The following is a 288358-nucleotide window of genomic DNA, read 5'->3' as shown; positions in this document are numbered from 1 at the left end:
CTTTGATCAGGCTCTTCTGATGGGGTATGGATCCATCATTCAGTTTCAGAAGCCAAGACCTTTGCCCCTTTCGCCAAAAAGAATTTGGCTCCCATTTGTCTATGACCCCAGAAAATCCTTAAACTTTTCCTTACAGACTCCCCTTATCTCCCTTTGAAAGCCCTAGCCCCACCTTTTGATCTTCCGCTGATGCCTTTCAAACTTCTTCCTTCCAGTTCCCTTCATTATCTATTCCCATTGACCTCCTATGGTCACTTAGTATATATAAAATCCACTCTGGCCCCCATTCAAAAGCTGAGACTCTCTCATGCCCAAAAGACTGAGCTTTTCTCATGCTTGCTCATCCTTATGGGTGTCACCTGGCCTGTATGATTTATCTCCAATAAACCTTTCCTCTGGCTGAAAGAAGATTTGGGTTGAATTCATTCAGGCAGGGCCTGCATTGTGATCTCGGGGTCCCCAGCACCCCAAACCTCTAGGCCTTATCACTTCCATATACCTGGACTATCCTTTCTCCATCTCTGTGCCTGTTGAATTCCTAATTTGCCTCCTCCAATGAAGTTTCTCTGATTTCTTCCAGCTGGTATTAATCTTCCTCCTCAGACCTCACACAGTATTGTTGCTTTGTAACTCTTTGATATGCTTATTGTGTAACATTGTGTGGGATGGCATCTCATTCCTCCAATAAATTGAAAGTCCCTCAGGAGCAGGACTAATTTTTTGTATAAACTTTGTAGCATAATGATCTATATCCAAGTAGGTACTTTTAAAATGGTCATTGTATTTATATTTATGTTCTTCCAAAAGACCAGTCTAGATGACCTTTTGGCCATGAGTAGAAGCAACAGTGGGAGGCAGCTAGGTGTCACAGTGGATAGAGTACCAGGCCTGGAGTCAGGAAGACTCATCTTCCTGAGTTCAAATCTGGCCTCAGACTCTTACTAGCTGTGTGACCTTAGGCAAGTCGCTTAACCCTGTTTGCCTCAGTGTCCTCATCTGCACAATGAGCTGGAGAAGGAAATGGCAAACCACTCCAGTATCTTTGCCAAGAAAACCCCAAATGGGGTCATTAAGAGTCAGACATGACTGAAATGACTGAGCAACAAATATACTACAGTCATCATAAGAAAGAACCTTCCAACAACCAGAATTGTCTGACGATGGAAAACACTGCCTTCTGAGGTTAATCGACCCCCTCTCCAACTCCCTCTCCAATCACTAAAAGTGATTAAAGAGATGAGATGATGAACATCAGATATCTGTCAGGGATGTTATAAGATAAATTCCTACATTGAGTAGAAAGTTGAACTCTAAAGATTATCTTAACCCTATCCCTGAAATAGGGAGTCTTTGGTCCATGAAGCAAAATAGAATCATTGATTTCTGAAACAGAGTACCAGGTTATTTAATATGTCATTTAAAATTAAGCAGAAATTTAAATGCCAGCTTGGGGGTGAGACCAGGGGAAAGAGGTCATGTCTTCCTTTGCCTGACAATCTGGAACCATGTGTTTTGAATTTTTCTGCATAAAATTTCAGGCTGTGATTCTTATAATGCAACTATATTTCCTGCCTTTCTTCTAGTCCCTAATTCCTATTTGACACCACCTCCCACTCCCAGCCCCAACTTATGTTCATTGGCCTTTTAAGTAGCAATTAAAACAGTAGGCTAGAGGAAGAAAACGAATGTAAATGTATTTAATATGTGCTTGTTGTGACCCAAACTGCTAAGCATTGGGGATACAAATGCAAAATGAAGATTATCCCCAGCATCAGGAGCTTATATTCTAGTGGAAGTAACAATACATATAATGGGGTTATGGGAAAGGAGGGATATTATGGGCTCAAAAGTTGTAGGACACATAGTGTAGATTGAGACACTATTTCCGATAGAAATGATCACATTGATTTGATTATGGCTCCAGAAGTAGAAAGTGGCACAAAGTGGAGAGTGTAGAAGGGTCCATACAGAGGCAACACAGCTGGTGAAAAAACAGTTGCGGGGGGGGGGGTTGTCTGGGGCTAAGTAAGATGAAGCATTGTTAAAACCTTGCTAGATATCGTGATACACATAAGGAACTCACCAACAGGGTAACTGAGGGAAGAGGGAGAAGGGGAGAGAAGCACTCACTGTAGATTATTTAGAGTTAGAAGGGATCTTGGAGGTCATCTTGTTAACCTTTTACAAATGAAGAAACTGAGGTCCTGAGAGTTTAAATGATTAAGGACAGACAGGAATAAGTAGCCATATCAGAATTTGAACTCAGTTCCTGTGGCACCAAATCCTTCCAAGCTTGTTATCTAGAGCCTGGAGCTGTTGAAATTAAGATTCAAGAGGACTCAGTTGCCATTCTACCCAGCTTTCTGCCTGTCCCTATTTTGCAGAGTATTTTTTAAATCTGAATGGGTTGGTACATAATGCATAAAATGAAGAAAGAGTCAAATAACTATGTCCCTGAGATGAACTTGAAGAGGTCTAGGACTTTTGGGGTGCTGCAACCCCAAGACTGCGGTACTGGGCCCTGCCTGAAAGAATTCAACTCAAATCTTCTTCCAGCCAGAGGAAAAGTTTATTAGTGATAAAACACTTAGGCCAGGTGACTCCCATGAAGACGAGTGGGCATGAGAGGTTCTCAGGCTTTTGGGCTTGAGATTCTCAGTGTCTGAATAGGGGCCAGGGTGGAATTTTTATACACTGAAGTAACTTTGGGTGGCCAGAGAAGGGGGCTGGGGAAAGGGTCTAGGTGAGAATTCCGATTGGAAGGTCTGAGAGATTGAATAGACAATGGGAATAGCTCATGGAGGGAACAGGAAGGCAGAAGTTTGAAAGACATCTGCACAAGATCAAAGGGTGGGGCTAGAACTTTCAAAGGTAGATAAGGGGAGTTGATAAGGAACCATTTGAGACCAGAGTAAGGCCTTTCTGGGGCCCGTAGACAAAAGGGAGCCATATTCTTTTAGGGCTAGGGACAAAGGCACATCTGAATGAGATTAAAAAGTAAGGCTAAGGCTTTCAAAGGGAGATGAGGGGCTGGGGTCTGTAGACAAATGGGAGTCAGATTCTCTTTGGGTCAAAGAGCTAAGATCTCAGTTTGGGCTACACCCTATCATTCTCATGGGTGGAAAGTCTAGTCTCTGCCAGAGGCTGTAGGATGAAAGCAGTTGGTGGTGCATTAGGTTTAAAACCTTTAGACTCTCTTCATAAAAGGCTAGATCCTGGAAATAGAAACGAATTGGAACAAAGCTGATGATGGTTTGTTCTCTCTCTGTGGCTTTGGGAATTGAATCACAAACCACTTCTTCAAAGGTAAATGTCTTTCCTTCTATCTAACACTTTCAGAAGGAGGCCAGTTACTCAGAGGGCCTCTTAAAAACTTAAAATAAATAAATACTCTTCTGGACAGATGAAATAAATAAGCTTGTACAACAAGTATGAGAAAACAAGCATAGAGAATATCACAGACTAGCAGGATTTGAGGGCTTGGTAGGGGCTTCAGAGATTGTCTAGTCTAACTCCTACTGCCACGCCACCCATTTTACTGATATGGAAATTAAGGCCCTGAGAGGTCACATGACTTACCCAAGGTCACATATTGAAGTAGTGGCAAAACCAAGATTAGAACCTAGATCTCTTGATTTTGTGTCCATTGCTTCTCACTCCACCATGACCCTTACAGAATTTTTGATTTGCAAAGGTCCTACAGGAAGGCATAGCTTTCCTGGGTGAGAGACTTTAGTGATGAGGGGCCCTCAGTTACACGTTGCCATTAAGAGTCTGGCTAGAATGTTGTTGTTAGAGGAGGGTTATTTATATAGGATTCACTTGAGGGAACTCACAGGATCCCTTAAATATTAAGAGTCTGGAATCTTTGTGTTTCAGGGGTGGGTTTCTCAGTCTTAGAAGAACTCAAGATTAATACACCTCAACCATTAAAACCAAACCTATGGATATTCATGAGGCGGGGTCAGACTGAGACAAATGTGGAATGGCCCATGGGTCTAGAGAAGAGATCTGCCCCTGTTTTCAGGGGTGAGAGGATGGACCATATGGGTTAAGGTTAAGATAACATACATTTATATGACACTTGACAGTTTACAAAGTATCCTTTCAGGGTAGGTTGTGCAAAATATTAGTCATTTTACCACTGAAGAAACTGAGGCTACAAGAAGTCAGAGCTGGAACTCAAACCCAGGTCTTCTGACTTGAAATTCAATGTTTTTCCTACTCTAATGCATCACAGAACATAAGAGCCAGAAGTGACCTTAGAAGAGAATAAGCATTTATATGGCAGCTAGATGGTGCCATAGTGCACACAGCGCCAGGCCTGGAGTCAGGAAGAGTCATCTTCCTGAGTTCAAATCTGACCTCAGACACTTCCTAGCTGTGTGACCCTGGGCAAGTCACTTCACCCTGTTTGCCTCGGTTTCCTCATCTGTACAATGAGCTGGAGAAGGAAATGACAAACCAGTCCAGTATCTTTGCCAAGAAAACCCCAAATGGGGTCATGGAGAGTCAGATATAACTGAAAATGACTGAACAACAATAATACATTTATATAGTGCCTACTATGTGCCAGGCACTGTGCTAAGCCCTTTACAATTACTATCTCATCTGATCCTCACAACAACCTGGGAGGGAGGGGCTGTTATTATTCCCATTTTACAGTTGAGGAAACTAAGGCAAACAAAAGTTAAGTGACTTGCCCAGGGTTACACAGCTAGTAAATTTCTGAGGACAGATTTTTAACTCAGATCTTCCCAGCTCCAGGCCAAGAGCTCTATCAAGTGTGCCATGTAGTTGCCTGAATAAATCTCAGAGTTTTATTCAGTCTAACTCCTTCCCCCTCCTTTTTTTTTTTTAACAAATAGGGAAACTGAGGTGAAGAGAGACTAAGGGGACTTATGGTCACAGTGCTAGTTAGTGGCAGAGCTAACCATCTCAGAAGTTGGATGCAAATTAAAATCTGGTAAGAAGTAAATTATTTTTCCAAGATATAAAACTTTTTTAGAAAAAAACATAATACTCCAGAACCATTTTTCCCCTCTGCACCAGACCCAGTTGGGTAAAAAATGAACCCACTGAAAAGGAGACAGTCCTTCGGACAGAGAAGAGTTTAGGATGTGTTAGTTATATGTGGTATATCAGGCTTATTTCTGCAGCCTCAGAAGCTCTCCAGTAGCCTTCAGAAGTTGGAAGTGCTCATTTTGTTTTCCTTTGTGTTGGAGGCTTGAAGCTCAGTGTTGAGAGGCACCATGTGCTTTCAGGTGATAAGAGAAGAAGGTTAAGCTGGACAGCCCTGAAATACCAATGCAGAAGAGTGACAGACTGCCATTTCTTTCCAGAGCCACAAGAGTCATCAAGCGTGAAGAGGTTCTTTCCGGGCCAATGAGGGGCAGAGGCAAGGCAGCCAGAGGGAAAATGATGGGAAATTATCTCCAGTCCCAGTCACCAATACAAATGGGACCTCTGGAACATGAATAAAAACATAGTAAAACTTAACAAATTCAGGAAAACAAGGTGGGGCAATGTCTAGACTTGATAAAAGTTAGAACATTTTAAAATTTAATGTTAGTACTTTTAAATGCACACTTACATAGGGCTTTAAGGAAGCATTTTATGATCATTATCTTATTTGGTCCTCACAATACCCCTATTAAGTACCAAGTAGTTTGAATGTTATATAATTCCATTATACAGAGGAAGAAACTGAGGTGTAAAATCTTGCCATGGTCAAATAGTTATTAAGTATCAAGTTTAAGATTCCAGTCTTTTGATTCTAATAGAATTCTTCCCAGTATGCTACATGGCTTCTGATAATTATAAACTAAGATATAAATGGGTTAATGGGGTGGGGATGAGGGACTGGTCTCAGAAAGACTTGAGTTTAGGTCCTGCCTCTTACACATAACAAGCTGTGTGACCATGGGCAAATCATAATTTCTTAGTGAACCAAGAAATTTTCTAAGAGTACTTACAGGTCTGCATCAGTGGAAAGACTTCCCATTCTGGGAATTCCCAGTACTGATGAAATCACAAACTAAGACCAAAGATAAGGCAAGGGGTGAGAGGATGAGGGTAAGGGGTTGGGCAGCAATGAACATAAGCAAAAGTGACTAAAGCGGCAGTATTTCAGACTAGCAAATGTAAAAGAATGCAGGTGAGTCTTTAGGGGGACATCTGGGTCTCCTCCATCAGCTATTTCCTCAACTCCCAAATGCTGCATGTCCTAAGATTTACCCATCAAACTCTTTCTCACCTTATACTCAAATCAAGTAGCTGCCTGACCCTCAACCCTGCTCTGCCACCCAGAGTCCCATCCGCATCATTGGTATTCTGACAGTGGACCTGCAATTTAGAGTAAGCTAAGACAAGGCAATCCACTCTTCTCAGGCATATCCATTTGACTTCCCGGCCCTGATACCTTCCAGAGGCCTGCCCTGACCCAAGTGTCAGTCCTATATCTGAATTCTCTGGCTCACCAAAGCATGCCACTTCCAATAGTGGCATGGCAGTTATCACTGGTCAGCCTCCCACATCCTAAACCAAGCCTCTTCAAGCTCTGCTTTCCAGAATTTATTGCCAACTGGGAGTGGCTTCTTGCTCAGCCTTAAATTATTTTTTAATCATTAAAAGATCTTAGATCTCAATTTAAAAAAAAAAATTAGGAATCTATTACTTAACTAATATATATTCAGTTGTTTTTCAGTTGTGCCTGACTTTTAGTGTTTTGGGGTTTGGGATGTTTCTTGGCAAAGATACTGGAGTGGTTTGCCATTTCCTTCTCCATTTTATAGATGAGGAAAATGAGGCAAACAAAATTAAGTGACTTACCCAGGGTCACACAGTTAGGAAGCGTTTGAGACCACATTTGAATTCAGGACGATGAGTCTTCCTGGCTTCAGGCCTAGCGCTCTATCTACTGCACTACCTACCTACCCTATTTAAATCATAGATTGTGTGGATATTTGTATTTGGATCCAAATTGGATTGTAAATTGGATATTGGATCCTATTGGATTTATTCATAACTTTTAAAGAACACACAGACTGATGTCGGGAAAAGGAAAAGGGGATGGTAGAGGAGGAGATGGACAAGTAGTGTCATGGAAACAACAAATATGAACTTAGATAATGGAGGACAGAAGGGCCTGACATGCCATGTCATGACATGACATGTCCATGAGGTCATGAAGAGTTGGACATGAGTGAACACCACCACAATAGATTTACATTACATAACATACCAAAGATAAGCCTCGAGTTAGTTCTACTTCAAACTTTTACTCAAAAAGAATTCTGTATGCCATGTCTAAATTTTTACAAGTCTTGAATTAGTTGGGGAAGAATGAAACTCTGACAAGTCCTGAACAATCTCTCATGACATATTCATAGACAGGATAGAGAGAAGCAGGCTGGATAAATGGTTCATTACTAGTCAAACAACCAGACTCAAAGTGTTGATTAATGGAATGATGAAAACCTGCAAGGGAGTCTCTAGTAATGCACCAAAGAATTCTCTGTTCCTTAGCCCTGTTGTAGAGCTTTTTATTAATGCCCTGGATGAATACATAGACAGCACACTCATAAAATTTTCTTGTAAACAGGTAAAATATATACACAATAATTTGAAAATGGAAAGAGGAAAACAGCTAAGGAGAACAGGAAAGGATTTCTGTCAATGGGTACCAGTTAAGCCTTAAAGAAAGCTAGGGATTCCAAGAGGTGCAAGTGAGGACAAAGTGCATTTGAGGTATAGTGGATGGTCTGTACTAATGTGTATGGGTAGGAGATGAAGCATCAAGTTCAGAGAATGTTAAGTGACATATAGCTTTTCTGGCTACAGTGGCAAGCTAGAGCTCCATTTTGAACATGTTGATTTTGAAATACATACTGGACACTGTCAATCCCCTGCTCAGCAAACCTTAGTGGCTCCCTCTTACCTTTAGAATACATTCAAATGCCTTGTTTGACATGTAAAGCCCCTCACCATTTGGTTCCCACCTATCTTTCCAGGCTTATTACACATTACTTTTCTTCCTACCCCTTTTAGTCCATCCAACTTGATTCATTATTCCTCCCACGACATTCCACCTCCTGTCTTTGTGGCTTTGCAAAAGCCATCCTCCATGTTTGCAAGACATTCCCTCCTCACTTTTGTGTCCTCAGTTTCCTTCAACGCTCAATGCAGGGGCAGCTAGGTGGCACAGTGGATGGAGCACTGGCCCTGAAGTCAGGAGGACCTGAGTTCAAATCTGGCCTCAGACCAAACACTTGACACTTACTTGCTGTGTGACCCTGGGCAAGCCACTTAACCCCAATTGCCCAAAAACAAACAAAAAAAGCTCAACGCAAATATCACACTTCTTTATGAAGCCTTTCCTGATGCCCTCAGGGCATTGGCTTCTCCACCTCACGTTGATTATGCACATACATGCTGTTTTCTGGTAAAGTGCCCAGTACATAACAGGTACTTAATAAATGCTTGTGGATTAAGACAGGACTTGTTCAGGAGTATTTGAGGCCAGATTTGAATTCAGAAAGATGAGTCTTCCTGGCTTCAGGTCTGGTGCTCTATCTACTGTGCCACCTAGATGCCTATTTAAATAAGAAGTTGTGTGGATATTTGCCTTTGGATTCAAATTGGATAGTGCAAAACAAAACAAACAAACAAACAAAAAAGGGGGCAGCTAGATGGTGCAATGGATAGAGCACCAGCCCTGGATTCGGGAGGACCTGAGCTCAAATCTGGTCTCAGACACATAACACTTACTAGCTGTGTGACCCTGGGCAAGTCACTTAATACCATTGCCTAACCAAAAGCAAAAACAAAACTAAACAAAACCAAACAAATTGGATTGTAAATTGGATACTGGATCCTATTGTTCAGGAGATAGGTTGGATATATTAATCTTGGAGTCAATTAGCAATGATGTTTCTTGAATTCATAGGAGCTGATGAGATCATTGGGTAAGAGGATACAGAGAAAAGAGGGCCCAAGAAAGGGGCTTGACGGACATCCACATCCAGTGGGCAGGACACGGATAACGACCCAACAAAGAAGGTGCAGTCATACAGGTGCAAGAACCAGGAGAAAGTAATGGCATGAAAATCCAGACAGGAGAAGGTGTGGAGGGGTAGGGGACAGTCAACAGTATCAAACATAGCATTCAAGAAGGATGACTAGGAAAAGGTTAACAAATGTACCAGTGAAGGGATCGTTGCTAATCTTGGTTGGCTGTTTGTTTTCTACCTTTTTTTTTTGTGAGGCCATTGGGGTTAAGTGACTTGCCCAGTCACAGCTAGTAAGGATTATGTGTCTGATGCTGGATTTGAACTCAGGTCCTCCTGACTCCAGAGCCAGTATTCTATCCACTGTGCCACCTAGCTGCCCAGTTGGCTGTTTCTTGAGAGGTGTCGGGGGTAAGGCCTAAGACATGAGTGGTACGAGAGGAAATGAATGTAGACAGTTTTTCCTGTCTGGCTATGAAAGGAAAGGAAGATACAGGATGATAGCTGAAATGGATAGCAGGTTAAAGTGAAAGCTTTATGAGTATGGATAGATTTGAGTGTTTGTAGACAGCAAGAACATGCAGTAGCTAGGGAGTGAATGAAGATTTATGAAAGACAGAAAGTCAAGCTCTCAAAGGAGACCAGAGAGGACACAAGTAAAGGAGTCACCTGCTTCCTAATCAGAATGCAATAACAGGTCAAATTTAATAAAAACAGTGGACAAAGTCACAAACAAGAATTAAGAATTTGACAAAATGGAAGGCAGAAGAAACCATGATGGGAACTTAAAACCATATTGAGTTCACTTGAAGGAACTGAGGATGTTTAAGCTAATGAAGGGAAACCTGGTGAGCTGGGGAAGATATAACAACCCTATAAATATTTGAATAATCACTATACAAAGATTAGATTTGTTCTGTCCAATTCCAGAGAGCAAAACTAGAACTAATGAATGGAAGTTACAGACATGCTGCTTTTAGCTCAATGTAAGGGAGAACTCACTACCTGAAAATGGAACAGTCCCACCAGGTACTGAGCTCCCTGTCCCTGGGAATATTCTTCTTGACTGCGATGTGGTAAAAAGGGACTATTAATACATTAGGTCATGACAGTGGCCAGGATGACTGCCTCAACTGCTTCCAACCTTGTCATCTGATGTTCCTACTATAGGTAGTTATTTCTGTCCATAGCTTTCTCTCAAGTAAAAAATTATCTGAACTATACTTAGCAAGGAGCCATCATTCTCCTGGGAAGGGTAATTAACATAATGGAAGCAATCCTGCTCCTCCCTCTGGCAGCCTACACTTATCAGCCTAGAGGAACTAAGGGGGAAAAAAAAGGTGTATGTGGGGGGGTGGGCCTCGCAGGGTGAAAGGCAAGCTTCCATCAAAACTCTTATATCATTTGAAATATTCCCAAAGTCTTCATTCCTAGCATGCTATTGATACCCTCTTTCCCAGCTGCCAAGGCAGCAGAATTGTTACTCATTTAAGCCTTATCATCTTTATTAGTAATTAAGAATTTGACAGGAGGTCAAGATTTTTTTCAAACGGACTCTTTTAACTGGCAGTCATGTTAGATAAGGCAGACAAGGTACCATAGCAAAAGGATTAATCTGGGGGAGTCAGCAACAAGACCATGCAATATAACTTTGGGAAGTTTCCTGAGGTGTGTTGGAACACCCTAAAATTGAAGAGTTATAGAACAGACAGAAGTAAGCCTTCAGCCTTTGCTTTTTATATGACTTTAATACAAAAATCACATAAAACAGGAATACTACCTGCACTACTTCCCTCACAGTATTATTAGGAAAAACAAATGAGAAAGTATAAGAGAAAGCCCTGAAGAAAAATAGAAGGCACTGTTAAGAAAAACAGATTGCTTAATAAGTATCATAAAATTTATTTAAGCAAGAACCCATCTTTTGACAAGATGTGCAATACAGTGATTTAAATACATAGCAATCTTATGTTCTTCACATTTCCACAGACTTAATAAATGATGTTCAGTGGTCTTTCCAATTTTCCTTCTTGAATATGTTTTTCTTTCCTCTCCTATAAAGACAGAAAAGAAATACACATTAAATATATAAATATACCCTAATACAAATAAAAACCTAATTCTAGGAAAAGAGTCAAAGAAAAACATATTTTTATCCACAAACTAAGGTTTGAATATTTACAACCTTAGTCCCAGACACCCTGAGGAGGCTCTGGAATAGAAGGGCAAGTACAGAGTCAGCAAGGAAGAATGAGAAACCTCCCCCACTCCTCAGACTTCTCACACCTCTAATTGTACCAACCAGTTTGATTTAACAAACCATATCACCCACACTAGATCTGCAAAAATAGATGCTAAATAATTATTACTGATAAGTCTACATAACTTCCTTTAGACCTATACGTCATTAACACTTTAATATAACAGATAATTAGACGATCAGATTTAATGAAACCTAACAGCTTTCCTTAGGAATGAAAATTATGCTCTCCCAACCCTTACCCCTCACTGAAAGTAAAGAAAAAGAGAAGTAATTCAGAGCATGCTGCACTTAGGCAGAGGGAAGATTTTGGTAGGATGTCACACAGGGTACTTGGGAGACCTAGAGTGCAGAATGATACTCTGAATTACTAAATACAACAAAGCTTCTATCTGTTAGAATATTGAGAGAATGTGGTACCCTGATTAAAGTGATGTTTCTATTTATATGGAAAATTAGGTAGAGAAGCAGTAACTTTGTCAAAACTGTTTCTATACCTAGACCTAGACCTAGACCTATTACAGAGGTGTTTTGCATGCTGAATTGCTTGCCTTCTCAATGAGGAAGGGTGGGGAGGGAGGAAGGGAGAGAATTTGGAACTCAAAGTTTTAAAAATGAATATTAAAAATTGTTTTTATATGCAACTAGGAAATAAGACATATAGGCAAAGAGGTATAGAAATCTATCCTGCCCTAGAGGAAAATAAAAGTGGAAGGTGATAAGAAAGGGGGGGGGGGTTATGATAGAAGTGAATGTTGAAAACTAAAAATTAATTAATTAAAAAAAAACATTATGATTGGCATTCTGATTACTGAACCACCATTCTGAACATAAATTCAAATCTACAGTATAAGAAATCCTCGAAATATAAACCTTCCATAAATTATTCTCAATCTACCTACCTAAAGCAATTAATTACAAAAAACATGGGAAGTATATCTGAATTCAGTGAAAGGCTTACCCATCATGTCAGGACCAGGGAAGGATGCATTTTATCCCATCCCCACCCATCTCCCACCACAGTTAGAAGCAGCCATTATCTTGGATTTGTATTGGCAGCCAGGGGTTCTTATTAGTACACCAGACTCTCTCTGTCAGCCATCTGGCTTTGCCCTCCCTGCCTCCTCCTTTTCCCATTAACTGATTTTTTCAAATGACTGACATAGTTTTATATTAAATAAATCAGGAATTAGAATCATCTTAAAGAAATAAAGCAATCACGTAGAAATATCTTGTAACTGCAGGCAAATGCTCCCTATTTAGGGGCCTTACTTTCCTGAGGCCTTTCTCAACATCTACCAAGAAAAAAACTAATCCTCTTGTCAACTTGTCTCTTCCAGGAGCAGCTAACCGTGCCAACAGCTAAGTGAAGCCAAGTGTCTATGGCAGGCTTCCTTCTCTTATCAATCAATCAACCAACCAACCAACCAAGGAAAGGCTTCCTGATCTTAAAGTGGAGAGGGAAGGGACTTTCACAGCTGGAGAAACCAGAAAAGTCCTCCTGGAAGAGGCAGCATGTGAACCGAGCTCTGTAAGAAGCTATGGTTTGGGAGTGTAGCACAGGGACAGAGGCCTTCCTGACTCCTTCCTACTCCAGTTCTGGGATGAGAAGGGCTAACCGGGAAAGAATTAAGTGCAATAGTTTGCTCTAATGGGCTTCATATTTAACTTCTTTCTTCAAGAGTCAGGAGGAAAAACTGAGGAATAGTTAAGAACTGGAGTAGAATATAATGGAAACCCTAAACTAGTCTAGAATCAGGGCTTAGGACTGCAGACTGCCTTAATCTGACCAGAAAAGAAGGAAGCCTCAGAAAAGGAGAGTATCCACATATCCTCATAAACTGGCACTCTAGAAAACCATTACTTTCAATTCTGTTTAATTATTCATATTGTAAAATTACTGTTTTCTATTCGTAAATGTACAGTATTTCAGGTATGCAGTGGGTTAGATAATCCTAGCATTCTTATTTCCACAGGAGAATGATTTCTCAATTCTAAACAACAGATCTGCAAAGAAATAAACCTGGGGGCTTCATGGCCTGTAAATATAAAAGATAACAGACATTCAGCTAAGTGTATACTCATCCCAACATATATCTAGCTTGCTGATTAAAAAAAAAAATCCCAGCTAATCTGTATAGTCTCATAAAAGTAGAATTCAAAGGGGAAAAAAAGGCTGGTTAGTCAAATTTTTTACTATGCTTGTAATCTGGATGCTTGTAATCTGGATGCCAAGTTATGGAATGAGTGAGCCATAGCTGACCTATGGACTGTGCAGCTACCAAGACACTTATGCAGTCTTCAAGGAAAAAGGCCACAGCTGAGGTCAGAGGTTAAAAACATACTATATTCAACAATTCAACATTTATTAAACTAAACATTATACTCTATAACTTACCCTATCAGTTTTAAAAACATAATACCAGAAGACAAGGGGGCCAATTCCAAGAACAGTGCCTAAGAATGAGGTCTTGGGACTGGGTCTGAAATTGGGGTAGACATTTGCTGTTCTTGCATAGGTCCAACGAAGCAAAGCAGGATCTTCCTAAAATAAAGAACATAAAAACTGCCAAATTGGATCAGAACAATTTCCATCTAGCCTGGTACTCTGTCTCTAATGATAGCACAAGAGATGTTTTATGAGGAAACATGACAGCTGCTCCTAAAATGTCAGCCAAATAGATTAGGAACTTACCCTGAATATTTCTAAAGTCTTTTTGAAAAGCATGTGCATCTCATTCATTAGTTTATAAAGCTATTTAGCACTCACTTGTACTTCCATCCTATCTGAACTTCTCAGGATGAGTTCCACATACTTGACATTCACAATGCAGCATTTCCTTTCAGTTTTCTTAAAATTACATTTGGTTCAAGTATTGTCTCCTAGTTTTGGTGACTAAGAAAACATTCACCCAATTCGTACCTCTTATGACTGTCTTACACCTTTACACATTCCCTTCCTCTTTCTAAGTTTAAGTCTCAATTTTTTAGTCTATCCTTTTAGAGAAGTCACTCCACTCCCTAGCACATTTTATCTTCCTCTTCCTTAGACATTTCCTAAGTTTCCTCATACATTTCTTGGGATGTGACAACTGTAACTGCACACAGTACTCAAGATGCAGGCAAACCATGGTTTTGTACTAGGGTAAGATTACAATTTTGTTTCTAATACTCTTCTTGATGACGGCCAGAATTAATTGCTTTTTCTAGCATAGAATAACTAACATTTATATAGCCCTTACTGTATGTCAGGCATAGAATAAAGGTCTTTACAATTATTATCTCATTTGATCCTCTCAGCAACCCTGTGATATAGATACTATTATCTCCATGTTTCAGATGAGGAAACTGAGGCAAACAGAGGTTAAGTGACTTACTCAGGGTCACACAGCTAATGTATCTGAGCCGGATTTGAATGAAGGTCTTCCTGACTCCAGGCCTTGTGCTCTATCCACTGGGCCACTTCGCTGCCCTTGGGCAGCACATAATCAGGATAGTAAAAACTGAACCTACCAAATAACTTATAATTTTAGTTTCTTATGGTGGCCTGGCTGACATTTAATGGGGTTCCCCCCCAAAAAAATTACTTATAATTATAAAGTTAAAAAATTTAAAATACAGGTTTGCTTTTTAAGTTATTATATCTGCTTGTTGAAGAAAAGTATCCATAGCCCATAAAACTGTTGTTAATAAAACAAACTTAATGTCTGTTGTTTTGATTGGTGAACACTACCCTAACAAAGTGCAGTAACAATTACATATAATTACAAGTACTGAAATGTAAACAGTTCAGTCCCACATGCCTTCACAAACAATTGTTTCAATTGACTGACAGATAAAATAACCAAATCACCAGTTTCCAGAAGTAGAACATTTGCAAATTAGATGAATGTGAAAATATGTTGTTGTAAAATTTAATCTGTATCTCTAATTTGTGCACATAATGAAATATTATGGTTTTAACACAATGCAGATTTGTAGAACAAAAATCATTAAACCAACCAATCGACAAGCATTTATTAAATGCTTATCATTCCCACCCACTGGAAAAAAAAGAAAAACAAAAAACAAAACTCTTGGAACAAATATATAATCACAGAATATCAAAACAAATTCCCTAAAACATAAGTATCTCAATCTGCATCCTAAGTCCATCTCTGATAGAAGGTGGACAGCATGTTTCACCATGTGACTTCTGGAACTATGGCTAGCTGTTGTACTGATCTAGTTCTCAAGTCTTTCAAAGCTGCTTATATTTATCATGTTGTTATTATACAAATTGTCCTCTCACTTCTCTTTGCATCAATACTTACAAGTCTTCCTAGCTTTCTCTGAAACAATAACTTTTTTTTTATCATTTTTTATAGCATAATATTACTCCCATTACATTTACACACTCTAATTTGTTCATCTAGTCTCCAATATTTTTTGTACACATAAATCATTTTCCTCTCTCTTTGATCTAAGATATCAGTATATAGCAACATCGCTTGGTCAGAAGATATGTACAGTTTAGTAACTTTTGGGGCACGGTTACAAATTGAGAAGCCAGAGATTCTAAGAGACAAAGACAAAGACAGCATTCTTAGGAGTGAGAAAAGAAACTCAATGTAGAAAGGCCAATTAGAAGGCTATTGCAATAGTCCAGGCAAGTGGTAATAATAGCCTAAACTAGGGTGATAGTTGTGTGAGTAAAGAAGGGGACTTACACAGGAGAAGTTGTGAGGATGGTAATGACAAGAGTTGTCAACAAACTGGATATGTGAGGTGAGAGCAAGGTGCTGAGGCAACACAAAAGTTGAAACCTGGGTGACTGGGAAGATGGTGGTATTTTCACCAGTAATAGGGAAGTGTGGAAGAACAAAAGGTTGGGGGAAGAAGGAAGAAAGAGTTCTGTTTTGGACATGTGATTGAGATACCCATAGACTATCTAGTCTGAAATATTTAAATAGGTAGTCAGTAATGTGAGATGGGGAGACCAGGAGTAGGGACAGATTCACATATCCGGGAGGCATCCTCACAGAGATTATGAGATCAACTCAAGGGAGCTGATGAGAAAATCAAATGGGACAGTACAGGGAGAAAAAGATAAGAGGGCAAGACATTGATGAAGATCCAGCAGAGGAAACTAAGAGGTAACACAGGCAGGAAACCAAGAAAGCGGTGTTATGAAAACCGGAGAGAAGGCAGTACACAGGAAGAGAAGGTAAGCAACAGAGTCCAATGCTGCCCAGAGGTCAAGAGGACTGAGAAAATACCAAAAGATCTGGGAGCAGATTTGAGATCCTGGGCAACTCTGGAAAGAGGTCTGCAACAAACTACAGAAGGTCAGATTAGGTCTGTCTAGGAATTTAAATTTAATCTAAATAAAAATTTTCCTTTTGGAGAATAACAACTAGAGCATTGATATAAAAGGAACACTTACAATGGAATATTCCACATTCCCATGGAAAAATTCACTTGTGTATACCTTGTTTCCTTACAGTCCAGGCAGCATGGCAAAGAGGATGCTGCTCTTGTAGCTAGGAAGATCTGGGTTCAAATCTTGCCTCAGATACTATCTGTGTGACCTCAAGCAAGTCACTTAAAATCTCTGTCTCAGTTTCTCCATCCACAAAAGGGAGAGAGTTAGACTTGATGCCCCCTGAGGCCCCTTCCATCTCTAAAACTAGCTCTAATATGACTTTATTATGAAATTCCCATGTCACCTCCAGAACTGGGTCAAATCAATAACTTCAGGACAGCATCCTAAAAGACTGGAGTAGTCAGTACAGACCAGGGGTGGTGCCACATGTGGCCTTCTAGGTCCTTGGGTGTGGTCTTTTGACTGAATCCAAGATTTACAGAACAAATCCTTTTATTAAGAGGATTTGTTCAGCAAAGTTTGGATTCAGTGAAAGGGCTGCACCTGAGGACCTAGAGGGCCACATGTGGCCTTGAGGCTGTAGGTTAGACTTTATAATAAGAAAATGTCAAAAATGTCCTCTGCAATACTATAAATATAAGTATGAATAGGTAGATTCCTGCTTTCATAATCTTGATAGGGCATGAAATTGCTATGCAGGAGCTTTCTTTTTTTTTGGCTAGGCAATGGGGTTAAGTGACTTGCCCAGGGTCACACAGCTAGTAAGTGTTATGTGTCTGAGGCCGCATTTGAACTCAGGTCCTCCTGAATTCAGGGCTCTATCCACTGTGCCACCTAGCTGCCCCCAGGAGCTTTCTCAAAATGAAGCCTGAATGCTATGGTACACATGAAGTAAATACACTATACACATGTGTTTTTTTTTAATTTGCATACATAAAGCAAATATTCTCAAAACACCTTACTAGTAATGAAGAGGAGGAAAGTAAATGTATTCATGAGAATCTTTGATTCCAAAGTCATGATGCCTGGGAAAATAAGTATTGCTATGCTTATGTTGAGCTCTTTTACTATAACTACAATAAGATGTAACATAAACTAATCAATTTGAGAGTTTTATAACTGATTTTCCCAAACATCCCCTTTCTTCTTCCTGCAATTAAGAAGCTGGTAACACAGCTGTCACAGGAATTCAAATACCCTAGTTCTCTCCCAGTTCAATCTTCAATATGCCTGGGTGGTTCATTCCAGGTAGAGGAAGCAGTGCAGTATAATGGAAAAAATACTGGCCTAGGGAACCCAAAGGCCAAGATCCTAGCACTGGTTCTATAGGGCTAGGGTTCCTAGCCCTATTTCTTGTTCGGTTACGTCCAACTCTTCATGACTCCATGGATGCATGCCAATGCTGTCCATGGGGTTTTCCCAGCAGGATTAGTGATCTGCCATTTCCTTCTCCAGTGGATTAAGATAAACTGAGGTTGGGTGACTTACTTGCCCAGGTTCACACAGCTAGTAAGTATCTTTGGCTAGATTTGAACTCAGCTCTTCCTGACCCCAGGCCCAACACTCTATTCACTGAGCCATCTAGCTCCCTCCTACTAGTCCTATAATGTTGAACAAATCACTCTTCTTTAAGCCTCGGTGGTTTTTTTTATCAATAAAACAGGAATAATATTTACACTATCACACTTAGTTGCTGATAAGACAGCATTTCATAAACTCTGACAAGTTAGAAAATGTGTTACTGTCATTACTACCACCTTGACAATCCAAGTCAGGTTCTCTCCCTCAATAAATGGGAAGGTATGCTACCTTCCTGACTTTGAAGGTATCTCAGAAAAGTCCAGAGGATGAAACAAGAACTTTGGAGGGAGCAGAGAACATAGTATAGAGGGGAAAGCACTGGACTTGAAGGCAGAAGACCTACTGTGGTTAAAGTCTTGGCTCTGCCACTTTATTTATATGACCATTACCAAGTTACTTCATCCCTCCAGCCCAGTTTTCTGGGGGAAAGATTAGACAACCTAAGGTCTTTCGCAACTCTAACATTCTATGATTCTGTAACATCTCTAGGACGGCGAAAGCTGCATCTTGTTTTATTTTTGCAACCACAAAAAGGTAATCATAGCTATTTTTATAATCAGTTTAAAGTTTGTAAAACATTTCCCCACCAGCACTCCAACAGTGTCAGCACTATCATCTCCACTTTACAGATGAGGAACCTGAGGCTCCAGGGGTTGTAAACATTTGCTTAAAATCAACCTGGTTTAGTGGAGAGGTGGAATTTTGAAGTCAGGTAACCTGGGTTCGAATCTCAGTTCTGATACCTGTATATGTGTAAAATACTTTGCAAACTTTAAAGTATCACATCAACATCAGTTATTATTGCAGTGATAAGTTAATTTCCAACTGAAGCCTCAGTTTCCTCATTTGCAAAATGGGTTGAACCTATGGCTCCCAGGTCTGTTTTAGGGATAAAATGAGATCACAGAATGTCCCAAAAGCCTTACTGCAAGTGGAGTTTTAAGCTCTTAGCTTAAAACTCGGTTAAGATTTTTGGGATACCCTCTGTATGCAAAGTGTTTCTGTATACAGCACCAGCTGTTAGCATATAGGAGCTAGAGGCCAAGGGTTCCAAGGCTGCCTCAGGCATTCACTATCTCTAAAACTGAGCAAATCATTTAACCTTTCAGCTTCAGCTTCTTCATCAGCAAAATGGAGATAATAACCATGACAGCACTGACCTAAAAGCGTTGTCCTGGGGTTTAAATGAGATGGTGGATGTAAATCGCTCTAGAAGTCAACAAACATTTTATTTGGCACTTATGTCATTGCTACATCACTGTCACTATGCTAATCTCCAAATCGCTTTAGGAATGATCAAATTGGATAAAACTGATAGAGTGACTCAAATTCTTTTGGGGCAGGCCCTTTGCCCTTGCATTTCGGGGTTCTAGACCCCTAGACTCCAACTTAGGGAAGTCAGGAGGGAGAACCAGTGGAGGAGGAGGACATGTGTTCTGTTCAGTGTGGGGCACTCACTCAAGTGTGAGAGGGGCATACTGCTGGAAATAGTAAGGCGGCTAACAGAATGCTTAGGGCTCTGTCAATAAGCATTTATTAAGGTTCTACTATGCACCTGGCACTGTACTAATTTAACTCAATGCAATAAACATTTATCAAGGGCACACTGTGTACCAGGCACTGTGCTTATTCAATTCAATAAACATTAAGCACCTACTATGTGCTAGGCATTGTGCTAAGGCAGCAGGGACGCAAAGAAAGGCAAAAAAACGGTCCCTGCCCTCAAGGAGCTCTCATGCTAATGAAGGGGTCAACAAATGTAAAACAAGACAGAAGGTGTCCCAGAAATGTTAGGGCACTCAAGCTCCTAACGCTTAAAAGTGCACTAAGACTTCTGGGACACGCTATATAAACAAGGCAACATGGAGTCACTATTATTACTCCTCCTCCTTGGAGCGCAGACGCAAACGCGGCGGCCGGCTCTTTTTCGGCCCCCTGGGTGGAGCAGTTTCGGCCTTCAAGGCCCAACAGGTAAAATGCCCAAGGTCAGGCCAGGCCGCCCTCCGTGACCCCGGCACAGCCCCCGCTACTCACGACGATCCCCCGGCGGTGAGGGTTGTCGTACTGCAGAAAGTACTCGCGCTTGAGGCGGGCGCGGATGGCCAGCCGCTCGTTGTGCGCCCGCCGGGCCTCAGACGACGAGTCGTACTCGGCGAGATCGAGGGTCGGGGGCAGGGTGGCCAAAGGAGACGAGACGTACTTGGACATCTTGGAAGCCCGGCTAAGCAGAAGCGCCTGCGCAAACCGTAAAGGCCCGCCTTCTGCCGGAAGTTCCTCGTCGAATGGCGCATGCGCTCCAGCCTTCTCTTGCTTTGACCTCAGATTCCGTGTTTTGGAGTCTCGCAAGGGGGCGGGGCTGAGCCAATGAGCTCTCTGAATTCTTTCCACCTTGTTTCCCCTTTACGCCCCTCCTCCCCTCGGTGACCGGGTTGCGCATGCGTAGGCCCAGGGCGTTTCTTTCTAGGTTCTCCTTAACCCCTCTTTTGTCAGAGGACCAGAGTTGGAATCCCACCTTTAACAGTTTGATGCCTCGGGCAGAAATCCAGTTCTGATAGAAGTGTATTGGAAGTCGTCCCGTGAGAGCCGGTTGTTAAATTTGCAGTGTGGTCATTTACACCTCGGAAAATCGCAAATGCTACGAATCAGGGCTTGATTGATGTGATTGTTTATTCAAGAAAATGATGAAGAAGATGTTTTAATGTAGATCAAACTTAAAAGTGTGTCCTGCATACATTTTTTGGGAACTGGTTGTTAAAAGCATTTTGGCAGCACACCCCTATCTGGCTGTGACACTTGCCAGCCCTGTGATTTAAACTGAAAAAGAAAAATTGCACTTCGGGCAAATCAGTTCCCCACTTTATACCTCAGTTTCCTCACCTGTAAAATAGGTTTGGACTAGATGACTTCTGAGGGCCCTTCTAAATCAATGAGCTCATGATTCTAGGGTGTTCCTCTGCCTCTCATGTTGTAAGAATTGCAGCAACAGTAGCACCTTGCCTCCTATAGGGTTTTATGCTCTACTTTGCAATCATCAATAAACAGACAAACATTTATTAAGCACCTATACTTACTAGGAAAAAATAAAGTAATCCTTGCCCACAGGAAACATATTTTAAATGCAAAGTTTTTGTTTTGTTTTGTTTTCTGAGAGAGAAATTTTGGAGAAGTTTCTCTGAACCAAATCTTCTTCACAAAGACCTGAAAAGTCTGCTCTCCAATATACTGCTGGAGGTCTCCACCAGAATTCTCCTTAGGCATCTCAAATGCAAAATGTCCAAAACACAATTCTTCTCCCCCTGAACTTACCCTCCTCCTAATGCTTCTGTTTCTGTAGAGGATAGCCCAGTCTTCCAGTCATCCAGGTTCCCAACCTCAGCTCATCTGTGACTCCTCCATCTCACTCCACACACCCCTCTCCCACACCAAGTCAGTTACCAAATCTTTTGATTCCATTCACCTAGTCTCTCCCCCTCTCTAATTCATCATCCACAGAGCTGTCAATCTGATAGTCCTTAAGCACAGATCTGACCAGATAGCTCTCCTGTTTAAGAAGCTTTGAAGGTTCCCCATTGCCTCTAGGAAAGGAATCAAGCTTTTTTGTTTGGCATTCAAAGTCCTGATGATCTGACTCCAACCTAGCTTTTCAAGTTGATTCAAGTACATATTCTATTTCATATGCTCCAACCAAACTTTCCTGTCTTCATATGTGATATTTCATTCCCTCCCTTCATACCTCAACTGGGAATTCTGGATGAGCAGGGAGTTCTTTTGCCTTTCTTTGTGCCCCACATGCTTAACACAGTGCCTAGCACAGAGTAGGTGCTTAATTAATGCTTATTGACCTACTGACTTATTGACTGACTCTATATCCTATGTCTGGTATGCACTCCTTCCTTACCTTTGGAAGGTACATTTTGATGGCTGAAAGCTGCCTAGTTAACTTGGGGTTTACTGGCTAGATTTCTTTCTCAAAGACCAAGCCTTAAATCCAATTCACTTTGGATCTCATGGATTGGACAACAATAGGTCCCTGCCCAAGCACCACTTGATAGTTATTTTTTGGGACCTCTTTGCTAGGAGTGAATGTAAATATAACTGTTTCTCTTTCCACCAGCAGCCCTGAGGGTTTTCCCTTCCCTGCCTGATTTTTTTTAAATTATTATTAAGGGGGCCAAGCCTTAACTCACTTCTTAAAGAGGCATATTCAGTGAATGGGCCTTTGACTCACTCAAAGTGAGAACCTGAAAAGACCTTAGCTTAAAAGGTCCAGAGTCTCCCACTACATCCTGGGCCATCTCCAGTGGTCCTAATCCACATCTGTCTACTGGAATCAGATGGTTCTGGAGGAGAAAGTGAGACTGGTGACTTTGCACAGCCCTCCCTCACTCAAATCAAAGTCAATTGTAAGTCATGTCATCATCTCCCTGATGTCATGGTCCTCTTTAAGAACAAAGGACAAGCCACACAATCCTCCTTATCTCTACCTCTTAGAACCCCTGTTGCTGTTTAGTTGTTTCCGTCCTGACTCTTTGTGACCTTATTTAGGCTTTTCTTGGCAAGGATACTGAAATGGTTTGCTATTTTCTTCTCCAACTCATTTTGCCAGTGAGGACCTGAGGCAAACAGGGCTTGCCCAAGTTCCCACAGCTGGTGAGTGTCTGAGGCCAGATATGAAGTTAGGAAGATGAGATCTTGATTCCAAGCCTTGTGTTCTATCTGCTTCCCCACCTAACTGCTTTCAAGCCCTATGTCAAAGGGCTACCTCCCAATCCTGGAGGCAGAGGTAGAGTGGTTAGAGTGTTAGGCCTGGCATCAGGAAGGCCTAAGTTCAAATGCAGCCAAAGACTCCTACTAGCTTCAAGATCTTGAGCAAGTGACTTAATCGCTGTCTGCCTCGGTTTCCCCAGATGTAAAATGGGGATAAAAACAACACCTTCCTCCCAGGCTTGTTGTGAGACTCAAATGAGGTGATATTTGTAAAAACTCTTAGCACAATGCCTGGCACATAGTAGGCATTTAGTAAATGCTTATTCTCTTTCTCTGATAACCCTTAATCATTTTCTATTATTTTTGTGTATACACCCACACATAAAATAAATGTGCAGAAGCAGCATGAGAGAATGGGAAGAGTCAGAGAACCCAGGTTTGAATCCCAGTTCTACGTCTTGTGACCTTAGAGACAGATATGTACTATTCCCCAATTGATGGGCATTCCCTCCCTCAATTTCTAATTCTTTGGTACCATAGAAAGAGCCACTATCAATATTTTTGCCCCTATGGCTCATTTTCCTCTTTCTTTGGTTTCTTTGGGGTGTAGACCTCATAGCTGCTTGGGCATAGTTCCAAATTGGCAGCACTTATTTTTAACCTGAAATGATGGTTAGTTTGGACTTTAGCAGACCAGGAAGGGGTGTGAGCACTTTCTAGTGACAGGAAATAGACTGGACGGAGGCATGGAGTTGTAAAAACACAGAAACATTGGGCGTGTTCATAGACACAGAGTCGTCCAGTTTGGCTGGAGCTTAGCCTTCGATGGAGGGAACAACATGAGGTTAATCAGGAAAGCACGCTAGTACCAAATTCCAGAAAATCTTGAATGCCAGTCAGGAACGTTTGAACTTTACTTTGCTGTTGTGGTTGAGTCATTTTTCAGCTTTGTCCAGCCCTTCATGACCCCATTCGGGGTTTTCTTGGCAAAGATTCTGGCGTGGTTTGCCATTTCCTTCTCCAATTCATTTTACAGATGAGGAAACTGAGGCAAGACAGGTTAAGTGACTTGCCCTATGTAACACAGCTAGTGTCTGAGGCCAGATTTGAACTCGGGAAGATGAGTGTTCCTGACTCCAGGCCTGGCACTCTATCCACTGCACCACCTAGGATGAGTTTCTGATTCCAGGCCCCGCACTCTATGTACTGTGTCACATAGCTGCCCTTTACAAACTGAGCTTTACTAGGAAAGCAATTATTTCTTTTTTTAAACAAGTATTTAGCATTTTATTTTTCCCAGTTATATGTAAAAATAATTTTTAACATTGGTTTTTAAAACTTTGAGTTCCAAATTCTCTCCCTTCCTCCCTCCCTACCTCTCTCATTGAGAAGGCAAGCAATTTGATATAGGTTATACATGTGTAGTCATTCAAAACATATCCGTAATAGTCATGTTGTGAAAGGAAACATAGGTCAAGAAAAAAAAAGCAAGTAGAAAAAAGTATTCTTCAATCTGTATTTTTCATCATTAAGTCCTTCAGAGTTGTCTTGATCATTGTATTGCTGAGAATAGCTGTTATTCACAGCTGATCATCCCACAATATTGCTGTTACTTTGTACACAGTACATTTCACTTTGCATCAGCTCACATAAGCCTTTCTAGGTTTTTCTGAGAGCATCCTGCTTGTCATTTCTTATAGTACAGCAGTATTCCATCACAATCACATAGCACAATTTGTTCAGCCATTCACCAATTGATGGGCATCCTCACAATTTCCAATTCTTTGCCACTAGAAAAGAGCTGCTATAAATATTTCTGTATGTATAGGTCCTTTTTCTTTTTGTTTTTTATCTCTTTTTGGATATAGATCTAGTATTGGCACTGTATGCATGGTTTTATATCCCTTTGGGCATAGTCCCAAATTGCTCTAAAGAAGAGTTAAATCAGTTCACAACTCCACCAACAATGCATTAACGTCTCATTTTTCCCACATCCCTTCCAACATTTGTCACTCTCCTTTTCTGTCCTATTAGCCAACATAATAGGTATAAGGTAATATCTCAGAATTGTTTCAATTTGCATTCCTACAATCAATAGCAGTTTAGGGCTCCTTCCCATATAGCTGTAGGTAGTTTTGATTATTTCATCTGAAAACTGTTCATATCTCTTGATCATTTATCAATTGGGGAATGACTTCTATTTTTATAAATTTGACTCAGTTCTCCATATATTTGAGAAATGAGGCCTTTATCGGAGAAACTTGCTTCAAATTTTTTTTTCACAATTATGATTGCTGAATACATTTCCCTCCATCCTATTCCCCACATTTATTCTATTCTCTCTCTCCTTTCACCCTATCCCTCCTTAAAAGTGTTAGCAATTATTTTTTTAAGTTTGCAGCAGCAAAAAACAAGTTGAGAGAAAAGGGAATTGAGTAACAAAACAGAAAGATTCATCTTCATTAGCCTAAAATTTAAGGTTCAACCCCTCTCCCCATCCCATGACAAATCCACAGTATCATCTCATTTTTACTATGGAGACTGATCTCAGCTCATGGAGCTCATCAGCTGTCCCATAACCCAATCTCCCTGGGGTTCTTCTAATCCTCTGCAGCACCAGAGAGAGCCAAGATAAAATTATTTTCCAAGCAATGAGTAATGAGAAATTCTAAGTCCTGGAGTTACAAGCTCAAGTCTTGCCACCAGCCAAGAGCCATGGATGAGAGCCCCTGGAGTTGGGCCAGAAGTTTGAGCCCCAACCAGGCAGCAAGTCTTTGAAAAAAAAAATCTGTGTCCAGGAAAAAGGAGAAGGAACAAAACCAGCACAGCTAACTCCAGTCTCCTTCTCCCCCTCTGGGTTTAACCTAAGCCTTATTCAGCTTAGCCACAGGGACCAGAAGTAGGACCAGTGGGTGGAAGTTACAGGAAGACAAATTTCAACTCTCTCAAAGGATGTTCCGGCAATTCAGGCTGTTCAAAAATGGAACAGGTTGTCTTTTGATGTAGTGAGCCTCCCATCAGTGACAGTATTTAAATGGAGGCTGAATAACTATCTGTCAAGGATGCTATAGCAAACGTGCTTGCTCTGGGTGGGAGCCTGGATTTAGGATCTATAAATAAGGTACCTTCTAACTCTAGGTTTTTCTTTCAGAATTAGGGCCTTCAGTAGTGGCAGGCAACAGACTGACACCTGGGCCAATAAGGCCCTTCCTTATGAAATGAGAGCGTTTGGGCTGTTTCAGAGTACTGCAGCCAAGGAAACATTAGACAGTGTGTGAGTGTTTGTATGTAAGTTAAGAAAGGGCTGCTGTGTAGAGAAGGATGGCAGAAACTGCAGGTGCTTGCATTGATGAGGGCCCATCAGCATCAAATATTTAATATTTTTATACCATATTTAAATATTTTAAAGAATTCATGGTTTGCAAAGCACTACGCTATTCAATCAGTAAACATTTATTCTTAGGTAGGTCTACAAAAGAAATGTAAGACAGATTTTTCACCTTCATTCAAGAATACAATTTAGTAGGAAATGCAGAATTTGAACACATTATCAGCCAATGACTTTAAAAATATAAGGGAATAATAATAGTGTGCACTTACATGCTTTTTTTTTTGTTAAACAGTTTTCCAAGGACTTTCCTCACAGCTATCCCATGAGGTAGGTAGTGCAAGTATCATTGTCCTCATTTTACAGATTAGAAAATTGAGCATGCAAATAGTAAAATGTCTTACCAAGGATCACAAAGATCGTGTTAGATGCAAGACTTAAAACTAGGTGATTTATGACGTCAGGTCCAGTTTCCTCTGGTGCACCATATTGCCTCTTTTTAAGTTAATCGGGTTGCATTGGAACATTTCTGGTGAAGGTAGGCATGCACAGTTGGGCTACTCACAAAGGGACACTTGTGTCCCTGTCTGTTGCTAAAGGGAATGCTCAACCAGAGGCTCCCATTGGTCCTTTTGTCCCTGCAACGGATAGGGGGGCTTTGCCAAAGGAAATTGGCGACTAAGCCAGGAAAAGCCACTCACTCTGGAATTCAATAGGAGTGAGGAAAAATAGTTCATCAGTAATTTATTAAGCACTATTATTTATTTAAGCATTATTTGTTAAGCACTATTATGTTCCAGGTACTGCACCTGGGGTACCGATAGGTACATAAAGGTATACTGTACCAAAGGTTGGAGATATGAAGAAATGCAAAAGACCTGCCTTCAAGGAGCTCCCAATCTTATAAGGGAGAACACATGCAAACAACTATGTATAAATAAGCAATAGACTGGATAAATAGGAAATAATCAACAGATGGCTTCCACTATCTTTAGAAGTAGCCTCTTTGGGGGCAGCTAGGTGGCACGATAGATAGAGCTCTAGCCTTGGAGTCAGGAGGACCTGAATTCAAATCTGGCCTCAGACACTTGACACTTACTAGCTGTGTGACCCTGGGCTAGTCACTTAATCCCAGTTGCCTCACAGAAAGAAAGAAAGAAAGAAAGAAAGAAAGAAAGAAAGAAAGAAAGAAAGAAAGAAAGAAAGAAAGAAAGAAAGAAAGAAAGAAAGAAAGAAAGAAAGAAAGAAAGAAAGAAAGAAAGAAAGAAAGAAAGAAAGAAAGAAAGAAAGAAAGAAAGAAAGAAAGAAGTAGCCTCTTTGTTAGGACATAGCCAATGATAGCTCCAAGGGGAGGGAAGTAGTTTCTCACCCCTCCCCAGCAATAGTTATGGAAGCTACATCCATTGGGCATTGAGCATATGTATTTTTTTAATAGACCTTAGATTGGCTTTTACATCTCTAGCTGCCTATTTTGCCTTGTGTTTCTTTCCTTGATCATAAATGACCAAAAAGTGATCCTGAGAGGTGGATATTTCTAGACTTGGTGATGACTTCAAAAATTCTGAGAGCTCAGGAGATCCAGGGTGATGATTGGTGGTGAGAGGTACTTCCTGCAACTGTGCCCTTTCTTTGATGAGGGAATGACCATCAGTGGTCATCCTGGAACTTGGAAGCCCAAGCTATTGACCTAACTGACCAATATATCTAGACCTCGAGTTATTACTTAAACAGTGCAGACAGAACAGAAGTGAAATATGTTCAACAGTCTCATAAGTTTCCTGAGAGTTTTTCTTATTTCCCAGCAGAGACCATAATAGAGGTGATGGATTATAATTTTAAGTATATGCTAATGCACACTTAAGAGGTTTTTGTGTTTTAAGTATTTCTTTTGTGGGGTGATAATAAATAGCTCTCCAGATATCTAGTATGTATACTGAGTAATTTTTCTAGAAGGGACTCTGGCAATCTGTCTTAGGGGAGGCCCTACACATGAACTGACCAAAGCTATATTTAAGAGATTTTCCTTGTTTTTCTACACTGGATGGGGACATATTGAGGCTGAAAGAGTGAGGATACCTTCTCTTTGGGTTCCACCAAGATTGAACATGGTAGAGTAAATCCAGTGCAGTAGCCTTTTTGTGGGAGGGGGACACCCTGTGGGGTGTCAAGTAATAAAAGAAATTGTAAAAGCCCACTGCCCAATTATATATATAGTGTAAACTGAATTTATAAGTGTTGAGAAAACATAGAGCATGTGACTGTGAGAAAATCAGCACATAGGCTTGTTTAAAAATTATACCACCATTTTGTTTTGTTCCAAAGGGTTATAATATTTATAGCAAAACAAAAACCCTTAAAAATAACACCTCTAGGGCAGCTAAGTGGCTCAGTGGATAGAGCACTGGCCCTAGAGTCAGGAGGACCTGAGTTCAAATCCAACCTCAGACATATAACACACTAGCTGTGTGACTCTAGGCAAATCACTTAATCCCAATTGCCTCACTAATAATAATAATAATAATAATAATAATAATAATAATAATAATAATAATAATAATACCTCTCTGGCATATAGGGTTTTGTAGTTTATAAAGTGCCTGAGAGACATTGTTAGGGAACTCCCTTGAGAGTCAGGAAAACTTGGGTTCAAGTCCTGCTTGTGACACATTTTGCGGGTCTGACTCTGCACAAATCTCTTAAACTCTCAACTCTTCAAGATTATGAGTTCCAGGGAATTTGCTTTGATAGAGGGCTCTTCTTTGCCCAGGAAAATTCCCTAGAAAAATGAAATCACAGGTGTGCTTTTTTTTTTTAAAGCAGCCTTATATATATAAAATTTCATTGCATTCTTACTATATTCCTATGAGATTTAGTTATGAATTATTCAACAAACACTTTCATGTGACTATTGTGTGCAGAAAATAGTGGTGTCTATATTACTTAGTATAGACAAGACAGAGCTTATATTCTAATAGGGGGACGTGACACATATATATGATGTCTTTCCAGTAGGTCTCTTAGATCTGTCTGTTCTCGACACTCAGATCAAAATTCAGGCTTATGGAACTTCTCTCTGATAACATCGGTATGGTTTATGTTTGTCCCCACATCTGCATTTGGCTCATTTCCAGCTCAGATCTAGGTTTCTTCAGTTCCCTTGCAAATACCCAGGCTAAGAAGGCATGGTATGAGAAACAAACTCTTACAGAGAAAAAAAAAAGTAGGGGCAGCAAGGTGGTGCAGTAGATAGAACTCCAGCCTTAGAGTCAGGAGGACCTGAGTTCAAATACAGCCTTAGACACTTGAAATTTACTAGCTGTGTGACCCTGGGCAAGTCACTTAACGCCATTGCCTCACTGGAAAAAAAAAGCGATACAGAAAGGACTCATATCTAGGCCCACATACAATCAGGAAAATTTTACTTCCTTCTTTTGTGCTCTCTCCACCCACAAATTCTATCCCAGACTTAACTGGCCATCTAGGCTTATAGTAGTGCCCTGAGTGTGGCTTTGCTGCAAGGGCAAAGATCTCAGGGCTGCTAGGGAGTCAAGCAATCTAAAGCAAGATGCATGTTCCCAACATGGTGCAATGGGAAGAATATTGGATTTGGAGCAGGAGGACCTAGGTTTGAATCCCAGCTCTTTTAATTAATTTGTGTGTTATGTTGGACATGTTATATAACCTCTTGGGCCTCAGTTTCTTTATCTGTAAAGTAATAGGATTGGACTTGATGAATTTTAAGGTCCCTTTCAATTGTGATCCCAGGAACCTATACAGTTGATCCAGACTTGTAGCACCAGCCAGGATCTGAAAGCCAACCAAAGAGGGAAAGAATTCAGAATCATCAGAGTCAGCCCCCACCTACCCTCTTTCCCAGTGCATATAGATGTTATGGCTCAGAGTGAGCGTAAATAGAAATTGTTTCTGTTTTTGGCCAAAAGTCTTGAGGGTCTTCCCCTCCCAGATTAATTTTTTTTTTTTGGCTAGGTAAAAGAGGCCATTTTTTGCCTCATTTCTTACCTGCCTAAATCACTGAATGGGTGTTGCCTCACGCAGACTGAGACCTGGGGAAGACCTTAGCTTAAAAAAACCAAGATCTCATCTAGGGCCATCTCCAGTCGTCCTGATCTGTATCTTGCCACTTGACCCAGATGTCTCAGGAGGAGGGAGTGAGGCTGGTAACTTTGCACAGCCCTCACTTAAATCCAATTCACTTGCCTGTCATGGCATTTACCTTCATGATGTCATGGTCGTCTTGGAGAAAGAAGAACAAACAACAACAATATATTACAGTCTATTAAGAGTGCAATAGTGTTATGTCTAAAAAAAAGTATACACCTTAATTTAAAAAATACATTATTGCTAAAAAAAAATGCCAACTATCATCTGAATATTCATGGAGTCGTAATCTTTTCGTTAGTAGAGGGTCTTGCCTCGATATTGATGGCCCCTACTGATCATCGTGGTGATTGCTGAAGGTTGGGGTGGCTGTAGCAATTTCTTAAAATAAGACAACAATGAAGTTTGCTACATCTATTGACTCTTCTTTTCACTTGAACATTTGGAGGCCATTATAGGGTTATTAATTGGCCTATTTCAATATTGTTGTGTCTCATGGAATAAGGCCCAAGGAGAGGGAGAGGAAGAGAGATAGGGAAGTGCTAGTCAGTGGAGCAGTCAGAACACATACAGCATTTATCAATTAGGCTTATATAGGTGCTGTTTGTGATGCCTCAAAACAATTACAGTAGTAACATAAAAGATCACCGATTATGGATCACCGTAACAAATATAATAATAATGAAAAAGTTTGAACAAGAATTACCAAAATGTGACACAGACAAGCACACACTTTTGGAAAAATGACACCAATATTCTTGCTCAATGCAGGATTGTCACAAACTTCAATCTTTAAAAAAAAAAGATATTTTCAAAGCTCAATAAAGTGAAGTGCAATGAAATGAGGTATGCCTGTACTAGGAAACCAATCTTAGTCAGGCACAGCCCACTATATTAGAGTCAGGAGAAATTTCAGCCAACCAATCAATCAATAAGACAAGATTGATTAAGCACGTGCTCTGTGCTAGGTACTATGCACAGTACCTAGGGACAGAGAAAGGTAAAAGACAGTCTCTGCTCTCAAAGAGCTCACAATCTAACAGGAGAGACGATGTAGAAATTAAGTATAAACAAACAAGCTATATACAGGAAAAAATGGAGATAATTAACAGAGAGAAAACACTAGAATCAAGGGAGATTGGGAAAAGCTTCCTGAAGAAGCTAGATTTGAAGGAAGCCAGGGAAGCCAAGAGGTGGAGATAAGGAGGGAAAGAGTTTCATGTATTTCATGTATATTTCATATATGCATATCTCATGTGCAGCCAATAAAACTGTTCAGAGTTGTGTTGCAAGACACAATCTGACCAGGATTTCAAAGACAGTGATGGGCATGTATCATTTAAAAGCAAGAGATAGTGTTTATTAGATGGTGGATTTCCATGACCTAGACGGAAAGGGCCAAAGAGGGCATCTGTTTCAACCCTTTCATTTTACAGATAATGAAACAGGCTAACAGAGGCTAAGTGACTTGTCTAATATCACACAGATAATAAAGGATAGAGGCAGAATTTGAACCAGATTCTTTGACTGCAGAGTCAGTACTTCCACTGTACCTGTGTGGATATGAAAACCTCATATCAGGGTCATAGAATCTTAACAGTGAAAATACTTTAGAGATGATCTCGTCCAGTTCCCTCACTTTGCAGATGAGGAAGCTGGAGTCCAGAGAACACAGCCCAAGTAGCAGCCAGAACTAGAACTTGGGGCTCTAGGCTCCCAGCCCAATGTTAAAGACAGCTAGATGGCACAGTGCATAGAACACTGGGCTTGGAATCATGGAGATCTGAGTTCAAATCCAGCCTCAGCCATTTACTAACTGTATAACCCTGGACAAGTCACTTAAGCACTGTCTGCCTCAGTTTTCTCAACTATAAAATAGGGCTGATAACAGCACCTACCTTTGCAGGGTTGTTGTGAGGACCAAACAAGATAGTAGCTGTAAAGTACTTAGCACAGTGCCTGGCACAAAGTAGGCTCTTAATAAATGCTTGTTCCATGCCTCTAGTCCTTGTTTCCATCACATAATGCTGCATCTATAGCAAGCGAGTTTCACGTTAAGGGCTGCAATCAGTGGAGACAGGGCTATGGACTCCAAAGTAAGATGCATCCCAGGATCTAGGTCAAGAAATGTCAGAAGCAAAGGTCTGGAGGCAGACAGTATATCCTGGAGAGCAAAAGGAAATATTCCTTGAATCCAGCAAACTTAGCCAGCTACAGTGTAAGGATAATCCATTAAAAATCCAACCCCAAGACTTTAAGGGATGTTGCTGGGGAGATTAAAGTACTTCCTTTCATGTTTTCGACCTAAAATATAATCAGTGTAAAATTAGTTTGAAAAAGAGAGCCAACAGGTTCCAATGGATAGAGAGGTAGCCTTAGAGTCAGAAATACCTGGGTTCAACTCCCACCCCTCATGCCTACCATCTAAGTGACCCGAGATAAGTGGCTTAGCCTCTCAGTTCCCCAGGCAGTTCTTATAGCCTTATAGGCTATGAATTATAAAATAACTGCCAACCTGAATTAGGAGGGGAAGCTAGGTGGAGTGGTAGTTAGAGTGTCAAACCTGGAGTCTTCCTTATCTTTCTGACTTCAAATCTAGTCTCACACACCTATCAGCTGTGTGATCCTGGGCAAGTCACTTAACCCTGTTTGCCTCAGTTTCCTCATCTGTAAAATGAGCTGGAGAAGGAAATGGCAAACCACTCCAGTATCTCTGCCAAGAAAACCCCAAATGGGGTCACTATGAGTCAAACATGACTAAAAATTTACTGAACAACAACAAATCTGAAGTGGTAGAGATAAATTCTTCACATCGACAAATAACAGGTTCAGACCAAAAAAAAAAAAACAAACCAGCCTAGAAAACTGAAGATAGTTTATGAAAAGATGTGAACTAAATTGATTTCAATAAGTGCTTAGTAGGCACCCACTATATACCCAGCATTGTAGGTTATAGAAGAACTTTATTAGGTAGAAAAGACATACAAACAATCAATAAACATTTATTAAGTACCTTCTATGTGTCAGGCATTGTACTAAGCTGGGGATATAAACATTACAGATATAACCAGATCAGATAATATAAGAGTAAGAGCAGAATAAATGATTCCAATGACAAATGCTTTCAGAGTTCAAAAATGGGAGAAATAAGGAAATTAGAGAATTTTAAAATTTTAATTCAATAAACACCTATTAAGGGCCTATTGTATGTTAAGCACTGGTCTGGGACAGAGGTTATAGTCTGGGAGGGTAAAACACAGACAATTATAACATTATGTAATAAGTACATGTTCAGTTATTTCCAACTCTTTGTGACCCTATTTGACGTTTTCTGGGCAGGGATACTAGAATGGTTTATCATTTCCTTCTCCAGCTCATTTTACAGATGAAGAAATTAAGGCAAACAGGGTTAAGTGACTTGCCCAGGACCACACAGCTGGTAAGTATCTGAGGCTGAATTTGAACTCAGGAAGATAAGTCTTCCTGACTCCAGGCCCAGCACTCTATCCATTGTACCACTAGTTGACCCTACATAGAGAGGTAAGAAAAAAATGCTATGAGGACCAAAAGGGGAAGGTTGTCACCCATAGGAAAAGCTTCCCAAGAGAGGTAGGAATTGAACTGAGTGTAAAAGCTATGGAGGGATGGAGAGGAGAGAAAAGAGAATATTTGGTAGAAAAAAAGAATAACATGAGCAAAGTTTGGAATAAGATGATGTATGCTGGGTAAATGAGGAGCTGGCTTCAGTAAGGCAAATGGATTGTACAAGAAGCTAGTAAGAAACAAAGTTAGACAGGTAAGACATAGCCCCGTTGAATTCCAGAAACATGAATTTGCATATATTTTGTAAGCAATAGCGGACTATTGAAAAATTTTGAGAAGGGGAGGGACCTGATGGAAATAGATCAAAAGAAAGATGCAGGTTAAATCAAAGGAGAAGTAGACTTTTGGAACATCCTGAATAATATTGCTCATTCTTTCCATTTTGCGTGTTCTATATAGAACCATACAAAAAACAATTCCTTACCAAAAAGATTCTGCCTAAAATATCCACAGTACATTTCGAAACACATCTGTTATGTAGACAATATCCAAAACCTGATGAATATTGCATTCTGTATTCCACTGTGAAGGAAATAGTACTGCAGTTGTAGTGTCAGTGTATATCTGTTCTCATGACTAAAGCAATTTCTACAAAGCACAGATTGATACATGAAGGGAACAATAAATAGCCAAGTGCAAGATGACATTTTCTTGAGGCTTATTGGACTAACATAAAAGAGGGTTAAGACTGTGGCAGCTGTGACTATATCACAGCTTCCTTCTTTGGGTATAACACTGACATTTAAGAGTATAATTGAAATAATTGACTTTTCTTTACCAAATTTCCATAGTTTAAAAAAGTTTGGAACAAAATCCACTTACTCTTGGCTTAAAGAAATTATAATTTTTTTTACATCTTATTCTATGGAGAAATGTCTTGAAAAAGGTCACTAAGTTCCATATTTCTAAACTCCAGGCCCAAAATACCCATTTCAAAGATGATTTCTAGTAACCCTAAAGCACTCAGTCTTTATGTTTTCTATAGATTGACAGATTTGATGGGTACAAATTTAGCATTCTTTGGTACTTCAATGAACTTGGGATCTCATCCATGAGAGTCCACTTCCTATGGTGGCTATAATATAGTCACATTTTCTCATCCTGCTCAATTGCTATCCATCCTCTCTTCCTAAGTCTTCAACAAACTGTCCACCCAACATTCTGGGGGCCTAACTCTAGAATTCTTGACATGTTATGGATACCAACATTGCATATGGAGTATGAGTCATTTCTTACTCTTGCAACATGAACAGCTCACCTCTTTTTTCTAGCTTGTATCTCACTATCTCCTACATGTCACTTTGATGTAATTCTTCCTTGGCAGTACATTACAGTCTCTTCACATCTACCAAGGGCATCTCTGTTGCCCTTTGGGTGACACAAAACCTTAATTTTTCAGAGACTGCTGTATTCCATGACTTGTAGCCATTTAGCATCACTGGAAGAATATTGATGTAAGAAAGATGAGTTTGTTTTGAGGAGAAGCTTGGGGCCATTTAAAGCATACTGGGGAATTTCCTAAAAGCAATCCAGTTTGTTTTCCTCCTCCCAATTCTGGGCCCAGTTCATTGTCCATGTGAAGTATCTGCCCAAGATACATGTATTGATGGACCAGCTCTGTTCATTGTTTAGCCAACTAAATATCTATTTTGAACAATACACATTCTTTAGCCATTTTGTTTTTGCTATGTAGATAGTTTAACAATTTCTTAAGTTTTTGTGGATCTCACTTAGGGCTCTCTACAACGTTCTGGCTTTATAGCTTGGCTTTAGAGAGAGAGAGAGAGATATATATATATACACACACACACACGCAATGTTATATATATATACAATGTTAGTCACAAAAAGGAACATCTAGAGGATCTCACCATGTATAGGGAAACCTTTTTTCCAATTGGATTCAAACTTGATAGTGGAATTTAGACAGCCACCATGACATGGACAAACATTTTCAATGAACATGCATTTCCCTGTTTTTATTTCCTGCTCTATTAATAATCCAAGAGCTAATGAACAAAAGTATGTTGTTGATATATTTTTCAAGGATATTTTGTGATTCTGACACGCACAGTAGACACCTTACTGAGGAGAAGTCAAGGTTGCATTTTGCTCTTCCAAAGCAAGTGCTTTTTAATTGTCAAACAAAAAGTCCAGTGGGCAGCTAGGTGACACAGAGGATAAAGCACTGGACTTGGAATCAGGAAGACTCATCTTCCTGAGTTCAAATCCAGCTTCTGACACTTACTAGCTGTGTGACCCTGGGCAAGTCACTTACCCCTGTTTGTCTCAGTTTCCTCATCTGTAAAATGAGCTGGAGATGAAATGGCAAACCATTCCAGTATCTTTGCCAAGAAAACCCCAAATGAGGTCATGAACAGTTGGACACGATTGAAACAACAAAAGCCCAGTAAGTCTTTATAGTCTCTGTATCTTTCTCTCAATTACATGACTGTCATGTTGTGGTCTACTATAAAATATAACTTGTGAAGACCTGCCTATTTATTTGCTCTCTTTAAACAAAGATGACCTTAATTGAAACATATATAGATCCTCATAATTTTTGTGTAGATGGATAAAAAAAGCAGAGATATATACATTGATATTCATTTCTATTTTCTCAGGAACTTTTACTCAGTAAAAAAAAAAGTCTGTAATTTTCCCCAAGTATTTGCTATCCTCCCATCTTTCATTTTTTTAGCGTAAATATTTTGCTAAATAAGGTAGGGCTGGAATTGCCTGAGTTGCATGTGACATCTGTTGTTCATTTCTATTTTTTCTTCCAATTGGATATTGATTTTGATCTTTGTTCTAACAAGTCACTCCATACACAGAGAGATGATTCAGAAATGACTTTATATCAGATTGCTGACTCTCTCGGGGAGGGTGGAGAGGAGAGAGGAAGGAATAGAATTTGGAACACAAAACTTAAAAAAAAAAACAACAAATGTTAATAAGTATTTTACATGTAATTGGGAGGAAAATAAAATATTATTTTTTAAAAGAAATGACTCCATGTCAGTAGTCACTTCCTGTTCAAATAAAATCAGTTTTATTTTTTGTGATATTGTTCAGTTATTATTATGTACATTACTTCCTGCCTCTTTTGAAGAAAGCATCTGTGATTTGTAGATGTGAGACCTTCATATATGAAATCCTCCATTTATCCAGCAATAATAAGGCATTGCTAAATGAGACTTTCACTTTTTGAAGTGTATCTCCAGTCCCACGGAGTGATGCTTTTTGTTGCCTTTAGGGGTACAATGAAACCAACTCCTTTAATTCTTAGGAGAAGAAATCCAAGCTACCAATGGCCACATGAAAAAAAATGTTCCATATCACTGATAATTAGAGTAATTCAAAGCAAAGCAACTCTGAGTTTCTATCTCACAGCCATCATTTTGGCAAAGTTGACCCAAAAAAAGGATAATGACAAATGTTGGAGGAGCTGTGGGAAAATAGGTGCATTAATACACTGGTGGTGGTGGTGGTGGTGGTGTGAATTGAAAGAGCCATTGTGTAAAGCAATTTGGAACTACAACCAAAAGGTTACTAAGCTATATATACCCTTTAACCCATCAATAATATCATTGGGTCCATATCCTAAAGAGGTCAAAAAAAGAGGAGAAGGACCTACATGCTAAAAACAAATGTATAGCAAGTCATTCTATGATGCCCAAGAACTGCAAACTAAGGAGGTGCCCATCAACCGTGGAATGGCTAAGCAAATTATGGTACATGAATGTTATGAAATACATTTGTGTTGTGAGAAATGATGAAGGGAGTGTTTCAGAGAAACCTGGGAACACTTGTCTAAACTAATGCAGAGTAAAATGAGCACAAGCAGGAGAACTTTATACTATAGCAACATTGAAGACATGAGCAACCTTACAAGACAACTCTACAGTGCTCTGATTCCAGAGGATGTATGGTGAAGAATGTTACCTGCCTCCTGACAGAGAGAAGCTAGACTCTGCATGCAAAATGAAACACAGGCTTTTGAACAAGGCCAATGTAAGAATTTTCTTTCTTTTTTTTTTTGTTCCTCAAAATGTTTATGTATTACAAGGGTTTTGTTTTTCTTTTTTTAAAATTAATTTATTTTGATTTATCAACAATCAGTTCCATATGCTTTTGAGTTTAAAATTTATCTCCCCTTACCTCCTTATCTCCCTCTCTCAAGATGGTGTGCAATCTGATATAGGTTATACATATACATTCCTAGTAAACATATTTTCACATTAGTGATGTAGTAAGTATGAATTAGAACCAATAGGAGGAACCACCAGAAAGTGGAAACAAAACACAACAGAAGGAAAAAAAAAAGCAAATGGTATGTTTCGATCTGCATTCAAACTCCATAGTTCTTTCTTCTTTGTAGATAGCATTTTCCATCACGAGGCCTCTGGAGATGTCTTAGATCCTTGTATTGCTGAGAAGGGTTAAGTTTGTCAATATTAGTCATCGCACAATGTGGCTGTTATTGTGTACAACATTCTCCTGGTTCTTCTCACTTCACTTAGCATCAGACCATACAAGTCTTTCCAGGTTTTTCTGAAGTCAGCCTGTTCATCATTTCTTATAGCACAATAATATTCCATTATATCTATATACCACAACTTGTTCAGTCATTCTCCATTTGATGGGCATCCTCTCAATTTCTAATTCTTTGCCACCACAAAAAGAGCTGCTATAAATATTTTTGTACATGTGAGTCCTTTTCCCATTTGTATGATCTGTCTGGGATATAGTCTTGGAAGTGTTATTGCTGGATCAAAGGGTATGCACATTTTTACAGCCTTTTGGGCATAGTTCCAAATTGCTCTTCAAAATGGTTGGATCATTTCACAACTCCACCAACAATGTATTAGTGTTCCAATTTTCCCACATCTTCTCCAACACTTATCATTTTCCTGTTTTGTCACGTTGGCCAAGCTGATAGGTGTGATGTGGTACCTCAGCGGTGTTTGGATTTGCATTTCTCTAATTAATAGTGATTTACAGCATTTTTTATATGACTATATATGGCTTTAATTTCTTCATCTGAGAACTGTCTGTTCATATCCTTTGACCATTTATCAGTTGAGGAATGACTGTATTCTTATAAATTTGACTTAATTATATATTTTAGAAATGAAGCCTTTATCAGAGAGACTGATTGTAAAAATTCTTTCCCAATTTTCTACTTTCCTTCTAATCTTGGTTGCATTGGCTTTGTTTGTGCACAAACTTTTCAATTTAATGTAATCAAAGTTATCCATTTTGCTTTTCATAATGTTCTCTATCTCCTGTTTGGTCATGAATTCTTCTGTTCTCCGTAAATAGGTAGGTAAACTATTCCTTGCTCTCCCAGTTTGCTTACAGTATCAGCCTTTATATCTAAATCATGAACCCATTTTGACTTTATTTTGGTATATGGTGTGAGATTTTGACCTATGCCTAGTTTTTGCCATACTCTTTTCCAGTTTTATTTTTCTTTTTGATGGGGGGATGAGGGTGGGAGGGAGAGAAAATAAAGCCTGCTAATTGAAAAGAAATTAATTGCAAAACAGCATGCATTTTATTATGTGCCTTTAGCCCACAAAATTTTTAAAAATTGACCTATCATAAACCCATGTGTACTCTCTTTCCCTCCACTCCCCACCCTGAAACTGAGGGTCAGAAGTAAAGGAGAGTAGCAAAAACTTAGTTATGACTGCTCTAAGTAAATATTAGAAATGATCACAAGCATTTAAAAATAACATTTTTTGTGTTTTTATTGTTTATTAAGGGAGGGTGTGTTAGTTTTTCTTATACTGGCTTTCTTTTGTTCTATTTATGGAAGTTAAAACAAAGTTTATCATATAAGCTAATATTGGGGGGGGTAACTAGTTGATTCTTAGAATCCTCTGCCTCTTTTCCCACTATAACAAACCAGTGCAGAGTGAAATGAGCAGGAGAACATTATATTATATTATATGATATTATATGATATTACATTATATTACATTACATTATATATTATATTATATTATATTATATTATATTATATTATATTATATTATATTATATTATATTATATCATATTATATCATATTATATCATATTATATCATATTATATCATATTATATTATATATATCATATTATTCATATATATATCATATTATTATATTCATATCATATCATATCATATCATAATTATCATATCATATATAATATCATATATTATATATATATCATATCATATATATCATATCATATCATATCATATCATATCATATTATATTATATCATGTTATATCATGTTATATCATGTTATATCATATTATATCATATTATATCATATCATATCATATCATATCATATCATATCATATCATATCATATCATATCATATCATATCATATCATATCATATCATATTATATTATATTATATTATATTATATTATATTATATTATATTATATTATATTATATTATATTATATTATATTATATTATATTATATTATATTATATTTTAACAACATTGAAAACATGAGCAACTTAAGAAGACAACCATGATTCCAGAGCAAAAGAAAGCTCTTAGGGAAAAAACTGAAGTGGGTCCCCAAAGGACTGAGCCCCATTTAGATTATTTTTGTTTCATGGATCATCGTGGCCAAAGAATTGATCCTTTAATTATCCAGCTTCTGGTGACGCTCCTCTCTGCATCTGGCTAGGCTGATTCTTAGACAGCAGACACAGTCTGCTGCTAGGACTGTACCTGAAGCTTTGCCCACTTGGTAGAATCTGCCAAAACTTGTGTTCTGCTGGCATAATCTTAGAGAACCCAGAATCATCATAGTATGAGGCATTAGAGTGGGGGTGTTATAGAAGTCAAACTATCAGATGAGAAGAAAGAATGGCAATGACATGAAACTATACAATTACAGCAGTTCTGAATCAATCTAGTATTAAAAAGTTGTTGGCTCTAAAATGTAGGGAATGGTTAAAAATAAAGTCATTGATTCTGCTGGTTGCCATTTCTTAGAAAAGTTTAATTGATTTTTTTTAAAAAGCCCTATAAAGAGGAGGGCAAAAGCACCTAGGAGCCATTTCAGCCAGTAAACATTTGTTCTCCTCGTATAACCCATGACCCCAAACCAAGCTCTGGATATTCATGAACTGAATTCTCATATAAACCACTCTCTTTGGCTCATACTTCCAGAGTTTCCTTAGGGAACATGTGAATTTAACTTGTGTCACTTTCCCTCCCAAAAGGGAAACAAACCTCAACTCCCATGCAAGTACTCATGTTAACAGCACATTGTTTATAGGATAGGTTTTATTTAACCCAACAACAACAAAATGCTAAGTACTTACACCAGAGCTTGTAAACAGTCAAAACAACTCTTTCCCTCTCGTGAGCCCCATCTCCCCATGGACCTAGAGAATCTTCCCAATTTATAATACTATCCTAGTACTGAAGAAGCCCTTCAAACCCCAACAGGAGGAAAGGACCCAGGATTGCTAGAACATTCAGTGGCTATCTTTTACGTTTATGCTTCTGTTCTGCTACCTGCCTTCAGTTCCCAATTGATTAGCAGAGCAAAGATGACTGAAATACCTTGAGCCCAATAGATGATTGTATCTTTCCAAGCCCTGCTCTGCTGGTTCTCTGATGATTCGTCACTTAGATAACCTCCCAGAGTAATAAGTTTTCCAAATCTTAGGAGTGTTGTTTTTTTTTTTTGACTGGGTCTCCTTATCTTGTTCTGACTAGAAATACAATAGAAATATAATAATCACTACTAATTATCACAGGAGTTTTAACCTGCTCCATTTTCCCAATATAAGCTAGTTCTTCCCTTCTTAGGCATCCCTCCAAACCACTTCCTCTCCTACCCCTTCTTAGGGGTTCATCATATTGGTGCCAGACTTAGTGTGGACACTGGATTGTCTTCACCAGTAGCAGATGAGAACTACAGAGCTCCAATGATCCATCAGCCTCCACATCCTTGGTAGCCTGAATTCCAGGTGTGTGCCACATTTATATCTTATAATATGAAAAAAAATTAGTCTATGGTAATAAGTAACAGGCAAGAAAAATGGCTTTTCTGTCACAGAGACCACATTTTTTTTAATAGAAACTAAACCTGAATTTTTTTGCACGTGAACTGAAATAAGTCATCCCAGATGGCCACTGGATCCAGCCTCCTTAATAGAAACTCCCACTCCCCCTAGCCACAGAGACCACATCTTAAAACATCTTAGTAGTTAGGTTTCCACAGTGGCTTGCAACCTAAAATATAATCAATGTGAAATGAGTTTGGAAAAGAGAGCCAGCATGTTACAGTGGTTAGAGAGTCAGGAATATCTGGGTCATATCTGACATATACTGTCTGTGTGACCCTGGACAAGTGACTTAACCCCTTAGTTGCCCAGGTAACTCTTGGAAGTGTTATGAATTAGATAACATTTATTTATAAAAATATGCATTGGTAAGGGCAATTTCCTCACTAGAAAGATCCTTATACCAACAAATGACAGGTCCAGACCGAAAAAGAAAACTGCCTAGAAAACTGAAAAAGATGTGCTCTGTGATTTTTGTTTGTTGTTTATGATGAGGAGAAAGGAAGGAAACATCTAGAATTATAGTGGCCAAAAAGAAGGAAGTGATAATTTCATCATACCTGAACTGCTCAGAAAATCCAAACACCTCATGTAAGTAGTTTTAGATCCTGTCCTAAAGCTCTTTGTGCTAATGTTTCATCCTTCTCCATGCCCAATTATTTTATCTGAGAATGTTTTTAAATGTTTCCAAACCTTACATAACCCTCAAAAACAGCTCAGCACATTTATCATGATTTTTATAAATCTAGCAGGGTGAGGTGGGGCAAATTCCTGAACCCTAGCAACCTGTAATCAGCTGGGTGTCGAAAGTCCAGATGTTTCCTCATCTACTTTAATCACTAGACCATGGCTGCCTCTCAATTTGTTATGGGAGAATTTAAAATAAGATTCCAGTTCAGTTCTCCATGCAGACTTCTATTTCTTCTTCTGAGAAAAACAATAATATAACACATAATGAAATCAGCAAAAAAAGGGAAAAAATCGTCGATGTACTAAGTCAGGTTGAGGTTGGCTAGTTGGTGATGCCTTCGATATTTCAGTAAAAGGATCGGATCACTGATTCACAAAGGAGGCTTTGGGAACCTGCTGTGAGACAGACTACCAGAATAAATAAAATGTGCTAGGAAGGAGACACCGAATCCAATATGAATAGTTAGCTGGCAACCATAGTGAGAGAGCCGTTTGAAATGGCAAGGCAGGATACATTCTGTTAGGCTGGAAGTCAGCATACAAATGAGGAGAGGACTGAGGGGATCCAGGCGATGAGGAAGATTCTGGAACTATTTCTCCAAAGTGATTTCGACAAGTTACTTAAGTCAGATAATCTGAGCCTGTTGCCAGCAAAAAAGGCAATTGTAGGAGTGATGTTTTCACCAAAATCACAGTACATTAGGGCAGGAATTTACCAGTCATCATCATTTTGATGCTCTAAGAGAGAGGGCAGCCTGCTTGGGTTACAAGGATAATACTTGTAATTCAGTAGTCATCTGTACATATATCTGCAGCTGCATGCAAAATAGCTGATGAAATGAGGAATCTATAGCCTTTCTTTGGTCTTAAATACTCTGGAACTGTGATCACTGAAAGGTATTTTAGGAATCATCTGATCTAGGGGCTGTTGTGAAATCAGGAGAGGGAGACATCCACAGGATCAAAACTCTAAGGCTATTCAATGTTTGGGCTGGAGAGAATATTAGAGATCATTAGCCTGACCCCTTGGTTTTAAAGATGAGGAAATTGAGACTCAGAAGTGACTTGCCCAGCATCACAGAGTCAGTGAGTGGCAGGGCCAGGTCTAGAAACCAGGTTCCCTGACCATGTGTCCAATGATTTTTTTTTTTCATTCTACCACCACCCTATTTCTTCAGAATCATAGACTTAGAGTGGAAGGAACCTGAAGGAGTTGTCTAGTTCAACCCCTTCCTTTTAAGGTGAGGAAATTAAAGCCCAATTTAAGTTTAAGGAGTATGTGTCACACAGAGAGTAAGTGGAGAACTGGGATTTGAACCCATGTCATGTTATCTTAGATTTAGAACTGGAACGAAACTTTGGAGTCATCTAATCTAGTCCTGTAATTTTACAGTTCAGGAAACTGGTCAAGAGAGGTTATAGTTTACCCCAAAGCCCAGATAGCACATGGCAGTTCTGGGATTTGAACCATTATCCTCTGATTCCAACTTCATCACCTAATCATTCTAACCATCAAAGATCTTCTCCTACCCTGTCACCAAGATACACATTCATTCCATTATATTACCATGTTGTGTCCCATCAGAAACTTTTTCTTTAAAAAATGACAATAATAATGATTATTATTATTATGTCATGAAATGACCTTGTCAAGCAAATGAAAATGCTGAGGTCATTGGAGTTAAAAATTGGCTTTGGAATGGGTACAGTTCTGGCTGCTTTTCTGAAAGACCAGTGTGCAATTCCTGATTGCATTAATTTTCTGGGCTTTTAGCAGAACAAGCTGAATCTTAGGCAGATCTTCCAAATTAATGGCCTCTCAAGACAGGCCAGCCACAACGTCTCACAGGATATCCCATTTGGTACTTACAAAAAATACTCAGTTCGCTATTCTTTAAAATGATGGGCACATTGAAAAAAGGGGACTCAGAACTAGACAGATATAAAGTGTCCAAATTGAATCTCCTTTAATAGTCGTTACATTGCCAACAAAATTCAGACACTCAGCTCCTCAGATAGCTTTATCTATGTGATGGTAAACCAACCTCAAGCGTTATGGGGAGAGGTCTCTACTCTAAAAGGGAGGACTCTCAGGTCCTTCCAGCTCTGACATTCTATGAGTCTATCATTTGGCTCCTATTGATTCCTGCCTTTCTTTATATCACATCAACTCCTAAAACAAGAAGGCAACCAAGCTCTTCCCACAGGCTTGGACTGCACCTTTCAGCAGAGCCAGCTGGGGCTCCTAGCACTACTCCTGGTCAGCCTCTTTCTTCTTCTTCCCTTTCCTACCCACCCCTACCTCCAGCCTTTCAGGTCCACAGGGAAGATGGAACTGCTGCATATACTCTTAGGCCCATCTGGATTTCTCTGTCCCCTGCTACTTAGGTGAGCACAGATTTGGAGGAAATGTTGTCACTTCAACTCCTAGGTGCTTTCTATCACACCCTTATCTTGTTGGTTTTTTTTAAAGGCCTATGTGTATAGTCACTCACTTTTCATAGTGAAAAGCTTCCTGGCCTTTGAGTCCGAGGATCTGCATTCAAATTCTAGATCTCTCATTCACCGTTTATATGACCTTGGGGCAAGGAAATTCTCTAGGGCTCAGTTTCCACCTGTATAAAAGAAGGGCCAGGACTAGATAACATAGGTCCCTTTTAGCTCTAAATTGATGATCTCTAAGAGGTTTTCTTTCAGTTTTTAGGGGTTTTGGTACACGGTCTTCTAAATGTTTCATCTTTATCTGTTTGCAAATCAGAGGTGTGGGGAGTAGACTTTGAACAGCTAGAAACAAAAGGAAAAGAAGGATAAGAGCAAACAACTGCCCAGCCATTTCTGCGAGGCTCAGAGCCTTGCCCCTTACATTCTCTCTCTCTCTGTCTCTGTCTCTGTCTCTCCCCCTTTTCCTACTTCTCCTCCTCCCCTCTCTCTCTTTTCCTTCCTCCTGTTCTAATCAGTCTTTTCCTCACCACTCGTTACTTCTCTCCATCTCCTTCCATCTTCTCTCTGTCTCTATCTCCTTCCTTCCTTCCTTCCTTCTTCTCTCTTACTCTCTTGCCCTCCACATTCTCTCCCCTTCTCACCCTTTCCCTCTGTCATTTTCTCTTTGTCTCTCCTTGTGTCTCTGCCTCTCCCTGTCTGTTTCTCTCTCCTTATCCCTCCTTCCTTCCTTCCTATAAGGGACCCCATGCCCCAAGGGTGCAGCTAACTTGGTGAAGCTGGTGTGCAAGGGGAGAAGACAAAAACAACAGGAATCAATTGGACCTTCAACCAAAAAAATGCACCCCCCCACCCTAGTTCTAGAAAGTCCCTGTGAAAGCTAGCTTGTCCAAACAACAGAATAGTCATTAGCTACTGACTGCAGTACATCTATTCTATATGCAAACTGAGGACTGCAGTCTCCAGAGCTGTCAATCCAACACCTTTTATCAGCAGTCAATTTATTTGGGAGAGAAGGAGGGAGAGGAGAGAAGAAAGAGGGGAAAGGAAAGGAGAAATAAGACAGAGACAGATAGACAGACAGACAGACAGACAGAGACACAGAGAGAGAGAGAGAAGAGAGAGAGGCAGAGACACAGAAGGAAGGGGAGAGGATGTGAGAAAAAGACTGATTGGAATAGGAGGGAGAGAGAGACAGAAAGAGAAATGAGAGCTATAGAATGAGGAGAGGGAGAAGACAGGGAGAGAGAGACAAAGGGGGAGAAGGCAGAATGAGAAAAAGTCAGAGACTTCATCAGTACTTCAGAGAGCTCCATTTAAAGTAACATCCATCCCTTGCTAATTCCTTGCTGTGAGTTGCTCGTGGGGAAGTTTCACATGGGAGGTACCCCTAAAACGGCAAACTTAGGCATCCAAATTATAAGTGAGAGCTGCCTTTCAAATATTTGCAGGGCTGCATGTACAAAAGGAATTCATTTTTTTTCCTACTTAGCTCCAAAGGGCAGAATTAGGACCAACTGGCATTAGTCAATAAACATGTATTATGCCCCTACTATATTTGTGCCAGGAGCTGTGCTAAATCTGGGGATACAAAGAAAGGTAAAAGTTCCCATTCTCAAGGAACACACAGTCTAATGGGGGAGACAGCAGGAAAATAACTATGTACAAACAAGCTAAGTTCAGAATAAGTTAGAAATAATGAAGAATATCAGGAAAGTCTTCATGTAGAAGGCTGGATTTTAGATATGACTTAAAGGAAACAAGCATTAATTAGACTCCTACTGAAGAGGTCTAGGGGTTTTGGGGTGCTGGGACCCCAAGATCGCAGTGCCAGGCCCTGGCTGAAAGAATTCAACTCAAATCTTCTTCAGCCGGAGGAAAAGTTTATTAGTGGTAAAACATATAGGCCGGGTGACACCCGTAAGGACAAGCGGGCATGAGAGGGCTCAACCTTGTGGACCTGAGATTCTTAGCCCCGAATGAGGGCCAGGGTAGATCTTATATACTTTGGGTGACCAGGGAAGGGTCAAGAAAAGGGTCTGGGAAAAGGGTCTGGGTGAGAATTCCCAGAGACTGGAATGTCTAAGAGATTGAATAGACAATGGGAAATAGATAATGGAGGGAACAGGAAGGCAGAAGTTTGAAAGGCATCTGCACAAAATCAAGGTGGGGATAGGTCTTTCAAAAGGAGATAAAGGAAGGCCTTTCTGGGGCCTATAGACAAAAGGGAGCCAGGTTCTTTTAGGGCGCATCTGAATAAGATTAAAAGGTAAAGCTAAGGCTTTCAAAGGGAGATGAGGGTCTGGGGCCTGTGAGTCAGATTCCCTTTGGGGCAAAGGGCAAAGATCTTGGCTTGGGCCCCTCCCTCATCACTACTATGTGCCAGAGGGTAGGTAGGTGGCACAGTGGATAGAGTGCCTGGCCTGGGGTCAGGAAGACTCATCTTCCTGGGTTCAAATCTGGCCTCAGACACTTCCGAGCTGTGTGACCCTGGGCAAGTCACTTAATCCAGTGTGCTTCAGTTTCCTCATCTGTCAAATGAGCTGGAGAAGGAAATGGCCAACCACTCCAGTATCTTTGCCAAGAAAACCCCAAATGGGGTCACGGAGAGTCAGACTCCTGAAAAACGACTGAACAACAACAAAATGTGCCAGGCACTGTGCTAAGCACTTTACAAATATTACCTCTTTCGATCCTCGCAAAAATCCTGGGAGGTAGGAAACTGAGGCCAATAAGAGGTAAAATGGTGGATAAAGCGCCGGCCCTGAAGTCAGGAGGACCTGAGTTCAAATCCAGCCTCAGACCAAATACTTGACACTTACTAGCTGTGTGACCCTGGGCAAGTCACTTAACTCCAATTGCCAAAAAAAAAAGAACAGGTGAAATGACTTGCCCAGGGTCACACAGCTAGGAAGTGTCTGAGGCTGGATTTTAATTCAGGCTTCTCTATTTTGAGGTCCAGTGCTCCATTCATTGTGCCGTAGAGAAAATGCAGCTAGAGAAGCCAAGAGGCAGTGAGGAGGAAGGAGAACATTCCAGGCATGGAATGAAAATGCCCAGGCTCTCTGAGATGGACTGTCTTCTTCAAAGAAGAGCAAAAGGCTGGTGTCATGGGATCCAAGAGTATACCCTGGGGGGCAGGGCGGGGAGATAGTGTAAGGCACAAGAAAACTGGAAAGGGCCAGGAGGCAGGTTATAAAGGGTTTCAAAGAGCAAACTGGCGATTTCATATTTAAACCTGGAGGTGACAGGGATTCAACGGAGTTAATTGGGGGTGGGGGTGGACTTGTCAGACCTGTGCTCTATTTTGTAGCTGAGCGGAGGATAGACTGGAGTGGGGAGAGAGCCGAGGCAGGGAGACTCACCAGGCCACGGCAACGGACATGTGTGAGGTAGGAAGCCTGTGCCAGGGTGGTGTCAGTGTCAAAGCAGAGAAGGGGACGTCTCAAATTGTCCTGTATTTACTCAGCTGTGTATAGGCCATATGCAAGAGATGCTAGGTGGCAAAATTCACAAAGCTTGGTAACAGATTGAATGTGGGGAGGGGGGAGGGGGAAGAGAGTGAGGAGTGGAAGATTGACACCTAGGCTGTGAGTCTGGGTGACCGGGAGGATGGTGGCCCCCAACAGTAGTAGGGAAATTAGAAAAAGGGGAATTGGAAAGTTAGAAAGATGGGACAGGGTTAATTCCAAAGGGGCTGACAGAGTAACCTTTCTAAGGCAAAGGTCTGAAGGTGCCTTTCTCCTTTCAGAAATTTCTAGCAGCCCCCTATTGTCTTTAGGATCAAAATGCAAACTTCTCTGCTTTGCATTTAAAACAGTCTCCAATCTGGCTCCTGACTGCCTTTTCCAATCTTAATTCACATTGCTCCCCTTCCCATACTTGAGATCCCAATCAAATTGTCTTTCTGGCTTTCCATTCTGTCACCCATCTCCGTGCTTTTACACAAATCCTTCATGATTCAGATCAGGTCCAATCTCATCTGGAAAACTTTCACTTATTCCCATTGTCAATGCTCCCTCCCTACTCAGATATACTTAACTGTATATTCTGTATTCTTCACCCTCCTCGCAGGAGAATGTAAGTTCCTTAAGGGCAGGGATAATTGCATTTTTTTGTCTTTATGTAGCACCAGAGAAAATCCCTGTCCCACCAAGGTAGGTATCCCAGGGATGGCTACTTCAGGTTTAAGGAACCTGGGTCCAAATCCACTAACATACCATGGTTCTTAAACCCTGACCAATGTATTTACCTTTAACAGTCAGTCTGAGAAAATGATTAGCTTATAGCAAAGGAATTTAATGAAATGGCATAGAAAAAAAAAGTAACAATAAAAAATATTTCGCTCACAAACCTAGTATACACTCTCCTACAATACACACACCACCAAAGCAAGAGTGAACATACATAATGTGTAAAGAGACGTGCCCTAGGACAGATATCCTTAGGACAGGCACGTGGAGGGGGCAACTCATGCCATTGAGTTCTTCTAGTGATGTCATTGCACTGCCCCCTGCTGGTCTCTGCCAACACTGACCCACTGAACGCTGCTTTGATGAAAGCATAGTCTTCACCAGATGTTGCCACATACAGCTCCATTGAATGCATGGTTGTGGAGCCTTTTTTCTGCTTCTAGCTTCTGGCTTCAGCTGCATTCCTTGAGTATCTCTTCCTCATGAGAAAAGTGGTCTCTGCTGTGGTCTTTTAATTCAAAGCTAGAGTAGCCTTTTAAAAATAATTTTAAAAATAGGTGAGTGTCCAGCTATGGACAATCAAAAACCTGAAGGGGGGAAGGAGGGAGGTGAGGATGGAAAACCTTTTCAACTCTTTTCCTTTATGGAACAACCTGTCTTATTCCCTTCAGAATTTTGGCAGAAGGAGAGTCTTAGCCCCAAGCTTTAAGGTCTCTAGGACAAAGCAGAGATCCTCTTAATCTAGTAGCTTGTGTCCTCTGTCTTGTAGAGACTACCCCTGCATTGTGTGGTAATGCAGTCATAGACTCTGTGACTACTCAGAAAATTAGAGCTCAGTCTGTGCTTCTGTGGTTTGTATGGGGAGATGTTAGGCATTTCATCCACTGGGGCTGACACATATTGACCAATTTTTTTTTTTAACTCCTCATTTACAGCATAGTTGGAGCTGTTACAGGTTCTTGCAGCAACACTTCCATATAGACTTTTAAAGCTCTAGCTACATAATTAGTTACTTAGTTTGCTTCTCTCTGCTGAATCTATAATTAAGCAGTTTTTGTAATACATAATTAGACAAATTCCCCGGCTCCCTAAGATGCCTAATGTTCACCCAGGAGATCAGTCTAGAAGAAAAACACAGCATTGGAAATTTTTTTAAATGTTTATTCAGTATGATTGCTGTCCTCAACCTACCTGTATGCAGCTATAGAACTGAAAAAAAAATGTATTTTTGTCAGTTAAAAATAAATTTCTCAGTGTTCCAAGGGATTTTTTTTCTGCTTAGTCAAAAAATGAAAACAAAAGCAATTTGATTCTACATTCACTTAATAAAGGCTGACTATACGCAAGGCATTGTGTTCTAGGGGCTAAGGTGGTACAAAATAAAGCAAAACAGCCCTGTCCTCAAGAAGCTTAACATCTAATGATGGAAAAGAGAAGAAGAGACGTGAAAAGAGACATTTATACCAGGTAGACTATAATAAAGAGAAAAAGGAAAGATCCAGACAAAGTGCTATAAGAAAATATAAACAGGTAACTCAGAGTTGGTGGAATACTAATATACTGACACATAACTTTTTCTCACCAGGGACTTGCTAGGATGAAAAACCAATTTTATGCCAAGCTATGGTAGAAAGACGGTATGTCCAGTTGGATCTTTGGGCGGATGACCTTTCTTTTGCTTCCTCTCCCCTCCCCTTCCCTCCCCTTCCTTTCCCCCAAAGAGAATGAACATACACTCCTTGAAGGCAGGGACATGTTTTTTTCATATTTTTTTCCTCTCTGTGAAGCTTTTCCTGATCCCCACTAGCTGCTAGTGCCTTCCTCCCAAAGTATACTGCATCTATTTTGAATTTACATGTATATGCACACATCTCTCCCTCAGGTAGATTGTAAGATGTCTGAGGGGAGGAATCGTTATGTTTTTCCTTTGTACCCCAGCATCTAGTACAGGGCCTAGTATCTAGGAGGTATTTAATATACATTTGTTGAATATTTGATTGATTTTGTATCTCTAGCACCTGCCTAGCAGAGTGGCGGGGACATTGAGTTAGGTTAGGGGTAGGGAGCCTGCAGCCTTAAGGCCATATGTGGGCTTCTAAATACTTAAGTACGGCCTTTTGACTGAACAGTAAAATCCAGATTTAGTCAAAACGCCAAACTTAAGGAAAAATTTGGATTCGGTCAAAAGGCTGAACTTAAGGATTTAGAAGGTCACATGTGGCCTTAAGGCTGCAGGTTCCCCACCCCTGGAGTAGGCCCTTAGTAGAAAGGTTTTAGAATTGAATTGAGGCCAGCTCTGCAATTTTCTATCTGTGTGGCCTCAGGTAAGTAACAATTTCTCTGGGCCTAAATTTTCTCCTCTGTAAAATAAGGGAGTTAGATTGTACAGCAAGGTCCCTTATAGCCCTAGACTTTATCTTGTTACGATTAATGATTTCTTGTTGTCTCTTTAACCTACAAGAAAGACTCCATGATGTATACATAGGAAATAAAACTAGTTTCCAATCAGATGAGTAAAGAAAGGCAATTGGAACAATTTCCTGGATTGCATGCTATCTGTTTGCCTTAGAGATTATTTCTTTCTGGTCTGTTGGCCAAGGAGGGTGGCTGACTTTATGCTAGAAATGGGTATTATAGCAGGTTTTGCTTCTTTTCTGATTACATGGGTCCCAGGATTGGTATATCACTTCATCTCCTATTTATTCATTTGTTCAAAAATATTTGCTGAATATTTTCTCTGAAATTCATACTCCATAACATAGGTAAATATAAACACACGTTGTCATGCTATTACCACTTACAGGCTTGAAAAACTTCTTGTGGATGGCTAGCTGCTAGCAGGCAGCTGAAGTCATGAGGACCTGAGTTTACATATGACCTCAGACCCTTACTAGCTGTATGACCCTGGGCAAGTCATTTAACCTAAGCCTTGATTTCTTTATATATAAAGTGAGTGTAATAAAGGCACCTACCTCTCAGTGTTGTTATGAGGATCAGACGATATCATGTTTGTAAAATACTTTGTAAACTTTAAATAACCATATTAGTGCAAAGCTATTGTTATTGTGCTTATGGTATAAAAAATGGCGCTTTGTCTCCTACTCCCCCACCTTATGCTCTATGCTACCTCCTCCTTTCCCTCCTCCCCTCTCTAAATCACTGATATCCTTCCACATAATAAGTTATAACTATAACGCAGTCTAGTTTTCTTGAGGAAAGAACTTAATTCTAAGTCTTGCAAGAGCCCTGGAACTAGTTTCATGATACATGAATTCAAGTCCTGACTCTGACTTGCTGTGTGAATTCATTTCCCTCTTCTAGGTCTCGGTTTCCTCAAATGTAAAATGAGAGATTACATTGAAGATCTTTTCTAGACCCAACTTCCCAGCCCAAGTTTGGTGTGATCTACGTACAAGCTGGACAATCTTTGATAGGCTAGATGTAGTTGCAGAGCCTGGCTGCTGAGTCTAGCCCCAGAGGCATTTCTAACTGATTACTTTACCTGGTTTGGATACATTTGTCCATCAGATTTCAGTCTAATATTATGGACAATCTTTTTGCCTGGCTCCTCAGGAAGTTTTTTGTTGTCTCTCAATATGTTGGTCTAAACTTACTACCATCTTTACAATCTATACTTCCCTAGTCGAAGTCTTCTTTGCTAAACTTAAAGACGTAACATTTTTTTTCACGCCTGGGGAAAGCTTCTCTGAAGGTCAAAGAACATGAAATGTGCCCTGAAATTATCTTTTAAAGAAAAATTCTAGGGGAGAAAGGGAGAAGCAGAAATCCTAAAACATCCTCATTCCCCCCCACCATTTTCCACAATGGATGGGCATCCTGAGACACATCAAAGCTGCTCAGTGGTAAGAGCAGGGAGAGGAGACAGAAAAGTGAGTTTATCTGAGTAGCTTCCTATCTTGATCAATTATTCTTGCCAACTACTTGCTGAATTCAGTTGTTTCTATGCTTTGGGCAGAGTCTAAAGGTTGTCAGGGCTCCTTAAATTTTGATGCTCTGGGAGAAAGCTCCAATTATCCTACCCTCGGCAAACCTGGGGCTACACTACTTTTTAGTTCTCTTGCTTTTTGACTTCCTCCTTGTGCTCAGTGTGTTTTTTTGACCTTTGTTCTTTAAACCAAAGCATCCATGGGCATTAAATGCTCTCTTCCAGCAAAGAGATAGCTCCTGATTTTCCAGTTCTCATTCAGACATGGCACATTCTATACCGTCTGGCTGGGTCAGATACAAGTCAAAAACATAACTGTACAGCAGAGACCACACTCACAAGCAACAAATGATTGGTGAGAGAGGCCAATTCATCACAGTGATGAAAAATAAGAAATGTCAAGGAGCACATATTTTAAAATCTCATCAAAGGGCATTCAGAGGACAGTGGACCAGAGCCAGCTGGCTCAGCCAGTGTTTTGATATATCATTTGTAACTTCATTACGCTCAAATTTAGCATCTCGACACAGAGGCAAGTGGGAATGGGTTATTTAATTTTTTGTCTTTGTATCCTGAGCACCTAGCATAGTACCTGGGACATAGTAGGTGCTTAGTAAATGCTTGTTGGGTGATTTTTAAAAAATTCTAGACTATCATCTCTTGTGGTAGGCAAGCATAGGCTTTAAGTGAATGCTTGCAACAGAGGTTTTCAATAGAAACCCTAGACAAAATCCCTCATAGCCCCGTCGCATAGCTAGTAGAGGCTTTCATTTATAACCTAAGTCTGCCCTCTGCTGCTGTAAAGGAGCTGCAGTTTAGCATCACAGGCCCACAGGCAAATCTTGTCTAGTCATAGTCATCTAGAACCTTAGAATGAAAGTGATGGAGAGTCATCCAGTCCAACCCTCTCACTCTACAGATGAGGAAACTGAGTGCAGGTGTCTTTAAGAATAATTTAGCCTCCAAGAATACTTTGGAAATCTCTCTCCATGGTTAGATATGGTAATAGAGTGTGTCAAAGTGGATAGAGAACTGGTCTCAGAGTCAGGATAACCTGGGTTCTAGCTCCACTTGTGATACCCTGATTGTGTGATCTTAGGAAAATCACCTAAACTCTCCTGCCCCAGGACTGTAAATTGTGAAGCAAATGCTGACCTGCTCTGGTAGAGAAGTCTCATTGGAGTTCTCTGTACCAATGAGATCGAAGGTCAAGTCCAAAGACAAACCAAACAAACCCAAAAATCTTGGGAAAAGTAGATTCTGCAAACAGAAGAGTAGGGAATGTCTATTTACTTATTTATTTGCATGGAACAGAAATAGACCTAGGTATATTTCTGTTTCTGTTAAGCATTTTCATTCATAACAAATAATCATTATTTCTATTTATGAAGTTCCTCTAGAAAAAAAAATCATTTGACTAATCTTTAATCAATCAATAAGTATTTATTATGCATCTACTGTATGCAAGGCACTGGGATATAAAAACAGATACCTACTTGAAATAAGCTTACATTCTGATGGGGGGGGTTGGTCCATATAAAATATATACAGCATAAAGTTAATAAATGCAAATATATGCAAAGTAGTTAAATACAAATTAATTTGGGAGGGAAGGCACTAGCACTTGAGAATAACTTGAATTCATTATGCTCTAACACAAGGTTGAGATAGAAAGAGAAGGCTTAATAGGCTTTAGACTTCATAATTATTGGGCTTCTGGTAATATTTCCCAGCTGATTTACAAACTAGGTCTTGAATAAAGATACTAAGCCTTATTGTCATTGACCTCTACAATAGAACTGATTATCCTATTGGAAAGTTACTGGAAACCAGCAATTTTGAGCCTCCAGGCAAACATTTCTGAACCTATATGTGTGTGTGTATACATATACACACATATAAACATACATATATACATATATATATGCACATGTGTGTATACACACATTCACACACATATGTACACATACACATACACATATACATATACATATACATATATATTCGTGTGTGTGTGTGTGTGTGTGTGTGTGTGTGTGTGTGTGTGTGTGTGTCTCTTCTCTCTCCTCCCTTCCCCTCCCATCTCCTTTCAAAATTTTTTGGCCAAGGCACCTCTTTGATGATTTTTTTACAGTACTTTCCAGATACAAGTCACTGTCGGTACTTTATGCTGCAGCCTACCCACTATCTTCCTATTCTTTCAGGCTCCGAACCTAGGAGTCGTCCTGGACTCCTCACTCTCTCACCTCCCCTCACCCCCATCTCCATTCAAGCTGTTGCCAAGGCCTGCCAATTTTGCTTTTGCAATGTCTCTCCTATAGGGTCCCTTCCCTCCTCTGACAGGGCCACCACTCTGGTACAAATGCTAATCACCTCACACCTGCTGGTGGGCCTGCCTGCCTCAAGTCTCTCCCCACTCCAATCCAGTCTCCATTCAGCCGCCAAAGTGATTTTCCTACAGTGTAAGTCTGAACACTCAACAGCTCCGTTGGCTTCCTGTTTCCTCCAGGAACAAATACAAAATGCTCTATTTGGCATCCAAAGCCCTTCATAACCTTGTCCCCTCCTACCTTTCCAGTCTTCTTTCACCTTATTCCCTTACAAGTATTCTTTGACCCAGTAACACTGGACTCCTGGCTATTCCACAAACAAGACCCTCCATCTTTCCTCTCTGGCTATTCTCTCTGGTTGACTCCCACACACTCTCCCTCCTTGGCTCTGACTACTGACCCCTCTGGCTTCCTTTAAGGCCCAATTAAAATTCCACCTTCTACAGGAAGTCTTCTGCAACCGCTCTTAATTCTAGTGCCTTCCCTTTGTTAATTATTTCCTATGTATCCTTTATATAGCTTGCTTTGAATATAGTTTGAATATGTTTGCATGTTGTCTCCTCCATTAGACTATAAACTCCTTGAGGGCAGGGATTGTCTTTTGCCTCTTTTTGCATGCTCAGTACTTTTTTTTTTAGACAATTGGGGTTAAGTGACTTGCCCAGGGTCACACAGCTAGTAAGGATCAAGTGTTTGGTCTGAGGCCGGATTTGGACTCAGGTCCTCCTGACTTCAGGAAAGGTGCTCTATCTACTGCGCTACCTAACTGCCCCCAACCTCAGTACTTATCACAGTGTCTGGCACATGGCAAGAGGTTAGTAAGTATTTATTGATTGATTGGCCCATCATTCAATTCTTCTTTGGATTGTTTAGAAATTGTGGTCTTCTATGATTCATATCCATATATACCATCAGCGGAAGAATGTTGGTATTGAAAAAGATCAATTTTTGTGTCAGAAATCAACTTAGGATCATTAAAAGCAGTGCACAATTTCCCAAATGTAATCCATCTCTTCCTCCTATTTAATCAGGGGCCAAGCCCATTGACCCAGTACAAAATACATGTGCTGAAGGACCATCTCAATTCAACCAAGTGTGTCCATTCTGGACACTTAAGAGCTGTGTGATCCTGGGCAAGTCACTTAACCCTGTTTGCCTCAGTTTCCTCAGATATAAAATGAGCTGGAGAAGGAAATGGCAAACCACTCCAGTATCTTTGCCAAGTAAAACCAAAGAAGGTCACAGAGAGTCAGACTGAACAACAGCATTACTATGGGAAGGACGTCAGGGAATGGTTATATACTTCTTCCTTGTTAATAGCTAACTGTTCAATGGGAGCTGTGTTTCAGGGGGACATTAATAGAAAAATTCATAGACTGCCAAAGCTAGGAAACAAATTCATGAACCACAATTTAAAAACCCTTTACTAGGGAATTACTCTCCCATTTGGATTCTTCATTGACGATCTTCCCTGATAGAAGCCAAAACTTAAGAAAACCTACAAGGATGCAAAGAAAAGTTGGATAGCTTTGAAAACAATATGTAGTATTTATTGTATAGGTTTTCTTGAAATGGAAATTTATTGTTTTATATTTAATCTCTTATATTCTGCTGCGTACATGAAAATGTTCTCTTTTTTTTTCTTTTGTTGTTTTGTATTTAAGTTTAAAACGAATAAAAATTTACAAAAAAAAATTAACAAAAGGAAGCAAACATTTTTGGCTGGCACATGTCTCCCTGTGTCATATGGCTCTTGATACTAGTAATCAGAAGTTAATGGTACTAAGTTATCTCTGTTGTTGTATCTAAAATGTTTATTATAGCAGCCAATGCACAATCTATTGTGCCACCTAGCTGCCATGAGAATGAGACTTAGATTTTTTTTTGTATACAACAAATAGGGAAATTTATTTTGCTTGCCTATGCATACTTGTTATGATAATTTCTTTTCTTTTTTAATAAGGTGGAGGTGGGAGAGAGGAAATAAATAGATTTCTGTTCATTTGAAAAAATAGAAAGGTGGGGAGGAGTTATGATATGATATGAAATGTTGCATGTACTTTCAGATGAGGTCACTGTATTATTTATTTTACTTAACTGTTTTATTTTGCTACAAGAGACCTCCTCACCAAGTGGGAATAATCTATAAATAAATAAATCTATAAAAACACATCAGTAAAACTAGAAAAAAAGTAAAGAGATAGTCTGGCACTGAGAGGGTACTACACCTGTCAGTCTGCGCTAGCCCTAAGCCCACATCCAATTACCCAGAAGCCAATGATAAAGCCAACAAGAGCTGTTTCTTACATCCTTCCCTCTCTCTTTTCCTGCAGCCTTGCCCCCTTCTCTCCCTCTTTATCCCTCCCCTTTCTTGCTCTTGCCCTGCCACGTCTTCCCCATTGAACCCTGATGGTTCACATTCGGAAAGAAAGCCAAAGATTTTGTTAGGCAATATTTAGGAATCCCAAACTGAGACCAAGCAGCCTTTGAGCTTTCTGCTGATCGGGATTCACCTTTCTGGGCTTCAGTTTCCTTATCTGGAAAAGGAGGGAGTTCAACTAGACCTATGCATCCCACCCTATGTGGCCAAGGAGCTGTGAGGGGCTTGGCATTTACTGAAAAAGAGCTGAGGATCTAAACGCACCAAACATTGTCCATTTGATCTATATTTAGCTACAGTAAATACGCAGTGTGACTCAGTAAAATAAATAAACATACCTCCTGGAGACCAAATAAATGCTATGTCTCACAAGTATATGTATTAGCATTTTTTTTTTCAAATGCATATAGATGTTACTGGAATTACTAAGTGATGAATTCATTTCAGAGCTTTACTAAATTCAGAGTAGTTTCTTGTCATTATGTATTCTTTCAATCAAAGGATTACTAATCATGCAAGTCCTATAGTGCAGGGGAACAAACGGAAACATTTTTTGTTCAAAAAGCAGTCTTCATATTAAAAAAAGGTTGGAAACCACTGGGTTAAATTAACTCGAAGGTATTTCCTAGCTCTGGCAGTCTATGAATTTTTCTATTAATGTCCCCCTGAAACACAGCTCCCATTGAACAGTTAGCTATTAACAAGGAAGAAGTATATAACCATTCCCTGACGTCCTTCCCATAGTAATACTGTTGTTCAGTCTGACTCTCTGTGACCTTCTTTGGTTTTACTTGGCAAAGATACTGGAGTGGTTTGCCATTTCCTTCTCCAGCTCATTTTATATCTGAGGAAACTGAGGCAAACAGGGTTAAGTGACTTGCCCAGGATCACACAGCTCTTAAGTGTCCGAGGTCTGATTTGAACCCAGGAAGATGAGTCTTCATGACGCCAGGCCTGGCACTCTGTGCATTATGGCGCCACCTAGTTGCCCTATAGTTAACTGGGCACTTTTGGAAGCTCTCTCAGGACACTGAGGAATCATTGTGGCCATTAGGGACTTTACTTTCCTAAGCACTTACCTTGCTTTCAAAAGTGACTCGGGAAAAGTTATACAAAGGGAGTAGGGTGAGGGGAAGAGTAAGAAATAATGGAAAGAAAACAGGATTAAAAGTCAAGAGATAGTGAGGGGGAAGGGGTGGCCCAGAAGGCAATTTGTGAAGGGCAAGAATACAGTGGAACAGTAAAAAGTCCAACATTAAGAGAAGAGGACAGTTTGCCCCCTAGAAAGTCCTGATGACAGGACTCTGGGAGTGGCAGTCTTGGGTCAGGGGAGAAAGCAGGATTATACTGTGCAGCAAGGTCATCAAAAGATTGCAAGCCATGCCAGCCCTAATTTATTGTCCTGGGACAAAGCTTCAATCACCTCACCCTAGTTACAACTCTGATCTCAATCAAGTAATTTTACCTTTCTCAACTTCATTTCACACACACACACACACACACACACACACACACACACACACACACACAAATGCTATATATATATTCATATATATATATACATATGTATGTATGTATGTATCACAACCTTTCCATCTCCTAATATGGAAGTTAATGTGCTCCTAAATTATACTTTAAGAATGCTAGGTCATCATTATAACCATGGGGGATACAGAGAGCTTGAATAATTTAGATTCATGAATACTCACCCCACCAAAAAATACACTAATTTTAAGCAGTAGTTTAAATCTCTTCCCCTGACAAACATTTAACCAAGTTGCAAACATGACTCCAAATAAGCAATTTTGTTTACAAGATCATAGGAAATGAGTTCTTCCTCACTGGAGGTTTTCAAGAAAAGACCTTGTTTACTTGTCCAATATCTTGTGAGGGTCCTTGTTCAGGTGTGGATTGAATTAGACGGCATCTTCTATCTGTTCCAGTTCTGACGCTCTGTGATAGATTTTTGAGCTGAAGGGAACTTAAGAAAACACTTGGTCTAATGTCCTCAGTTTACCAATAAGGAAAATGAGGAACAGAATGGTTTAGTGATTTGTCCAAGGTCATACCTTTAGTAAGTAGCAGAGTCAGGATTCACACCCATGCACGGTAACTACAAATTCAGTAATTTTCCTAAAGCACCATGGTGCTCAACCTTTCTAGCTCTAAATCTGTGATTAGCAATGATGAACGTTTCCATAGATTAATCAGTTCCCAATTCCCTTTCTATGATCAGCCTTTGGTGCTTATGTTTAGAAAAATTCTCCAAAAACAGATTAGCCCAGAAAGGACAAGTCAGTCAGTCATTGGGCATTTATTAAGCATTTTCCATGTGCCAAATGCTGTATTAAGTGCTGGGGGTGCACAGAAAAGTAAAAATAGTCATGCCTTCAAGGAGCTCACATTCTAATGGAGCTGACAATATGCCAAGACCTGTGTGCATACAAGATCTAAACAGAAAAAAAGCTACATGATAAGTTTATTATATACTGAAAAGGAATAGCAAGTTGTACATAATAGATTTGCAGCTTCAAGTACAACCATTTTTAAAAAAAATTCTACTGCTATAGAAATGCTTGCTTTATTTCTTAAGTTCAGAATAAAATAAATAAAATTTTAAAAAAGAATAAATGGAAGGCTATTTTATGACAGAGGAAGACTCTAACCTCTGAGGCACCAGCAAAGGCCTCCTCCAGAAGTCGAGATTTGAGCAAAATCTTGTGGGAAGCTAAGGAAGCTGGGAGGTAGAGGTAAGGAGCATTCCATGTATTACTTATGGGGACAGTCAGTGCAAAGTCCCAGTCAGAAAACTAAGGGTTGTTTACAAGGAAAAGCAAGCAGACCAGTGTGGCTGGATCTTAGAGTTCTTAGAGGAGAGTGAAGGACAAGAAAACTGGAAATTTAGGAAGGAACCAAATTATGAAAGGTTTTAGATGCCAAATAAGTTACTTTATTTTTGTAATGGGGGCCACTGGAGTTTACAGAGTGGGGGGGGGCAGAGTGATAACATGGTCAGACCTATATTTTAGAAAAAAAACCATTTTGGCAGCTAAGTGGAGGGTGGATTGGAATTGGAAAAAAAATAAACCCATTGCTCTCACCCCCTAACCCACAGAGGGTAGAACTCTCAAGTCTGAGCTGAGTCTGCAGGAATTCTAAGGTTTCAGATCTGAATTGAAGAAAGCTCAGGGGTTCTAGATAGGTCCTGGGTCACTCCCAAGCTGAACATTTCAGATCTCCAGACTCCAGAAGTTCTAGGATCATGTTGGGGTAAGAAATATTAGGGAGGACACAGGGTCAAGGTCAGGTCCAACCAATCAGTCCTCTCTGCATAGGGGAAACATTCTATCACTCCCACAACTGGGATGAGAATTAGAGAAGAGAAAAAAGGGCAACATTTTAAAAGGAATTCTTTTTATGGTATTAGACACAATTGGAGACCAGAATAACATGGCTTTTGGGTAATCCATAAATGAGACAGTATGATGGAAAGAACATTAAATTTGAGGTTGGAAGTTATGGGTTCAGATTCTAGCTGTGTACTCCTGGTGTGTCCTTGGACAAGTGACTTGACCTGTCTTTGCCATATATAAAATGGGAACATCAGATCTGAAAATCTCTGAGATCCCTTCCAACTATGATCCTATTATCTCTGTAGACTATTCTTTGATTATAATCCATGTAGGGCATGGGTAGTGGAATACTAGAAATTCACCAGCAGGGGGAGCTCAGGCAGTATGTCATGGCCAGTGACTAAATTTCAGATAAGCCAAAGAAAGACTATCAGAACAAACAAAAAAGCCTTTGTTGCTTTCATTCCAGTTTACTCCAGCCCAGGGGTGGGAAGCCTGAGGCCTCCAGGCCATGTGTGGTCCTCTAGATCCTCAAGTGCAGGCCTTTGGCCAAATCCAAACTTCATTCAAAGGGCCACACTTGAGGACCTAGAGGGCCACATGTGGTCTGGTGGCCTCATGGTTCCCCACCCCTGCTCTAGCCTGTTCACTTCTGGATAAGCAGGGGTGTTGAACTCAGCTTGCCAATGGACTGTATTTCTCCATGACAAAATATCAAGGGGTGGAGGTAGAGTGGTTCCCCAAAGTGCCTCAATCTCTGGGATGCCCTAATTTCATTTCATTTTTTCCAGTCTCTGAGTTTCTCCATGTTTCACACTCTGTCTCTTTTTTGGTTTGTCTTGATGTGTGTGCATGTCTCTGTCTCAATGTGTTATTTTTGTGTTTCTGTGTCTCGATAGGTTTCTCAGGGTCTGTTTGGAGTTGCAAACATGGAACAAAGATCTTTTCCAATTCTAAGAGTCTATGACTCTAGGTTATTTCTCTCACTGTCTTTTCTTGTCTCTTTGTGCCTTTCTAGGGAGAGCCCTGTCCATGTTCTGGAATCTGCCATGAACCAGCTGTGGCACTTGCCCTCTTTAATGAAGAACAAAGAAATATGCACATATATGTTCCTATCAGAGCCCCATTAATTGATTCACAGAATCATAGTCAGAAAAGACCACAGAGATCCTCTACTCCAATGCTTATCTTAACATCCCTGACAAACAGCTATTTGGTTTCCATTTGAAGATCTCCAGTTGTTGGGAACTCCTTATGCCCCCACATAACCCATTCCATTTTGTTCTGGAAGTTATGCAAAGTCTTATTGAAGGGGTAATAACATTGAAAGCAGGTGATTAGTTATAGCCACTTTACAGTGGAATAAGGTTATAATGTTTTAACTATATATTTTGAAATAATATAACAGGGTATGGCTGTATTTCAGTATCCTCATCTATGAAATGGAAAGGGGGAAGGTTGAACTATCAAAGGTTCTTAACTTGGAGTCTATGAACTTTTAAAAAAAATTATTTGAGAACTATTTCAGTGGTTTCCTCTGTAATGGTATGTATTTTACTTTATACATTTAAAAACATTCTGAGAAGTAGTGCATAGGTGGGGAGGTAGAGAGGGAAGGAAAAAAAGAAATTTATATAACTTTATTATGTGTTTAAAAGGAATAGCAAGTTGTACATAATAGATTGCAGTTTCATGTGCAATCATCTTTTTTATTATGCTATGTTATGGAAATGCTTTTTTATTTAATAAATTAAAAATAAAATAAATTTTTAAAAAAGAAAAAAGTAAAGAACCTCTAGACTAAATGATATCTAAAATTTCCTTTAACTCTAACATTGTAGCAGAGGCTGAGGGTAGCATTGACTTTGAAGTCCAGAAGACCTGGGTCTTGTGACGTATAAAAAGTTTGAGAGACAGTTTCTGGGTAATGAAGCATTTTATTAACCATACTAGCAATAATTAATAAAAAGAGTCAGTGGCATTCTAAATGCCAGCAACCTTCATGGAACCCACTCCATGTTTATATGCCCTTGGAAGAATGAGTGTACCCGAGGGTGGGAATCAACTCTGATTGGTTAATAAGTAACGAGAGGTGGGCTCATTCTAATGAGAGTCTGGGGGACTTGACTCTGATCAATCACTCAGTCCAGGTCAAAGAGACATATCTATACCCATATCACCCTGCCTAGGGTAGTCTAGACAAAAAGAAGAACGCACTTTTTCCCAGATCTGTCTGAGTAAAACACAATAGGCCAGAATCCATCAATTCACCTAAACTAAAATTTCTTTACCTTTTGAGGAGATGTGAGTTTTCCCTCTCATTATCAGCCCTGCACTTCAAAGCCTTCCTGAATAATCTACAGGGGCTGATTTCTGAATGAGAAAGTAAGAAAAGGGAGAAAACCTTGGTCCCAATTCAATAAGTGGTTTTTAATATGAGAGAAATAATAATTTCTCTCAGCCTGAATCGCACTTCTTCTAATTACTACCTTTCTGACCCTGAAGAAATCACTTCAACACACTAAGCCTCAGTTCCCTCATCTGCAAAATTAGAGCCTAAGTCTAAGTACCTTGAAATTCTTCTTGAGCTCTGTAGAGCTCAAGTTAGTCATCACACAACGTGGCTGTTACTGTGTACAACATTCTCCTGGTTCTGCTCACTTCACTCAGCATCAGTCCATACAAGTCTTTCCCAGTTTTTCTGAAGTCTGCCTGCTCATCATTTTTTTTTTTTTTGCTTTTAGGCAATTGGAGTTAAGTGACTTGCCCAGGATCACACAGCTAGTAAGTGTCAAGTGTTTGGTCTGAGGCTGGATTTGAACTCAGGTCCTCCTGACTTCAGGGCCGGTGCTCTATTCACTGTGCCACGTAGCTGCCCCCTGCTCATCATTTCTTATAGCACAGTAGTATTCCACTACATTCATATACCACAGCTTGTTCAACCATTCCTTAATTAATGGGCATTTCCTCAATTTCCAATTCTTTGCCACCACAAAAAGAGCTGCTTATAAATATTTTTGTACATGTGGATCCTTTCCCCCATTTTTATGATCTCTTTGGGGTACAGACCTAGAAGTGGCATTGCTAGGTCAAAGGATATGCACATTTTTATAGCCCTTTGGGCATAGTTCCAAATTGTTCTTCAAAATGGTTGGATCAGTTCACAACTCCACCAACAACGCATTATTAGTGTACCAATTTTCCCATGTCTTCTCTAACATTTATCATTTTCCTGTTTTGCCATGTTAGCCAGTCTGATAGGTGTGATGTGGTACCTCAGAGTTGTTTTGATTTGTATTTCTCTAATCAATAGTGACTTAGAGCATTTTTCATATGACTATAGATAGCTTTGATTTCTTCATCTGAAAACTGCCTATCATATCCTTTGATCATTTATCAGTTGGGGAATGACTTGTATCCTTATAAATTTGACTCAGTTCTCTATGTATTTTAGAAATGAGGCCTTTATCAGAGACATTGGCTGTAAAAATCATTTCCCAGCTTTCTGCTTCCCTTCTAATCTTGGTTACCCTGGCTTTGTTTGTTCAAAAACCTTTCAATTTAATGTAATCAAAATCATCCATTTTGCATTTCCTAATTTTCTCTATCTCTTGTTTGATCATAAATTTTTCCCTTCTCCATAGATCTGATAGGTAAACTATTCCTTGCTCTCCTAGTTTGCTTTTAGTATCAGTCTTTATATCTAAATCATGTACCCATTTCAACTTTATCTTGGTTTGGGTGTAAGATATTGGTCTATGCCTAGTTTCTGCCATACTATTTTCCAGTTTTCCCAGCAATTTTTAAAATTGTTTTATTATTTCTTGATGTATATGGAGTCATTAGCTTCCATTTGGCCAGTTCTAATTATTAAGAAATAGTTTTATTTGTTAATATTTTGTACCTCTTTTTTTAAAAGCTGTTAATTCTCTTTTCATAACTTTCTCGTATAGCTCTCATTTCTTTCCCCATTTTTTCCTCTATCACTCTTATTTGGTTTTTAAAATAACTTTTTTACTAGTTTTAAAAATCTTTCTTTGACTCTTCAAGGAATTCTTATTTATTCCAGTCTGCCTTTTTCTTTGAAGCTTAACTTGTAGAAGTTTTCAAGTAATTGTCTTCCTTATGATTTCTTGCCTCCTTACATTTTTTTTTTAGGAGGAAACGACTTGTACACAGAAAAGTAAATGCAAAATAGATACAAACTAGCACTTAATAGACTTATTCCAAGCCACACTTACTCTGTTGAGTCAGGTCCCCAGGCTATAAATACTATATCCATTTAGGGCTCTGGAAGTATCCCTGAAGGATTGGGGAGGTATCTTTCTAGCTCTATTTCTCCACCAGCATTCTTCTTTCCATGATTATTACTTGATAGCTATTAGTTATCCAGATATAAGTAGCTTTTATAAAAGTTTCTTTACTAAGTGAGAACAGTTTGTGCAGAATAATCCCCTCCCCACCAAATATCTATGACATAGTCTCCTACCAGTACATACGGCATGCAGAAGAAGTGGATTCAAACCTAGACAGCACATAGTTCTCTTGTTGGGTCCTCAAGATGTTTCCCTTAGGTATGGTTTAACTTTTCTGTTGGATTCTTTGTCAAGTCTTAAATCTGTGTCCATCCTGTCTTTGGCTCTCCAGGGAGTGCACCCTACCAACTAGGGCATCAGAATAGGCTTTCTTTATGAAGTTGCACTTGACTTGAGCTTTCAAGGAACCTAGAGATTCTATGAAACAGAGGTAAGGACAGAAGTAAACATTTCAGACATGGGGGACATACAGAGTTAAAGACACAGAGGTGGGAGGTATAATTTTGTGTAAGAGGAATGGCTAGCATACCAAATTGGCTAGAATATAGAATCCATGAAGGAGAATCATATGCCTGGAAATAGGGCAGCTAGGTGGCACAGTGGATAGCCTGGAGTCAGGAAGACTAGTCTTCTTGAGTTCAAATATGACCTCAGACACTTCCTAGCTGTGTGACTCTGGGCAAGTCACTTAACCCTGTTTACCTCAGTTTCCTCATCCATAAATGAGATGGAGAAGGAAATGACAAACCACTCCAGTATCTTTGCCAAGAAAAACCCAAATGGGGTCATGAAGAATAGGACACGACAGAATGACAACTTGCCTGGAAATAATAAGCCTAGAAAGGCAGCTGGGAGCCAGATTGAGAAGCATTTTAAAAGGCAAAGGGTTAAACTTTATCATAAAGGCAAAAGGGAGCCAGTAAAGCTTCTGGAGCAGGAGAGTGACATAGTCAGATAAGTGTCTTGGGAATGTCAGTTAGGCAGATATGTGGAGAACAGATTAGAAAGGGAAGAGACACAACCAGGAGCTACTGCAGTAATACAAGTGAGAGATAATGTTGTGGATATGGTGGAGGCAGAGTTGGCAAGAATGATTGCATATGGAGCTGATGGTAGTGCAGTGAGTAAGAACTGAGAAGAGGATGACTCCAACTTTGAGAATCAGAGTAAAGGGTAGGATGGTGGTGTCCTTTGCAGAAATAGAAAAGCTAGGAGGAGAGTTGGGTTGGCAGAGCCAGGGTGTGGGGGCGGGGAGGCAGGAAATGAGTTCTGAGTTGAGCTTGTTGCATTATTCATATTTTAGAATCTAGCTCTCATGTATATATCGCTATACATACACATACATACGTACATATGTATGTGTGTGTGTGTGTATATGAAAATGTGTTCTCAACTCCAAATTGGGACACTAAAAGTTTATTTCCTTCAAAGTAATTACTGGCTGTAAGAGCTGGGGGCTAGATGGGTGGGGGGTGTTACTATTTACCAGATAACAGGAGCAGAGACTCTCACAGTTCTAAGCCATTAGTGGTGACTCCAGTCTACTGGGTAGGGGGTTAATGAGGGAAAGGGCTGGGGATCAGGTGGAGGACAAGAAGAGAGGGTCCAGGAAGGTCGGATGTGAGCCTTTGGAAGCTCTGATATGAAAAACTGGATAAAGGCTGGAGAGCTGAGGAAAGCAATAGAGGAGAGGATGAAGTGAAGAATGATACAGGGGTGCTATTTTAACCCTGAGCTCCCTCCTCTGTTATCCTTACCTCTCTCAGCTGCTGCTAAGAAGTCAAAGATAAGGTGACATTTCCTTTTTATTTCTCCTTCTTTCTTGAATAATTGGTGTATTAACTAGTGTGTGGGGCATGATGAAGAACAGAAAGTGAGCTAGCTACAAATGTGAGGAAGGAGGCTTTTCCTCCTTTCCCCATCCATTCCCTCTCTCTACTTTTCATCTTTTTCCTCCACCTAGGTAGTTTAGGTTTCTGCAGCAATCGTAGCAATGAGAAAGAAGGGGAGAGAAAGAAGTATTCCTGCTGTTGATAATTTGAGGCAGCCTTTCAAATGCAAAAGAGATTAATTTGGAGCAAAATTGGAATATTGTTTGTGTATTGTTTCCTAGGAGGCATACAGAATACAAACCCTTGCTTACCACAACGTGGTACAGTGGAAAAGTGCTGGCCCTGGGCATGGGAATCATTCTTCTGCTATTGACTACTAATATGACCTTGGGCAAATCACTTAGGTTTGGTAGGTTTCTGTTTCCTCATTTATAAAATGAAAGTGTTGGAATCTCAGTCCTACAGAAGAAATGATGAAACACATTTTCCACCTCTAGGTAAAGAGGTGGGAATCTACAGGAGCAGAATGTTGACCACACCATCAGACAAACATTTTGTCAGTGAATTTTATTTAACTGTTTTAGTTACAAGGGGTAGTTCAATTGTAATGAATGGGATGTGATAGGCTATGGTATGAAAAACAAAAGCCATTGAAAATATTTTTTAATGAGGAGAATGATTAAAAATGGACAAGTAGATCAACTGATCATATTAGATAAGGAAGAATGAGGAAGAATAAAACTTGATAACCCAGTGTTCCATAAATCCAAAATCATAAATTACTCAAGGACAGCTAGGTGGTGCAGTGGATAGAGCACCAGCCTTGGAGTCAAGAGGACCCGAGTTCAAATCTGGCTTCAGACACTTAGAAGCTGTGTGATGCTGAGCAAGTCATTTAACTTGAATGCCTCTAAAAATAAACAAATTACTAGAAAAGAACTCCCTATTTTACAAGAACTTCTAGGAAAGCTAGAAATCAATTTGAAAGAAATTAAGAGGTGAGATTCACATCTTGCATCGTATACCACAATGAGCACAAAATGGATACATGACCTGAATAAACATTCTACTAATAAAATAAAATAAAATAAAAGTGAACTAGATCAGACACATTTCATTGTTATAGCTACGAGAAGAGTCCTTAACTAATCAAGAGAGACAGGCAGTAATAGACGTCATCAGAATAGATGCTTCTGATTGTACTAAAATGAAAAGCTTTTGCAACAAAATCAATTCAACTAGTGTAAGAAGGAAAGTCATTGAGAGAAATATTTGTATCAAATATCTCTAATAAGTATCTGGTAGCCAAGACATGTAGTGAACTACTACAAATATGCAAGGCCAGGAACCATTCCTCAATTGATAAGTGGCATATTCAAATTCATAAGAATATGAGCAAATAGTTTTCAAAATAAGAATGGCAAATAACAATTACATGAGAGATTACTCCTAATCACTAATCATAGAGAAATACAAATCAAAATAACTCTGAGGTTTCACCTCATACCCAGAAAATTGGTGACGACATATAGAAATAGTCCATTTTTGAGAGACTACAGAAAGGCCAACTAATAAATTGTTGGTGGAATTGTGAATTGGTTTGACTATTCTGGAAAGGAATTTTCCTAAGAAAGTGATTAAAATCCCAAGGTTCCCACAGCTTAAAATATACTTTGAGGAGGTCAAAGACAGAAAAGGCCCATATATACTAAAATAGATATAATGGTACTTTTTGTAGAAGGAAAGACCCAGAAATAAAGTTGTTGCCAATTAAGTGAGAAATGGCTAACCAAATTATATTACATGAATGAAATGAAATATTACTGTGCTATAAAAACAATGAATATTAATAATTCAAAGAAGCATTGGAAAGCTTATTTGAACTGATACAGAATGAAGTAAGCAGAACCAGAAGAGCTATATCTATATCTATCAATCAGTCTATCCATCTATTTCTATCTATATCTATTTATCTAACTCTATATCTTTCTATCATTCTCTATCTTTCCATCTATCTTTCTGTGTCTATCTACACACACAATGACTACAACAATGGAAATGGAAAGAACAAAAAAAATGAAAATGAGTATAATAGAATGATAATGATTAAATGCCCCACCCCCCCCAATAGATGAGAAAATGTGCCACTCCCCTTTCCTTGAAGAGATAGGAGACTATGCTGAGGAACACTGAACGTACTGTCAGACCCAAGTGTGATGGTTAAATTAGCTGAAGTGCTTTATCTTTCTTTCTAATTCTTTGTTACAAGGGATGGCTCACTAGGTTGGCCATAGTGAGGGATATATTCAAGTCATGTCAATTAGTATTTATTAAGCAGTATGTGTCAGGCATTGTGCCAAGTGTGGGAGATACAAACAAAAGCAAAAGACTACCTGTTCTCAAGGAGTTCACAGTCTGATGGGGCAGATAAAATGCAACTAGACATGTACAAATAAAATACATACAGGATAAATTGAGAGTAATCTCAGAGTGAAGGTGGTAGGATTAAGGAGTACTAGGAAAGGTTTTGTGTGGAAGGTGGGACTTTGCTGGGAACTAAAGGAATACAGAAATGAAGATGATAAAAAAAAACTTTCTAAAAAATGAGAGTATTAAAGCAGGTGGCCTCTTCTAGCTGGAAAAGAAACTTGAACATGGCACCTCACCATGCCATGCCACCCTACCATACACCTGCCTTTTGGCTTCTCTGTCCTAGCCATAATGGGTCTGATTGAATAGTATCAAACAGCTACTCAAGAGAAAAGGTCTTAGCCTGCTCTCTTAGTGTTCTCTGTGCTAAATCAAGCTCTGTAGAAACTTCCCCTGCCTGCCAACTTGCTAATGTTAATCTCTAAACTGGAGCCGCGCCCATCTCTTCTGGAAATCAGATGGGACCTACCTATTATGTGCTAAGTGCTCACTGATTTGACGCTATCTTGTGCCTACCTCTACCTAGTTACTGCAATCTGGCTCTACTTCTGTAGAGTGAAGGCTTATACCCAGGACAGGGCTCCTTATCAGTGCCACCTCTTTATTCATTCCCCTGATGTCTCATGCTATTTATTGGACTACCACCTGCTCTCTTGGCCCAGGTTGAGAAAAGAATTGTACATACAGCTGATCATCTCTAGACATGGAAAGATAATAAAGACTTCCTCTCTTCTTGTCCCATTAGTCTACTCCCAACTTGAGATGGACCTTGAAGAATGGGTAGGATTTAGATAGGAAGGGAGAGTTCATTCCAGGAAAGGAAAAGAATGTAAGCAGAGACATAAAAACAAGAACCACAAGATCTTGAGGGTAGTGAATGGATCAATCTGACTACAGCTAAATTCATGTAGTGTTGAGAAATAGACAATAAGGTAGCAAGGTATATTGGGGTCAGACTGTGGAGGGTCTTCAATGTCAGGCCAAGGAGTTTGGAATTTGTCCTATGAACAATGGGAAGCCATTGGTAGTTTTGAAGAAAGTGGTGACAATTTTAGGGAATATAACCTGGCAGCTGTGGTGGCAAGTAGGCAAAGGAGAGGAAGGGTGATGTAGAAGAAAAGGCACTGGAGTTGGAGAAAGAGAGGAAGAACAAAGATCTTTGGGGCCACTCAGGGTTTTCCAAACTACCCTCCCCACACCCCGGGGAAGATAAACACAAGAAGACTACAGGATTGTAGAACCAACAAAGACCAGGTCAAGATAACCAGAGGATCAACTGAGGCACTGATATGCTATAGTACAACTGTAACCAGGTGGGGTAGGAGTAATGTCTCTCAAAGTTCCCATCACACAGGCTAGGATAAATTTTTTTTTCCCTCCTAAAAGGCAAGGAAGGGCAGCTAGGTGGTGCAGTGAAAAAGAGGACTAGACTGGTAATCAGTAAGACTCATCTTCCTGAGTTCAAATTTGGCTTCAGACACCTACTAGTTGTGTGACCCTGGGCAAGTCACTGAACCATTTGCCTCAGTTCTTCATCTGCAAAATGTGCTAGAGAAGGAAATGGAAAACCACTCCAGTATCTCTGCCAAGAAAACCCCAAATGGGGTCATGAAGAGTCAAAGAGTAGGACATGATTAAAAAAACAACTGAACAAAAGGCAACGGTCCCCCAACCCCAAAACTAGATTAGTCCAGAAACATTAGGCTCAAACCATTGGTTCCCTGATTGCCTCAGGGCATAAAAGAGGCCAGCCTATGAAGTCATTGCCCTTCAGACTTGGCAGATATTCCACAGTTATGTAAGTAACCACATCCTGCCCTGCTGAGAAGATGCATTTCTATATGGAAAAGAGAGGTGCCTTGTCTGTAACCTTGTTGAATGTCCTTTCCATGGTATAGATAAGTATGCCTCTTAAATGTTTCAAAAGTATCTAATTTTGTTCCGTCTTGAACCTGAACTACCAGATCAACCTGAATCAGGAGTGTACTACAATATCAGGGCAATGTGAGACTGCCATCGTCCCCCAAACTGGACCTTGTACTGAGTATTTGTAGGGCTATGCCAATTTGTGCCAATAATATTATGAGCATAAACAACAAGACAAGCTGGACATCTAACATGCATGTGTAACAGGAATGTCTGATTGAGAAGGTTCTACATATCCCATGATGCCTGGATCCAGGGCACAAGTACTCCCTGGAGAAGCTTTCAAGGGCTTCCAATTTTCTGTGAGGACTTGTGTATGTCAAAGCTAATGAATGGAGAAAGACCGAGACTTATGAAAAGGAGGAGAGCCAGAAGGCACAAAAAGAGAAAAGCAACCAGGAAGCCTTTTCTTATCAAAGTTATGAATTTTGAAGGAGCACTGCCCTGGAGAAATAGAGAATGAGACTATACTCAATGAGAATGTGGTTAGGATTGCTTTACTATGAGTTTGTATAATAAATATTTTATTGTTTCAATACTGTTCCTAGCCTCACTCTTCTTGTGGGATGAGCCAAAAATACCAGAGCCTGAGTTAAATTAAAAAATTCTAAGAGTGATCTGTTGGGGGAAAGGGTTGGAAAATGTGCTGGAGGGATGATTTATTGATGAGAAATGTAAGATATTAATCTAGGTCCATGTGAATCCAAAACCATCATGGACATGGACTTAAAATGTTTGGAGAGGGGTGAGAGAGGAGTTAAAATGCCTGTGAACATTATGCAGATGTCTTTCTGAAAATGAAGGAATATATTTCTGGAAACAGGGAAATTCAAGCTATGTTCATTTCACTGCTAGTCAGAGTGATATGTGTGTAATCAAATACTAAGCTATATCCAAATTTCCTCTGTATTATTCACAGAAGAGGGCAGGTTGGGATATAACTGCTATGACGTAGTTTTCACAAAATTTTAATGGCATTGGGGGTATTTATTGAATAGTGTTATATTCATTGTTCTTAGCTTCAAAACATCTGATTTGAAATTTTCTAATTTTTTTTTGCTAAAAATGTAATTAAAAGAAAACACTTATGGGTACCTTTTGGGGGCTTTTTCCTTTATAGAAAAATTGTTTTCCACTTTGGTCCTAAACCAAATGACATCACTAGCTATGAGAATATCAGATACCTCATGTTCTATTTATTCTACTTTTGGGAAGAAAATTTGCATACATTATTTATCTCTGCCTTTTAAGAACATATTGTGATACTCCTATCCAGCACAACTTTTTTGTTGAATGAACACTGATGTAAATGTTCCACAAGATAAATGCAAGCAATATACAGATAGTAAAGGTCAGTTCTGCCATTTTTAGAAATGAAGATGAGCTATTTGTCCCATACAATTTGTTTCAACTCTTGAGTGGATTCTAAATAGATAGCCCCAGGCTTCTGTCTCTATTGGCTGCTTTCAAATCAAGATACAAGAGGAAGAGATTTGTAAATATCACAAAATCACCTTTTTGTGTGCCATGGATCCCATGGTAACCTAGCCCAGAATAATGTTTTTAATTTAATAAAATTAAATACAAAGGGTTACAAAGGAAACCTAAGGTTAGTGGAAACAAAGACCTAATTTTTTTCCCATCCAAGTTCATGGACCTTCTGAAACCTATCCACAGAACCCTTGGGTTTAAGAACTCCTGATCTTGTAAAGTAAAGTGATTTGCCCAAGGCCACATAACTAGTCAATGGCAGAATCAGAATTCAAATTCAGATCTCCTAACTCTAAAGCCAATGCTCTCTCCATTAGATCACTACCCTAAAAGGCAGGCACAGAAATCACACAGATAAAGCTTTTTGCAAACCTTTACATTATCTGTACTTCATCTTAGTTATTATTATCATATATAGACATATGTGTATACATGTATTTGCATATATGTGTAGATATTTATATACACACATCCAAATATACATGCACATCCCCATATAAATATTCTCACAGATACAGTGGTTTACTATTATTAGGTCTTTAGGTTTTATTGGGTCATGTTAGATTTTATTATTCTTAGGTCATTTCCTAAAAAGGTATATAGCTTTTCCCTATATTGCAACAGCTCGTCCAGAGCTGATATTGGAGCATTTCAATCTTTAGCCACCTGGTGCCCAGTTTCTAAGCTATTAGAGTCCTCAGGGGATTGCTAATTGATGAATGGCTCATAGTCAAAACTCTAAATCCAAAGATGAGTTCATTCATTCATTCATTCATTCATTCATTCATTCATTCATCATTTATCAAGGACCCTCTATGGTAGAAAGCACTATGCTAGGTATTGAGGGGATACAAAAATAATTAATACACAGTTCCTGACTTCATGTAGCCTACAATCTGATGGAGGAGATGATATATATGCATATTTATAATATAATCATATGATAGAATTATCCATATTAAAAACTGTAGATCAGAATATAATAGTAGCTTCTATTTGCATGCTTTTTTCCCCCCAAGAGCATGAGAATAGAATTCAAGATTAAAGAAAAGGAAGGTTATTTTGGTGGATAGGGTAAAGAAAGTTTGAACAGAGACCAGCAACAGATGGAAATTTGTTATATTGTTATTCAGTCATTATAGTAATGTCTGACTTTTCATGACCCCATTTTGGGGCTTTCTTGGCAAAGATATTGAGTGTTTTGCCATTTCCTTCTCCAGCTCATTTTACAGATGAGGAAACTGAGGCAAACAGAGGTTAAGTGATTTGCCCAGGGCCATACCTAAGTGTCTAAGGCTGGATTTGAACTCAGGTCTTCCTAAATCCAGAACAGGAGCTCTACCCACTGCACCACCTGGTTAGCCTATATGGAAGTTACAGAGAGGCAAATTTTGGGTTGAAAATAAGCATAAGGATGGGATTGAAACCACCTGACTGAATTTTAGCTTTGATACCTTAAGTAGGTGAGAACATCTCTCAGGTCAATTAATCAATTAGTCAGTCAATAACTCATAGGTCTTAGACTCAGTTGGAATGATATTGCATAAAAATCATGTTTCGATAAGCAAAAGAAACTTGGCCATTAGATTGTAGGTTCATTGATCTCAGAAACTGTCTTTTTTTCATATTTGTATCTCTAGCATTTAGCACAGTGCCTGGCACTGAATAAATGTGTATTGACTATGACTTGGCCTTGTCCCAAGAACAGTCTATACGTAATCAAACAAATTAAAAAGGGATTGATTTCAGAAATTGGAACAAATGTGGCTTTCCAGTACACTCCTTGGGAAAAACTACCTTGGAGGGAAGGAGAGGTCTCACCTTCAGCCGTAGGTCTCCACAACTGTTAAAATGTAAAATGTAAATTTTCCATCTTCCTATGGATGTCTTGGTGGTATCCCTGGATCAGCTAAGCGCAGTATCTGCATTGTGGGAGCCAGGGACAGATTGATACAGATTCCCCGTGCCTAAAGTGAACCTTTTAAGCACCCCACAACTGGGAGAAAAGGATGTTTAGCAACAAGGAGTTGAGTTGCCCCCTTCTAAGTTTGAGACTACTTTCCCCTGGACTCTAGGTAGTTATGGGAAAATGTGTCACAGATATTTGAAGGGGAATGTTTTGCATAGCTGCTATTACTGTAGCACTTTAATAAATAACCCTTTCTAAAAGTTACTGAACTGTATGACTAATGTGATCGTCAACCGGTAATCTTGGCAGGGGAGTGGGGAGAGGAGAGGAGAGGAAGGGGAAGCATACTAAGGGGGTCAAGCCAATGGCATCAGAGAAAGTCAGCACTGACTCCTAAGGGGTAGTTCTAGATCCCAAGGAGTACACACAGCTAGCCATGCTCTAGTGACCTGGCTCGTGCACTGGAATGGGACTTGAGGAAGGGATTCTTAGAGCTTATATAGGCTACAGAAGCAAAACTTCCCATTAGGGCTTTCATAAAATTAACTAGGCTACCCTGGGGCATAGTGGGTAGTGTCACACTGAAGCTATTTAAAGGGAAGATAGACAACTACCTGTTAGGAATATTATAGAGGAATGCTATGGTCAGGTTCATGTTGAAATGGGTGGCCTCAATATTTATAGCAGCTTTTTTTTGGTGGCTAAGAATTGGAAATCGAGAGGATGCCCATCCATTGGGGAATGGCTAAACAAGCTGTGGTATAGAATTGTGATGGGAAATTATTGTGCTATAAGAAAGGACAAGCAGGATGATTTCAGAAAAACCTGGGAAGACTTACATGAACTGATACAAAGTGAAGAGAGCAGAACCGGGAGAACATTGTACACAGTAACAGCAATATTGTATGATGATCAACTGTGAATGACTTAGCTTTTGTCAGCAATACAATGATCCAAGAAAATACCAAAAGACTCATGATGAAGCATATTATCTGCCTCCAGAGAAAAAACTGGTATTGTCTGAAGCATGCTATTTTTCACTTTCTTTTTTTCTTTCTTTCTTTTTTTTTCAATTCAAGTCTTCTCTTACAGAATGACTAATATGGAAATGTTTTACACGATTGCACATGTATAAACTATATTTGCTTACCATCTCAGGGACGGGTGAGGGGAGGGAGAGAGGGATAGAATTTGGAACCAAACCTTTTTTTTAATGTTTAAAAATTATTTTAACACGTAATTGGAGAAAAAATAAAATATTATATTAAATGAAGTAGGTAGCTTCTGGGGTCCCTTCCTACCCTGACTCTGTGATTATGTGATACTCTAAGAAATAGCACAGGAGAAATAAGGGCTGAATGAGAAAAACGAGTATTATCAGAAGATGAGTATTTGCTTAGGTCTTGAGTCCAACCACCCTCCACACAAAGATGAGGAAATTGAGGCGTGACAAGGTTAAGTGACTTGCCCAGAGTCACACAACTAAAGAGTTGTGAAGGTGAGATTTGAACCTGTATCCTCCTAATTTCAAATGCAGTGCCCTATGACAAGTAGGTAGGATATAAAATAATTGTTTTATGTCTATCTGCAGGACAGAAGTCAGCTTGTTTACAAAACAGTATTTTACAAGGCTGACTCAAATATTCTGGAATATAGCTGGTGGTCTCCTTAATTTTATTTTATTTGAGGGAGATTTTAATAATTTAATTCTTACAGATTTTTTTTCGTTTTTACATCTACTTTATCTTCAAATATATTCTACCTCCACTTTCCAGGAAACCAGCTCTTGTGACTAAGAATAAACATGAAAGAGGAAGGAAAAAACAGTTCAGGTAAACTAAACAACCCATGGACTGAATCTCAGAGGATGTGCAAAGTTCTATACTCATTGTCTCAGCAGAGAAAGGAAGGAAAATACATTTTTTCATCTCTTCTCTGGGGTCAAACTTGGTAAAACAGGAAAAGAATTGATTGTGAAATTGATCCTTGCCTAGACCCCCCACAAGATCATGTACTTGTGCTTCTACGTTGGCATAATTAGTGAGTCATGAGAATTGATTCCATTTTTGGTCATTGTTCTGGACATGATAAGAATGCCGGCAGATGAACTCTTAGTTTGGCTTCCACAGAATTGTCCACATATACAAGGATTCAAGGGTAGCTATAGGCAGTGTAAAGAACAGCAGGGATCAGAAAGCCTGGCTTTGAAATCTGGTTCTATCATACATCACTTTTGTGACCGTAGGCAAGATACTAGACCTCTCTAAGTCTCAGTTTCCTCCTCTGTATGACGGGGATGATACTTGTATCACTCATATCTCAAAATTTTTTTTTGAAGAGAGAGGAGTTAAGGTATAGAGGAGTAAAGATAAAAATAGATGCAAGTTTAAGAAATGCATTGTTCTTACCCTCATGAAGCCTGTAGTCTAGCAGGGTATAGGGGAAAATACATACAAAAATAACATTTTCTAGGATTGTTGCCAGTAAAGTGAGAGCTGTGGGACAGCGTGCCACAGACTTTTGAGGGAATGTTCCGTACCAACTATTATTGCTGTTTATGTTGTTGTTCAGTAGTTTTCAGTGGCATCTATCTTTGTGACCCCATTTTCAGTTTTCTTGGAAAAGATACTGCAGTGATTTGCCTCTCCAGCTCATTTTACATGAGGAAACTGAGGCAAACAGGGTTAAGTGACTTGCCCAGGGTCATACTGCTAGTAAGTGTCTGAGGCCAGATTTGGACTCAGGAAGAGGAATCTTTCTGACTCCAGGTCCAGCACTTTATCCACTGTGCCACCTAGCTGCGCTATTATTACTGTGCTGCCATAGTAAATAACCCTTTTAAAAATGACTTAATTAAAGCTGGCTGGCATCTAAAGACCTACCTTCTTCTTGGGAGGGGATCTACTCCTATAAATTTAACAGTTAGTGGAGAATTCTTTGTGTGGAAACTTATTCCACCAATGCAGGTCCACAAGTCATCTGGGATATGTAGTCTTAGAGAGCTGCTTGGGGGTACTGAGGATAATTCATCTGTCAGAGTTAGTGTATGGGGGGAGGGGGCAGAATTTTAATCGAGGGCTATGTGACACCAAGGCCTAGTATCTGTGCACTATGTGATGTTCCCTGTAGCTATTGGGGAGGTGGGGGAAGAGCAGTGAGAGAAGATTTTTTTGTGTCAGACCTGTGATTCATTTCATTGGCGTAAGGAGCTCTCAGTGAGAAAACTCTTATCCCATGCACATCAGCACCTGCTTTGCAACTTTTAGTCTTAGGAAGATTTTTGGGCATTAAGAGGTTGAGTTATTGACTCAGAATCATTTAATCAGATAACTGTAAATATATGATAAATGTTTTGAGAAATACAGAACAACATGCTGTGTGACCTACAAAGGGGAAAGTAGTTTCTGACAGTAGCAAATAAATGAAAACTTCATGGAGGGGCTGATATTTCAGTTAAAAATTAAAGGATAAGTAGGAATTCCATGGGTGGGTGCCACAGTGGGTCAAGTGACGGATCTGGAGTTAGGAAGACCTGAGTTCAAATCTAGATTCAGACACTTATTAGCTATATGCCCCTGGGCTGAAGAAGAAATTGACTAACCATTCCAGTATCTTTTCCATGAAAACCCCAAATGGGGTCACACAAATAAAAAATGACTGAACAACAACAAGGAATTCCCATAGGTGAGGAGAGAAGTGAAGGGCATTTCAGGCATAGGGGAAAATGTGAAAAAAGATAGGAAAGTTCATGGTGTGTTTATGGGACAGAGAATAGGTTTAAAAGTATACGGAGAAGACTAATATGAGATAGTGGCAGCTAGGTAGTGCAGTGGATAGAGTGTAGGGCCTAGAGACAGGAAGACTTATCTTCCTAAGTTCAAATCTGGCCTCAGACACTTATTACCTGTGTGACCCTGGGCAAGTCACTTAACCCTATTTGCCTCAGTTTCCTCATCTGGAGAAGGAAATGGCAAACCACTCTAGTATCTTTGACAAAAAAAAAAAAACCAAACCAAATAGGGTCATGAAGAATCAGATATGACTGAACAATTACAAAGTGAGATAAATTTGGAAAGGCAGGGTGGCACCAGATTATGGGTGGCCCTGAAACAAATCAAAGGAGTTTAAACTTCATTTGGAAGTCAATAGAGTGTCACTAAAGATTTTCTTTTTGCTTAAATAAATTTTATTTGCGTATTTTGTTTTTGTATCTCCTACATCAGGAGAGTCAAACTCAAATAGAAACACATCAATTGACATAATCTATGCTTTATTGTATTTTTATTTATTTGGGTATTTCTCAATTATGTCTTAATCTGGTTCTACCTCAGTTTGGAGTATTGCTGTGGCATGAGGCCTGAGGGCCACATGTTTGACACCTCTGGCTTACATTTCCTAATCAATCCCCATCCTTTATATTGGGCAATTAAAGAAATAAAATAAGAAGCAAATAAAGAAAGCCACCCTTTATAATAACCAATTAAAAGGGAGTTGGTAGGAGAAGCCAGTTCAACAAAACTAACCAACCAATTGAAAAAGCCTGACATTGTATACAGTATTACACAGCTATAACCTCCTACCCCTGTAAAGAAGAGAGATACATGCATTTTCTCATCTCTTCTTTGGGATTGAGCCTGGTAACTGTAATCATATCTCCTCAATTTTAATTTAATAACAGATAACTACATCATGCGTCCTTCTTAAAAAATATGCTCAATATCACTAACACATACCATAGAGCTTCTGATGTGGAACTTTTAACCTTAGGAATATCCCATCATAATGAAGATGGGATGAATGAAACAGTGGAACTTCTAAAATGGTGGCAAATGAAATAATAAGATCTTTTTTCCCCCTAGGAGCAGCACACAAAGGAAACTACTGAAAACAAAGAGATGAAAGCATGTAATCTGAATCCAAGGCAGACAGTATACTTATAGGAGGGGTGACATTTTCAGTCTTTAAAAGCATCGTCTCTGGGAAGAAGCCATCACTCTATTCATATCATCTATGGGGAGTATCCATTGGAATGACTCACACAAAATTGATAGTGCAGTTGATCTCCATCTGGGTCACAGCAGAGATATTGCATAGGGCATTGTTAGTGGACCATGGAAATTATCTCACGTCCTTCACGATAAGAATATGGGTAAGTGAATTCTTAGTTTGTAACCCACAGAACTATTCATCTCCATCTCTGGGGATGAAAAGGTAGGTTGAGAATAATGAAAAAAAAAGTACTGGACTGTGGGAAAGGGGTCAGAAAACTTATCCTCGAGGCCTGGCTTTATCATATATTATCGTAATTAGATGGCTACAAGGTATAGTGGAAAAATCACTGGCTTTGAAGTCAGAGGATGTGGGTTCAAATTAAACCTCTAATGACCTGTGAGTGACCTTGGACAGGTCACATAACATCCTGGGGCCTCAGTTTCTTCATCTGTAAAATGAGGGGGTTGGATTAGATGACCTCAAATGTCTCATCCAGCTCTAGATCTAAAATCCTATCACATTATGCCTTGAGCCTCAGTTTCCTCTTCTATAAAATGGAAATGATACAATTTACACCATAGAAGTCACAAGGTTGTTGTAAAGAGATAGGGTATAGATTAAAGGAACTAGATTTATGATTCCAGTGTTAAGGGGAACTTCCAGATAGGAAAACTCCCTCCACCAAAATAGGTTGATTCCTTGTCTGAAACTTATAATCTTAGAGAGTTGTTAGAGCATTGAGAGGTTTAGTTACTTGCCCAAGATCATATAGACAGTATGTATCAGAAGTGAGACTGGAACTCAGGTCTTCCTAGATCCCAAGCCAGCCTTCTAACCATTCTATCACACTGCCCTTCCAAAGAGTGAGACAAATGCTCTATAAACCTCAAAGCATTATAGAAGTGTAAGGTGCTGCTCCTTCTGTATGTGAGCAGTATAGTTGCTGAAAAAGAAAAGAATGAAATTTTGTAAAAAGGAAAAGGATAAAATCAATTTGGGAAGGATGTAAGGTACTGCCCCTTTTCATATGTGAACAGTTTAGTTATTAAAATGGGCAGTAAAAGAACTTTTGTGTATGAAAAATTTATAGAATTTACATGTGAAGAAAGATGCTTTTCCATTAAATAAAAATCAGAAAAGACACCAATTATTTGGAGAACCAATAGGAAACTCTCCTTCACATGAATAGACTGAGCGGATCTATTTGAAGGTAAAGAAGTAACAGATTGTGAGACATTGTGGTCCCTCAGCTCATTTGCGTGTGACTAAGTTGGTTTTCTTTCTTTCTTTTTTTAGTTTGAGAGGTTAAAACTCACTAAGTGCTAAATCAAATAACTATTTGGAGACTAGGGGAAGATTAAATGATCTTGGTTTCATAACTGACAGGAAGGTGGATTTTATGAATTTTATTTCATAAGGGAAAGATGAATCACTGACCACTTCTGACTTGAGGCACTGAGAGTGGTAGAAAGGCAGCTGTGACAGAGATGAATTAGGAAGCCAGCAGGAGTAGGGTAAAGAACTCATCTGGGGAGTCAACTGATGGGAAGGCTTCAGCATATGTGCTTAGAAACTGTTGATTGGAAGAGAGCTGGATTACCCTCCTATCTGAACTATTGCTCTCTTCTGTCCCCTCTAGTTTGAGAGGTGCATCTATGTAAAGCACTTTGTAAACTGGAAGGACTATATAAATGCTAGCTATTATTGGGCAGGTGGTATGGATTTGCTCAAGATTTTACTGTTTTAGGGAATTTCCAGCGAGGAAACTCCCTTGGTCAGTGTAGCTTGGCATCAGCTTGGTTAATTATACTCTTAGAGAGATGCCTTGGACCCTGAGAGGTTGGGTGATTGGCTCAGAGTTATCCAACCAGATAGTCATAAGATATAATAAATGTTTTGAGAAGTACATAACAAAATGGAGAAGGTTGTTTCTGATAGCAATGAACCAGGGAACACTTCACAGAGGAGGTGACATTTCAGTTAGGAATTAAAGGATGGGTAGGCATTCAGTAGGTAAAGAGAGAGATGAAGGACATTTCAGGCACAGAGGAAAGTGTGAACAAAGATAGATAGCCAGGTGAATGTGCAATGTATTTAGGGGACAGAGAGTAGAGTGTAGAATGTATGGAAGAGAGAAATTTGGAAAGGTAGAGTGATACCAAACTATGGAGGGCCTTGAATGCTAATTAAAGGAATTTAAACTTCACTTGGAAGGTGATAGGGAACCTTGAAAGATTGTCCAGCAGAGATTTTCCAGATGCAGCAAAAGGAAGATTAATTTGGCAATTGTGTGAAGGATGAATTGGGTGGAGGAGGTGGGGAACTGGGAAATATACTAGAAGGTTGATATAATGAGATATGATTAATATTTAAACAATATTGAATGTATTTTCATCTTTCTTTAATGATGAATGATTTAGAAAGCAGCGAGTACTTCATGGTAATACATACAACATGTCTGCCTAGCTGCAAATATAATTATTTAATGAAAGACTGAAGTAGCTTTTCCCCCAATTATTTTGTCTTCATCACTAAAATGTTCTTCTTCACTATCAGCAGGATTCTTTTTGTAAGGGTTTTGGGGAGTTATGGATAATGTCTGCTATCCGGGCCCAAGTTTCCATATTTCCAAGCCTGGGTCTCCCACCTTGGGGAATGACTTTTTAAGTGTGTGGTGTTGAGCAGGATGGGGCTGAAGTAGCACAGGACAGCAGGATTTCTTATTCCAAGGAGATTTGTGAGGAGACGTACAGATAAAGAAGCAAGGACATGCCCCTATTTAAAACAATGCCCATTTCTATACTGGTATGACTACCATATAGTGTGCACGGTGGTAGTGTGCCACAGTGGAATGAACAATAGATTCAGAGTCAAAAGACATGGGTTAACATTCCAGCTCTGTTACTATCTTGCTGTGTGACCTTGACCCCTCTGGGTCTTAATTTTTCATCTGTGAAATGGAGGAGTTAGTCTATTTGACTTCTAATGTTGCTTTTAACTTTCTAGGGCCTATGAGATCTCACAAATCTCTTTCTCAGTTTCCATTGACTTTACTATAATATTGTCAAGTTTGTTAATTGAGTGTGAGGAAACATTCTCCACCATTTAAAAGTTTGTATTTACATATTTTTGTTTTTATTTTAAAAAACTTTTATTGATACTTTTGCTTTTTGTTGTTGTTGTTTTGGTTGGGCAATGGGGGTTAAGTGACTTGCTTAGGGTCACACAGCTAGTAAGTGTTATGTATCTGAGGCTGCATTTGAACTCGGGTCCTAATCCAGGGCCAGTACTCTATCCATTGTATCACCTAGCCGCCTAAATATTTTTCATTTCTCAATAATTCCCTTTCCTCTCCTCTCCTCTCCTCTCCTCTCCTTATAACAAAGAACAAAACAGAAAAGGAAAGAAAAAACTAGTTTAGCAAAACCAAGTAACACATCAACCAATTCAACATCATTTGCAGTGTTCCACACACACAGTCCCACACCTCTGCAAAGAGGCAAGCAAAGCATCTTCTCAGATGACTTCTTTGAGACAAAGCCTGGTCATGATTCAGTTCCAATTTGTTGTTGTTGTTGCCATTCTTTCCAATTATATTTTTGTGATCATCATGTGTGTTGTCTTCTTGGTTCTGCCTACTTTATTTTGCATCAGTTCATATAAGTCTTCCCATACATCTCTGTGGTTTTCATATTCACTTGTTATAGCACAGCAACCTTCCATTACAACCACATAGCACAGCTTCCTTAGCCATTTCCTGACCTGAGTCAATTCCCACTTCATACATTAATTAGATGAGTAACCTTGGGTCAAGCTGCTTCACTTCTGTTTGCCTCAGTTTCCACATCTGTAAAATGGGATAATAGTAACACTTACCTTCCAAGATTGTTGTGAGGATAAAACTAATATTTGTAAAGAAGTTTTAGTCATGTCTGACTCTTCATGACCCCATTTGGGGTTTTCTTGGCAGATACTGGCATAGTTTGTCATTTCCTTCTGCAGCTCATTTTACAGATGAGGAGATTGAGGTAAAAAGCATTAAGTTACTTGCCCAGGGTCACACAGGTAGTAAGTGTCTGAGGCCAGATTGGAATTCAGGAAGACTCACACTATCCACTAAGCCACCTTGCTGCCTCATAAACAGCTTTGGAAACCTTAAAGCACTATATAAATGCTAGCTATTACTACTAGCTATTAATAGTGTAATACTTTATCAGGGCCTCACTAAGGATGATGGTTAGTAAAAAGAGTTTGTCAGTGATTCATGAGGTCAAGAGTAGAAAAGGTGTAGATGTGCTCAGTGGGAGAACAGTGAAGGAGCAGAAGGGGAGCAGCTAACAGCAAAGCAGTTTTGTGTAATGCAGATGTTACCAAAGAGTCCAAGGATTTCAAGGCCTACAATTCAGAGTTGCAAGTTGCCCCAAGCACATTGATTTCTTCCCTCATGAGTATCTCAGCTAAATTTCTGTAAGTATAGGCCCATTCTTCCACACTGTGTATATTGGTGGCAGAGTGTGATTCAGATTTATGTATGGACTGTAATGTTTTGATAATTATTGCATTTGACTCATATTGGGTCCCTGTGCTGTTATAATTATATCTATTCTCTCTATATAGAGATATACATTCTATATCTACATATAGAATGTATATATGTGTGTGTGTATATAAGTTCTTGTTTATGTCTTAATGTTAAATAAATGTTTTGTACTTAAGAGCCAATGGTTTAGCGGTGGTTTGTTTTTGTTCAAATAGGAAGCACGCACACAGGTGCGGGCTCAAGACCTAAGTGGCAATAAAAGGACTGCATTCCCGCCACAAGAGGCTGAGTCACAGGTACATGGTGGTGGCCTTTCTCTAGCAGCCCCAGATCTGCCAGTGTGAGGGCAAGTTGGGATGAGCAAATCAGCCCAGAAAGCAAGAACAGCCAACATGCTCTATGTAGGGGGCTATACACTTATAAATGTAACTTTTTAGTCACTTTCTAGTTCCACCATTCAAAGCAAAACCTCCACTTTCAGGTTTATTTTTGATGCTTAACTATCTCAGACTAGGAAAGTATCTTATCATAACCTCCTGTGGGAGCAGAACACCAGCAGTTTCACTTGCCACAGGTTGTCACTAAGGGTGTGGGGAATTTGAATGGCCATCTTTCTGAGGTCTTGATTAGCAAATGATACATCTATATAAGTCAACAATCTGCTTTTCTAGCTATCTTAGTCTGGTCATTTTAAACCATGAAGAGATATATCCAAGTGTTAGCCTCATTCCCTAATGCTTTGCTCTTTTTGGAATCCATATGTCAGTTTGGTTCTGCTACGGTTCACAGGATAGTGTATCTCTCTTTTCAGTTTGTTTGCTTGTTTTTTGTTCAGTCATTTTTCAATGGGGTCTGACTCTGTGTGACCCCATTTGGGGTTTTCTTTGTAAAGATACTGGAGTGATTTGCCATTTCCTCCTCCAGTTCATTTGACAGATGAGGAAACAGAGGAAAATAGGGTTGTGTGACTTGCCCTGGGTCATATAGCATCTGAGGCCAGATTTGCACTCAGGAATATGAGTCTTCCTGACTCCAGTCCCAACACTCTATTCGTCACACCCCCTAGATGCCCTTCTCTCTTTGGTAGTATTCATATTACTATAGCCTCCACTTCTCCCCACTGAGTTTCTGTTATCTGCCTCTCCCTCCCTCTCAGTCCTTTCCCTCTGTCCTATTCCACTGCCTACCACTGCTCCACTATCATTTCCCCTGTCTTCTAAGTTATCATTTTCCTTTCTTCCTTCAAAGCTTTCCTTCATTCATTCTTCCAATGAGCATGCTTTTTAAACACTTTTTTTTATTTTGTCCTAAACAAATGCCAAATAAAAGTAAGCATTTTCCTACACAGAGTAGAGCAAATAATTAGGATTGTACAGGAAATTATAAATCTCTATATCATATGCTTTTCTTTTTAGGTATATAATAAATTCAGTATGTTACTTGCAAAGCTATCCTACTTTCTTTTAGCTTCTTTCTTTCAGCTTCTGTGCATTTTGTTAATGCCTCGTGACCCTCTTTCTTTGCTTCCTTCCTGTAATACTGTTGATAGCACTCTTCTCCCCCCAATTCCCCTCCCAATTTGAAAAAAAAAAGGAGGGGGAGAGACTTGTAACAAAAAGTGATTAGTCAAGCAAAACAAATCTACATATTGGTCATATCAAAAATATATGTCCAATTAATATTTGATAAGTCTCTACTATGTGTGAAGTACTATGCTCGGACCTATGGGAGAATACAAAAATAAAAAAGATGCCATTTCTGTCCTCAAGGACCCTTCACTCTAGTAAGGGAGACATAAAATATAAATACATATAAATGTAAAACAAGTCCCATCTCTCTGGTTCACTTCCATTTCTCTGTCTTCTTCCCTCAGGTCTTTGTAGCCTCTAGGTATGTGAGCTGCAGTCAAAATGTTCATTTAAACTACTTAAACTTCAGATTTTCTTGGGTCTTCTTAGCAGCTAATGCTCTCCCAGACTTCTTTTCCATTCCCTGTTTTCCAAGATGGCAGCTCTTTAATATGGCAACCAAATTTGGGCCAATGTTTTAAGAAGTGCTGATTTGTCAGCAGTTGAAAGTTAATTCTTTTTCTTTCAGAAAACATGTAATTTTTAGCAGAGGCCTTTTTAAAAGGGAAGATTCATATAAAGTGATCCAGAATGAAGAAACCAAACCAAAAGAACGTTTATATAGCACTAGCTAGGTGGCAGAGTGGGTAGAGCACCAGGCTTGAAGTCAGGAAGATAGGTTTTCTGAGTTCAAATCTGGCCTCAGACACTTATTAGCTATATGACTGTGAACAAGACACTTAACTCTGTTTGCCTCAGTTTCCTCATCTATAAATGAAGGGGAGAAGGACATAGCAAACCACTCTAGTATCTTTGCCAAGAAAACTCCAAATGGGGTCATGAAGAGACGGACACTACTGAAACAACTGAACAACAAATATGTGTGTATGTATACACACACACACACACACATATGTGTATGCAGGTATGTATAGATTCTCATTTAATCTTCACAACCCTGGAATATAGGTGCTATCATAATTCCCATTTTACTGATAAAAGAACTGAGGCCCAGAGAAGTTAAATGACTTGCCCAGAGGCACACAAGCTGGTGAGCATCTGAGGCAGGATTTGAATTCGGGTCTTCCTGACTCTAGCACCCTATCCACCAGGCCACGTAACTGCCCCTATCTAACACAATGACAGCAATAACATAAATGAGAACAATTGTTTTTAAAAGTCAAATTTTGATGAATTAGAATGAATCTTCTTGGCTCACAAGAACTCATTACAAAAAATGCTTTCTTCCTCTCACTAGAGAGGTAGGGACCACCGATAGAATGCAGTATATATTCATCACTGTGGTGGTTGGCTTTGTTTAAATGTTTGTTGCAGAGAGAGGGAGCAATCCTTTTTCTCCTATTATATTATTTATGTGTTTAAATGGTTTATTTAAATTATGTATTTACATGTTGCTGTTACAAGGAAAGGTTTAATGGGGGAGAAGCAGTGAAATGTTTTGTAGAAATGATTGTGGTGTAAAAACAAAAGGCAATAATAAAACTTAAAAAAAAATAGTCCTGAGAGGATGGAGCAGAGAGAAATTTCCTAAGGACAGCTCCCTATTCCCTATTGGTAAATATTGGTAAAATGTCACCAAATTCAGAAAACTCTCCAATGACAGAAAGAGAAATGAAAGAACCTGCTACAAGTTTAGTTTTACTGAATAAAAGAACTGAAGGCCCACTTACCAGATCAATGTTCTTGGAAATCCCATTAGTACTAGCCATTCCTTCCTTCTCCCACAAACGTAGCCATGGCCTATGATGTTGTCAGCTCCTCCAACTTTGGGCTCTTAGCTTTTAGAATTAAACGTTATACAGTTTCCAGAGGGAAGTGAAACCATGCTTCTAGGATGGATGGAGATCCTATCACTCCAGAGGGTTCCTCCCACTTCTAGACTCTCTTTCCCCACATCCCATAGTCTGCATACTGACCTAGGGTGATTTGTGTGGCTGCTACAATGTTAATTCAAAGAAAGGATGTATCCCAGTAGACAAGTCCTTTACAACAAAGAAAACTGAAAATCTTGTGGGGAAGGGGATGATAGTACATCAAATTCTATAAGGTCTCTTGAAATGATAATGGAGTGACTACAAAACCTCCAGAAGGGTTCAGAAGAGCAATCAAAGAATCAATCAAATAAAGAGCAGTCAAAGAGAGAAAATTGAGTTCTTAAGGAACAAACTGACAAGTCTAACCAAGGACTAGAGAAGATGGAACAAAAGATATTCTCCATATCAGAGATATGAAACAGAATCATAACATGAAAGTACAGAAACAGAAGAAAAAATAACAAACCATTCTTTAAACTGGAAGAACATATAAGAGTTCTACAAAACAGGAGTTACTTAACTGGAAGATACAATATGAGGAAATAATCTAAGGATAATAGGTATTCCTGAAAAAAAACATGAAAAAAGAAAAGTAGACTACTATACTCCAATGAATCATGTAGAAAAATAACCAAAATATATTGAGAAGCTGACCGAAATTTAAATCAAGAGATTCCATAGAACACCAATAGAACAAAATCCCAGGTTTAAATCACCAAGAAATACAGTAATCAATTTTTAGAACAACAATATGAAAGAACAAATCTTGAAGGCATTAAGAGGGAAAAAACCCACTCCTTTCTATTCTCCTTCCAAAAAAAATCAGAGTAACACATGATTAATTTGTGATTACAAGAAATCAAAGCAAAAATTTCAATATAGCATTCTGAAAAGCAAAGGGCATTAGCTAACACCCAAAAATAATATATCATTGAAAGCTGAGCCTAGACATCAAAGAAAATAATTGTTAGTAACAGGGGAGAATTTGAATTATTCCCTCAAACAAACTTAGAGGCTAGCAAAATTGAAACTTATCAAACAATAAAAAGTTTTAAATACTTTTTGATAGTAATGAAAGACTAAGAAATGAAATGTTTAATTTCCTGTGGCTTCGGCTAGACAAAAACCATGAATATGTGTAGGGAGTCTTTCTATTTTTTGCCTTATTTTCTTAAAATAAATTACATTGCCTGAGTGATCAAGAGAAGATAACGATAGATAAATGGCAGGAGGGAGAGAGGAGAGAAGAGGAGGGGGAAGGGAGGGAAGGGAAGGAGAGGGGAGGGGAGGGGAGAAGAGGAGAAGAGGAGAGTGGAGAGAGGGAAGGGGAGGACGTGCGCCAGGCAGTATGTTGCTTGCTGGGGAAACAAAACACAAGCAAGCAAGTCCACAAACATCAATGAGGTAAAGAATCCAATGAGTAAAAGGCATAATAAGGAAAATAGAATAGGAGGAAGAAGTGAACAAATTATTTCAAGGGGAAAATCTAATCCTGTCATTAATGAACCAATATTATAAGTGGGATAATATCAAGGTCAGTCTCTGGGATGGGATGAAGAGGGTCAAACAAACACCCCTGGAGCAGTAGGGGAACAGGTACTTCAGGAGATCATCATAAGAGAGGGTCATGGGCCCTAGTACTAATTCTCACAGAGGGGTTGGGGTGGGGGAAGCGGTTGGATATTAAAAAAGGCAAGGCTCAGAGAGGGTAGACTATGGATTCCCAAGTTCAAAGGGAGAATTGAATGACATCCAAAGGAATGCTGAGGGAAAAGACAGTCTCAGACCGCTAGACAAGGATTACAAAACACAGCTCATTGCACCCTCCTTCCTCCATCAAGACTTAGCATTCCTGGTAACAGATTCTAAAGTCATGTCAACAAGTATTTTTTTTGTTTGTTTGTTTTGTTTTTTGTGTTTTCATGAGGCAATTGGGGTTAAGCGACTTGCCCAGAATCACACAGCTAGTGAGTATTATGTGTCTGACGTCACATTTGAACTCAGGTCCTCCTGACTCCAGGGCCAGTGCTCTATCCACTGTGCCACCTAACTGCCCCTCAACAAGTATTTATTAAGCATTTCCTACATGCCAGGCACTGTGCTAAGTGCTAGGGATACAAGCACAAATTGAAAGAAAGACAGTCCCTGTCCTGAAAGAGCTTACATACTGATGAGGGAGGATAATACATAAAAAAAAAGCTGCAAAGTTAGCGTGGACATAGAAGATACCCACCTCGGTTATTGTCCTTCATTCTCAAAGAGGACCAAAATGGCATCACTAGGCTAGGGTCAAGTCGCTGTGCATATCTGACTGTGGCTGATCAGATCAGTATGAGCTCGGAATGCTCTGCCATAGACGGGCACAAATAGTCCATATGAACATTTGGGGTCCATTCTCTAAATTTGGATATCTCAAGTTTCTTTTGAGGTACTTCAATTCTGCTTTGTTCATAGAGCACCGAGTCTTCTCTGATGAGGGCACACTGTGCTGAATGGTCCTGTGCCAGTGTCTCCCATGTCACACAATCACTTCCAAAGTTCTTAAGTGAGACCTTGAGAGTGTTTTGTATTGCTTCTTCTGACCACTAGGTGAGCACTTGCCCAGTTCTCCATAAAATAGTCCTTTAGGCAAGTGTATGTTTAGCATTAGAACAATATGACCAGCCTTTTGGAGTTGCATTCTCTGCAGAAGAGTTTGAATGCTTGGCAGTTTAGTTGGAGAAAGAACCTCAATGTCTAGCATCTTGTCCTGCTGGGTGATCTTCAGAATCTTCCTAAGACAATTCAAAAGGAAGTGATTTAGCTTTGATGGAGAAAGAAGTTTGGAGAGTCAGGAAAGAAGGCCAGAAAGGACTAAAGGAGTGAACAAGGCTAGCCTGGGAGTTCCTAGAATGGAAAGGGCGGAAGAGCTAAGGGATCCTCCAGGGTGAGAAGGCAAATATTAATATCTTTGCTACAAAAAATTATTCTCAAAAATAGAGAGGAAATACTCTCCCAAATTTCCTTTAAGAGACAATTATGGTCCCGATACCCAAATCAGGAAGAAACAACACAGAAAATGAGAATTCTAGACCAATCTCACTAATGACTATTGATACAATTATTTTAAATAAAATTCTTGCAGGCACACCACAGAAATAAACCCAGAAAACAATTCACTATCACCAACTTGTATTCATACCATAGATTCAAAAATGGTTTGACATTAGGGAAACAATTAGCAAAATTAATCACATGTAACAACAAAGATTTTTAATTGGTTATTTCAATTGATGCAAAAAAGATTTTTGAGAAACTATAATACTTATTTACATTGAAAAGCCTCTACAATTATTATTATAAGCAATGGAAATTCACTAGAAGCTTTCCAAATGCAAACAAGGAAAAAGAAAAGGTAAACTTTCTCCCCATTATCATTTGACATAGTTCTAGAAATGCAAGCCACAGCAATAATGGAAGAGAACAACATCTAAGCTATAAACTCGGCAGCAAAAGAACAAAATATCCCCTTTTGGATATAACATGATATGTCCTTGGAAAACTCCTAAGAAACAGTGAGAAAGCTAATTAAGATGATTAATCCTACAGAAAGCTTGTAGGGTATAAAATAAATCCACTAAAATCACCAGCATTTCTATAACATACTAACAAAAACTAGGAAGAAAAAAAATAAGAAAATTTCCATTCAAAATAACTACAATATACACAACACACATATAAGCATTTAAATAAAACTATAAAATGCTCTTTACAGAACTAAGGGATGATTAAAATAATTGGAGAGATTCATGGCTCATGTTTAGAGCATACCAAAATAACAAAAATACCAATACTTCCTCTTGAATTACAGCTTTAGTGTTATACCAATCAAATTACTGAAGTGATTTTGTCTAGTTTTCATAATGAAACAAAATAACAAAATTAATTTGGAAATACAAATGTTCCTGGATCCTAATGTAAATGAGAAAAAATTATGGATAAAGATGCATAGCCTTACCAGACCTCAAGCTATATTATAAAGCAGTAGATATCAACTATTAAATATCTGTTAAAAACAGATAGAAATGCAGATTAGTGGAACAGATGAGATACACAAGAAAGAGAAGTCAGTGAAGACAGTAGTCCAATGTGTGATAAAACAAACAAACAAAAAAATACCATAAATTAATGGGGAAAGGACTGTCTTTTTAATAAAAACTACTGGGAACATTAGAAAATAGTTGGGCAGAAATTAAGTTTAGATAGACTAACATCTTACATCACATACCAAATTCAGTTCAAAATGGATCATGCAACCTGAATATAAAAGATCATACCATTTAAAAATACCCAGAAATGAATGAAATCACACACTTTTCATAACTATGGCTAGGGGGATAATTCTTAACCAAACAAGGAATAGAAGAAATCATAAAAGAAAAAATATACAATTTTAACTGGATAAAAATTTAAAACCTTTTCATGAATAAAATAAATGACAGAATTAGAAGAAAAACAATAGAATGGGAAAATATTTGCCTCAAATTTCATCAAGAAAGTGTGATATTCAAAGTATTCAGGTAATTGACATAAATATAGAATGCCAAAAGCCATTCTTCCAATAATTAAGTAATCTAAGAATATAAATAGTTTTCAAAAGGGCTGTCAAGTATAAATAAACACACGGAAATATGCTCCAAATCAATAGTAGAGAAAGAAGTGTAAATTAAAAGAACCTTGAGATTTTGCCTTAACTCTAAAGAAATAGGCAAAGATTAAAAAAAGATGAACTCCATGTTGGAATAGTTGTGGGAAGACAAACACACTGATGCACCATTTGAAGCATTGTGAAGTGGTTGGACCATTCAGGATTTCAATTTGAAATTATGCAAGAAAAATGATTAAAAACTTTCTACGCCCTTTGACCTACGAATTCCAATGAGTATATACCCCCAAAGATGTCAAAGACAGAAACAAAGGCCCAATCTATACCAAAATATTCATTTGTTATTCATTCATGTATGATCCTTTGTAACCCCATTTGGGGTTTTCTTGGCAAAGGCACAGAAGTGGTTTGCCATTTCTTTCTCCAGCTCATTTTACAGATGAGGAAACTGAGGCAAACAGAGTTAAGTGACTTTCCCACAGTCACACAGCCTAGTAAGTGTCTGAGGCCAGATTTTAACTCAGAAAGAGGAGTCTTCCTGACTCTAGAACTGGCACTCTATCCATTGGGTGTAGCTGCTATATTCATAGCAACAATTTTTGTGGTAGCAAAGAACTAGAAACAAAATGAGTGCTCATTGATTGGGGAATGGCTGGGGGAAAAAACAGACTATGAGATATGAATGGAATGAAATATTTATTTAATAAGAAATGAGGAATTCAAGGAAACGTAGGAAGATTTGCATGAGTTAATGCAGAACAAAACAAATAGAACCAAAGGAATGATATACAATACAGTATGAGTACAATAAGGTAAATGAAGAGATCACTAAAAGGAAATTGAACTTGGAATAATAGGGGGAAAATTAATTAAGGTTGTGGAGGAGAGATAATTCCTTTACAGCTGGGGGTGGGGTGGGGTGGGGTGGGGTCGCTATTCATACAGAAAAGTGAATAATACATTTTCAGACATGGTCCCTCTAATAGATGTTTTTGCTTAATTGTTTTTCTTTGTCATAAAGTATAGCTCAAACTGGAGGGGGGTAAAGTGGGACATCATTGTGAAATAAAGACAAAAGACATCAATAAAATGTACTTTTAAAAGTACCTAATATGGCAAAGAATTAGAAATTGAGGGAATGCCCATCAATTGGGGAATGGCTAAACAGGTTGTGATGTGTGATGGAATATTATTATACTGTAAGAAATGACAAGCAGGATGATTTCAGAAAAACATGGGAAGACTTACATGAACTGATGCATAGTGAAGTGAACAGAACCCGGAGAATGTTAAGTACAATAGTAGCAATATTGTACGATGATCAACCGTGAATGACTTAGCTATTCTCAGCAATACAATGATCCAAGACAATCCTAAAGGACTAATGATGAAGCATGCTATCTGCCTCCAAAGAAAGAACTGATATTGTTTGAATATAGACTGAAGCACACTATTTTCACTTTCTATCATTCTTTTTCTTTTATTGGAGTTTTCTTGTACAAAATGATTAATATGGAAATGTTTTGCATAATTGCGTTTTTATAACCTATATCTGATTGCTTACTGTCTGAGGGGGAGTCTAGAATTTGGAACTCAAAACTTTAAAAAATGTGAAAATATCATTTTAACATGTAATTGGGGGAAAATATATATTGACAAAAGAAGTACCTTATAAAATATTCTCAATACTGAAACAAATAGAGGTCTTCTAGAAATATTTAAATAAAGATGTTATTCTCAGTGTAGGAACTGTGTGCTAGTTGGGACTGGTGGGGTTGATGTTTCTCATCAAGTCAAACTGTGTGTCCTTTCTCAAATCACTTCTTAAAAGTAAGGGACTATATACTACAACTAACATATGGTGAGAAAGAGAGAAGGAGGGAAGGAGAAAGGGAGAGAAAGAAAGAATGAGAGAGAGGCAGAAATAGAGACAGAGATGATAGTGATATATACTTAATTGTACTGACCTCATAGGGATCAGCTAGCTCTCTAGGCTAAAGGTGGTGCCAGCTAGCACTAAAAAGAGCCAGTATGGAGAGTTCTTATTGGCTGTCTCTGTGACACTGGTCCTTCCCCTAGCACTCACTATCATGTTCAGTGCACCTGAACTTGATCATTGGGTTGCCTTGGGTGGAGTGGATTGTATATAGTATGTAAGGGTTCTCTTCCTTGCCTCTGTCTTGTATTCTGCCTTGAATCATCTTTTTTTTTTCTTTTTCTTTTCTTTTTCTTTTTTGAGACAATCAGGGTTAAGCATCTTGCCCAGGGTCACACAGCTAGTAAGTGAATGAGACCAGATTTGAACTCAGTTCCTCCCGACTCCAAGGCTGGTGCTCTATCTACTGTGCCATCTAGCTGTCCTTTTGCATCTTCTTAGTGTGTGAGTTTGTGTACCCTGTCTGAGCCACTGGTTAGAGCTGTTTAGCTGCAATTAATTTCAGAGACATTAGAAGGCAAAGCTGCCTTCATTCAGCCAGGCATAAACATACCCACATATACTCATAAGAAACTGAGTGCAGCAAACTGTATGAATTCCATGTGGAATTCAAATCCTCTTTTTTTCATGCCAGTGTTGAACCCTGCTGCCTGAACCCTGAACCCCATCTCTTGACTCATTGCCCATTATTTTGAGCCCCAACTATGGTTTAGACACCATTATGATCAGGACCTTATCTCCGATCTTCAGTGCCCAATGCTTCCTTTGGAGTTATATGAGGTCTCATTTCTGGCCCTTTTCTGAGATGAAATCTTCTAACCTCATTCTGATCTCAGTTATTGACTCTATATTTAAGATGTGCCATTGAAGACTTGGGACCATTGAGGAAAGAGCACTTGACCCGTATCAGGAAGACCCAGGTATGAATCTTGCTTCAGATAGCTCATTAGCTACTTCTTGTTGGTGGTAGTGGTCCTTCATTCTTGGAGATGACCAATGACATCCCAAAGGGGATGTCTTGCCTTGCACATGAATTAGATTTCAGTGAGACAGAGCTATACAAAGTTGGCTACTAGGTCAAAAGCTATGTCTAGGCAAATCACCTAACCTTTTTTGAGTCTCAGTTTCCTATCAACAAAATGAGGAGAGTTGGAATTGATGGCCTCTTGGATCCCTGTCAGTTCTTTGATCCACATAGTCCTAAGACCTTCCAGACCCAGTCTATGACAGGTACTCTCTCCAATCCTCCCAAATAGAAAGACTGGGAGGCAGAATAGCAACTATTATCTCAATAACAGAATGGAACCCTTGTGTGCAAAAACAGTTATAGCAGCTCTTTTGTGGATTGGCAAATAACTGAAAACTGAGGTGAGGGCTAGTGATTAGGGAATAGTTGAATAAGTTATAATATATAAGTGATATTTATATATGGTATATAAATACATATATATACATTGTATAGATGTATATGTGTATATGTAGCATATAAATGTATATAAATATAGTATATAAATAGAAAACTATTGTGCTGTCAGAAATAATGGGGACGATTTCAGAGAAACTTGAGAAGATTTGTATGAACTGATACAGCATGAAGTATGAACCAAGAGAACAATTCATACAATAATATTATTATAAAGATAATAAACTTTGAAAGTCTTAGGAACTCTGATCAATATAATAGCCAACCACAAACCTGAGAACATATAATGAAACAGACTACCCACCTTCTGATAGTGAAGTAATATATTCAGAGTACAGACTAACACACACACACACACACACGAATTCCTGAATTGGCCTTGTCCAAATACACACAATGTTACATACATATAAATATACACATATATGTATGTACACACAGAAAATTTTTGAATCGTCACCCCCATATATTCTCATATATATGTATATATATATATATGTATGTACATATATGTATGTAGATATAATTGGCCAATTCAGGAATTCATTTTACTTGACTATACATTCTTGTAACATGGGATTTTTTTTTCTTGCTTTTTCAATGTGGGGCATGAAAGTGGAAGAGAGACAAGGCAGATCTTTGTTTGAAAAAAAATTTAATTTAAGAAAAAAATTAAATAACAGAGGGAAACCAACTATTGCAGGTAGGTTGACAGAAGGGAGGCTTGGCTCATGGCTGGTGTTTGAGACACAGCTATTCCGTAAGCTTAGGGAACAATTGAAGATTACCTGGCACCCTGACAAGAACAAAGCCATTTCTTGGCCTAAAGGATGGCTCCTTGCAACTGTTTTGTTTATTTGGTTACAGCTAATTGACTATGAAGAATTGTCCTTTGAAAGAAATGTTTCCTTTGGTCCCTGTCCTTGTAATTGTCCCTCTCTCTATGGTGTAATGAATGTGATTGTGTGCCTGAGAAGGGGAAAGTGAAATCTTTTGGAGTTACATTCTGCCATCACACAGCTCTGAAGAAGCTGAGTCCTGAGTCCTAGGGAAGTTTCCTAAAGGGGTATTCAAGGTGAACTGCTGCCCCAAATGAGCCCACAGATTGTCTCCCCTTTGGAGGAAACTTCTTGTATCAGTGAAATTACTTGTCACTAATATAAACACTACTGTGTCAGGCTAGGAACATCTGTAGTTGTTTGTGCCCATCTCCCCAAAAATTTACCTTGTGATCATTTTATTTGGGAAAGGTAGTTTTCTAATCTAATGCTATCATCTCAAGCCCCACAAAGGTGTCTCCCATGTCTAGAATGCTCTCCCTCCTCCATCTCTGCCTCCTGGCTTCGTTCAAGTCCCACCTAAATTTCTATCTTCTACCAGAAGTCTTTCCTGATATTTCTTAGTGGCACTGCCTTACCTCTGTTGATCACCTCCAATTTATTGTGTGTATATGCATGTCTTATATGTGTTACACACACGTACACATATATGTATGTGTATATACATATATACACTTATACACACACATACATACACACTTACATATATATCCCCGGTGAAAGTTGAAGATCGACTGGACGTGTGTGTGTGTGTGTGTGTGTGTGTGTGTGCGCGCGTGTGTGTGTGTATAGCCAGTCTTCAACTTTTACTGGAGTAATGGTCCTAGAAAACAGCTCGAAAGTCAACATAAATGTTGTTACTTTGAAATAGGGAAATAGGGAGTTAGGTTTTTGCAACCACAAAAAACTATAGTCTTTCATTAAAGATTGCTGAAAATATACTTTTCTGCATACATTTCTTTATAACAAAACATTAATTCTGCTAACATGCACTTTTCCTAACAGTAGCCATAAAATAACTCATAAAATGCAGCACACAAAATAAAACTTGCTTACATGCAAAATATTTTTTTCATTAGTAATTCCCTAGAATTCTATGGCCTCTTGTGCTAACATCTCAGTAAAACAAAAACACCGATTTCAAAAAATATTCACTTTTCATAACATGAAAGCTACAGTACCACAAATACTATACAGCAAATAAAATTCTTAAAACTAAACCCAAATCTTACCTTTCACTGTGTCAGATAGCAGTAGGAGGGTGTTGTATTGTATATTAAACTGCTGTAAGCCTCTCTACCTTGGCTGCCCTCTTAAAACTAAGGGAGAGGTTGTTGGGACTTCGGTCATGAAACCAGAAACATCACCTCCAACACTCTGTCCTTCACAGCTAGTGAATGGCATTGAAGATTGTGAAAGAAAGCATCATCTCATTTATCCATAAACTTAGCTGTTTTTTCATTTTTTTCAATTCCCTCATTGTGCACTTGAGAGGTTACCTTAGCACTTTCTGGAGAGGATTCACAAATACTTTTACAAATACTTTCCTCCTTTTCACGGATATAACCAGTCATCAATTTGTTGACACCAAACAAAGCCTACAGTAGCTCCAGACATTCGGACACAAAGTTTATCTAACACCTTTATTTTCTCACTATGCTGCATCATTGACTTTGCATGCTCAAGTTTAGAGCCCAAAGGATTTGCATCACACTTTGAGAGCATAATTGTAACACAAAACTTGAGTTTTAAAGTCAAACTATGAAAACATACAACAAATACACAGAGAGCTCTTTACAATGGTAGGGCAAGCAAGACCAGTGAAGAACCTAGTAGGATACCAGCCACTCTATCACATATGGCATCTCTAATTTTTTTTTTCTATACGTGGCTTAGCTAGGGATATTCATGGTCGGCAACAAGTGAAAATGAAGTTACTAATGAAGTCACAAGAATGCTTGAAGTCAGGAAAGTTAAAAACATGAATGCTGAGGATTAACTCTGTGTGTGTGTATACATATATGTTTATAAGCATTTTGCCCCATTAGAATGTAAGCTTCTTGAGGGGAAAAAACAGGTTCTTCTTTTTGTTTTTGTATCCTCAAGGCCTAGTATAGTGCCTGGCACGTGGTAGGCATTTAATAAATGCTGGTTGACTGACTGATTGGTAAAAGGAGGAAAGGCTTGGCCTCTGCCTACTCAGGGCATCCCTTTGTAGTGCTCCTAACCCAGGCAATAGTTCAACTTATCTTTTATTTTGTCTTATAATTATTCTTTCAATTTAACAAAAAAAAATCCTTAAAATATTAGACCATTGAACCATATTGTAAAAACAAACAAAAACCAACACATCCCCAATCCATCTTAAAACAAAAATCCCTGAACCAAATACCTGGCACCTGTATGACCTTAGATGAAAATTTCATCACTTAAAGGGTAGGAGAAAACTCTTCAGTTCTTAAGAGGTAACAAAAGCTATTCTCATGACTTGAACGATGGCACACTATAACCACCAATGATTATTGGTGTTCTTCCTACTTCTTAACTCATCCTGCAATTAACACATCCTGAAGAGCTGTCACCTGGTGGGAATGAAATGTCATGATTGGCACCACCTGAGAGGGCCCAGACAGGTTTGACAGTAGTAAGAGGTTAGCACAAATCCCCAAGCCACGGTCTTATATAAAAATAGAATCTATTACTTAAAACAATGGGAACTTCTCAGCTTGCTAATATGACACAAATTCAGGAAAGAAAATCTTTGCAGCAAACTCAAAATAAAAAGAAATATTTTCCACTTCTCTAGCATCTTAACTATTTATAACATACCTTTTCTTCAACATAATCTTATCCCCAGGCCCATAGAAAAGCTTTCTTTTTAGTTCCCACATGACTTCTCTTTATCTCAGTCTCAGCCCTCTGGCTGCATCTCTTTCCAAGAGGAACAAATTATCTGCTTCTTGAATTGGTGAAAAGAGTAAGGCATTTTCTCTGCCCAAGGGCACAAACTGTCTGGAAAAACTCTAGAGTGTGGAGTGAACCAGATTGAAATGCTATTGGTAAATGTTTAGCAAAATAAATAAAAATACAATTCAAAATAGATAATGTTAATTTGTGGTTTTCTAAGTCAATATGAATCTGGCCGGGATTCATATCGATTTGATACCATTCTTCTATACCTAGTTAAAGTTAGGCAACCAGGCTTGAAGAGGAGATAGTTCTCCCATAACAGAACCAAAAATCACTTTTATAACAAGATGAGCCATCAGAGCAGGTTTTTAATGAATTTTTACCTTTATTATTGTTAGAAGTTTGAACCAATTACAATAATTTTCACCTTATTATTCCCCTCCAATTTTTGAAGTGACTTACCCCAGACCACATAGCTAATAATTACTTGTTTCTTGTCTGTACTAACCTTAGATTGTTCTAGCCCATCACCTTAGTCAGGCACATCAGCTGACTAATCCTGTTGAAAAACAAGGTAACTTGCTGGAGATAATATACAAGGTATTATTAGTTTATGGAAAAGATCCCTGAAACCAGGTCTTGGGGGAACCTGAGTTTTAGTGCCACCTCTAGATAACTGAGTGATAATGAGCAAGTCATTTCCCCTCTATGAAAGGCGAATCTGTAAAATGAGGGCTAAATCTGTAGAATGTTAGGCTAAGTGACTTTCTAGCTTTTTATCCAGAGGTGTCAAACTCTGCTGGTTTAAGAAGCCAGCAAAACTCTGGGAGTAAGACCAGAACCAGATTAAATGTAATTGGGAAATGTTTAACACAATAAATAAAGATGCAATACAACATAGATAACAATAATTTGTGGTTTTCTAAGTCAGTATGCACCTGCAGGGATCTGTGTCTATTTGAGTTTGCTAGCACTGAGAAAGCCTACTTAAAAGTTAGCAAACCTAGTGTGAAATCCACTTGTTACTTTCTAGCTATGTAGGAAATGGCAAACCACACCAGTACCTTTGCCAAGAAAACCACAAATGGGGTCATAAAGAGCCAGATGGACTGAAACAAGGGAACAACAAAAAACCTTGGGCAAATCACTTAACATATCTGAGCCTGTTTCCTTATCTGTAAAATGGGGGAAATTACATTTCTATTACTTCTTTCATAGTATATTGTTGAAGAACTGTATTTTGTATATTTTAAAGTATAAATATAATATACATGACACAGGGGATTGAATTAGAAGACCTCTGTGATAAAGCCTAGACCAATGGTATCGAACTCAAATAGAAACAGATCCCTGAAGGCTTCATGGTGACTTAGAAAACTACAAATTAACATTATCTATTTTGCATTGTCTTTTTAGGGTATCTAGGTAGAATGGAGCACAGGGCCTAGAGTCTGGAGGACCTGAGTTCAAATCAGCCTCAGAAACTTACTAGTTGTGTGACTGTGTGACTTAACCTCCTTGCCTCAATTTCCTCATCTGTTAAATGAGCTAGAGAAGGAAATGGCAAACCACTCCAGTATCTTTGCTAAGAAAACTCCAAATGGGATCACATAGAATCAGATACAACCAAAACGACTAGACAACAACATTGTATTTTTATTTATTTTGTTAAATATTTCCCAATTACATTTTAATCTGGTTAAGCAGCACTGGGAAGTGCTGGCTACTGACCCTAAGTTTGACACCTCTGGCTAAATCAGGGGTGGAGAACCTGCAGCCTCGAGGCTATATGTGGCCCTCTAGGTCCTCAGGTGTGGCCCTTTGACTGAACCCAAACTTCACAGAACAAATCCCCTTAATAAAAGGATTTGTTCTGTTACTTGGACTCAGTCAAAAGGAAGCACCCAAGGACCTGGAAGGTTGCATGTGGCCTCAAGGCCACAGATTTCCTACCTCTGGGCTAGACTATTCAGAGATTTGAATTCAGTGTTAAAAGGAAGGAGAATGAAAAGAACAGAGCATGGGTGAAGGAATTTTTCTTATGTACTACCCACTTGGGGATGGGTGATGGTGGACAGGTGGGGGAGTAGCTTTACTCCCCTCCAAAAAAATTGGCCTCCCCCCACCGCCACACTGTGCCCTCTTAAGCAAGTCTTTCTAGGATAAGGCATTGCTTCCTGTTTATGTATTCTCTCTTTTGGTATGGGGCCTTGAAAGATCATGAAAGGTAGTTGGTGTCTTCTTTCCTGGACACTAGAGCAGCTACAGCACTTTTGGCAGAAACAGCAGCAGAGGCAAACCTGGGAAAGGGAGGAAGGGAGGGAGAGGGAGAGGGAGAGAGAGGGAGGGAGGGAGAGGGAGAGGGAGAGGGAAAGGAGAGAGAGAGAGAGAGAGAGAGAGAGAGAGAGAGAGAGAGAGAGAGAGAGAGAGAGAGAGAGAGAGAGAGAGAGACAGAGACAGAGACAGAGAGAGACAGAGAGAGAGACAGAGAGAGAGACAGAGAGAGAGAGAGAGAGACAGAGAGACAGAGACAGAGAGAGAGAGAAAACACTGAAAGAAACAGGCCACTTGGTGATGATCAGGCTGAATTCAGTGGAGATAAAATATAAAACAGCTAATGAGAAGCCCTGTTGCAAAAGTACCAATGAGGCTTAAACATCAGTTGAATATAAGCTAAGTAAATATTCATTTTTAATAGAATCATTGACTTTTAGAGTAGAAATAGGAAATTAGAGACCATCTGGGATTCTTAACCTGAGGTCTATTAATTTGGTTTTTAAAAAATCATTTTGATAAGTATTTCAATACAATTGTTTCCTTTGTAATTCTGTATATTTTATTTTATTCATTTAAAACCATGATTTTGCAATGGGTGCCTAGCCTTCACCAGACTGCTAAAAGGGACCATGACACAGAAAAAGGTTAAGAAGCCCTATTCTAGTCTAACCTCTTCATTTTCCTCAGAGAAAACTGAAGTTCAAAAAGGGGAGAGTCTTGCCCAAAGTTATACAGCTAATTCATGACAGGGCCAAATTTAAAGCCCAGATCCTCTTACTCTGATCTCAGGGCTCTTTTGTGAAATGGCACAAAAATTTATGATTTATTTTCTAAATTCTGACAGAGCATTTGTAGTACATTTCTTTAATTTATTAACATGCCTGAGACCTACAGGATTTCTATTAGTCCAGTAACATATGCTGACATTTTGTTATTTTAGTCATTGTTTCTGATTCAGTGATTGCTGGGATGTTGTTAAAAGCACAGGAGACAAGAGAAGAATAAAAAGGAGTCTGGACCACTCCCAAGTTATATCTATTCCATAGCATGTTAGTTGTGAAGCATTCCTCTGACCATAGTGGGAGGCAGGGCACTGGTGGTGGTGGTGAGGGTCCTCCAAGAAACATATGTGAAAATGTAAAGATGAGAATATATTAAGACGACATCCTAATGATAGCAACTGATTACTGTATTGGATGGCAATTGTTGGTTCCTGATTCTAGTAACTTCAGCTGTTTCTAATCTCAACTAAATTGTGTGCTGTCCCATCATACTGCTGCCAGGTCTCTGCTTATAGTCATTTCAGCTGGTGTTTGTTTTCCTTCCTCAAAGGATTTCAAAGAAAACCTTGTTTATATGCCTATCAGAGGACAAAAAATAAAAAGCAAACAAAACCCTCAAATCAATCCAATAACATGGCAACTTATCAGAAGATTCAGAGATGAAGGGAACCTTAAACATGTCTAGTCCAGGAGTTCTTAACCTGTGGACTTCTTTTTCAAATATTCTGCTAACCATATTTCAATATAATTGGTTTCCTTTGTAAAAACTATTATTTTATTTTAAGCATTTAAAAACATTATTCTGAGAAGGGAAGCTCATATGCTTCACCAGGCTGCAAAAAAAAGATTAAGAACTCCTACTCTTTTGTCCAATCCCCTTGTTTGCTAGATAAAGAAAACCATTCCAGATACTTTGTCTATTTGTAGGTACATGTTTCTGAATAATCAGGGCATTCCAACTAATGCAGCATGGTTCACGGTCTCCATGGTTCATGGAGACAGGAATGGACTCTGTCTCCAACATTCCCCCTGCTAGGAGCACGTGGGGCCCAGAGCCCAGGCTACCTTTACGCCAGCAGAGTCAGCAGCTCCAACCCAGCTTATGTAGGCTCCTTAAATTTGTAAGCAGTAGCAAGACAATCACAGCAACGGTTCTCCCCTATCCTCCCAAGCCCTTTTTCATTTCTACAGACGACAACACAGCCTCAGCCCAAGGTAATATCACAGGCGGTAGCACCAGCAAGATGGGTGAGACAGGTTGCTTGAGCCTTTGAAACAGAAGCAACTATTGTTGCTGTTATTGATCCTTCATTTTTAAAGAGGACCAATGACATCACAGGGTGATGTCTTGACTTGCTTGGAAACTGGATTTAAGTGAGGCAGAGTTACACAAAGTGATCAGCCTCACTCTCTCTTCCTGAGTCATTGAAGTCCAGTGGCAAGACAAAAGTCAAGACAACCAAAGATGGCCCAGGATTCAGTGGACGACCTTGGTGTCTTTGATGTCTGATCAAGCTCTAAGCGCTCCACAGGCACTGCTTCAGCCACTTTCATGGCTATTGGAACAAAGGGCTCTCATCTGCCCATACTACGGGAAGAAGTCTTCACATACTTGGGATAGACATCCCCTTAACTCACCAGCGGGTTTTCCTGCAATCTGGTTTGACCTTTCTATTATGATGGTTTTTACCAGGATGTGGCCACTGTGCATATTATAGCTTCTTGAGGGCACGAGTGACAGGTGGCTCACAGGTGAATACCAAAGGTAGGTGGATGAGCAGCCCTGAAAAGGGCTCAGAAGGCCCTCACACCACCTCCCTAAACACCCCATACACCCTTTAGAAGCAACTAAAGGCAAAGGAAAGTGTGTCTCAGTGTCACCAACTTCCAGCTTCAGAGCATTCCTCAAGGCTACCCTGCTTAATCAAAGGTCCCCTCCTCCCTTCCTCCTCCATCCTTTACTATCAAGGCACAGTTTGGGCTCTCTCCCTTCAAGGTTCCCCTCATCCTCAAAGTGTCTGTCATTATCCTCTCTCTTTCCATATCTGTGGTCTTGTGACTCATCTACAAGAATATCTGGAGTTAGGCACACATCTGGAAGTGAATTTCAGAAACCCCTCAAGTGACTAGAGAGATGGGATGGGGGTAAACACAGGGAGTTTGGATGGCTAAGGGAGTCTCTTTCAACCACCTCTTTGTGATATCTGTTGTTTAAACTTATCCTGGGATCACTGATTTAGAGCTGAAAGCAACCTTAGAAAACATCTGGTTCAACATGCTCATTTCACAGATGAGAAAACTGAGATCCTGAAAAATAAAGTGACTTGCCCAAGGTCATGCAGGTAGTAAGTAGCAGAGATTCAAGCCTAGGTTCTCTGACTCTAAACCCAGTGCTCTTTCCATTGTACCACACTGCCTCTCCAAGGAAATGTTGACAGAGTCTGTTTCTTTGCTTTTTCTCCATTTTCCTTTTTTAACTTGAGTCAACAACTTGTTTAAACAGGACTGGTTGAAGCTTCTGCACCTGCTGCGCTCCTACTTGCCCTTTAAAGCCTAATTCAAGCGTTACCTCTTCCAGGAAATTTTCCCTGACATTTTTCTCAGAACTCAAATAACATTTTGTTTCGAAACTGTAAGAGACTTTGTATAGCATTGTGTATAAATAATTACAACACTTTTGTTGTTGTTACTCAGTTGTGTCTGACTCTTCATGACCCCATTTGGGGTTTTCTTGGCAGAGATACTGGAGTGGTTTGCCATTTCCTTCTCCAGCTCATTTTACAGATGAGGAAATTGAGGCAAACAGGGTTGAGTGACTTGCCCAGGGTCATATAGCTAGTAAGTGTCTGAGGCTGCATTTGAATTTATGAAGATGAGTCTTCCTGACTCCAAGCCTAGTGTTCTATCCATTGTGCCACCTAGCTGCCCTGTATAAGTGTTAGGTATTATTAATAAGGCCCAGGGTGAGGAACAATGTTTGCCGTAGAGCTCAACTCGTCCAACCCCCTTATTGTGCAATTAAGGAAACCGAGGCCCAGAGAGGTAAAGCAACTTGCCCAAAATCACACAGCAAATGAGCCATAAAGCTAGATGTTCAGACTTCAGATCCTCGAATCACATCTGACATTGTTAGCCTTAATTGCTGTGAGCTATTAATTATTGTTAGATATTAATTGTTCACATTCATAAAGTGCTTTAAGGCTTGCAAGTTACTTTAGATGCTTTAACTCATTTGATCCCCCTGATGAGCCTGTGAGATAGTAGCTTTATAGATTTATCCTCATTTTACAAATGAGGAAACTGAGGCTCAGAAAAGTAAAATTACTTGCCCAAGGTCACACAGCTATCAAATGTCAAACTCCAACTTGTTGCCCAAGTTATTTTATTTTGGTGCCCACTGCTATACTACTTGTCATCTATGTATCATAAAAGGCATACGGGCACCCCCACTTTTCTCCACCAGGCTCATTCTTTGCATGGATCCCATCTCCTATGGTATAATTGAAGCAGCAATAAACCTGGACTAGGAGAACTTGGGTTTAAATCCCAGCATTCCCACGGTGTGACCGTGGGCAAGTCACAGCTCTTTCACCTGTCAAATGAAGGGCTTGGGCCAGCTCTCTCCTAAGGTCTATAATCCCAAACACACAAATGCCGTGCTTTGGCCTGAGGACATACTCACAGGATATTTTGCCTTGCAAGGCCCCTGTCACGCTGGGTGAATTCTCCGTGGCAGATTTAGGAGAGGTCATGGACCATTGTTACATAGATCGGGCAGCCATGGATGGAGGGCAATCAGCACATCCATGACAGCACAGTAAGCCCTTAAGGTCTGTACAAACCACTTCACATACCCTCTTCTCACTTCCTCCTCACTGCTACCCTGTGATTCTGCTACCTCAGGCTTCATTAGCCAAAGCATGACTCAAAACCAGCCCTCTCTCAACTCCAAATCAAACACTCTCCATGCACCAGTCTTTCAAAGTGACTTCAAAACTGTTTTGTTGCTGTTGCTGTTTGATTTTGGTCTAAAGGGTTTAGACCAGCAGCTTTGGAGTGTCTGTCAGCTTCCTCTTTGGGGTGGGCTCCCTGAAACACTTGAGCTTTGTGGTTTCATATTGTGAGTTGCTTGAAACTATGATGGTAACTCTATTTGAAAAGTGCTGAGGTGGCAAAGTCATTCCTGGAATGGATATCCATTTGAGGAAAAGGCTAATTTAAAAATAGATACGGGGTATCCCAAAAGTCTTAGGGCAGTTTTAAGCTTTAATAGCTTAATGAACTCTATTAAAGCTTTATAGTCCTAAGCTACTAAAACTTTAAAAAGCCCTAAGACTTTTGGGACATGCTGCACACAAGCCGCAAACTATATCTCTCTTAATTTACTATTTTAAACTTTAGAAAATTATTTTTCTTTTAGTGACTATATCACTTGAGCCAGTGGTGGGTAGAGAGGAGAGGAGTCGAAGGCATGATTTTCATTTCAACCTTTAGAAGCAGTGGAATTTCACTTCCCAGCATTTCATGTGAGATTGAGAACTGTTCTCTAAAATCTCCTATTTTTAGGGTTTTTTTGATCCATGGCTCCTGCAGCTTCCAAAAAATCATTTTAAATTTTTTCAGATCCATAATGCACATTTTAATTAACTCACTGGTTGTGCCAGAGAGAATTATGCAACATTTAATTGAAAATTGGGAGAAAACTTGATGGCTGCTGCTTCCCATGATTCATCCCTACTTAGCATGAGTCAGGAAAAAGACATTTTTGGCTAACAAACTGCTGCCCTTACGTTAACAGTGTCTCTTAAATCCCTGCAGGCAGAAGATGAAGTCACTTTGGCCTGATGCCTAAGAACACACTGACTTCTTTTTCTGTAGTTAAGGAGGGGTTCATAATAGTCACCCTGAGTGAAATTTAACAGGGACTGAGATTGAAATTCCCCTGACAGTTGAAACTATTTATGCTTAGATTTTTTTTTTAAGGGCAGCTTTCTTCTTTGCATCTGTTCAATTTACTTGGTTTTCCTCTATCAGTGTGGTTTGGTGAAGAGAAATATCTAAATACACAATTGGGAGGTAGAATATTATGTTATAATTTTCCTTCCACTAAGAACAGTGAAATTAGATCCCTGGTGGTCTAATTACTGTTCAACTAAATCTGATTGATTAAAAGAAAATGTTCTTTTTCTGAACGTTAGGGTGTGTAGGCTCCCATGACATGGCAGATGGAAACACGTTGACCTAGAACAAAAGAAACAAAGTCCTTCTCAAGACAAGTCAGACACTCAGGCTGTAAAGCAACTGGAGAGGGGGGAAGAATTAGAGTGATGAAAACATTGATTTCCAAAATAATATTGTTAGTATTCCTGATTCCTGTTTTCGGAGTTTTTCATAGTTTTCAGAGAACATCTTCAAAATCAGCTCCCAAGTTTTGGGTTTGTAGGGCATCCTTTGGAAAATATGGTTTATGTCCCCTACCCAGACCTCTGCCATTCCCCTCTTAAGATGCTGAGAAGGCAGCCAGACTCAGCAAATGCTTTCTGGGATTTCTAGGAAGGTGCTCTGGAGGAGAGAAGAAGGGAGAGAAATGGAGAGAAACCAGGGCTATACCATTGGTTTTGGGTGCCATCGCAAAGGGATAGATGCAACTGTTTCTCAGGTCTCCTACCTACACAAGGCCCAGAGCAACTAAGATCATGTAGTAAGGGAAGGGAGGAAGGTTTTGGTGAACAGGTAAGGCCACTTGGTCTGAGGGCCTCTGAACCACCTCTGGTGGGCCAGAAATGTTAAAGGACCAGATGCTTTAGGATGACAAAGCAGTTCCTTTATAGGCCACTAAACCAAAAACAGCTGCCCACAACCTGGGCTCTTGCCATCTTTCCTTGCTCTGCCTAGAAGACGCAGTGCAGCTCTCTCTCTAGACTTCCTGTGAGTTGGGAAGAAGAGGTCCTGTCTCCCTTGACAACCATGGCAGATACACACGGTAGTGCTCACAGATGTTGCCTAGGTGAGTCTCAGCCTAGGCGTTGGGCTTCTGCTTTGTGTTTCTTTCCTTGAGGACATGTGACTAAACAGTGAACAGAGAGGGACATTTTCAGCCTTGAAGGCAACCTCATGTGTGTGAAAGAATGAGAGCTCCTGGGTCTCTCAGTCAGAGCTGGCTACACTACTGGTGGTATGCCCTGTGTCTATGACAATGACTACCAAGTGGGTCAGCCCAAGGCCTGGCCTGGCCTGCCAAAAGACATGGGCCTTAATACTGTTATTTGGACACTGTAGTGCCCATATTTTCAGTATTAACCTTCTGGAAGAGAACAATAGGAGTAGTAGGGTACTGCCTTATGTTTAAATGTTTGTCAATATTCTATTGTGAGTCCTATGTGTTTTAAGGCATTTCTTTTGAATGGATGAAATAAATAGCTGTCCTATATTTGATTTGCATTGTACACTGAGTACCTTTCTACCTTTTTGAAGGGATATCATGGATTTAAGCCAAACCTAATTTTTCTTTAGAAAATTTTCCCTAAAGAGTGTCCCTCCCCACCCCTGCCCTGGACTGAAGCTGGTCTGTATGTGAGTGCAGAACTATAAGCCTATTAGTGGGAGAGGATGAATGACCCAGTCCCCTAGGACTGAGGGCTCATCTGTTGTTGCCCCAGGACCGCAGAATCTTAGAACTAGAAGGGACTTCAGAGATCATTTAGTGCAGACTCCACTGTTTTAAAGTGGAAGAAATTAGAATGACAGAATGTTATCACTGCAAAAGGCTTTGAGTGAAATCTAATCCAAGCCATCTCAGACCCAAACAGGGGATGAGGGCTTTACCCATTAGATAGCAAGCCAGGAACAAGAGCCAGCACTTTCTAGAACCAGGGTTTCATGATTGCTGGACCAGGACTCCTTCCACTCTACAAAAGCCTGCCTCATTAACTTTCCCCTTAGTGCAGCAATCACTAGAACAAAGAGCTCTTTTTTTCTATATATGAGAACTACGAAACTATAACATATTCTGGACCATTAAACACTTGTAACCCAGAGCTAATGTTAAAATTACTTTGTGCATTTACCTTGTGAAGTGATGGGAAACCCAGGGCCCAATTCGCATATATGCTCCAATACCAACATACCAAGATGAATTGGAGATCTTTGTCCCAATCCCCTGGATTCCTACGTTTAGAAAGTCACTGCCTAGACTTCAGAGAATGAAGCACAGTGAATTCACTGTGGGAAGAAACCCCTGAAGGGTATGAGAACTCAACTCAACTCTGGAAATCGCAGATTTGTGACCTGCCTCATTTTGGAACCGAAGGAAAGTTGAGTCATCATTATCATTTATATAACACTTTAAGGTTTTCAAGGCACTTGATAAACATCATCTCATTTTATCCTCACAACATCCTGGGTGCTATTTTTCAGAAGAGGAAAGACACTAAAGCAGGTAGCGATTAAGTGACTTGCCTAGGGTCACACAGCTAGTGTCCAAGGCCAGATTTGAACTTAGACCTTCATGAGTCTAGGTCTAGCATTATAACCACTGCTCCATCTAGCTATCTTCCAGGACTTGAAGCCAGAAAAACTGGACCCAGAAACAGGCAACAAGGATGGTTGAGTACAAGAACTGATGTTTAGAAGGAACAGAGATGACTTGGAATGGGGGAGAACATAAAATCTGTCTTTAGTTTTCATGTCTCCCCAATCAACTCTCTCTTCCATAGTCAATGAAGTCCAGTGGCAAGACAAAAGTCAGGATGACTGGTAATGGCTTGGGATGCAATGGATAACCTTGGCATCTTCAATGTCTGACCAAGCTCTAAGTGTTCCACGTTGCCTGCTTAAGCCGCCTTCATGGCTATTGGAACAAATTGTTCTCATCCTCCCATTCTGCTGGGGCAAATCTTCACATGGTTGAGGCAGACATCCCCTTAACTCATCAACAGGTCTGAGGCCTGTCAGCTACCCTCAACCTGGTTTAGCCCATTTGCGAGAGGATAGATATTCATACATGGTAGCACTCACAGGTGCCACCAAGATAAGTCTCAACTTGAAAGACTCACATGTCATACAGACTAATCTTATTCTCTTTTGACCCAGAGGGAAGAGCAAGAGAGATGAATGGAAGTTACAAAGAGGAATATCTAAGCTTTCTATTAGGGGGAAAAAATTCCTAATTGTTAGAACTGTTCACAAATAGAATTAGAGTTTGGGGAGTGGCTAAGCAGTGAGTACCTCCTCAATGGAGTTCTTGAAGGAAAGAATGGATGAGCATTATTTATTGGATGTGCTGTAGGGATTTACTAGTTGAACTAGATTGCCCCTGAATTCCCTTCTAACAGTGAAATCCTAATACCTACTGAGTGATCTTAGACAAGTCACTTCTAGTCCCTAGACCAGGTGATGAAGACAGGTCAGACTAGATCCCAGGATTTAGATCTGGAAGGGACCTTAGAGATAATCTAGCCAAATCCCTCGTTTTACAAAAGAGGAGACAGAGACCTGGACAGATGATGATTAAAGTTCTTTCTAGCTCTAATATTCCATAATTTGGGAGAATATAATTTTTATATTTCATAGTATCTCAGGGTCTTAGTTCTCTGGAAGATTCTAGAGGACTAAGTTTCAAAGACAAATGGTCCTTGAGTCAACTGTGCAATCCTCTAATTTCTAGTAGGGTGGTTTAGAAGAGGGTTCCAAGTAAATTCTGGAGGCAGCAGCTTTCTGGAAAAAGAGGGGTGCAGCAAGTCATTGCTACTGTAGAGCTCAGGCAAAGTACTGGTACTGGCTGCCCTCTAGAGGCGTTAGGAGAGAACGATGCCAAGCAGCTTCCCTGATCCTCGGGATGTCAGGAGGATCATGAAGGATCACCACATGGGCTGAGGAAGCCCTTAGAAGTCAGTGTGGGTGCAGTGGAAAGATAATCAGCTCTAGAGGCACAGGATCCGAGTTGAAATCCTTTCTCTGGTGCTAATTATTTGTTTGTCTTTGGATAAGTTACTTGACTTTAGATTTCTTGCCTGTAACATGAGGAGAACAGAGGGAGGGCTCTGGAGATTCTAGCTCTCTGCCAATGATCCCATGGCTTTTATACTTGGCAGCTTTCACCCCCCTCACCACCAATGCCAGAAGGAATCCTGAGGTAGCAAAAAGAGTATTGAGGTGACCTTGGGCAAGTATCTTCATATTTCAGGACCTCAATTTTCCCAATTGTATATATAAAAAAAAGGAAATTGGACCACATATTCCCTTTCATCTCTAAATATGACTATTTACAGAAAATACAGCCAGGTGGCAGCAAGATGGCACAGTGGATGGGCCTGGAGTCAGGGAGACTTGTGTTCAAATCAAACCTCATAGACTTACTAGTTGTGTGACCCTGGGCAAGTCACTTAACCCTGTCTGCCTCAGTTTCCTCATCTGTAAAATGAGCTAGAGAACAAAATGGCAAACCACTCAAGGATCTTTGCCAAGAAAACCTCAGATAGGGTCATGAAGTGTCAGACATGACTGAAATGACTGAACAACAACAATTTCTAGAAAAAGATGGTTGTTTTCTGCTTTCAAAAATCTGCCCAGATTGGTGTGGGGTGGAAAGAAGAATAATTATTGAACTGGTGACCTAGTAGGATTAGAGTTCTGATTATGGGGGGCGGCTCATCCAGCAGTAATAATAATAATAATAGATTATATTTACAAACACTTTCCATCCTTTGATCCTCACATCAGCCCTGGACTTCAGGTTTTTCATTTGGAAGGTAAGAAGGTTGAACTACATGACCTCTGAAGCCCCTTCCAGCTCTAAATCTGTGATCCCATGAGAATAAATATTTCACTAACCTTAGGGTCATAGATTTGGAGGTGGAAGAGGCTTCCACTTTACAAATGAGAAAACTGAAGGTAATTTGGGCAATTCTTCTAGTATCAGCTGTTTTCTGTAGGAGGACATCCACTTATAAAGGTTAAGTGATTGTTCCAAGGAACATATTCCAGCTGGAATATGAGCCTAGTTCTTCTAACTGCAAGTTCAAGGCTTTTCCCACAATACCCTTTGTTGTTGTTGTTGTTCAGTCATTTTTCAGCCATGTCTGACTCTTCATGACCCCATTTGGGGTTTTCTTGGCAGAGATGCTGGAGTGGTTTTTGCCATTTCCTTCTCCAGCTCATTTTACTGATCAGGAAACTGAGGCAAACAGGGTTAAGTGACTTGCCCAGGGTAACACAGCTAGTAAGTGTCTGAGGCCAGATTTGAACACAGGGAGATGAAAATCTTCCTTTTTCCAGGCCTGGTGATCTATCCACTGTGCCACCTACCTGCCCTTCATTTGGATACACTCAACTTTATCTGTGCCTTTGCTGTTTTTTTGTCATTTCAGCCATGTCCGACTCTTCATGACCCCATTTTAAGTTTTCTTGGGAAAGATACTGAAGTGGTTTGTCATTTCCTTCTCCAGTTTGCCATTTTCTCCGTCTGGCCTCCTAGAGATTCTGTAATTAGGCAGCTAGGTGGTGTAGGTGATGGAGCACTAGACTTGGAATCAGGAAGATCTGAACTCTAATCTTTCTTCAGTCATTTACTATTTCCCTGGGTAAATCATTTAACCCCTCTCAGTCTCAGTTTCTTCATCTATAAAAAGGATAATAATAGCAACTGCCTCATAGAGTTTTGAGGTTCAAATGAGGGAACATATGTAAAACACTTTGCAAACTTTTAAAAACATTGTATAAATGCTAGCTATTAAAATTGTAACTGGGCCCTTACATTCCATGTGGTAGCCCAGAAATATTTACCCATTATACCTATACACTGTATCACTCTCAGCAATGCTTAATGCAAGCTCAACCCCAACATCTAGTCATATATATGCTACATATGGCATCTAAAGTCACATATTTAGGGGAAATCTGGGGGTCACAGTGCTGGCCTTGGAGTCATGAAGACCTGAGTTCAAAGCATGTTTTATATGCTTTCTTTTTTTCTCCATTAAGTGTATACAAAAAATTTTAACTTTTTTTAAAATTTTGAGTTTCAAATTCTCTCCTTCCCTCCCTCACCTTCCCCCTCCTTGAGCAGGGAAGCAATTTCATTTAGATTATACATGTGCAGTCATATAAAATATTTCCATATTAGCCATATTACAAAAAAAAATACAGACAAAACAACTTCAAGAAAAATAAAGAAAGTAAAAAAAGTATGCCTCAATCTACATTCAGATGCCATCAGTTCTTTCTCTGGAAGTGAATAGCATTTTTCATCATAAGTGCTTTGGAATTGTCTTGGATCGTTGTATTGATGAGCTAAGTTACTCAGCTGATCATCATACAATATTGCTATTTCTGTGTCCAATATTCTTCTGGTTTTGCTCACTGCACTTTGCATCAGTTCATATCAGTCTTCTCAGGTTTTTCTGAAAGTATCCTGCTCCTCCTTTCTTATAGCACAATAGTTTTCCATCACAATCATATGCCATAACTCGTTCAGCCATTCCCCAATTGATGGACATGCCCTCAATTTCCAATTCTTTACCACCACAAAAAGAGCTGCTATAAATATTTTTCTATGTATAGATTCTTTTTTTTTTACTTTGATCTCTTTGGGATATAGATCTAGTAGTAGTATTGCTGAGTCAAAGGGTATAGTTTTATAGCCCTTCAGTTGGATAGTTCACAATTCCACCAATAGCGCATTAGTGTCACGATTTTTCCACCTCCCCTCTGACATTTATCATTTTCCTTTCCAGTCATGTTAGTCAATCTGGTAGGTGTGAAGTGGCTGTTTAAATTTGCATTTCTATAATTAACAGGGATTTAGAGTATTTTTCATATGACTACAGACAGTTTTGATTTCTTCTTCTGAAAACTGACTATTCATATCCTTTAACCATTTATCAGTTGGAGAATGACTTGTATTCTTATAAATTTGACCCAGTTCTCACCAAATTTGAGAAATGAGGCCTCTATCAGAGTAACTTGCTGTAAATGTTTCCCCCCGTTTCCTGCTTTCCTTATAATATATTGGATGCATTGGTTTTGTTCGTGAAAAAAACTTTTTGATTTTATGTAATCAAAGTTATTCATTTTACATCCTGTAATGCTCTCTATCTCTTGTTTGGTCAGAAATTCTTTTCTTACACACAAATCTGACAGGTAAAATATTCTGTGCTCCCCTAATTTTCTTATGATATCACTTTTTATGTCTAAATCATGTACCCATTTTGACCCTATCTCAGTATGTAGTGTGAGATGTTGGTTTTATATACATTCTTTGTGTCTCTGGGTAAGTCACTTAACCTCTGTCTGCCTCAGTTTCTTCAGCTGTAAAAAGGGGATAATAATAGCATTTATCTCACAGAGTTGTTGTGAGGATCGAATGAAATAATATATATAATAAAGTACTTTGAAAACTTAAAAGTGCTATATAAATGCTAGCTATTATATAAGAACCTTAGAACAAGAAGAAAAATTTTGATCATGTGTGTGTGTGTGTGTGTGTGTGTGTGTGTGTGTGTGTGTGTCTATGTAGGAGATGTGGTGTTTATTTTTGTTTTCACAAATGAGGAACCTGAAACCCAAAGAAATGAAGTGACTTGATTAACCAAAGACCATACAGCAAGTTAATGGAAGAGTTGGGCCCCAAATCCTGGTCTCCCAACTTCCATTCTCACATTCCTCCCACTATACCCCAATGAGTCTGGCTTTACATACTGCGATCCTGTGTCTTAAAATGTAACCAACATGAATGCAGGCCTCACATAGTCACCCATCTGTATAATTGTGGAAAATTCCTCCACAAGAATTAGGGGATAGGGAAGGTGGGGAGGCACCGAGTGTGGGGGAGGGGAGCATTTGTGCCTTTCCAGCTGTCCCTTCCACCACCAGCAGTCTTATCAGTGAGGACACAAGGAAAATTTGTGACTTAGAAGATGAGTGGAAGAGAAAAGAAAGGGAGAGGGAAAAGTAGGGAGGGAAAATGGGAAGGAGAGACATGAATGATATTAAAGGAAAGACCAGGTAGGTCTACAGGGTGACAGTGAGGAAAAGGGCAGAGGCTGCCGATGACTTGTATTCATTCTCTCAGGCTCCTAATCTTGATATTTTCATGGTATCTTTTGATTCAATGGACTCTGTTCACATTAAGGAAGGGAACAGACTATCCTCAAATGGAGGAATGAAGACTTGAGAATCAGGCCTATTGATTTGTTCAGAACCCATAGCTGTCTAGTAATTGGATAAACAAAACTCAAATATACCTACTCCTGTCTTTTTGTTCTTCTTTTTCAGGACCATGCTGCCTTTTCAATTTTACATTCCTTTTTTAGGGTAGATTTCTTTCTTAAGGACCATGCCTTAAACCCAAATCACTCTGGCTCTCATTGATAGGCCAACAATAGGTCCCAGGCGAAGCCCCGTTTGGTTATTGTTTGGGCCCTGATTGGCTCAGAGTGAATGTTTCTTTCGTCTACCCCTCCCAGATTGGGTTGGTTTTTTTTTTTTACTAGGTCATAAAAGGCCATTCTTTGCTTCACCTCTTCCCTAGCCTTAAATCACTGAAAGGGCATTGCCTCAGTCAAACTGAGACCTGGGAAAGATCCCAGCTTAAAAAGGCCAAGGTCTCCCACTATATCCAGTGTCGACTCCAGGCATCATGATCTATGTCTGGCCACTGGACCCAGATGGCTCCAGAGGAGAAAGTGAGGCTGGCAACTTTGTACATCTCTGCCTCACTTAAATCCAATTCACTTGCATATCATGGCATCACCTCCCTGATGGTCCTCTGAGAACGAAGGACAAACAACAACAGCCTTTTTAATTGTTAGCAGTGAATGTGTCCTTTTCACGCAACCAAGCAAATGGACATCCTTTTCATCTGCCCTCACTGGGGTCCACGATGACATATTTTATTTTTCTCCTGAACACATCTTAATGTAATACCCAGCTGTCATTACGTTTTATCAGAATCCCACCAAACTATCATAGAATTTCCAAACTGAAAGGGACTCTGGTAGCCATCTAGTACAATTCACATCTGGAAAAAAAAATTCCCACTGCCACACACCCAAAAAGAGGTCATATAGCTTCTGACTGGACACTTCCTGTGAAGACTACCCTACTACCACCTCTGACAGACTGTTCTGTTGTCAGAAAGGTTCTCCTGACATCAAACCTCAATTCCCCTCTTTTCCTTTGTCTTTACTTGAAGACTGCCATAATGTCATCCCTGGGTCATCTCTTCTCCAGGCTAAATATCCCCAGTTCTTTTAACCAATCTTATATGTCATAGACTTGGGACCCTTCATCACCCTGGTTACCCTTACCTGGACACCCTCCAAAGCTTATCAATATTCTTCCTAAACAATAGGACTCAGAATTGATTTGTTTTGATCAAGGCATAGTACAGAAGGACTGACTATCTTTCACCTTCTTATTCCTGGAAGCTACATCTATCTTGTTGCAATCCCAAATCACATAAAACATAAGGTTTTTTGGCTGTCCACTCATATCAATAGTCTATTTAAACTCCTAGATGTTTTTCTGATAAACTGCTATCTAATCCTCTCCTCTGTCTTGTGCTTGTGAAGTCAAATTTTTAACCTAAGCGTAAGAATTTACATTTTATTTCTGTTACATTTTATATTATTAGATTCAGTTCCGTGTTTTCACCTATCAAGGTTTTCTTGGATCCTGATCCATCATATAAAGCATTCCTCCCAGTATCTGGTCAACATGGCACATATATCTTTATCCAAGTCATAGATAAAATGTTAAAGCAAACAGCATAGGGCCAACCACAGATCTCTGGGTACTCCACTGAAGACCTCCTGCCAAGTCGACATTGAACCATTAATGGCTAAAGCCCATCAAGTCAAACAGTTCCAAATCAAATGAATTATATTATTGTCTTGTCCACATTTCTCCATTCTTTCCAAAGGAATACTGCAAGTTACTTTTCCAAACTGAGTTTGCAGCATTACCTTGATGTATTAGTTAAGTAACCTTGTCAGAGAAGGAAATAATCTGGCACGATCTTTTCTTGATGAATCAATGTGACCAAATTGATCTATTGAAGTAGATTCATAGTATCTTAGAGCTGGAAGGGACCTTAAAAGACCATCTTTTCTAACCCCCTTATTTTGCTGTCAAAGAAACTAGGGGCTAAAGAAGTGAAGATGGTTCCTAAGGTCACAATGCCTTTTAGTGGCAGAACCAGCTCTTAGCTAGAACTCTATCAAAGATTCACAGCACTCTTCCAAGCACCACCAAAAAATCATGCCTTGTTTTGGGGGGCACAAACTGAGTTCAGGCATTCTGGGCTATTTATACAAGGTTCTGAATGGTAGATCACAGAAAAATGCCTACTATGAACTACTGCGTCTTTTTGTTAGTATATTTCAGCATTTGCACTGTTAACTATAAGAAATCCTGCCTCAAGTAAAGCACAATGAAGCTTTCCCATTCACCATGTTAAGAACAGCTGGACCAAATTAAATGCTAATCAATTTCACTTCACTTGATGCATGGTGGAAAGAATGTTCCAAATTAAGTTTCCCACCCAGAGATGTTCCTGACCCTGGATGAGTGTGCCTTTACCTCCCTCCCTGACGCTCTTAGTCATCTCTATTAAGAGAGACACTGCCAAATGCTCTCAATGCTACGTGATGAGCAGTGCTAAGCCCATCCTTTTCTGCTGCATGGGAAAGCAGCAGAGGTAGAGAAGCCTGAAACCTTTAATATGCCAAGATACATGGCAAATTGGAGGATGAATGAACGGGATTGTAGAAGACACAGAAGCTCAGTAATATTGACAGCCTGTGATCACTCCGGTCTTTACCTTCTCTCTTAGCCTTGATGGCACTCACCTACCACTTTGCTCTCACCTCTTCAATCCCCAGTTTCCCAATCAATCAATTACTCATTGACTTTCCTATAGCTCTCAAGTCATGCCCTTTTTGTCCCTAACACCATATTCTTTTGATTCAAGGTATGTGTGTGGTACTTCTAGGGTGGGGGAAGGCAGGTGTATCTGTGGCTGTAGACATGAGTTTCTTAGTGCCTATGGGGCACAGATCAAGAAGAGGTTGATAGTATAACTGTGTCTGTCCAGCCTGTGTTACATAATGTGCAAGATATCTGTGTATCCTCTGTGTGTGTGTGTGTGTGTGTGTGTGTGTGTGAGAGAGAGAGAGAGACAGAGACAGAGACAGAGAGAGACAGAGAGAGTAAGAGAGAGACAGACAGACAGACAGACAGACAGACAGACAGACAGACAGACACAGACACAGACAAAGACACAGACACAGAGATAGAAAGACAGAGAGAGACAGAGAAGGAAAGACCCCATTGGTATAGAGAGTCCCCAGATGAGGAAATTTCCTTCTACTAATGCAAACCAGTACCTCCTCTGTAATTTATAGCTCTAGCTAGTGTTTGTCAGAGTCAGACCTCGAAGCAGGCCTCTTCTCTTGTCTAGCAAAGTGAAGCCATGTCTTCTTGATTCTAAGGTTATCTACCCACTATTCCATGCTGCCTCTCATATTTAAGCATAAATGACCCACAGCCCAGGGTTGGAGTGACCTCACATTAAAGGACCCCAGCTCTGAGCCTCTGCAGACTAGACTCAGTCCTGGGGAGAGGGGAGAGAAACATGATCCCAAGCAGAGATCAGCATTTTTTTTATAGTTTCTGACAAGCTCTTAAATCTTAGGTTTGTTCCATGTGTCTTTTAGAAAGGCACTCAATATACAGAGCAGATCAAGTAGAGGATTATTTTTAGATATTTATTTTGTCTACCATAAAAGAAATGTCAAAAACAAAAGATTCATAAACATACATTGACAAATGATTAAAATACAATAGGGCAACTTGTTGAATACTCTCCTGGGAGTTCGATAGTTAAATAATTCAAACTGCTCAACAGGCATTTCAGCTTTTCCTCGGCTCTGCACTGTCCATGCAACCCACTTCGGGTCCACATTTTCTGCTGAGCTCATGGGGTTGGCTCCAGGAATAGAAGCATCTATGTCAGGATCAATGTTCAGTCAAGGTTGTGCATTTGCTACAATGGATCACTGAGAGCCTAAGGGTTCCAATGAATATTCCATTTAATGAAACATATTCATATGCCACCCACTACCACCACCCCCAAAAAAGCAATCTTCAAAGTAATTAGAAGCAGCCCAGGAAAATAAATGCAAATAAAAGTCACCAGTAAGGAAATGAAAAGCAGTTGGCAAGGAGGTTCTTTGCCTAGGGTCTCAGGAGATGTCCACCAAATGGCTAAAAGCCAATTTTATATTCTTCTTGCCCCAAAGACCCACAGCTAGATTCTAAATCAATCCATCTCAAGGTAAAGTTAACTTAATAGTCACAGGTCTATTCTATAACTTCCCTCACAATACAACAAAATAGGATTGTAGGAGAGTAGGGAGTTAACTCAAGCCTCCCTAGTTCCACCAGTGTCCTGGCAAACACACACACACACACACACACACATACACACATTTCAAGTTCTCTCTCTGACATGTATTAACTGTGTGACCCTGTCACTTAACTTCTCTGAGGCTCAGTTTTCTCATCTGTAAAATGGAATGGAATGAGCATTTATTAAGTATCTGTGCTAAGTGCTTTACAAATAATATCTCAGTTGATCCTCATAATGACCTTGAAAGATAGGTGCTGTTATGATGCCCATTTTACAGTTGAGGAAAATGAGGCAGGTAGTGGTTAAGTGACTTGCCCAGGGTCACACAGCTAGTGAGTATCTGAGTCTGGATTGAACTCCGGTCCTCTTGACTCCAGCAGGCCTAGCACTCTATCTGCTGCAAAATGGGGATAACAATAGTGCTTACCACACAGGATCAACGAAAGGATCCAGTGAGATGATGTATCTGTTCCTGTTACTGAGACGAGAAGTGTCGACGCCCTATTTTCCCATCCCATGCATCACTTGGACTCTCGTGCTTTCTCAGGAGAGGGCTGAGACCGCATCCACCAGAACTGTTTCTTAAGAGTTTATTTTGCTTTCTATCACACCATTTGTCTCAAAAGAACCAGCTTTTGTAAGATAATGTGGGTCATTCACTGTATTACAGATCCGCATATATCTTTGGGATAAATGCACTGAAAGAGAGCTCATAGGCGGTAAAGCAGACAGGAGAGAACTAGGAGGTTTTAAAACTGCAATATGCATTTGTGCAAGAGCCAGCAAGAGAGGCAGAGAGACAGAGATTATCTTTTTAATCACTGGGCCATTCCCAACTAGAGGCTCAAGATAAACAAGAGAACTTATATTGATCCATATTGTATAGCCTCCCCAAAGCAAGAAACATAAAGATCTGGATTTCCCTAGGCAGACAGGTCAGCACTCCTTAGGGAAAGGGGCTTATAGGGGGAATGAGAATGCCCTTTCCAAGCCAATGCCTCAAGCACCTCAAATCCCCAATGTTTTTCTTTCACAAGCTGGAAAGGAACATGAAAAAGAAAGAGATGCCTGAAGAGAAGACCTGGTCTGAGAGAAGGTGGGGGCTAGCCAAGAGGAAACGCTTAGCTCTGTTCCCTACTACAGCGCCCTACAGGATACACCTGCTAGATGTGTAAGATACTTTGAAAACCTTTAAACACTATAGAAATATGAGCTGCTGCGCTGCTGTTCTCGATATCCTCAGGAAAATCTCAATAACAATAAGCTACAGGGCTGTCATCTCTCTCTTTCTTGGTAGAAGGGGCATCTTTCCCGGGATGGTGAGGTGGTCACTATACTGGGACGTGGAATGAAATCCCAGGGCCAGACAATTACACACATGCACACACACGCACACACAAATGTGTATATATAAATATGTACATGTATATGTACATATACATATTTGTCCCCAAAGAGAATGCATACACATGTGTGTGTATATACACATGGGGCAGTTGGGCGGCACAGTGGATGGAGTGCCAGGACTAGAATCAGGCCTCAGACACTTACTAGATGTGTGACCTTGGATAAGTCACTTAACCCACTTTGCCTCAGTTTCCTCACCTGGAAAACAAGCTGGAGAAGGAAATGGCAAACCATTCCAGTATCTTTGCCAAGAAAACCCCAAATTGGTCACAAAGAGTCAAACATGACTGAAAAAACAACAGCCACCTATACACATCTGCCTATCTATCTACTAATCATCTATCCATCTATATATCAATCCTTTCCTCTAACCATTTATCTGGAATGTATCTAGCTCTGACAGTTCTTGTCATTAAGTCACTTACACTCTGTTTGGATGCTACTATGAAGACATCTTAATCTGGCTCTTTTTTAAATTTCAAAGGTAGCAATATGCAGACTAACTTACCTCATGGACCCTACAACTATAATTCATTTAAACTATATCTCACTAGTCTCTAATAGTTCATGTCTTCTTGGCTTTAGGGAAAGGTCCCTCTATAACTGGGTACATTAATACTCAAGAAAAATCCAAAAGCTACTTATAACCTTTCCAGTTCAGGGAGTCAACTCATGTGCTCTGCTCATTTCAGGCCCACTCTGAGTCTAAGCGAGCAGGGGCCTTCCCTCCAAAGCCAAAGCTTTCAAAGACAGTGGGGTCAGGGACAGCCTATGTTTATAGCACTGGATTCTTACTTTTTCTACTCCACTGAGAACTTTGAATTTGAGTCATAGGCCTACACTAACCATATCTAGCTGTGGTATCACTCTCCTGAGACAGAGGCTGCTGGCTTTTTCTACATCTTCAAACTCTTATTTCTTTCTCTCTATAAGAAGCATTTTACTGCATACTGCATTGTTAAATCATATCATCTCTGAGTAGGGAGGTACTGCACAATTCAACCCAGAAGTATGAATGCCATTTACATCATCCTTGTCCAATAGGCATCTGTCTTCTTCTTGAAAACTTCCAGTAACAGAGCCCCCACCACACAGTCAGCCAATTCTATTGTGGGACAGAATTCTAATTATCAGAAGGTTTTTTTCTCCTGATGAATTGTAATCTACCTCCTTATAGATGCCACCCATTGGTCCTAGTTTTATCATGGCCAAGCAGAAAAAGACTAATGTCTTTTCTATATGAATTGAAACAAGGTTCCCCAGTATACAGTGAAAACACAATCCAAGAGAACAGAATAGACAATACTATATAAGACGAGCCTGCATTTTTTGTGTGTTCCCTACAGCCTGAATAAATGTTTTTTTCCCCCAGCAATGGCAGGTTTGCTGCCTGCTTTTCTTTTTAAGGAGAGAGACAGACAGAAACAAAGACAGAGAGAGATAGAGAGCCTTTGGCTTTGGATAAATATTCTCATTTTAATTCCAATACTGAACCCAAAAGGGAGGCGTACAGAACAATCTTAAGGCATTGCTAAGAAATGACACAAGGTGGTCTCTTGTGCTAGCTGCCCTACATTTTCCCATTTACCTCATCTACTTAGTTGAATATTCTGGAAAGCAGATCTATGCTTGTATGCTTTTCTTTAGTGATTCACATTTTATTAGGTCACACTATTGGCTGGCCCTACCTCAATTGTTGTTATGTGAAGTAAGGCTGAATAGGGGTTGGGAAAAATAGCCATACGTAGCTTTTCCAAGCATGTCAAGGGAGGGTCTGTGTGCTGAGCCAAAGAACTCCTCAGAATCTCCCTTGTGGGAATAGGCTTTGACATCTCCCCTCAACACACTGATCTCTTTTTGAGAATGCCATAGCAAACAGAGAGTGGTATAGAGGAATCCCAGAGTACCCCTCTGTAGTCACACACAGATGCATAAACACAAATACAAAACAAATAAGGGAGGAGATAGTTTCCAAGTAATTTCACAAGGCAAAAAAATTGCTCTAACAGTAATAATAATAATAATAATAGTTATTATTGTCATTATTATCTATCATAATATTAATTATAACTGACAATGATATGGTGTTTTATGGTATATAAGGAACTTTTATATAAGGGCTATTCAAATGCAATTTAATTCAATAAGTATTTATTGAGCAACTACAATGTATCAGGCACTGGTCTTATGTATGGGGGCACAAAGACCAAGACAAACAGTCCTTGCCTTCAGGGAAAATATGTCTACTGCAGGAGGAAGACAGGGAAGTGGGAGGAAAGAATAAAGCATATGCAGATAAATGTATATAAGATACATCAAGAGTATGGACAAAGTAGCTGTGGTAGGAAAAACACAACTGAAGAAACCAAGGAAGGCCTCCTGTAAGAGGCGGTACCTGAGCTGTGATGTGAAGGAAGCTAGTGAGTCTATGAAAAAGGGATAAGGATGATTTGCATTCTATGCAATGGGTGTTTGATGCATGCCCGGGTCGTAAGAAGATGAAGGCCCCATGTGGGAGATCCTAGGGAGCTGCTTCTGGATGACTGAGAGCCTCTTGCCTCTTGCCATTGTCTACATGGCTATAACTGTCTATGGCTTTAAATCTACCTGCCTGTTCCTGCAGTATCCAGGGTGAAGGACTGGTCACTCACCCTGCAGTCAGCTGAGGCAGTGGGGAAGAGCCTGAGAGGTGCCTTCCCTTCTTCTTAGGTCCTGTGGCCATAAGAAACAGGCTTAAGGCTTTGGACTGTTTTGTTTGTCCTTTTCAGTTCTAGATGCAAGGAGTAGAATTCCTGACCAGGGAAGCTTTTTCCCAATTGCTCCTGAACCTGGGGGGAATGAAAATGCCCCATCTCCTATGGGGATATCCAGATCCAATAAACATTTATTAAGCTCGGAGGATACAGTTAATAAAGAAGAGCAGTCCCTGCCCTCGAGGAGCTTATAGTCTAAAGGGGAAAGACAACACATAAAAGGAGGAAGGAAAGGGGAAGGGGAGACGGCAGGGAGCATCTTGTTCTGAGGAGCTGAAACCAGGCAGAGCAGCAGATATAGAGTAGAGCAAGTCCCCAAGTCCAGTTTCTGCTCTCTATAAAGGAAGGCATTGGGAAAAGTTTGGGACTCTACCCTGCAGCCCTCCAATCTGGCTGAGGAAGGTGATGTGAGTCCAGGCTTGAGTGAGCGGCACAGTGGTAAGATTAGAGGTGATGAGCTTTGCCTGGGATAGGCATCTTATTCTCCAGGTAGAGCAGCAGCTGCAGAGTGGAGTGACCATCCCATTTTACCTCCACCTTGATGGCCCTCATCTTTATGGCTCTGGACATCAAACTTGTGCCAGATAGGATGAAATAGCATCAGTGCAATATAGAATTAAAGAAGGAGATTGGATGCATTTGGGCAAATCTGTCCATAAGACACTAGACTTGGGGGTGCCATCACATAAACACAGGGCCCATTCTAAGTCCAAAGCCCACCTGTAGGAAAGAGAGATACTGTGCCTCTCAGGTAGATTTAAAGATGCTGACATTTCTGGCCAACGGAAAGACGGAGCTCCCAACTACATGGTAGAGCAATGTAGAATGTCTTATCCCAGAAGCAAGTCCTTGGCATCTCCCTTGTGGGTACCTCCATCTTAGGAGGTCTGGGCATTGCCAAACATCCATTACATAGACATGGAGGACTGCTCAAGAGGTGAGTGATAGAATGCTGAGTTTGGGTAGCATCAAATAGGACAGTTTGACTAGAATATACTGTAGAGTGCATGAGAGGTATTAGTGAGAAATCAGAAAGAAGAGAGTCATTATGAAAGACTTTAAATACCAGAGGAGTTTGTCTTTTAATGCCAGGGTCATGGTAGCCACTGAAGTTTCTCAAGCAATTGCATGGGCAGACTTTGTGCTTTAGGAATATCAATTTTGTGGCTGTATAGAGGATATATCGGAGAGAGGAAAGACTTGAGGCAGAGGGGTCAGGTTAGGAGGCTATAGAAACAATGCAAGCAAGGGGTGAGGATGATCTGAACTAGGGCGGTACCTGCCTGAGTGGAGGGAAAAGAATGGATGTGAGAAATGTTGTAAAGGTAGGACCAACAAGACAATGCTGATGGGACACATGGAGCAAAGCATTAGGGTGATGCTGAGATTTCTAACCTAGACAGATAGATTCTAACCTGACTAGAAAGACAGTGGTACTCAAAAAACAGAGCTTAGCAAAAGGGGTCATCTTTGTGGCAAAAGGTAATGAAGGGTTTTGGGGGGTTTTTTGACATTGAAACTGAGATGCCTATAGGATATCTCACCAATTCCATCCTTCAGGCAGGTATGGAGCATCCAGTAATGAGTTTTCATCAACGAGAAAAGTCTTAAGGAAGTGGGCTTGAATTTTGGGTTACATTCAGATGAGGAAACTGAGACTCAGAGAGGCTAAATGATTTGTCTGAAGCCACAAAGCTAGCTTAGATTTGAACCCAGGTCTTCTAACTCCAAATAAAGTCTTTTTTGCAAACAACATATAGATAATGAGGACATACTTTGGGATCCTGCCAATTCCATAGTTGGCAGAGAAGCATGAATCAAGGGCAGGCTAGTTCTAAAGGAGAACCTGTGTTTCCATGCCCATATTTTTTATTCTACCAATTTGGCTGTAACATAACCATAGTAATGCTTTGAGGTTGTTCTGTACCCTCCACTTTAGGCTGTGCTGAATGCAAACAACAACAACATTTAGTCCATGATTTTTTCCCTCTATTCTTAAAAATAAAAGGTAATAAATAAATAGATTTTTAAAAAGTAAACAAAACAGTAAATCTTCAATATATGGGGAGAACTCTTTCACATTATTGAGGACAAAGAAAATCTAACAGTCATTTCATATTTTATATGGTACTGTCATTTGCATTCTGTGCTCCTAGATTACCATCTAATTCAGGGATGGGGCACCTGCAGCCTGGAAGTCACATATGGCCTTCTAGGTCCTCAGGTGTAGCCCTTTAACTGAATCTACCCCTGATCTAGTTATATAGTTATATACTTTGAAATCTTAGCTATGACCCTCTCTGGTGTCCTTTATCCTCACTCAAGACACAGAAGGGGTTTGGCCAGATTTTCAGATTTTAAGGATTATCAAGGAAGTCTCAAGCTACAGGCATACACGTGTGTGTATATATGCATACTAATATTTTATACACAGCATGTATATGCTATATATGTCTATGTATGTATACTTACATGTTTATGTATATATGTGTATATGCACATAATAGGAAGCAGATTTTACAAAGAACTCTGAATCTGAAATTAAGAATAAATGAAATGAATGAATGAAATGCTGTGTCCATCTGTACATGGTATATGCAAAGCAAAGAAAATTGCGCGTAATAATTCAAGCATGCATTAAGGACCCAGCGTTACATAAAACGTATTAGCTGTTGTAGATGACACAAAGAAGTAGAAATTCTGGTTCTTGGCCTCAAAGAACTTAATGTGGGAAAGAGAAAATATGCCAGGTTTCACAAGAGGATAATGGACGCAATTTAGCTCTTTCCTAATGACTCAGTATCATCATTATGAACAGCAATGACTATACTGTGCTGAAACACAGTGCTACCCTCAGGAGCTACTGAGCTTGAAGGGCTATTTTCCAGGACACTCGATGGCCTCAGATTGCTGTGCTCTTAATGGTTTTTATTTTCATCTAATGGTTTCCTGCTTCCTTTGTCAGCTATCACTTTTAGCTTATGTCAAGGTACTTGCCTGTAGTGGCCCACTCCTAACTTGCTGGGTTTTATATGCAATAGGCTTGGAAAGCAGAAAAGGAAACATTGTTAGAATTGTATGCAAAGCAAAAACACGTATGTGCTGAGTGAAGTCATGAGCATGAGGTTTAGCATATGGAATATGTGTTTTTGACTGTTTAGAGGACTTTTTGTTTCCTTCCTATTTCTCCACTGTATTCAGATAGCTGAGGATTGCAGAGCTTGACTTCCAGATGGGTGAAATGTTACCATAATTTACAATTTTGCCCAGTGCCCGTCCTGGCAAAGACTCATACCCTAAACCTTTTCATTCAGGACCAATATTTTTCCATTTTTAATTGAATTTTCATCGGTCCACACAACTTGGCTACCAAAGATTGAGCTTTACTTTCTCAAAACCCATAATCTTTTTTTAATTCAATTTTTTTTCAATTAACAAAAAAATCTATTTTCTCTTCCTTTCACCTCCCTCCTCCCCCTAGTGGGAAAAATAAGAAGAAAACTCTTGTAACAAATACACATAGTCAAAAAATATAAACTTTTAAAAATACTAACCCTAAGTCTTCCCTTTCTCAGCATCCTGCTCCTTCCACTCCTGGCTCCCAACTATTTTAAATGCTACGTTAGAAGATAAAGCAGGAGAGAATGCAGGCATTTTATTGACTATAGGATGGTTTGGGTTTTGAATCACTGATCTGAGTCACATCTGCTTCTGGAACAGCCCAACTTCTCATAGACAGATAGCCAACTTTGTACAGAATTTTTTTTTTCCTTTTGGTACAGACTAGTGAATTCATTGGTATAGGAAGCTCCCTCTCCCAATACAGACCAGCAACTGTTCTGCAATTTAGAGTCTTAGACAGTTGCCTGGGGGTATTGGAAAGTTAGATGATTTCCCCAGGGTCACACAGACAGTATATATCTCAGAGGCAGAATTTAAACCTAGATCTTCCTGATCCCAAGGCTGGCTTTCTCCCCATGACACTAGAGCTGTCAAACACATGACCTGTAGGTCATAGGTGGCCCACAACACTCCTGAATATGACCTGAGTCAGATTCAAATGTAATTGGGAAATACACAACAAAATAAATAAAACTACAATAAAACATGGATAACGTTACACTTGAAAACTAAGTCAGTATGCCTCGTCAGAGATTCTTACGTATAGATTGCTGTTTAGTCATTCAGTCGTGTCCGACACTACGTGACAAAAGTCCATGGGGTTTTCTTGGCAAAGATACTAGAGTGGTTTTTATTTCCTTCTCTAGTGTATCCCCATTTTACAGATGAGGAATATAGGGGTTAAGTGACTTGCCCAGGGTCACAAAGTTAGCAAGTGTCTTAGACTGGATTTGAACTCAGATCTTCCTGACTGCTCCAAGGTTGTGCTGTATCCCCTACACCATTCAGCTGCTCCTTTATATACAAAATAGTGACCTTTATTTATCTTTGTTTGAGACATTTACACCACACTACTCTGCCTTTCTTAGAGTTTCCATAGAGTCTGCTCTGATGTGGAAAGGGCATTGGATTTACTTGAGCTCAAGTTCTAGCTTCATAGACCCATCACATAACCTCATAGACCTTTAGCTTTCTTGTCTATAGAAAGGGTAATAAAAATACTTGTCAACCTTAATCTTATATGGTGGGTGAAAATGAGCATCAAAGGAAGTTAGCATTATACAAAGTGCTACATAAGCTTTATTTTTAATACCCATGCACAGAGAACAACTCTTCTCATATCAGCATAACTGTGTCCTGAATGGGTTGATAGGTACTTACATCAGTGAGTCCCTCTGTGTGCAGGCAGGGAGCATTGGCCTGATTGTTGATAGCAAGTGATGCTAATATCCCTAACACCAAAACTGTATATTTCTCAGAGCATCTTCATTACTCCCTTCAAAGGAATCTTGCTTACCAAAATTATCTCTGAAAAAAATGAGTAAATCAATCATTTGTTGTTTAGTCATTTTTTCAGTTGCATCTGACTCTTTATGACCCCTTCTGGGTTTTCTCGGCAAAGATACTGGTGGTTTGCCGTTTACTTCTCCAGTTCATTTTACAGATGAGGAAACTGAGGCAAACAGGATCAAGTGACTTGCCCAGTGCATACAACTAGTAAGATTTGAACTCAGGAAAAGGTGTTTTCTGGACTCCAGGCCTAGCACTCTATCCACTGCACCACCGAGCTGCCTCCAAATCAATCATTTAATATTATCTTCAAGGGGCACCAAAAATTCCCCCGGTATACTGGATTATTTGCTAGATAAGGATAGATACCGGTCCACGAGACAGATTAGAAGAGAGATTAGAATCTCCAGAACTGCATTATCAGCTGACTATTGCAATAGCTTTCTAGTAGGTCTTCCTATTTCCTGCCTCGTCCCATTCCAACCCTTCCTTTATACTCTACCACGATAATCTTCCTAATGACAAATCTGGTCATGTCACCGCTGTGCTCAAAAACCTCCGATGAATACCTGTAGTCCCAATTAAAGTTCAAACTCGTTTGCTTGGTATTCAAGGTGCCCCATAACTTGACGCCCCCCTGCCTTTCCAGCTTTATTTCATCTTCTCTTCTGCAGATTCTGAACGAAGCCAAACTGAACAAATTTGCCTCCTGAACATAATCTGCATTCTCCCTCTTCCGTGCCTTTGTTCATGTAGTTCCTGATGGCTAGAAGGCTCTCCCTTCTTTTCTTTATCCAACAGATAAAATCTCTTAAATACCGACTCAAACACTCACTCTTTCCATGAAAGCTTTCCTGATCTCCCCAGAGGTTAACAGCCTAATCCCAAAGATCTCACATAGCTTTTCATTTGCCTTTATCTAATGCACTGACACTGTGATATTGTGCACTGGTACAATCTGTTTTAGGGTCTTACCTTCCTGCTTGTCTGTAAGCTCCTTGAGGGGAAGGACTGGGTTTCCTCAGTGCTTAGTCAATGCTCTGACCCTGTATCAATATTTGTTGTATGTTTGTATCTGATGCTTCTTTTATCTCAAACAGCAATACAGCAAATGAGCACGATAGGTCAGTAGGTGACTCTTTAAAAAATAGATTTTTGGGGGCAGCTAGGTGGCGCAGTGTATAGAGCACCAGCCCTGAAGTCAGGAGGACCTGAATTCAAATTCTACCTCAGACCAAACACTTGACACTTACTAGCTGTGTGACCCTGGGCAAGTCACTTAACCCCAATTGCCTAAAAATATTTTTTTAAAAATAGATTTTTGTACCTATCTTAAGCTTTTATGTTGCCTGAATTTGCCCTTGTACCCCCACTCCTTACCCCTCCTAGAGAGCTATCCTTCATAAAAATAATTTAAAAAAAAAGAAAACAAGGAAGAGGAAAAAGTTCAGCAAAATTACTCAATATATTAAAAAAAAAACACCAAAAAACCTGACATTCCATGCCATGTTCCACACTTGAGGACGTCTCATATCTCATATGGAGAGAGTTGTCTTCTCTTATCTCTTCTTTGGGACCAAGCTTGTCATTTACAATGACAATTTTGCCACATTCATTTTTTTTCATCGTTTTATAATAGTCATTCTTTCCATTTACACTGTAGCTGTCATGGTAGATATTGTTTCCTGGCTCTCATTACTTTACTTTGTTTGAGTTCATGTAAGTCTTTTCATGCCTCTCTATACACATCTGTATTTTGTCATTTCTTATAGAATAGCATAATTCTATTACATTAATATACCACTATATGTTTTGTTTGCCATTTCCCAATCAATGGGCATCTGCTTTGTTTGTAGTTCTTTGCTACCACAAAAATTGCTGCTATAAATTGTTGTCATTCATTCCTTTCAGTTGTTTCTGACTCTTTGTGACCCCATTTGGAGTTTTCTTGGCAAAGATGTTGGAGTAGTTTGTCATTTCCTTCTTCAGCTCATTTTACAGATGAGGAAAATGAGACAAACAGGGTTAACTTGCCCAGGATCACACAGCTAGAGTCTGAGGCCTTGAACTCACAAAGATTAGTCTTCTTGACTCTAGGCCTGGCACTCTATCCACAATACAACCTACCTACATGCATGCATGCATACATACATATATACATATGTACATATGTACATACACACTTACACACACACATATATATGCTGCAAATATTTTGGTATATGTGGAGATTTTCTTTTAGTCAATGACCTCCTTGAGGTACATGCCTAGTAATGAAATATCTGATTCAAAGTGCATGGACAATTTAGTCATTTATTTGCATAATTTCAGATTGTTTTCCCAAATGGTTTCTTCACTTTACAGCTCCAACAACAATGCATTACTGTGCCAGGCTTCACTACCTCTTCACACTGATTATTCCTATCTTTTGTCATCTTTACTATTTTTCTGAGTGTGAGGTGAAACCTCAAGGTTGTTTTGATTCACATTTCTCTTATTATTAGTGATTCAGAGCATTGTTCAATATGGCTGTTAACAGTGCGCAACTTTTTTTTTTTTTGAGAATCATTTGCTCATATCCTTCGACCACTTATCTATGGCAAATGGCTCAATAGGTGACTCTATTCAATGGGGAAACTGTGCCATATGTAATAAATCAACAGTAATGAAAAGAAAGCTTCTTTTGTGAGGTGAAAGCAGTGAATCCTAGAATGAATATAATCCGAGGCTAAATTAGTTCAAAGAAACTCTCTCCTTTACATCCTGTCTCATTAAGAATTTGGGCTTTATTCTGTGATCACCCATTGTTAGCACCCAGATCTCTAGAACTTGGTTTTAAGTTTATAGTCACCTGAATTAATACTCTGAGCCCCCATTCCCTTTTGTATCTTTTCCTTACAACCAGCTGCCACATTAATCACATGATATCACATTGTAATGGTGGTGGTGGTGGGGAAACCAATTTACTTAAAATAGAAATGCAGCATAAAATGAGAAAAAGACATTCAGTATCCGAAATACTTTCAACAGCCCCAAACCAAGCCACCTCCCATCTCCCTCAGGTAGGGATATTTCAAGTCCACCCTTGTGGGCCATTGCTAACCTCCCCCTTCCCCCTCCACTTTTATCAGGCCAATGCCTACTTTAAGGGAACAGGTCAACAGTGAGTTAATAACTTGCCCCCTCAGGTGCCCATGAAAGGTTCTATGTCTAGGTCAATGATTCTGATTGCTGAAGGAATGCTGAGTCTTCAGGGTTCTGTTATTTCAGCTGCGCTTGGAGCAGATGGTCGATGTCTCCAAGGGCAGAATGAGACTGCCTGGAGCACCAGAGTCTGATATTCTGATATCAGCAGGCACAGGAAAGATGTCAGTGTTTGCAAATTGAGACAACAGTGTCACCACCTCAATGATCAAAAGCCTGGGGAAGACAAAGAAGGGGAGGGGAAGAGAGGAGGAGGAGGAGGATATTTCAATGGGGGGGTGGGAATCTGCAAATCCATCAGTCGTATTTTTTAATTCCTCCTCAGCTTCCCCAGCAACTACCAGCTCAGATATATTGGGTACCCATGCAACTGCCCTGGGACAGAGAAAGTCTTTCTGATGAGCTTAGAGTGTCGTTCGTGACCCTGACTTGAGATTCAGGAACTGCCAGTAAGCAGACTCCAAAGGAGATTACTGGCTACCTTTGGTTTCTGTTATCTACTTTAGCTACTGTTTTGGAACCAATTTCCTAGCTGAGCTGAGAAAAGTCTTTTATAGGCAGCTAAGTGGCTGGTGGATGGCTTGCCAGACCTGGAGTCAGGAACACCAGAGTTTGAATCCTGCCTCTCATACTTACTAGCTGTGTGACCCTGCGAAAGTCACTTAACCTCTTTTTTGCTCAGTTTCCTCAACTGTGAAATGGGGATAATAACAGTACCTATTTCATAGGGTTGCTATGAGGACATTACAAGATAATATTTGTAAAGTGCTGAGCATAATGCCTAGCTCATGGTAGGTGCTATATAAATGCTTATTTTCTTCCCATTTTCCTTCCCTACCATAAACTAGAATCTTGGGGCTTTATTATAACATTATGAGATTTGATTTGCCACCAAATTAAATAGTTACCTGCTGTGGAAAGCAGGAATTTTCTGGCATTCAAAATCTGTGCACACTGGATACACCTAGCACCAACCTTCCACTTGAAATCCCATCCAGAGGCAAAGTCCAAATGGATCCAGAAGACTATTGATCTAGACTCTATATCTGGACAGAAGCATATGAGCAGGGAAGGGTCACCTTGACCTGTGCCTCTTTAAACCTATGACATTTGTATTACATCAGATCAGCCCTTATTTCCTACGTGCCCCACTCTCTCCATGGTTCCCGGTTCTGTGCCCCTTCTTTAGGTGTCCAGTACCCCCATGCTCCCTACAATCCATCAAAAGCAGTTCCCAGCCACTGATATCGGTTATATATTAACATGGATTTAGAGCTGAAAGGGAAGTTAGAAGTCATCTAGTCTAACTCCCTCATTTTACAAATAAGGAAACAGGTTAAAAGACTTGCCCAAAGTTACACAGCTAGTAGATAGAAGGGGGATTTGAACCCACATCCTCTAATTCCAGCTACTGCATTCTTTCCATTGTATACATCCTTGATCTCTACCATTGGTAGCTGTATTTTAGACATTAGCTTTAGTGGCAGAGTAAAAGGTTTTGTCCTCCATTAAAAATACTTCACACATTAGTAACAAGGTGACAAAGGTCTCTTTGGGGTCACTGGAGGCGTTCTGCTGCCTCTGAGTACCTACCACACTTGGGCCTACCACACTAAAGTATTACAGAATGTTTTAGTCATCACATGGAATGTTATTCCCTACTCCACATTCTCTGCTTTGATGCAACATTTGGCATTTTTGTGGGTTATTAACAGAAGCAAAGAGTACAACTCAAACCAGATTAAAATATAATTGGGAAATATTTAACAAAATAAAAAAATACAGTAGAACATAGATAATGTTAATATGTGGTTTTCTAAGTCAGTTGTTGTTGTTTGTCCTTCGTTCTTAAAGAGGACCAATGATATAAGGAGGGTGGTGTCTACAGAGCCTGCAGAGATTCTTATGTACGACTTCATGGCCCAGTTTATATTCAAGTTTGACACCATTGGGGTACTGGGTATCACTTGACCTGGAGTCAGGGAGACCTAGGTTCAAACCCATATTAGTCACTTACTAGCTATGTGACCATAGGCAAATTACTTAACCTCTGTGTCTGTTTAAACACACACACGCGCGCGCACGCACACACACACACACACACACGTGTTCAATGTTCAAATGTTCAAATCCAGACTCACAAAGGCTGGCACCTTTTCATTACTACCTCTCAAAGAATTTGGTGTTGGCCCTAGAGGCACTCTTAGCTATATTGGAGCCTCTTTTTTTCCTACACCAGAAGGTTGAGGTCTCTCTTCCCAAACTGAGTTCATTCTGGATGCCAGATTTCAAAAGGCATACTGGCAAACTGGAACACTGTAAGCAAGATGGTGACAGATATTGAAGCCATGTCACAGAAGGGTCACTTTAAAAAAAAAAACTTGGTGTATTTCATCTTGAGAAGAAAAGATTTAGAGAAGGACTATCATTACTATCTCCAAGTATTTAAATGGTCAACATATACAATAATAATGATTTAATATTATATAGCACTTTTTAAGTTAATAAGATCATACATTTAGAGTTAAAGGGGACCTCGGTCTATCTAGTTGAATCTCCTCATTTTATAGATGAAGAAGCTGAATGTCAAGAAAAGTTAAATGACTTGTCCAAAGTCACACAGATATTAAAAGCAGCAGGGCAGCAGACACAGACTCACTAGGAATAGGATCACAGAGTGAGAATGATATGCTATGAGAGAACTAGGGCAGACTGGGTTCCCTGGAGAGAGTCTTTCAAATCTGCACAGTCTCACAGAAGAAAAAGAGCCAAGGCATAGAGGAAAGCAACTGACTTCCTTCTCTGACGGTTCTGTGAGTTATGTGGACTGTACAGGTCCCTGAGAAAGGTCAGCACTTGTATTAAATGCTATTGGGCTCAGCTACAAAGCCTTTGTATGTTCTGTTGCATTAAATAAAAAGCTATATTCAAATTCCTACTTTCAAGGTCTTGATAGCCTGAATGCTTATATGGAAGCCCAGGGCCCATTTCCTTTTCCCTTTGTTGTGGATTCTTAGGCACAAACCAAATTCTGTTGTTCCCTTAGAAAACCCAGCTGTGGGGAAGGAAGAGCCAAAGTCTAACTTAGTGAGAAAACTTCAGAAGTAAATTCAGTCCATGTGAGCTCAGAGCTATAGTTCTGAGTCATGGGTTACACTTGTTTTATATATTTATAGGTAGATACAGATTTAAAAGTACCCAAATGCAAAATTATGTAAATTCACACTCCTATTTATGCAAAATAATAGCTCTCCCCAGCCTTATTTGATACAATTCAATAGCCTTAAATCAGTCTTCTGAATTCAATGTGTAAATGACTACAAATAATTTGCAAAGTTGACTTTCCCTAAATGCACTGATTTAAAAACAATAATAGGTTTAGATGGGACTAGGACCACATTTTTTAAAATTATAAACTTAATAACCACCAACAAAAATAATCAAATATATATGTGAAAAATAAGGGACAATATCATACATAAAATCTTTAATGCATTATGCTAAGTAGTTTAACGAAGTAGAACTAAACAACCTTTATAAAAATTCTATCCCCATGTCTATTAATAGCATGGACAGAATCTTGGAAAATGCACTGTTAAAGCCCTGGCAAGTTCTACCAAGCTGGTAAGAGCAGAAGGATGCTCTTCACGATGGATCATGTCTCTGGTCAAAAGGGCAGCATTGCTAAGTATTAAGAGACATCACCAGTATGTGGCCTATTTGGTGATGAATATTTAGCCATGGAAGACTATCAAACAGAAGGGGAAAAAGACAAAATGGTTCTCAATCCTTTTCCCTTTTGTAGTAGCAGAAGCAGAGTGGGGCAAAAGAAAAGTGAAGGTACTAAAAATTACATTGATTTTAGAACATCTATAAACATTAATTTAATTGCTGGCAAGTTCTTGACCAGTGGTGAGAGTGACTACTAGGTGGCACAGGGGATGGAGCACTGGGCCTGAAGTCAGGAAGATATGAGTTCAGATCCGGCCTCAAACACTTACTAGCCTTGTGAGCCTGAGCAAATCACTTAACCTCCATTTGCTTCAATTTCCTTAATTGTAAAATTTGCACAATAATAACAACTGTCTCCCAGAGTTGCTGAGAGGATCAAATGAGATATCTGTTTAAAAAAAAAGTACTTAGCATAGTGACTGGCATATAATAAATGTTACACAAATACTAGCTATTATTATTGATTCTACAAGAAGAACTGAATCATAGCAATATTGACATTCTTGCTATAAATTAAACAAACAGATATAAAAGAATTACAGCTAAATAGAAGAATGGCTCATGGGTTCTCCTTGGAGAGGCCGATAAAGGAGTCGGAAGAGTTGGCTTTGACTTGAGTCAACAACAATGGCAATAAGAAATATTTCATGGGACAACTGCTCATTTCATCTTGCAGTATGGACGATGAGCATGAGCAAAAAGGCTGCCATGAGTCAATCAACAAGTATTTATGATTAAATTCCTACGTGCAAGACACAGAGCAAATAACTAAAGTCTGTGTACCAATCTCTAATGCAGATGTAGTCGGATAATACATCATTTCTCATCTGGCAAGACAGGGTCGATTTTATTTTTTGTGAAGTTGCTGAGTGCTTGCCACGTCAAATGTTTCACTATTTCCTTCTTGATTAAAGTCTTCAAGGTATTCCTACCCAATTCACCAAACCCATTGGTGGGGTGGGAACAATATGTACCAAAGCAGAGGACCTGGGATCTGATTTACTACGTTCATTCCCCAGAATCAATGCCCAAGCCCAGGCTAAGAAGAACTTACCCTGTCTGGATAGTCAGGAGACAGGTTGTATGAGTCAAAATAATACTATAGTAGTAGTAGTAGTAGTAGTAGTATACTAGTAGTAGTAGTAGCAGCAGCAGTAGCAGTAGTAGCAGTAGTAATAATAGTAGTAATAGTAGCAGTAGTAGTAGTAGTAGTAGTAGCAGCAGCAGCAGCAGTAGCAGTAGTAATAGTAGTAGTAGTAGTAGCAGCAGCAGCAGCAGCAGTAGCAGTAGTAGCAGTAGTAATAGTAGTAGTAGTAGTAGCAGTAGTAGTAGTAGTAATAGTAGTAGTAGCAGTAGCAGTAGTAGTAGTAGTAGTAGTAGTAGTAGTAGTAGTAGTAGTAGTAGTTTGTTGTTTGTCCTTCGTTGTCAAAGAAGACCAAGGTATCAGGAAGATAGTGTCATGACTTGCCTGTAAATTGTATTTAAGTGAGGGAGGGCTATGCAAAGTCACTAGACTCACTTTCTCCTCTAGAGACATCTGGGTCCAGAGGCAAGATATAGATCAGGACAACTAGAGATGGCCCTGGATGCAGTGGGAGACCTTGGCCTTTTTAAGCAAAGGTCTTTCCCAGGTCTCAGTTTGTCTGAGGCAATACCCGTTCAGTGATTAAGGCTAGGTAAGAAATGAGGGAAAAAATGGGAAAGAGAGGAGGGAAGAGGAGAGGAGAGAAGGAGGAAAAGAAGAAGATAGGAGTTGCATTGCCCAAATGGAACTGGCAACTGTTACTATTTACAGATTGTTTGTTCTTTTTTCTTGAAGAGGACCAAGATTCAGGAAGGTGATCCATGACTTGCAAATGAATTGCATGAGAACAGCTTATGCAAAGGTATGGAGATAGGAGATACAATGTTACATATGAAGAACAAAAAGTAGGACAGTTTGAAAGGGAGTAACTTAAGCTGCTGAGATACCACTATACTAAATAATCTGGGGAAATTTTTGCAAATGGTTATTAAAATAAATCAAGCAATTTACCTTAAAAGGATCAACTCACATCTTTTAGAGCAATAACATTTGGATACTGTCCATAACGAAGGAGGATTTCCATTTTTTTCTATTGAGTCTCTCTTGCTTTTATCAATAATCTTAACTGCAGGAAGAAGAGAAGGAAGAGAAGGAAAAGAAAGAGAAGGAGGTGGTGCTGGTAGTTGATGTATAAATGTATATTTCCATGAAGTCTCCATTTTCCACTGTGCTTGGGGTCAAGAGAAATTTGTTTCCTAGGAGAAATTCTTGGGAAATCACCTCCCAGGAGACAATGTCTTACTCCACATTATGGTGATATCATCTAGTGAAAACTTCTAGGGAAGGCTCTCTGCAGCATGGGACGTTTAAAAAGCAGGGGTTGCAAGAGCTGGGTAGTATTGCCTGGAGCCAGAGGACATGGAAGAGAACAGAGAAATAGCTGTCACAAGGAGAGGGAGCAAGTGACTCAGATTTCACCAAGGAATCCTAAGTGCCAGTATGTTAACTTTACTGTTCTAATTCCTATGAGAATGGAGTAGAGGCTCTAGGAGTCAACCAGGCCAAGACATCGGCACTCTCTAGATCAGGGGTTCTTAACCTGAGGTCCACAAACTTGTTTTAAAAATATTTTGACAAGGGGCAGCTAGGTGGTACAGTGGATAGAGCACCAGCCTTGGAGTCAGGAGGACCTGGGTTCAAATCTGGCCTCAGACACTTGATACTTCCTAGCTGTGTGACCTTGGGCAAGTTACTTAACTCCATTGCCTAGCCAAAAAAAAATGCAAAAACAAACAAGAAAAAAATATTTTGACAACTGTATTTCAATATAATTGGCTGCCTTTGCAATTCTATATATTTCATTTTATGCATTTTAAAACATTAGTCTGAGAAAAAGAGTCCATAGGCTTCACCAGACTGCCCAAGGGGTCCATAACACAGAAAAGGTTAAGAAATCCCAGTGAGATTAAATGGGAAGTAAGTAGGCAGAGCAGCATTGAATTCTAAGTTTCAACATCATCCTTACTTGATTATGTTATTTGCCTTCTGTGTTGAAGGCTCAAAACGATGTAATGGAAAACTGATTTGCACTCCCCTGAAATTGTAGGGAAAGGCTGCCATTTGTGGGGGAGGGGAAGGAAGGAGAGTACGGACATTTATGAACTGCCTACTATATGCCAGTTACTTTGCTCAGCACTGTAAAAATATTATTGGTTATTATCTGACTCAATCCCTATTATTTACCTTTCTATTCTGTTTTAATTAAATGCCTTTCTGCTCTGTACTAATGTGTCATTTTGGTATTATCTTGCTTGGAGATGCATTGGTTTGGGCTAAATATGAGTATCTGAATAGATGATAGCCCAAACAGTACTCCAAACCTAGATACAGCTAAGGGAAGGAGAGAGAATGCCTTATTTATGGGACCTTATGTTAATAATAAAATAGCAATTGTGTCTGTGATTTCATTGAGGGACTAGGAGCTCCCACTGAGGAATTCTCTCTATTGATACAGGCAAACAGCTTTCCAACCCAAAGTCTTAGAAAGCTGCCTAGGGCATTGGTGTCAAACCCAAATAGAAACAGGAGTCACTAATCCATACATAGGGATTTCTGTCTGTTGAATATTGACTTAATCTTAAAATGTAATGTTATCTATGTTTCATTGTATTTTTATTTGTTTTGTTAGATATTTCCCAATTACATTTTAATCTGGTTAGGTGCACTCAAGAATGCCCTAAAAGGTCTCCATCTAGACAACTCTCTAAAACTACCAGTTGCAGTCTTCACTGGTAGAAGAAAGTTCCCTATACCAATGAAATCATTGGTCCAATACAACCTAATCTAATCTTACATATCCATTATAGAACTGGCCAATGAGGGCCCAGGACTAGAGTAGCTGTGTATGCTCTGAATCAGGGCAAGGCTTTCTCATCCCACATCATCGTACATTTCTAGAAGCCAGATTGACCACCCCAATGGGTGATGGCAGCAGGAAGAGCCTATCGTGTATGTTTTCAAACTGAGACAGTCTTAAAGACAAGGAGAACTCACCTTGTCTAGCTAGCCAGGGAGCAAGTTGTTTGGGTTGAAATAATATTTTTGCACTCCTAGCAAATCCTAACAACTACAATATTTAATGTAACATAACCATCCTATAGTAACTATCATTACTAATAACCATGGTGAGTACCCTACAACAGCAGATTTCAAGCCTATAGGAGAAAGAAGAGGAAGAAAAGGAAAAGGAAATCATGGTGGTAGATGTGGGTATTCAGGGAGGACTAGCGCTTGTGGTGTGAGGGTTTGCCAAGCCATTTTCAGGATTGCTCATCCATCTTTGATGTCCACCTTGACCCAACTCTCATTTGGGGCTCCAAGAGGCTACAACATGCACAATGACCACACCCTACAAAACCGTCTCCACAGATGGCCTAAATCAAGTTGAGGCTAAACTGACAGGCCTCAAACCTGTTGGTGAGTTAGGGGTATGTCTATCCCAAGCATGTGAAGACTTTCCCCAACAGAATGGGTAGATGAGAACAATTCATTCCAACAGCCATGATGGAGGCTGAAGCAGGCACTACGGAGTGCTTAGAGCTTGGTCAGATGTCAAAGACAAATAGATGCCAAGGTCATCCTTTGCATGCCTGGCCATTGGCAGTCCTCTTGACTCTTGTCCTGCCACTGGACTTCAATGACTCTGGAAGAGAGAGTGAGGCTGATGACTTTGTGTGACTACTTCACTTAAATCCAGTTTACACATTAGTCAAGACATCACCGGGGATGTAATTAATCCTCTTGGAAAACAAAGAACAAACAACAACAACACATCTGTGGACTCAATTTTCCTCTGTAGCTGGGGCCAGGAGAGACGTCCTTTCTAGGGGAAATTCTTGGAGAATCCTAGGGAATCTTGGGACCCCAGTGGCCAATTATTCACATATATTATGTCCTTTAAGGAACTAACCCTATTCTATGACTATGAATGCCAAGCTTTGGGCCAAGGTATCTTCTTTGAGGTCTCACCTTGAAAGGGCTACTCTTTAACTGACAGATAACCACCTCTCTTAACAAACTTTGAAAGCTTCCTGGGAGGTTTTAAATAATTCGCTTTAGACATTAAAGTCCAGCAGAAGATCTTCTGGTTCCAGCAGGGGAGAGGTTGCACTCTGAAGTAATTTCATAGGAGCATATCCAATCACATGTTTAGAGCTGGAAAGGACCTTATAGGGATCATCTTATCCAGCCCACATGTTTAAAAGATAAATAAACTGAGGCCCAGCAAGGGGGAAGTACATGCAGATAGTGACAGACACAATATATATGCCCATGTGGAATAGAGTCATAGATTTTTTTGTCTTTTTTTTGCAAAGCACTTGGGGTTAAGTGGATTGCCCAGGGTCACACAGCTAGTATCAACTGTCTGACACTGGATTTGAACTCAGGTCCTCCTGACTCTAGGGCTGGTGCTCTATCCCAGCACCACCTAGCTGCCCCTAGAATCATAGATTGTTAAAGCTAGAAGGGACCTTGTACATCATCTAATCCTCTTTTTTACAGATGAGGAACCATCTTCAGCCCCGAGAGATAAAGTGACTTGTTCAACATGCCATAGGTAGCAAATGACAAAGCTGGGACTGAACCCAGGTCTCCTCAGAATCTCCTGTGCTTGCAGCCCCCAGGTGCTGGGGCCCAGGAGTTCTGATAATCAGGGATAGAACCTTAACTCCAGGGGCCACAGTACGGAAGGTAGATGGAATATGAATTTGATAAGTTCATGAATTTAGAAGTGGAAGAAACAGCATTTCTTCCTCAGGACTGTGCAAAGAATCAACATGGGCCCATTTAATGCAGGGTCAATATTCTCTGCCCTTAAACCATGGGACCAGCTGCATCAGGAAATTGGATCTGTGAAAGGAGCAGGGCAGGGGCATTACAACCATAACCAGATTAGGGAGAGAAACAAATAGAAGATGCCTTTTCAGATCTTTCACAGATAGAGCATAGTGCCATGTGGACTGAGCAATGCCCCATAGACTTGTCAGTGTTTCATGGACTCAGTTTTACAGACTTTTTTTTTTACATTGATTTGATTTTTTTTAAGGCAATTGGGGTTAAGTGACTTGCCCAGGGTCACACAGCTAGTAAGTGCCAAGTGCTTGGTCTGAGGCCAGATTTGAACTCACTTCAGGGCCAGTGCTCTATTCACTGCACTACCTAGCTGCCCCTGATTTGATTATTCTTAAAAGTTTTATTAATGCCTCCTGTCCCTTCCCAAATGAATCATCCCTTGTAATAAAGAAACAGATGCAAAACTGACAAAAAAAAATATCTCATTTCATCATTTGACAACATATTCAGTATTCTGCATCTATAGTCCCCTACCTGTCTACCAAGAAAAGAGAAACATGTTTCATTATCTGATGAACTCAATTTCTCTAAATGTGTTAGATTGAAGGTACTTGTGTAGCAAGATTGAAGGCTGGTAGCTGGGTGGCACAGTGGATAGTGCCAGACTAAACTAATCAGGAAGGTCCAAGTTTGAATCTAGCCTCAGATACTTACTAGCTATGTTATCCTGTTAAACTCTGCCTCAGTTTTCCTCATCTACAAAAATGGGGACAATAACAGCACCTACCTCTCAGAGTTGTTGTAAAAATAAAATGAGATAACATTTGTAAAGTGCTTTGCCATCTTTAAGGTGTAGTGGTGATGGTAGAAGAAGTAATATCAGGAGTGTATTTCAGTGGCAATATGATTTGCTTCCGGTTCTCAGACACCTTTGGTAAAAGGTGCTCTGGTTAAAACTGGTCTCCTTCCCCAGCACCTTCTCTCTGCTCATTAAGCTACAGAAATGCAAGCTAGGCCAAGAGGTCATCAGGATTCCAATCAACCAGAAAAGATGTAGGTAGATGATTGATAGTAGTAAGGAGCTATGCAAAACCACAAAGAATCTCCAGTGATTTATGGGATTCCTCAGCTTTTTTCCCACTCTGTTTCTCCATTCTGAACACAATCCTAGCAGAGTGCCTGGCTCATAGTAAGCACTTAAAAAATGTGCATTGACTAACTGATAATCGTCATCAGCCTCTGGTATCAAGAGACTTTTTCATCTGACCCCTGCCCTAAGAAAGTTTATAGTGAATTAGAAAGTTCACCAGAGCTCCAATAGTAATATACCCAGACCCACCAATGCCCTTTGTTGTGGAACCCTATACCTCCAGGCAGCAGTAAGGACTTTTCTCTCTCAAGCCAGCTCTTCCCCTGAGAATGATATCATGAATAAAATATTGAACTTGGAGTCAGAAAGACTTGGGTTCAAATCCTACCACTGACATTTATTAACTGTGTAATCACGGCCAAGTCTTTTGCAAGACCCTTAACACGCTTGAGCTCAGGCAACTCTCAAGGACTGTATGATGAGTTGAGCTGCAGTTTGCTTCAAATGTAGGGACTTCCCACAACAACAGAGGCATATCCACAGCTGGCAAAACAAAACAAACAAAAACCCTATAAAATCTGGAGGAAGAGAGAGAGAGAGAGAGAGAGAGAGAGAGAGAGAGAGAGAGACAGAGACAGAGAGACAGAGAGGGAGGCAGAGACAGAGAGAGAAAGAGAGCGAGAGGCCATGAAATAAAAGTTACCAAAATAATAATACCCTTTACTCATTAATATCATTGTTGGGCACATACTCAAAAAGTGTTGGCTTTCTTCAAGTCCCAGATAAAATCCTACCTTCTACAGAAAGCTGTGCTGAGTCTTTCTTAATTCTAGTGCCTTTCCTCTGTTGATTATTTTCCATTTATCCTGTATATAGCTTGTCTGTAGGTAATTGTTTGCATGTTGTTTCCCCCATTAGATTGAACTCCCTGAGTGCAGAGACTGTCATTTACCTTTCTTTGTATATCCTCAGTGCTTAGCACAGAGCTTGGCAATCAAGGGAAAAACAGAAATTATGCAAAGTAAAAAAAAAAATTGGGGGTAAATGCAGTATGTACTAATTACAAGCACGTAAGAGGGCAAGTAAGTGACAATTAATGGACAAAGACTTCTAATGGTGATTTTAGAGGGAATGATTTCCAAACTGTATGGATACTTTATGCAACAAAACTAATTTCAAGTATTAGTAAATTAACTAACATTCAAAAATGAGTAATCATTAAGTTTTTGTTGTTGTTGAGTCATTTCAGTTATATTCACTCTCTGTGACCCCATTTGGGATTCTCTTGGCAAAGATACTGGACTGGTTTGCCATTTCCTTCTCCAGCTCATTTTATAGATAAGGAACTGAGGCAAACAGGGTTTAGTGACTTGTCCAGGGTCACACAGCTAAGCTAGTAAGTGTCTGAGGTCAAATTTGAACTCAGGTCCTTCTGACTCCAGGCCTGGCACTCTATCCACTGCCACCCAGCTGTCCTTGATTAAATGTAATTGGTTGTATTGATGAACAATGTTAAGTTTCTAATAAATTCTTAATTTAAAAAAAAGAGATGCTCATTATATTATTTGGTGCTATGAGAACACTAAAGACAGCCCAAGAAGTGGTCCCTGCCCTCAAAGAGCTTACAATCTACAGTTGAGGAAACACTACTTAACGTAACTCAAAAAATAAGGGCAAACATCATTTTTCTAAAATGTATGCTAAATTGTCCTGGTAGAGAAGATTGATGTAGTAGTGTTCAGATAAGGAAAATCAATATGGATTATGAATAGCTGGTAGGGTTAGGTACAGAAAGGGAAAGGGATAGTCATTTTGAGCGTGAGGGCAGGGAATAAAAATGAAGGTATAGAGATAAAGGTAGCATGATGGGTTTGAAAACTTGACTGCAACCTTAAAGTTAAGCTAATATCTAGGGTTTCTCCATAAGGGGGGAGTAGGAAGTACATTGTATTCAATGTACAATATGGATCAGGTAAGATATAGGTATTTATTTCCTACCCATGAAGGAAATAACAAAACATGAAAGATTCTCACAACTGTGTATTGACAGTAGGACTTAAGCAGTGGGGAGCCTAGCATGACAAAAATGGAAGTACGTGCTGGTGAGAAGTAGAAAATTAGGTTGGATAAGTAGAGTAGGGCAAGAAATGGTGTCCCTAAAACAGAGAGTTTCAATGTGGTATGATGATGACAATGATGATGATAAAAATGATAATGATAATAACAGCTAACATTTATATGGTACCTACTCTATGCCAAGTACTGTGGTAAATGCTTTACAAATATTATTTCATTTGATCCTCACAACAACCCTGTGGAATAGGTGCTATTATTATCTCCATTTTAAAGTTGAGGAAACTGAGGCAAACAGAAGGTTAATGACTTGTTCAGGGTCACACATCTAGTAAATGTCTAAGCCTCAAGTCTTCTTGATTTCAGGCCCAGTGCTCTATCCACTGTACCACTTACCTGCCTCAATAAAAGAAAATACGGACGCACTAAAGTTTTTGAGAGGGAGGGTTGAGGAACAAGGAATCATTGTTTAGGGAAGGTTAAATTATAGGGCTGGGCTGTTCAGTATGGATTGGAGAAGGAAGAATATGAAAAGAAGGCTGTTACAATAATCCAGATATAAGGGAATGAAGGCTTATATTTAGATAGTAGGAAAGGAAAACAAAGAACAGATATGAGAGAGAGTTCAAAGGACATATTAACAAGACATGGAGGATGAAGGACAGAGAGAAGTTAAAGATGAATCAAAGTTTTTGACTTTTGAAAGACAGAGAAAATGTTTGTGTCACTAACAAAAAGAAGTTAGAGGAGGCATAGTCCCTGTCCTCAAAGGCTTACATTCCAATGGAGGAGGACAACAATGGAGAGGAAGCTGAAAAGCAGAGGTGGGGAGGGACCCCATATATGCAAAATCACAAAGAATATCCAGTGATTTATGGGATTCCTCAGCTTCTAGTCCACTCTGTTTCTCCACCCTGAACACAATCTGAGCATAGTGCCTGGCTCATGGTAAGCACTTTAAAAATGTGCATTGACTAACTGATAATCCTCATCAGTCTTTGCTACCCGGAGACTTTTTCATCTGACCCCTGCCCTAAGAAGGTTTATAGGGAATTAAAAAGAAAGTATACCAGAGCTCCAGTAGTAATATACTACTGGACCCACCAATGCCCTTTGTTGTGGAACCCTATACCTCTAGGCAGCAGCAGGGACTTTTCTCTCTCAAACTTGCTCTTCTCTTGAGAATGACATCATGGATTATATATATATGTATGCATACATATGTGTATATATGTATATACACATACATATGTATGTATGTATATATGTATGCATACATATGTGTATATATGTATATACACATACATATGTATGTATATGTATGTATGCATACATATGTGTATATATGTATATACACATACATATGTATGTATGTATGTATGTATATATATATGTTATATATAAAATATTCTATTTGCAATACAGAGAGAGGAGGTACCCAAGTGAGAGCATGGTGCCCAAGGCCAGAAAGTCAGAAGCAAAGCTGGAAGGGGAATAAAAGATTGGCTGGCCAGGGCCCCTCCCAAAATGGAAGCCCTGGGAAGAACTCACCAGTGGGAGATAGGGGGCAGCATAGGGGAGAGGTGAAAAGACCATGGGAGAAGTTGGATATTTTAGTCTGAAGAGGCTTCAGGTACTACAGGAAGTTCTAGGGTGAGACTGCTGCAGTGGGAGAAGGGGGCCAGGCAGTTTGGAGGAGGGATATTCCAGGGTGAAAAGACCATAGGGGAAAATATCCCAAACTGAACTTATCAGTTATCTCATCAGGGGAAAGAGGGAAGATGGTAAGTTCAGTTTGGGATATTTTCAGTTGAAATGACAGTAAGATGTCCATGGAGGGATGATCTATAGACATCTAGAGGCATGGACCTAGAGCTAGTGTGAGAGGCCATAATAGTAACTTTTGTTTACATACTTACTCTTCAAAATATCCATGACTTTATACATGCAATTACTTCTTTTCACCAACACAAATCACAAAACTTTCATGCATTAGTGGACTTACATGAACAACATGAGTTGCCACAGGCAAAAAATCTATTCACCTGTTGATGGTCAGCTTTCTGATAATAAGCTTCTCTCAGCCTAAGGAGACTGGTCCTCATATGAAGAGAGGCTCTGGCTAAGGCCATTCCATTCAAAGCCCTTCCATTTTGGCAAGGCCTGACAGAGGTTCTGCTGACATAGACTTTACTAGCCTAAAGTCACCTCTGTACCACAATAGAGAACATTTGTGGAGCTTTATTTAGTGTTTTTGTAGAGTGTGAATTGGCCCGTAGGGGCCATCCCAAGGATCATGCACCTGGAGGTCCAATGGAAATTCTGGGGATTTCAGGGACTTGGTTACTCATCACTTGGGTTAGAGCAGAGGAGATGAGCTTCCTGACTACTTTAGTACCTCAGAAATTAGATTCATTGTTTTGGTACCATTTTCATTGCTGTTTTGTCATTTCAGACTCTTCATGACCCATTTGAGGTTTTCTTGACAATGATACTGGAGTGGTTTGCCATTTTCTTCTCCAGCTCATTTGACAGATGAGGAAACTGAGGCAAACAGGGTTAAGTGACTTGCCCAGAGTCACACAGCTAATAAGTGTCTGAGGCCAGACTTGAATTCAGGGCTTCCTGACTCTAGGCTCAGCCCACTTTGATACCATACAGAAAACCAAATTCTTCCTGTTTTATGATGGTGGCAAGGGGGGACAAGGTGGGCTGTGTCAATTAAAAGGAGAAACAACTCCCAGCTGCTTTCCTTTTGCTTTTGGGAAGTAATGTGACTTGCTCTTAACCTCTACCCCATGGCCGAGTCTATGTGGAATTTGGGTTCAACAAATGGAACTCAAACCTGGTCTTTTTTTGCTTTATATTTCCTTCCTGAGTAAGGGGCTGCACATTCTTCTGTAGAAGGATGTGCCCAGGCTTAGAAGTGACTCTGTGATTTTAGATACTGGGTCCAATGACTGAAGCTGACAAGTGGCAAGGAAAGCATCTACATCAGAAAATCAACTACCACCAAGTGGAGAAGCTGAAGGTCTGCTTCCCAGAAGACATGAACTGTGAATGAGACAGTGCAGAACCAAGGTGAAATAGTAAATGTTCAATTAGTAGTCTTACAGACTGCGTCCTGTTTAGATGGTGTTAATGATCAATCTCCCAACATGGTACAACAGTGGTTAACACTGTGTGTTATTTAGTTTCAGTCTTACTATAAATGCTTGTGAGATTCTTTTAGTTTTTTAGCATTTCTTTTGTTTGTAGGAAAAACAACAACAAAAATTTGTCCTATACCTGGGCTATATTGCATATTGAGTAACTTTCCACTCCCTCCTTTAGGGGAAATCCTAAATGTGAGCTTAACTCGAAGCTTTAACTAATTTGTCCCCGGGTACTAGTCTAGGGGGTGATTGACTGTGTCAAGACGAATCCTAGCACTCCTCTCAGTAGAGGCCAGAATCTCCCAGGAATAAACCTAGCTGGACTGAGAGAATGGAACTATAACAGAAGGGCCCCTTAAGAAAAGTGGGTACAGTATCCCACTCTATTTGGTCCCAAAGTGGTTTACTTTTGTTGGACTTTACATTTGCGAAGCGTTTTGTTGCTCGTCCTTCATTCTGGAAGAAGACCAAATACATCACCAGGGTGATGTCTTGACTTTCCTGTGAATTGAATTCTAGTGAGGTAAAGCTACACAAAGTCATCAGCCTCATTCTCTCCTCCAGAGTCATCAAAATCCAGTGGCAGAACAAAAGTCAAGATGGCTCAGGATGCAGAGGGTAACCCTGGCCTTGGAAGCCTGGCGTATGGGTAGAACGCTAAACCTGAAAGCTAAGCGGTACAGTGGATAGAGCATCCTGCCTGGAGTCAGAAACACCTGAGTTCAGATGCTCCCCAGTGTGACCTGGACAAGCATGTCACTTAATCCCTATAGTTTCCTCATCTGTAAAATGGGGATGATAATAGCATCTCTCTCCCAGGGTTGTTGAGAGAATTTAATGAGATAATAATTGTAAAACATTTACCACAATGCCTGGCACATAGTAAACACTATATAAATGTTAGCTATTCTTATTATTTTCATTAAATCAGAAAGATCTGTGCTCAAATCTGATGTTTGACACATACTAGCTGTTAAATTCTCTAAACCTCAAGGACCTCTCTAAAATTTTGAATTATAGACAGGTAACAGTGATATTAAAATTTCCATGCTTATTTCATTTGAGCTAAGACAACTCCATGAGTTGGTTAATGATGAATATTGTTATCTCCACTGTACAGAGAAAGAAACTCAAACTTTTAGAGGCTGAGTGACTTATACAAAGTCATGCAGCTAGGAAGGAAGTGGAACTAGGGTGAATCCAGATTTTTAAACTCTTTTTCCAGTCTTTCTTGCCCTATACTATGTTGGCTATACATTTGGTAGACTTTACCATAGAGATGATGACCCCATGATCTGATGTCATCTTTAAGGGAGAGAATACAGTGAGGTGAAGAAGGCAGAGGGTCAAAGACTGAACCTTAGGGAAAAACCGAGGTGAAAAGGCAATGGGATAAAGAGGAGTCACTAAAGAAATAAGACAAAAAGTAATAATTGGAAAATTAGGATAATATAGCATCACTGAAACCAAAGGGATAGAGTTTTTCAAAAAGAATGGAGTTATCAACAGTGGCAAATCCACTGTGAAATCTTTTCTTATCATCCCAACTAAAATCAATCTCCTTTGAACTCTCATTTTTTTATTCAACAAACATTTTTTGAGTAACTACCTAGAGTATTTGTTATCGTAATACTCAGATGACATTTATACATGACCTTGTAGTGTATACACATATCTCTTTCTCTAGATTGTAAACTTAAGGAGGGCAAGGACTTTGCTTTATTCTTTTTTTTTTTTAATTTTATTTTCCTCCATCACAGGCTTTAGTATGGAATAAATGTCTGTTGATTGACTGACAGTTCAGTGCAACTAAGAGGTGAAGGAGAATGAGGATTAGACAGTGAGAACATCACTACCTTTAAGAGAGCAGTTTCAGGAACACAATGGAAGCAGACTGCAGGATTGTTTAGGAGAGAGAAGAAACAGGAAACTGAGAGGTTTTGACAGGGAAAATTAGGTACACAGGACTAGACGTGAGAGCAGGGCCAAGTGAGGGTTCTGTTGTTACTGCTGTTGTCGTTTAAGTAAAGGAGGATACCGTGCAAGGCAGAGGAAAAGAAGCTGGTAGAGATGGAGTTATCGAAGATGCTTGAAGGGGTTGGCATAATTGGGGAAACAAAGTCCCTCAGGAACTGGAGGGCATAGGCTTAAGGGCACAGGTAGATGGTTGGCTTACAGAGTGGGAGGGAGGAACACAGCGCTTTCTGAAACTAGAGGGAAAGGTTAAGAAGATGAGTTTTGATGGCGATGAGGTTAAATGTTAGAGCTCTTTCAAGATGGTATATAGTAAGTACAGTAGGAAAGATTTTCGCCTTTTCCCCAGGAGATCCACAATTAAGGGAGGGAAAAACGGGTCTCCATTCAGCTCCTAAACTGGCTACAGAGCTCTCCTCTGGCCTTTCCATTCCCCTCCCTCTCCCTCTACCTCCTCACAGTCCATTTTTAGGGGCACCTCCCAAGCCCATTGCAGAGGCCCCTCTCCCCACCTTGCCATCAGCTGCAGAGAAACCTCTTCTCCCCCTCCCTCAATCGTTCCCTTAAGTCGAGAGGCGCCACTCCTCCCCTTCCAAAGGCTACTCTCCCCTGTCTCCTCCCCGCTGCCGGGGTTTCCAGTACCCTCGGGTACCGCCCACCTGGCTGCCTCTGCAGGCGCCCCGGGATGGGGGAGCAAGGTTGCAGCAGGAGACTCGGGAGTGGTGGGGAGGATGTAGAGGGAGGAGGGCTTCTCAGCTTCGGGTCCCCTTCCCCACCTTTCCTCCTCTCCTTCTGCTTTGTTGCTATTAGCAGCACCCCTACCCACTCACGCAGGACTCTCTTTTGGGGTTCGGGAGCTTCAGGGATGGAGATGAGTTGGGTAAGGGGAAGGAAGGAGAGAGACAGGAGAACGAATGGGTAAGCGACAGAATCACTGAGGCTGAGCGGGGGAAGAGGAGGAGGGAAAGAGAGAGAGAGGGAGCAGAGCGCTGTGGGGGCAGCTGATGCTGATGGGGGGAGGAGGATAGGGAGGAGCTCCGCGGGGTGGCAGTCAGGAAGGGAGGGGTCTTAATGGGGAGGCGGAGGGTGGAACAGAGTTTCTCCTCCCCTGGAGCCCAGATCAGATTTCCTCTAGAGGCAGAAGAAAAAGCAAAGATCCCACCTTCACTTCCCTCTGCCTGGCCCGAGTGGGCTTGTCCCCTGCCTCTCTGCTCTGCGCCGTCCGCCCGTGACCCAAGGAGACCCAGGATGGTGAGGGAGCTGGAGGGGCGCCGGCCTCACGACCGGCCGGCCCAGGGTCCTGGGGTGGCTGGGCTCAAGGGAGCTCCTGGAGAGAAGAAAGGACAGGAAAGGGCAGCGGGAGGAAGTTTGCAGGGTGGGGACTAGGTGTGGGGGGGGCTGCATTTCTTTCTCTCTTTCTCTACCCCCCACCCCACCACACGCCAGTCTCCCCATGATGCTCTCTCTTTCGCAGATCTGGAAAAGCCTGCCCGTGCTCGCCCTGGTGGCCATCGCCTGGGTCCACGCTGAGGTATGTGAGCTGCCCCCCAGTCTGGCCAGGCTACTCGAGCTGCCGCAGCTGGGTCATTCCTGCGGCTGGCTGCACCGCCCCGGGGCTAACCCTAAAGCTGTAGCGGACTCGGGAGAAGTAAAGTGGGGAGGGGGGTGGTGGGAGAAGGATTGAGAGAGTGGCCTCTGGGCTGCGTGTGACCCTCCTCCTCCTGCGAAAGTTTAGTATAAACCCTAAATTGGCAAAAGTCGGCTGGGCAGAGCAAGACAGACACTCGCGCGCACACACACAGCATTAACATGGAGGGAGTGGGGTCTGGGAGAGGGAGAGAGCCTCCAGAATCCAACCGAGACCAGAGGAGGTGTCCCACATGCTGTGGAGTTCTAAAAGACGTCTTGAGCTGCCCTCTCAATGGGGAAGCCTTCCTTCTCCACTCCCCAACCCCCAACCGCCCGCCAATACTATCTGCCCACAAAGAAAACGCTGGGCTAAAATGGAAGAAAATGTCTCTCCTCTTTCTCCCTGGAGAAACTGGAGTGAAAAAAAGTTCTCTTTCTGAAGTGAGTTAGATGATTTCCCTGAGATTGTTTCCCTTCCTGCCCTTCTCTCTAGCTTAGCATTCAAGTCTGAGACGCTAACAGGGGCAGACTTATACCCTCTTAAGTACCAGAATGAAAATGATCCCTTAAACTTTGCACGAATGTTAGTGATGTATCTGGTACTTGCTTTGGGGGTCTAGGATTATCAGTGAAAGTATTTCAGAGTTTTCCTTGCAAATGTTTCCTTTTAAACTTTGAAGCCTCTGTCCTATCATTAGGAATAGACAGACCCTGCACCCCGGGAACCCCTTCACTCATCCCCCATGAACTCTAAGGTCTATTTTCAGAAAATAAACAATACTAAATACCCAGGGGGTTCTGGCCTCCAAAAACAAGTGAAGTCAGAAGCCAAATATTTGACAATTACTACAGGAAATGTGGAAGGAATTAAAAAGCACGAACCCAGTAACATGAGGGAGAGAAAATGGAATGTGCATTACAAAAGTAGGTCCCTGGTGGGTATTTCTTTTCCCTTCATGTTGCAGCTCTGCCCCACCCTTCTTCAAATCACTTCTCGACTCTGCTCAGGCAAATCATAAGCACAAATGATTTTCTTAAGATAGAAAAGTCTTCAAACTCATTCTTATTCTCTTCCCTGTCATCTTATTGATTGAGCCTGAAAATCAGAATGAACAATGCAAGGCATAATTAGTGATTTGTAGTGCTTGGCCTAAACCTAGCTAGTAGTTTGAGCTCACCTATGACTTTGATCACTTCTGTTCCAACTGTCTGTAACTAAGGGAGAAGAGTCCTCTGTCCTTTGACAGAACTCGGTGACTTCGGGGACTTAAAAAATTGAAGCAGCTGCTGCCAAGAGGCAGATGTGTTGAAATTAGTTTCTTGCCAAGCTTAAAAATTATTAGCGTGGGTCCCTGTATGTCCTGGCAACTTCTTGGGATCATAGATTTAAAGCAGGAAGTCTGTGTCTGCTATGTTGCTCCGCCCACTCTCTCTGTGCTCCTTTTGGGGAATATAGAGCTATGTTACATTGCCCAGGCTGCTTATCCTGCTGTAATTATTACGCTATTCAGAAAGTCTGAACTGTCAAATAAAGCTCCCCCAGGATGGCAGTTTCTTGATGAAGATGGAAAAGCATGAAGAGCTAAGTCTTACATACTGTTGTTGCTGTTGCTGTCGCTGTTGAGTCCTGACTCTTCATGGCCCCAGTTGGGGTTTTCTCGACAAAGATAGCTGGAGTGGTTTGGCATTTCCTTTTCCAGCTCATTTTACAGATAAGGAAACAGAGGCAAATAGGGTTAAGTGGTTTGCCAAGAGTCATACAGCCAGTAAGTATCTGAGGCTGGATTTGAATTCAGGTCTTTCTGATTCCAGACCCTGCTCTATCTACTGCACCACCTAGATGCCTCAAGTCTTACTTAAGTCATTCTTAAAATTCTTGGGGAAAAAAGAGGTAAAAAGAAGAAATATTATGAGAAGGAAGCAAAGACTTAGAAACTGAGGGTGGTAGAAATGAGGGAGGCTCTTAGCGTATTGTGGGTGAAAGTAGATAAGAGAGGGAGGAAGGGAAGGAAGTAAGTGACAATAGGGCTAATTTTATATGTCTGTGCTTATCTCTTAGCTCCCTTTTATCCATCAGTCAATTTCTTAGGTGTCTGGTACTGATTGACATTGGTGAAAATCACCTCTAAGGATTCCTTTAACAGGGTGGACTTCAAATCGAAAAGACTTGTCTACTTATATCCATAATCTTAATGATAATAAATCATATCTCATTCATGCTACAGATCAATTGTCTCCATGTAGCATGAATTTGCTGCATCAAATATTGTTTTAATGCATCTTATGGTTATTGGCTCCCATGATAGAGAGGCAGAGTGGTCCAGTCAATAGAAAACCCTTCTTCTTTTTTTTTTTTTTGCTAGGCAATGGGGTTAAGTGACTTGCCCAGGGTCACACAGCTAGTACGTGTTATATGTCTGAGGCCGGATTTGAACTCAGGTACTCCTGAATTCAGGGCCGGTGCTCCATCCACTGCACCACCTAGCTGCCCCTCAGAACCCTTCTTAAAGGGAGGAAAACCTCAGTTCAAATCCCACTAATGATACTGTATGACTCTGGCCAAGTCACTTGGTGTCTAGGCAATTCTCTGAAAACAGTGAGACTGAATTAGAGAAAATATGTTTAATATTTTGATAACATTGTTTTCCTTTTATCCTGTATATTTTATTTTATGTGCTTAAAATCATTCTTCTGAGAAAAGGTCCATAGGTTTCAAAATTGTCCATAACACAAGAAAGGTGCTGTAAGACTCTAAAGTGCCAATCTGCATTGGCTGGTAGAGGAAGGTGTCTCCCTCAGAGCTCACTATCATTCCAAGGCAACTACAGGTCTAGTCCCTATCCTGATCCCTATGTCATAGTAGAAAACACAGTCATTGTTAGTTACAAGGGGATCTAATATACACATGAACACATACACACAAGTGTAAACATACATGCATGCATATATACAGTTATACATCTATACATACATTTATAAATGCATGTACACACGTACATACGGAGAGACAGAGATATAGGTGTAGTTAAGGGGTAATAACCATCTTTAAGAGTCCTTAAAACTTTGGAAACTCACAAAAACTTTTTTTTCAGTTGACTAAAGTGGGAGTGATTTTTGGGACTTTTTCTTGGGAAATATAGGCTGTGTTTTTTTTTAATGGACTATTTGCCTCACTGTCTTTGGCTTACCTCTGAACAATTTGGAAGATGTGGCTGCCTGACCAAGGTGAAAAATATGTTCTTTTAAAAGGTATATCATATGTTGATTCTCTGTGTAAAGTAATTTCATAAGTGCATTTAACAAAACTGAAGTCACCTGATTGGTAATGGGTTTGTTTCAAGTTTCACACTGGTGAACTTTCTGTATCAGTTATGTCCAGCAACTTTTCAAATTTGGTTACCGCTAAAGTAAGTTAGCTATTGTTGGTTATTGTTTTAATATGTAAACTAGCCAAAAGTTTGTTTGGGTTATGTATGGCTTGCTGAGAATTCGCAAGTGTAAAGAAATCTCTAATGATTGACTTTTTACATCAGGACAAATTTCAGTTTGAGATGTAAATCCTGGAAAAGTTTTTCTTAAGCTGTGATTAGTAAAACTTGCTGTTTGAGGTAAAAGCTCATAGGATTTTATTTTGAGCTGTCTGATGGGTCATAATCCATCAATAATCAATAATCTGAGAGAAATGCCACATGCTACTCAGAGAAGGTGATACTGGTAGGAAGTGAGCATTGGGAAAAGCTAGGAGGACAATTTTAGCCTCAGTCTAAGATGGGATCCTCCTGGCTCAGTTTCCCCATTATGTTCCTTTGAAATGGAATGTTACCCACCTGGCTATTCCTGAGTCTGGCTTTGAGGTGGATTTGATACTGGATGGTTGGAAAACTGAATTGTCTGAATCCAAACAGAGCTAAGGATGTTTTATCCTCTCAAAGTTGGGCCCCAAATCTAGTCCCTGCTTTGTATCTGGGCCCTGCAGTTTTTTCTGTCAGATTTATGTCTTCCAGACTATGGGCCATTCACCTACAGTTGGTAGCAAACAGCAAGTACCAGCCAATATCCCCCCATGGCTCCCTGGATGCAGCCTGTGCTCGGTTCCAGTCAACCTCCTCTTTGGGACCCCCTCGAGGCAGGGACAGCTGTATGCCCCTTGCCAGCAGGAAGCAGCTTCAGAAGCCTCGACCTTTGCCACTTATTCCAAAAGAATTTGGGTCCCATTTGTTTGAGGGGGGAATGATGGGTTTGGGATCTGGGCCCCAAAAAGAAAAAACACTGGACTTTCCCACATGGCCAAATCTCTGGCATTTGACTGAGCCTATAATCCCATCAACTGGCCTTTCCTAGTGGTACGTGAAATCTTCTAATTCTCTGTTTCATTGTCTTACCTCCCTATGGCCCCTAGCCATTTCCCACACTTAATCCTAGCTAGGCTCCATTGTCCAGGTCCTAGGAGTTCAGTTCAATTTAGCATACTGGCCACTCCCATCCAGATCTCCTTAGACCCCTACTCCAGTCACCCCAAACTACTTGGCCACTCCTAGATCCCTCCCACAGGCTTTCTGTATATAAGGTCCATTTTGTCTCCATTAAGATGCTGGGATTCCTAAAATCTAGCCACTGCTTAGATTCTTATAACCTAGCCACTGCTCACTAATGTTCAGACTCCTTAAGAGTCTGCCCAATATGACGGATGTTCTAATAAACCTTGTCTTTGGCTGAAAAAAAAAAAGGTATATCATAGGATCATAGATCTGAGGTCATAAGGACCTTAAAAGATAGCTTCTGCAAAATAGCACCATTTTACCATTTTGCAGATAAGAAAATGAAAGGTTGAAGTCTTTCCCCAAGGTCACACAGGCAGCAAATAGCAGAGTAAGGCCTTAGATCCACAGCCTCTGGCTTCAAAGTTAGGGCTCATTCTACTGCACTGTACTGCTTTCTTAGAACCTTGTGTTAAAGCAGGGCTGTATAGCAGTTAGAGTACTTATTAGCTATGTCTCCCTGGGCATCTCACTTAAGCTTAACATGGGTCAGGCAACTCTCTAGGATCATGGGTTGAAGATGGAAGAGAACTCCCAGGTTATCTGATCCAACCTGTTCATTTTATAGGTGAAGAAATTGAATCCCAAAGAGGTTAGGTGATTTTCCTAAGATTATACAAATACTAAGTGGCTGAGCCATAATTTGAACTCATGTCCTTGTTCACTGACTGAGTAACTGACTTTGGTCCAATTCTGCCTTAGCATTTAGCTACCAAGTCATAGATAAGTCATGCTATGGTGGAGGGAGTTCTCACATAGGGAATTCCTGACCATGGCAAAATCCTAGCAGGTAATAGCTTTTAGCCAGTTGTGAAGAAGCAAGGGAGAGGTATGCCTTCAAAATCAGATGTGATCCAGGTCTGGGAAAGGTGATAACTGGGTTTGGTCATCATAATTTAAAACTGCTGTAATGATACACAAATTACATCCTAATACTTTAGCCTAGTGTTTTGTACATTGTTATTGTTGTTCAGTCATTTCAGTCACGTCCAACTCTTCATGACCCCATTTGGGGTTTTCTTGGCAAAGATACTGGAATAGTTTGCCATTTTCTTTTCCAGCTCATATCACAGATGAGGAAGCTGAAGCAAACAGGGTTAAGTGACTTGCTCAGGGTCACACAACAATAAAGCTGAATTTGAACTCAAGTCCTCCTGACTCCAAGCCTGGTAGTCTATCCACTGTGCCATCCAGCTGCCATGTTTTGCACATGGTGGGTATTTAATAAATAACTAATGCAACAATCAGCTAATAAAAACTATAACTCACAGAAAGTTTTTGGGGAAAAAATTTTGGGAGGGGTGAAGGGAAATGATGTTTCATTTGCTTTCCATCTTTTTCACAAGGCCCCCGTGATTTTTTGCTGATTTCACAACTCATTTTCTGTAATTCATTCCACTATCTTACTCAGCCACACCTAGCTTCCCTCTGATTGATCTATTCATCCATACTTTCTACTGTCCAGCAAACCATACACCCTTGGAACTCTTTAGAGTGTGTGTGTCTGCCTATATCACTATGTCTCTGTATATATGTATACACATCTGAAAATTATATGACAGAAAGCAGCATGGTACAGTAGAATGAGCCCTGAATTTGGAGTCAGATATGCTATATACATCAGTGTCCTAGTGATTAATCATCAAAGAGAGAAGCACGATGTCATGGAAACAGGGTTGGATTGGGGGTTTGAGGGCTGAGGCTCACATAGTGCCTCTGCCACTAAGTGACCCTGGGCAAGTCACTCTCTGGGTCTAAAATGAGGGGGTTGGATTAAGGGGACTTCCAGATTTAAATCTATGATCCTTGGTATCAAGCTGAAGTAGCAGATTCTAGTAAAACTGCCAGCCTTAATGAGTACAGCCTGGAAGAAGGACATGTCAACTTTGGTGAGTGTCATCAGTTATTAGATGCCCTGGAGGGGTTTGTGGTTACATCTGCTCTAGAATAAATTCTTAGACTCAGTCTTCTTGAAACTCAGTTTTATCAATTCACCTTCCCATAGGTGATTCATTTAAAAATCAAGAATGATAACTTTATTAATTTTCAATGGGAACTGACCTAAGAATCAAAATTTAATGTAACTCCTTCCCAACACCCCTTACAAGTCACCCTTTCTTCTTCCAACCTTTAACACAGTGTGTGGCATATCATAGGCAATTAATAAATGCTAGTTGATTGATTGACTGACTGGCTTTATTCCCTTCCTCCCTCCCTTCTTCCCTCCCCTCAAGGTGAGAAAGTTTACTCAGAAAACCAAATGAAAGACTAGAAGATTACTTGCTGAGAATGAAATCTGATAAAAAGGAAATGAATGATTTTAAGGTCTATTTGCAAGGGAATCAACTTCTTAGCAGGCATTCTGAAAGCCAGGCCCTGTGCTAAGTGCTGAGGGTAGAAATATAGACATGAGACAGTCTTTCCCTCAAGAAACTTAAATTCTACTAGGAAAGAGAAATTTAGGGCGATATCTTGAGTGGATGGGTCAAGTGAAAGTTTATAAGAGCATAGATTTAGAGCTGGAAGTGATCTCAGAGCACAACCCTCTCATTTTACAGATGAGGAAACTGAGGCTAAATAGCTTACCCAAGGTTATGTAGTACTGTACAGCAAAGCTGTGATTTGGATTGAGGTCCACTGACACTGACTCCACACCCAGTTTCTTTCCTTTCCACTACCTTCTCTCTCTCTCTCTCCTCTCTCTCTCTCTCTCTCTCTCTCTCTCTCTCTCTCTCTCTCTTTTAAAGAATTGGGGCAGGAGCGTGCTTCTAACTGTTTAACAATAGGCTCTTCAAAAATGTTGGGCATACTTTTAAGTTTAATCTGCATCATTAACATTTTCTCCATCACTTTATTAAATCTAGATAGTTAACACAACTACAAATCAAACCCTGATTACAAGCAAGATGTAAATGCTTGCCTTGAAAATTTAACAATCAACTTTGGAACCAGTATGAGTTGGCTTTAGCACAGAGGTTGCTGGCAAAACTGATATTCTTCAGCAGCATAGAAACAATGAGCTTAGCACCTAGTGAGCAAGAATCTGGTACAAACCCTGTGAGAGACAGCCTGAAGTAGTAGATAAAGAGCCAGTGTTAAGGTTAGTAAGACTTGGAATCAATTTTTACCTCTCCCATATATTGGCTGTGTGGCCCTGGGCAAGTCAGGGGATCAGGGAGAGCTGGACATGTTTGTAAGTGGAAGGGAAGAAGCCCATAGATAAGAAAAGCTTGAAAATTAGGGAGAAAAAGAAGACAAACAGAGCTGAAATTTAGAGGAGATGGGAATAGGTTGGTATAGGCAAGGAGAAAGACTATCTAATCCCCAGAGGAAAGAAGATGGATGATATATTGTTGAAGTCTAGAAGAAAGGCTAGTGGTGACAAGAAAATGGAACAAAGAATACAAGGGTCAAGGACAGCGTCAAGAGCCAGTATGCTGTATCTGGGGCCACTAAGTGGCCCAGTGGATGGAGTGCAAGAGCTGGAGTCAGGAAGACTCTTCTTCCTGAATTCAAATCTGACTTCAGACACTTATTAGCAGTGTGACCCTAGGCAAGTCACTTAACCCTGATTGCCTTAGTTTCCTCATCTGTAAAATGAACTGGAGAAGGAAATGGCAAACCACTCCAGTATCTTTGCCAAGAAAACCCCAAATGGGGTCATGAAGAATTGGAAAGGACTGAAGAACAACAACACATGTTGCATCATAAAGAGCACAAGGTTGGAGTCAGAGGACCTGGGTTCAAGTCCTGATTCTGCTACTTGCTTCCTGTATGACCTTGGAAAAGTTATTTCAACTCTCTGAGTCTCAGTTTCCTCATTTGTAAAATGAAGAAGCTATAACTAGAAATTTTGCTACCGGAGCAAACTTCACAAGATGTGGCCTCAATTCATCTTTTTAAGACTAATTCATTTGGATAGAAGATAGCCTACAGGACACTGCAAGGACATTGCTGGGGAGAGTGGAAAGGAACTCACCTAGACCGTATCTGCCCAGGGGAAGGAGCACGCCATTTGGAAGCTGCTTTTTTTTTTTTTTTTTGGTGAGGCAATTGGGGTAGAGTGACTTGCCTAGGGTCACACGGCTAGTGCGTGTTGTGTGTCTGAGGTCACACTTGAACTCAGGCCCTCCTGATTCCAGGGCTGATGCTCTATCCACTGTGCCACCTAGCTGACCCAGAAGCTGTTTATTTTAACTCATTATTCTTGCTCACTGTGATTTCATTGGTATAGAGAACCTGCGTGAGTGAAAAAGTATTTATTAAGTTTTTACTGTCTACTGGGGAGGCAAACTAGCAAGACAGAGCCTGCCAGGGGCAGCTAGGTGGCCCATGGATAGAGCACCGGCCCAGGAGTCAGGAGGACCTGAGTTCAAATCTGGCCTCAGACACTTGACACTAGCTGTATGACCCTGGGTGTCACTTAACCTGTTGCCTTGGGAAAAAAAAAAAGAGAGAGCCTTCCTTCAGAGAGCTTACATTCTGATGAGAAGAGAAGACTATACAAGGAATCTCAAAGGGGACCCAGTGAGAAGAGGATGACCCAAGTACAGGCAGGATGGTTAGGAAATGACCAAGAAGTCAAGTAGAACAAGATAAGGTAAAAGTTTACCTATCAGAGTCCCAAGGGTAGATTGTAGGATCCATTGGGAGGGGAATGAGGAAGATGACTTCCTGCTGAGGTATCTGCCTCTACTAATGCAGGAAGGTGTCTGCTGGACCTCTTTGTCTTAGATAGTTGTCTTGGGGCATTGAGATGTTCACTGACTTTCCCTGGGCCACACAGCCTGTATGTAGGAGAGGTGGAAATTAACTCCAGTTCTTACTGACTATTACACTGGCTCTCTATCTACTACTTCAGGCTGCGTTTCGTAGGTTTTGTGCTGAATTCTTGCTCACTGGATGCTAAACTCAGTCATTCCTGTGTGTCTGAAGAATGTCAGTTTTGCCAACAATCTCTAAATTTTATTGCCTTGGGGCAAATCCTCAGTCACCCCACCCTAGTTATGACTCCACTTGGCTGATCTTTAAGGTCCTTCCCAGTTCTAAAATCTATGATTCATTTCAGCCATTTTAAAGTCTCAGAGTGTCACCTTTTCATCATTCTAGGGCAATGGAGCTTATGGTGTGAGAATAGGGGAGGAGAGAAGCAAGAAATGTTGAGGGGGTGGACAAAAATTGCCAATTGATTGGCTACAACAGTGAGGAAGAGGGAAGAATTCAGGATGATTCCAAAGGGACAAACCTAGCTCAGTGGAAGAGCAATGATTCTTTACAATATCTTTTATCTTTAAAATATAAAGGTTATCTTTACAACATCAAGCCGCTCACCCACTGGGGGGGAAATCATTCTAAGACTATACACAAATTTTAAAAAGCAATTTCATTGAACTGGGCAGGGGAGGATAGAGAAAGCACTTTAGACATTTAACTCACCATTTAATTTGAGAAGATAGAACATAAAATGGGTTTTATTGTTTGTTGCCTTTACTAAATACACTTCAGTTCCATATTATGGATAGTTAAGGGAGAAGGATGGCAGAGGAAGAAACAGAAAGGGGGGAGAGGGGTGGAGGAGAGGAAGGAGGTGAAAGAGCCAAGAGGAGGGGAAGAGGCATAGCTGGGAAAGGCAGAGCTAGGGGGCTGGGCAGAGAACACTAGTCTGAGGAAGAGGAGGCCTGGGTTGAGTCCCAGCTCTGTCTCCTTCGGTATCAGGGACCTAAACTGCAGGATCTGGCTTTCTACAAACCCCTCCTCTTTGCAGATGTAATATGGCTCTTTCAGGATGTGTTGAATCTGAACCCCTATTACCTCCCTAGGGGAAATTGGAGGAAGGAAGTCTCTCTTACTTATTGGGCAAATCTCTTCTCCAAGGGGGAAGTCAAATGAGCAAATGTCTTGGCCATTCCCTACTTTCCCTTACTGCCTCTCTCTGCCAACTCTCTCACTTTCTCTCTCTCTCTCTCTCTCTCTCTCTCTCTCTCTCTCTCTCTCTCTCTCTCTCTCTCTCTCTCTCTCTCTCTCTCTCCCCCCTCTCTCCCCCTCCCTCCCTCCCTCCCTCCTTCTCTCTCTGTCTCTCCTCTGTCTGTCTTTGTCTCTCTGTTTCTCTGTCTCTCTCTTTCTCAGAGGCAGACATACTTTATCTACAAGACTTTCTGAATCCTTCCCTGTTTTCTTTATCACAGGGTGACAGTCACACTCAGGATCAGTGGAAGGGAAAGAGATGTTCTTAATGAGAGCTTGACCCTGGGGCTCCCTAGTGGTCCTTTTGGAGAGGGTGATTGCGGTTTAACAAACCCATCATTAAGACTAAAACAAATGCCAATTCCTCTTCCTCAAATTCCATATTCCATAATACTAAATCTTTTCCTCATGAAGAAAATAACTCTTCACACATTTGCTGTCTTTTGTTAGCTGTTCGCTTTTAAAAGGTTGGAGTTTTACACCAAATGCAGATGACCCTTCTGGATGTGGGTAGGGCTTCTGCAACCTTAGAGCTAGACTTTATGTAAGGTTAAGTTTACATGAGCTAATGACACCACCCACTTTAGTGAAGAACTTAGTCTACTGAGTTTCATTACAGCTCCAGTTCCAAGCATTCATATTCATTAACCCTGGAGACCATTATATAGCTGCCCAAGAGCTACAGACCGCTGAACATGGAAATCAGGTAATCAGTCAGTCAATCAGGCCATGGCAGAGTTTTATTGTTGTTGTGCAGTCATTTCAGTAGTGTTTTCTTGGCAGAGATACTGGAGTGGTTTGCCATTTCCTTCTCCAGCTCATTTGACAGATGAAGAAACTGAGGCAAAGAGTGTCAAGTGGCTTGCGCAGGGTCATACAACTAGTAAGTGTCTGAAGCCAGATCTGAACTCAAGGAGATGAGTCTTCCTGACTCCAGGCCTGGGCTCTATACTCTAGCTAGTTTCCCCTCAGAGCAGAGTACTTATCATTAACAAACAGGCTAGTAATAAAATTTCTAGTTCCCTAAATCTCAAGTCCTGAAACTGCATTTCTAAACTCTTACTCCTAAACCAGAAGGATTATTATGCTCTTTGAACTTTCAATGATCTTATTCCTATACATAATTAAGTACCAGTCTTGAGTGGGATAACCAAATGCTTTAAAGGATCCCCAGCAATGGTTTAGAAGGTTCTACATACAGGCAGTTAGGTAGCTTTGTCGATAGATCCTAGACTTGGAGTCGTGAAAACCTGAGTTCAAATTCTGCCTCAGATACTTAGTAGATGTGTAACCCTGCATAAATCCTCCCAGCTCTCTGTGCCTCAGTTTCCCCAACTGTAAAATAGGGATAATGATAGCTATTTCCCAGAGTTATAGTGAGGATCAAATTTTATATGTGTTTGTATATATATATAGAGAGATATATAGATATATATATACACACATACATATATACATTATATATATAAATGCTAGCTCTGTTCTTCATGCTTCAAGCCCTGAGAGACCACAGTTCTAGAATTTATGTAGCTTGGACAATATGAGATGGCCAGGTTCATGCAGGCGTGATTCTACAGAAGGTTCAAACCAAATAGAACAGACCCATTTGTATTTTATAGTAAGAACTCTCTCAGCAAAGGATCTGAGATCACTGTAAGGAAGGAGACAAGGAATGTCAGAGCTTCACAGTTCTCTCTCTGTTTTGGCTTCCAATTCTTGCGGCCACACTTCTGATTTACCCAGTCCTCTTTCCTTTCCACATTAATTCCCAGATGTGTCCTATCTCCTTTTCCCTAGCCACCAGGGGCCTCTGGGAACAAAGAAAAAGTTAAGCAAAACTAACAAAGAGACTGTATCTAACCTCCCAAGCATTCCATTCTGGATTCTGTCCCTATGTACCCCCATCTCTCTATCCAAATATGATCTCAGCATTCAACTTCCTTTGGGTTCTGTTGTTTTTGTTATTTTGTTTAGTTGTTAGAAGTGCATATTGTTCTATTTGTTCTACTTTCTTCCTCCAGCTCACAGGAGTCTTCCTCTGTGTCTCTGAATTTCTTTTCTTTTCATTTCTTGTAGTATATTAATACACCATTAAATTCACATAGCGCAATTTGTTGAATGATTTTCCAATATTTAGCACCTACTTTGTTTCCATTTTTTGGTGATTGCAAAAATGTGAAGCTTTAAATATATTGGTATATATGAGGCTATTCTTTCTATTTGTGATCACTGTGATCATCCTAGTAATGGGATCACTGTGTCTAAGAATAATAATAGATTAGGGTCTTTTTGTATATAACTCTAAATTGCTTTCCAGGACAGTTGGACTAATTTCTACCTGACCCCTTCAAGACTTTCCAGTCTTCTTACATCTTACTCTTGTTTACACTCTACCAACATCAAGTTGACTATCTCCATCTTTTTGTCATCTTTACCAATTTCCTAAGTAAGAGGTCAGTAGGCAGTAAACATTTATTAAGTGCCCACTATGTTCCAAGCTACTGTACCAAACTCTGAGGATACAAATAAGAAAAAGACTGTCCATGCCCTCAGGGAGCTTGCAGTCTAATAGAGAAGACAATGCTCAAAAGGAAGCTGAAAAGGCAAGGGGAGCTGCCAGAGGGTAGAAGTGGAAACCAAACGGAGTAGCTGATGGAAAACGAGGAGTTAATTGGAACATCCGGAACCCTCTATAAAGGAAGGCTTTGGGAGGAGTTTGCTGCTCTGCCCTCCAGCCCTTTAATCAGAGGGGAGAGGCCACTGAGGGGGCTGAGGAGGTGTTGAGTATCAAAGTTGAATCAGTCTCCATGACGATGAGATTTCAAGTTATGAGCTCCTCCTGGGGGAGGCGGGATGTTCCCAGAATTGAAACCAAACAGAGTAGCTGAAGGAAAATAAGGTGAGGCTTCAGAGGAGTTTTCATTTTTATTTTTCTTATTATTAGTGATTTCGAATTGTTGCTGTATAATGGAAAGAACACTGGGGTACAAATCAGGAGCAGGGGGGCTAGCCTCTATTCTGCTGCTAACTTAATGTATGATACTTTACCTCTCAGTGACTGAGCTGATTAAGTGTCTGATGAGGGGGCTTAATTAAGGTCCCCTTTAACCCAAACATGCTTTGATTCTCTGGAGGCAAAAAGAGAATCAGTCCACCAGCCTATAATACTAGAACTGAAGTAATTAGAACCAAGGAGGTGTAGGGGACCAGAGCCCCCAGCTCTCTCCAAAACTCCTTGGGCCAGGAAAAGCTGTTGTCTTTTTGAAAGCTAGAATGGGTTTTCATTCTAATTATTCCTTGTGGTTCACTAGGAATGAACTGTGCAAAACCAGTCTTAAATTTCAGTTATCTGAACCCTCTGGCAGTCAATGTATGTTTTAAAATGATATGCCTATGCAGTCTCAGGGTCAGATTGCCTTTCTGTGCTTGACTTGGTTTAAGGGAGGTGGACTATATTCCTTCATCCTCAGGTGTACACAAATTAGGTAGCAAAAAGACCTGGGTCTTATCCTAGCTCAGCTATTAAGTATTTAGCTGTGGGATGACGGGCAACTCTTAGCATTCTTACCTATTCTACTTTGCTTTTCTTTAAAGTTTATTTTTTCCCCCACTGTCCCACTCTGTTCTGACTCTACCCTTTCTTAGTAACAAAGAAAAACAGTTAAGCAAAATCAACCAACAAAGTTACCACATCTGAGGGTGTATGCAACGTTCTGGACATGCAGTCACCCACTTCTCCACTGAAAAAAGGGAGGTTTGTATAATCTGTCGTTTACCTGCTCCACTTTCTTTATAGAGTTGTGAGGACCAAAGAAGGCTGTAGGATTTAGAACTGAACGGTATGTTAGATATAATGCATATGAAATTGTTGATAAATAACATGTTACATACATATATAATATATTAATATAAATATAAATATAAAAAACAACTAGAAATTGATACCATAATTATATCATAGATATTATTTTTGTTATGCATTCTGTTGTAAGTTTATAGTAGCATGTCATTTTTTAAATAATATAGTAAATCAAATTACTATTAATATAGAAAATAATATAATTCAATAATAATAATAATAGCGTTTGGGGATGGTTAGAAATCTCTACTTCCTGTTTCAGGTGCTTCCCTTTGGTTTGACCTTCCCTGGGCCAACAAACAGCTAAGAGCCCTCTCTCCCTAAACTACCTGTATATTAATTTTATATTTATTCTATATACAGTGTACTTCTATATGTCCATGCAGTCTCCACCAAAAGAACATAAAGTCGTTCATAGCAGAAACTCCCATTTTTGCCTTTGTATCACCAGTGCCTAGCGCAGTGTCGGCCACCTATTAATAGAAACTTAATAAATGCCTGTTGATTGATTGACCTCTTCTCTCAAAGCTTCCATTGCCATATCCTACATATCTCTTCTATTGAATTCATTCTAAGTAAGTTCTAATTTGCATTTCTCTTCTTATTGGTGATTTCAAGGCAGTATGATAGAATGAAAAGAACCCTGGAACAATAATCAGGAATACTTGAGCCTAGCTCTTTTGCCACTGCCAACTTTATATAACCATATTAATAATAATTAGCCTTTATAATGAGCATTTAGTTATGCTAACTTTATGACACTTTTTCTCTAGACTTTTGATTGCTCATATATCTGATGAAGGGACTTGGCTAAGTCATTTCTAAGGTCACCTTCAGCCAAACCCTGCAGGTCCATTCAAACTGGATAGACTTCAAGTAGGTCCTGGTGATGGACTGTTAGACTGTATGCTTGTCATTCTAAGATCAGCCTAGCTGAGTGAGGAGAGGTGCCTCACCAGGGAGACCAAAAGGGGATGAATCTTTTGTCCATAGCAGCTCTTGAAGACCATTGACCAAGTCACAGAGGGGTTTCAGTCTGTGTTTATGGAAGGAATTCTGATGCCAGAAAAATCATAGGTCCTTGACATATTAAGGTCTAAAAAGACCCCACTTTTTATTAGGTAGAACAGTGAATAGTGTGTTGCCCTTAGAGTTAGGAAGACCCAAATTCAAATGCTGCCTCAGATACTTAAGCTATATGACCTTCATCAAGTCATTTTACCTTTGTCTGTCTCAGTTGCCTCATCTCTAAAAATGGGGATTATAATGGCCCCTGCCCCATGGGGTTGTCATGAGCCTACACTGGTAGAGGAAGGTCCTCACTGGGAACTCTCTCTAGCAAAAATAAATAAATCAAAACAGGGACTTTTTGTACCATGTTTGGCATATGCTGAGACCTTAAAAAATAATGGTTGACTGACAAAACAAAGATTATATTAACTGGGTTGTTGTGAAGAAAATACCTTGCAAGTTTTAAGGTTCACGTAAATGTCAGCTATTATTATTAACGGGGAACCTAGGTGGCACAGTGGATAGAGCATCAGGCCTGGAGTCAGAAGGACCTGAGTTCAAATCTTGCCGCAGATACTTACTAACTGTGTGATCCTGGGCAAGTCACATAATCCTGTTTGCCTCAGTTTCCTCATCTATAAAATGGGCTGGAGAAGGAAATGAGTGGCAAACCACTCTAGTATCTTTGCCAAGAAAACCCCCAAAGAGGTCATGAAGAGTCAGACATGACTGAAATGATTGAACAACAACAAAATTATTATTAATATTTGTTAAGTGATGACTGTGGTCAGAGGGCCCAGCTAGACATTAAATGTGCTCCATTCCCCCAGCTCCACACAAAGCAATGACCTTCCTAGTCTCCAAAGCAGTTTACAGTGTTAGACAGCCCTGTAGTATTTTATACACAGTAATCAATATTCCAGGTCAGATCTTCACAACAGGCCTCTGTGCCTATGACTGTATCTCTATTAGGTTGGGAGGCTGCCTTTTGACCAAGGCCACTTGTTTGGACCAGAATGATAGCCAGGACTTATACAGAACTTTAACATTTGCACAGTAACAATAATGATAATAATTAGCATTCATATAGCACATACTATGTGCCAGGCACTGTGCTGAACTCTACAATTATTATTTCATTTAATCCTCACAACAACCCAGGGAGGTGGGTGCTATTTTTATCCCCATTTTTCAGATAAGACAACTGAGCCTGAAAGTGATTAAATAACTTAACCAGGGCCACACAGCTAGGAAATCTTTGCGGCAGGATTTGAATTCAAATCTTCCTGACTTTAAATCCAGCACTCTATCCACCACTCCCCATATAAAATAAGCCTAAATATTGCTAATAAGGCCCTTCCCAACAAACACTGGCCAGCTTATCGAACAGGCTGCTGGCTGCATAAATTAATAGGAAGACCTCTCTGCACAGATGCCATCAGGATTTGGATATAAGCCTGAGAGAAGTAGCCAGAATGGACAAAGGGTTAGTGGTCTTTATGCTGCTAGGCCACACATATACGCACTACTTTTAGGCCAGAATCCCGTGGACGGCATCTTCTGAATGTGGGACATTTGGGAGCCAGAATGCTTTGCTTCCAAGTCACACTTCAGATGTGGGAAACCCATCGAGGAATTGTTTCCGTTAGATGTGCCTTACATTGGCTGATCTTGTTCCTTCTTTCCTCTCACTTTTCCCCGATATCCAGGATGCTAGCAGTCCATAGAGGCTGGGAGGACTATTTAACCTACGTAGGTAAATAAAGGTCCAGGAGAAAAAATAAAGAGAAATTTAGGAAGAAATGCCTTCTGCCCTCACCCCAAGAACTTTATCTCTTCTTCTTGCCTCAAAATTGGCAAAATATGGGATTTGGGACTATCATTGTTTGAATGATGATTGAATAGTGTTGAAAGATAAGGCATTTATAAAGATCTACTCAGCCTCCACCCGGGCCTTATTTCCCCAAGGTGATTCCTAAAAATTGCAAACTCTTGATTTCTCTGGACCTCAGTTCTCTTGTCTGTGAAATAAAGAGGTTGGATAAGTGGGATCTCTAAGGTCCCTTCCAGATCTAAAGTCTATCCATCTATAGTAGAACAATCATAACACAGTGGAGCAAATACAAAAGGCTATTTAGCCCTTCATGACCTGACCCCTTCCTACTTTCCAGTCTTCTTATACCTTACTCCCCAACACATACCCTTCAATCCAGTGACACTGGCCTCCCAATTATTCCACAAATAAGACTCTCTTTCTCTCGGCTCTGGACATTTTCTCCAGCTATCCTTGCCTGCAATGCTCTCCCTCTTCTGCTCTGACTGCTGACCTCCCTGACTTCCTTTAAGACTCAATTAACCTCCCACCTTCTATAGCAAGCCTTTCCTAATCCCTCTCATTCCAGTGTTTTCCCTTTTAATTATTTCCCATATATCCTGTATATAGCTTGATTATTATATATTTGTTTACATGTTGTCTCCCCCATTAGATCGTAAGCTCCATGAGGGCAGGAACTGTCTTTTGTCTCTTTTTGTATACCTAACACTTAGCACAGTGCCTGACACATAGTAGGTTCTTAATAAATGTTTACTGAATCGAATTATCTCACAACAACTCTGGTATGAGATACTGGACAGAGATATTTCTATTTGCTTTCACAGATAAAGAAATTGAGGCTCAGTGATGTTAATCAAGTTGTTAAAAGGGACGCAGTGGGGCAGTGAGGTGGCACAGTGGATAGAGCTCTGGCTTTGGAGTCAGGAGAACCTGAGTTCAAATGTGGCCTCAGACACATGACACTTACTAGTTGTGTGACCCTGGGCAAGTCACTTAACCCTGATTGCCTCACCAAAAAGCAAAAAAGGGGGGGAGGGGCACAGACATTGAAAAACAGAATCAGGACTCATAAATCCAGTTTGTTAGAACTGGAAACAACCATAGAAATTATTTAGTCCTGTCCCTTCAATTTACATATAGAACCTGTAACACACTCTCTCTCTCTCTCTCTCTCTCTCTCTCTCTCTCTCTCTCTCTCTCTCTCTCTGTCTCACACACACACACACACACACACACACACACACACACCCACACCCACACACCCCTCTCTTGGCCCACAGAAAAGCTATCCCAGGTTTAAGTCATGCTGTGGGTCAGCACCCACTCAAAACCTCCCTGGTAGGCACCCATCAATATATTTATTTTTACTAGCCAAGCAAAGAGCACGTTATTTCAAATAAAAGACATTTAAACAGAGAGCATAGCAAATAAACTAATGAGATTTGCTCTATGTGTAAATATATACAATATATTTTGTTATACTTATAGCACTAAATATTTTCTTGTTTACCACACTCTATCTACTCTTGTCCTTACTTGAACCTTCCAAATTTTATGCTTGAGGCATATCTTGGTGTCTCTAGACTTAATAAATGCTTGTTGATTTGACAGTCCACATTAAGAAAAACTGTGAATGGCCAATGTTATTTCTCAAATAATTGGCCTAGAATATTCAGCTGATTTGAGCTGAACTTCTGAAAAAGTGCACTTGCTTGAGCATAGATGTGAGCGGATGTGACTTGGTACCTGAGGCTTTGGGAATGAGATGGTGGAGATCATTTCATCCTCAGAGGCCATCTTGTCCAGCCCCTTCATTTTACAGATGAGGAAACTGAGGACCATGGAGGTTAAGTGACCATGGGTAGTGAGGATAAGAGGTAAGATGTGAACCCAGTTCCTTTTTTCTTTCTGGGCAAATCTACCCACTCTCCCCCCCATAAAAGAGTAGGTCAATGTTTATTTAAGGTCTGGATATGTTGAATATGTTGTATGTTATAAATTTTCCTCAGATACCTCTGACACATATTTTTCTAAGGTTCGTATCTTTGTCAGGAATACTGGATGGCATGCTTTTTTTTTTTCCAAGCAGGCCTGGAAGTTGTAAGAGTTTTTCAACACCTCTACTTTGCTGATATTGTTATAGAGTTGAGACTCTTATCTCCACCTCCAGACCCAGACTCAGAAAATTCCAGAGAGAAATTCCTACATATGCCTTTGCCTCAAACCCAAGTCTTTGTGGCTCCAAGGCAGGTCCTCTATCCTCTGTGCTCCACTGCTTTGTGAAAAATAATTAACAACAATCATAGTAATGATAGCTAGCATTTATCTAATGCATTAAGGTTTGCAAAGCACTTTACCAATATTCTCTCATTCTATATTGACAACAACCCTGGTAGTAGTTTAGGAAACCAAGGCTGGTCAAGTGATATATCCAAGGTCACACAGCTAGTAAGTATCTGAGGCTAGATTTGAACTCAGGCCCGGTCCAGCACTTCATCATCTGTACCACCTAGTTGCCAATATACAATTTATAATGGGAACCAAAAAAAGTGGGAGAAGGGAAATCCATCCAGGAATCATGCCAGTGAATACTATGTGTGCCCTGGAACTGCTGGGAAAGGACCAGTCCCACAGCTGTTAAGTGAAATCATGAATGGAGATGAAAAGGAGATCTGAAATTCTGGGGATGACCTTTCCTCTGAATCTTTAACCCTATTATCCTTCCTCTGAGGATCATAAAGAGTTCTTGGTATTTAAAGCTAGAAAAGAGCATTAGAAGACCTATGTTACTCTTTCTTCCATGCTCCAAAAGATTTATGACTTCATCTGTGTAGTGAGATAGATAACCACCCCCCCCCTTCCTACCTTGGAAGAATGTCTTTATGAGTTGCCTAAGACAGAAAGGGGCAGCCTGGTGGTGCAGTGGATAGAATCATGTTCCTGAATTTAAATCTGGCCTCAGTCAGGAAGAATCATGTTCCTGAATTTAAATCTAACCTCAGATACTTACTGGCTGTATGACCCTGGGCAAGTCATTTAACCCTGTTTGCCTCAGTTCTTCATCTGTAAAATCAGCTGGAGAAAGAAATGGCAAATCACTAAAGTGTCTTTGCCAAGAAAACCCCAAATGGTGTCATGACAAAAGGACGGAAAAATTCATCATTTAATAGCCAACCTTCAGGACAGGGAATATTTCCACACTTAACTAAACTGGTCCTCAAATGACAAGCACAATTTGTTGCTGAGCCCATATTTAGAACTCATTTACACACAGGCAGCTAGATGGCCCAGTGAGTGGATAGAGCATTGAATTTGGAGTCAGGAGAACCTCACTTCAAATCTTGCCTCACACATATACTAGCTATATGACCCTGGGCACTTAGTCTCTCCTCACTTAACTTATTTGTAAGGATAATAATAGTACCTACCTCTCGGGGTTGTTGCGAGATCAAATGAAATAGTATATGTCTAAGTTGGTCTCAAAGTCTCTTTGCTTGAGCCTCTTCTCTTTGATGAAGATTAATTACTCAGTGCTTTGTGCCTGTGTGAAGTGGGAAGTGTTGAGTAATCGTCATTCTCTACCAGTAAAGAGAACTCCATGCAAATAGGCTTGGAGCCATAGGTTATTTATGTAAACCTCAATCTAAATGCCAGTTATTATTATTACTTATAGATAAACTGACAGCAGACCCACTAATTTGCTGGATACAAAGCTTCCAGAAACATGAATCATAGATTTAAACCTGGAAGGGACCTTATCAGTCATCTAGTCCAAACCCCTTATTTTACTGATGAGGAAATGCAGGCACAGAAAAGTTAAATGAATTATCCAAAGTCAGAGAGGTAGTAAGCAGCTGAGCTAGGATATGAACTCAGGTCTTCTATTTCCAAATCCAGCATGCTTTCCATTACTCCATCCTAAATGAGTGGCAAAACTAGGCGAAAGGGCCTAATGTAAAAAAGAGAAAGGAAGAAAGAAGGGGCAGGAAGACATCATGGAGAGAATCATCAGAGGGAAAAGAGGTTTTTAGGATCAGACAAGGAATCATTGGATTGGAAATACCTGTGGCTGTGTAGCTGTGGCTGAAAATGTCAAGGTTCCTCTTCCCTGCTGCTCTCCAAATAACTTTTTGCCTGGGAAGGATTCCAGTTGATAGGACTGTTACTGTACCTTTGACAGCATGGTATGGTAGAGAATTCACAACACTGGGAGCCCAGAGCTGAATCACAGGAAATAGCCTGGTGTAGTGGAAAAAAGACTGGCTCTGGGATCAGAGGAAGTGGGTTTAAATTCCACCTCTGGTGGGTTTTTATATGACCTTGGCAGTCACTTTATTTCCCTGGGCCTTGGCTTCCCCATCTGTAAATGAGACAGTTCCTCTCAGCTCTAGACCTATGATCTTGTTACTTACCAGCTGTAAGGAAGAGATTTCTCTCCAAGCTTTGGGTTTTTTCATTTGTAATTTGAAGAGATTGGATATCTTGTCCCATCCCTGCCATCTCTCCCCATATCACTACCATCATTGCTCCCTTTCTGCCAAGGTGCCTTCCAGCTCCAACATTTCTTCATCATGTACTCCTACCTATGTTGTTACTGAGACACTCTATAATTGAATCCCCCCGTTTGGTAAATCCAGGTGTGTAAAGTTTTCTCCGAAATTCAGGTGGTACTCCATTCTCTTTCTAGAGACTGGAATTTATTAGAGTCTTGTGCCTTGGGAAGAGTAAGTCCTTTGTTCATACTGATGTCTTCTGCATTTGACTGACCTACCAATCTGACCCTTTCACCAAGTCATCAAGCATTTATTAACCACTTCCTATGTACCCAGAACTGTGCTAAATGCTTGGAATACAAATATAAGCAAAAAAACCCCAAAAAAACATCAGTCCCTGTCTTCAGGAAGCTTACATTTTAATGGAAAAAGACAACACATAAAAAGAAGTTGAAAAGGGTTAGATTGGAGGGTGGAGGAAGATCCATGGGGGAATGAATCTCTAGAGAATCTCTAGAAGGACAGGTAGGAATGTAGTATGAAAACTAATGAAAATATGGCTAGCTTGGGAGCCCTCCTTAAAATGGAGGTTCTTGGAGAAGCCAGCCAAGCAGAAGAAGGAGCCATAGGTTTGGAGAGTCTTTACATTGTGAGAAATCCGGGATATAGAGTGAACCTCCAGGGTGTAGAAGTTTCTTTGGCATAGTAGAGAAAGTCCAGAGGAGAATCACCAATGGAGCATGGAAAGAAAAGAAGTACTAGGTAGACAAAATTCACCGGGATCCTTTGGCATGCAGAGCAGTGCACTGAGTACTTTGGAAAGTTATACATGAAGCAGCTGGGGGGAGGGAGAAACAGCTAGGTGGTACAGTAGATGGAGTGCTGAGCTTGGAGTCTGGAAAACTCATCTTCCTAAATCCAAATCTAGCTTCAGACACATACTAGCTAGCTGTGTGACCCTGGGCAAGTCACTTAACCCTCTTTACCTCAGTTTCCTGATCTGTAAAATGAGCTGGAGAAGGAAATGACAAACCACTCCAGTATCTTTGCCAAGAGAACCTCAAATGGGGTCACAAAGAGTCAGCCACAACTGAAAATGACTAGACAATATGTGAAGCAAAAGACCTGACCTATGTACCCAAATTACTTAAAATCCAGCAGAGCATCATTTGTCTTTATAATTGTTATCATTAGAGTGATAAATTATTGTTCAAAGTTTAACTTAATCTTTGTGGTCATTTAGTTTTCCATAGGACTTTCCTCTCTTCCAATAGTGAAACACTGTGAGCCATCTTATGAGAAGCTGATTATTTTATACATTATCTAGCCTCTTTACCTCTCATCTGTTTCAATCCTGCACTTTGTCTTTTATTCGTTTCTTTGGTCTTGACAATTCATGCCAAAGATTCAAAGGCAAATGGGTTAAAGGAAAAACCCAAATCAGTCTATTTTGCAATTTAGCAGTCAGTCAGTCACAGACATTTATTCAAACTTGCTGTAAGACAGGCACTATACTCAGTGCTGGGGACAAAAGGAAAGTTAAAAGGAAGGTAATTTAGGGCAGCTACATGGCGAGGCGGATAGAGTACCGGCCCTAGTTTCAGGAGGACTTGAGTTCAAATTCAGCCTCAGACACATAACACTTATTAGCTGTGTGACCCTGGGCAAGTCACTTAATCCCATTGCCTAGCCAAAAAAAAAAAAAAGAAGAAGAAGAAGAAGAAGAAAGGTAATTCATCCACTGCACTGCCAGTAGGGTTTGTTTAAAAAAATAGGAGTGACCCTGGACAAGTTGAGGAAATGTTATTGTATCTCTTTTCCTCCTATGATGTAAAGGACTGAAGGTATGAAATATTGCATATGTGGTCAGACTCATTTAATGTGTTGATTGAATTTGCTTCCTGTCCATTTTTTTGTTTGTTTTAATTCTTTGCCAATCATAAGTGTGGGAAAGGGAGAGAGGAATGTATTCAGAAAAGAAAGTGACCTAAAAATATATCAATGATTTTTATACAAATTTAATAGAGGAGAAAGTTTAAAACTAAAATGAGGGTTAGAGATGGTTAAATTTCAGTTATTCCCTCCCAGTCTCCCCCACTGAGGTTCTTCCCCCATAAATCATGGTTAATTGAGAGCTAGCTGTCCTCTGAAGTCATCCTCCTGCCTTTGGGCCCTCTTCTTTTCTCTCTTTTTTTTCTCCTTTGGTGATCTCATTTACTCCCATAGGTTCAATTATCACTTCAAAAAACTTGACTCCCAAAGCCACTTATCCAGTCCTAATTTCTGCTCTGAACTAACTCCAGCCCCATGTCTTTAGCTGGACATCTTCGGCTGGATATCCCACTAGAACCTCCACATGCCTGACTGAGCTTATAAATCCCTTCACGACTTTATTTCATATAATTCCTCATCACACATTCTACTTTCTAGCCAAAACAGACTACCTGCTCTTCTCTGTACAGGATATCCCATCTTTGCACATTCCCTATGTCTGGAATGCCTTCCCTTCTTACATCTACCCATGGGTGTGCTGGAAAATTTTAACAACCAGTTCTCCAAAAAGGGACAGTACACTTTGAAGTGTAATCTGTAGTATTAATATTTTATCCATCACTTTCTTATTAGTAGACAACCAAGAAAATAATAAACTAAGCTCTGATTTGTAGCATTTGCCAATAGTGGAGGTGTAAATACTTACACTGAAAACTTAACAAATTGGCTCTCCTGAGCCATCAATGGGAGCTGGCTCTAGCACAACCCTACTTCCACCTCTTGGGATTCCAAGTCCCTTCAAGACTTAGGTCAAGCACCACCTCTTTTGAGGCCTTTGCTGATACCTAGTAGTTCTCAACCACTTCTAAATTACTTTAGAGATCTTTTGTATTCACTTATCTGTGTATGGGTCTCCTGTCCTGGGTGGCTAGATGGTGCAGTAGATAGAGTGCCAGGCCTGGAGTCAAGAAAACTCATCTTCATGAGTTCAAATCTAGCTTCAGACACTTAACTACCTGTGTGACCCTGGGCAAGTCACTTAACCTTGCTTGTCTCAGTTTCCTCCTCTGTAAAATGAGCTGGAGGAGGAAATGGCAAACCATTCCAGTATCTTTGCCAAGAAAATCCCAAGTAGGGCCATGAAGAGTCAAACTTGACTGAAAAACAACTGAACAACAACTTTTCTTCCTCCCTACACATACCCTCCACCCTAGTATGCAAGCTCATTGAGGGTTGAGACTTGTTTTAATTTTTGTCTTTATTTTCCCAGTGCCTAGCACAGAGTAGTTGCTTAATTAAGGTTTGTTGACTCAAATGTAATAGTGAGATGTAGCTTGTCCTTTTTAGAGGGAGTAAACAATCTTCCCACACATACTCCCTCAAACTCTGCCCCCCCCCCCCCCCGCCAAGATTCCTGTGAGCTGCCGTTAACACACATAATGGCTTTTGTATTGGCAGCACAGTCATGGCAAAGCTCTCTCAGGGAGCCAGCTCACGAAAGTTATCCAATAAATCTCCATCCACTGGAGGGATTGGAGGCTTCCATGTCATTTCTTTCCACACTCTTTATATGCTAATTTAGCAGCCGTCACCAATATGCTGTTCTGGGTATTAAGCCTGGATTTATGGGCTATAATATGTTCCCTGAATAATAGTGGACACCACTTAGGACAACGTTCTTGCCAAAAACAAGTCATGTGATATGTGGCATCAGACAGGACACTTTGCAGGACCCGATCTCCTTTGTGTAAGCCCTTCAGTGAAGTGCTCCTTAAGGTTGTTTAAGGGGAAAGTTGCTACGAGTCTTTCTCTGTTATTTACTGCCCCAAGATTTAAGACCCTAGAGACTGAGAGAGACTTCTCCTTCTCCCTTTCTCCATCACCCCTCCCCACAGAATAGTCAAATAGTAGCAGTTGCTGTATATTACCTATATTCTGAGGGTGCTATTGAAGACATAGAGGAAGTAGAGGACAAATGAGTGTCCCTAAGGCACTTTAGTTATCACAGCCAGTGTTGGGTTTTCCAGCTTTCCTAGAAGTGCACATTCAGGCAGTATCCATGTAGAGTTCTGAGCTTTTCCTGCCCAGTATTTGATTGGCTCTTGGTGACCTCATCTTGGGCTGACTCCAGGACCTTTGTAGCTGCTGTGATTGAAAGTGAAATCTGAAGTTGATTTGGGTTGATTCAGGGAGCATGGGGCTTCTACTATCAGAAATCATCAAAATTCCCATGATGCCAGGGGTGGGAAACCTGTGGCCTCAAGGCACATACAGCCCTCTAGGTCCAGAAATGTGGCCCTTTGACCTTTTGGTTGCTCTTCTGGACCTAGAGGGCCACATGTGGCCTCAAGGCCACAGGTTCCCCACCCCTGTGCAGCTAGGCCATTAATTAGGTAGCTCTAGCAAGGGTATAGTGACCTATAGTATGTTATCTAAGAACAGGATGGAAGATGAAATACTCATTACCAGCCACCACTGCTTGACATCCTCAGTCCTTTCAGAAGACCCAGAGCTATAGTCCCAGGATAACTATTGCAGCTTCGGAGCTTGAGGAAAGCTCTTGGACCTGGATAATAACAGGCAGCTAGGTAGTCCCGTGGAGACAGCCCTGCACGTGGAATCAGGAATATTGGAGGTAGATTCCTATCTCAGATACTTGCTAGCTGTGTGACCCTGAGTAAGTCACTTTACCTCTTTCAACCTCAGTTTCCTCATCTGGATCTCAAGTCGGTAGACCTGGGTTCAAATTCCACTTTGATTCATAGATTTAGAGCTGGAAAGGACCTTCGAGGCTATCAAGACTGATTCCTGTAAAAATGGAGGTCACAATAGCACCTACCTTACAAGGCTGTTGTGCATATAAAATGGGAAAACATACCTAAAGGGCTTTGAAGACTCAAAGCCATATACAAATCCTAGCTATTATTAAGAGATAGCATTTAGACCAAGAGGAAATATGGCAAGGTAGATAGAAAACTGCTTTCAAAATTAGGAAAACTCAGATTCCAGTCCCATTTCTAACGTATACTAATTTTGTGACCCTAGACAAGTCAAGTAATTTCTCAATACCCCCAAGCAATTCTCCAAGACTATTAAGCTGCCGAGAAGTGGCTGTTCTGCATTGTTAGAGAGGTATTTTTTCATTGAGAGTTCTCAATACCAAAGACATCACAGATCAGCCCTCCTAATATATATTTGTTGTTGTTCAGTCTTTTTACTCTTCGTGACCCCTTTTGGTGTTTTCTCGACAAAGATACTGGAATGGTGTGCCATTTCCTGCTCCAGCTCATTTTACAGATGAGGAAACTGAGGCAAACACAGTTCAGTGACTTGCCCAGGGTCACATAGCTAAGTGTTTGAGGGCCAGATTTGAACTCAGGAAGAGGTGTGTCTTCCTGACTCCAGGCCCAGAACTCTATCTACTAAGCCATCTTGCTGCCATTCCCAAAGAGGGAGGGAGGGAGGGAGAAAGAGAGAGAGAGAGAAAGATCTTTATCTGTATATAATGTGTATCTCTTTAAAATTTGCACAGTGCTTTACATGTGTTAATTCATTTGATCCTCACAACAATCCTACAAATTAAGTGCTGTTATAATTCCCATTTCACAGATGAGGAAACTGAGGCTGAGAATAAAATGACTTGCCCAAGATCACATATTAAGTATCTGGAGCAGAATTTGAACCTGAGTATTATGGACTCCCAAGTCTTTTTCCATTCTATTATGATAGAGAGACACATATTGTGATTTTTAGTTTGTCTAATAGTATGTAGAGTGTATATCAATTTTTATTTGCTGGGATACCAAAATGGTACATCTTCCTTCATCTTTATGCGTTCAAAGTTCAAAAAGCATTTGTTGAGTGCCTGCTAGGCACTACTAATGTGGATGTCCCATGTGAGGATGCCAAATGTACACTTGCCAGAAAGACTATTTTGTGGAGAACTTATACAGGTCAAGTGTTCACATGGTGGTCAGAAGAAGTGATACAAGGACACTTTCAAGGTCTCTCTAAAGAACTTTGGAATTGATTGTGCTCTATGAGGAAAGCAGAATTGAAGTAGCTCAAAAGAAATTCCAGATGTGCAGATTTAGAGAACTGACCCCAAATGTTCACACGGACTGTTAGTGCCCGACCTGTGGTAGAGCATTCCAAGCTTGTATTGGTCTGATCAGCAACAGTCGGACGCACTGTAACTTGACTCTAACAATGATGGTGCTGTCATTTTGGTCCTCTTCGAGAATGAAGGACAATAACCAACCAACCAGCCAGGCACTGAAAATACAAAGGTAAAATGAAATAACTGTCCTTGCCTTCAAGGAGCTTACATTCCATACCTCACACCCCTTTCTATCTTCTATATCCCTTTCTCAATTCACTTAATCTTTTTGATTGGTTTCTGCCTTTATTCTCATCTCCTACTCTGAGGTCTTCCTGTTTTATCTCTGTCTGTTAACAAAGAACCAATATTAAAATTTTATTATTGCTAACTCCTAGAAAAAGCTTCTGCCTGGGGCAGTGTTCTCTAAAGGCAGGCTGTAAAGGACTCCAGAAATGGAGTAGTTCCAATCATCCATTGCCAACTCCAAGGTTCTCATTAATTCATGGAGGGCTATTTGCACAGATTCTAAAGCTCTATCAAACACTGGGTTTACCCAGGGCTTAACTTCATTCAGCTTGTAGGAATTCTCCACTCTGAATGATTGGCTCAATTTGTTGGATTATTCCAGTCACAGAACTGAATTACTCTACCTAGGTGTCATGAAAGAAAGAGCATTGTAGAGTTCAAATCCTGCCTTAAACACTTTACTAGCTGTATGACTCTGCAAGTCTTACTCTTTATGCCTCAGTATTCCTGTTTTTTACAACACTTATCTCACAGGATTTTTGCGAGAACCAAATGAGATGATAAAAGTATTTTGTAAGCCTTAAAGTCCTTTATAAACAGTACCACTTATTATGATGATGATGATGCATGTTTGTATGTATCATTTAATTGCCCTCTGCCTCAGTTTCCTCCTCCTAAAAATGAGGATAATGATAGCATCTATGTTATAAGGTTATTGTAAAGATAAAATTAGGGCAATTTAGGTGGTGCAGTGGATAGAGTTCAGGGCCTAGAGTCTGGAAGACTCTTCTTCCTGAGTTCAAGTCTAGCCTCAGATACTTACTAGCTGTGTGACCCTGGGCAAGTCACTTAACCCTGTTTGCCTCAGTTTCCTCGTCTGCCAAATGAGCTGAAGAAGGAAATGACAGATCATTCCAGTATCTTTGCCAAGAAAACTCTAAAGAGGGTCATGAAGAGTCAGACATGACTGAAAAACACTTCAACAACAACAACAAGGATCAAAGTATGTAATGTATGTCAAGTGCCCTGCTATTGTTATTATTGTTGTTTTTAAAATTTCAAAAGGCAGTGGAGGAGAGTGAGCTTGAATCAGAGGGATCTCCAAAGACAACACGGGCTAGCTGCCCCTGTTTTTGGCTCTCTCCATAGAGATAAACACTAACCCAGTTACAGGAGATCTAGAGGCATTTATTTTGTAAATTACAAAGCTAAGTGGGTCCTTTTTAAAGCCCCTGCTTGAAGGCCCCAAATACTGCCCTATGCATTTCTTCCACCAAACCAGCATCTGCTTCCAATTTCTCCCCATACATGGGTTCCTGCCCTGATGCTCCTCTAGTTAATGAATCAGTGAATGTTGCTGAGGGCCTGTTCTGCTAGAAGTCCCTGTGATGTGCTAGTAAGCAATGGCTTCTCCCAATGAGAATTTATGAAACGTCTCTATAATTCTCTCATATTTTGTTTCTGTCTTTTGTTCATTTGTATAAACTCACTTCAATTTTCTCTGCATTTTGTATAGAGAGTCCTTTGCCTTTATTGGAATAAAGCCAAGTTCTGCTCAAGGGTAGGCCAGGAAATAGTCCCTGAAAAGTGCTGGGGATTTCAGCTTATGCTGGAGGCTGCTTCTATTTCTCTTCATACAAACCCACCCACAGTCCTTTGCTGAATGTGAACTATAGGAAATGTATTGCTTTCTCCTGTCTCTCAGTGTACCTGTGGCAGCTATTGCCCAGGACAAGGAGTTAGAAGACAGTAGGATATGGTGGAAACAGCATTGGTTCTTGTCAGTGGACCTGGGTTCAAATCTCACATTGATTCATAGCTGTCGGGCTGGAAAGGACCTTTGAGGTCCTCAAGCCCAACTCCTTAATTTTACTGATGAGGAAACTGAAGTTTGACAGAAGTTAAGTGACTTGCTTAGGGTCCCACTGAGGCAAGGTTGGAACTGAGGTCTTCATATGACTCCAGGCCCCTAGCATGTGTATACATGATACTACCAGTGTGACTCTGGACCTCAGTTTCCCCATTTTGAATATGAAAAGTTTGACCTAGATGGCCTCTGAGGTTCTTTTTGATTTTATATCTATATCTATATTTCATCTTTATATACTATGGACTCTTTTTCCTTATTAAGTTTTCCTTCCTCTTCTACTTTTTACTGCCTCCACTCTCCCTTGTCCTTTGTTGTTCTCTATAATCTCCTCCTTTTTCCTGTTTCAAAGAAAATTCAGTGTGATGTTGACTTGTCTTGTCCTGCTGTGAAGACCGAAAGCCTCCCCATGAGCTAGACCACATTCACACTCAAGACATAAAGCATAAACAAGTCGGGAAAACCTTGAATCAGTGCCTATTCGTGTTTTTTATTTTTGCTTACTCGTTTGGGGTGAAGTAAATTTTCTCAAATTAAAAGTAGTGATTTTGCAATCAGTTGGAGAAGACTGGTCACAAGAAAGAAGGAAATAAGCATGTATTAAGTACCTACTGTGTGCGAAGCACATTACAAATTTATCTCATTTGATCCTCACAACCCTGGGATTGTAATTATCGCATTATTCTGATTTTTCAGAAGAAGAAGCTGAGACAAACAGAGGTTAAGTGACTTGCCCAGGGTCACATAATAAGTATCTGAGTCCAGATTTTAACTCACAGGTCTTCCTAACTCCAGGCCCAGGGCTCCATCCACTGGGCCCCCAAGTTAAACTGAAGCACTGGTGAAGATGACTAAAATAACCAAATCTTCCTATCCCTTCATTTGAGCATTCTGGTCATGTAGAACAGTGGTGTTAAACTCGAATAGAAACAGGGGCCCTTATAAGGATCCCCTTGGAAGCATGTTGACTTAGAAAACCACATACTAACATTATCTATATTCAATTACATATCTTTGGAGGCAGCTAGTGGTTCAGTGAATAGAGCACTGGGCCTGGAATCAGGAAGACCTGTGTTCAAATCTAGCCTCAGATACTTCCTAGCCCTGTGACCCTGGGCAAGTCCCTTAACCCTGTTTGTCTCAGTTTCATTATCTGTAAAATGAACTGGAGAAGGAAATGACAAAACACTCCAGTATCTTTGCCAAGAAAATCCCAAATGGGATCCTAAAGAGTCAGACACAACTGAAAAACGACTGAATGACAAGACCTAGATTTGCTCTGCTACTTACCAGCTATGTGACTTTGGGCAAGTCACCTGGTCTAAGACCTAGTTTCTTATTTATAAAATGAGGATCATGGAGCTAATGGAACATATATCTAGAGTTAGAAGGGATTCCAAAGACCATGTGGTCCAACCCTCTCATTTTACAGATGAGAAAACTAAGGCCCAGGTGGATGTGGTGATTTTCCTTAGGTCAAACAGGGAGTAAGTACATCAGAAGTGGGATTATTGTACCTGCATAGGGCAGATCAGAGGAGATAATGGATGAGAGGATACTCTGCAAATTACCAAACACCCCCCCTTTAAAAGAACCATGAAACATCTGTTGGCTGATGCTGGCTTTACCCTTTGGGGATACCCCACTCTAGGAAGCATGTTTTCCTCAAGAGATCAGAAAGGAAGCCCTAGATTTTAGCAACTAGGTAAATAAAGTGCAGTGGGCACTAGATTTGGGATCAGAGGGCTTGGGTTTGAGTTTTGTGCGACCTTGGGCAAGTCATTTAGCTAGTCTCCTCATCTGTAAAAATTAGCTGACTGAATTAGATACTCTCTAAGGCCCCTCCCTCCCAGCTCAAAGTTTTATGAGCTTTTCTTTCTGATCTGTGAGCACATTCTTCCCTCAACTCCAACAGCTAAATTCCAGCTCAGAAGAATAGTCTCACCAATGAACCCTCTGCCCTGAGGCCTTAAGAAGTTATGTCATGTGTTTGTATTAGCTGAACAAAAAACAAGCATGCTTCCCGGCTGCTCTGGTTCCCTCCTCCCTGCTCTCTGTTCCTTTGGGAGAGCCCAGTTATAAAGTCTAGACAGTGTCTGCTTGGCAATACATCCCTCCGGTTCCACCAGCACAGTTAATGCTCTCTGATTTTAGTGATTTTCCCGTTGCTTGTTTCTTCGGCACCATTAGCTGTGCTGGAGCTGCCTCATGGGACTGGCAGGGGTTGTGCTCTGTAGAGGCAGGTGGGGTTAATTTATGACACTCTGTGAATTCAGTAAGCCCTAAGAAGTATGAATTTTTCAAAAAATAGCAGCAGTGGTAGCTGGGACTGTTGTTGAGTTTACAGAGATCCCTGATGTGAGCTGGCTTCCACCAAGCCTCTGTTTGTCAGCAGGAGAAGGGCTGAGCTAATAAGCCAGGGGACGGACTACTGAGAAGCTTCAGTGTGGTGTGGTAGAAAGTCCTCAGTTCAATTCATCAAATGTTTTAAGCACCTACTGTGTGGTATCATATGGGCGGCTAGGTGGCGCCATAGTGCACAGAGTACCAACAGGGAGTCAGGAAGATTAATCTTCCTGAGTTGAAATGTGACCTCATATACTTACTAGCAGTGTGACTCTGGATAAGTTGCTTCATCCTGTTTGCCTCAGTTTCCTCATCTGTAAAATGAACTAGAGAAGGAAATGGCAAACCACTCCAATATCTTTGCTACAAAAACTCCAAGTAGGATCATAAAGAGCCAGATGCAATTGAAAATAACTGAAGAAGTTGAGTGTGGTACTATGGAAAGACAGTTGGATTTGGAGTCAGAGGGACTGAGCCCCGAATCTCAGTGCTGCCACTTACTGTCTGTGTGGCCTGGGCAAGACACTGATCCTCTCTAGGTCTCAGTTTCTTCATCTGTGAAATCAAAGTTTTCAACTAGATGGCCTCTATCATCTCTTCCAGGTCTAAGTGTGTGGTTCTGTGTTCATAGCACACTGATGAGGATGGGAGCCTGAAGCCTTGGGCTTTGGCCCCTGCTCTGCCATTTTGTGACTTTGGGAGTTTTTTTTTTTATCTCTCTGAGCCTCAGTCTTCTCATCTAAAATGAGGGTTGACTCCCAGCATTGAAAAGACTTTAAGGGTTGTGTCTTTCAACTCCTACGTGAATCAGAAGCCCTTCTGAAATCTTCAGCCCCCACTCACATAAAGGCCTCCAGTACTGAGGAAGGCAGTCTATTCCATTTGGGAACAGCTTTAATTACTAAGAAGTTTTTCTTTACATGAAGCTAAAATTGGACTCTATGCAATGAGTTCCTTTTGTTGCTAGTACTGCCCTCTGGGGCAGGGTTTGACAAATTGATTTCTTTTTTTTCCATATGATAGCTCTTTAAATACCTAAAGCCAACATTTGGGCCCTGATCTCCCTCAAAGGTTCCCTTCTCTGAGTTAAATTATTCAAATTCTTTTTTAATTTATCTTCATATGGCATGGTTAAGTCTCTTCACCCTTCTGTTTTCTCTCCCATGAATGCCTTTCACCTTATCAATGTCCTTCCTAAGATGTGGCATTCGAAATTAAACAGCATCTACCAAATGTGTTCTGACCAAGGCAGCGTGTGACACCACTCTTGTTGAGTACCCTATGGGAAGGTGTGTCCGTGGTGCACAGTTAAGGCACCATGAATTGGCATTGGTATTTTGTTACTGTTGTTCAGTTGAGTCATATCTGACTCTTCATGACCCTCTTAAGAGTTTTCTTGGCAAAGATACTGGAGTGATTTGTCATTTCTTTCTTCAGCTCATTTGACAGATGAGGAAACTGAGGCAAACAGGGTTAAGTGATTTGCCCAAGGTCACATAGCTAGTAAGTGTCTGAGGCCAGATTTGAACTCAGAAGATGAGTCTTCCTTACTCCAGGTCTGGCATTCTATCCACCATGCCAGTTAGCTGCCCCCATTCTGTGTTGTACTGTTGACTTAGATTGAGGTCTTTTGCTCAAATGAATTGTTGCCTAAGGCTATTAGATCAGTACAGCTGATTTTTTTAACCCAAGTGTAGGTCTTTATATTTATGCCTATTAGATCTAATTAAATTTGATCCAACATTCTAACCTGCTGAGCTTTTTGAAGATTCCCATTTTGTCATCTAATATATTCATCATCCCAGCCATCCAATCAGATCTGATCAGCACGTAAAAATCTATGGATCAAGAGCAGAGCTCCATAATATCGCCTTAGAGACATGCTTCCCGGTCATAGACTCATAGCTTTAGAATTGAGAGGGATATTTGAAGTCATCTAGTCTGGAAGTGTCAAACTAGTGACTTACTAAACTCCTCAGTGCTGCCAAACCAGATTAAAATGTAATTATAAAATGTTTTATAAAATAAGTAAAACTATGCTACAACATAAGCAATGTTAATGTGTGGTTTTCTAAGTCAATATGCAGCAGCAGGGATCTATTTCTATTTTAATTTGATACCGCTGACGTGGTCCAAATTCCTTTTACAAATCTGGAAACTGAGACTTTGGGCGAGTAAGTGATTTGTCCAAAATCACATAATTACTAGTACCAGAGCTGGGATTTGAATCCAGAGGACTCCAATGCTGTTAAGTCATCAACATTTATTATGTGCCAGGCACTGTATTAAATGCTGGGGATACAAAGGAAGGTAAAAATACTCTGTGCTCTCAGGAACTCCCATTTTAATGCTGGTGCTGTTTCCACAGTACCAATCAAAGATGAATCCATCGATTATCTCACTTTCAGCTCTTAGCAGAGTACCTGACACATAGTAGGTGCTTAATAATAATAATAATAATAGCTAGTATTTATATAGAGCTTACCATGTGTCAGACACTGTACTAAGCATTTTACAAATATTATCCTCACAACTCAGAGAGGTAGATGGTATTATTATCCAAATTTTACAGTTGAGGAAACTGAGACAGAGAGATGTTGTCACTTATCCAGAATCACACAGCTAGTAAGTGTGAGGCCAGAACTCAGGTCTTCCAGACTCCATGTGCAGCACTGTATCCACTATACCACCTAGCTACCTGATAAATGTTTATAGACCAAGAGGCTTAGAGTCTGGTGTTGAACCAGTTTTAAATCCTCCTAACCGCACCATCACTCAGACTACATCCTTCCATGCTGTCTGCAAGGACATCATGAAAGATTTTGCCAAAAAGCCTTTTAGAAATACAGATATAAAGTGTCTCATCCTTCAAAAAGTGGAGGCATCAACAAGGGGAAACTATTCTGTATCTGATCCTCACCCAAAAAAGAAAAATTGGCTGTTGGGGTAGAAATGATAAGAACCTTGGGGAAAAGGAACTATTCTATCTTGGAATTTGTGATAGAAAAGGAGAATTTAAAAAAGAATAAAGGTAAGAATAGTCCAGCATGCATCCTACATTTGGGGAGAGCAGAATTCAAAGGGTTCAGAAAAAGGATAGGTAGTATCCTGTGAACTAATATTGCATAGAGGGAGTCATCCTAGGAAGGATGGAAATCTTTCAAGAATGAAATTCTGAAGATATGAAGAGAAATAATTCTGATGAGGAATTAAAAAAAAAAAGAACTATCTAAAGAGACCTATATGGATACATGGGGATCTCAGGAACAAACTTAGATTTTACAAAGACATGTACAAAAGATGGAATAAAAGGCAGATCATAAAAGAGGAATACAAAAGCATGGAACAGCCTGGTAAGAATAGTGTCAGAAGGGCTGACGTTCAGAATGAGTCTGAGAAAGCTAAAGATAACAAAAACTATGCGTTTTTAAAATACTATATTAGGAAAAAAGAGGAAGATCAAAGGATTTAGACCACTGTTTGAGGTAGATGAGATCATAATAACTGACAATTAAGGAAAGACAGAGTGGTTCACCTCTTAATTTGTTTTCTCTGTCAAGGTGAATAACTTTAAGGATAAAAAAGATAAAACAAAAATGGATAACAGAGAATTTGATACCCAAGGTAAGAAAAAAGGTAGTAAGAGAGCATCTAGATGTCCTTGATTATACCTGTGGAGCAATGTGGGCTCCATGATAGGATGGACCGGGTGGATTTGGAACTGGTTGAGTGGTGGGAATCAGGATTCCCGTCAGTTTAGAAGTGGAGGCCTTAATCGTTTTGTATTCATCTCCAAGATTTTTAACATTTTTATCACATATTTGAATGAAAGAATAGATGGCATGTTTATCAGGTTTGCAGAAGAAGAAATGTGAGAGATAGCTAAGATGAGGAAATGATGGCATGCCTACCAGGTTTGCAGATATTGTGGGAAAGGATTTAAATAGTGATGAGAAAGAAAAAAAAATTGGAAAGATGAGGCTTTCATCTAGCTGTGTGATCTTGGGTGAGTTATTTCATTTGCTTTTATATATAAAATGGGGAGGAGACTAAATGAACTCAGAGGTTTTGATCAGCTCTGACATTCTCTGATTCTGTGGTGCAATGTCTATGATTGCTTCTGTTTAAAACTGATAGTCCAAAGAGAAGCAACTAAAAGTACTCTCCTTTATTTCTCCTTTTCTTTCACAAGTTCCAAGAGAGAATGGTCCCTTTTCCCCAAGGTTCTTATCATTTCTACCCCAACAGCCAATTTTTCTTTTTTGGCCCAAACTGAGGTCCAGGAGTGGGGCTAGAGCAGCAGACGTTCATAGATCTATTCCCTAGAGCTTTGTTTCCCAAATACCTTGTGGATATACTGTGTGCATAGATCCTACTATGTCACTTATGTACCTCTCCCTTCCTCCCCCTATCAATAAATTCCAGTGGCTCCTTATCACCTCCAAGGTCAAATATAAAATCTTTTTGGTGTTCAAAGCCCTTCCCAACCTGGCTCCTTCCTACCTTTCCCGTCTTCCTATATCTTACTTTGTAATCCAGTGACACCGGCCCACCTTCTTGTTGTTTCTTGAACAAAACCCTCCATCTCCCAAATGTGCATTTTTACTATTTGTCCCACATTCCTCAAATGCTCTCCCTCTTCATCTCTGCCTTACTAGGTGAATGTCCCCATTTTTTTAGGCTTAAATGAATATTAACATCTTCCTCTACCCAACATAATGATTTTTAAGGAAACAAAACAAACAAAACATATGCTCATAGAAACCAGAGAGAGGACTGTGGTCTTAAAATTTCTTTTTCAGATCACTGTCAAATTATTATTTGGTCTACTTCTTGATTTCCATCCCACTGCCCCATTTTGTTGTTATTATTTCCATTACCCAGGGTTGTAGACCAACGCTTATTTTCATCATTGTAATACTATTCTAATAATATTTTGAACCTCGTTTATGCATTCTTTTAGAAATATAATAAAGCAAAAAAAGAAAGAAAGAAAAGAAATACAATAAAGCAGAGAGCCAATCCTGTCAACCAGAATTTATTTGACTAGGTTGAGTATATTGTAAAACTAAAAAGAGGTAATTAAGTCTGTGGCATAATTGGTTTACATAGTAAAATTAAATGGTCATTACCTTAAAAAGAAGAACCCATAGAAACTCCTGGTCACCCTAACAGATGTGCCCAACTGATCTCATCTCTAATGCAACTTTTAAAAACAGCATTTTTGCCTTTTGTCATCATATCAGTCATTTCACAGATCACTGGCAAATCTGACAGGGCAGCTAGGGGGCACAGTGGATAGAGCACTGACCTTGGAGTCAGGAGGACCTGAGTTCAAATCCCGAGTCAGACATGTTAACACTCACTAGGTACGTAACTCTGGGCAAGTCACTTAACCTCAATTGTCTCACAAAAAAAGGTTATAGGGAAAATACAGTTCTAATTCCCCCTCATTAAATTGTAAGCTCCTTGAAGGCAAGGGATATATTTTGCCACTTTTGTGATCCCCAGCTCTTGCCGTACAGCATGGCACATGGTAGGCACTTAATAAATGTTGATTGGTTGATCAGCACAGTGTCTGGCATCTAGTAAGCATTTAATAAGTGCTTGTTGATTGAATCATTGATTGGGGGACAGAGACAGTAACAGATTCAGAAACAAACAATACACATAGGTTTTTATCTGACATTTTAAAAATTAATTAAAGGAATGTTTGGAGATTTTTCCTCCTCTTCTTTTCTTCTGATCCCTCATTTGGTATTTTTTTGTTGTTGTTCTTTCTCTTCTTTTGTGTATCCTTGACCTCGAATGCAGCTGCACACTGAGAAGTTCTCTGCTTGGTTTAGTTTACTTTAAGATTAAGGCCTCTTTTCTAGGCTGTGGTTGTAACCAAGGAAGCTCAAGAGTCTGGCTGATGTTCAATGTAAACCAACTCACTTGGAAAGACCCACATTAGGTATAAACACACCTTGGATTTTGTGATTTTCTTTCCCAATTGCCTTGGAGGAGAGGCTGAAAAGCAAGGGGTCAGAGAAGGAGAGGGGACTGAAGAAGCCTGGAAAGATTTTCTTATGTGTTGATTTGCATTGGAAATTAACTGGGTTTTCAGGTTGAGGTTGTGCTGGTGATGCAGATGAACTTCTCGTATTCATTATACATAAGCATTTCTGGTGGAGGTTTTTAAAGACATTTCCGTGTCCCTCAGTTTGAAAGTTGAAAGGATCCCCATTGTAGGCCATGTCCCATTTCAGACAAAATACGAAAACCATGACGATGTTATCATGTCGATAAGAGCAAAAAGTGCTTTTCTGAAATAGAGGTTGTTAACATGAGTGGCTTGATCATATTTCAGCTTGAGAAATTGCATCCTACTTTTACTAAATCTCCCTTGGCATTTCAATCAAATAAATGAGGTTTTATTTCCTGTCTTAAAATTGATGTCCATCGTTACTCTTAAGATTAGAGGACAACTGTGCTTCTCCTCCCTGATGGCTGCATTTCAGGAACAGATGCCTCTCCATACTGTTACAATCCTTTATTCAGTGTAAGTTGAGTGTATGGTTTATTGGGCACCATTATGATGCGGTCCATAGTTACTGCAATATCCTGAGATGCAGAGACTTTCTCATTCCCTAGTGATTTACTGTTTCATTCTAGGCAAAAGCCTTTTCCTCTCCCTGACTAGATTGGAGAGCAGCGTGTGTGTGTGTGTGTGTGTGTGTGTGTGTGTGTGTGTGTGTGTGTGTGTGTGTTCATGCGCGGGATCACGTGCGAGCGTGCGTTGGGATGATGCTACACATACTTAAATGTGACAGTGGCTGTTCTCAAGGGAATCAATGGCATTATCTCTGAAGGAGAGGAGAAAGTCAGAGATTTCAAAGACAGTGGTATTCATACTGGGCAATGACGCATATTAAAATGTTTCTGAGCTTAAAAGTAGGTTATAATAGGGCATATGAAGCCTAGGGTTCGTTTCTAAAAGTTGGTAGGGATGGCCCACAGGAATCAGCATCACAGAGTTTTATAGCTGGACTAGACCTTAGAGATTGTCTAATCTGACTTCCTTGTTTTGGTTTTTAACATTTTAACATTTTGCTTTTTTTACACTAATAATTTCCCAAAAATCCCCCTCCCATAATACTCTCCTTTCCAAAAAAAAAATTCAACAACAAAAATAAAATAAAGCAGATAAGCATAATCATTCCATTTAGAAGCCTGACAAAGTCAAAGGACTCCTCTCCCAGAGCCATTTAGGCAATGGGAAGAAAGTATGTCCCAACATTAGTCAACTGGAACCAACATTCAACTTACTCATATTAGAAGTAAGGAAAATGTTGCCTAGAGGATGGAAATGACTTTCCCAAGGTCACACAAACAGTGAAGGGTAGGCAATGCCAGATATCTCACACAGGTTAAGCCTGTAAGGACAAGCAGAAAAAAGGTGAGAGGTGATCATCATCTGTGAATTTTGTGCCATCTAAGACACTTCATAAGGAAGTCAGAACAGATGCATGACCACCCATATAACAGGAACCATGTAACAGGAACATATAATCTGGAGGACAGACATGTAAGAAGAATTAAGAAAATTTGAATATATGTCTAGAAGCATGATATATGAAGATTCTGTACTACCTACATACCAAGATGTGGTAGACCTTCAGGGAAAGAAATTTAGCCTTAATACCTTGAGCAAGACTCCTACACCTCTGGCCCCAGTTGTAGTATGCCAATTAGAAGTGCTAGGGCAGCCCAGACTTGCATTGATGACCTACTTTGGGTTCTCCATAAATGACATTACATCTCCTTCCCCTTCCCCCCATATCTTTGCACAGTGTTCCGTGCCAGCACTGTTCCCTATCCACAGCTGCAAAGGTTGATCTCAAAAAAGAGGCCTTTTGTATGTTCCTCTCATCAAAACAAAACAAAATCCCAACCTTTATTTATTTTGTATGTATTGTATTATGCCGGACTTCACCTGTGTAAATGTTGTACACACACACACACACACACACACACACACACACACACACACGAGAGAAGGTAAGCTACTTGAGGTCTGGGACCATTTTGGTTTTGTTTCTGTAGAAATGCTTGTTAAATTGGATTGAATTGCTAGGGAATGTCATCAAAAGACCCCAACAAGGAGTGCTAGGCCTGAGTGATAGAGATATGCTTAGAATGGAGAACCTGGAGAGATACAGAAGGAAGAAAGAACAGCAACTAGAAAAGGGTCCAGGTGAGTCAACAAGATGGACCACACTGAAAATGGGTAGTCAAAAGCAAATGGCAAATGCAGCCCTAATAGTCTCTGGGCAGCTAGGTGGCACAGTGAATAGAGTGCTGGACCTGGAGTCAGGAAGACTTGAGTTCAAATCTTGCCTCAGACACTTACTAGCTGGGTGACCTTGGGCAAGTCACTTAACCCTGTTTGCCTCAGTTTCCTCATCTGTAAAATGAGCTGGAGAAGGAAATGGCAAACCACTCCAGTATCTTTGCCAAGAAAACCCCAAGTGGGATCACAAAGAGTCAAACATGACTGAAGTAACTGTTTAACAGCAGCAGTAGCACCAATAGTATAGTGCAGGGCTCTCATAGGCATACACAGGACAAACTGATGACATCTGCATTCAGCATCTAACCAGGCAGTGAGTGATCTTTTCAAACTGAGTGTTTGTATCACCTGGATCTCTAATTAAGAGGGAAATACAGTCTAACCATTAGTCCTCACTGTGAGCTTCCAAAAAGCTCATTGGTTCCTTGATCCACTTCTGCCTGTCTACTAAAGTACATCTGAAAATTCAGTGAGGTCAAGGCTTGCTTTGAACTTTTTAAAATTCTCTCACCCTTCAAGACCAGCCTGAAGCCAGACTGACCCTCCTGGAGGAGCTCTGGATTAGACCATAAGCCTACCCCTCCCTGACCAGCATCCCAACGGAGTTGCTGGAACTGAGTTCTTAAAGGTGCGAAATTGGAAGAAAAGTACTGGAATGGAAGTACCAGATGGACTGTCCAAAATCCTTGTTTTCTAATCCTCTCTCTAATTCTTTTTTTTTTTGAGAGCAAGCACACACTTCATTTTTTTTACACGTGAAGTCACATAAAACATGTTTCCATAATAGCCATGTTAAAAAAAAAAAACAAATAGAGCAAGAAAAATAAAGTGACTTCTGCATTCAGAGTTCATCAGTTCTCTCTCTAGAGGTGGGTAGCATTTTTCATCATGGATCTCTTGGAATTGTCTTAGATCATTGTACTGCTAAGAAGAGCTAATCCATCATAGTTGATCATTGCACAATGTTGCTATCACTGTGCACAGTGTTCTCCTGGTTCTGCTCATTTCACTCTGCATCAGTTCCCATAAGTCTTCCCAAGCTTTTTTTTTCTGAAATCATCCCCTTTGGTGTTTCTCATAGCGCAACAGTATTCCATCACAATTATATACCACAACTTGCTCTCCAGTTTCCAATTCTTCACCACCATAAAGAGCTGCTGTAAATATTTTTGTACAAATAGGTTCCTTTCCTTTTTTCTTTCATCTCTTTGGGATACAGACCTGGTAGTGGTATTGCTAAATCAAAGGGTATTCCCGGTTGCATAGCCCTTTGGGCATAGTTCCAAATCGTTCTTCAAAACGATTGGTTCAATTCACCATCCCGCCACCAGTGCATCTGAGTTTTTCCACATCTCCTCCAGCATTTTCCTCCTAATCCTCTTTCAGGCAGCTCAGTCCTCTCCAGCTATAAGAATAGACTCAGGCTGGACACATCTGAACCTTCACTGGTCTGTAGGCTTCCTCCCCTCTGCTTTATATCTCTTAACTCTAAATAGACACTCTGATAATGCTGGACTGGCTCCGTCAAACTCATCCAGTTTCTAATACTCTCAGCTCCAAGCCGAGTTGTAAATGGTCTGAAGATTGACAGAAGGGTGAAAATATCTTTGCTCTTTTCCTCTACAGTTGGTATTTCTGACCTAATTGGGCACCTCTCCTGACTTAAGCATCTGCAGTAGGCAGACGGTACATTTCACTGTCTGTTCTCATATAAAACCAATTTCTCATCCATCTCTCGCCTGTCCAACCTATCCAAAAATTGTTTTATTGCCCCAGCATGAAATGTTAATGATTACACTGTACTGTCAGTTGCTGGGCCTAGAGGAAGTGGAAGCACTCAGCAATATGAAAGCAATCTTCCATTTTGCTTGCCAGATATCAATCATACAAAAGACTCTTAAGTCACTTTGTCATTTTCCTTGCCCATTAGCATCATCCTGGCAGCCTCACCTTTAAGTCACTTCTGTAGGCATGGTGGCAAGGGGAAGTCCCAGTCTGGTTTAAATCAGAGGTACAAGGGACTGGTATAGAGCCTTGATTTTACACATAAAATGCCCACTGGGCAAGGTAGATGTCAAAAATCTTCTAGAGAAAGAGTTGTCAAAAGTAAATGGATAAGAATGGTACTACAGGCCAGGGATAAATACTGAGGAGGGCTTCCAACACGTGGAAATTTCATTTAACTGAAGACATCCTTTCAGGGGCTTACCTATATCTGTATTGCCTTGTAGGGAATTGGGATTTCTTGAGAAACTAATTCCTTCCCCCAGGAAACAGCTGATATGCAAGGCGCTGTGAAGAAATACTACCTAGCATTTAGATAGCTTGTTAAGGTTTGCAAAACACTTGACGTGTATTATTTTATTTCATCCTCGACACACCCCTGTGGAGCAAGTGCTGTTATTATCCTAGTTTTACAGCTGAGGAAATGGAGATTGAGAAGCTGAATCAGCTCATAAGTATCCGAGGCAGGATTTGAACTCATCTTCCTGACCTTGAAGCTAGCAATTTATCCACTATGCTTTGCTGCCTTGAGAGTAGACAGAAGACAAAAAGACCTGAGTTCAAATTCGACCTCACTTATTAGCTTAGCTGTGTGACCCTGGGCAAATCACTTAATCCTGTTGACCTCAGTTTCCTCATCTGCAAAATGAACTGGAGAAGGAAATGGCAAAGCACTCTAGTATCTTTGCCAAGAAAACCCCAAATGGGGTCACAAAGGATCAGACATGACTGAAAATCGACTGAATGACAAATGCTGCCTTAATAAAGATGATTATATCATATCGCTTTAAGTAATACCTCTCTACCCCCACCCTCACTGGTTACTCTATGACCAAGCTTGGCCTTGGAAAAGAGTTGAGATTATTAATGCACCTTCCTCCCTTTTTGTGCAGAGGTAGTGAACTATGGCTGTAGAATACTGTTTATACTGTTACACGGTAGATGAATTATTTGGTTTTTCTACACTGTTTTTATTCTCTTTTTTATACTTGGATACAAAAGATAGCTCAGTCAGGAGGAGAAGGTGAGGAGTATATTCAAAATGAAGGCGATAAAAATAAGAAAAATATATTTTAAAAAAACAAGCTCTCTGTTATCAAAGAACTTAGTAACTAATTCAGGGGTTCTTACCCTTTTTATGTGTCATAAAGGACCCCTTTGGTAGTCTAGTGAAACGTATAATGTTTTTTCAATGCAAAAATTAGAACACATAGAATTCCAAAGGAAATCAGTTTTATTGAAATGTAATTACCAATTTTTTAAAAAGTCCACGGGCCCCTGGTTATCCGAGCTTACTAATAGGTTCATTCTCTAAACTCTCTCTCTGCTACATAAATGAAAGGTAAAGCAAATACAGTTATCCCTTCCACATTATGAGTTTCCCTATTGTGGTTTCAATATATTTCAGGGTGGCATAAGAAATGGGAATTTTTTGAGAGTTTTGTGAAAGCCGCAGATGACACTCAAAGGCCAGCAGGTGACACAGAAAAACTCAGAAATGCATAAAATATAGCATAATATTGTATAATATCAACATACTTTATTTTTAATACCATAAATATACACAATTTCTTTTTTAAAGTTAAAATAAACAAAAAGTTAAAGTTTGCAAAAAGAACATGAAAGCCAGCAGACAACACACAAAAGCTAGTATTTTTACTTAACATTGACCTATGTATAGCTTTTGACCAAATATTTAACCCAAATTTTACAATAAGATACTGTATACACCCCATTAAAAAAGCAAAAAAATCAGACTTCTTCTCCAGGACGAAAGAAGGGCCAAAAATTTTATAGGATTTTTCAGATAGCGGGGGGGGGGAGGCGCTGTACTCCTACCCCTGAAGATTTGGAAGGGATAACTGTAGCATTTAACGTAATGATTGCACACCAGGGTGAAATATTAACTGTGACACTCACCATAGAATCCTAGACTTGAGAGAGATGCGTAGAGATCAACATGCTCAATTGTCTTATTTTACAAATGAGGAACTAGGGGCAGCTGGGTGGCGTAGTGGCTACAGCATCAGCCCTGAAGTCAGGAGGACCTGAGTTCAAATCTGACCTCAGATCAAACCCTTGACACTGACTAGCTGGGCAAGTCACTTAACCCCAATTGCCTAAAAAACAAAAGTAGCTACAAATGAGGAGACAGAGGCCCACAGAGAAGAGGGATTAGCTCGAGGTCACTCAGCCCAGTGAGCTGGGACTAGAATCTAGGCCCCTGGCTGGTGCTTCTTATGTTACCTCATACCTCCTCCCAAAGGATCCAGAAACTTGAGGAATCCTGTCCCAAGAGGACATAGTACAATCCTCCTTTCTCTGATTAGCAAAGAGATGGAAACCTCCAGAATGAAAAATGCTGCTATAGAAGTACTTAGCTGTGTTTTTAAATCCTTGTAACTATTTTCTTAGTGACCATTTAAGGTAATTTATCCCTAGAAACCAGTGTGTGAGATCACCATTATATTCCTTGGAAGCCACAACAAAAATAAAAAATTTTTTAAAAAAGAAATTCTTTACATTTTGGTGGTTATGTCTGAGGGAGTCTCGGGGATTTGGGTACTTTGTAAAAGCAGAGGCTTAGACCGCAACAGTCCAGAGTACCTGGCAGTGTCTCATTGGTGGGCCTTTTGGCAAGTGAAGTCTGATTGGCCAGCACAATCCCTTTTCCAGCCCCTTTCCCCCAGCTGTGACTTCACAGCTGCTGCAAAGAAAAAATGTGGGCTGAGAATGTCCCAAGAGAAGAAAATGTGCTTGATTCAACTGACTTTAACTTCAAACCACCAAAATTGTGTGTAGGTGATGCTGAAAGTTAAGAGGCAGGGACAGAATAATCTATTGACTAAAGAAAGGAGGCAACTTTGTGGAATATACATTTACTTACCTAATTTATCCAGAGATTTCTGTACAAGAAACCAAAATACTAATAATAATTAATCTGTAGTTGTTGTTCAGTTGTGTCCAACTCTTTATGACCCTGTTTGGGGTTTTCTTGGCAGAGATACTGGAGTGGTTTGCCATTTCCTTCTCCCACTCATTTTACAGATGAGGAAACTGAGGCAAACAGGGTTAAGTGACTTGCCCAGGGTCACACAGCTAGTAAGTCTCTGAGGCTGTATTTTAACTTACGATGATGAGTCTTTCTGACTCCAGGCCTGGTGCTCTACTCACTGTGCCATCTAGCTGCTTATACTATTGGTTCAGTTGAACTCAGCAAACATTTCTCAAGTGATAGCGGCTGTGGTCCTGTTCTCAAGAAGCTAATGGGGGAGTATATGTGAAGGGTGAGGGGGAAGTACATAGAGAACTATGTTACAAAGGAGAGTGAGGCAAGTATGAAGAAGAGATTCAAACCACTGCTATGAGAACTTTGAGGAGGAAAAACTCACTTTTACCTGAAGAGGTCACAGAAACCCTCACGGGCTAAGTGGCATTTGAGTTGAGTCCTGAAGGAAAGGACTTCACCAAGCTGAGATGAGGGGAACAGGACAAGGTGGCAAGGGAGGTCCCCTCTAGACGTGGGAGATGGCATGAACAGAGATACAGTCCAGTCTGCCTGAAACACAGGAAAGATGAAGAAGGTTGTCTATGGTAAGGCTGGGCAGTTAGATTGAATCTAGGATTAAAACTTTATTCTCATCAGATATGGTGGCACATGCCTGCAATCCCTGCTAGGAGAAGCTAAAGCTGGGGGATTGCTTGAGTTCAGGGCTTCTGAGCTGCAGTGAAGCTGAATTTGGGGGTCTGCACTAAGACTGATGCTAATATGGTGAGCTCTGGGAGAAGAGAGCCACTAGGCTGGTTAGTGAAGGGAGATATTGATCAGCAGTGAAATTGGGCCCTGGGTGAGATAGACCCAGGAGGGAGAGAAGGAAGGAAGGAAAAAAGGGAAGAAGGGAAGAAGAGAAGGAAGCAAGGGGGAAGGGAAGGAAGAAAGATTAAAAAGAAATGTTTCTTTTTCAGTAAATAATGATGATCTATCCAGAATTTTTTTAACAGGGGAGTGACATGGTCATAACAATGCACTGGAAATATTACTTGGGCAGCAATGTTGAGAATAAATAGATGGGAGAAAGTGGAGGCAGGAAGACCAAATAGGAAGTTATTATCATCTAAATGAGAATGGACTAGGGCTTGAATTGGGAGACAGGAATGGAAAGGAAGACCTGAATGTGAAAGACACTTTGGAGATCAGAACTTGTCATTAATTTGATCTGTGGGGTGAGGAAAGGAAAGAGTCCAAAATGACCCAGAGGTTATCAGTCAGAGACACAGGGAAGAGGGTGCTGCCATTGATGGTGATGCCAGAAATAGAGGATCTTGGAGGAATGATAAGGTTAGGGGCTGATGGGATAACTAGGTGGAGATCTCCAGCAGGAAATTGGATCCAGGACTTAGCCTCAGGGAAGAGTTATTAGATTGGGAGTTTTCTGAATATGAGTAATAATGGAAGCTCTGTGAGTATCTCAGATTCAGACTGGAGCCAGGTTACTTCATCTCTCCAGACTTCAGTTACTTTATCAATAAAAGGAAAGAATTAGACTAGGTGATTGATCTCTAAAGTCCTTTTAGGCTTCAACATTCTACATTCTGATTCTGATGCCTCATCATTGTTGACTTTGCCTAAATATATGTTCTCTCCAAAATATTCTGTCCTGTAAATTATGGGGGAGGAAAGCCAGTCTCTCAATACTTATATATATATACATACACAACTTTGCAACAGATGACAGGCTGAGAGGCTTGGGCTGGACTTAAAGAGGAGAAGGGAGCAAGCATTTACTAAGCGCCTACTATGTGCCAAGCACTTGATGAATATTGTCTTATTTGATCCTCACAACAATTGATTTAGGTGCTATTATATCCTCATTTTACAGATAAGGAAACTGAGGCAGAGGTTAAGTGACTTGCTCAGGGTCACATAGCTAATAAGTGTCTGAGGCTGGATTTGAACTCAGACCTTTGTGACTGGAGGTCCAGCCACCTTAAGATAGGCTGCCTGCAAGAAAGCTATTAAGCAAAAGTGGAAAATGTCATCCACCCCACTTGTACTCCATTTCTTGGACTTACACTGGTGCTCATTGTTATCAAGTGAATAATCTCTGTGACACTGGGTGAGAATGTAGGGAAAGTGGAAAGCCATTTCTAGGGACAATTTATATGAATTTGTTGGCTTAAAATGTTAGCAGCTTGAACATTTTTGGAAGCCTGGGGAAACTGAAACATAAATCCAACTCACTAGAGGAAATGCTTCTATGTGGTAAGCCCTTGGAGAACAGTGGTAGGTCAATTTGCTCTAGGTAAATAATAAACATCCCTCCTTGCTCCCATTGGCCAATCAGAAAGTTCACACAATCAGACAGCCTTGGTTAGGTGACTTTTTCCTCTGTCTCTGCTGTTACTTCCCCCTATGCCCACAGGCACCACTTCCAGTTCATACATCCACTCTCTTACTTAGAGGATTTTTTTTAAAGTCCTAGAATGGAAAATTTTGGAGGCAATATGTGTTTAAAAATCCATAACCTCAACTAGCACAAGGCAGTAGAATCCAAGAATCACAGATCATGGAATTGTCAGAACTGGAAGGGAGCTCAGAGGTCATTCATTCCCACACCTTCATTTTATAAATGAGGAAGCTAAGGCCCAGAAAAGAAGTCACTTGCCTTGTGTCACAGATTGAATTAATGTTAATGAGCATGAGCAGGGCAGCCAGGTGATGCTAGTTAGAGTACTGGGCTTGGAATCGGGAAGACTAGCCTTCATGAGTTCAAATCCTGTCTCACACACTTACTAGCTGTGTGACCCTGGGCAAGTCACTTAACCCTGTTTCCCTCAGTTTCCTCATCTGTCAAATGAGCTGGAGAAAGAAATGACAAACCACTCTAGTATCTTTGCCAAGAAAACCCCAAATGGGGTCACAAAGAGTCAGAGATGACTGAAACAAAACAACCAAATGAACAAGGTGCCTGACTTAAGTCTGTGTTTTGCAGGGTGCTACTTGGCAAACCTCCAAGCTTTGAGGCCATGTATTAGGTAAGAGTATGCCTCCAGCATAGTGGGAAGATGGCGGGTGGGGGAGAAATGCTGCTCTGGGAGTCAGGAGATGATTTCTGGTGGGGAGACCAGACTTGTGATTTTAATTGGCATAGTGAACTCTCAATTAAGAAACTCCCTCAGGACTCTATTGTTATTGTTCAGTCATTTTCCATCGTGTGTCCAACTCTTCATGGCCCCATTTGGGGTTTTCCTCGGCAAAGACACGAGTGGTTTGCCATTTCCTTCTCCAGCTCATGTTACAGATGAGGAAACTGAGGCAAACAGGATTAAATGACTTGCCTAGGGTCACACAGCTAGTAGGTGTTTGAGGCTGGATTTGAACTCAGGAGTCTATGCATGTTAATAAATATTCAGAAATTCACCAAACATACAATAATTCAGAAAACATTTACTAAGTACTTTCTCAGTGGTCTGTATTAAGGACATGAAACAAAATAAGGAACATTCTTAAGATAGGAATGAATACTACAAGGCAGACCTAGCTTCTAGGGCATCTTTTGCCATTAACTTATTATGTGACCTAAGTTTATTGTGATTATTAATAATAATAACTAGTTTATATAACCTGTTAAGGTTTGCAAAATGCTTTATAAATATTGTCTTATTTGTCCCTCACAACAACCCTGGGGGAGGGGGCTAGGTCCTATATTATCCCCACTTTACAGATGAAGAAGCTGAGCCTAGGGGATGTTAAGTGACTAGCTCCATATCACAAAGCTAGTAAGTGTTTGAGGTCAGATTTGAACTCAGGTTTTCCTGACTTTGGGGCTAGAGCTGCTTCACCTAGAAAGGATTATAGGATCATAGATCCTATAGAAGGGACCTCTGAGGTCATTTAGTCCAACCCCCTCATTTTACAGTTAGGGAAACTGAGGCCCAGAGAAGATAAGTGACTTACAAAAGGTCACATAATAATCCAATACCAGAACTGGACCTAGATTCTGTGGCTCCTGAGGACCAACCCAGTGATTTTGACCCATATACTTTCTCATCTGTGAAAGGATCATTCATCCATTCATTCAGAAAACATTTATTAATGGTCTACTATAGTCAAGGCATTCTATTGGCCCTTTGAGAAAGATCAAGATGAATATGACACAGGTCCTACTCCCAAAGAGCTTGCCAACCCCATGGGGTATTGAATTAAATGGAGTATCATGAGAACAAAAATAAAACACACAAATCTCTGTGCAACTGTGAACTGTGAGAGAGGCCTTAGAAACACAAGTTCTCCCCTGCCCAAGTTGCAGCATCTGCTGAGGGCAGTAACGTTAGTCAAGAAGGGTAGTTTCCAAGATAATGTAGGAATTAGTGACATAGACCCGTCCAGGAAAGAATGCTTAGGGGCGGGACCTGAGTTCAAATCCGGCCTCAGACCAAACACTTGACACTTACTAGCTGTGTGACCCTGGGCAAGTCACTTAACCCCAATTGCCTAAAAATTAAAAAAAAAAAAGAATGAAAGAAAAAACACTTGGAGTGACTTGGAGGGCTTGGGGTCACAACAGCCAACAACGACCAACATTTGTACAGTGCTTAACTCTGTGCCAGATACTGTGCTAAGTGTTTTACAAATACTGTCTCATTTGATCCTTAGAACAACCCTGGGAGATAGGTACTATTGTTATCCCCATTTTACAGATGAGGAAATGGAGGCAAACAGAAGTTAAGTGACTTGCCCGGAGTCACACAGCTACTAAGTGTCTGTGGCTGAATTTGCACTTGAGTCTTCTTGACTTCAGGGCAGCTAGGTAGCTCAATAGATAATGTGCCGGTCCTGGAAGACCTGTGTTCAAATGTGGCTTCAGACACTAGCTGTGTGACCCTGGGCAAGTCACTTAACCCTGTTTGCCTCAGTTTCCTCATCTATAAAATGAGCTGCACAAGGAAATGGCAAACTGTCCAGTATCTTTGCCAAGAAAACCCCAAAAGATGTCACGAAGATTCAGACGCAACTCAAAAATGATTCAACAACAAATAACTTCTGGACTTCAGACCCAGCTCTCTATCCAGCTCGCCATGTGGCTCAACACTTATTGGCAGCATGACCTGGCTCAAAGTCATTTTCTCTCCCTAAGACCTAGTTTTCTCATCTGTAAAATGGGGATAATAATAATTGCACTCCCTGCTCCACAGAGTTGTTGAGAGTTAGGCAACATGGAGTCAGAAAGGCCTAGGTTGGAAACCTCACCACTTGTCCTTACCAGCTGACTGACTGTGGGAAAGCTATGTGAGCCGTCTCAGTCTCCTTATCTGTAAAATGTGGACATCTCTAGGGCCATTCTCATAGGATTGTTGTGAGACACAAATGAAGCACTCTGTGTAAAGTACTTTGTTGTTGTTTAGTCTTTTCGGCCATTCCCAATTCTTGGTGACCTTTTTGGGGATTTACTTTGCAAAGATACTGGAGTGGTTTGCCATTTCCTTCTCTAGCTCATTTTACAGTTGAGGAAACTGAGGCAAACAAGGTTAAGTGACTTGCCCAGGGTCACCTAGTGAGTGTCTGAGGCCAGATTTGAACTCACATCTTCCTGACTTCAGGCCCAGTGCTCTATCCACTGAGCCACTTACCTACCTCCTGGGCAAACTGAGTTAAGTGACTTGCCCAGGGTCACACAGCTAGTAAGTGTCTGAGGCCGGATTTGAACTCAGGTCTTCCTGACTCCAGGGCCGGCTATCCACTGGGCCACCTATCTGACCATAGCCAGCCTTTAAAACCAGCTATATAAGTTTCAGTTGTTCAAGTATACCGTGAACCTCAGATGGGGGCTAGGATAATTAGAACCAGAAATGCCCAGGAGACAGGACAAATAAGGTGTGCCTTGAGTGGTCTATTCAGCAGACTGCTCGCCTGTCCTACAAGAAATGACTCAGCCAGAATCCCACCCCCTTTAGTGAAGTCTCATCAAGGGGCCCACCTGGTAGGTAGGCTCCTTGTGAGCTGGACCAGCCCCAGAGGTACACAAGGGTTGGCAAACTACAGGAACAAGGCCCCCGTCTGTGAAAGCCAAACTTACAGCAGTCTTTTATTGTTCAGCCATCCACTGGCATCTCCTTCGAAGATTGTAATCTTTGGACTCCAATGCCCCTCCATTTTCTCCTGACCATCAGTTGCCATAGTAACACACTGTATGAGAACATCTAATTACATCTGTCTGCTTCCACTAGAACCCTACTGAGCAACACATGGAGTCTTCATTTTTACCAGGGCTTCCATGCAGGGTTTTAATATTTCTGGATTCCTTGTGGTGCGAAGTGTGATTGCCTCATGGTTTATTTATTTAATAAAGGTTAGCCAAACACCTACTATATACAACTTAATGCAAAACATAAAGATGACTTCCTCAGAGTCATCCATGACTCTCTTTACCATCTCCCTCCCTGGAAAATCAGTTGAAAAGTCTCGTCGATTCCACATACATATCCTTTGAATTATCTCCCTCTCTCTGCTTCCATAGTCATCACCCTGGGTTGAGGCCCCTTGTCACTTCTCCTTTGGACTATTGCAATAGATTTTTAATTAGTTTTCCTGTTTTCAGTGTCCTGTCTCCAAAATCCATCCTTGAAACAGCTGCCACAAAGTTCTTCCTGAAACACAGGTCGGACCAGGTTACTACCCTGCTCAAAAATCTATGATGGCTCCCTATTGCCACTGGAATAAAATGTAAACTTGACTTGTCTCACTTTCACCTAAGCTATGTTGCAGAAAACTGTCCTATTTGATGTTTCCCCAACTCAGCATTCATTCTCCCACTTGTATGGCTCTTCCTAGGCTGTCCCAGACACCTCCTTCCTCACCTCCCACTCTTAGAATCTTTAGCTTCCATCCAGGCTTAGCTGAAGTTCCATTGCCCATAGGAAACCTCTCTTGTTGGTGCCCCCTCCCCTCTTCAAATTGGGGCAGCTAGGTGGTGCAGTGGATAGAGTGCTGGACCTGGAGTCAGGAAGATCTGAGTTCAAATCTGGCCTCAGACACTAGCTATGTGACCCTGAGCAAGTCACTTAACCCTGTTTGCCTCAGTCTGTCAAATGAGTTGGAGAAGAAAATGGTAAACCACTCCAGGATCTTTGCCAAGAAAACACCAAATGGAGTCACAAAGAATTGGACGTGACTGAAAAACGCCTGAACAACAATGAACCCCTCTTTAAATTATCTTACATTTTACTTTACCTGTGAAAACATCCTTGAAGGCAGGGATAGTTTTTCTTTTTTATCTATTCATTTATTTATTCATCTATTTATTTACTTATTTATTTATTTGTTTGTTTATTTATTTATTTATGGCTAGGCAATGGGGTTAAGTGACTTGCCCAGGGTCACACAGCTAGTAAGTGTTATGTGTCTGAGACTGCATTTGAACTCAGGTCCTCCTGAATCCAGGGTCAGTGCTCTATCCACTGCACCACTTAGATACTCCCCAGGGATAGTTTTTAAATTTGGTTTTAGTACCTGCAGTGCTCAGCATAATTAATGTCTTATACAAAGTAAGTGCTTAAAAAATGTTTGTTAAATGAACAAGTTAATGCAAAATGCTGTGGGAGGCACACAAAAAAATGTATAATCCACTTATATTACTGCCCTGAATAAGTTTGCAGCATTGTAAGGAGTGCCAGTGCACTACACAGAAGTTTTTGAATGGATGAAGAGTGAATAGCAGCTTACTATCTGTCTGGTAAAACAGACCATCGATTTAGAAGTGACAGAGACCTTCTTAGAGGTCATCTAGTCCAACCCTCTGACTTTACCAATCAGGAAACTGAGGTACCAAGAGACTCTCATAGGAGCCATGTCTGGTCATGGATTCCCTGAGTTATGCATATGGCTTACCTGGGAGGGGAAAGAGGAATGGAGCGCTCACTTAACCCTGTGGAAATCTTAAACATATTATTTTTAGTGACTGAATTCACAGGGTTTCCATGCAATAGGGTAACATACTGGGTTTTTCTAACAGGCCTAATGGGACAGGGCCAATTCATATCCCTGAGTCTGCGCTCGGAGACTGAGACTAACTCGACTTGTGATAGCAATGGTTGGGACTCCTGCCTTAACCTCCTCCCACCCCCTCGGTGGAGACTATCCATGAGATCCTTCTCTTCTTCCCAAGAATCTGAGGCCTCCATGTTGAAGGGCTTGGTAAGCAAGCCCAGCAATGGGACTGGAGTTTGCTTTGGGTAGAGCTGCAGGAGGTGGTAAATGGTCCTTTAGGCCAGATGTCCCCCAGCAGGAGACGTTTCTAAAAATCAGCTGTCCTGAATTCACTCTCTCTTGAAATGGGCTACTTGACTGCTTCTTTCCTTCCCCTCCTCTTGGTGTGGAGTATAGGGTTTGGGATGTCTGTCTTTCTCCCAACCTCCCCCCCCCCCTTTTAATCAATGCATTCTCCTTGAGCCGCATGTGGAAATAATTAGAGCAAGAATTGCTGTGTAAATGTGAACCCTGGCAGCCCTTGACATAGTTTAATGACAGTTTCTTGGCAAGAATGAAAGATTGTAGATCATTTGCCTGAGAATCTCATTTGAATTTCCACTAGCCTTACTCTTACCTCTCTTTTCTCACTTTTTTTTTCTTGTAAAGCTAAGACGAGTAGAATAAAGCCTGCATTGTTAGCATATTGGGGGGAACAGGTTATTCTATCAGGTTAAGTATGAGTGAATCCATGTAGGTTCAGTCTCCCTTTTAATGCATGTAAATCACTCTTTTAAAAGCCCTGTGAGGCAGAGAGCTAACTCCCCTTCCTTCTCCCAGAACCTTCCCAAACCACCAAAAGACCCACAATGATGCTTTTATATAGGCATATGAACCAATCTATTGGTACAGGGGTAGGGAACCTGCAGCCTCGAGGGCACACATGGCTCTCTAGGTCCTCAAGTATAGCCCTTTGATTGAATCCAAACTTCACAGAACAATGCCCCTTAATAAAAAGATTTGTTCTGTAAAACTTGGACTCAGTCAGAAGGCTGCACCCTAGGATCTGGAGGACCACATGTGGCCTCAAGGCCACAGGTTCCTCTCCCTGTCCAGGTTTTTCGTATTTAAGTTAACTTCTTTGGATGGATTAAGAGTCGTATCCAGGAATATCTGACGTGGCGATTTCTTGACCTTTTGTACTGATAAGTGACTTGGATGCTACAGCTTTTATTTTATCTAGTTCAGGTAGAAAGAAGGGCTCCACAAGAAGAGGAAAAAACTAAATCCCAACAAGGACATGTTCAAAACCACAAAGCAAGTCAGTTGTCTCTTTAACACTAGAACCCAGAATTTCTGATCAGAAGGATAGATTTTTTTTCTTTTTAGAGTGAAATAATTTGTAGTCAGAGGTCATGTGTTCTAATTCCCTCTCTTCCATTTACTACCTGTTTGACCTCCAGCACATCAATACCAATAGTAATTTCTGTTGCCAGATTTTAAAACCGAAGTAATTATGACCTAGAAAACAGGCTCCTTTGTGACCATTGGTTATTAGGGAGGTTCAGATTGAATTTTCAGAAAAGCTTTAAACTATTTTTCTTTTTCCTCCCAATATATTTGCCTGGTCATTCAGAACTCAGGTCCATATCCAGGACCAGGACCAGTCACCTTCACCATTAATTGATAAGGGAATTTGAAATCTGGTACTGCTAGGCCCATTTCCTTTACATTTTTTCATTAATTCCCTTGATATTTTTGGCCTTTTGTTCTTCTACAGGAATTCTGTTATTATTTGTTCTAGCTTTATAAAGAAATTCCTCGGTAGTTTGATATGGCACTAAATACATACATCAGTTTAGGCACTATTGGCATTGTTACTATATTCCATTTTACAGACAAGGAAATCAAGACCAAGATAGGTTAAGTGACTAGCCAAAAGCCACAGAGGTACAGAATTAAAGATCCAGATTAGAACTCAGGTCCTCTGTCTCCAAATACAGCACTCTTTCCTCTAGTATTCCAGGTTTCTACACGATATCTTCAAACCCATCCTTTAATTCATTTTCAATGACTTCCTAGGATTCCCTCGTAGAGAGGGAATTAGTTCCAACTTTACCATCCCTTCACCATCTTCCTGTACCTGCTGACCTCATGCCCATTTAACCAAGAAGACTAAAATGTTGTGAGCTCCATCATATACCTTTGTCTTCCCAACAAGCCCCTAAATTTGTTGTCTTCCCTTCCTTCCGGTTGTAGTGGAAGAATTTTCACTCCTCCCTAAAGCAATCCTCATATATCTGCTCTGGACGCAATCTTTTTTCACCTTTTTTTTGTGGGTCCTCAATTCCATAATATTCCTTCCTTCTCTAGCATCTTCCATCCCTCTTTGCTCATTCCCTTCTACCCCCAAGCTCTTTAAAATCTCCCTGTCCTTAAAAATGTGTGCCTGCTTCTAGTCCTTCTTCTAGCTACTGAATAATCTCCCCTCCACTTCCCTCTCAGGTATCTCTATACCCCTTGCCTTCATTTTCCTACTACCTGCTCTCTTCCCACCCATCTGTGATTCAGTTTCCATCACAACCATCAGAGTGAAGCAGCTACCAATGACTCTCTTTTTGTCAAATTAAATAACCTTTTCTCAGCCTTCATCTTTTTCACCTTCTCCCTAACATTTGACTCTGTTGATCACCCACTCTTTGAGAATTCCTCCATTGGGTTCCATGACACTGAATCTCCCTGGTCCTGTTTCTGACTCTTTAAATGTGACTTCTCCTGCTCCCTTCCTGGATCCCAGCTTCCTCCTCTCAGGCATCACAGCAGACCCACATACCCACTCTCTCATCTCCAAATCCTGGCTATGTCAGCTTGTTCCCAGGCTTTCTGTTTTCTTTTTTTTCTGCTCCTGGGGACTAATTACTGTACCAGCTCAGAGATTATATCTGTCCAGGCTTTGTTATCACAGTTCTATCTGCTTCTGTGGGAATTAGGGCTCTTACTTAGTCTCCTAAGCACACAAGCAAGGCTGGATTCTGGAGCCACCCTATTCCATACACTTCTTTGTGCTCCTGAAAAGCCAGGCTCAGCACCTGAATCTGGGATCTCCTATAAGCAGGATCTGTGAACCAGATCCTGGCTCAGGCATACTGACCAGAGCCTATTCACAACACACCCCCAATACGCAAAGGCACCCAGACTCCCAATTTTATATAAAACTTTATTGAATGGCCATTACAGGTGGACAATGAACTGGGCCCATAATTGAATAAGAAGAGGGGAGTGGACTGGACTATGTCGGTTTAGGGAAATTGTGCAGTGTTGTTAATAATCCCCAAGTTTCTCCCTTAAACAAAGGCACATGTTTTTAACATCAATATTTATCTGATAATGTATATTGTTGTTGTTTAATTGTTTTCAGTTATGTCCAACTCTTCATGACTCCTTTTGGGGTTTTCTTGGCAAAGATACTGGAGTGATTTGTTATTTTCTTCCCCAGCTCATTTGACAGATACTGAGGCAAACAGGATAGTCAAATGACTTGCCCAAGGTCACCCAGCTAGCATCTGAGGCTGTATTTGAATTCAGGTCTTCCTGACTCCAAGACTGAGAACCTATCCACTGTGCTACCTAGCTGCCCCATTTTGCTCTGTAATGATGATAGAGATGCATGGCTATTGGTAATAATAAAAAATAATAATAATAATAATAATAATAATAATAATAACTTTATATGTAGTACTTTACAAGTATTTTCTTCTTTGATCCTCACAATAACCCAGGAGATAAGGGGCTATTATTATCTCCACCTTTCTTTCTTTTTTTCTTTTTGAGAGGCAATTGGGGTTAAGTGACTTGCCCAGAGTCACACAGCTAGTAAGTGTCAAGTGTTTTTAATCCAGATTTGAACTCAGGTCCTCCTGACTCCAGGGCTGGTGCTCTATCTACTATGCCACCAACTGCCTCCCTATCCCCATTTTTCTAATAAGGAAACAGGTTAAATGACTTGCCCAGGGTCACACAATTAGGAAGTGTCTGAGGCTAGATTCAAACTGCAATGTTCCAGGTTCTAGGCCAGGTAATTTTTCCACTGCACCACCTAGTTGCCCCATTTTGCTTTGTACTCATAAAGCACTATTTAAACGTAAGCTATCATTGTTGCTGGGAAGAAGGAGGGATGCTGGAAGTCTGCTGCTGGGGGAAATGACCTTTTGTTATTTGAAGAGGAAAAAAAGATGGTGGTGATAGCATTAACCTTGAAATGAAGTGTGGGCTATAAACATGCATAATGGGGAAGACTCCGTCTCTGCAGCACCAACACAAATTACCTGTCACTGGCATCGGGCTGACTGCAAGAACTCCTTGCTTGTCTTCCCCCACCTTCTTTCTTAGACAACACACAGCACACCAACGTGCTTTCTACCAGAGAACCTGAATTAAACAGACATACAGCTTAACAAGGTAAAAATGAACACTCTGAATGCATTTGGGACAACATCATTCCTAGTCTCCAAAGTGGTTCAGGTTTTATTGTTTTCCCCACCCTTCCATCACCCAGGGTTGTTTTATTCAGCCAGCCCCCTCCCCTCCCAGCTGGCAGCAGCCCTTCTCTGGGTGCGGCCTGGCCTCCCTGTCTTATAGAACGTGCTATTCACTGCAGTGCAGCCGCACCCTCCCCCAGAAGGCTCTCCTGCTTCCACCCAGTCCTGTGGATTCCTTTGTTCTCAGGCTGCATAGCTTTCTGTCTGTTGGGGGGTTGGCGGGGGGGAATGCGTGCTGGTCCTTCCATGAAGTTTCCATTACTAATTTTGGCATGGAAAAGAAAACCATTCTCTTCTTAGAATTCTGTTGCAGAATTGCTCTTGCAAATTGAGCCAAAATCTCACACCGGCATAAAAAGGGCTGTTGAAAAGGAAAGTTGGGAAGGAAGAAAAGGATCAGGGATGAGGCCTAACCAGTCCACTTTGGTGGGGTAGATGATATTTTAAGCTGACAGTTTTATGGCTTTGCTCTGTAACTTCTTCCCCAGCCAGAGCACATGGTCTTTCTGATCATTCTTCACTGTCAAAAACATAGGTTCTTAACCTTTGAAACATCTTATTTCTTATACCAGGACTTTATGGATTTGGGTGGGCTGAAGCATATCAGGAGCACCAATACTGGTCCTGGTCAGCTTGCAGTTACCTCCTTTCCAGTGTTCTTGCAAGCAAAGACTCTGTGAAAGAAGAAGGAGGAGGAGGAGAAAAAAAAGGAAGAAAGGAAAGAAGGGAGGAAAGGAGTAAAGAAAGAAATGAGGAAGGAAAGAAAGAAAAAAGGAAGGAAAGAAAGCAAGAAAAAAGAGAAAGGAGGGAATGAAGGAAAGGAAGGAAGGAAGGAAGGAAGGAAGGAAGGAAGGAAGGAAGGAAGGAAGGAAGGAAGGAAGGAAGGAAGGAAAGGAAGGAGAAGAGGAAGGAAAGAAAGAAAGAAGAAAAGAAAGGGATCCCTTTTCCACCCAACTTTTAATCTGAGGCATCATCTTTCCAACCCTCATCTCTCTCCCCAGCTTCAGTCCCATATCATGAACTGCCTCTTGGACATCTGGAACTGGGTGAACCTTAGGCATCTCAAACTCACCATGTCTAAAACAGAACTCATTCTCTTTCTTCCTCAAACCCTCCCCTCCTCCAGACTGCTGTATATATTGTTCAGGGCACACCATCCTTTCAGTCTGAGGCCACATTTGAACTCCAGGTCCAGCATCCTATCCACAGTACCACCTAGCTGCTCCTTAGTTTATTACCACATGTATATTTCATACATACATGAAAACTCATGTGATATGGCTACTCCGAAACTTAGACTCTACTAATTGTGTATTTCTCCTCATTTGGAAAGGGGAACGGGTTGAAGCATATCTCCTATTTAACAAGCTTTTTCCTCTTACTGCAGAAGACATTAATGTGGATTCAGAATGAGAGAGAATGTCCTCTCCCTTCCTGTCTGCCCTTCTAAATCCTCCATGCCCTTCAAGAGCTAATTTAAGCCATGAATCCAGAGCTGGAAAGAAAAATAAGTTATCTGGTCCTCCCCCACTTATGATATGGATGTCTTCACCTGAGGATCAGGGACTTTTCCCAGGATTATCCAGGGAGTAAGTATCAGGGGTGGGACAGGGGCCCAAATGAAGCCAGGTCCTCAGACTCCGAAGCTAGGACCCATTTCATGGTGCCATGCTGCTCCCTTCCTTTGTCCTTCATTTTTGTTCCCTGACCACTCCCACCAGTAGGGATCTCTATCTTCCCTATACATCTGTAGCATTCATTGCTTGTGCACTTAATCATGGACTGCCTCTAGGTCTATTTCTTAGGTGCATGGCCTCCCATCCTTCAGCTAGATTATAAGCTTTTTAATAACAAGGGCCACAAGGGCTAGATGATCTCTAAAGCCCCCTACAGCTACAAATTCTATTAACCTATGGCTCGTATAATGGCACACTGACCTCCTAATAGAGCTCAATTAATACCACATTGACCTGAATATATGCCACCCTCCTAAAATGAGGCTTATTTGAAGGTAGTAGATATATAAAGGCAGCCAGGTGGTGAAGTGGATAGAGTGCCAGGCTAGGAGTCAAAAATATTCATCTTCCTGAGTTCAAATCTGGCCTCAGACACTTATTAGCTGTGTGACCCTGGGCAAGTCACTTAACCCTGTTTCCTTCAGTTTCCTCATCTCTCAAAAGAGCTGGAGAAGGAAATGGCAAACCACTCCAGTATCTTTGCCAAGAAAACCCCAAATGGGGTCAGGAAGAGCTGGACAAGACTGAAATAACTGAACAACAACAAAAGATATATAATAACTGGACCTGCGTCTTCATTGGTCTAGAGAACTCAGAGAAGAGGAAAGTCCCTCTACCAAAGTAGGTTGGAACCTTTTCTTCAACTCCTAGTCTGAGAGAGCAGTCTAAAACACTTATGGGTTAAGTAACTGGGCCAGAGTCACACAGCTAGTATGTGTCTTCCTGGCTTGGAGTCCAGCTCACAATCTACTGTGCAATGCTGCATTTCATAGATTTCTATATGTTTTTGTTGTTGTTTAGTTGTTTTTCAGTCATGTCTCACTCTTTGTGATCCCATTCTGGCTTTTCTTGGCAAAGATCCTGCAACAGTGTACCATTTAACTCTCCTGCTCATTTTGCAGATGAGGAAACTGAGGCAAGCAGGGTTAAGTGACTTGGCCAAGGTCACACAGCTAGTAAGTGTCTGAGGTCAGATTTGAACTCACAAAGATGAGTCTTCCTGGATTCCAGGCCCAGTGCTCTATCCACTATACCATGTAGCTGCCTGTATATGTGTATATATACACACATATATACATATATTGTTCATATATACATACAGACATGTCTATGTGTACATATAGATATACACATACACACCCATACAGGATATCCTAAAAGTCATATATACATACGCATATATGTAGATGTGTATTGTTTATGTGGATGTATACATACATATATGTGCATATACATACCTGCATACATATATATTTACTAAGACTTTGAGGAAGCCCTTTGTGTGTATATATGTATATTCATGTATGCTTTAAAAAGCTTAAAACTTCACTGACTCTTGGGATACCACACATATATATATACACACACATATATATACACATACATATGTATATTATATTTGCAAATATATTTTTAAATGAAATGAATTTTTTTTAAAAAACCCTTTTTTTCTAGCTCACTAAAGATGTTTTATTCATTTTTGCCATTACTGATCTTTTTATCTTCCACTATTTTGTTGTTCACGTAAGAGTACAATTATGTCACCCTCATGTTTCATACAAGCCAGATTTTGGGGGAAACTGAAGCCTATATTTGGACTAGTACAGATTGTTGAATTTATTGGTATAAAATGGAATTTTTAGAACTTAGTACTGTAACTAAAAGGAAAAAATAAAACTTTTGAAGCATCCTGATACTCTTCATGGGTATACATTTATATAAACACTTGGTATATTAATTATAAGTTTTATTTATTAATTTAAACATGTGCCCTAAGGTGCTATAACTTTATTACCATACTTGAAAGAATAGCACATTAGAGCTAGAAGCACCCTTGAGAGATCACCTAAGAAAGTGGCTTTAACTTTAACAGTGGTCTGTGATTTAGATTTTCATTAATTCAAATGGGCCAATTAGTTCAAATTATTGAGGCTTTGCTACATATAAGCAAGCCCTAGCGTGCAAACAAGTTGTAGTTAAGAAGTCCACTTCTAAGTAGTGGCAAGCATGTTTCCATAGAAATGATGTTATTATCAAGCAAGCAGTCAACCAATAAGCATTTATTAATTACCCTTGCCAGGCAGTATACTAAGCACTGAAGGTACAGAGACCAAAAGGGAACCATCCATGCCTTCATGGAGCTTGCATCCTATCATGAGGAGCTAGGTGGATAGCAGCTAGAGAGCTAGCAAAGGTTGGTTAGACCTGAGTTCAAATCCTGCCTCAGATGCTTACTAGGGGTATGTGTGTGTGTGTGTGTGTGTGTGTGTGTGTGTGTGTGTGTGTGTGTGTGTATGATGGTGGGCAATGATGTGACCTCTTAACCTCTAAAATGAGGGGGTTGGACTCTATGACCTCTAAAAGTCCCTTCTAGCTCTAAACTGAAGATTACACACACAAGATAAATTTTGGAGGATGATGACACTAGCAGCTAAGGAGAACAAGAAACATCTCACATAGGAGGAACTTAGAAAACGTGGAGTCCAAATTCATTTTATTATTAAAAAAAAAATCAAACCTTGCCCAGGGTCCTCAAAGCCAGTAGATGCCTGTTGTTATTATTTAGTAGATTAGTCCTGCCCCACCCTTCTGTGACTCCATTTGGAGTTTTCTTGGCAAAGATACTGGAGTGGTTTACTATTTCCTTCTCCAGCTCATTTTACAAATAAGGAAACTGAGGCAAATAGGATTAAATGACTTGCCCAGGCTCACACAGCTTAAGAAGTGGCTGAGGCTGACTCCAGGGCACTATCTACTGAGCCACCTAGTTGCCCATTCATTTATTTGATGAATGAATTAATAAATAAGCCTATTTGTAATTAATATTCCAGTTGGTTATATAAAGGTGTACTTCTTTGTTTTTAATATGTAATTCCTCCCTCCCAATTACATGTAAAAACAATTCTTGACATTCATTTTTTTTTAAGGTTTTCAGTTCTGATCTATCCCTTTCTCCCTTCCCTCCCCCCTCCCTGGGACGGTAAGCAATCTGATATAGGTTACACATGTGCAATCATGTAAAACATTTCCATATTAATCATTGTGTGCACACAAAAAGAGCTGCTAGGAATATTTTTGTGCAAATAGGTCCTTTCCCTCACCTTTTTAAAAATTTCTTTGGGATACACACTTAGTAGTGGTATAGTTGGATCAAATAATGTGCATGGGCATAGTTCCAAATTGTTCTCCAGAGTGCTTGAATCGGGTCAAAACTCCACCAACAATACATTAGTGTCCAGTTTCCCCACATCCCCTCCAACATTTATCATTTTCCTTTTTTGTCATATTAGCCAATCTGATAGGTATGAGGTGGTACCTCAGAGTTATTTTAATGTTCATTTCTCTAATCAATAGTGATTTAGAGCATTTTTTCCATGTGATTATGGATAGCTATGATTTCTTTGTCTGAAAACTGCCTGTTCATATCCTTTGACCATTTATCAGTTGGAGATATTCTTAGAAATTTGACTCAGTTCTCTATATTATAAATATGTACTTCTGAAGTGTGTTGCTTCAGCAGAGTCATGAAAGAAAGAAGGGATTCTAAGAGTAGAGGTGGGGTGGGAGTTAAGTTCCAGACATGGAGGACCCTGTAAGGAAAAGGCATGAAGATGGAAGGTGGAGTGGGGGAAGTGGAATGGAGTGAAGAAGAGCAAGAGGGCCCACTTGGGCTGGATCTTACAATTCAGGAAGGACAAAACTGCGTAACAGATTTGGAAAGGTAGGTTGGAGCCAGTTTGTGTGGGCCTTTCAAAGCTAAAAAGTGGAGTTTGGCCATCAGAAGAGATGCAGAACCCAACTACAGCTTAAATGATAGTAAGGTCTATTGAGGATTTTTTTTTTCTGTATGGAGGAATGTTGAGCATGTTTGTAATCAGAAAGAAAGAACCAGTAAGATAGGGAGAAATCAAAGATTAGAAGTGGGAGGGGATGATTGTGGGGACAGTCTGTTGAAGAAAACAGGAGGGGGTTGAGTCAAAGACATGGAGAGAGGTTGGCATCAGTAAGAAGAGCCTCCATGTCTCCATCAGAGACTGGAGTAAGGGAAGAGAGAATGGGAGCTGTTGTGTAGGGATTTTTAGATTTAAAGAAGGAGAGAAGAAAGAACTCACGATGAATGGCCTTCAGTTTCTCAGTAAAGTATGAGGTCTTCAGCTGAGCAAGAGGGAGAGAAGATGGTATGGGAGATGAGAAAAGAAGAGAAGGTTTGGAATAGCCTCTGTGAAGAGTAAGCTAGAGAAGGGGGTATGCAGGTAGTTAGGCACAAAAACCTATTGAACTCATCATGATCTTGAATTTAGCAATTATTATTATTCTCTTGCAATTACATCTGAGCACCATGTCTAATATCTTTTCCATGGTGTTTTCTAATAATTGGAGGCTTACCAATTTAGAAAATAATCCCTCTTTTTTACCCCCCTGCTTCCCATGTCTTCCTCTCAATTTCTGTCCACTTCGTGTTATTCTCTACCCTATCCCCACCCCTAGAGAATGTAAGCTTCTCAAGGCCAAGAACTTAGCTTCAGTTTTGTGTTTGGATCACAGAGTAAACACGTGGTAAAAGCTTGTTGATTTTTCACAGGTTTGCTTTGAGGAAGGAATACATAATGGGAATGAGCTGAAAAATAAGAGTGTTAGGTTAAACGTCACCAGAAATGCCGGGAAACCACTGAGTTTTACTTTAGAAGTCAGCAACTATTCCACTTCTCTGCTTGCCCCCCTCCAAGGTCCCCACCCCATCAGTAGGGCCCTATAACTCATTAACTCTTTATATTTGCACAAAACAACGCTATTTTCTAGATCAGACCTTTCTAGCTGTTCTAAAGTGGGAATGAAGATTTGATTGCAGGGGTAGGGCAGAGGAGTGGTACCTCTGGAGGAAATGAGAAGGAAAGGGAAAGAGAAAAGAACAAATATTTATTAAGGGCCTACTGTAAGCCAGGCCCTTGTTTTACAAGTTTGTCAATTGATGGAAACTTGGAGACTTCCTAGATAGTGCAACTGATCTATAGGTCTAGATAGGGGTAGATAACCTGCAGCCTCGAGGCCGCATGTGGCCTTCTAGGTCCTTGGATGCAGCCTTTTGACTGAGTCCAAGTTTTACAGAACAAATCCTTTTATTAAGGGGATTTGTCCTGTGAAGTCTGGATTCAGTCCAAGGGCAACACTTGAGGACCTAGAGGGCCATGTGGGGCCTCAAGGCTGTAGGTTCTCCACTCCTGCTCTAGGATTATGTAAAGAGAATACTTAAATACCTTGCCCCTTTCCCATCTTTCTCTATGATAGTTGAGGTCCATCAGGGATTCTTAACCTGGGGTGAGTGGACTTGAAAAAAAATGTATTAAGTATTTCAATATAATAGGTTTCCTTTATAATTCTATGGATTTTAGTTTGTGTATTTACTGACATAATTCTAAGGAGACCATAAGCCTCACCAGACTGTCACAATATGAAAAAGATTAAGAATCACTGGTCTAAATAGTGTTCTGATGGGTTGATTTACATAGAGGAATATAATAAAAAATAATCATGGCTCTAAATCGACTCTAGGACTATGTAGTTTGTCTCCCCATTTCACAAGTGAAGAAACTAAGACCCTCCCCTGTACTATAGTATAGCTCTTAGGGGCTAGGAAGAAAAGGTGACTGACTACCTGTACCCCCACAGTTGAGTATGGATTCTACTGTCTCAATGGGAAGAGATGTCCTTAAGAGGAGAAAAACCAAAGGCTTATAGGCCTCTATATCTCTTGGTCAGGATTTCAGAGTCCTTTCTGGAACAGTTTCTTCAGATTCAGAGAAGCTTAAAACAAAGCTGATTCAATTTTAAAATGCCACTTTGAGATCCTACATTTCCTACTGCTCTTGAGAAATTAGCCCTTTGTCTTCTGCCATATCTTGGACTTCCCCAGCATGCATTTGAAGTGATCGTTGTGCACAAGTATTTATTGAGTACCTATTATGTGTTAGGCTGAGAGATACTTCAACAACTCAGTGCATCCTTCACTAATGTATGTTCTCTCTCTAATGGTGTGGATTGCAACCCATCCCTCATCATGCACTTATTAAGTGCCTACTGTGGGCCAGGAATTGTGCTAGGCAGCATCCATACCTTCTTATCTCATTCTGAGATATGGAAGAGCAAATGGAGATAACACATGCTGATCAAGTTTCCTAGGAGGTTGGATACAAATAGGAGAAGTAATAATAAAAGCTAACGTTGACATAGTACCTAGTATGTGCCAGGCATTATGCTAAGTATGTTACAAATATTATCTCATTTCATCCTCACAACAAACCAGAGAGGTAGAGGCTATCATTGTCCCCATTTTACATTTGAGTAAACTGAGGCAAACAGAGGTTAAGTGACTTGGCCAGTGTCACATGACTGGTAAGTGTCTGAGGCCAGAGTTGACCACAGATCTTCCTGACCTGAGGTCCAGCACTTCAGCTACTGTACCGCTTAGCTGCCTCAAATCTGACACACCATAACCTAAGTCACGGTTTATTGAGGATTTTTTTCAGTATTAGGGAGACTTGAGCATGTTTGTAGTCATCAGGGAAGAAATTAGTAGATCCTGGAAGACACAGAAAGAACATTAAGATAATTTCTGCCCTTAAAGGCAGCCCTGAGTAATCCTAAGCTTTTCGCACTCTTGGGGAACACAGAGAAGGAGTTAGGGAAGGGGTTCAGATGGTCAAGGGGTCTCCTCTGGAGCATGCTGCGCATGGTCAAAGAATTGAGACCTGGAGGAGACCTTGGAGAGCTCTAGCCCAGCTCTTCATTCTACAGATCATTATCACTGGGGATTTGTGTCACAGAGGATGCCAGGGGAAAAAAAGAAAGAGAATGAGAGGTTTTGTTAGTGAAACCAAAATGTTCTTTTTCCAGATTAGCAAGCACCCAAACCTGATGTCCACTGCCAAGTATGTGTTGTGTAATGCCTATTGATGCACCCCACTTTTCAAACCTTTAAGCTTAGTGAAAGTGCAAATTAATCTGATCTGCTCTATGAAGAGAGGCAGTGACTTCTGCAATGCAGGCTTCTGGGAGTGTTGAGGAAAGGAGAGAGGTTGCCACCTACTGTCAGACATATCACCTGCCTGCCCGTTTACTTGCTTGAAGGCTAAGGCTAGTATAAACAGATTATTTTTTTCTTTCTTTAGCTAAGATTCAGCTAATGATCTCTTATATTCAGCTCTAAGATTCTATGATTTTTTTCTAATTCTGCCTTCTTTCACTTCCCTATCTGCAATGTCTCTCAGCTAAACTTCTCCTGATAATCTGTTTACTTTAAATGTGTTTGTGTCTTTCTACATGTGTATATTTATATTTTAAGAGTTCTTAATCCTGGGGTCTGTGAACTTGTTTTCACATATGTATGTATGTCCATGCCTATATGTATTTCAATACAATTAGTTCCCTTTGTAATCCTAAGTAACTTATTTTATGTATTTAACAGCATTATTCTGCAAAGGGGTCCATAGACTTCACCAGATTGCCAGAGGGGTCCAGGACACAAAAAAGTTTAAGAACCCATGGTGGGGGAATACAGGGGAAATCCAACATCTTGGCACATCATTTAGATTCAGCCAAAGGAGCAATCTGTGTTCAGAGTAGGTGCTTCTATGAGCACTTACCCACAGATATTTGGAAGGATAAGATCTTTCTGGAGCTAGAACTCCCTCAAGATCATCCTTTCCAAACTCACATCCTCAAAATAGTCCAGGGGTGGGGAGCCTGCTGCCTCAAGGCTACATGTGGCCCTCTGGGTCCTCAAGTGCAGCCCTTTGACTGAATCCAAACTTCACAGAACAAATACCCTTAATAAAAGGATTTGTTCTGTAAAACTTGGACTCAGTCAAAGGGCCACACCCAAGGACCTAGAAGGCCTCACGTGGCCTTGAAAAACCCAGAAGCTCCAATTCTCCGAAGCTAGAACTACAGTTCTAGAGGCCTCCAAGAGCTGCCTTGGGGTATCCTTAATAAAGATCGTAATAACTGATGTTTGGGAATTGCAAAGCTCTTTGCAGAAATCATCTCATTTGACCCTCACAACGACCCTGTGAAGTTAAGTGCTATGGACATCCTGTTCTCTGTAAGCCTGTGCAGTGGGAGGGGCCCACAGAGTGATAGTACAAAGAATATCCATGCCAAACTAACTACCAGAGATCTGGCTGTCCACCACTGCATCTGAGCCCCAGGCTGCAGACAGGAAGTCTGCACCTTCCTTAGAATGACACTGAGTATGTTTATGTTTGTACATATGTGAGATTCTGGATGAATATCAGGGCTACATGGGCACACAGCATCACCACACCCATATGTGGGCATGTACATATCTAAGCCAAGTATTCTTACCTTTTTGGTATCCCAGACCCCTTTGGCAGTCTGGAGAAACCTATGAGCCCCTCCTCAGGATAATGGTTTTAAACACATAAAATAAAATGCAAAGAATTACAAAAGAAACCAACGACACTGAAATATTATGTATTATGTATTCACTTTTATTTGCAAATTCTCCCATAAGTCTTAGTTTGCTTTCAGTTTCAGTGGCTTAAATATTATTTATATTTTATATTTCTTATATTTGTTGTTTTTTCTAAAGTTCACAGACCCCCAGGTAAAGAATCCCTGATCCTTAAGTAGAGATACAACCAGGAATGTTTTCACTCTTCACCAAAAACAGTCCTGCATAGCCCTTCCTACATGTACGTTATGACAGAGAATGCAGTGTAGGGATGGGAAAGGAGAAAGAGAACTGAGGTACTTCAGGGTCCCAGAATCTGCCGATGGGGGCTTAGTTGCTTCAGGTAGGAGAAAGTTCTTCGTAAGCTAAGAACTGCTGCTGAGAGAGGGCCAGGCCCTCAGGAAAACAAGGGCTGCTTTGGAGATAAGATGCGCCTCTTCCTACTGTGCAAGGAGAAATTCCAACAACAGGGACCAAGTTTTTTTGGGCAATGGACTTGCTTCTCTCCACCATGGCTTTTGCTAGTTCCTTAAGAGCAGGGACTATATTTTGTCTTTATTTGCATCTCTGTCACTTAGCACAGTTCCCAGCACGTTGTTGTTCAGTTGTTTCAGTCATGTCTGACTCCTCTTGAACCCATTTGGGGTTTTCTTGGCAAAGATACTGGAGTGGTTTGCCATTTCCTTCTTTAGCTCATTTTACAGATGAGGAAACTGAGGCAAATAGGGTTAAGTGACTTGCCCAGGGTCACCCAGCTAGTAAATGTTTGAGGCCATATTTGAACTCAGATCTTCCCAATTCCAGGATGGGCATTCTATCTACTGTGCCCCCTAGCATCCCATAGTGGGCATTTAATAAACAATAATTTACTGACTGAGGCAATAAGGCACTTCAGCATCACCACTTCCAACTGTAGGGATGAGATGAGACATTGCCTAGTCCAAGAGTGAGATAGGGGCATATTGGGCAGCACTTGAGCAGAATGAGGAAGATTCCAAAGCACCAAATCCCAGCTCACTATTTGTCTCCTAGGAGTAGTTTTACAAGGAGAGGGACAACCTATTGTCCTGCTTCCTTTCCCATCCTCTCCTAGCTAGAGACTACTTCTTTGCTCTTACCTAAGGCACACCTTCCTCTTCAATATGTATGATGCAGCCAGGGGCACTACTGAGGGGAGAAAAACTATGTCCTCCCTCAGTTGTTGGCATGTGAAACAAAGCCCCATTCATCCTAAACTAGTTAGAGCTGTTTATCCTGTTAAGGTGTATGTGGGAGAACTATGCCCCTCTGTGCTGGCAGATCTGTATGGGCTGAACTCATGAATCAGAAGCTTGGTCATTTACTAGTAACTACTGACTCAATGGGAGCTAGGCGGCACAACAGATAGAGTGCCAAGCCTGGAGTCATGAAGACCTGAGTTCAAATCTGGCCTCAGATGTTTCCTAACTGTGTGACCCTGGGCAAGTCACTTAACCCTGTTTGCCTCAGTTTCCTCATCTGTAAAAGGAGCTGGAGGAGGAAATGACAAATCACTCCAGTATCTTTGTCAAGAAAACTCCAAAAGGGATCATGAGAGTCAGGTACTATGGAAAACAACTGAACAGCAAAATATTAGCTTAAAGCCAAGTCGTTTTTCCCCCTTTGGGTCTCAGTTTCCTCATGTATAAAATAACAGACAGCATAGTATAATGGAAAGCAATGGACTTAAAGTCAGAGAACTTGGGTTTAAATGCAGGCTCTGCCTACTCTTAAGTCTTATAACCTCCCTGGGCCTGGGTTTCCTTATCTGTGAAATGAGGGATTAAATGACCTTCTAAAGTACCTTCCAACTCTAAATCTCTGATCCTTTGATTAGATGATATCTCACCTTTATATAGGCCTTAAGCTTTTTAAAGCACTTTATATTCATTATTTCCCTTGCTCTTCCCAACACCACTCTGAGCCAAGTGCTATTATTTATTTATCCCCATTTTAGAGATGAAGAAACTAAGGTTCAAGATCACCAAGTGTCTGAGGCAAAGTGTGAGTTTTCCTAGGCTTTAACTATGATTCCAACATGCCTCTCAAAGGTCCCTGCAATCTGAGTTGCTATGATTCTGTGACATAATTACTGTTCCACCTATGGCTGAGGACCAAATATGTAGAGAACATTCTCTAACTGAAATACACTTTAAAGTGTAAACAGTGACTTCCTCTGCATATTTGGGAATTATATGTATGTTACATCCATAGACAAACCACTTAACAATATACAGATTTGCCAATATGTGTTTAGAGGTGTTGCTGTGTCTGACCTTGATATTTGATGTGTGGGGTGTGTGTGTATGTGTGTGTGTGTGTGTGTGTGTGTGTGTGTGTGTGTGTGTGTGTGTGTGTGCAGACATTTTCTCTTCATTGATTTTTTACTCTGGGCTGTGAAATTTTTCCCCCCAACCCTGCATGAGCTTTATGTTCTTGGTCCTGTTCCCAGGGAAGAGTGGCCCTGCTGGGAAGGCTGTTTATTCTTATTTTTTCCCATTTCCCCCGCCTTGTTCGGGAAGCAGAAGCTTCCAGCCTCCATCCCCCTTTCCTCTCCTCCCATTAACCTTATTGGTTCCTTCTTTTAGCGAGAGAGAGAGAGAGAGAAGAGAGAGAGAGAGAGAGAGAGAGAGAGAGAGAGAGAGAGAGGCATAGGCAATCATTGGTTCAGCGAAAAAAATCAATGAGCCAATGAAATGCAAGCTTGGAGGTTGTTGCTAGACCAATGGGAATCTTGGATGTCAAGGACAAAGAAATGAGCTTTTCCAAGAACTGAATGGTACAAAATTCAGAAAACGGCCAGCAGATGGCAGCAGATCAAGCTGCATTGATGGCCCCCTGTCAGTTTCCAGTTGCCGGCATTGGGTGGCGATGGGGGGCAGGTGGAAGGATGCATGCTCTCTGTTAGTTCTTCCTTGATATAAAGTAACGATTGCTGTTGCAGATTTGGGGAGTAGTTACAAAGTACATTGTGTTTAATTTATATTTCTGCCGGTTTGAATCTGTTGTCTCTGCCTGTGCCCAGGGCGGCTGTTATTGTCATTATCCATTCATCACCCCCACCCCACCCAAGGTTGCTACATGGGATGGGTATTGTCTAGACTGAAACAATGAAGCCTTGCTAGAGGAATCTCTCCCTGCACTGCCATTCAAGGAAAGGGGTTGGAAGGACCTCATTAACTTTACTAACCCCCAAAAAGCAGGCTGCAGAAAAAGTAGTGCCTTCCTTGGAATTAAAGTCTGGGTGTAGTCATCATCGTCGTCGTCATCGTCGTCATCATCATCATCACTAGTATTTATATAACGCTTTAAGGTTTGCAAAATGTTTTATAAATATTCTCATTTGATGCTCATAAGACCCCTCGAAGGTAGGCATTATGATTATCCCCATTTTACAGATGAGGAAACTGAGGCGGGTGGCGTTTAAGTGATTTGCCCTGGGTCACATAGCTAGCAAGTGTTTAAGGATGCATCTGAACTTAGGTCTTCCTGATGCCAGATCTAGCACTTGATCCACTGCGCTACCTAGCTTCCTAGTAATAATAATTTTGTTGTTGAGTTGTTTCAGTCATGTCCCAACTCATGATCCTATTTGGGGTTTTCTTGGCAAAGATACTTGAGTAGTTTGCTATTTCCTTCTCCAGCTCATTTTACAGATGAGGAAACTGAGGCAAATGGGGTTAAGTGACTTGCCCAGAGTCACAGAGCTAATAAGTATCCGTATTTGAATTTGAATTCAATATGAGTCTTCCTGACTCCAGGCCCATACTGTGCCACCTAGCTGAATAATAATAATAATAATAATAATAATAATAATAATAATAATAATAACTGCCATTTACATAGACCTTGAAGTTCGCAAACTACTTTACATACTTATCTCATTAGGGAATTAACTTTCTCCTCCATGAGTCTTTCCCTGATTCCTGCTTCCCACCTCATCCCCACCTAGTCTCCAGTTGAAAGTTTGATGTACTAGAAAGTTGCCAATAATTATAACTATCCAAAAGTGAAATGAGATGGCTTAAGAGGAAGTGTGTTTTCCATAGTCATTGGAACTATTCTAGCAAAGGCTTGATGACCACTTGGGACAGCTAGGTGACATAGTGGATGGAGTGCCAGGCCTGGACTCAGGAAGACTCATCTTCCTGAGTTTAAATCTAGCCTCAAGTCTCTCAGCTGTGTGACCCTGGACAAGTCACTTAACCCTGTCTGCCTCAGTTTCCTCATCTGTAAAATGAACTGGAGAAGGAAATGGCAAACAACTCCAGTATCTTTGCCAAGAAAACTCTAAATGGGATCATAAAGAGTCATACACAACTGAAACTACTGAACAAAATAACTGCTTGTCAGGTATATTTAGAAGTTCATATTCAGGTTGGACTAGATGATCTCCCCATCCAGTCAGAGAGCTGTCATCTGTAATTCATCCTCAAATTTTCCATGACATTTTGCCTGGACCTCTCCTTGGAATTTATCTCACATTTCCTTGTTCCAGAGTTATCTTCATACTTCCTTATACCCATAAGCTTCTAAACTCCTTAAAAAGCAATGTCTACGGACAGCTAGGTGGCACAGTAGATAGAGCACCAGCCCTGGAGTCAGGAGGACCTGAGTTCAAATCCAGACTCAAACACTTACTAGCTGTGTGACCCTAGGCAAATCAGTCGGCCCCAATTGCTTCCCCCCCCAAAAAAAAGAACAGAAACACAAGAAATAAAGCAATGTCTGCTGCATTTTATGACGTATCATCTATCTTTGTATCCCTAATGCCTCGAATGGTGCCTTGCCCTTTTTCGTTTATTTTATTTATCTAGACCTGTGATTTCATTTGTGTAGAAATTCACTCAACTGTTGCAGACCCACAAGTCTGTGAGTATGGTCTTAGACAATTGCTTGAGGGCATTGATACTCTTACCCACAGTCTCACGTCTAGTGTGTTTTAGAAGGGGGACCTGAATACAAGCCTTTCTGACTCAAAACCTGCCTTCCATTCACTACTCAATACTACCTCTCATCTAGTACATAGTAGGCACTAAATATTAATGGAATTAAATGTATTGGACCACAGTCTAGAACTTAGAATCACAGAATATTAGGACTGAAAATGACTTAAAGGTCATTTAATCCAACCCCATCATTTTAGAGATGAAGAAGTGGAACTTTGATATCATATGCCCAGATTGATCATATCTGCTGTCCTTGTGTTTGGAGAGGGATGCATTTAATAATGTACCAGTTTTGTATCTGGAGGTACAATTCAACAGCCAGAGACTGCTGACCAGATGCTACCAAATTGGGTAATAACAGTAACCATGACTACACAGTGCCCAGCTCATAATAGGCACTGAATAAACATCTGATGAAAGGAATTTAATTTCTAAGCACAGAATTTTAATGAATGCTTGGTATGGTTTGGAACTGCCTTATGGAACAACCTTCCCCTGTCATCCTCATCCCAACTACCTCTGACCTGAGGTTTAGTTGACCATCAGTGCTAGGTCTTTCAAACTCTTACTTTTCAGAAAATGGTTTCTAGTATTGACCTATTGTCCCAAGATAGTGATCGGGCCAGAAGCACTGTGCTTTGTAAGTACTGAAGGAGGCAAGAGTAAAGGACTTGGTATCAGGACATTCAAGTTTAAATCCTATCTCTGACATTTGTTACCCTGGAGAGGTCACTTTTCCTCTCTAGGACTCAGTTTCCTTCTTGGCAGAGTGAGGAACTTGAACTAGGTATTTGTGAAGGGTCCTGCCCAGTTTAACCTTCTAAGATTCTCTCATTCATGAAAGCTGATGGTCTCTGATGATTAAGAAAGTTGCTGTGTCCTTGGTAGATCTGTGGTCTAGACCTTTGAATCAATAGCTGAACCCAGTTCAAAGAGCTAGACCCAAAAAAACCTTAATGGGAGTGTCAATTGACTTACCCCTATATGGGATCTTTCTCAGTTACCTAGTTTCTTTTCTTTTTTCTTTTTCTGTTTTAGGAAGAATCAAAAAGCAAATCCAAAGTCTGTGCCAATGTGTTTTGTGGGGCAGGCCGGGAGTGTGCAGTCACTGAAAAGGGAGAGCCAACCTGTCTTTGTATTGAGGTAAGTTATTCAGGAAAAGGGGTAGCTTCAGAAATGGCTGTTTTGCCGAGGGTTGACTTTCATTAGGATAATGCAGAATGTGTGTGTGTGTGTGTGTGTGTGTGTGTGTGTGTGTGTGTGTGTGTATGCATATGTATGTGTATATATCCTTTACAGGATCGTAGTCTTAGAACTCAAAGGCACTTTAGAAGTTGTCTAGCCCAGTGCCTCCATTTTGAAGATGGGAGTGGGGAGGGAAGGGAATAAGTATTTACATGGCACCTACTATGTGTCAAGCACAATGCTAAGCACTTTACAATTATTATTTCATTTATCACAACAACCTTTGAGATAAGTGCTATTATTATCCTCATTTTTACGGTTGAAGAAATTGAGGCAAACAGAGGTTAAGTGACTTGCTCGCAGTCACACAGCTAGTAAGTATCTGAGGCCGGATTTAAACTGAGGTCTCTCTGACCAGTGCTCTATCCACTGTTTCACCTAGCTGCCTCTTGATGAAGATACTGAGGCCTAGTTCAGATGACATCCTCAAGGCCACAAAAGTAATAAGTGGCAGAGCTAGGTTTCAAACCTAGGTGATTTGACACCAAATCCAGGATTCTTTCTCTTGTACCACATTGTTATCCACATTAATTTAGAAATGAAACAAAATACCCTTTCATCTGTCTCAGTGACCTCTGGGATTTTTTCAATCTGGAAGGGAAAAAAAATCCTAAATTATTGTAGTTATGTAGTTTTTGAAAACTCATACTTGGGGGATCAAAGTAAGAATCAGAGAAATATTTTATTTACTTCTTTGTAAGAGACTTGCAAATAAAACTCTACTCCTTAAGTAAATTAGTATAGGAAAGTTGCCTTGTAGGCCTTTGTCCAGAACTCCTGAATTAGGGGTATGCCAACAGGGCTCAGACTCAGAACTCCCATGGGAGCATTGGTAGGGGTACTGGATCTGGAATGAGAAAACCTGGGTTCAGCTCCCTGCTCTGCCACTTCTTACCCATCAGAAGGTCAAGTCATTTAAACCCTTTGCTCTCAGTTTCCTTTTCACTAAAAGCTTTGGAGTAGATGACCTTTAAGGTCCATTCCAGCTCTAAATCTATCATCCCATGCCTTCCCTTCTGGTTAAACATTTCCCTAGTCAGTTCATTATACATACATTAAAAAAAAACAAACACATGGTATTGGCTGAAAAAAACAGAAAACTTTTCAATGAAATAAATTGAAACTATAGAAATGGAGTCGAACTGAAATAAGGACTTCATGTGTAGTAGACCAGATATAGCACAACAATGGGGAAAAGACTCACTACTTAATAAATGTTTCAAGGGAAGGGTAATTGGGACATATATGTATGGGGAAGAATTAACTTGACTCCATATACCTCATACTATACATAGCAATAAATTCCAGATGGGTTAGTGCTAAACATAAAAATAAACTAACCTACTTAACAAAATAATAACAACAACAAAGGAAACTGGAGAGCATATTTATACCAGCTGTGGAAGAGAAATAGATTCTTGGCCATTGAAGGAGTAACGAAGTGACAAGGTGACATTGAAAAAGTGACAAGATATGAGTAATCAATTTTATTAAAAATAAAAATACTTGCATAATGAAATGCAATAAAGTAAATATCCCAGGGAAAGCAACAGATTAGGAAGAAATAAAATGTAAAAAATGACTAAAAGCTTGGTCTTCAAAATATTTTAAAAATCAGCATACATATATATATATTTATATGTTATATATATATATATGTATATTTATGCATAGCTCATTATCCAGAGTCTACTTAATAAGTGGTCAAAGGAGATGAACAGTTTATATATGAGAAAAATAGATAGCAAATGATCATATAGAATAATGATGATGATGATGATGATAATGATGATAATAACTGACATTTATAGATATCTTTAAGGTTTGCAAAGGGCCCTACCTATATTATCCTGTTTGAAGTGCCTGCCCTTGTTAACCATTACAAAATGCAAATTAGAAGAGCTCCAAGGTGCTACTGTATACCGATTAAACTAGCAAAAGCAAATTGGAATTATAAAAACTCAATGTTGAAGGGCTATGTATAGAAGGGGTACTCTTAAATATTGCTGGTGGCAGTAGACATCTATCCATCCAGTCCTTCTGGATAGCAAGCAGTCAGGATGTATAAGAAGATATACCAAGCTGTTCATACCCTTTAACCTGGTAGTTTTGCTCTTGGAAAATATATTTTTGAAGGGAAGCTAGGTGGTGCAGTCGATAGAGCACTGGCCCTGGAGTCAGGAGGACCTGAGCTCAAATCCCATCTGGAACACTTGACACTTACTAGCTGTGTGACCCTGAGCAAGTCATTTAACCCTGATTGCCTTGAAAAAAAAAAAGAAAGCATATTTTGATACTTTAAGTATCTATGTTTGCATCTATGTAAGTATTCCTTCTACTCCTGTGGTTTGCAGTTTTTCCATGGCTTAGTAATAATAATCATATCTAGTATTTACATAGCAGAGTGCTTCACAAATATCTCATTTGATCAAACAATAAACTTTCATTAAGTGCTGTCACATACCAGGTACTGTGCTAAATGCTAGGGACACAAAAAGAGGCAAAAGATGGTCCCTGCTGTCAAGGAGCTCACAGTCTAATTGGGAAGACAAGGAAATAAATATGTAAAAACAAACTATTGTTCAGTCATGTCCAACTCTTTGTGACCCCATTTGGAGTTTTCTTGGCAAAGATACTAGAGTGGTTTGCCATTTCCTTCTCCAGCTCATTTTACAGATGAGGAAACTGAGGCAAACAGGGTTAAGTGACTTGTCCAAGGTCACACAGTTAGTAAGTGTCTGAGGCCAGATTGCAACTCAGAAAGAGGAGTCATCCAGACTCCAGGCCTGGCACTCTATCCACTGTACCACCTAGCTGCCCCTCTGTAGGTACTACAGACATTGTTATCTCCATTTTACAGAGGAGGAAGCTGAGGCTCCAGAAAGTTAAGGGGCTTGCCCAGGAACACACAGCTAGCACGTGTCAGAAGCAAATTGATCCCAGGTCATCCTGGCTCTCAGTGCAGCACTAAATCTACCACACCACACTTGTGCAAGGGGAAGCTTTATTCATGCTAAGGGGAGAGCTCACCAACGAGCTGGTTGGTGCCTGTGTCAGCTGCTATAGGAACATTCCATCTCTGGGTCTGTTCTAGCAATGCAAATCTCATAAGAGGCCTGTGTGTGGCAGTAACGGAAAGACATACCTCAACCACTGTGAGCTGCACCGTGATGCCTGCCTCACTGGATCCAAAATCCAGGTGGACCATGATGGACACTGCAAAGGTAAAGTGTGTTCATGTCATAGCATGTAGCCTCCAACTCTGTGACCTTGGGTTGGGGTCAGGGACATGGGTGGTAAGCCAGTTGAATAGAGGTACAAAGAATATATTGGCTGAACTTTTTCCAATTTCCCCTCACTCCCTCCCATCCCTTGCCCAAATCCTCATTAATCACTGGCCTTCTTCCTAGAGATGCTGGTATCCAGTCCTCTGACCATCACCTCCAGTCTGTCAAGTTCTCCACTAAAGTCTTAGGACCTTATCTCCAGACAGATGATAGGTTGGACTCACAGGACCATAGATTAAGAGTTGGGAGGGACCTCCCAGGTCACTGAGTCCAGCCCTGTCCTTTTACAGGTGAAAAGACTAAGGTACAAAGATATTAAGTGACTTGTCCATGGTCTCTCAGCTAGTAAATATGTGAAGCAGTCACGGAACAGAGGTCTTCCTGCCCTAAGGGTCCTCTTTCCCTTACACCACATTTGTGGAGCCCCTAACTGACTTCTGCATATTATTATAAAATTGTCTCTATCTACACTTCTGAATAAAGCATGAAGGAATTTGGGAATGCTCCAGCATATTAATGTCATCTTGTTACCTGGTGGTAATATACCTTGGTTTTATACTTTACCCATCTCCCTTTTAGGTGAAAAGACCTTTGACCTCATCCTGTTCTCCTAAAAGGATTTGTTCTGTAAAACTTGGACTCAGTCAAAAGGCTGCACAAGGACCTAGAAGGCCACATGTGGCCTCAAGGCTGCAGGTTATCCACCCCTTGATCTAGCGTGTTGCTAGCATAGAACAGGTGTCCTGGGCTGTGGATGCTCAATCTAACCCTAATTAGAACCTGGGCACTCTGTTAAAATGCTGGTGATCCAGTTAGCTTCCTTCCAGGAGTTGGTCTAGTTGAAATGAAGGGAGAGTAGGGCTGACTTAAGGTAGAAAATAATAACAATGCGGCATGCATCTCAACCACCTTCCCCAGCAGGGGCCTAACCATGATAATGAAATGATTTCATTTCCTGCTTTGACAAGTCACACAATTTCCCATTTCCTTTGGCAGAGAAGAAACCAACAAGTCCGTCTGCAAGCCCAGGTGAGTGTCTGCCTTTCCTATAAGCTGACATCCAGGGAACCACTTCCTATTGCTTGACGTCAGGTTTGGGTCATTAGCAGAGTGCCTTCCTTCAGTGGACATGACGCGGAAATGGGTATTGATCCCAAGAAGTTCAAGCCTGCATTTTACACAGCAGATTGAGGTTGTATTGACGTGGGCAGGATTTAAACTTTAGAGGAGTTAATAATTGAGCTTCCCCTAACTCCTTCACTTGCCCACTGAGTCCTTCTGTGGGCATTGGCCCTGAAGAATCAGATATCCAACTTATTTCAACTGTACACTTATTCTACTAAAGAAAATAACTCATGTATATGTGCTTTAAAACTTACTAATTGCTTTCCTTACAAGAAACCTGTGAGGTGATTAGTACGAGTGTGCTTATCTGCCTATTACAGATGAGAAAACTGAGGCTGAGAAAGGTTAAATGACTTACCCAAAGTCATGCAGTTAGCATTCAAAGCTGTAATGGCTGGAAATCCCACTAAACCCACTTTTATTTTTTTCACAACTTTCCACTCTTGGGCGTTTCAGGTCTCTCCTCATCCCCTCTCTTTCCCATTCTGGTTTCCCATTCACTACTTCCTCAGCCTGAATGTGATGTCTTTGGTAGCTGTCCCATATTGTGTTTAAAAATATTGATGCATTCAGGGCTCAAATGAAATCATAGGCATAAAACACTTTGCAGACCTTCAAAGTACTATGTAAATCCAATAATGATAGTAATAATGATAATGGTTGTTAACTTACAGTCACTGGGCCTCCACTCCGGTGAAGACAGCATTCCCTAAGCCTTCTACCATGCTGTTACTGAGCTCAAGCAATGTTTATAAAGCAAAATAAGGGTGAGCTGGTAAATGTTTAACAGCCAGACTCTTGATTTTAAAACCTATATGCACCTACATTTTAAAGTTTAATCTGCATTATTGACATTTCCTCAAATCTAGATAATCAACAAAACAGTAAGTCAAGCCCTGCTATGTGGCAGTTGCCAATTTCTGACGTATAAATGCTCCCACTGAAAATTTAACAATACGTTTGAGCCAGTTAGAGCTGAATGCATTCCTTTCCTGGGAATATTTAACAGCAATTTATATTAACACAGTCCCAAATAGTATATGGGGGAGGTGGTGCAGTGGATAGAGTTCTGGGCCTGGAGTAGGGACAATGCATCTTCTTGAGTTCAAATCTGGCCTCAGACACTTACTAGCTGTGTGACCCTGGGCGAGTCACTTAACCTTATTTGCCTAAGTTTCTTCATCTGTAAAACGAGTTAGAGAAGGAAATGGCAAACCACTCCAGTATCTTTGCCAAGTAAGCCCCAAATGGGGTCATGGAGAGTCAGACAGGATTGAAACAAGTGAATAACAACAACAACCACAAAAGATATATCAGTTGATAGGGATGAGAAACTTGCAGAATATTATTACTCGGTATGATGAGACCAAATGGCCAGGTTAAAGACCCAGAATCAGGTGGGTTGGACTATTGTAACAGTGAACGTTGACATCTTATTTGTGAACTGCTTCAATACAGTGCTAGGCCGGGACAAGATCACTTTCTTTTTAATTTTTTCATTTTAGCTTGCTAATCTCTACCTATAACACATGAAATGAGCCTTGACCTACCAAGCACTTCTTTCTTTAACCTATAATCAAAACATTGATTACTGTAAACATCAAGATTAATGAAAAGTCCTTTTAAGTATTTTTTCTCTCCTGCATTTCTCTTACCTATGTTGCATGCCATCTTTCTTTCTCTTTACTTCTAACTTTTTCTGTATCCTCCCCACCACGTCCCCTCCCTTTCCTCCTCTGATTTTTCTCATTTCTTTCCCACAGTGGTCTGCTATCAGTCTGACCGTGATGAGCTCCGAAGGCGCATCATCCAGTGGCTAGAGGCTGAGATCATACCTGATGGCTGGTTCTCTAAGGGGAGCAACTACAGCGAAGTCTTAGACAAATATTTTAAGGTAAGAAATGTTGTTGTTGAGTAGCTCAGTCACGTCCAACTCTTCATGAGCCCTTATTGGGCTTCCTAAAATGGTTTCCCATTTCCTTCTTCATTGTATCCCCATTTTACTGATGAGGAACTGAGATAAACGGGTTAAGTGACTTGCCCAGGGTCACGCAGCTAGCAAGTGTCTGAGGCAGGATTTGAATTTAGGACTTCCTGACTCCAGGTGCAGCAATCTATCCTTTGTACTACCTACATGGGAAGATCACTGCATGCTTTTTTCACCTTGAAATCATTATGTGTGAAGCAGCTATATTGCATTCTGACCTCCTTGGATGGCAAGTTCAAGAGGAGGATGGCCATATCTATGTTTGGGGTTTTTCTTGCATCTTATTCTAGCTTTTGGGCATAGTTTAACCATGAAGCTTTTGGAATTGCTGTAAATTAGGAAAAGAAAACAAGCTAGTCTTTAGCTCCTCCCCCAAATTAATAAATATTCTCACTCCTGTCCTTAAACCCATACATCTGCTGATACACATCGAGATGCCAGTACAGAGAGACACACTCACAGATATACTTTTATATTACAAAATGACACATGACTTCATGGATAGTAGTCAGCAAGCATTTATTAAAGAAAAGCAGAAATAGTTCCTGCTCTCAGGGAGGTCATCTTCCGGTCCAAGAGACATGTAAAAAATTGTCCCTGTAGTACTCACTATCAGGGAGGCCTAGGCTAGTGGCCTGCTTGAGCTCAGGAGCTCTGAGCTGCAGTGAGCTAAGCTGATCCCATATCTGCACTATCTGGCACCAGTATGGTGAGTCCCTGGTAATGAGGGTTCCCGGGCTGGCCCATGTGAGAACTAGAGCAGGTTGAAGCTTCCATGCTGATCCCAGTGGAATTGGGCCTGTGAGTAGCCTCTGAACTAGGTGAGGTAGGGAGACTCTGCCTTTTAAAAAAAAAAGTACATAGAAGGTATCTATAGTATAAATGGAAGGCAATCTCAGAAAGCGCTAACAATTCCGGAAGGGAAGTATAGGGAATAGAGGCATATACCCACAGAGATATACATATAGCCAATAAATTTAAATCCACCCAGATACAGACATACCTAAACAGAAATCACAAAGACAAATAGACACAGAAACACAGTTTCCTATAGATATGAAGAGACATAAACGCACAAGGACAACTGCATATGTTTGAATACACTCCAAGGTATGCCCCAATATAAATACACATGCACACAGATAAACCATCACAGATACACACAGCTGTGAATGACAGTTATCCTCCCTTAGATACACACACACACACACACACACACACACACACACACACACATGCAACTACAGAGAACGACAATTAGGCATCCCTCCAAGACTGACTAGAGGAGTGTTACTTAAGAGGCAGAGCTAGAGAAGCAGACTCCTGTGTACTCCCTTGAAACATGCTAAACAGGAAGAGGAGAAAGAAAAGGTGTAGGAGACTTAAATAATTCATTACCTGGCAGCATTTGCTTATCAGGAACTGCCTTTGGCCCCTTTTCCCCTCTATAGTCCCCACTTCAGCTAAGTGTCACCAGTTTTCCATTCTCACCTACAGTACCAGAAGCACCTGGTCTGGGATTAGCTTCTGGCCACAGGAAGAGCAGGGTCAGGAGATTGTTTCTGTGATTGAGCCTTTTTTGGACATCACTGTATGTTCCTATTTACATTTGCCTGGTCTTTTTTCAACTCATACAGGGCTGACCTAGTATCCAGAGCCCTGACTAGGACAGGGCAACTGGGGCCTTACCCCAGAGTGCTAAAATGATAACATTTGCTAAGCACCTAATTAAGAAGAATAAAGCTCATCCCAGACCTGAGGTTCTCCGTCTTCTCACCATAGAATGGTATCCTAACCAACCTACCTCCCCCCCACTCCCCAAAGTATGGATACGTTTGTGCCACTTTCCCTGGGTGAACAAATCCCTAGTTATGGCTTGGCTTGTGTCTAACCCCATTCTTGTTGAAATGCCTCTTTGCCAATTAAAGGCATAATTCTACATCCAGGCAGTGAAGCTAGGGGTCACAATATGGCCAGCCAGGCATTAAACAGTTTAAGATAGGGAGGGGAGGGTGGGCCGGGGGGTGGGGGTCAAAGCTAGGCAAGTCTCCCCAAGACAAAGAAATCTTGGAAGTAAGACAAGGCCTGCCTCAGACAGGAAGTCTTTCATTTTCTTCTTTAATAAATGCTTGTTCCTTTCCCTTCTTTCTGTCACTGGAGGATCCAGACACTGATTTCCCTGGGTGTGGCCAGATAGGGCTAGGTGACTCAGGTTGTTACAGGGCGGCCAGACCCAGTAGAGTAGCCACATGAGTGGCATCTTTAGAAGAAAGCAGATTGCCAAAATATATTGAAACAAAGGCCTCACTTCATTTTGCTCAAAGACTCAAAGTTCAACTTTATTTAACTGTCTTAAAGATTCAAATTTCTAGGGACCACATGTGGGCCGTGAAGGTCGGGCCAGTCCTTTCTCAATTCTATCTCTAGGAAAACATACCCGCTCGGCACACAGACAGCCCTTCAGGTGGAAGTATTCTCAGTGGGGAAAGCACATCAAAGAATAGGGCCAGAAATAGAAGGTAAGGGGAGAAAGGGACAAGACACTTGATAACAAGATAAATTGCCCTTGACAGGAGTTGGTTAGGAACACAAGCATTGCTATGGTAATTATAGCACCAGGCAGCCCTGAGACTCAGATCTCTCCACAGGGAGGGGTTTGTGGCTTTGTAGTGTTAATAATGGGCCTTTGGTGACATGAAGCCTCGGGTATTATAGACACCTGCAATTAGATTTGATTACTGGGTATCTGTACCACCCTCCCACATCCACACACCTCCAACCACCCCTCACCTACAAACCTATACTGAAACAGGCTGTCATCTAAAAATGTGCAAGTTCCCTGGAGAAAAATCTTTGTTAGAAAGGTCTTCTCTCACTTCCATCATAGAGTTTCTCTTCTTGCCCCAGAGCCAAAAGCTCTGACAACCCCACCTAGAGTGGATTGGAGGGCTTCATTTTCTATTCTCAGCTGACACAGTTAAGAGATTAGTATCATTGAGACCAATGCTGGTTTAAGATTGGGGGCTCTCATCCACTGGTCATAAGCAGCTATTAGTTGGTGATGGATTCAAGTGGCTCGAAGTGACAGTCTGAACCTGTAAAACAAAGATAGATGTCTCATCTCCTAGCTTACCTTTCAGTCAGTCCACTCACAACAAGGGAAAGGAATATCAGTGACTGCATTTTTTTTCTTCAGTCACTGGGGTTTTAGCATCCACTGCTCAAGCCAAATCCAGATAGAACTAAGAAGGTAGATCACAAAGTCATACAGATCTTTATAAACAAATGACCTCTATCTAATTAGTTATGATAATAGACAACCTGAATGGTGAGTACCTGGATTGTTTCTTATCTCTGTTTTCTTAGTGTTACATTACCCTCTGGCCCCAGCTAGTACCCTGGAGTGGTCCTTAACCTGGTGAGCACTCCCGTTCTCTTCTGAATGTTCTCAAGAGGTTTAACAAGAACAACCAAAATGGGTCTTTGGATGAACATCTTTTCTCACTATAACCCTGTAAGACTAGCTGGAAAATATTCCTTCTCCCTAGTTTACAGATCAGAAAATAGAAACATGCAAAGAAGCGTCCTTGGACTTGGATTGGGATGTAAGGGAAGTCTCTGAGCATTAAGTGAGTGCCAAGTACAAATTTAGAGGTTTTTTAATGGAGAGTCAGGCCTACCAGACCTTCCAGGCCTTCCAAGCTACTTCTCTGTGTTCTGTATCCACTCGTCCTGTATACACTTCCCTAAGGACTCAATTAACTCCAGAGAGCAGATCAGAGCCCAGGTGGAGTCAGGCTCAGGGACTCTAGAAGTCTGTTTAGATTTCATCAATCAATCAATCAATCAGCAAGCATGTAAATGCCTATTATAGGGCAGTCACTGTGCTATTAAGGAAACAGTCCTTTTCCTTCAAAGAGCTTATATTCTATTGAACTTACACTTATGGGAACAAGTCTTGGTCATCCTAGGGAATCCGACTATAATTTTGTTGGTGAATTGTCTCAGTCATGTCCAACTCTTCATGATCATATTTAGGGTTTTCTTGGCAGCGATACCAGAGTGGTTTGTCAATTCCTTCTCCAAGCTCATTTTACAGATGAGGAAAAATGCAACTCTCCAACTTACGCTCTCCTATAAATCAATACTCTTTGCCATCCAATACTATATTCCTAGGGAGTGCCTAGTGTTATAGTCCACACCCACTAGGCACTTCATTCATAGCTCAAGAAAGTCCTGCACTATGAGAAATCACATCTATAATATTATAAATGTTGAGCTGGAAGGTATCTAAGAGGTCATCTAGTCCAACCTCTTGGTTTTACAGGTGAGGACACTGAGGCTCAGAGAAATTAAATGACCTGTTCAAGGTCCCAGTGGTAGGATGTAGTAAGGCCATGATTCAAATTCAGGCTTTATGATTCAAAGTTCAGAACTCTTTCTATTACACCATACTGTTTCCTATTCTTCCAGCTCTAAGGCGCATCATCATATCATGCTCTGTAATTTACAAAGGGCTTTTCTCACAACAGCCCTGTGAGATAGGCAGTATGAGTGTCATTAGTACATTTTTACAGATGAGCAATTTGGGAGCCAGAAAATTTAAATGACTTTCCCGCAATCACATAGCTAATAAGGGTTAGAGCCAAGACTCAAACAAGGATATTTTGAATTCCAAGTCCAACACTCTTTCTACATTATGATACCCCTCCAAAAATAATGATCCTTTACACTAGTTAACAATGCCTTTATAATTTACAAAGTACTTTCATCCAAACATGTGAGCTATAATTATTACCTAGTTTAATTCTCAGAACAACCCTGTGAGATAGTACCAGTATTATTATCACCTTTGGAGAAATGAGGAAAATAGGGCTGTTAAGTGATGAGGGCCTGTACTAGAGTGGTGGTAGTTCCAGAGAAGAGAAGGAAGAGTATTAAGGAGATGTTGCAAAGTTGAAATCGACAGGCTTTGGCAACAGATTGGATATGGGAGGGTGAGAGATAGTGAGGAGTCCAGGATGACTCCTAGGTTGTGAGCCACAAGGACAGGGATAGTGGTGTTACCCTCTACAATGACAAGGAACATTAGGGGTGGGAGGAACTTTTAAGGGGAAAAATTAGTTCTGTTTTAGACTTTCACTTTCATTTTTTTCCTTGGCATCATGTAAGAGGTACCATAAAAATTGGTTCATAAAATTTGAAAGTATCCGTCATAGAAGTATGACAATTGAAGGCAAGAAGCTTTGTATACTTTCTTTCTTTCTTTCCTTCTTTCTTTCTTTTTCTTTCTCCTTCTTCCTTCCTTCCTGTCTTTCTTCCTGCTTTGTTTATATGTATATATATTTATGATTTATATGTATTATGTATAACATGTATAATATGGTATACATAACATATGCATACTATATTACATATAATATGTATATAATTTATGTACTTATGCTTTATATATTATATACTCTATGTGATACATGTATGATATATAATATATTATTGTATATTTTATATATTTATGTATACTTTATAGCAAGAGAAATATTTTGTGACACAGTGTGGTATGGTAGAAAAAGCAATGAACTTGGAGCCACAGGGCAGGAATTAAATTCCTAGCTCAGCTACTTACTGCCTGTGTGACCTTGGGCAAGTCCCTTAATCTTTCTGAGCTTCTCTTAGTTTCCTCCTGTACAAAAAAGGAACTAAGATTCCTTTCCAGTTCCATATCTATGATCTAGTGATCCAGTCATCTAATGGGCAGTTTGTTCAGGGCAGTGAACTTCATCACCCACTTCTTCCAGATGGTGTCGTGGCCTCTTTAATGTTCACAGATGGTCAAGGTTTCAGTTCAGTGTCTTACAGGAAAGTAACAGCACCAGTGTCTACTCCTTTGCTCATCCACTTGGAGAGATTTTACTGGGGCTGGAATTGCAAATGGGTCATCCAGGGATTTGTGATGGTATCTCCAGGATGGCTCATAGTTTACAAGCCAGTCCTGATGAACTCTGTGCTGCTTGGAGCCTGCAGGCCATTAATTTGTAGCTTTTCCCTATTCAGCTTGCTATCCAGAAACCATCTCCCCAAGGCCAAGGAGGAGGAGATGACTAAGCTAGAGCTGTTTGTCCTGAAACAGCAAGTCATGCTGAGTATTACTCTTGTCTTGAGATGTAAGGGACTGGTTCATGAAGAGTTAAATATTGACTGCGAGGCAAAGAGTGTGGTGGAACAGCTGGGTCAGTCACGAGCCCAGACATCAGGTCAAGGGTGAAGAAGCTTGGTTTCAATTGTAGCTTCAGTGGGCAGAGTTGGTGAGGCGTGCCTTTCTCCAGTCAGCAGAGAGGTGATGGGCCATAGGTACAGAATGGAGCACATGTTGTCAGACATGGCCAGTATACTATACAGATTTGTTTAGCTGTATTTGTTTTGAGAAAGGGTTTTGGGGTGAGGGAAGGAAAGAAGGGGAGGACAGTAACTAGGAAGTAACAAAGTTTTGGTTTTTTTTAAGAATAGCAATAAAACATTTTTAATAGCGACTCAATATACTCTCAGATAAGATTGATCTGTTGGTTTTGCTGCAGATTTTTTTTTCATCTTTCCTGTTTATTCTTACACAGGTGACTGGGGAGGGAAGGGGAAAGGATATATTTTAAAATGAAGGTGATATCAAAACAAAAAGCATCAAGAAGAATTAAAGGGAAAAAGGAGAGGAAAAAAGAGGCTTAGTCATCCATGTAAGGCACCACTGTAGAGGCCAGAGAACCAGCTGGGTATTGTCAGGAGACTGAGGTCATAGCATCATAAAGTCAGAGCTGGAAGGGAACGTAGAGGCTAGCAAGCCCCACCCCATCATTTTACAAATCAACAAACTGAGGCTTGCATATGGTCACATAGGAAGTATCTGAGGCAGAATTTTCATTTAGGTCTTCCTGAATTCAAGCCCAGCTGTCTATCCACTGGCCAACCCTTTCTTGAATTAAAAGGTGCTTCAGGATCTATGAGCAGTCCAGATCAGGACAGCAGTTTCTGCCTTCTCCATTCATGGTTCTACTACCTAATAGCCATGTAACCTTCGCTGCCCAGGGCTTCAGTGTCCTCTTCTGTACAGAATGGATTAGATGATCTCTAAGGCCCCTTTTAGCCCTTCCATGACATCTACCCTACCTACTCAGCCCCTTCTTGGATTCAAAGGTACTTCAGTAGTGTCTGAGCAGGCCTTCTTCTCAATAGCACTCTATGTCATCTTCTGTGGGTAGATAGAGGAGCCCAGAGGGCTCTGAATGCCTCATGGATTTGTAGTATTATAGCTATCATCCTCTGAGTGTCTAGTAGGGGTGAAAAGATGAATATGTTTAGACCTAATTAAAAGAAATAACCAGGGAAACTGTATTTTGCTAAAAGGTACCATTGACAATGAAGCAATTTCTCTGATAAAGGGTATATACTGAGTATAGAATTGAGTCAGATTTTTAAAAATAAGAGCCATTTCCCAATTGATAAATGATCAAAGAACATGAACAGCAGTTTTCAGAAGAAATCAAAGCTATCTTTAGTCACATAAAAGTATTCTAAATCATTATTGATTAGAGAAATGCAAATTAAAATAACTCTGAGGTACCACCTGACACCTATCAGAAATGACAAACGCTGAAGGGGAAGAGGGAAAAATAGGTACATTAACGAAATGCTTGTGTAGTAGTGAACTAGTCCAAGCATTCTGGAGAACAATTTGGAACCATGCCCAAAGGTCTATAAAATTTTGCATGCCCTTTGATTCAGTAATACCACTACTAGGTCTGTAACCAAAAGAGATCAAAGCAAAAGTAAAATTACCTACATGTATAAAAACATTTATAGTGGCTTTTTTGTGGTGTCAAAGAATTGGAAATTGAGGGGATGCTCATCAATTGAGGAATGGCTGAACAAGTTATGGCATATCATTGTAATGTAATACTATTGTGCTATAAGAAATGATGAGGGGGCAATTTCAGAGAAACATGGCAAGACCTATGTGAGCTGATGCTAAGTTAAGTGAGAAGAACTGGGAGATCACTGTCCACAGTACCAGCAATGTTGTAATCATGATCAACTGTGAAAGACTTTGCTGCTACGATCAGAACGATGATCCAAGGCAGTTCCAAAAGTCTCATGATGAAATAATTCCATCCACCTCCAGAGTAAGAACTGATTAACTCTGAGTGCAAATGGAAGTATGATTTTCTCACTTTATTGCTCTTGCTTTTTAAAAAAAAATATGGCTAATATGGAAATATTTTTTGCATGATTTTACATGTATAATTGATACATTGCTTGCCTTCTCAACTAGTGTGAGAGGGGAAGGAGGGAGATAGAGAATTTAGAACTCAAAATTTAAAAAGAAAAGAATGTTAAAAATAAATAAATAGCAAATAAAATGCTTTTTGAAAAGATAAATTTGTTTAGTCAGACAATAGGAGGAAAGATGAAATCGTCATTGTCTAGCCTTTGCTTACGTGTGCCTTTCATCCTTTTTTTAAGAGCTATGATGATGGAGATTCCCGACTGGACTCCAATGAGTTCTTGAAATTTGTGGAACAGAATGAAACTGCTATCAACATCACCACTTACGTCAACCAAGAGACCAACAAGCTGCTCAGGTGCGGGGGATTTGGGGTAGCTCATGCTGGGAAGGCTGGGCAGGAGAAAGGGAGTCTGATCCCCTCCTCTGGGCAAAAGAACTGTTTCTAGAGGGAGGTGAAGGCACGCTAGCAGTTTTATTTATTTTTCTCTAGCTTCTTACTGTTGTGGTTTTTTCGTGCTTCACGTTAACAGTTTACAGAGCAGTTTCCTGAGGTAGGTAGCATAATTATCTGGATTCCCATTTTACTTGAGGAAGCAGACTCAGAGACATTATGACTTACTCAGTGTTATATGGCCAGCAAGGAAAAAAACTGATATTTCAACTGGCTCTTCCTCCTCCCAAATCCAAGTGTTCTTTCTACTACGTATCAATTAAATCAGGTCAAGTTTTCAGTTATTGAAAGAGTAGTGGAGTAGTAATAATAATCAACATTTATATAGCACGTTAGTGCCTAGAGTGCAGGGCCTGGAATAAGGAAGACTCATCTTTCTGAGTTCAAATCTGGCCTCAGACACTTACTAGCTGTGTGGCCCTGGGCAAGTCACTTAACCCTGTTTGCCTCAGTTTCCTCATCTGTAAAATGAACTGGAGAAGGAAATGACAAACCACTCCAGTATCTTTGCCAAGAGAACCCCAAATGGGGTCATGAAGAGTTGGACATGACTGAAATAACTGAACAGCAAGTGTGCTCTGTCCATTCAGAAGAGAGGCATCATGGCATAGTCCAGTTATGTCAAACTCAAATAGAAACAGATCCCTACAGGCTGCATATTGACTTAGAAAACCACAAAGTAACATTATCTATGTTGTATTATATTGTTATTTATTTTGTCAAACATTTCCCAGTCATATCTTAATCTGGTTCCTTCATGCACTCAGGAGTTTTTCTGGTCAAGAGTTTGACACTTCTGATGTAAGGGAAAGAATTGCTACTTTGAGTCAGTGACATCGAAATCCTGGCTCTGACATTTATTACCCATGTGGCCATGAACAAGTAACTTCATCTCTCCAGGTCTCAGTTTTCTCATCTGTAAAATGAAGAGGATGGGCTGGATCAGCTCTTGCAGAGCTGTAATCAAAGGGATCAATATGGATGTGCCTTCCAGCAATATAGATCACACCCACGTTTTCCTACGTCTCCTTGCATGGCTCTTGTCCATGGCCTCCCACAAATGTACCACAGGGGTTCCACTCACTCTGCTGGAGTGGGCCTTCCTCTCCTTCTCCTGTCACATTATTGAAATGCACAGCATGATTTCTTTCCACTCTTTAAAGCAGCAGGGCCTATGTAACCCCAACTCCTGTATGGTTACCATAGATGCAGGCCCTTGGTAGACAGAACGATATACTGGACCTGGAGGTGGGAAGACCAAGATTCCAATCCCACTTCAGACCTTTACTAGCTGTGTGACTGTGGGCAAGTCATTTAACTTTTGTGCCTCAATTTCCTCATCTGTAAAGTGAGAAGATTGAATTCAATGGTCTCTGAGGTCCCTTCTGACTCTAACTCTACTATTATTTCATGTTCCTTTCATGCTTTGATTATTACTTTCAGAGTTCACCTTTAGATTTTAGTTTCTACAACTGGCATTTCTGGTTTGGTTAACTTAAAGTAGATATGGTGGGGGAGGATACTGCTAGAGTAAGGTTTGCAAGGACAAGAGTACTATTGGCCAAAATGGAAAAGTCATTCAGGAGAACATGACTTGGTATAGCAAGAACATTTGGACAGCCTAAGGGATCTAACGTCCAAGTTGTTAATAGGCTGATTCCTGGATTAGTAATTTATATTGTCATGAGATTTAGAGCTGGAAGGGATCTTAGAGATCATGTAATCCAACCCATTTTGCAGATACAAAAACTGAGGCTTAGAGAGGTAAAGTAACCTGAAATGGTAAAGATGATTAATACTTTCCAGGTATAACTTCAAAGTGCTTCTCAGACACTGATTACACGGTAGAAATGGAGGAACCTAATTCCTGCTGACTATTTTCCTGTGTTGAGGCTAGTGGCTTTGGGGAAGATAGCTGAGGTCTCACTGCTGACCCTGTCCTCCCCTGTGTCTTTTGTTTCAGGGGACTCTGCATTGATGCTCTCATTGAGCTCTCTGATGAGAATGCTGACTGGAAACTCAGTTTTCATGAATTCCTCAAGTGCCTCAACCCTTCCTTCCACCCTCCTGAGAAGAGTAAGCTTTCTTTACCTTACCTAATCAAACAGGGAGACTTTCATGGTCATAGGACTGAGGGATGTTGGGATCTTCCAATACAGTTAAGTAGTGCAATAAGTATTTGTTGAACGTCCTACTATGTGGCAGGTACTACTGCTTTGATGGGTTCTTAAGATGTAAAGACCTGACCTCCAGGGGCTTACTTCCTTTTTGTTACTATTCTGTCAACAAATATTCCTTAATTTATTCATTAAATTCTAATAGAATGTAAACTGCTTGTGGCCAGGCATTATTTCATTTTTATCTGTCTCTACCACCTAATATAGTGGGAAAGATTAATGACTTTAGGGTCAAAAGACCTGGGTTCAAATCCCACTTCTGATGCTTCTAACTGGGTGACCTTGAGTAGGTCCCTTAGCCTCTATAAGGCTTTGGTTTCCTCAACTATAAAATAAAGCTATTAGGCTGGATGGCTTCTGAAGTCCCTTCCAACTATAGATCTGTAGTCCTTGCACATATTAGGAATAGTAATAAATAGTACTTTTTAAATTGAATTAAGTGCTTACTTCATGTAGAACCTTGGAGGAGATATAAAGACACAGTAAGACATGTCCTCCTGATTCACAAAAAGGGAAAGATAGAATATCCTAGTGAAAAGTCTAAGCTCCAAACTGTGTGCTAAAACCATGCCTCCATTTTTTTTTTGGCCCCAATAGAATGCGCCCTGGAAGATGAAAACTATGAGGATGGAGCCGAGACCCAGGTGGAATGTAACCGCTGTGTCTGTGCCTGTGGGAACTGGGTCTGCACCGCCATGACCTGTGAGGGTAAGTTTGGCCCCAGGTTCGAGAAAGAAGGAAGGTTCCTTCATACAATAAGCAGACAGCCCTCAATCAGTAGAGATAATTTTAAGAACATGAGGAACTGGATCACATGTCAGAATGACATACTTGTATCTGCCCTTGCTTTGGAAGAACACTGATGGTCACATCCCAGAAATACTTAGTTCAGAAAACACATGAGGGTCTTAGAGGCATTTGGGGAAAAGGCACAAGGAGTTGACAGCACCTTTGGCGATGGGATTAGGAGGATGTGCTGCAGGTAAAAAATACTCAGGTGCTTGGAAGCTAAAGGCCAGGTCCTTTGGGTACCAACAGGCACTGGCAAACCCTGTGAGACAGAAATATGTGACTAGCAGGAAGGCATAAATATAAAAGGTTAGAGTTTAAAGGAAATTATAGAGGTCATCTAGTCAAAATTCCAGAAGAGAATGGGGAATGGTAGACTAGTAAGATAGGGCCATTAGTCAAGAATGGAAGTACCAGACAAAGATTAAGGTTGATGGCATGAAAAGTAAGTGATCTGAGCTCGTGGAATTTAGCAGCAGTATAGTATGGTTCAGAGATTCTCAAAGTATGGTCTGGAGGTCCTTGAGGCCTTTTCATGGGGAGTTGGAAGTCAAAACTTTTCATAATAATACTAAGACATTTTAATTTCTAAGATAGTGAATATTGAAAGCTATAACTTGCATAAAAGTTCTTTGTGGGGGAGGGGTGATCAGAGAGGGGGATTGTCGTCTGTGGTTTTGAAGAGTGTAAAAGGGTCCTGAGACCAGAAAGTTTGAGTATTAAGGTATAGTCAATAGGATATTTGTAATCAGGAGGACCTGGGCTCTAAGAGCGCCTCAAATACGTATTAGGTATGTGGTCCTGGACAAGTTACTTAACATCTAATGTCTCAGTTTTCCCCATCTGCAAAATGGGAAGAGGGGAAGGAGTTGGATTCTGGCCTTTAAGATCTCTTCTAGCTCTAAATGGATAATCTTATGAATATATATAGAACTGAAGACCAAATGAGAACAATGAATTTTTAAAATGGTTGACAGCAGGAACCCAGGATACTTCAGAATTTAGAGGTCAAGAGAAGTGAATCAAGGCCACACAGATACTCGGGTTGCACTGGTACCTAGGTGACAACAGGATGGGCGTGGCCAAGAAAGGACCAGGTACCATAAGCCAGGCAGACTAGAGGTCAAATCCAAAGAGGTCAGCTAATACTTGGGGAAATAGTCAAGTGCTGTAAATCCAGGCAACCATGGAATGCAATCTAGGAAGATCAGCCAAGACAGGGACCAGGAACACAAACTAGAGCCCCAGTAGTATCAAAGACTCGGGAAAAAGGTCTGAGCAGACATACATAAGGCATCCATGTAATGGTGATCAGCATACCAGAACCCATAAGTGGGCCGAAGGTGAAAACTTAATTGTTTCATGGAAATAATACCAATCATTGTAATAATATGCCTCATAACATAAGCCAAATGAGAGCCAAATGGCAGGAATGAGTGGAGAAAATAGTTCTTCCCTAGACACAAAGCCTGATTTTCCATCATAGTTACCAGACAAAGAATAGTGACCTGAATACTATTTGGATGCTTCATGATGTGGAGATGACCTTGGGTTATAGAATACTATAGTAGTAGAACACAAGCTCTGGAGGATCCTAAAACACTGGAAAGGCTTCACACATGAGCCCAGCTATGGACTCTGTGTCTGCCCTATAAGGACTGGTCTAGCTAAGTTGGAAGAGACTCATCATCAGAAAGCTGGCCACATCTACTAACCTATTATTCCAAATTGCCTCCTATTAATATATTGTTTGTTCACACTATGTTGCTTCACACTTTGAAGGCAATGGGTAGAATGTGACACCAGACATCTTCAAATTCAAAGAAGTGGAGTTATAGCTAAGTAACCTCTTCTTCCACATCATGTACTTGTTTCTTGAAATAAATTTTTATTAGTATCTTTTGTTTTTAATCACTTATGCTTCCCAGTGTCTGCCTTTCCCTACTCTCTTCCTTCCATAGAGACATCCCTTAACAAAGAATAAAAACAATGAAAAAAATTCAGCTTACCAATAAAAACTTACCAATACATCAAAATAAATACATCAAAAAAATCTGAAATCTGAAGTTTTCCATACCCATAGTCTCCAACCTCTGCAAAAAAAGTAGGGGGGGGCAGGGAAGAGATTCCATTTCATATCTCTTCTTTGGGGCCACGATTGGACATTAGAATTTATAGCATTCATTTTCAGTTTTGTTGTTGCTCTTATATCCTTTTACACTGGTGTAGTTGCTGTGTACATTTTCCTGTTTCTGTCCCATCCTTCCATATGGATCTTTTCTTGCTTCTCTATTCATCGTATTTATCATTTCTTCAATAATATTACATTTGTGACCCAACACTTGTTTAATCATTCCCCAATCAATGGGAACCTATTTTGCTTCCAGTTATTTGCTACCCCAAAGGGGCAGAGAGACAGAGAGAGAGAGAGAGAGAGAGAGAGAGAGAGAGAGAGAGAGAGAGAGAGAGGGAGGGAGGGAGGGAGGGAGGGAGGGAGGGAAGCCATACCATGTACTTGTAGAGATAGATCCATGTAGGAGCTAATGATCCCTGTGAGATCTCAGTCAGGTAAGTCTTAATATAATTCCCAAACTAATTTACTGCTTCTACTATTCTCCTGAACCTGACTTTTTCTTTCAGGAAAGAATCAGAAAGGGCAACAGCCTAATGAAGATCTGACTGAAGAGGAGTTGGCCAGATATGTCCAAGAACTACAGAAGCATCAGGTGAGCAAGAACCTTTCACTTTGTCCAAGCTAGTCCTAAGACCAACAATTTAATTTACACCTCTTACTCTGCTGCCCTGGAATGCCCAAATGACCTGTTCTGTTAAAGACATTAACAGGGTCAATTCAAGGACATGTGGAACTCAACTGATGCTACCATGTTAAAAACCATTAGATTCAGATTCTGTCATAACTGACTTTTCAATGGATCTGCATCACATAATTTATGTTTATCCTTGACGGCAGGATACAGCATGGCAGAAAATGGTGTTAATTCAGAATAGTGGGCTGCAGAATAAGTAGTGCTGTGATCAGAAGGCTAGTAGATTATAACAGGAAGAATCTAGGGCAAACAATTAGAGAAGGATGGAGTGTACCTCAAAGAAGCAGAGATTGCTTAGTGATAGCAGCAAAGATGGGTTGGGAAGTAGTGAGTAAAGAGTATGTCTGCTTCTTTTTCCTGATCCCATGTGTTAGAGAGGCCGTGAAAGAAGGAACAACCCTATGGAAAGACTGAATAATCACAGGATCATAGATATAGAGTGGGAAGGCACTTTAGTCCAACCTAGTCATTTTATGGATGAGGACATTTTGGGGAAGAGAGATTAAGTAATTTGCCCAAGGTCACCCAGGTGGTAAGGGCAGAGTCTGGATTCCAATCCATGTACTTTAATACCAAATCTGCTATACTGTCCACTATTTTGTTATTGTTCTTCCATTTCCATTGTGTCTGACTCCATTTGGGGTTTTCTTGGCAAAGATATTGGAGTGCTTTGCTATTTCCTTCTCCAGCTCATTTTATAGGTGAGGAAACTGAGGCAAACAGGGTTAAATGGCTTGCCCAGGGTCACATAGCTAGTAAGTGTCTGAGACTGGATTTGAGCTCATGAGGATGAGTCTTTCTGACTCCAGACCCAGCACTCTATCACTGAAGTACCTAGCTTCCCCATTCTCCACTGTACTAGGCTACCACTGAGTAGTATCGGAGGAAGGAGGAGGCTTCTCCTTGGCAGACAGCCAACTCCAAATCACAGGCAGAACAGGAGAAGGAGGAGGAGGTGAAGAGAGGTTTCTTCCAGTTTGACATCTGATGATCTTATGAACTATTGATGAGGAAAGGGAGCCTCATGTCTTTCAGCAGCAATGGCAGCCTTCTCATGTGTCAGCTTTATGCACTTAAGCGATGCTGTTTTAAAAATGTGTCCATTGTGGCTTTAAGGAAAAAAAAGATGATTATGATGGAAACCACTAGACAACATTCTCTAAAGCTGCTCCTTTTTTCCCCCTTCCTTTTCAAAGGAGACAGCAGAAAAGAACAAGAAGCCAAGCACCAAAGAGATCTAACAAGCTTCCAGCCCTTGAAGAAGGAACCCAGAGCTTCTGCCTCCCGGCAGGCTCAGCCCATGCCCGTTTACTTCAGCGCTGAATTCCATATACACAAGTGTCTGCTACAGTTTCCAAATCGCCAATATTTGCATTGTATAATGAATTTTTTTCACTTATTTGTTTTTATAATAAAGGAAGATGTGGGACTAGAGAGGGGGTGGGGCCATAACCTTCATTTCTAAGAAAGCTTTAAGGGAAACTGGAACTGGTGTTTGGGGGGCTCACCAAGGAGGCTACTTCCCAGTTATAGGAGGAGCCCACTTGGATCAGAACCACGTCCCAGTCCTGTGCTCAGATGAGCTAGGGGAAATGCAATGATAGAATGCCAGGGAAATCTGTTCATAGGAGGGAGGGTAGCTGGTGGCCATTCTGGATTGGGGGGAAAGGAGATTGTAGAAGAGGGAGTACACCCCTGCTTTAGAGAAGGGGCAGGGGACCCATGCTGTAGCTTGGCTACTGAGAACCCAAAACCTCTCAGCTTGTCCCTCTCCCACTCTGTCCAGGAGTACACTCTCAAAAGATAAATGGAAAGGCTAACTCATGGCAGCTTTCCATTGGCCAGTTGTCTGTCAGCATGACCTGAACTTATACCTCTACTGGTGACTCCGGCAACCTGTTAGTGACCATACATCCTCCAAACCACCTACTCCTCATGAGGCTTGGGCAGAGAGCTCTGGGAATCCCAGATCTCTGTGATCCAGCTCTTGTCTGCCACTCCCTACCCCCATTGGGCACACTCTTTCATTTGTTTTATTTTGTTTTGTTTTGTTTTGTTTTTTACTTTTCACAAAGGTGCTATCTTCTCTTGAAACACTTTTGACAAGTTGACTTTTTTTTTCATTTATTGTTATTACCATTGCCTGTTGTTCATGAATATTTTATTTTCTGGATTAGGAATTGAGTTTTTATATTTTTCAGTACTTTCTAGACTTTAGAGGGGAGGGAGGAATTTATTATTATTTAATGTCTCATTCTATGCATGGCCTCACTATGCCTGCAGCCCAGACCGCATGCTACATTGCACACTGGATGGTCAGGGTTTTCTTCCATCACTTCCAAGGACATCAGTGTCTGTGAGTGGGAACAGAGGTTGCCTCAAAGAGAAGCCAATGGAAGAAGAAACATTGTCATAGGAAACTGTCTGTGTTTGGAAGACCAGGTTTTGACTGATTCTATGGAGATGATTTTGAGGGCTCCAAATAAAGATATTTGTATGAGAATTCAGATATTCCAAATGGTTGGAGGTTAAAAAAAAAAGTAAACAGTACAGCTCCTCTTTAGATATCTGGGGGCTGGTAGGTTATAGCAATAAGAATGGCTAGCAAGTGATATAAATGGATGGGGTAAACCTTCAAGAAGGACAGGTTGCTCAATGAAGCAAAGGAAGGGTCTGGACATAGTGTTGAGGGTCATAGAGGGTTTCTACACCTTTGTCTGCCTCAGAGTGTCAGGACTGGGGAATGCAAGAAGGAGCACCTTTTACCAGAGAGACAGTGGCCAGGAATGCAATGGCTTACAGAGGGAGCCAGGTTTCCATGAGTGCAAGAAGGCTTGTTGTCTACCCTTGACCCTTGCAGGTTTCTTCAAGCTCTGAGATTCTGTGAGTCAATGACTCAAGTTCATGTGATTTTAATCTTCCATGAGATGAAGCTCTGTCGTGATCCACCAAGATTGGCAGCAAAGGAATAAATTTAATGCTGATGGTAGATTATGCCAAAAAGCAACGGAGGCAGCAGGCAATAGAGGGGGGAGTTATATCTGATTTGTTTTGAGGGTGATTTTTTTTCCATTTCATGTTAGACTTGTTATTCTTCAAAATAGAAATAAAATATGTTCAATAACAATTTATGGTAGGATGTCAGTCAACAAGTGTTTTTTAAACACCTGCTCTATGCCAGGCACTCTGCGTGAAGGAAAATCACCCAGAATGGGTGGGCATGGATGGACTGAAATCTGCTTCACTGGAGGGAATACCCACTTAGAGGAGATTACAGAACCATTAGAGAATGGAATTAAAACCTGGCTTCTAATTTCAATAGGGAAAAAAGTAAGAGATGACTCTGGCACTATCTAGTTTAGGAAATACGAGTATTTGAAAGAAGCTACTTCCTGTTTCTGAGTACTTCAGCTCTGACTTCCCTTTTCACATGCTTGGCACTGTATCTATTTCAGACCAATAAATTCATTTCTAAGAAAGGGGCATAGGTTACCATCTAGTATAATTCTCACACAGTAAATGTTTGTTGATTGACTAATAGAAAAAACCACGAAATCCTATGTGTAGAAGGCAGACAAGGATCCATCTTTTCTTCAGAATTAAATGACTTGAGTTGTAATGGATGAACAATGATGAGAGGCTTTTGTGTTTAAATTGGAATTCTCCCTAAATAGATTTTCTTTCTCCCCTTCACTGAAAAAGCATGCAATTTCAAACACTCCAACTTAGAAGGATCCATTTTGCTTAGAATTCTCATCTTTCACCTATCTTTAGCCTAAAACATTGTTAACTCCCTTGTCTGTTCCTGAAGTTTAAGCATCTCCTTGTTTAAGTGCCTTACAAAACCTTGCAGCCAGCCTTAATCAAACTACAGGTTTTCACTTGCAGAAAATGGGTTCCTTTTCCCATCCTAGAATCCTTGAGGAGAGAGGGAAGGCCAGAGACTGGCAGTGAGGCAGGAAGCAAATTACCAGTGCAATGTCCCATCAGCCAATTCCACCATCACATTTAATTAGTGGTAGAGTTCAAAATTACCATTGCCACATCAGATCATAGAGTTAGAGCTGGAAGGGACTTCAGAGGCAGAATTCAATCCCCTCATTTTACAGATGAGGAAATTGACACCCAAAAAATGTTAATGACTTGGCCAGGGTCACACAGCTATCAAATGTCTGAGGCAAGATTTAAACCCAGGTCTGACTCCAATTCCACTACTCTATCCTCGATGCTGCCTCTCAGAGCACAGGGACAACTTGGAAAAGATGAAATGTAAAATCAGTCTGCCCTGGTCTGTAAACTGAGGACAGCTCTGATCAGTTCTATCAAAGTACTGCTAATGAGCAGCCCAAAAACTCATGGAAAGGACTCTGTGGCTCAAGCTTAGGGGTCCTACAGAGAACTGCACAGAATAAATGAAGCAAGATTTCATAAAGGTACACTTCTGTCCCTTTGGGAAAGGGGCAATATAGCAAGCTTTATGAGTCTCTTCTTTCCCCAGCCCCACTATGGTCTTATAAGCCTCTGTCTATGTGTTAAAATGCATGTGCTAAAAACAAGTGTCCATGGAAATGTTAATACTATCCCCTGCCTGACCACTCTCCAAGAGCAGATGGGTCTTCCTTCTACTCACTAATTAGCCTCACTTCCACCATCCACCAAGTTCCAAGCAACTATCTTGGAGAAAGGACTGCAGGGACATTTTCTCCTATATGCTTACTTTTTACATATTAAAAAAACTTATATAAAAAAAAACAACAGTGTAAGCCTTCTTGTGTTTCTCATGCATGTGAGAATGTGTCAGTGAAAGGTCTCGGTAGTCAGTAGTAGGCTTTTATATTGCATTTATTTTAACCCTTTTTGTAATTCTTGATAGGTTCATTTTTCTTCTTTCCTTTGGACATATAAATGCCAAATAAAGAAATTAAAACAATTATTTCATTGTTTTTTTTTTTCATTTCCTAAGCAAGGCCAAATAAAATTCTACTCTGGATCAACCAATCTTACCTCACAAAATTCACACTATGAAAAAGTAGAATTGGGGCCTGCAGAACCTCAGGAAAGGAACTAAGGTGACCCATGAAAGATTCATTAGCCTGCAAAGAAAACAGGGTGTCCATAGGAGATGGGAATGACCGTCTCCTTCTTGTGCCAAGGTACAGTGTTTATGAAAGGAGAGTAGGGCACAGTAGGAAAGTGGAGCAATGTTGCTCAATATTTCCTGGATTGCTGCAAAAGGAATGTTATTACTAAGTCCACGGAATAAAATCAAGCACAGTGGCATTCCTCATAAGAAGGATAGTCAGTAAGAAATGGATTTTTTTTTTAAACCTCAGCCTCTCATTCAAGACAGAGAAGTTATAATCTTCATTGGTGAAGTGTGTGGCCACTCCCATTGAAATCACAGATTTTTGAAGTTCTTGGGTTGAGAACTAAGGATCAGCACTTGGAATATACAGTGCAGGCATTTGTTTCTGCCTTAGCCCCCTACTTCTGCTACCATACACTCAGAATAGGGATATAATCACCAGGCAGCCTGAAAAAAGCAATGATATCTGTTCTCCATATTCCCAATTAGTTGAAAAGTTTAGCCAGCCGGGAAAAATGGTATTCCATTAACCATTAGAGGTTGTAAGTATACAAAGTAGCAGAATTTTGTGAAGAAAAATGTTAAAGCTAAGAATCCAAGACCAGTCCTTCAAAAGCATAAAGCAATATGCAAAAATGTCGTTGCAAGATGGTTTTGGGGGGTTCAGACCTGAGATTTCATAAGGAAGGAATATCCTTCCTACCATTGAGGCAGATTGGCAATTCATCTGTAAGTTGCAGTCTTAGAGAGTTGCCTTTCTACAATTAGAAGAGAGGTTAAATTATTTCGGAGGCAGTCGTGGTCCAATGGAAGGACCACTCAATTTAGAGTAAATCTCCTTTGCTGGACAACCAATTATTCTGGACCACCTACTATATTCTGCCCCTTTACTTTGGGGCCCAAGTTTCTGTCCTGAGTCATGGATTTTCTTCTCTCCATTCTCTATCTCTTGGTGACCTCATGAGCTCCTATGGGTTTAATTATTATTCCTATGAAAGTAAATACCAGATCTATATATCTAGCATTCATCTCTTTCCTAAGTTCTAGTTAGTCCCATGTGCAGTGGTTCACAGAAGCTTGCTGGCCCTGAGTCAACTGTTAAATGTTTAATTTAAATTTTAAAAACACCTTAGAAATTGGCAAATGCTACAAACCAAGGCTCAATTTCTTGTTTTTTTATTGTCTATACTTAAGAAAGTAATGAAGAAAATGTTAATAATGCAGATTATGCTTAAAAGTGTATCATCTATACCTTTTTTTTTTGAGAGCCAGATGTTAAACATTTACAAGCACACCTCTGCATATCACCCTTATAATTTCTAACTGGATGCCTCCTAAGTATCTCAAACTCAACATGACCAAATAAAAACTCATTTCCCCCTCCAACCCACCCTCTTCTGTCCCCTCATTTCTATTGAAGACTTTACCATCCATCAATCACTCAGATGTGTAACTTTGGTGTCATCCTCAACTCCTCATCCTCTCTCATGGATTAAAACTGGACTTTGGAAGACATCTCATCCAACAACCTCATTTTGCAGCTGAGAAAACTGAAGCTCAGAGAAATTAAATGACTTGCCTAAGTTTCTGTCAGAAGTAGGATTCAAATTCAGGTCTTCTCTCTCCAAGGTTAGGACTCTGTCTACTATGCACTCCACATGCCAAATTAACGTCCATATTGTGCTACTTTTACCTCCACGTATCTCACATCTGTCTACTTACACATCACCATCCTACTTCAAGCCCTCATCACTTCTCCCTGGGGCTATTGCCTTTTCTTTGGTTTTTTTGGTCACAAGACTCTCTATCCAATCCACCCTCCACACAGCTGTCATAGTGATTTTCCTAAAGCACAAGTCTAACCACTTCAGTCTCCTATGCAATAAATTCCAATGGCTCCCTATTACCTCTAGGATCAAATACACATGCCTATGCTTAGCTTCCTCCCCCCGGCCCCAATTTATTATTTATTTATTTTAAAACATTCTTTTTTTTTTTAAATTCCAAATTTCTCCCTTCCTCCCAATCCCTCCCACACTCCCTGAGAAGCCAAGCAATACAATATCAACTATATATGTGAAATCATGCGAAACATATGTCCATATCAGCCATTTCACAAAAAAGCAAGAAAAATAAAGTGAAAAAATGATACTTCAGTTTGCACTCGGAGTCTATCAGTTAGTGCATAGCATTTTTTTTTTCATCATGAGTCCTTTGAAATTGTCTTGGATCACTGTACTGATCAGAGTAGCCAAGTCTTTCACAGTGGATCATCATTACAACATTGCTGTTACTGTGCACAATGATTCCCCAGTTCTTCTCAATTTACTTTGAATCATACATATTTTGCCATGTTTGTCTAAAGCCACCCCCCCTTTATCATTTCTTACAGCATAATTGTACTCCATCATAATCATATGCCACAACTTGTTCACCTATTCCCTAATTGATGGGCATCCCCTTGATGCACAATTCTTTGCCACCACATAAAAGAGCTCCTATAAATATCTTGTACGTATAGGTCCTTTTCCTTTTTCTTTGATTTCTTTAGTATATAGACCTAGTAGTGGTATTGCTGGGTCAAAGGATATGTAGAGTTTTATAACCCTGTGAGCATGGTTTCAAATTGTTCTCCAGAATAGTTAGATCAGTTCACCATTCCACCAGCAGTTCATTAATGTGCCTATTTCCCCCTCATTCCCTCCAGCATTTGTCATTTCTGTTAAGTATGAAGTAGTACCTCAGAATTGTTTTAATTTGAGTTTCTCTAATCAGTAGTGATTTAGAACATTTTTTCACATGACTATTGATATCTTTGATTTTTTTTTCTAAAAACTCTCTATTCATATCCATTGACCATTTGTCAATTGGGGAATGGCTCTTATTTTTATAAATCTGACTCAATTACTTACGTATTTGAAAAATGAGGCCCTTATCAGAGAAACTTGATGTAAAAATTTTGATATTACTTCATTGTCTGTGATATTTTTAGTAAAATACAGTTTCTCTGATGATCTCTTTCAATTAGGTCTATTTTGCTTTTGCTCTGAGATCATGATTGCTACCCCTGCCTTTTTTATTTCAATTGAAGCATATTAGGTTATGTTCCATTCCTTTATTTTAACTCTCTGTGTCTTTCTGTTTTGAGTGTGTCTCTTGCAAACAACATATTGTTGGTTTCTAGCCCATTCTACAATTTGTTTCTGTTTCATGGGTGAATTCACCCCATTCACATTCTCATTTGTGATTATTAACTATGTTTTCCTCAATCCAGTTTTCATTCATATATATGTGTATGTGTGTGTGTGTGCACTTGTGTGAATGTATGTATGTATGTATATGTCCTGTCCCTCCTCAAAAGTCTATTTTGTTTCCAACCACTGCCTCCCCTAATCTACTCTCCCTTCTATCTGCCTCCTCTTTTTATCTTATCCCTTTTTCTTCCTACTTCCCCATAGGGAAAGATAGCTTTCTATACACAATTGAGAATGTGTTATTTCCTCTTTGAGCCAATTACAATAAGAGTGAAGTTTAAGCACTACCTACCACCCCTCTTCCTTGTGCACTTCTTTTCTGTGAGAAAAATTTCCCCATTCTACCTCTCCTTTCCTCCTTCTCCCAGTACATCCCTTTTTCTCACTCCATAATTTTTTTTGGAGATCATTCCAATATAATCAGCTCACACCCATGCCCTCTGTCTAAAGTTCTTAGGAGTTATATATATATCATCTTCCCATATAGGAACGTAAACAGTTAAATTTTATTGAGTCCCTTATGTTCTCTTGAGCTTTGTGTTAGAATGTTAAATTTTCTATTCAGCTATGGTCTTTTCATCAGGAATGCTTGAAAGTCCTCTATTTCATTAAATATTTATTTTTTCCCTGAAGGATTATACCCAGTTTGATTGAGTAGGTTATTCTTTGTTGTAATCCTAGCTCTTTTGCCTTCAGGAATATCATACACCAAGTCCTCTGCTCCTTTATCATGGATGTTGCCAAATCTTGTGTGATACTGAGTGTGGCTGGCTCCACAATATCTCCACAATATTTGAATTGTTTCTGTCTTGCTGCTTGAAGTATTTTCTTTTTGACCTGCAAGCTCTGGAATTTGGCTATAATATTCCTGGGAATTTTCACTTTGGGATCTCTTTCAAGAGGTGATTGGTATATTCTTTCAATTTCCACTTGCCCCCCCCAAACTAAAATATTGGTAGAGTTTTCCTTTATAATTTTTAAAAATATGATGTTTAGGCTCTTTTTTTTGATCATGGCTTTCAGGCAGTCCAATAATTCTTAAATTATCTCTCTTCAATATATTTTCCAGGTCAGGTGTTTTTCTAAGGAAATAGTTCACATTTTCTTCTATTTTGTCATTCTTTTGATTTTCCTCGATGTCTTGTGGAGTAATTAGCTTCCACTTGCCCTATTCTAATTTTTAAATAATTTTTTTCTTTGGCAAGCTTTTGTACCTTTTTCTATTTAGCCAATTCTGTTTTTTAAGGTCTTATTTTGTCCATTATTTTTTGTGCCTCTTTTACCATGCTGTAACTTTCTTTTCATAATTTTCTTGCAGTACTCTCATTTATTTTCCCACTTTTCCCTCTACCACTGTTATCTCTTTCTTTAACTCTTCCAGGAATCCTTGTTGGACTTGGGTCCAGTTAGCATTTTTCTTTAAGGAGTTGCTTGTAACTCCTTATTGTCACATTATTATCTTCTGAGTTTGTGTCTTGGTACTGTGTGCTTTTTATGGTCAAGTTCTTTTTTTGTTGGGCAGCTAGGTGGTACAGTGGATAGGGTGCCAGGCCTCAAGTCAGGAAGACTCATCTTCTTGAGTTCAAATCTGGCCCCAGACCCTTACAAGCGGTGTGACTCTGGGCATGTTTCTTAACCCTCTTTGCCTCAATTTCTTCATATGGAAAATGAGCTGGAGAAGAAAATGATAAACCACTCCAGTATCTTTGCTAAGAAAACCCCCAAAGAGTTAGACATGACTGAAAAACAACTGAACTTCCTTCCTTCTTTTTTTATTGTTTGCTCGTTTTTCTAGTCTATTTTTGACTTTGAATTTAATATTGAAGTTGGGTTCTGTTCACCTGAGGATGAGGAGGCACTGTCCCAGACTTCAGGCTTTTTTGTGTGGCGGTTTTCCAAAGTTTACCTTTTAAAGCCTTTCACAACCTAATGCCAACCTAACTTTCCAGTATTATTATTTTTATTTATCCCTCCCCCTTCATTTACTGAATTCTAGTCAAACTGACCTTCTTGCTGTTTTTCACATGTGACTGTCCATCTCTAACTCTGTATCTTTGCACAGTCTGTGTGCCCTCCAAATGTTTGTGCCCTGGGGCAAAATTGTACCCATCATGTCCTAGTTATGGGATTCTGTGCAAGTTTTCCATGCCTCCTTCACTTTGCAGACCATCCTGGTGTCCATGAAGTTTTGTGGAATTTCCATCAAGACTTGCAGATATTCCAGGAATCATTTTTAAATACCGTGGTATTCATTAACAGTAGTTAGTTAAAAGTCCAGGGACCTCTTTACATCTCCAAGGAACTAGGTTTGAGCCAAGGATTGATTATGATGTCACTAGCAATTTTAGGGTTTAATCAATCAATAAAGCATTTATTAAGCACCTACTATGTGCCAGGCCCCATGCAAGGCACCGAGGACACAAAGACAAAAGTCTCTGCCCTCAAGAAATTTATAATGATGACAACAAGAGGAGGGATGTGACGGAATATCAAGCAAAATGTGAATATACAAAATAGATTTTTTTAAAATACATTAAAGCCAACCTGGTATAGAGAATTGAGCATGTAACTTGGAGTGAGGAAGCTCCAGAGTTCAAATCCCACCTCAGACACTTATTACCTGTGTTATCAATCAACAAGTAGTCATTAAGCACCTACTATATGCCAGACAGTGTCCTGGGCACTAGGAACACTTAACCTCTCTGTGCCTTAGTCACCCAATCTGTAAAATGAGGGGGGTTGGGCTTAAAGGCCTCTAAGATCACTTCCAGCTCTAGATCTTTGAATCCATGAGTTACAAGGTGATTCGGATAGGAAGGCAGTAACAGTTGAAGGATCAGAAAAGGCTTCATGTTAAATGTGGACCTGAAGTCCGTCCCTCTTGCTACCGCCCCTGTCTTTGAACAGAAAGCTTGTGACAATAATTACATCCTCAGAGATGTTGGCCATTTCTTTGATGGTGAGGTAGCACATTCTTCTCAATGTTTGATCATTAGACTGGAACAATCGAGTCATTGCAAAGAAGGCTTCGGCGGCTTCAGTTGTTCCAAAATGTTCACCCTGGTTCAGTAAATAAAGGATCTTGGTCAAAATATGTGGACATTGTCTTGGATTGATAGGAGTCTCATTGCGAGCCTCCTGCAAAACAGCACTCTTTTCCAAATGCTGAAAAGGATTAGAGCCACTACTTCGACCACCTCCAGCCATTAAAGACGGAGGTGAAAAGGAAGTACATTTCTGGCATGGAGGATGGCCAGAGCAACGACTGGAAGGGTTGCTAATGTTTGGAGTCCCATTCTTCTCCCCTTAATTTGCTTTCTCTTGAACTCAAATTCTTTATTTTCTCCATCAGAAGTGGTAGGATGATTTGAAGAAGGGTTGGGGGTGGGGAGGGAAGTGAATGCCTAGTATTCCCCAAACCTGATTTCTTTCCACAGTCTTTTGCCAGGCTCATTTTGACTTCTATTTATTTGATTTCCAGAGAAGAAGAGAATGTTTCATTACAGAAGAGACATTTGCGTTAGTGTTCTGGGAACAGAAACCCATAATGGCAACCCTTTCCAAAGAAAACAATCGCTTTGGAGTGAGACCTTGATGAGATTGGGCTGGCTCCAGGATCCAGTAGGGGGTTCTGGTTTCTCTAAGGGAAGGTATGTGGGCCCTGTTTGGTTTTCAGCACCAAGGCCCTCTGAATAAACTGCTAAATCAACCCCGGTAACCCTGTAGGGGTTACTTCTGGCCATCTGAACTGCTGAGCGGCACTTCAGGAATGATTTAACTTCCTGAAGGCCGATTGGCCTAGATTAGTCTCAAATCTCTTTCCCAGCCTTCTCCCCCTCCCCCACCCCAGAGGTTTGGACTGAATAAGACTGACCTCAGGAATGTGGCAAGTCAAACATCTGTTTAGCTGCATGAATCCTTGTTTCCCCATCAGAGAATGTTTGAGCTGGAAAGAATCTTAGAAATCATTTACTCCAACCCCATGAGGCCTGCTTCCTGGTTTTCCTTTTCGAGCTTTGTAGAGGTATTAGAGTGGGATGTACATATTTAACCAGTAGAAATATCATCACTTGAGTTCACTGAATATCCACAGTTCTTATATTTCAGTCAGGTTGGATATGGAAAGATTAGATAGATAGATAGATAGATAGACAGAGACAGAGCGACATAGAGCATTTGTTAAATTAATATTAAATTATTAACTTTCTGCAGTCAAAAGATATTAAGTAATTCCTCTGTGTAAATGACTACACCAAGTCCGGGGGTGGGAGGTGGGGGAGGAAAACAAAAAAGACACAGTGTTCCTGCAGGCATCATGTCTTTTCAGTTATCATGCCCCATCTTCTCTCTTCCCCTATAACTTCTACCTGCCTCCTACTGGCTTTACCAGCAGTGAAGACAGAAAGAGAGAGAGAGATGTATACATACATACTATGTATATATGTAAGAAAAATGAGATGGGCGATAGTCATCTATACATAAAGATGAGCTTGAGAGATGGTGAAAGAAAGGGCAGAAAAAGACTAGGAGCTAAGAGAACTTTGTGAAATGAAGTTTTAAAAAGGTAGAAAAAAATTTAAAGGAGCATACTTTAGTCAAGGAAAGCTACTCAGTGTTTTGTAGTTGAGAGGTAATGTGGTGTAACAGAGACCTGGACCTGGAGTCAGTAAGACTTAAGTTCAAATTCCACCTCAGACAGCTCTGTGACTCTGAACAAATCCCTTAACCTCTCTGGGCCTCAATTTCTTCACCCATAAAATTTGCCTCCATGACCTCTAAGATCCTTTCTGACTCTAAATATGTGATCCTATGAAATGCTGGTGTGCTCTGCACTACTCATTTCCCAACCAGATACCCCCTTAGGGAGACGCCGCTCCTTCCTTAGCACCTCTTCATAGTCTTCAAAAGATTCCTGCACCATGTATAAGTTCATAGATTTATAGCAAAAAGGGGACTTGGAGTCCATCTAATCCATCTCCCTTATTTTACAAAGGCAGAAACTCCAGCCCAGGAAAATGAAGTGACCTGTCCAAGATTACTCAGGCGAGGAGCTGCTGAGTTGATCTTCAAACCCCAATAGTCTGATTCCAAACTCAGGCATCTCAACGCTAGACTAGGCTGCACTAAATGCCCAGCCAATGAAACTGACAAGTTTCAATAAAATAAATACTGTAAAATTGATAGCTCCCCATACTTTTAATTATCATTCCGTTTCTTTCCATTTAAGATTTTTAAGCTTTACCTGGGGAATTACATATTAAGGAGAAAGACAAAGGTGTATCTCATAAATGCAGAGAGACAGACAGTCCCAATAGGCACCAAATAATGAAGCCAGAAATCTGAAGATTGCATCTGTTGCCAATCCACTTCTTTCTATGACAGACAGAGTATGGAAAGATTAGATTAGATAGATTGATTGATAGGTAGAAAGTTGTTCAGTCATGTCTGACTCTTCATGACCCCATTTGGGGTTTTCTTGGTAAAGATGCTGGAGTGGTTTGCCATTTCCTTCTCCAATTCATTTTACAGATGAGGGAACTGAGGCAAACAGGGTTAAGTAACTTACCCATGGTCACATAGCTAGTAAATATCTGAGGCTGGATTTGAACTCACAAAGATGAATCTTCCTGACTCAAGGCCTGGCATTCTATCCACTGTGCCACCTAGCTACCCCATAGGTAGGTAGACAAACAGACAAGTAGAGCATTTATTAGGCACTTAATATGTGCCAGGCATTATAAGCACTCTTGATGCAAATACAAGTAAGTAAGACAACCTCTGCCCTTGAGGAGCTCAAATTCTAATGGTGGGAGACAATATACAAAGGGGAGCTGGAATGTAGAGGCAGGGGTTGACAGAAGGGCCTGAGATGGCTGCCGAAGAGAAGTCCTGGCACGATTATGAAGTACGTATAGGGTCCTCTTTAAAAATAGCTGGAGTCAACAGTAAGTGGTCAGGACACTGGAGCAGAGTTTTCTTGAGCGTGGGGAGGCAGTTGGTAAGGAGGAGCAGAAGGCTGGAGAGCCACGTCAGTAGTGAAAAGGATGCTGTCTCAGAGAAAAGGAAACCAGTTTGGCTGTCAGCGGGTAAGGTTGTGGTCCTTCATTAGCTTTATTCAGGCTGCTAATAGTAATCATACATTCGATGAAACTTTCTTCCTGAAGAAGGAAAAAGAAAAACTTAGGGAAAAGGAGTTTGGTATTATAGGCAATTCCTACCTTTCATCAGAATAGATCCCTGGAGACCAGATAGAAAAATCAGAAGAGTGAAAAACAAAACTTTTTTTTTAAATAGTCATTGTATAGTGAGGATCCCTCTTCTTTTTAAGATGGTCCTCTTGAATTTGTAAGACGAGATGCTGGCTGCCTGAATTTGTTGGGGTGTAAAAGGGAGGAAAGAAAGGACAGTGGAAACTGATGAACCATTGACTAAAAGTGACAGATCAATGGTTGGAATCAATAAATTAGTAGATGGTGGAGAAGCAAGTGATAAGATTTAGAGTTTTTTTAGCTGCTGTCTGATGAACATATCAGTGAAAGTCAAACTGATCAAAAGTAGAGGCATTTATATCTAACTTTCCCTGGGTCAGAGGTAGGTAATTCCCTAGTGATGTTCAAAAGGCTATACAAAATCTCTGTTTAGTTATTTACAAGTTTAGGGGAAGGACAAGCAGACAAGAAAGTAAATGACCTAAAAATGGCTCTTTTTCCTCCCTTTGAGAAAGGGCAGGACAGAGCTGAAAAGGTGTGGCTAGAAAATGATCGGGGCATTTTATTAGACTACAGGTTCCATATGAGGGATCCATTGTAATATGGCAACCAAAGAAGCTAGTGCAATCTTTGCTGCTCAAAGATAGACATGGAGTCTAGGACCAATGCAGTGATGGTCCTAGGACATTCTGCCCTGGGCGGAACATACCTGGGGTTCTGTGTTCAGTTCAGAGTATCAAATGTTAGGAAGGACATTGAAAAACTGGAGAGAATCCAGGAGAGAGTCGCAAGGATTGTGAAGGACCTCAAAATCATTGTCACGTGAGAATCAGTTGAAAGAACTGGGGATGTTTAAGGCAGAAAAGAGATTTAGGGGAGGTATTGTCATGGGGGGGGAATTCGAATTGATTTGGTTGACCTCAGAGGTCAGAAGTAGGAACAGTGGGTAGGAACTGCAGGGAGGCAGATTTAAATTTGATAGGAGGAAAACTTTCTACCAACTAGAACTATCTAAAAGTGAAGTGTGCTGCTTTGCAACAAGCAATTTATGAAGTACTTACTATGTGCCTGGCACTGTGCTAAGTGCCAGGGATATAAAGAAAGGCAAAAAGACATTGCCTGCTCTCAAGTTGCTCCAGGTCTATTGGGGGGGGAAACATACAAACAACCATGTAGATATGATATACAGGACAAATTGAGAGTCATCAACAGAGAGGAGGGAGTGAATTGTCAAGCAAAAGTTTATTTAGGAGCTGGGGAACACTGGGTTTTGTTCTTCATGCCCCAGGACTCACCCCTGGTCTGATGCTGGACCAGAGCCCAGAACTAATGGACTGATCACAAAAGAATATGTCTCCCCATCCAGTATGCACCAGTATACACGCTAGGAAATAAATGATGGCAACCTGAAAATTTTTCAAAAAATACACGCATCTGCCAGTTCATTTTATATTTCCAGCTTGAGGCTGAAATCAAGCATAGACCGAAGAGGAATATGTTTCCATAAGTTCAGACACACATTCTCTCATCCCTTGACTTCATCATAAAATGTCTTTATCACACTCCATACCCCCTCCACACCTGCCCAGCTCCTTTTAGAAGTGAGGCAGTACAGGTCAGAGGTGGGTTGGAATTCAATGACGTGACAATGCACTGTATGTTGTGCATCTGAAATTTCGCTCAGTTCTCCCTTTTCCCAAGTATTATGCATTTAACCATGCATTCTTCAATGTATCAGCACTTCAACCCATCCTTCAAAATTCAACTTAGTTATCACTTCCTCCAGGAACACTTCCCTAATCTCTCCACTGGTAGTTATCTTCACCCTCAGACTTAGCATAGAACTTTGTGTTTTAACTTTCTAATAAATAGTACTTATTATCATTAATGAGAGAAATTATTTTACTCTTATATTACTAACTACTTATTAATTTGAGATTCAGGCGTTCTACCTTTATTTCCTCATTTAAGGTCCAGCCCCTATAAAATGTCAGTCTCTGAAGGACATGATTGATTGATGAGATTGTCCTAGCCCTCAAGGTGTATTCTCTTAGATCTTGGGTGGGACCCTACCCAACCAGGAGACCTTACTTCTGTTTAGAGTGTAAACAGAATCTAGTTCTTTGGGGGAGGTGGGGAAGGGGAAAAGCCCTTGTCTTACCCCTCCATTAGAGTTTAGGGTGACCCAGCTCATGAAGGAGAAAACCAACCAGACTGGTCTGGATGGAGATGGATTCCCCCCATACAGTTTGCTGGAGGCAGCTGAGTCTCATGATCAAGCCACCTTCTTAGCAGGAGGAGCTAGCTCACTTCCTCAGTAAACGTCTATCAATCAGGATTGATTTTCAGTTGTCAAGGGAATTCCCTTTCAAGGATTATTTAAAGCTTTCAGGCTCTCCATATCTTTTGTCTTTGGTTGCCAAGAGAAACCACTGACCATCAATTTATTGATTATTAGCTAGCCTAATTGATAAATGATTAATTACCCAGAAACTCTGTCTCTTTGGATTTTTCATGCATCACATTACATAGTTAATATAATTGTCTGAGTTGAATGTAAGCTTCCTGAGGACAGGGACAATGCTTTATCTAAGCTTTGCATCTCCAACCATACTTTGTATATATTTATTACTTGATGTCAATTCCACAAAGATCAGTGTTTCTGCCCATGTGGGTACTCTCTTCACTGATTCATATTGCAACCTTTTGATGACTTAGGAGATAGTCCCTAAGAACTTCTGTGATTAAAAAAGTCACCATGGTGCAGCTTCCATGACCTAACCAGGCTGGTCCTTAGATGACAGATATTCTGTCCATCATCAAATCCCTACTTTTAGCTTTTCCAGCTGTGTTGGGCCTGCCAGATTTTGTGTCTCACTGGCATAATCTGTGAGAATCCAGGGTCACTCCCACGACACAATGAGACATTGGAGGGGGGCTTTAGTAGAGATCTCAGTACAAGCCATAAAATGATAATTGATTTTTGTCTTCAGTTACTAAGGTAACAAAATTAATTCTTTCAAAATTTTCCCAAATGTCTACTAAATTTCCCCCTTAATTTTAAAAATTAAAGTACTTGAAAATGTTAGGGGGGCAGAAACATGTATTAAACTTTAAAAAAATGAAACAATATCTAATGACACTTTAGGGCAGCTAAGCAGCTCGGTGAATACAGGGCCTAGAATCAAGAAGACTCATTTTCCTGAGTTCAGTTCTGGTCTCAGACACTTACTAGTTGTATGATCCTTGGTAAGTCACTTAACCTTGTTTGCCTCAGTTTCCTCATCTGTAAAATGACCTGGAGAAGGAAATGGCCAACCACTCCAGAATCTTTGTCAAGAAAACCCCAAATGGGGTCACAAAGAGTCAGACGTGACTGGAACAATTCAACAACAACAATACTTCAGACTTGCCTAGAACACGGTGAGAACGAGTACTATTAAGAACACAAAGGGTGACGAGAACTCATCTGGGGGAATGCAGTCACTGTGACTTATCTTATGCTACTCCTCTTAATTCCAACAAAATAGCCAACTAGCCCATATTCCCATATTCTCCATTCCATCTCCCACCTTTGCACATGCTGTTCCAATGCACTCCCTCCTCTCCTTTTTCAAACCTTTGTGCACTTACTTATCTATGTGAATGTTGTATGCCTCCAATAGAATGTAAGCCTTTTGAGGGCAAGACATTTCTCATTTTGCTTTTATATCCATAGCACCTACCTCAGTGCCTGACACATAGTAGGTACTTAATAAATGATTACTGAATGAACAATTTACTTAGAACATGAGTAGATGACCCCTACCCCAGGTCAGTATAGTTTGGATTTATTTACAATCTGATCTGTAAATTATTAAGCACTTAGTATGTAATGGGCACTGTGCCTGACCTAAATATCTCAGGAATACTAAAAAATACTCCACCTTCACCCCTTATCCCACCATCTTCCATTTTCCTCAAATAACAAACATTTTCTCTTTGCTTCTTAAAATCCTCATTTTCCCCTTTCCTCCAGCCAAAGTAGCTAGGAATTCTCAACAGAGACATTCAGTAAATTGTGATTAATGATGATCTTTTTTTTTAGTAGTGAGTCACCAATTGCTTCACTTTCTCTTTAAGTACAATTCCACTTACTGGGGTATTTGCGGATAGTTCTATATGGTTGAAAGTTCACATCTGTCTCTATTATGCGACAAACGTATTTCTCATTGAGTTTGACAGGGTATTTCAAGACAGAAAACACTCTATATGCACCATTCATCTGCACCTCCAAGATCTCCACGGTGCTGTAATTGGACAAATCCCTCAATCCTCTGTCCAGCCAAGTCACATTTGGCAGGTAGTACCAGCCTGTGGAGACGCAGGTGGCCACGGTTTCATCATCGATTTGCTTGAATTGCACCTGGGGCTCCTCAGCATCTAATTATAAAAAATAACAAAACAATTAGTGGCCTTCTGATTTTAGCCTTAGTGATAACTGCCCTGGAGGGCTCAGGGACCAAGCAGGAATCTTGGCCTGACTTGTCATGTTAACCCCTTATGCCTTGTGATCAAACACTGGTTTCCTGGGAGTAGAAACATAATGGGAAAAACCACAGATCTGGTAACAATGCTTTGTAAACATATTGAGTCTTTCCTCTCTGTCTCTCCTTCTCTGTCTGTCTCTCTCTATCTCTCTCTGTCTCTGTCTCTGTCTCTGTCTCTGTCTCTCTCTCTCTTTCCCTCTCTCTCTCTCTCTCTCTCTCCCTCTCTCTCTCTCTCTCTCCCTCACTTTTTTTGGTCTGGATCTGTGATTTCATTACAAGCCTTGCATGGAATGAGAGGGACCATGATGTAGAAAGCAGAGAGTTGAACTCAAAGCCAAGAAGACCTGTCTCTTATCTCTAATACATGCTGATTGCATGACCCTAATTGAGTCATTTAATCCCTCAGTGATCTAGGCAACTTCATAAGACTATAAAGTTGCAGAGAGGGTGCCAACCTACAATCAGCAGAAGGAGTTTCCTCATCTGAGAGCTCTTTATAACAATGTAATCAAAGGTTCAATACTTATCCCGGCATGGATAAGCATGCATCCACTGATGCAGATGGGAATAGTCTTTTAGTCTTAGAGATCTAATTTTGTCATATGGTCATACAACTAGTATGGATCAGGGCCACGCCTTTTTGACTCCAAGGCTGGCCCTCTAGCCTAAGTGGCCAGGTGGTGAAGTGGATAGAGCATTATATCTTCAATCAGGAAGTTGTGAATTCAAATCCTGGCCTCAGACACTAGCTATATGACCCTAGGCAAGCCAATCTTTGCCTGCCTCAGTTTCCTCATCTATAAAATGAGAATAATAATTCCTGTATTCTAAGGTCACTGTAAGGATCAAAAGAGATATGTTTAAAAATGCTTTGTGGGGGCAGCTAGGTGCCACAGTGGATATAGCACCAGCCCTCAAGTCAGGAGGACCCCAGTTCAAATCCAGCCTCAGACTCTTACTAGCTGTATGACCCTGGACAAGTCACTTAACCCCAATTGCCTCCCCCCCAAAATTAAAATAAAATAAAATGCTTCACAAAGTTTAAAGCATAATATAAATTCTATTATCTATTATACATTATACATATAACATACCACCTCTCAGAGACCTTCCTGATAGGAACATGATGTGTCAGAAGTTGTATTAGAGCCCTGGCTTCCCTTTTCCTCTAATTCCTGACCCCCCTCTCACAAAATGCAAAGAAACAGAAAGAGAAATGAGAACAGGTTCAAACTGAATTCACTAGCTGAGTAATGGAAGAAGGAAAGAGTAGCTAGAGAGAGAGCTTCAGGGAGGATTCTTTTTGAGGTCTCCCATGGAGCTTCAAAACAAGATTAGAGCAGGTGGCCAAGATGCCCAGGAAGTTTGGCCACTCACATCATGGCAATTGCCCATCTCGGCCTCATTCCCCAGGAATACAATCCCTGGAGTAAATACCACATCTAGTCTGAGGAGAAGAAGGGCTATTTCACTTCTGTGTGTTCTCTGTAGCCCTTAACATCTTGCTTTGTTTATCACAGGCATTCATGAAATGTCTGTTGAATTCAGTAGAGCTGCTGCTGTGTTTAAAAGGGTATCTTGTGTACTTCCAAATTCTCGTATTTCCCCTATTTAATATTCATTCAAAGCCAGTGTACAAGTATTAAATAGAAATAGTTCCGGATTGTTAAAGGCTACTACAATCAAACGAACACAATAGATGAAATGGAGAATTTGGAAGTACACAAGATGCCCCTTTAAATATGGCAGCAGCTTTATTGACTTCAACAGACATTTCATGAATGCCTGTGATATATAAAGCATGATGTTTAGGGGTATAGAGAACAAAAAGTATAAAACATACCATTGCCCTTGAGAGGTTTATAATTTAAGTAGGGGGAAAAGGCTACCTATGGAATCTTGGACAAGTCGCATTATTTCTTTGGGTCTCAGTTTCCTCATCTCTAAAATGAAGGAATTGGAACAGGTGAGTACAAGGGTTCTTTCTAGCACTGACTTTCAACATCAATAAGCATTTAAACATCCGCTGTGTATAGAGCACTCTGCTGGGAACAGGGTGTGATAATAAAATTAAGACACACATGATTCCCTGCCTTCGTGGGTTTCACAATCTAATATGCAGATAGGGTATGTGCACAAGCAACTAGAATGCAAAATGCAATGTGACGAGTACATACAAAAGGAATAAACCAAGTTCTGTTTCAGGCCCAGAGTTGGTAGGGAGGGGAAGGAAGGAAGGAGCATGTGGATTGTTGCTGATCAAAGGGATCAAGGAAGTCCTCATAAAAGAGATGGCATGTCAGCTGAGCCTTGAAGGTCGGAGAGAATGTCAAATAAAGGAGATGGCATTACAAGAATGAAGAATAGCATGAAAAAAGGCAGCAGAACACAGAATAGGTGTGATGGATGACAGGTAGCTCTGAGTGGCTAGAAGGTAGTATACAGGGAGGGGACAAGAATGAGACAAGGTTGATAATGATAATAGAGGGCCTAGAATACTAGTGGAAGGAGCTTAATTTGGCAGGCAGTTGAAGGGTCTATGCTAGGTTAATCCAGAAATAGATTGCAATGCCCCAAACCCTCTCCCTCCTTACTTGCCCCTCACAGGGTCCTATTCTTCTCTTAAGATGCAGCTCAAGCACCATCTTCCACGTGAAACCTTCCCCATCCCACTCCCCGATACCCCCTGCAACTGTTAGTGCCCTTCCTCCCAAACTACCTTGTACTTAACTACTTTGTACATACTAGTAGGGAAGCTGGGTGGTACCGTAGTGCACAGAGTACGAAGCATGGAGTCAGGAAGACTCATCTCCCTGAGTTCAAATCTGGCTTCAGACACTAGCTGTGTGATCCTAGGCAAGTCATCTAACCTTGGTTGCCTCAGTTCCTCATCTGTAAAATGAGATGGAGAAGGAAATGACAAACCACTCCAATATCTTTGCCAAGAAAACTCCAAACAGGGTCACAAAGAGTTAGATATGACTCAACAAGATACTGGTATGTATTAACTTCATGGTTTTTGCTGTATTCATTTATATATATATATATATATATATATATATATATAGTTGTTGTCTTCCTCATCCGAATGTGAACTCTTTGTGAGTAGGAATTGCCTCACTCTTTGCACATGAAACCCTAGCACCTAGACAATTCCCAGCACATAATAAGCCTTTAATAAATGCTTTTTCATTAGTTGGTTGTAGGCTTGAAGAATGTAGAAGAGGGGAAAAAAGTGAAGAGGTTATTGCAATATTGCAGGCAGATGGCAATGAAGGCACATGCTAGGATAATAACAATGGAAATATGGAAAGATAGATATTTTCAATTTTTGTTGTTCAGTTGTTTTCAGTTGTATCCAACTCTTTGTGATGCCATTTGATGTTTTCTTAGCAAAGATAACCAGAGGGGTTTGCCACTTCCTTCTCCAGATCATTTTACAGATGAAGAAACTGAGGCAAACAGGGCTTATTCAGGGTCACACAGCTGGTAAGTGTCTGAGGCTAGATTTGAACTCATAAAGAGGAGTCTTCCCGACTCCAGGCCCAGCACTCTATCCAATATAGTCAATAGAGGCTACAAAACCTAGCGTAGTTCCTAGCATGTGGAAAACATTTAACAGATGCTTTAAAAGATCAATTGACAAGATCTTGTAACTGATTAGATGTGGGGGGTGACAAGGAATAGTGTTGTTTTTTTAATTAAGTTCCTGATTTAAGTTTTATTGACTTTTTTTTGCATTACAAAAATTTACTCCCACTTTGTAAGAAGTCTCTCATAACAAAGTAAAACAGTTAAGTTAAACTAATAATACAGTGACCTCATGTGAAAGTACATGCAACATTTCACATCTGCAGCGTCCCATATACTACTTTTCTATTTTCCCAAAATCTCTCCCTCCCATTCCTTGCCTCATTAAAAAAAAAGAGAAAAATAATTTATAACAAATATGGGCAGTAAAACAAGTTCCCACAAAAGCTATATATAAAAATACATGTACCTCTTTCTGCATCCTAAATCCATTACTTTTCTTATGTGTTGTATGTTTCATCATGGAAAAGTTAAAGAAAATCCATTGACCTGATCATGGTCATAACTCGATGAATGGTGGTGTCACTAGAGAAATATGAAAGAGGCACAGGCCTGGGGGAAAATATTTTAAGTTGGGTCTATTTAAGTTGCTTTGAGTTTGGAATGCCTAGGAATGTTCTGTGTGAGATGTCTCTCTGAAGCACAGTAGAAAGTAGGAGGCTAGACATATAGACTGAGAATGTTTCTGTATTAAAGAGTTTGGAGAGAGGCGAAGAGGGATTAAATGGCATTATATGGTACGAACTATAGGAGGAAAGAGATTCTATTTCCAGTTCTGCTGTTAAGTGGCAGTGAAGCTTTGGGCAAGTTGAATAACTCTGCAACCATAAAATGAGGGGCTGTACCAAATAGCCTCTAAGAACCCTTTTAGTTCTAGAATCTCAAGTATACCAGTGAGATTAGGATGAAAGTAAAATAGTGACCAGAGCCTGAGATCAGGCACTCAGAAATACTCTAGAGGCAGTTAGGTGGTATAATAAATAGTGATGGATTTGGACTAAGGTTCAAATCCAGCCTCAAACACTTACTCTGTGACCCTGGGCAAGATACCTAACTTTTGTCAGCCTCAGTTGTCCCATCTGTAAAATGAGAATAATTACACCTACCACATAGGATTACATATATATGTGTATACATATATGTGTGTATGTATGTATGTGTGTATATATACACATACATACGTGTGTGTGTGTGTATACACACACACACACATATATATATATATATATATAATTGTTGTTGTTTTTCCTTTGTTCTTGAAGAAGACCAGGATCAAATGAAATAACATAGGGAAAACACTTTGTAATTCTTAAGGCACTATATGAATTTTAGGGTTTATAGCTATAACTTCAGGTAATTCTCTTACCTTCTACGATTAGCTTAATTTTGCGTTCACCCCTTCCAGCTGGCGAGACAGCAGAGCACTTGCACATCACTTGATCCTGGAAATTCACATTTTTTAGTAAGAGGGACAGGCTTCCCTCAGGAATTTCTTCCGGATCCACAGACACTCTTTTCTCATACATGGAGTTCTGCTCCTCCAGTTGTTCCTGGTTATTTCTAAATTGGTAAACCACTTTTGAGAAGACCTCAAAAAAATCATAGAACCTGAAAAAACAGAAATAATCCTTGTCATCTTCCACTTCAAATTCCTTTTTGACCTCAAAGACTATGAGTCTCAGTACCGTGAGAGTGGGGACTCAAAGAAGGGAGGCTTTCTTTTTTGGAGAGACAGATAAAGTAAGGAGCAAGTAGAAGTAACAAGCCCCGGGGGAGGGGAGAAAGGAAGGTCTGACTAGTTTGAGGTTATGGGTAACATCGTGTGGAATGGGGCAAAAAAAAAAAGAATCATCAGGAAACATAAGAAGGAAGGAATCTTAGAAAGAATTTAGACCAGCATTCCCATTTTCTAGATGTTAAAAATGAGGTCAAAAAAATGAAGTGATTTGCTCCTAAGTCACATAGCTAGTAAATGTGAAGAACCCTTCCTTCTCCATGACACCGCGCCTCCTCCTTGTGGTGATGTCTCACAGGCAGTGGGAAAGGATCCAGCTCCACCCCCCACCCCAAGAGAACACTGAAAAAGATCTTTTAAGGTGAAATTCTGCTGACACTTGAAGCTTTATTTGCTTTCTGTAAGTGGAGCTAGGTAGTTCCCAAAAGTAAGGGCTCCGTAGAATCAGGCACAATTTTATACAAATTCTAAGAGGCTAGACTTTCAATGAAGATATTTGAGGATAATGAGTTGGCTAGGCAGCACAGTAGATAGAGCACTGGGCCTGGAGTCAGGAAGACCTGAGTTCAAATATAACTTCATACATTTATATTAGCTGTGTGACCCTGGGCAAGTCATTTAACTTCTATATGCCCCAGTTTTCTCATTTGTAAAATGGGAGTAATAATAACACCTACTTCCCAGGGCTAGTGTAAGGACCAAATGAGATAAGCATAAGGCTTGGCACATAGTAGGTGCTATGTAAATGTTAGTTATTATTATTGTATTTAGTCTTTTTCTCATGATCATTTTTGCTGTCTCTCTAATGTGGTTATAATGTTCCTTCCAGCGATGGGCAACCATACTCTCTAATCATTCTAATTTGTTAAATATCAAGGAATGTGCTGGTAAATGTTTAACGTCTGGCTCTCCAAAAAGCCATGGGACACACTGTTAAATTTAATCTTCGTTATTAACCTTTTCTCCATCACATTCTTAGTCCAGACAATCAACAAAATGGTAAATCAAGTCCTGATTGGTAGCATTTGCATATTTCCAAGGAGTAAATACTCACACTGAAAATTTTACAGCTGGCTCTCCTAAGCTGGTTAGAACTGGCTCTGGTATGCAACCCATGGTCTAATTCCCCAAATTCTGAATTTACACGTGCTGGGAATAACAAGGGGGGTCACTACCCCCAAACTAGCTTCTTTCTCTGTCACATTGTCCTCAGAATTTTCTCTTGCTAGAGGGGCAAGCTCTTCCTATAGGACTGGCAGGGCCTGAATAACTCATACCAATAGTGGAGGGTAAAATCAGTCCAAAAAAGCATTTATTAAGTATTTATCCAAGTTCCTTGCTCCCCCATCTAGTCATTTGCTACTCCTCCAATTTCAGGGGCTATATATGAGATCTCCTTCCTATATCAAGAGGCACATTAACCAGGAATTTCTCCTTCTCTAGATAGGAGGCTAAACTCTGAGATTCTTAGGTTACTTACATTAGTCTCTAAGAATGGACCTGGCCAGGAAATCTACCCTTCTCTTACTGGAAAGCTGCATTCCAGGATTTAATTTTGCAGGAACTTTTCTTTCCTTTATTCAGGAGGCTGGGATGCAGAAGTTCTCACCACTTGGCCCTTTGGTCCTCCTGGCCACAGTTAAGGTCTCTCAAACTGGGAAGTTACATCATTGCTTGTCTGAGGCTGGGCCAAAAAATATGGAATTTAAGACCTCCCCTCTTAAGTCATATGTGCAAGAGTACTTCAGGCAGCAAGGATGCCTCTAACAAATCAAAGTTTATTTTTCTTGTGGGTGAGTCCGTATCCACAGGGTATGTGTGTATGGGTTTTTTTGGGGAAAATGAGAATCACTGATATTTTGTGGTAATTCCTTTCCAGCAATTCCATGCTGGCTTTTCTTTGAAGGGAGCCCAAAAAACCACAGGCTAATACAGGGGTGAGGAACCTGTGGCCTCGAGGCCACATGCAGCCCTCTAGGTCCTCAAGAGCAGCCCTTTGATGGAATCGAGGCCACAGGTTCCCCACCCCTGAACTATGATTATCAAGACAGATTTAACATTGGCAGTGGTTCATGAGCTGAGCTGGAAAGGAAGCCAGGGATTCTAAGACCAGAGGTGGGTAGGAATCGAATTGTCGGTATCAGGAACAACCCATGCAAAGGCGCAGCAGTCAGAGACGGAACGTCACTCTCTAAGACTTACTTTCCTCATTCAAAAACTGAGGGAGTTGGTCTGAATGGCCTCCAAGGTTGTTTCCAGCTCTCTAAATCTATGATCTGTAAAATGAAGTATCAGATCTAAATGGTCTATCAAAAAAGTCTCTTCCAGGATATGAGAAATCTAAATCCTATAGATCTAAATTTTTGTTGGTTAATTTGTATAAGTTCATATGTATATATGATATGTATATATATATACATATACATATGTATATATATATATATATATATATGTGTGTGTATATATATATATATATACCCTTTATACTGCTCATCAATGCAAAGTAACAGCATCATGGACTTGTTTACGAAACCTATAAGGCAAAGCGTTACATGAGGTATAATGAATTACAAGTACATGATTGTCCAGACGGGTCTCTAAAAAACAAATAGAATAAGGAATGAAACTATTCCATGCTCAGGTGAAGGAAGCTAGCCTAGGGAATACTCACAATCCTTTCTGCAAACTAACTCACCTGCATGCTGAGTGAGCAGAAGTAGGCTGACCATCACCAGAAAGGGAGACATCCTCAAAGCAACACAGGAAGAAAGGCAGAACATCTGCTTTTACAAGAGAGAACTTGGTCGAAATGATCTTGAAGAAGTGTTTGGGGAGACCTATACTAGTAACTACCAGTGCTCCAAACCCCCAGCAAGCATCAGGGGAGAGATCTGAACCCAGGTCTTATAACCCTAGGAACAGTGCTTTTTACACTATTCCATGATGCCTTCCTTATGCAATATGTAGAATTTTTCTAGGTTCAAGAATAAGTTCTGATACAATACTTCATGAAGCCAAGATTTCTCCCAAATGAATGATTGCTGGCCCTCTTTGGATTTTGTTGGGGAAGAGACAGCTAGGCTAAAGTCAGGGGAAGAAAGCACACATATGAACACCCAACATAAAAGGGAAGGAAGGAAGGAAGGAAGGAAGGAAGGAAGGAAGGAAGGAAGGAAGGAAGGAAGGAAGGAGGGAAGGAGGGAGGGAAGGAGGGAGGGAAGGAAGGAGGGAAGGAGGGAAGGAAGGAGGGAGGGAAGGAAGGAGGGAAGGAGGGAGGGAAGGAGGGAAGGAAGGAGGGAAGGAGGGAGGGAAGGAGGGAAGGAAGGAGGGAAGGAAGGAGGGAAGGAAGGAGGGAAGGAAGGAAGGAGGGAAGGAAGGAGGGAAGGAAAGAAGGAGGGAAGGAAGGAGGGAAGGAAGGAGGGAAGGAAGGAGGGAAGGAAGGAGGGAAGGGAGGAAGGGAGGGAGGGAGGGAGGGAGGAAGGAAGGGAGGAAGGAAAGAAGGAAGGAAGGAAGGAAGGAAGGAAGGAAGGAAGGAAGGGAGGGAGGAAGGAAGGAAGGAAGGGAGGGAGGAAGGGAGGAAGGAAGGAAGGAAGGAAGGAAGGAAGGAAGGAAGGAAGGAAGGAAGGAAGGAAGGAGGAGGGAAGGAGGGAGGGAAGGAGGGAGGGAAGGAAGGAGGGAAGGAAGGAAGGAGGGAAGGAAGGAGGGAAGGAGGGAAGGAAGGAGGGAAAGAAGGAAGGAGGGAGGGAAGGAGGGAAGGAAGGAGGGAGGGAAGGAGGGAGGGAAGGAAGGAGGGAAGGAAGGAGGGAGGGAAGGAAGGAGGGAAGGAAGGAGGGAAGGAAGGAGGGAAGGAAGGAGGGAAGGGAGGAAGGGAGGGAGGGAGGGAGGAGGAAGGAAGGGAGGAAGGAAAGGAAGGAAGGAAGGAAGGAAGGAAGGAAGGAAGGAAGGAAGGAAGGAAGGAAGGGAGGAAGGAAGGGAGGAAGGAAGGAAGGAAGGAAGGACGGGAGGAAGGAAGGGAGGGAGGGAGGGAGGAAGGAAGGGAGGAAGGGAGGAAGGAAGGGAGGGAGGGAGGAAAGAAGAGAAAGACAGAGACAGAGAAACAGAAAAAGAGACAGAGAGAGAGGGACTCACAATCTAATAATTCATAAACACAGATACATAGAAATACACACATATTCATTTATTCATTCATTCTTTCATTTAATACTTATTGAGATCCTGATGTATAATCTAAACATGTGTGACACTCAGTAAAATACATAATTTAGCATGACCCATAAGCTAAGAAGTGCTGAAAGGAACACGGGTGGAAAAAATTTAAGAAGCCCTGGTTTAGATAAGGTCCCTGATACAGTGGAGCTGACAGTCCAGTCATAGAATCATGAAATTACCCTTTCTAGAACCCAACTGGAGGAAAAAAACAACCACCCTATATTTGATTAGAAGCAAATGCTAACAATAATTAAACAAGCATTGGCTCCAAATGCAGCCATCAGACATTAAAAGGCAGCCCTACATCTCCAAAGTACAAAAATTAAGCAATGTGATAGGTTTGAACATTCAGAGCACGTTCAGGCTTGGCTGTCTCTGGGAAATTGTAAGATGCTTCTGAGGTTCCAAAAGAAATTGCCCACACCTGTCATTCATTCCTCACCCATATGTAAAACCTTCAAAATTCCTTAGAAAAGTAAAGTTTCACTTCAAAAGTAGATTGTGGATTGCAAGGGGGTGGGGTCAAGAGAAACTCTAATTGATTGACAGACCGACCCACTAGTCTAATTGATAAGGTTAAAGGGCGTGGACCTTTCATGGAGCCTCACTGTGACAAGATGAGATCCTCTCACTGGTCCCAGAGACTGTAGCTGTCTCCTCAGATTGTTTGACTGAGGACGATAACAACGGACTCTTGTCTCCCTCTGTGACTTGCCTGTAAGAGATTTGAAGCTCCATCCATCTCTTTTAGACCTTTCTTTCTGTTGGCTTTCTCTCATTTGAACTTGGAGGGAGGGGAAGTCCCCATGCCCAGCAGAAAATGGCAACCTAGAAGAGTACCTGGGACCCCACCAAATCAGTCAGGGGCTCCCCTGATTACCCTTGTTACACATGAAACATGAAGAAAAAAGCAAACTATTTCCCATTTTGGAAAGATCTACTCTAAACTTCTAATAGCACACAACTCAGAGCCTGGGGGCATCAGGGAAGGAGGACCCAAAACATAGTTTTTAAAATCTAGAAACACCAGAAAACTAGATTGAAATACTGTTTATCTGGTCACTGACATACAAAGTAAGTAGTTGTTTGTCCTTCATTCTGGAAGAGGACCAGTGACATCAGGAAGGTGATGTCTTGACTTGCAAGTGAATTAATTGGATTTGAGTGAGGCAGGACTGTGTAAAGTCATAAGCCTCATTCTCTCCTTCAGAGTCTTTGGAGTCCAGTGGCCAAATATAGATCAGGATAACTAGAGATGGCCCCGATGCAAAGGAATCATTCAAATCTACTATTTGCCTTCTCATCAAAGGCAGAGTGCAAAAGGGCCCCAATTCCCTTCTCTCACTCCACCTGTCTCTCTACTCTACTTCTCTCTTTTCCTCACTTTGTGTATGTCTTCCTTCTTCAGGGGTTCTTAGCCCAGGGTCCACAAATTTAAATTTTTTTATGTCCTACTTCTGATGAGGGCGGGCCCAAGCCAAGATCTTCATCCTTTGCCTCAAAGGGAATCTGACTCACAGGCCCCAGACCCTCATCTCCCTTTGAAAGCCTTAGCTTTACCTTTTAATCTTTATTCAGATACGCCCTAAAAGCCTTAGGCTCCCTCTTGTCTATAGGCCCCAGAAAGGCCTTCCTTTATCTCCTTTTGAAAGTCCTAGCCCCACCTTGATTTTGTGCAGATGCCTTTCAAACTTCTGCCTTCCTGTTCCTCCATTATCTATTCCCATTGTCTATTCAATCTCGCCCCCCCCCCACCTCCCCAATTAGAATTGTTACCTACACCCTTTACCCAACCCCCTTCTCTGGCCACCCAAAGTTACTTTAGTATTTAAGATCCACCTTGGCCCTCATTCAGATGCTGAGAATCTCACACTCAAAAGACTGAGAACCTCTCATGCCTGCTAGTCTTTACTGGCATCACCCGGCCTATATGTTTTATCACTAATAAACTTTTCCTCTGGTTGAAGAATATTTGAGTTGAATTCTTTCAGGCAGGGCCCGGTACCGCGCTCTTGAGGTCCTAGCACCCCAAAACCCCTAGACCTCTTCACTTCAACACAATTGTTTTCTTTTGTAATTCCTTGTATTTTGTTTTAAGTATTTGAAAATATTTTTTCTGAGGAGTCCATAGGCTTCATCAGAATGCCAAGAGTCCATGATACGAAAAAAGGTCAAAAACCCACGCCTGTGTCTTTCTCTGCCCATTTAACTCCCCACCTTCATTTTTTGTATTTCTCCCATTTCTTTGTACTCTTTGGCCTCTTCCTCCTTCTCTTCTTCCACTTTGTTGTTTATCCTGCAGATAAGAGTCATATGCAAATGGACACTCCCATTCCTGGTGTGAATCCCTTCCTTTTCTCTGCCAGTTCATTCTAGTGGGTCACCCTACCTCAAGCCTCTCCTCACTCCAGTTTCTCCTCCACTCAGCTGTCAAATTGATCTTCCTAAAATACAGGTGTGAACGTGCCCCATAACGCTCCCCCACCCTTCAAGAACTACCATAGATCCCTATTACCTTTGGGGGATTCAATATAAAATCCTGTTTGGCATTTAAAGCCTTTTATAACCTAGTCTCTTCTGGCTTTTCCAATCTTCTTCTCCCTTTTTCTCCTGCCCATGTACCATGAGGATCTAGTGACACATGTATCCTTGCCTTTTCATCACCTGACTGTGCATTTTCGCTTGCTATCGCCCGTACTTGGAATGTTCTCCCTCCTTATCCCTGCCTCCTGCTTTCCCTGGCTACCTGCAAGTCTCAGCTAAAATTTCACTTTCCATAAGAAGCTTTTTCCAATCCCCCTTAATGCTTGTGCTCTTGCTCTGCAATTATCTCCAGTTTATCATGCATGTATCCTGAGTTCTTTGCATATTGTCTCTCCCATTAGACTGTGATGTCCTTAAGATGAGGGACTGACTTTGTTTTATTTTGTTTTGCCTTTCTTTGTATACCCAGCACTTAGTATGGTGTCCATTACAAAGGAAGCACTTAAATGCTTATTGATGACTTCACTTGATCCTCCACACCCTTGTCCATTTTTTCTCTCCACATCTCTATTAATTACTCTTTCTCCCTTCATCTTTTTCTATTCCTTAACCATCCACAGTATGAAATTCAAGTATATTTTTATTACCACATTCATTTTTAAAAAGCAACTAAACTTGTTCCCTGTTTTTGATTTTTAAGTGTGTGAGGTATATATTTTACATTTTCCTTTCACTAGTTAAAAAAATGGAGTGACTTTTTACTTGCATTTGTCCCAAGACTTATATTTTTTCCCTGTAGTTCAATGGCCCTTGATGGAAAAAGAGTTCCTATTCCAAGTTTAGAAAAGTTTTAATGAAGTTGGGGAATGAATTTATCATATCCTCTTAAGCATATTTTTTCTTTGTTTCCCTGTATCCACTGGAAAAAAAAAATATAAGATCCTCCAGCATTTCACCAAGTGCAAGTCTATTTCCAAAGGCATTTTAAGGGGCCCTCCGCCCACAGATGTAATTAGATGTTTCCAAGGAGCTGATGTGCAGATATAATGCACAGATGGCTTGGGGCAGATGAGAAGTCATTTCCTTAGGCTACCAGCTCTGTGACTTAATAGGCTCTAGAGAATCAAGTTAAACAAGCAAGAAGATAGGTCTGCTACCACCTGAGTAATCCCTGTAGTGTTTGGTGAGCTTGTGAAAAGAGAGGGACCCCAAACACTTCAGAAGCAATGTACTGAGGCAGGAAAGTGTCCTTTCGCTTGGTGTGTCAAACATAACACTGCAACTAGGTGTAAGAATTAGACAATCAGAGTAACAATTGTTAGAAATGGTTTCATTTAGAAACTTTCATTCCCTGAGTTTTGGACACAAAGAACAATTTTTCAAAAATGTTTTTAAAGCAACAAGAAACAAATAAAAGAAAAAAAATAAAAGCCATCTGGCATTCCAAGAGAAAGGGGTCACAGTTGGTGAGAAAAGTATATGATACACAAAGAATAAAATGAGTCATGAAAATTAATAAAATAAATGAGCCTCCTAGAAACACGGAGGTTTTTCTTTAACATAGGTGAAAAATGATTACAAAAGGGAATCTGGATACTATGCAATTCTATAATACTTGGGAGGTGGAAATCAAGTAATGCTTGGAAAAGAATATAAAACAGTAAGAAAGAGAATATCAGCAATGAACATGGATATTGCAAGCAGCATATGTATCTTTGCTACCTGTCACATGTTGAGTTATTAGGGCTCTAAGAAATTAGCTCTGTATAAATACCTAAGTGGAAAAGTATCAACAAGATGGACAATACCTCTCATCCCCTAAATTAATAAAAGATCCCCACTGAAAATGCTGCTGCTTACCTGTGTGGCAACTGGTCCCCCTGCATAGCCAGGTGAATCCACTGAGATGGAGGATGTCTGGCTTAGGAAGAAAGGGTGTGTCCCAGATCAAAGTGGGAAGGGCCAAGGATAGGGTGATGGTATAGTCTCCAGTGGAGGAGTTTAAGTAAGATAAATGTATAACACCAGCTAGGACATTTTTGTGACTTCATATTTTAAACTACAGTGGTATAGAATAAATCCAATTGATCAGCAAGTGTTTATTGAATGCCTACTTTCCATGTTCAACTTGGCCAGCTCATTCTACTTCAATGATTGTGGTTTTCTTTACTTTGTGGCTCTAGTGAGCCCTAAGGAAAAGCAGGAAAAAAAATCAGCACCAAGCGGTTCTAGAAGAGATTATTCTATCAATCAATTTGTGTGCAATTATTATACACCTATTATTTAATTATGTTGTTCCCTGAAAAAAAGCTCTTTTGTATTTGAATCAAAATGGAGACGTCACATAGGTTCATCTACACTCTGCAAATCACATGATAAAAGCACAAGGATCAGCGGCAAGAACCTGCCTTAATCCAGCCTCCTAATTCCTAGAAAAGGCTTAATCTTATGGTAAAATTGAGATAAGGATAGGTGCAGACAGAGAAGTAATTAGAATATATGTTGTTTGTTTGTTTTTTGTCTTAAGAATCTTCATGTAAGTCTAGACGGAGATGGCCTAGTTGACCTCCAAGAAGATGGCACTGTCAGAGGTAGAGGATTCTGGGAAAGGAGGAAAACTTGTCCCTGTGGCTATAGGGTCATGCATTTGCTAGGTATTTTCCTCCAGGACATATTTAAGAGCACCAAGAAGTAATTGCAGGGTTAGCATGGGTTGTGGAGTTGTTGGAAATTGGCTGGGGTCCCAAGGAAGAAAAAAGGAAGAAAAGTCCCACACCTACAAGGATATTCCTGGCAGTAGTCTTTGTGGTAGCAAAAACAATGACAACAACAACAAACAAAAGACCTAGAAACAAAGTAGATGCCCATTAATTGGTGAATAGCTAACTAAACTACGGTATATGAATGTAGTGGAATATTAGTACACCATAAGAAATAATGCACGTGAGAAATTTAGAGAAATACAGAAAGACTTGCATGAACTAATACAGACTGAAGTCATCAGAAATGAGAAAACAAAATAAACAATGACTATAATAAGGGAAAAGAAAACAATACTAGAAGGCAATAGGACTGATTGATTACAATGAACATCTCACTCCAGAGAAGTGAAGATAAAACACATCTCTCTCCTTTCAGTTAAGAGGTGGGGGGGTGGGTTATACTCTGTCAGATGCCCCTTGGTTTTGCTTGAATATTTTCCTTTCTTTGTTACGTGAGAGAGTTCGAGGGTGGGAAGTTGGAAGCAAAAGATTGTAGTATGAAGTCAAAAGGCATTAATAAATCTTCAGAAAAAGAAAAAGGAACTGACTTGGATATGGTGAAAGAAGATGGAGATAGGGAAATAGACTGTCCTGAAATAAGCTTAAAGAATTTGTGTGACTGAGACAACATTTGTGTTAAGTGCTTGAGAGTGGGTGAAGCAGTGTGCGGAAAAGAGAAGACAGTATAGTGAAGGATGGTTTATCAGGAGAGGATTTATGGAGTGATAGAGAAGAGAGTAAGTACTAAGGCAAGTGTGCAACTGGACATCCCTGGTTGAGCCCTTAGTCACAGAGGGTGGGATGTAAGAGGCTGGGAACTAGTGACCGGGAGTGAGTTCTGAAAGACTCAGAGAGGTACTGCAAAGAGCCCAAGTTCCTCAGATACTTACTGGCTGTATGACTCTGAGCAGGTCAGGTCACTTAGCTTTTCTATGGCTCAGTTTCCTCATCTGTAAAATGAGGAGGTTGGACTCCATGGTCTCTAAGGTACCTTCTAGACTTAAATCTAGGATCCCACAACACTCGTAGTTCCCTAAAAAAAGAACAATTAAAATGCCCCCCGAAGAAGCAAAAACTCTACAAATCCACAAAAGAAAATTAAAATTCATCAAAAGCAGGAACAGGAAATGAGCAAACAAAAGGACCCCGAAGCAAGAAATATTGTAGGTCAAGTTAATCAAAGACCAAAACACCAGAAGTAAAGTAAACAAAAAGAGAAATAAAACATGATGTCTAGAAATGAACGAATGACATATTTCAAGAACTTAAGCTAGAATGAACCCTACCAAAAAACTGTGATAAGAGATAAAAGAACTTGGAATAGCTAAAAAATATGTCAAAAAGACTCAAGCTCCTATAACAAGGTTCATTCAGAAGAACAGAAGGTCAAGAATATCAAAGGAATTCATGGAAAAAAATGTAAAGGAAGGAGGTTTGGAAGTACCAGATCTTAAACTGTGTTATTTGTTGTTTAGTCAATTAGTCATATCTGACTCCTTGTGACCCCATCTGGGTTTTTGTTTTTTGTTTTTGGCAAGCGTACTGGAGTAGTTTGCTTTTTTCTTCTCCAGGTCATTTTATAGATGAGGAACTGAGGAAACAGGGTTAAGTCACTTGCCCAGGGTCACACAGCTAGTAAATGTCTGAGGTTACATTTGAACTCAGGTCCTCCTGACTCCAGGATCAGCACTCTATTCTCTGTGCCATGTAGCTTCCACTAAATGGTATTATGAGGCAATAATTATCAAAACTATCTGGTAAGATTGGTTAAGAAATAGAAAGGTAGATCAGTGGAACACAGTAGACACACAGTACAAGTAGTATATGATTATAGTAACTGTGTTTAACAAATGTAAAGATTTAAGATTTTAGGATAAGAATTCACTATTTAGTGAAAAAAAAGTTGTTGAGAAAATTGGAAAGCAGTCTGGCAGAAACTGGATATAGAGCAATATCTGACATCATTTTCCAAGATAAGGTCAAAATGGATACATGACCTAAATATAAAAGGAGATAGCATAAATCAATTGGAACATATTACCCACCAGATTTGTGGATAGGAGAAGAATTTATGAATAAACAAGAGATAGAGAGCATTGTAAAATGTAAAATGGACATGGATAATTTTGATTGCACTAAATCTAAAAGGTTTCATGTAAATAAAACTAATGTAGTCAAGATTAGAAGGAAAGCAGAAAATTGAGGGTAAATTTTTATGGACAATTTCTCAGATAAAGGTCTCATATCTCAAATATGTAGAGAACTTTGTCAAATTTATAAGAATATGAGTCATTCCCCAATTGATAAATGGTCAAAGGATGTGAACAGGCAGTTTTTTCAAGGAAGAAATAAAAATTATATATAGATATATGAAAAAATGTTTTAAATCATGATTGATTAGAGAAATTCAAATTAAAACAGCTTTGAGATATTATCTCACACCTATCAGATTGGCTAAAACGATAGAAGGGAAAATAACACATGTTGGAGGAGATATGGAAAAATTGGGACACTGATTCACTGTTGGTGGAACTGTGAGCTGATCCAACCATTTTGGAGAGCAATCTGGAATTATGCCCAAAGAGTTATAAAACTGTGTATACCCTTTGACTCAGCAATACCACTATTAGGTCCGTTTCCCAAGGTGATCAGGGAAAAAGGGAAAGAACTTATGTGTTCTAAAATATTAATAGCAGTTTTCTTTGTGGTAGCAAAGAATGGGAAATGGAGGGGGTATCTATCAATTGGGGAATGACTGAAATAAATTATGATATATGACTGTGATGGGATACTACTGTGCTGTAAGAAATGATGAGCAGGTAGATTTTAGAAAAACATGGAAAGGCTTACATGAAGTAATGAAGAGTGAAATGAGCAGAACCAAGAGAACATTATATGTAGTAATTGCTAATATTGTTCGAAGAATAACTATGAATGACTAAGTTATTCTGAGTATTATATTCAAATCAGCTACAAGGTACCTGGGAAGGAAGATGCTATCCACCTCCAGAGAAAGAACTGATAAATGGAAGTATGCATAGTGTGGTATGTGTGTAGGTGTGTGCATGCAAACACATACATAATATACATTTATATGTATGTATGTATGTGCACATGTGTGCATATTTATCTCTGTCAAATGGTACCCTTATCTAGTGTGGGTTGGGGAGCAAGGGAGGGAGACAGGTCAGAACTTAAAATGTAACAAAAAATTTTGAATTTAAAAAATAAAATAAAACAATTACAAAAAAGGACTTCAAGCTATAACATAATGATGCTAAAAGATATCAAATAGGAATAATGAAATATTACCAATATGAAGAAAATAACAGAAAATATGAAAATATCAATATATAGAATCATGGAAACTGGACCAATTGAAAATAAATTTGCAGATAAGACAATTAAAGTGGAAAAAATAATCAGAAAATAACTCAGCTGGAAAGAGATTTGGAAATCACTTAGCTGTAAATGATTGATCTGGAGGCTGAGCCAAGATATAGCAACTTCAGGGTCATTGAGATTCCAGAAAATATAAAAAAGCGAAAAAGAATCTGATCACTATATTTCAGGAAACAATCAAGGGAGGACTTAGGAAGGTATTTTCAAGAGACAAATTTATTCTGCAAATAGAAACAAATCCATAGAATCCCACAAGGGAAAGCTTAATTTCAGTTCTCCTACACACGTTATTGTTAAACTGCCAAACTACAATGTGTGTAGGTTTGTATATACATGGATATATACATTTATCTATAGATATATGTATGTACCTATACATCTGCATAGTATAGTAATACCTAGATATGATATATTAATATATTACCATACATTATTTCCCTTCACATATTCTAGAGTCTGGGCAAACTCTCTTGCTATTTTGTACACACAACATTCCATCTCTTTCATATTGACTTTGCACAGGCTATATCTCATGCTTTGAATGCACTTGGATGCACTGGTCCCTCTCTTCTGCCTCTTAGTATCCTTAGATTCCTTCAAAACTAAACTCAATGACTCTCCTATAGAAGTCCTTTCCTAACAACTCCATCTGCTAGTGTCTCCTCCCAAACTACCTTGTATTAACTCTATGTGTGTGTGTATGTGTGTGTGTGTGTGTATGTACACAGACACATATATGCATATACATACACATGCATGTGTATATATGAACATACATATGTGTGTGTGTATGTACATGTTTATATATGTGGACATAAATCTGTATATATACATATGTGTATATACATAGGTCTTTATATAGCCACATATACAAACATATGTATACGTATGTGTGTATATATTAGCAAGAGGGTCAGTTTGGCTGGACTCTAGAAAATGGGAAGGGAAGTCATGTAGCCTAATAAGGCTAAAAAGGTAGGTTGAAGTAGGAGTTTTGTGACAGCCTTTAAATGCCAAATAAAAGAGTTTGTTTTTTGATATTACACATAATAGGAAGCCACTAGAGTTTATTGAGCAGAGAAATGATGTGGTCAGAGTTATGCTTTAGGGATATCACTTTTGCATCTGTGTGGATAACTGATTGGAGGAAATGCCTTGAGGTTGGAAGAATAATCAGAAGCTAATTGCAATAGTCCAGGTAAAAAGTGAAGACCCTACTTTATGTAAACATGGGAGATGGTCTATAGCAAAAGTGTCAAGGAAGTAGGCACAGTAAGCTTACCAGATTAAAATGTAATTAGGAAACATTTATCAAAATAAATAAAAATATAATAGAAAATAGATAATGTTAACATGTGGTTTTCTAATCAATATGCTGCCTGCAGAGATCCTTATATAAGGTTTAGTAGATCTCATTTCTGTTGGAATTTGACACCACCATTCCAGAGGTACAACTGATAAGACATGGCTACTGATTGGCTATGCAGAGAATAAGGCAGAGTGAAGAGCTGAAGAGGAATCCAAGGTTGTAAATCATGGTGAATGGAAAGATGGTAGTGCACTTAACAGAAACAGGGAAACTAGGAAGAGGGATGGGTTTGGGGAAAATGAAAATTAATTCTGGTTGAGTTTGAAATATCAATAGTGAGATGAATGAAAAGCCTGAGCAACAGTTTCTGAGTAATTAATAATCAATTTATTAAATAGGCTAGCAGATAATAAATTGATAGCCAGTGGTTTCTCTCAGTAACCAAAGACAAAACCATGGAGATCCCTGAATGCTTAAATGCCTTTGGAAAAAGAGGTGCTCTGACAGGTGAAAAATCAATCCTGATTGGTGAATAATTAATGAGGGGATGGGCATATTAATGAGGAGGTGGGCTAAAAGTCTTCAGCTCCTCCTGTTGAGAATGTGACTTGAGACTCAGCTGCCTCCAGCATTCTGGACAAAGGAATCCATCTCCACCCACACCTCTCTGGTTGACTTTCTCCTTCTAAGCTGAGTTCCCCTAGACACTAATGGAGGGGTATAATGATGGGCTTATTTCCTAAGGGCAAGAATTCACCTAGATTAGATTCTGTTTGTAAGGTCTTCTAGTTGGGTGGGGTCCCAATCCAAGGTCATAGAGCATATACCTGGAGGATTTAGGCAATTTCATCTATCAACAATGTCCTTTTTTTTCCCCCTTAGGCAATTGGGGTTAAGTGACTTGCCCAGGGTTACTCAGTAAGTGTCAAGTGTTTGGTTTGAAGTCAAATTTGAACTCAGGTCCTCCTGACTTTAGGACCGGTGTTCTCTCCACTGCACTGCCTAGTTGCCCCAAGCAGTGTCCTTTAGAGACTGACTGACTGACTGACCTACAGGGGCTGGTCCCTGGATGAGGAAATAAATGGGGGGGAAAACCTCTCAATCCTAATTTAATAATTGGTTATTAATATAATAGAAAAATAATTATTTCTCTCAATAGTTAAAAGTCAACAAACATTTATTAATCATGTGGTATATGCCAGGTACTGTGCTAAGTGCTGGGGATAAAAGAAAAAGAAGGAAAAGACGCATCCCTGCCCACAAGGAGCCCTCATGATAATGGAGAAGACAATAAGCAAATTCTGAGGGATACTTAGTCAGAGGGCATAATCTGGATGAGGATCCAGCAAAGAAGACTGAAAAGGAGTGGTTAGATATGTAGGAGGAGAAGCAGGAGAGAGTGATGCCCTGAAAACAGAAGGGAGTACCAAGGAGGAGAGGCTAATCCACAGTGCGAAAGGCTACAGAAAGGTTGAGGAGAATGACGATCGAGAAAAGGATTTGGCAATTAAGAGATCGCTGAAAACTTTGGAACTCTCAGGATTCAATCCTGGACCCTCTTCTCTTCCCCTCTATATTACTTCACTTGATGATCTCATCAGCTCCCAAGGATTCAATACCTCTAAATGCGCATCTCCAATTGCCTTTCAGACATCTTGAACTGGATGTCCAGTACACATCTTAAACTAAATATGTACAAAATGGAACTTATTCTCTTTCTCCCTAAACCCTCCCCAGCCTCACCTTCCCTGTTACTGTAGAGGGTACCACCATCCTCCCAGTCCCTCAAGCTCACAACCTAGGAGTCATCCTGGACTCCTTGCGATCTCTCACCACTACCCCACCACCCCTATCCAAGCTGTTATCAAGGCTTGTCAATTTCACCTTTGCAATATCTCTCCAATATGCCACCTTCCTTCCTCTGACACTACTACCACTCTAGTGGAAGCCTTCATCACCTCACATGTGGATTATTGCAATAACCTGCTGGTGGGTCTGCCTGCCTCAAATTTCTCCCCACTCCAAACTATCCTCTGTTCAGGCACCAAAGTGATTTTCCTGAAGTTCAGGGCTGATCATGTTACCATCCTACTC

General features: G+C 40.4%; 3 protein-coding genes across 3 annotated transcripts; 1 reads left to right on the top strand and 2 right to left on the bottom strand.

The window, feature by feature from the left end:
- Window positions 1-10890: 10890 nt before the first annotated feature.
- NDUFB4 (NADH:ubiquinone oxidoreductase subunit B4) lies at window positions 10891-20492 on the bottom strand. The gene is made up of 3 exons (XM_020985889.2): window positions 20249-20492; window positions 13667-13813; window positions 10891-11062 (listed from the first exon to the last, which is right to left on the bottom strand). Exons 1-3 carry the CDS (start codon window positions 20420-20422, stop codon window positions 11000-11002), a joined length of 384 nt encoding a protein of 127 aa, XP_020841548.1. The 5' UTR covers window positions 20423-20492; the 3' UTR covers window positions 10891-10999.
- Window positions 20493-151677: 131185 nt separating this feature from the next.
- Window positions 151678-252627, top strand: FSTL1 (follistatin like 1). The gene is made up of 11 exons (XM_020985888.2): window positions 151678-151884; window positions 152108-152164; window positions 226569-226673; window positions 229870-229999; window positions 231059-231091; window positions 232951-233081; window positions 241686-241804; window positions 243864-243976; window positions 244675-244785; window positions 247507-247592; window positions 248891-252627. The coding sequence occupies exons 1-11, from the start codon at window positions 151705-151707 to the stop codon at window positions 248933-248935; spliced, it is 1110 nt and encodes a 369-aa protein (XP_020841547.1). The 5' UTR covers window positions 151678-151704; the 3' UTR covers window positions 248936-252627.
- A 13029-nt stretch (window positions 252628-265656) lies between these two features.
- LOC144454355 (V-set domain-containing T-cell activation inhibitor 1-like) lies at window positions 265657-274827 on the bottom strand. Its single transcript, XM_078146140.1, has 4 exons — window positions 274794-274827; window positions 271730-272032; window positions 266381-266665; window positions 265657-265679 (listed from the first exon to the last, which is right to left on the bottom strand). Exons 1-4 carry the CDS (start codon window positions 274825-274827, stop codon window positions 265657-265659), a joined length of 645 nt encoding a protein of 214 aa, XP_078002266.1.
- Window positions 274828-288358: the final 13531 nt, after the last annotated feature.

Source organism: Phascolarctos cinereus, unplaced genomic scaffold (genome assembly GCF_003287225.1).
Source record: "Phascolarctos cinereus isolate Bilbo 61053 unplaced genomic scaffold, phaCin_HiC Scaffold_726;HRSCAF=1367, whole genome shotgun sequence".
Classification (NCBI taxonomy): Eukaryota; Metazoa; Chordata; class Mammalia; order Diprotodontia; family Phascolarctidae; genus Phascolarctos; species Phascolarctos cinereus.
This window is presented reverse-complemented; position numbering and strand designations above follow the sequence as displayed.

What these genes read in the sequence shown, in the direction of transcription:
- NDUFB4 (XM_020985889.2), bottom strand. Translation starts at nt 20,422, where the DNA reads ATGTCCAAGTACGTCTCGTCTCCTTTGGCCACCCTGCCCCCGACCCTC. An exon ending in CTCACCGCCGGGGGATCGTC is followed by an intron (nt 13,814 to 20,248) that starts GTGAGTAGCGGG and finishes TCTTTATTTTAG; the next exon opens with GAAGATCCTGCTTTGCTTCG. An exon ending in ATGTTTTTAAAACTGATAGG is followed by an intron (nt 11,063 to 13,666) that starts GTAAGTTATAGA and finishes CTGTCTTTATAG; the next exon opens with GAGAGGAAAGAAAAACATAT.
- FSTL1 (XM_020985888.2), top strand. Translation starts at nt 151,705, where the DNA reads ATGGGGAGGCGGAGGGTGGAACAGAGTTTCTCCTCCCCTGGAGCCCAG. An exon ending in CCATGATGGACACTGCAAAG is followed by an intron (nt 230,000 to 231,058) that starts GTAAAGTGTGTT and finishes TTCCTTTGGCAG; the next exon opens with AGAAGAAACCAACAAGTCCG. An exon ending in AAGAACTACAGAAGCATCAG is followed by an intron (nt 247,593 to 248,890) that starts GTGAGCAAGAAC and finishes TCCTTTTCAAAG; the next exon opens with GAGACAGCAGAAAAGAACAA.
- LOC144454355 (XM_078146140.1), bottom strand. Translation starts at nt 274,827, where the DNA reads ATGGTCAGCCTACTTCTGCTCACTCAGCATGCAG. An exon ending in TCTGCTCACTCAGCATGCAG is followed by an intron (nt 272,033 to 274,793) that starts GTGAGTTAGTTT and finishes TGAGACTCATAG; the next exon opens with TCTTTGAGGTCAAAAAGGAA. An exon ending in AATTAAGCTAATCGTAGAAG is followed by an intron (nt 266,666 to 271,729) that starts GTAAGAGAATTA and finishes TTTTATAATTAG; the next exon opens with ATGCTGAGGAGCCCCAGGTG.